A 243505-nucleotide genomic window follows, 5' to 3' on the forward strand; every position below is an offset into this window, starting at 1 on the left:
CTTTACAACTTCCAGAAACTTCTGCACCTTCGCTCTTGCCGGTCCACAGGAAGTGGAGGGCAGAGCGCGGGGCCTTGGCCACCTGGGGATACCCTCGGAGCCTACTGCAGCGACGCCGGTGGACGGGCCGATTTCAGTCCGACCAGGGCTGTGACGCGGGGGAGGGGCCCGCGGATGGGGGCTGCAGACCCTCGCAAAAGCAGTGCAGCGCGAGAGTAGGGGGCCGGGTACCGGCCGTGACGTGCAGGGGGGCGTCCGGGCCTCAGTCTCCCCGACTCTGAAATGGGGCGGGGGTCCTCTGCCGACCGGGTCACTCGCTGCTACCGTCCCCAGGACTCGGCGCAGCGGAAGGGCCTGGGGCGGGGAGGGCGCAGCCGGGCGCCCCCCGGAGCCTGCGTGGCGGCAGCGCGCACGAGCGCAGGGGGCGGCGCGGCCCCGTGGCGGGGAGGGGCGGGAGCGCGCGCGGGCCCGCGCAGGCGGCGGCGGAAACCGGCGGACGAGTGAGCGAGTGAGCGAGCGAGCGGCCGGCCGCGGCGCCGCCAACTCGTGCGGGACCCAGCGCTCCGGCCGCCGCCCGCCCGCCGGCCGGTCCGCGCGCCGGTCCTCCCGCGGCAGCCGAGCCCGCCCGCGCGCCGGTGAGTGGTTCTGGGGCCGGGCCCGGCCGGGATCCGGGCCCGCGCGGGTCGGGGAGGGGGCGGGGGCCGCGCCGTGGGGCCGCGCCCCCCCTCCGAGCCGCGCCGAGTGGGGCGCGTGCGCGCGCGCGCACGTCCGGGGCCGCGCGTGTGCGTGGCGGGGCGGCGGGCGTGCGTCTGGAGCGCGTCCGCGGGCACCTCCGGGCGAGGGGCCGGCCGAGGCTTGAGGGTGAGGGCTGTGGGGAAGTGGCCCGGTGGCCGGGCGTCCGTTCGCCGCCTGTTCACGAGGGCCCGGGAGCGTGCGTGGGTCGCGGGGAGTGTTAAGTGCGCCCACGTGTGTGAGTGTTCGCGAGTGTGGTGCACGTGTGTGAGCCTGTGAAGGCGACCGTGTGCCTGCGGGGCTGCGGACGTGTTTGTCCCGCAGGCTGAGCCCCCACCCCGGGCCTGTGCGTGTGACCGGCCCGCTCCTGGCCCCACAGCGGGGGAGGGGACCTGGAGAGGAGCGGCGCTTGGTGGGCACCGGCTGGGTGCTGAGGAAGAGGCCAGAGAAGGGACCTGCAGAGCCTGTGGGGTCTGGCGCGGGGGAGGCCCTGGTGGCCGGACCCTCCGCACCCCCCCCCCCCCCCGCCCCGGGCTGGGCTGCTCTGGGGGCCAGCGGGACAGGCCCCTTGAAGACCTGTGTTTTCCTAAACACTGGGTTCTCTGCTTTGTCCTCGCATTCTGCAGCCGGGCGTATTTGAACCCTTTCCCCCTGTCTTGGGGGCGAGGGGGGAGGGGCCTGACCCTGCGGAGACCAGAGGTCGGGAGACCCTTGTCTGTGCAGCAGGCCGCCTGCCCTGCCCAGCACACAGACGTCGGGCTGGCGCCGAGGGTGAGCCCCCACGACCCTCGCACGTGGATCCCCGCCACCTGGGATGCCATCTCCCGAGGTCCGCCTTGGCGGTGTTGACTGGCAGGCCTTTGGGTGCTTTGTCAGTGAAAATCTTTGCATTCAGGCAAACTTGAGAAACTGCGCTGGGTTTTCGGAACCCGCTTGCCTTTCCGAGGGGAAAATGTCGTCCTGGAGTTGGTGGTTGTGCAGGGGACCTGGAGGTTGGTTTCAAGACCGTGTCGCTCATGGGAGAAGAATTTCATTGAAAGGGACACAGAGCCGTGGGAGCAGCTCCTGGCGGCAGGCAGCTTACCGAGTGAACTTTGGACGTCTTCTTGTAGCAAACAAAACCTGGAAGGAAGCAAAAAAAGACCCACATTCCTTTTCTTTTTGTCCCGAAAATTGAAAAAAAAAAAAAAAAAAAAAAACCGAAAACACCTTCTGGGTTTGTTGGAAGCACAGCCCTCCCCCAACCCGTCAAGGCCAGGCCCTCCCTGGATCCCCCACCCCCAAATAAAATAGGCCTGTGGGGAGCCTTGGGATGAGTCACTCCCTGGCAGGGAAGCCCATGGGCAAACATTTGGGAAGCTTCTCGCCTGACTTCCCAGAAGAAAAGGCCCAGGATTGAAAACGGACCCTGCGGTTTGTCAGCCTCTGCCGTCCCGTCTGCTTCGGAAATGACTAAAAAGCCCTCCCGGTCTCCACAAAGTAAAGGCACAGACTTCACGAGTGGCCCAGGTTGCTCTGCACCGAGAGCCCTTCAAGGTTTCCAAAACTGGAGCTCCCGGCTTTCCCAGGTGCCAGTCTCTGGTGGGGCCGAGGACGAGAGGGGGAGGGGAGGGGGGGAAGTCAGGTGTGTCCAGAGCCCCTGCTCCGGGCCAGGAACTGTTCTAGGGATCTCCAGTCTGCTCAGCAGTCACGGGCTGCAGACGTTGGCTTTGGTTTTCTGCACAAGGAAACTGAGGCACCCCGGGCCAGCCGACACGCGGACCAGCCGACACGCGGGCCAGCCGACGGGGTCGCGGAGCAATCCCGCCGTCTGGCTGGCTTGGCACCCTTTCTCCCCGTTGTTCCTGGGATGTGACATTTGACTTCCTAAGGCGCACGCGCTGCGAGCAGAGTCCTTTGATTTTTATGTTTCTCTGATAGTAGAGAGAGAAAGGGAGAGTGCTCCCGTCTGCTTGTTCACTTTCCCAAATGCCTGCCATGGCCAGGGCTGAAGCTGGGAGCTGGGCGCAGGATGGAGGGTTTCCCACGTGGGTGGCAGGCACCCAATCACTGAGCCATCACCACTGCCTCCCAGGGTCTGTGTTGGCAGGAAGCTGGAGTCAGAAACCAGAGCCGGGTGTGGAACCGACGTGGGATGCAGGCGTCCTAGCCCTGGGCGGAACGCCTGCCCCGGTGCTGAGCGCATTAACACGCATCCTCTGGTTTACGTCTCGCCATGAGACAGGTTATTTTCTCTGTTCTACAGATGAGAAACTGAGAGATGAGCAGACTTGATTATGTGACCGTAGCAGGCAGGACGCGAAAGCTTCGTGCCTTGTCTTGGCCGCGTCCACTCCCCAGCACTGAGACGGGAGCTGTTGTGTTGCCTGTTTTATGGATGGGGAGGAGGGGCGCAAGACGGTGTGCTCGTGTGTGGTAGACCTTGGATTGGAACTTGCGCTTGGGTGAGCAGAGCCCACAGTCTTGCCTCTGAACTTGGAAAGTGGCCGTCGCCGCTGACTCTGTGCCTGGCCCGGTCCGAAGGTTCATCCTTGTTGTCCTGATTTTACGGAGGAAGACAATGACTCAGGAGGTTCAGAAACTTGGGCAAGGATCAGAACCTGGCAAATGGCAAAGTCGGGATTCAAACCCACAGCTCTGAGTCCAGAGCCCAAGTTCTTACCCTTCAGCCACGCCCGGCTGCCTTTGCTGCACTTTCTCCTCTTGCAGGCTGCTAAGCCAAGTGGGTTAGGTCAGACCGGACTCCTGCAGGGCTGGGCCGCTCTGCTGGCCACCAGAGACAGACAGGACCGCCATTCACATTTTTTCTGTCCTTTCCAAATGCCAAGGATCGGTTGCATAAGGGAAGTGTCGAAACAGTCGTCGAAAAGAATGTTTCCTTCCTCTTCACGGATTGGACCAAGAAAGGGAGTTAGAGGGCGGAAGGCAGGGGACCCTGGTGACTCATCCAGGATTAGACCGAGGCTGGCACCGTCAGGCCTGTGTGGGGACCAGGCAGGGGCACTGCCCCAGGAAGAGCCCAGGTCCCGTTCCCTCGTGATGGCAAGTGCCCTGCACTTATCCTTTGTCATCCCAGTCCCCCTGTCCATTTCCCTCTCTGTCGTGGTTTTACTACACTGCACTTGAAAGGGATGTTGTGTGCGGGGACCTGCGTGGTCTGGGCTGAGTACGCCCCTCCAAGCGTCCTTTGGTGTTGAAAGGAAAAAGCGTTTCTCTCCCTTCCATGTTCTGCAAATTGATGAACATTTGCAAATTGCTTCGAGATGCGTTAATTGAAGGTGTGAAAGAATAGATCTTGTGCAAAGACTCAGCCACATTTCTGGCATTGATGGATTTCTCTCCCGTCTGGCCCGTGATTTGGGGAGATAAAAATAGTCCTTGTTTCCACATTTTTATCTTTTTTTTTTTTTGCTGACGTCATTCTTAGGAAGCCATGTGCCCATCAGCCTGGAACTCGGAGCCCTGGGAAGCCAGGGTGTTCTTGGAGTGAGGGGGTCTGGAGTGGTCTGGGGACACGCTGGGTGTCTTTGAAATGAGCAGGCAGTCAGTGGCCAGACGTGGCCACAGTCTAGAAGCAGACTGTTGAGGGTGTTTTGGTATTTGGCCATCTTCTCATTTCTGACTCTTGGGAAATAACAAGATAGCTTTGGGGGAAAATATTAGTTTAAAAAAAAAAATGAGGCCTGCAACGCCACCCACCCCCATCTGAGTTGGGTGACACACACACACACATACACACACACTCCCTTCCCTTGGCCAAACCTGAATTAAAACCAAGCGCTTTCTGAGACTCTGGGTCCAGACGGAGGAGTTGGGACAAATCAGTTGATGGTGTAATTTCCTGTGACATTCGCGCTGAGAACTTGAACTTGGAGTGTGATCTAGCATTTTGACATCCCTCTCTCTAATAGGACTCATTTGTGGGGAAACAGACCCACATACACACAGGCTGCCCCGTTGTCTCCAGTTCTGGATTTTTCCACAGACGACTGCTCCGGGTGGTCTGGTGGCAAAGACGCCGAACTCCTAGCCAAGCCTTCTTGGCTTCCCCTGGCAAGATTGTGGCACCCCCTAAGCCCTCCTGGCCACTGCCCCTGTCGCTGGGCGTGGGAGGGGGCCTGAGTCTGAAATGTGTTCCCCCGGAGCTGCTCTTTTCCTTCTCATAGCCGTGTGCACGGTGGTGACCTCACAGAAGAGAAAAAAGGCGCTTTATGTAGGAATTCCATAGAGTGTGAAGGAATCCAGGGGAGGGAGGTTGCCACCAGGAGCCTGCCTGTTCCCAAATTGCTTAACCCTCACGCTTCTGGCATTAGGCTGGTGGAGGGGCTTGTCTTTGACCCCCGAGGCCCAGGAATGCCTCCCCACGTCCCGAGCTGTGGACCAGGCTACTAGGATTCATCCTGGGCCACACTTTCTGCAGACGAGCAGGCACTGAAGTCTGTCCACGACGCCTTTGTCCATGGCCCTCTCTCTTGTTCTTTGTCCTGGGGGCTGCTGGGGAGAGACCTGCAGAGGGGGGGAATTACCTTACAAAGCAGCTGCAAGCCCTGACCAGCCCCAGCTGCCCACGAGGACCACAGCGGGCCCACAGCCCTGGGAGGGGTGGCGGGGTGATTTGTTGGGGGCATCTGCAGTGAGCCGACCTCTCGCCAGCTAGCCCCTACTGCCTGTCTAACAGCAGGGGAACAGAGGCCCAGGGAGGCAAAGGCACTCGCCCGCTGTCGCACCAAGAGTTCCAGCTTTGGCACCGGCGCTCCGCCCCATCCCAGTCCTGCCCTTCTGGCGCGGGTAGTTGGCTGCTGTCAGCCTCGGCTGGGTGGAAGGCTGGATGGATGACTGCTGACCTCACGAGGTCTGGGAAGGGAGCTAGTGAGACCCCCCGGGGTTCTCGCCAGGCGCTCAGCACGTGGGCCGCACCGCCCATGCAGAACGGCTCAATGACTAAGGGCCTGTGGGGACAGCTCGGCCAGGCAGGCTGCTTCCCTGTGCCACTGAAGCCACTAAGACACTTCGCTGTGACTGCGACCCCCAGACGGTGGGGGTGGAGACAGCAGCAGTTGGGAAAGGGGCAGGGTTTCAAAATGGGATGGGGGGCTTGGGACAATGTTCGGGCATCAGCTCTCAGCTTCTTCCTCACCCAGCTGCACAGGGATGCATGGGAGCCTGTGTGTCCTTGGTGTGGGGTTGGCAGTGTGCTTTGGCACAGGGCAGACGCTGGGGCAGCAGGCAGGCCCTCTCCCTGGGCCTGTGGGAGGCCATGTGGTACTCCGGGGGTCCCTCCAACTGGCTTGTCTCCAGCATCCTCTGGAGGCGCTCCTAAAGGAGCCTGCCTGCTCTTCCCACCTGGGCCCGCCTTGGCTGGTGTGCTGAGAGGGCATCAGGCTCTGGACGCCCACTGCCTGGTCACGTGGCTTCCCAGAGGCCCAGCCTCCACTTCCTCATCTGTGAAACGGGCCAGGAAGTAGGCTCCAACCCCCGTTTGAGGTAATTTGCCTTAGAAAGCCAAATCCTGGGGGGGCTGCATTGTAGAACCGCAGATTTTCCCACGGGCTGCCATGCCGGCGTCCCTGTGTGAGTCCCGCCTGCTCCAGTTCCAGTCCCACTCCCTGCTAATGTGCCTGGGAAAACAGCGGAAGATGGTCCAAGTCCCTGGGCCCCTGCACCCTCGTGGGAGGCCCTGGAAGAAACTCCTGGCTTCAGCCTGGCCCAGCCCTGTCTGTTGGTGGCCATTTGGGGAGTGAAATAGTGGCTGGAAATGTGTGTCTGTGTGTGTGTCTGTAACTCTGCCTTTGAAACAAATAAATTTATTTATTTATTTAATTAATTAATTTATTTATTTATTTTTGGACAGACAGAGTGGACAGTGTGAGAGAGAGAGACAGAAAGAAAGGTCTTCCTTTGCCGTTGGTTCACCCTCCAATGGCTGCCATGGCCGGTGCGCTGCAGCCGGCGCACCGCGCTGATCCGATGGCAGGAGCCAGGTACTTATCCTGGTCTCCCATGGGGTGCAGGGCCCAAGTACTTGGGCCATCCTCCACTGCACTTCCTGGCCACAGCAGAGAGCTGGCCTGGAAGAGGGGCAACTGGGACAGAATCCGGCGCCCCGACCGGGACTAGAACCTGGTGTGCCGGCGCCGCAAGGCGGAGAATTAGCCTAGTGAGCCGTGGTGCCGGCTGAAACAAATAAATCTTTAAAAGGAAAAAAAAAAGAAATCCAACTCTGGGAAAAGAGGTCCCTGGGTCACGGCTCCCCAAATAGCCCCTCCATATCGGGTGGGGTGGGAGCTCCAGGAGCAGCAGGCCCAGAGCTCCCAGCGCCTTGTCCCAGGAGGAGACTGAGGCAGACCTGGGTGAGGCAGGAGGGGGAGCAGCTGCCTGGTGGCTGTGGCCCCCTTTTGGGCGATGGAAATGTCTGGGGCTGGATAAAGGTGGTGACCGCACCGCATCGTGAGTGACTGATGGCCACCGAGTCACTCCCCTTTAAAGTGGTTCATTTTATATTCCGTGAAAAGCACACATACAAACAGCAGAGCCATGACACTTCAAGAGAGGTAAGAAAGAAGAGCAAGAAGGTTCTCCCATGCTGCAGGTGGGGCCACGGCCCAGAGAGAAGCCATGACGAGTCCGAGGTGTCCCGCACGGTCCAGGCTGCTCTGCGGCTGTCCTGACCCTCGGGCCCAGGGGTCGAGGTGCTGGGTGTGGACCGTAGACAGCCAGGGTTGTTGCCCAAACCCAGAGTGTCCACTGTCACAGGGGAGTGGACCACACATGCCACGCATCAGGAGATGTGTCCCAGGGTTCTGGGCCGGGGACCTCTGCCTGCCGCAGCCCCTGGCCTCTCACCGAGGAGCGGAAACTGCGTCCCAAGCCTTGTGCTGGGGAGCAGTTTGTGGGAGACATTTTTTTTTTTTTTGACAGACAGAGTGGACAGTGAGAGAGAGAGACAGAGAGAAAGGTCTTCCTTTGCCGTTGGTTCACCCTCCAATGGCCGCCGCGGCCGGTGCGCTGCTTCCGGCGCACCGCGCTGATCCGATGGCAGGAGCCAGGAGCCAGGTGCTTTTCCTGGTCTCCCATGGGGTGCAGGGTCCAAGCACCTGGGCCATCCTCCACTGCACTCCCTGGCCACAGCAGAGGGCTGGCCTGGAAGAGGGGCAACTGGGACAGAATCCGGCGCCCCAACCGGGACTAGAACCCGGTGTGCCGGCGCCGCTAGGCGGAGGATTAGCCTAGTGAGCCGCGGCGCCGGCCCTGTGGGAGACATTTACCCAGAGGGGTTGTGGGGTTCACCAAGGGCCTGAGAGGACTGGGGTGAAGGCTGGTGGTGGTCTGGGGAGGCCAGAAGCTTCCCCTGCCTCCCTGGCCTTCAGTCCCTCCTGGCAGGTCCTCAGTGCCAGCTCCTTGTCATTGTCACCTTCCAGGCTGGCTTTTCCTGCGGATGAACCGCTGCGTCTTCCCAGCCGCCCTGTGCCGCGGGTGTCAGCGAGCCCTCGTTCTAGACGAGGAAACCGAGACACACAGAGGTTGTGTTGCGTGGGTGCTGTGAGGGAGCCTGCGGCGCGGGGTCCCGTCGGCAGAGCCGGGAAGAGTCCATTCCCTGGCGGCTGTGAGCCCATGGCCTCCTGGGCCTCTGGAAGGGGCAGCAGGTGCCCCAGTCGGCGCAGGGTTCGCAGTCCAGGGTGGTCTGAGGCACAGCTCTACCCTCAGTGCCCACACTGTGCCTGTGCCTGGCACATGGTGGGCCCTCAGTTCCTGTTGCTGAATGGATGGGACGTTCTAAGTGGGTGAGCTGCAGGGTTCCTAGGGCTGTTTCCATGGGCTTCATGAATCCATTATGCTGGCTGCAGGGGCCTGTCCTGCCCTCCCAGTGGGCAGTGAAGGCTGACTGGTGCCCAGCTGAGCTCCGTGGAGATGTGGGTTCCCAGGGAAAGGGCTCATCCTTGAATTCCTCCGAGCCCCGGAGAAGCATCCCTGATCCCGAGTTCTCAGCTCTCAAACGCTCCAAGAGCCAAAGCTTTTTGAGTGTCATGCTGTCATGTTGGCTCTCAGGAACTTGCGGATTTTGGAACATTTTGGATTTGGCTTTAAAAAAAAAAAAAAGATTTATTTATTTATTTGAAAGGCAGAGTTGTAGAGAGAGAGAGAGAGAGATCTTCATCAGCTGTTCCACTGCCCAAATGGCCGTGATGATCAGGACTGGGCCAGGCCGAAGCCAGGAGCCAGGAACTCCGTCCAGGTTTTCTACGTGGGTGGCAGGGACCCAGATACTTGGGTCATCTCTGCTGCTTTCCCAGGCACATTCGTAGGGAGCTAGAGGGAGGCAGAGCGGCTGGGACTTGGGGCTCTGATGTGGGATACCGGCGTCGCCTGCCCCACCGTGAGTGGATTTTTTGCACCAAAATAAACATATCTTTGAATTCCATTTTCCCACTCATGTTTTACAAAACACTCCAAAAATCCAGGTCATCTCTGGTCCTCAGCGTTTCAGATAGGGATGCTCAGCCCGCAGACCTGAACCCACAGGGCCTGTGGGTCCCCGAGTCGCAGGCTCTGCAGCGGCTGTGTGTCCGGGAGGCTGTGGGTTCGACGGGCGGGTGCCGTGTTTCCAAGCTGCCATCCCTGTCGAGCGTGCTTGTGTGTTTGGAGGGACCATCTGCGGGGGGCCGCTCACAGAAGGGCATCCCTGCCTAAGCCACTTCTGGGCACAGACATCGCTGCTTGGCCGGCGAGCAGGATCCCAGATTCCAGTGTGCCCTACAGAGCGGGGAGCCCAGCAGTGAACAGGGAGATGACTCCCCAGCTGGTGTGGCCTCAGTGGCCACCAGGGTGGCGTCCAGCCGGGCAGGGTCCCTGGGCAGCATGTGGTAGACAGATAGGGAGCTGCGGCGGGCAGCCCACCCTGAGGGTTTGGCAGGCCCAGCCGCGTCTGGCTGGGTTTGGTTACACCAGGCCCGCCTGACTCAGAGTGTGTGCATTTCCTTTGTTCGTCTCCGCCGGGAATTTTCGTGGCCTTTGTGTTTGCTTTAAATGCCAGCCTCCTCAGCCAGTCCAAGAGGAAGTGAGGACAGGATTTTTGTCCGTGCAGAGGCTGGGGACAGGGGTGGGGACTACCTGCTCTGGGAGCCAGACTGGTGGTGACAGCGTGGCATTTGGGAGACCTAGGTTAGTCCTTGTCTAAGGGGTGCTGGGCACTGGGTGCTGCGCGCTCCCCGGGGCCGGGCCCTGGGGTCACCGGCGTGAATAAGACTCACGTCTGGCTCTCACCTTGCTCTCGGCTGAGGGGCACCGGCCCCACCTCGCTGGGAGACAGCGAAGGCGACACTGCTGCTCGCCACCACCAGCTCTCCCCTGCACGCACTTGGCGGTGTCTCGCACGTGCTGTTCACACGCTGATGGGGAGCTCCAGGGAGGGCCATGGTCCACAGAGGGTTTCAGTGCGGTCTGCAAGGCGCTGTCTGGGCGCTAGCGAGTGAGAAGCTCCTGGAGGCTCGAGTGGCTTGGGGGGACACCCCTGACATGGCCCGTGCTGAAAATGCCGGGACAGATGGTCCCCGTGAGGTGCGACTGTCAGCGATGCAGGTATTTAGTTACCCAGAAAATCGCCTTCCTGCCCTCCAAGGGTCACTGCCCGGCTTTTCTTTCTCCGGGGACGGCTTTGCACAGGGCAGGGAGGGAGCCAGCCGTGGTCCCTCGTTCACTCACTAGCTAATTAAGGGGTTTGCCTGCCCACACCGTGTACTCCTCCAGTTGCTGTGCATCCTGGCACTGTTCGCTGGTTGCACTTCTGTGCCTGGCCTGGCGCCGGCCTCTGTGGATAGCCTGAAAAGTCGAGCAGGTGTCACTGAATCCCTCTGTGTGCCACCTGCGGGGTGCCGAGGGCCATGAGCGAGTTCCTTCTTCTCCCTGGGGATGGTTACGGAGCACCTGGCTTCCTGCAGACCGCTGGACATGCAGGATGCAGATGACACAGCCCGGGTGTCGGTCTCAGCCCTGTGGTGGGTGCCATGCAGCTGGTCAGCCCCCGTGCCTGGGCCATAGGCTGATGTCCCAGGAAGGACCCAGAAGCAATCCAGATGCCCCAGCCACCAGCGTGAGAACAAGGCACCCCCCCCCCCACATACACACACGTCACATCCCCGCCACCCAGCATTCTGAGACAGAATGTGAGATCTCGTGGTTGGCTAAATACATAAATATTTTATGTCTCGATATTCTGAAAACGAAGCCCAAATGCACAGAACTGCAGCACATCAGTGCTATAGATCATGTGTTACAATAATCCGATGACATGTTGTTTAAATATTTATAGACTGATGTGACATGACAATGGGGGGAGAGAGGCAGCTTGGAGCAGATGCTGGAGAGGAGGGGCGGATCCGCGCCGGCCCAACACGTTGCACGCCGTGCGGGGCTCTCTGAGTTGAGGCTCTGAGGCTTCCTGCCGGCGGCAGTGGCTGGCAGTTATTGAGCGCCTGCTGTGTGCCGTACCCTTTGCTGGCGTCATTTCGTTGGCTCATCACAGCACACAGCAGCACTGGACTCTGAGTTGCACCTGGGAGTCTGAGCCCACAAGCCCTAAGCTCGTGAGCGGCCAGGCAGACCCCACTCTGCAGCCTAAGTGCTTCGTCACCGTGCCCTTCTGCCCGTCCGGGTGATGGTTGCATCAGCGAAGCCCCCCGCCCTTGACTGGGCAACCCTTGCCTGGTTCTAACTGCACTTCCTAAATCCCAGGAAGAGGAGGCGGCGTCCGTGTGGGATTGGAAACTGCGGGGTGGGGGTGGGGGTGCTGCCTGGGACACCCGTGTCCCGTACTGGAGTGCCAGTTTGATTCCTCACTACTCCGCTTCTGGTCTAGCCTCCTGCTGATGTGCTGGGAGTAGAGGATGGCTCGAGTACTTGGGTCCCTGCCACCCACGTGGGAGACCTGGATGGAGTTCCTGGCTCCTGGATTTGGCCAGGCCTAACCCCTGCTGTTGTAGGCATTTGGGGAATGAACCAGTGGATGGAAGATCTCTGTCTCTCCCTCCCTCTGTCACTCTGTCTTTTTTTTTTTTTTTTAAAGAAAGAAACCATAGGGAATATATATATGACCCAGCACAGTGAGCAGTGTGGGAGAGCCGCCGTAGTCTGGTGCTTGCACATAGTAGGTGCTCAGGAAGTGCTGGTTCCCGCCCTGCCCCCTTCCTTTTGTGGTCAGTTGTTCCTTTTGCAGTTGTTCAGGGAGTTCAGTGCAGGGTGGGCCCGTGCGAGTGTCCACATCCCCAGGCCTCTGTCAGCCTCACCCTGTCCCTGCAGTCCTGAGCTGGCCCCGCCAGGACTCTCAGACATGACAGCCCACTGACCAGCAGGCCAGCGAGGTCAGTCAGGGTGGCCCCAGGACCCACTCCAGCGCCTCTGCCTTGGGGGACCCCCTGGCCGCACCCCTCAGTCCTCCCGTTTTGTTCTGGCTCTGCATCCCGTGAGGTCCTGCAAGCCAAGAGCCTGGAGAGGCTGATTGTCACCTCCCCGGCACCAGCGACAGGGCCTGGCCCCAGGGGAGAGGAGCCCTTTGCACAGTGATGGCCTGAGACCCGCGATGTCTGCCAGTTCTGCAGAGGCTTTGGGGTGTCCCCCGGGTCCCCTCTGGTGAGAGGGGGTCCTGCATGTGGAAAACAAGGCCACGTGACTTGTGGGCCCCGGTGTGAACTGCAACCGCAGGTCCCGGGTTCGAAATCGGAAAACTGCCTTCTCTGCGGTCTCCGCCCTGTGCTGATGCGCGAGCTTTGCTGTTTGTGTCGCGCTCCCTCGGGCACAGGGCACCCTCGCAGGAGCCCCGACCGCGCAGTGGGCCGGAGGCGGGGACAGCTGGGCACCTGTCCTGGGAGGCGGGACCACACCGGAGCTGAGGTTCCAGGCCCCCCGCGCATGCTCCACCGTCCCTCAGCGTTCAGCTCCCAGCCACGGATTCAAGGGGCGCATTAGGAACGTCCAGACGGAACCCCAAGCTCGCAGCGCCCTTCTGAAGGCAGGCCAGGGTGGCTGCTCTGCTCCCTTGGACGTGCAGCCAGCCCCGATGGGAGGGGCCCCTCCCCCATGCGCGCACTTTGGCCGGAGCCAGGGCCCTGGTATCAGGTCTTTGCCGCGGGCGGGGCCCCTGCTTACTTGAAGGGAGGGCCTGCTGTTCAGCAGTGGCTGAGGCCTGGGCCTGGGGTGCCGTGGTCAGTCGGCCAGCAGGTCTCCTTTCTTCCCCTGACCTCCCGTGCAGCCTGTGCTGTGGGTGGCCCTCCCTCATCAGCCCCTCCCATCACGGCTGGGTATTATGGCATCGACACTGCTGTCCTCTCTGACTTCCTGTCTTTGAGTGACAAGGGTCAGAGATCCGCTTGCCCAGGCAGAGCGCCAAGCAGGTGGTGCCCCGAGACCAGAGCGGGCAGAGTGCTCAGATGCCACCAGCCGCCCACGCTGTTCCCAGCCCTTCCCAGCCCTGAAATTGGGGAACCGGCAGCCGTGGGGAGTGAGTGCCTGGCCATGCCCGGAAACCGGGAACAGCAGGGAACAGTTGCAGGCCCCGTTGATCCTCAGCACAGCTTGGGCTGACCCCACTTTTCAGATGAGGGTAACAGGCTCAGAGGAGGAAGCCCCTGTCCAAAGCCATAAGCCACGTGGTTTGGAAGCTGAGAGTTGGACACAGACCCTGCTCATCTCAGTGCCACTGCCCTGTACATCCCCAGACACCGCTGGGTGACCAGGCCCCGTGCCCCACTGTCCGCTGCGTGTGCGCGGGGGCAGGACGGGAGCGACCACAGCCGGACCGCAGCACTGCTGCCTGGCTCCTGCCTCTGAGCAGGTACCAGGGACACAGCTCTGCTTCTCTCTGGTGAGCGGCAGCCAACTCTGTGTCCCTTCCTCTTCTTTGTAAAGATTAATTCATTTGCTTAAGTCAGGGTTAGAGAGAGAGAGAGAGAGAGAGAGAGAGATCTCCCAGACATGGGTTTGCTATCCAAATGACTGAAATGACAGGGGCTGGGCAAGGCTGAAGCCAGGAGCCTGGAACTCCATCTAGGTCTCCCCTGTGGGTGCAGGGACCCCAGCACTTGGGCCGTCTTTTGTTGCTTTTCCAGGTCATTAGCAGGGAGCTGGATTGGAAGCGGAACAGCTGGGACTTGAGGCAGCGACTTAACCCACTGTGCTGCAGCGCCCACTCCCTTGGGGCCCTTCTTTTACCCCAAGATGGAGGAGGCAGGCAGCAGGGCCTGGCCAGACCTCTGTCTTTGGGCCGCTATCCCCTTGCTTGGCAGCCGAGGCAGGCATGGGTGGTGCTCACTTCCACCGGGCACAGGCACTCGGCGGTGGGTGACTGGTGTTGTGTGGGTAAGGACTGGCGCCTGGTTGCACCTGCGACTCCTGGGGGCCCGAGCTGCCCTCTCCCGGGGTCTACCTTCTCTGCTCCTGGTGGGTCTCCCTCGTGCCCAGGAGCCTTGCAGTGTGGGAAGACATGGTAAGGAGCATGGAGCCGGGCCCTGCTCAGTAACCAGCAGCGAGTCAGGGTTACTGGCCGCTAAGGGACGGGGCACGGGGCTCCCTCAGGCTCCCTCCTCCTCTCAGGGCGGGGGAGTTCACAGAATGTGAGGCCCCAGCCCTCCCAGGGGGCCCAGAGGTCCCAAGGTGTCTGAGCAAACGCTGCCCAGTGGCAATGTGGGGGTCTCTTCAGGCTCTGTCCAGAGTCACAGTGCTCGGTCCTACTGGCAGTGAGTTAAGCGGGGACCACCCTAGGCCAGGCGCCAGCCGTGTGTTGTCACACTGCTCCTCTTGGTGACCTTGTGTGGCAGATCCTGTTAGTTCCATTTGGCAGGTGAGGAAAGTGAGGCTGAGTGGCTTCCCCAAGGGCACACAGTAGGTCTGCAGGCATGCCAGGATTTGAACCCAGAGCCCACTCCTTGGATCACTCTCCTAGACAGCAGGAGAGCCTCAGGGTCTGCAGAGCCGCAGGTAGCGCTTGCATGAGCACCCACTGTGTGCTGCATGGTGCCGGGTGCAGCAGAGGAGGCAGAAACAGATTGTTGGCGTGCACATAGCTGGGGCAGGGAGCCTGCCCACACGCACTAGGACTACATTGACTCCTTTCTCCGGGCTGCCAGGTGGGGTGGGTGGGATTCACCTAGGGTTAGGGATGAGGACGCTGAGGCCGGGGCGCGGGGGTGTGGGGGGGTGGCACCATGGCTCGCCGAGGCCACACAGCCCTGGGTGATGCTAGCCACATCCCAGGGCTCTGTCTCCCTTAACCACCACTGTCTCGGCACCCGCTTCGGCCTCCAGCCTTCATTTTGCATTTGGACAAACCGAAGCCTAAAGAGCATCAAGCACCCTGACTAAACCGGAATGGGCGTGAGGACTTTGCAGGGCGATGGACACAGACGCCAGCCACCACGAGGGTGCCAGGGAGTGCGGCTGAGCAGAGACGACTGCGCAGCAGCCTTGACTGGGGGCCGGGCCACGCCCAGCTGGGGCCGCCGGTGACAGTGACAGCAGTAGGGTTGATGGCGTCTGGAGCAGACAAGCAGTTATAAGAGTGTTTTCGGGCCGTCCCTTCCACGGTCAGCCCACAGCCCCTCAGTGCGTGTCTGCAGAGTGGGGAGCTCGCACGTAGGCGGGAGGCAAGGCGGCTAAAGCCTCGGACGGTGGCCTCCTGGGTTTCCCTCCCATTTCCGGGGTTGCTGCGAGTGTAGAATGAGGCTTGTGCTGGCAAAAGCCCGATTTCAGCGAGTGCTGTGGCGGCTCTTGCAGCTCCCAACAAAGCCCCCAAGGAGGGTGCGTTTGGGCATCACGTGCCTCCCCCGGGGGCTGCTCCGCCTGCCCCGTCCACCCGGCGCAGGGTCCACTCTGTCTCGCTTCCTGTAATGGAATTGCCACAGTTGCTCCTGCAGCTCAGATTGGGCCCTTGCCACTACCCTGGGCACGAGGGCAGGACCGACCACCAGGCAGTTCTGCCTGCAGGGGAGGGGGAGGGGAGGAGCGGATGGTCCCTAGGGTGTTGAAGACCCTCAGACATGGAGGGAAGGGACCAGGGCTTGGGATGGCACCGTGCCTGACAGATGCAGAGAGGGCTCGTCACTTATGGGCGGCTGCCCTTGAGTCCAGGGGAGGGGCATGAGGGGCCCAGCATCTGCAGGGCATGCACGTGTGCCCAGTGTTGGGCTGGCCGCTTGGCGTGTGTCTTGGGGAGTAGGCGTCTTGGGCCCTGATTTCAGGTGCAACAGTGGAAGCCCAGAGAGCCCAGAACTTGCTTCGGGTCACACAGTTTGTAAGTGGGAGCTCCAGGGTTTGAACCACAGGTGCGACCTGTCCATTTTCCCAGAGAAACAGCACCAGGCCTCACCTCCCGGTTCCACCACAAGTGAGCCGTATGCCAGGGGTCCTTGCTGTTAGGTGAGAATGCTGGCCCGGGGTGATCTGGGTGTCAGGTAGTCCATCTGGAGCACTGGGGGACCCTCAGGGACCCCGAGCACGAAGGAGGGCAGTGATGCCCTTGTGCACACCTGTTTGGGGTGGCAGTAACTATCATGCCCAGAGCCAGCTCTGATAGATTGATACTGGCTGCCTGAGGCACAGTGTTGAGAAGGATTTGGAGGCTGTGGGATTGATTAGTAATGTCTGCTGTGTGCACAGAATGAAGAGAGGAGGCATAAAGGGGCATGACCTAAGTTAATGCGATTTTTTCAAAAAGATTTACTTTTAAAGGCAGAGTTAGATCTTCCATCCACTGGTTTACTCTCCAAAGGACCACAAAAGCTGGGGCTGGGCCAGACCCAAGCCAGGAGCTTCTTCTTGGTCTCCCACATGGATGCAGGGGCCCAACCACTCGGGCTATCTTCCACTGCCTTCCCAGGTGCATTTGCAGGGAGCTGGATCAGAAATGGAGCAGCTGGGACTCAAAGCGGCACTCATATGGTGTCTGGTATTGCAGGCTGCAGCTTAACCCACTACGCTGCAACGCCAGCCCCCTGCTCCATGCTTCTGATCCAGCTCCCTGCTAATGCGCCTGGGAAAGCAGCAGAGGATGGCCCAAGTCCTTGGGCCCCTGCACCCACGTGAGAGACCTGGAAGAAGCTCCTGGCTCCTGGCTTCAGTCTGACCCAGCCCCAACCATTGCAGCCATTTGGGGAATGAACAAATGGATGGAAGATTTTTATTTCTCTCCCCATCTCTCTGTATCTCTGCCTTTCAAATAAATAAAATAAATCTCAAGGCACAGAGTAGCCAGGATTTGAGCCAGTGCTCCGATACGGGAATGCGGGTATCCCAAGTGGCGGCTTAACACACTGTACCACAAGAGCCACCCCCCAAACACACGTTTTTCAATTTCCGGGGCTGATTTTGAGATGCCCACGTATTTAAGCCAGGGCCCCCAGCTCCATGCTGCTGGTTTGCTGGGTGCCTGAGGAAATGGCTTTGCTGTGTCCTCGTCTGTGGGATGGCGGTCGTGAGGGGTGCTGAGGAGAGGACGGGCACGGAGCCGAGACCACGGCGAGCGGCGGGCACTCCGGGCCGCCAGCCCCAGCTGCCTCCGTCCCCCACCCGCAGCGGGCACTGCCGGGCCGGGTCCTCTCTGCTGCCCCTTTGAGGTCTCGGCCGGCATGCTTTTCTTCTTGTTTCTCAGACACCACTGCCTCTGGGCAGCCTCCTCTCACTCCAGGGCTTGGCTTATGGAGCCCTGCACTGCCCTCCATGGCAAGGCCACCAATCCATGAGGCCCAGTGTGGAGCCAGTCCCTAGCCCAGGATCCCCTGCAGGGCTGAGCCAGGCCCCCTCCCTCTGTGGTGCCAGCACCCAGCCCAGCGAGTGGCCCAGCGAAGGTCCCAGTGACGGGAATGGGGTAGAGTGGAGGTGGGGGCGGTGCCGACCCTTTTGTCCTCGGCTGTTTCCATGGGGGCAGCTGAGACACAGAGACGTGGATGCCATGTCCCCGGCCTCTGGGGGCAGAGAGGTCACTGGACGATGGCACCTGCTCCTGCTGCCGGTGATTCCTTCGTGCAGGACCCGTGCTGGGTTTGATCCCTTGGGTGAGGGCCATCTGGAAGGGTCTGGCAGGGGGTGACCCTCAGCACCCCTTGTGGAGGCCGGGGTGGGGGGAGGTCTCTGCAGATGTCAGGATGGAGGGACGAGGGAGAAGGAGGTTGCACAGCCTGGCCTGCTGCCTGGGAATGCAGGTTGGGAGGATTCTTCCCCTGTGGCCAGAGCTGCTTCTGGTCTCTGTGGTGGTTTCCTGATGAGGCCCAAGCAGGGACAGTGAGCCCTTCGCCCTGACTGTGCTCGGGCCCTGCCCTCTTGCGCCTTGCTTTGGGCTGAGGCAAGCTGAGACCGGGCCCACAGAAGCTGAGGGGTCAGCCTGAAAGTGAGGGGGAATTGTGGAAAAGCAGGAAGCAGGAATGAGTTCCCGTGGCAAGTGGAGGAGCCTGGTGTGGACCTGGGCCCCCTGCCTGGCCCCAAGCGTCGCCTGCAAGCCTGCCTTCTTCAACAACTCCTCTGCTTCCTGCTACTGCGACTTTTCCGCCGAGTTTACTTGTGCTGTTGTCCCTAAACCTCTCCTTGATGGTTTATAAACTTTCCAAACGAACCCACAGCTCACAGGGGTAAAGCGACTTAGCCAGGGGTGCACAGCACAGATCTGAACCCAGAGGAGTGGGCCCGGACGCCGCGTGAACTGGGCCGGGAGGTCAGAGAAGCAACTGCAGGAGCCTGGCAGAGGCTGTGTGTGGCAGTGTGGCAGGGGACAGGTGTCGCCTGGGACCGGGCGCTAAGCTCAGCAGTGATGACTTTATCTGGGAAGGGCAGGAGACGCGGTCAGTCAGGGTTGTGGGGGGTGCATCCCCGGAGGCACATGTGGGTGCTGCGTGGGCGAGGACGGGGCAGGCCCTGGTGTGGCTGCTGCCCTGGGTTCCGGAGCTTTCTCCTGTCTGAGGCCACAGAAGGGTCGGCTCCCCACAGCCCCAGCCTTCCCGGCTGGGTGTCGCGTGGGCGGCCCCTCGCCTTTGCACCCTCAGCCTCTCTCGCAGCTTTCTTGTGAAAAACAAGGTTGACGCCTACCGACTTGCTGGGGACAGCGTGAGAATAAATGATAAAATATGTAACGCTCGCAGTGGAGGGCACGGTGCCGCCAAGGTGTGATTTTCCCTAAATCCGGAGCCCTGTCTGCCGTGTCTGACTTCCCCCGAGCCAGGCAGTGGTTTGGTTCTGCAGGTGAGAGAAGTCAGGGTTAACGGGGCAGCGTCTGCCAAGGCCACGTTCCATCTGCCCACATGCTCCCCAGGGCGGGAGGGGATGGCGCCATGGCCCTGGGGCTGGACGCTGTCCTCTGTCATTGTCCACGTGCGGCTGGAGTTCCGTGAAGCCGAGAGTGAGCGGCCCTGGGTCGGAGCCTGTTTCCACGGCCCGTGGTGTCGGGCTGGGTCCTAGGCTCCCTGCCTCACTGTCAGGGAGTGTCCCGCATGCGAGGGGGCCTGCGGGTTGTGTTGGGTGTGTTGCAGTGCCCAGGACCAGCTGGCCTTCCCTGAGATCTGTCCCAGCATCGTTTTCCACCGAAGCGAGGTTGCTCAGGAAGCTGCTCCTGGGCTAGCCCACTCCTCACCAGCCCCCTCACAGAGCCAGAGGGTTCCAGACGGTTCTGCCCACCAGCCAGGGGCTCAGCTGTGCCCCTCCCACCCTGGCCTGGTGCAAGACGTAGCACCCTGCACCTGGGATTCAGGTAGAATGTTTTTCTTTTTCTTTCTTTCTTTCTTTTTTTTTTTTTTTTTTTTTGACAGGCAGAGTGGACAGTGAGAGAGAGACAGAGAGAAATGTCTTCCTTTGCCGTTGGTTCACCCTCCAATGGCCGCCACGGCCGGCGCGCTGCGGCCGGCACACCGCGCTGATTCGATGGCAGGAGTCAGGTGCTTCTCTTGGTCTCCCATGGGGTGCAGAGCCCAAGGACTTGGGCCATCCTTCACTGCACTCCCTGGCCACAGCAGAGAGCTGGCCTGGAAGAGGGGCAACCGGGACAGAATCCGGCGCCCCGACCGGGACTAGAACCCGGTGTGCCGGCGCCGCTAGGCGGAGGATTAGCCTAGTGAGCCGCGGCGCCGGCCAGGTAGAATGTTTTTCATTCAAATGCGTGAAGGGGCCTGTGCTCAGGCGCTGGCCGGCGCCTCACAGCCGTGCTCTCAGCAGCAGTGGGCCTGTTGTACAGCTGAGAGACTGAGGTTCAGAGGAACTGCCCAGAATTCAGCCTGTCTCGGTCTCTGCAGTTGCAGATATTTGGGAATGAATCCGCCAATGGAAGACCCCCTCCCCCTTCTCTCTCTCTCTCTCTCTCTCTCTCTCTCTCTGGACCTTTCAAATAAGACGAAAATTAAGAGAAAAAAAATTTCCCAGCAAACAGGTGGAGGGTCTCAGATTTAACTTCTGGCCTGGCCCCAGGAAGGAATTCCCGGCTGGAGCAGTCGCGCTGGCGGGAGACTGGGCGGTGACAGCTCCGTTACGTGGGCCAGCCCGGGGCACAGTGTCGGGGCACAGCTTTCCCACCAAGAAGGAATGGGGAGTCTTCTGGTTTCCAGCAGGACGGGGGGCTCCCCGGGACCCCTGGGAAGCAGCCCAGCCCCAGCCCTTCTGCTGGCTCTGGTTGCCTCGCCTGTGCCGTGGGAGCTGCTGGCTGTGAGCTGAGCGGTTTGCTGAAAGATCTGATTGTCTCAGGGTTCCACGAAGCCAGGCCCCCACCCCCGTCCCCCGACCCACTCGGCGGCCCGAGGAGAGCAGGGCCTTCTCTGCCCTGTGCGCCCTGTGTCCCCAGGCCCTCAGAGATGCCTGACAGATGACAGCAGAATGAATCAGCTGCTGTTCTGAGAAGGACCCCAAGGCCCACAGAGGACACGTCTGTCCCTGGGTCACACCACAAGAGCGGACCACAGCCCCTGCCTGTTGGGAGTCAGCTGGGACCTCTCTCCCTAACCAGCTGTGGGCTTGGGAGTCCAGGTGGCCCTGTTGGTGGCCCCACAGGATCCCACTGCCCAAGGAAGCCTCTGGTCCATGCTTGTGGCTTTGGATCGGCTCAGAAAAAGCGTGTCCTGTGACTGCTCCAGGAATCTGGGCATGGAGCCCAGAAAAGAGTGTGTTTCCTGGCTTCCTGAGAACAGGGGCCCACCCTGCCCCGGCCCAGGCGTGCGGAGCGGGAGGGAGGGGAGACGGACTCTGGCCCTGGACGGCGATGGCGGCGTCGGACCTTATCTGAATGAGGCTCCTGCCCACGGTGGCATCAGCCTGAGCTCGGGCAAGTGTGACCCAGTGTCTGCGGTGGCCCCTGGTGTGGGAACAGGGCTCAGGGCTCCTCATGCTCCCAGCACACCGCCGCTCTGGTCGCTGGGGGACAGCCGGAGGCGCGAGTTCTGAGCGAGTAGAACCTGGTGTCCACAGGTCACCAGGGCCACAGTTAGCAAACTCCTCCCAGAGCACCAGGCTTCTGGCCCTCGTCCACGGCTGGGTGCGGGATTATCTGGTGACTTTGAGGAGAGGGGGTCCTCAGGCTTGTGATGTCTGTGCGTGCTGCAGTCACACAATTTGCTCCTCTTCTCACAAGAGGGTCCGGACTTCCTGCTGTCCCACATGCTTTCTGTGTTCATTTTCTCTGCCCGGGACCCAGGGGCTGCCTCGCAGACCGGCCTGGGCGCCATCCAGAGTGCACCTGCCAGGCTTTTCGGAAGCTGCCTCTGCCTAGGTTGGGAGCAGGGTGTCTATTCCTGGGGCTGCTGGACTGAGGGGCTTACAACAACAGAAATCCACGACCCTGCAGTTCTGGAAACCCAGAAGTCAGGGTGTTGGCTGGCCCGGTTCCTCCTGGGGTGAGCAGCCGCGCCGCGCCTCTTGCTGGCTCCTGCCCGTGCTGGCCGCCCTTGCACTCCTTGGCTCGCAGGTGCCTTGCTCCGGTTCCTGCCCCGTCACGTGTAGCCTTTTACCTATCGTGTCTGGAGTCATGTTTCCCCCAAAGTTAGAGACCACCGCGCCCATGGGAGCCCAGGTGCAGAGACTGCCTTCCCGACCAGGTCACAGATTCCAGGGAGACCTGAGTTTTATGGGGATACCGTTTAGAATGGGAGAAGGAGGAGTGGCTGGTGTTGCCTGGGAGGAGGCCCCTGCACCCCAGGATCGCAGTCTGGGAGGGCTGTGGCTGGGCCTCAGGCAACATCACGTCATCCCCACCAATCGGCTCAGTCCCCTGGGCTGAGGTCCCTGACTCGAGTCCCCCTTCCCTGCACTCAGACTCGTCTGACACAAGTGTCAAGGTCACCTAGGTGAGTGGCTGGCCTGCAACACAGCCCTGCTTTTGTGTTTTTTTAACACAGGCCATCGGCATTGGGTCCTCTGGTAGCATCAGCTGGGACAACTGAGGGCCAGGAGCCTCTTGATGGTCAGCCCTGGTCTCCGGCCCCTGCCGGCCCCTAAGTGTGGGAGAGCAGCCCCTCCTGCCGTTCCTGGCGGCACCAGCCTCCGGCAAGGCCTCCCCTTGCTGTGTGGATGCAGGGATGTCTGGGGGCAGGAGGGGAGGACCCAGGCCCTGCCGGCCCGCCAGCCACCCTTATCTATCTTGGCAGAGGCTCCGTGGTCAGACATTTCCGGTTGGCGTCCTGGCCCGACACCTCTTAGCCGAGGGGACCTGAGCCAAGCATGTCCCAGGCCTCTCTGAGCTGCGCTGCTTCCCTCCTGGGGAGGAGGAGTGAGGACTGGAGCCCTGGCCGTCTCGGGAGGACAGGGTACCGACCGGGGACTTGGAGGTTGCGATGCCTCTGAAGAACCTTCCTTTGCCTGGCGCGGGGCCTGGAGCATAGCAGGCATTTGGCACTCACTCGCTGGAGAAGAGAGGATATCCTGGAGCCCGGTCCGTGAACCATGCCGCTCCTGAGACAGCCTCGCAGCATGGGGTGGGGGGGGTATGTGGACATGTGTGCCTATAGCATTGGGCTGGGGTCACGTACTGCTGGGCTTTCACTCCTCGAGAGACCCATTGAGTCAGATTGGATTTCCCGGCCGTGGCACGCCCTGTTAGTTTCCCAGTGTCCCACCCCTCCACGCACTGCACGCCACTGCCATCATTCCAGCCTGCATCCCACAGCTCAGCCCTGGGCTCTGCCCAGAGCGCGCCCCTGTGCATCCCCACTCGGAGCTGCCTGTCTTGAGCTGCTGCACGCACCGTCCCCCGCGCCTCCACACGCTGCCGTGCAGAGCCGCCCGCACGGCGGGTTGTAGTTCTTGGTTGATGAGAACTGAATCTCTAATCCAGGGGCCCCACTGGTGACAGAGACCCATCCCCCTTGCCTGGCACAGGGTAGGTGCCCAGTACGTGTTTGTCCATTGAGTGAGCAAATAACGGATGTCCTTGGCCACACCACTCCTCTGCCCTGTGCCTCGGTTTCCTGGTCTCAGAGTCCTGGCCGGGGGCTGGTGAGCTTCCTGGAGGCTTCTGTGAGCTGTCCGCTGAGGCCCTGGTCCTCAAGTGAGTGGGCAGGGTGGTGTCCCCGCCAGGACTAAGCTAGGAGTGTAGCAGCGGCCGCGTGCAAGTTTGTTTCGTGGTTGTCCAGTGTCCACACAGCAGTGGGGGCAGAGCTCGGGGGGTTTCTGGGTGTTCGGCACAGATATCACGCTAGTGGGTTCCAGGGCCTTTGAAAAGGCGACCCTGTGGTGGCATCTGTGGCGTAACTCCAACCCAGGTAGCCGGTCCCGCACGGTGAGTCGGGCCCTACCCATGGAGGGAGGAGTGCGCGTCCAGGGCCCGAGACCCAACGTGGCTGCCCTGTAGAACTCTGCCCATCTGTGCCCGGCCAGGGCTCTGCAGCTTCTACGGGGATTCATCCCCAACCGTCTACGCTGCAGGCTGGCACCGGATTAGAAACCCGGGGCCACTGGCATCTCCCAGCCGTGCGAATTTGCTCCCTCCCTCTCCGAGGCCCAGTTTCCTTGTCTGCCGAGTGGCCGCAGCAGCACCCAGCTGACGGGCTGAGCCGGGGCCCCTGTCCCGCAGTGGCGTTAGTGGCTTCGTGGCTGTCCTTAGTGTGCGCAGGCTGTTGGTTGGTGTAAGCCAGGGACTGTGTGTTGTCTGAAGAATCCCGCCTTGGAAGGGCGAGCCGTGTGCGTGTCCAGGTGCGTGTTGGAAGCCTGCTGACCACCCAGCCTTTGAGCCCTCCACGTGGATGCTCCGAGGTCAGGCTCCCTGGGAATCCCACGCACGGCTGGGCTGCTGGTCACGGCCGTGGCGCCGCTTCCACAGCGCGGCCTCTGTCTGGCCATGAATAGACTTTTTTTCTCTCTTTCTTGGATGCCTGAATGGCAGTCGCCCTCCTGCTGTCCCCAAGGCCGGCCCGGGTCTGGAACTCCAAAACAGACATCACAGTGGGGTCGTCGGGTCCTGCTCAGACCCATGGCTCTCCGCCAGGCTCAAAGAGCTGGGCCGACGGCCGCCATGACCCCGGGAGCCTCTGCAGGCTCTCCCGGGCTGGGGCTGTGCTGAAGCAGTCCGAGTTCTGGGGGAAGGCAGCAGACGGAGTGGCCGCCGGATCCAGGCGGTGCCCAGCGTCTCCAAAGCCAGGCTGGCTGGCTCGCAGCATCCGTGCCACACAGGTGCAGAGCCCAGAGAACAGGAAGCACCTGGGGGTCCGTGCCCCACCCGGGGCTAGGCGCCCAGGTTCTGGATCCCAGTTCTGCCGCCTGTACGGGGCAGTGTGCCGTTATGCCTTGGTTTCCCCCTCCCGTACCATGTACCTGTCTTACAGGTTGTTGGGAGGGTTCAGTAGACTAAGTCAACTAGGTAGGCAGAACGACAGTCAGCAACGTGGTCAATAAAGGAACCTTAGCCCAGGGAGGGCCCGGAGCTCGTCCACGGTGGACGGCCAGAGCTGAGCACGTGATCCCAAGTCTCGTGGACTTCCCTCCCCCCGTGCTCCCCTTCTGTCTGACTTTTTCAGCTCTGCCTCTCTCTGCAGAGGAAATCGCGTGACCCTCAGCAGACAGGCGCTCCGACCGCGCTGGCTGTCTGAAGGCTCCAGGGCTGGCTGGGGGCCCTCGCGCAGTTCTCTGCTCACCCTCCCCCACCCTCTCCTCCTGCAGTGCACTGTGGGTCTCTGCTGTCCTAGCAAATTGGAAAACCAACCCCTTGGCAAAGGAATTTGCAGACAGTCGTCCCTGACCCAGCCCCCCTCCCCATCTGCGAAACAGCAGGATGTCCCCTGGCAATGGGGAGGCGGCCCCACCTGCCCGCCAAGGGCTGCTGCGCCGGGCACAGGGCTCTGTGGGTGCCGATTAAACAAAAGCCACTGGCCCGTCCTTCCAGGCAGGGAGGCAAAACCGCCCAGCAAGGCCGGCCACCTCCACCAGCTTCCTGGAGTTGGGGGTGCTCTGAGTCAGGGCAGCCGCCCCTTCTGAGCCGCCTGGGGCTAGGCGGGCCAGCAGTGTCGCTCGTCTGTAGACCCGCAGTGTGTTGAGACCAAAGGGCCCAGGAGCTTCCTGATTTTCCCCCCAAACATTTATTTATTTATTTATTTATTTAAAAGGCAGAATTTACTGAGAGAGAGAGAGAGAGAGAGGGCTTCCATCCTCTGGTTCACTCCCCAAGTGGCCGTCATGGCTGGAGCTGGTCTGGTAGGAAGCCAGGAGCCAGGAGCTTCTTCTGGGTCTCCATATGGGTATAGGGGCCCAAGGACTTGAGCCGTCCTCTGCTGCTTTCCCAGGTGCATTAGCAGGGAGCTGGATGGGAAGTGGAGCAGCCGGGACTCAAACCAGCACCCACATGGGATGCCGGCACCACAGGGGGCGGCTTTACCCGCTGTGCCTCAGTGCTGGCCTCTGGCTTCCTGATTTGTGCTGAGCACCCCAGCTGTGAGCTCTGGGCACTGCCATCCTAGGGTGTGAATCCTGGCTCCCAGGCAGTGGACGCTGCAGTGGTAGCATCTGTGAGAGGGGTGAGTGAGCCCCACTGGGCACGGGTGGGAGGACGAGTACCGCGCAGGGTGAGCCAGTCCCTTCCCCGGGGATCCAGCTGGGCCCCGCAGGCATTGGTGTGCTCAAGACTGGAGGCACACCCTTGGTCATCAGGGGCAGCAGTGTCCACAGGGCAGCCCCATTGGTCTTTGGGTGGGGATGCCAGGGCCCAGAGGGGAAAGACCTGGACCAGGGAGGCCGTGGAGCCCAGACTAGAACCCAGGAGCCTGGATCCCGGCGCCCATCCTCCGGTCCTCTGCAGGCTCACATGCAGGTCAGCCTGGCACCTTGGGGGCCGCCTGGCTGGTTCGGCACTCATAGGGGCCCCACAGTGGCCGTGAGCAGGAGGCGAGGGGCCTGGAGCTGAATCCTGCTTGCTTTCCCCGGCAGACGCCTTGGTAAAGTCACACTGCTGAACCCCCAAGTCCTGGTCTCAAAAATGGGCGTAATACCCACCTTTCGAGGCTGCCCTGGGGCTGCCTGAAGTGGCCTGGGCACAGCAAGAACTGCCCACAGCAGCCACTTGTCATTTGTCACCCTGGGCACCGCTGCATCCACTCAGGGGGGCGCCAGGTGCGGAGTCGGTGCCCAGCGAGTGAGGAGTGAGTGCGTGAGCATAGATACCACTGGGTGAGCACCGGTCGTCACCTGGAGAGCATTCCGAGAAGTGCTCTGGTCCTCCCAACTTCTGAGGAGTTTGGGTTTGTTCCCATTTTACAGAGGAGGAAACTGAGCCTCCATAAGTGGAACCCGTCACCTCCGGTCATGTGGCAGGTGGCTGAGGGTCCACTCCTGCCTTCCAGTGCTCGTGCTGTCCCACACGGGGCAGCCCCTGCCCTCCGGTCTGGTGGGGGAACGTTGAACAGTTCTGGGCAGGGGGTTTGTACCTGGCCCTGCCTTGCAGCGTCTGCCAAGTTCCATGGTGTAGATTCCTACCGTAGCTGACTGCAAGCAACATCGTGTATCTCCTGTCTGAAAAAAAACACCTGAAAATTCAGCAAGCAGCCCCCCAGGAGCCAGTGCAAGCCACTCAATGCACCCCAGCCCCTGCAGGCCCCTGGAAGGCCACACAGTTAGGAGCGTTCCCCTGGGCTGGAACCGAAGGCTGGGGCTAAGCCAGTGGCTGTAGATTGGGTGGGGGGACCTGTGCTTCTGGGCCTCAGCCCTCCCCCTGCCCAGGCCCTGCAGCTCCCCGGGGTCTCAGCAGCACACAAGGACGTGGGCAGGAGGCTGAGCCCCTGGGAGGATCTGCAGCAGGGCCACTGGAACCCGCCAGCCCGCCGGGCGTGACGTTCCTGCCAGGCCAGGAGCAGGGCCCTGTAAACGCTGTGGCGTAACGGGCAGTAAAAGTCGCTGGGAAATAGTGGCTCTCCTAGGACTACTGTCATCTGTGCCGCGTGCCGGAACCGTGAGCCCTGTGATCGTGAGGCCCAGTTGCCACGTAAATACATAGGACCTCTCTTGATTTTATCGAGACAGTGCCAGCTCAGGTTCTCCATCCTGGTAACTTTGTCGGATGCTCGGCCGTCACTTCCCAGCTGCCAGGAGCATGGAGCAGGAGCCAGGGTGGTGGCCTCTCCCGTCGTGTCAAAAGGGAGGCTCTCAGGCACCTCCTACCAGGTGCACAGGCCCAAGGGACACGGTGGGAGACCTGCGGGGTCCCCCGCAGAGTGGGGTCGGCCTTGTGAGCACTTGCTCTGTGGAACGAGTTGCCAGGTGCATTCTTGCGGACACAGTGCTGTTGGAGAAACAGGGGCGAGCTCTTGTGAATACCTGGGCTGGCTTCGGTCAAAGCCTGCACGACAGCGCCACCAAGTGGGTGCTACCCAGGCCTCCTGTGTACAGAAGAGGGACCAAGGGAGCCGTGACCACATGACTGGACAGGGCCAACCCGGGTTTAAACTCGGGCCCCTCCGCCTCCTCACTGCCTGGTCTGCTACTTCCAGAACAAGTGCGCTGCCTCCCAGAAGCCCCGTGATTGCTTCCCTACAGCAAAGTTAGGCACTGTGCCCTGCCCCTCCCCCCCACACTCCCTTTGCCCCAGTCTACACCGCAGTGTCCAGATAAGGACTCAGACTCAGACCTGCATCTCACGCGTACCCTGCCCCTCTCCAGCTGGGACGCCTGCAGCAAGTCACGTGGCCTTGCTGAGCCTTAGTGTCACCTGTCACAGCCCTCCTTGCGGGTTCACTTTGTGAGCACACAGCTGCCTGTGTCCCTGGCCCAGCACCTGGCACTTAGGGGGTGCTATGCATGTGACCCCCCCCATGCGCACACACCTCCTCTGGGACCATGTGTCTAGGGGCCCCCAAGGGCCTGTGGCTCGCTGGGAGTAGAGAGGGCAGTGTGCGGGGGCTAGGGGGCCCCAAAAGTGTTCCAAAGCCAAAGAACAAATCCCCTTAGCAATTTCAGGCCTGGAAGCTCTGGTTTTCCTCTCAGAAACGAGCACATGATTAGATACAGAATCCCCAGCTCAGTTTCAGGGCACCCCAGTGAGTCACAAATCCTCCAGCAGCCTTGTAAAACATCAGCACAAGGCCCCCAGCCCCCACCCCGGAGCCTGCCCCACCCGAGGCCCAGAGGCGGGCTGTGGCCGTCTGCAGACCCTGCAGCGCCGCGGCGAGAGTCCAGGCAGCGGGGGTCCTGGGCCACAGCTCAGGCCGCAAGTCCCCAGCGAGGAGTTAGAAATGGCCACGTGCTTCCCTGGCCCAGCTCAGGGCTTCCGCGAGGACCCTGACCAGGAAGGCGACACAGGACAATATGGGGATCGCCGTGATGTGGCCCCAGAAGCCGGGATGGTGTGCAGGTGGCAGGACTGGCCGGAAGAGACCATCGCCCAGTCGCCCAGGCATGATGTCGAGGCCCAGGCTGCCTGTCAGGGGTGTTATCTAAATCAGAGCCGTGGGGGACACGGTCTGCGGCCGCCGCCTCCCTGAGGAACGCTGCACACAGCAGGCCGCAGCCGTGGGGCTGGCCTGGCACAGCGTGGCTGCTGAGGGCACCAGCACCTGGCATATGCCTGCCAGGCGGGCCCAGCCGGCAGAGAAGGTGAGCTGGCAGCCGGCTGAGTCTCACTGCCAGGACACGGCAGGGTGCGGCCCCCGGGGTCTCAGCTGCCATATGCCTGTGTCTGTCCCGGCAGCAGTGGAGCGCAGATGGGGCGCGGGGTGGCCTGCCCGGGGCAGAGGTGGCTGTCACCGCGGAGGAGGAGGCGAGCGCTGGTGCCGACTGTTCCTGGCCCGAGGGCCGGCTGGCCTGCAGAGCTTCCCAGAAGGCAGATCCGTCAGGCCGCAGTGTCTGAGAGCACGCTGTGGCCCCTCCCGCCACATCCTGCCCCTCTTCTCGCCACCTGAGGCCCACCCATGGCAAGAAGCTGTCTGTGACAACAGCAGTAGATGCTATTGCTGTCTCTGCTGCCCTTTCTCTCGTGGGGATGCCGGGGCACACGCAGCCCGGGCGGGACTCGAACCCAGGACTGCCGCCTGCCAAGCTCTCACCTTTTTCGGGGCTCAGCTTAGAAAGGAGACACTAGGAGGGGTTGAGCTCTTAGGGAGATGGTAGGCGCTGTGATGCCTCTGAGCACTTGTGGGGCTCCGGGCACAGAAGTGGACCCTCCTCTCTCCCGAGCCCAGACTGGGTTCCTCCCAGCACGTGCTGTCTTGGTGCCTGCTTATGGGTGGGGCCGGGGGAGTCCCTCAGCAGTGGGGGTGTGGTGCTGGTGAACGGAGTCTGTCTCTGGCCAGGCACAGCCGGGCTGTGCTCACAGGCCCGGGCAAGCTCTTGTCCTCCTGCCTCAGTTTCCTGGCATGTACTGTGGACAAGCAGGACTGGGTGATCCCAAAGCGGACTCTGCCCAGCCATCCTGGCTCCGACACTGCCCGGCAGCCGCTGCCATCAGCTTTTAGTCCCGGTGAGCCGCGGGCTCGTGGCGGCCGTGACGAGTTCCATGCACCCTGGAGGTGGCAGCCGGAGCTATTTTGGGAGCGGCGTGTGGTGGGGGAGTTTCCTTTCGGCTGCGTCCGGGGATGGCGTCTTTGGAAGGGGAAGTCCCCTCCAGACGGGGCCCCTGGCCCTTCACCATTTTGGCACAGAGGCCCCAGTGTCGCGTGGCCACCCTCCCCCCAGCCCACAGCCCCTCCCAGGAGCTTCCTGGAGCTACGCTGACAGGTACCCAGCCTTGGCCTGCCGCCTGCAGGGGGCGCTGCATCACCCTTTGGTGCCCTCTGTGCCCGTGCAAGTGCCCAGCGAGGGACAGGCACATGTGACCCGGCTCCACCTGCTGCTCGTCCGCCCACGGTGCCCTGTGGGGGCTGCCGGCGGGGCCCACGTGGAGTCGCCCCTGGACTTGTCTGGGTGGACAGGGGAGCAGACAGCAGCGCTCTGCTCAGGCCGGGGGTGGTGCCAGGCACTTAGTTGGCTGCAGGAAAGAGAGGAAGCTGGGGGATGAAGGGTGCTCTCCAGGGCCCTGCTGGGGCAGACGCAGGGTGGGGCCGGGCAAACTGGCCCTCCCCTGACCTGGAGTGAGCGGGGAAGGACTCTGGAGTCAGAGCTGTTTACCCAGCTCTCCCTCTGCCACTTGCCAGCCCTGAAGGTGAGTGATTTCCTCAGGGGAGGCTCTGTGTGGAAGGAGAGGAAGGCACGTGGTTAGGCAGAGAAAGCTCCAGGGGCCAGGGCTCTGGGACCAGGAGCAACTATCTGGGGGAGTCCAGGAAGGCTGCCTGGAGGAGATGTCCCACGTCGGCCCTGAAGGAGCTGCAGGGTTTGCCAGGAGGCAGTCTGGGAGGCAGAGGCTGGAGGAGAGATCAGGCTCATTTCTGGGGAGGGCAGGGCCCCCGGGATGTGGGGGGGGGGACCTGCCCGGGGTCTGAGGTTCACACCGAGTGAGCTCCCATCATCCCCAGCTCTGTGTCCAGGCCAGTGACACTGAAATTGAACTTGGGAGAGCATCGATCCGGGTCCAGACGTGGGCCTGGCCCTCTGCCGGTGGCACGAGCCTGCCCAGCTGCGGTGTAACGGGCACTGCAGGCGTCACGGCAGGGCTGTGCTGGGAGGAAGTGGTCAGCAGGTCACGGCTTCGTCTTCGTGAGGGCTGGGGCCAGCCTCAGCCCTGAGCGGTCCCAGAGCCAAGGGCTCTCCCGGACAGAAACCAAATGCCTCGCTGGGTTTAATCGCCTGAGGAGGAAGTGAAAGGTGACCGGGAGCCGCCTCGGGCAGGCCCTGCGAGCGCCTGCAGTGTGTGCCGTGGGTGGTCGGGCGTGGCCTGGTGATTCGTGTCTGGTTCGGATGTGTGACCTCGGGGACCCTGTGGGAGGCTGGGAGGAGCCCCCTCCATCTGCTGGTCAGCCAGCTCCCACCGGGTGCCTGCCCTGTGCTGGGGCCTGGGCGAGGTGCCGGAGCGCCAGATGCCCACTGCTCTTAAGGCTGGCAGAGGAGGCAGAGACGTGGCCCAGGACGCAGTCCTGTGTGGACACCCAGCCTTGGCGCCACCTGCCTGCCCACCACGCGCCCAGAGTCCTGGGAGGTCGGGCCGCTCCAGAGGGGACAGCATTTTCCCAAGGTGGCACAGGAGGTGCTGAGCCAGAGGCCTGGTCTTGGTGCCCAAGGGGGGCTTTGCCCGTCAAAGGCATAGGTGGGTCTTGCGGGCCGAGGCTGGCACGTGGCGAGACCCGGAGGCCCAGGATGCTGTGTCGCTGGGGTGGGGGCGGGGGGTTGGAGGGAGGCTCGCGCCAGCTGCACAGAGCTTTCTGACCTGCGGCTTTGGTGGGGACCCAGGGGGTCAGGCTCGTGTGGTGGGCAGACCTGTCGGTGATGGGCTGGTGGTCCAGTCTGCGGGGGCACTGGGCCCGGGAAGGCAGGCAGGAGGGGCTCTGCAGTGAGTAGACCTCTGCATCTGGGGGCAGAGTCGGCACAGGTGTGGGCCGTGAGGGAGGGTGAGCCTGGGTTCCTGCCGAGTCCCTGCACCCACAGAGGTAGCCCCAAGCTCCAGCTCAGGTGTGTCCAGTCTGCAGGTGGTAGGGACCTGGGACTCCAGAGAGCGCCCCAGATGGGAGGGGGGGGGCAGGCGGGGCAGGGATGCCAGTGAGGGGAGGTAGGTGAGGAGGGTCCCGGGCCCCTGCAGCCCTGAGCCAAGGCCACCCTGGGGGCCGGCTGTGACCGGCAGGTGCTGCAGGCCCATGCCAGGGAGGCCCTGCTACCCTGAGGAAGGGGACAGTTGGGAGCCCCCGTGCGTGGCCTGGCCCTTCTTCAGGGGCAGCTCCTGGCCTGGGGGCCTGTGCCATAGAAAAGCTGGACTTGCAATGCTGGGTCGCAGAGCCCCAGGATCTGAGCAGGGTGCAGGGTGGGGGGTGGGGGGAGCCCGAATGGGACCAGTCCAGAAGCCAGACAGCATCTGTGGCTTGTCCCCCCAGCTCCACGGCCCCTCTGCCTCTGAGAGGGGCTGCTTCCTGTCACGGGACTGAATGAGTAACGCCTGCTTATCCCAGGATGGGGGCAGGGGAGGGGCCAGGCAGGGGAGGGCTCGGCCGCCAGAGTCCACTCACTCAATCATGGTCACTGGCAGCACCACCAAGGCAGGCTGGTGTCGGCTCTGCCTGTTGCCTGCTGTGTGACCCCCGACCCATCGCTTACCTGTCTGAGCTCTCCCGTCGTCCACACAATGTGGGTGACAGCAGCTCACGCCCAGGGTGCCTGTGAGGCTGGAGGCACCGCGTCAGCCCTGGGGCGTCTGGCGTGCATTGGCTCCACTCGTGGCACACTGTTGTGATGCCACCCCTCCCCCAGCCAGGCCACGTGCCCCTGGGCTTGCACAGGGACACTAGGGTCGCTTGAGTTTCTTCCCCGGGTTGCCCAGCCCTGCTGGTCTGAGAGGCCAAGGACATGGCAGCTCTCGCCTCTGCGGGCACTTAGACACAGGAAAGCCACACTTCTCTGGGAACAGCAGGGTGGGTGCTGGCACCTCCCAGGTTTCTCGGCACCCTTGGTGGTTGGTGCTGGGGCAGCCTGGGGCCCGTCCATGGCCTGGCGGTGGGAGTTTCTGGATCTCCCTGCTGGGCAGCGGGTCTCCATCTCTGTAGGGGGCATGTGGCAGTGCCCGCCTGCAGGACCGCTCCAGGCCGGCTGATGGCCCTCGACGGGGACATCCGAGAGCCGGCTGGACAAGAGCCGTCGGCCCGGCCGCTGGCACGGACCTGGGTTTATTCATTGGAGGAGGAAAGGCAGCCACGTGCACATGGGGCTGAACCACCGATGGCTTCCTGTTTCAGGGAGACTGGTGTGGACAGCATCTGGCTGAGGCTGACCTCCAAGGGCGTCTGTGGGGTTCAGCAGCACCTGTGAGCCTTCAGCACCCCAGCCCTGCCTCAGTGGACGGGAGGAGAGTTCCGGGCTGACCCCTGCCCTGCACTCACACTGGCAGGCAGGACGCACTATGCAGCCCCTCTAGGTGGCGGGGTGGGGGGGACACACACACGCCTGCAACCCCCATGAGGCCCCACCCACAGACCCTGGCACATGTGGGCACTCACACCTTCTCCAGGCAGGCCGGCCCCTCCGCCAGGGCCTTCCTGGTGTCTCGGCTCATCTTGTCCAGGGGACCCTCCAAATAACACATGTGGCATGACGTTTGGCAGGAGACAAAGGAGGGGCTTCTTCCCAGGGGAAGATTCTAGAAAACTGGGGGGCAAGGGTCAGAAAGGTTCCCTAGGGACCTGGGAACCCAGCACAGTATGCTACTGGTTTCTCTCAGGGAGTGCCCAGGCTGAACCCGGGCCCCTGGGTCCCCCCATGCCACTCCCGTGTCAGGAATCACCGAAGTGGCCGGGGTGGCAGACCAGCTCAGAGGTGATGGTTGCGCCGAGGAAGCCGAGCCGTGAGCTGTGTGGCCCTGAGCAGTCCCTGCCCGCTCCGAGCCCCAGTCGCGTGCCTGTATAGGGCAGTTAGAACGAGCGATGCCCACAGCAGCCGAGGCCTCGTGTTCCACGTCATGGACTGGAGACGCCGTGCTGGGGCAAAACTGGACCGTACAATCGGTTCCTGAGCTGGTCCCTGGGCCCACACCTCGGGGCAGCTGCCGTTGCCCTCCCCCGGGGCTGGGCCCTCCCACGGTGCTGCCCACAGGGCCTTTGCTCTGTGGGGAAGAAAGGCCGGCTTTGAGGTGCCTGCCGCGCGGGGCATTCCAAGGAGTTTTGGCCCCTGGCTTGGCCTGGCAGCCCCAGCCTCGTTGTTCTGCAGCTTGGCAGGGGTGACAGGATTCTGGGGACAGGCAGTTCCCCACACCAGCCCGCCCACCTGTGCCTGCTCCCTACGCCAGCTCAGGGCCCGCCCAACAGTGCCTGCTCCCCACGCCAGCCCGGTGCCTGCCCGCCCTCCTGCCCACCTGTACCTACACCCCACACCAACCCAGTACCCGCCCGCCCACCCGCCTGCGCCTTCTCCCCATGCCCCAGGCCCCTCCGCCTTGGTCTTCTGTATGTGAACCCTTAAGCCGTTTGTGGCAGGAGTGTCTAGGGTAAGGGCTAGGGTTTCTGTAAGGGAGGGTAGACAGGCAGAGTGCAAAGTCATTGAGATCTGGGTTTGAGTCTCCCCTCTGCAGTGTATGAGCCAAATGGGGTTGAGCCTCAGTTTCCCCATCTGTATAATGGGTTTATCATCAGCCCGAGGAGGAATGGAAAACACCTGTCCCACTGAAGGTGCTCAGAAAAACCTTCGTCCCCCTTAGAGGGGCCCCTCTGGCACTTGGTATGCAGGGCCTCGCGGAGTCCCCCAGCCCCTGCTTCTCCCTGGGGACTGTCACGAGCGGGTGCCATTTGCTTCTGGACTGAACAGCTCTTAGTAATGTTCCAAAGCCCCAGGAGTCCAGCAGAAATGGCGTGTGGAGTCCCAGAAGCGAAGTCGGGGGCCCTCTCATGGGGCCTCTGTAGGGAGCCAGCCCCCACCGGCCCAGCCCCCCTGCGCATCAGCACAGGCCTCATCCTCACATGGAGAGAGCTTGCTCCCAGGGACCCAGCTGGAAAGAAAGACAGGTGCCAGACTGCCACTTAAGGACCCAGGAGGAGTGCAGCGTGCTAGTTTAGAGTCTTGGTTCTGCTCCCCTGACCTCTATGACCTGAGCAAATCTCTTAACCTCCTTGTGCCTCAGTCTCCTCTTCTGTGAAATGGGACAGTCACAGACTCCGTCTCCTGGTGGTGGTGTTAAAATGAGATAGAGAATAACCGGGGGCCCTTAAGGGCCCCGCAGTGGGTAGCTCTTCCTGTCATTTTACTGCGGTGACGTCTGACATGGCCTGGGCCTCCCTTGGGATATCCCTGGGCCCCCATGTGAGACCAGGGCGAGTCCCAAGAGGGTGCAGACTGCTGCCCTGGGTCAGCCGTTGGAAGCCCCGTCAAGGCCACACAGGGAAGGCGGCAGTGGCATCCACAGACACCTGTCAGGCTCCTGCCCAGTGGGCCTTGACCAGGTCCGGTTTGCAAGTGATGGAGATGGATTTAAATGCAGGCCTGCTGGCCCCCAGGCTCCTGGGGCTGGGGCTGGGTGAGATGGGACAAGGGAAGGGCTAGGGCAGGCGTTATGGCACAGTGGGTGAGGCTGCTGCCTGTGACACGGCATCCCATGTGGGCTCCGGTTCCAGTCCCAGCTGCTCCGCTTCCAATCCAGCTCCCTGCTAATGGCCTGGGAAAGCAGCGGAAGATGGCCCAAGTCCCTGGGCCCCTGCTCCCACGCGGGAGACCTGGATGGAGTGCTGGGCTCCTGGATTCTGCCTGGCCCAACCCTGGCTCTTGTGGCCACCTGGGGAGTGAACCGGCGGATGGAAGACGTGTGTGTGTATGTGTGTGTGTGTGTGTGTGTCATTCTGACTTTCAAATCAATCAGTCTAAAAGAACCCAAGAAGGATGGGCTGTCCGGGCAGGTGGGCAGGTGGGCAAGGGCGTGCATGGGCTCCGTGCTGCAGCCTTCTGAGATGAAGACAGAACCTCTTCGCTGCAGACAGTTCTCCAGCCTGTCCCTAGAGGTCTCCCCGAGGGCAGAGGGCCGTGAACATGTCACCCCCGAGGGGTCTGGGGGTGCAGCCGGAAGCAGCTAGGAGCCTAGCCTGCAGGAGTCCCGGTTTCATCTTCAAATGCATGCGCATTTTACATTCGGCTCCTTGCGTGTGCACTCGTCCTCCTGGGCAACAGGATGCCTGGGGAAGCTGCTCTGCACGTGTCTGTTTATCCTGGGGCCTTTCTTGCCCTCGGTCCTCTGCAGTGTCACCCTGGGGGTGCTTCTGCAGCCCAGATGGTAGGGAGACGCCGAGGGCTGCGTGGTTCCATCTGCATTTCAGTACCCGGCTGGGAGACCCCGCGATGCAGGTGCAGCAAGAGGCCTACACCGGGCCAGAGGCCAGGGTGTCAGGAGCCCAGGCCCTCCACATAACCGCAGCCAAGACAATGCTGTGTGTACAGGGCACCAGAGAGACACTGTTTATCTCAACACTGGGCCACTTGGAAAGCTCTTGGGCAGTGGAATTGAAATCAAATCCAGGGCTGGCGTTGGGGCACAGCAGGTTAAGCCACTGCTTGCAAAGCCAGCATTGCCTGTCCCAGGGCAAGCTGGAGTCCTGACGGCTCTGCTTTCAATCCAGCTCTCTGCTAATGCATCTGGGAAGGCAGTAAGTGATGGGCCCCTCGCCCATGTGGGAGACCCAGATGGGGCTCCTGGCTCCTGGCTCCTGGCTCCTGGCTCCTGGCTCTGGCCTGGGCCTTGGCTGTTATGGCCATTTTGGAGGTCAACCAGTGGTTGTCAGTTTCTCTCTCTCTCTCTCTCACTCTCATGCTCTGCTTTTCAAATAAATAAATCTTAAAAAGGAAATTGAGGGACCAGCATCGTGGCCTAGTGTGTTAAGCTGCCACCTGCAGTGCCTCTATCCCATCTGGCCACTGGTTCAAGTTTCGGCTGTTCTACCTCTGTTCTAACTCCCTGGTGTGTGCTTGGGAAAGAAGTGGAAGATGGCTAAATGTTGCACCCACATGGGAGACCCAGAAAAAGCTCCTGGCTTCGGCCTGGCCCAGCCCTGGCCATTGTAGCCATGTGGGGAATGAACCAGTGGATAGAAGATCTCTCTTTCTGTCTCTCCCTCTCTCTCTTGTAACTCTTTCAAATACATACATTAAAAAAAAAAAAAAAAAAAAGCAATCAGGGACCAGTGCTGTGGCATGGTAGGTTGAGCCACCACCTGCGGTGCCGTCATCCTCTGTGGGCACCGGTTCGAGTCCTGGCCGCTCTTCTGATGCAGCTCTCTGCTAGTGCACCAGGGAAAGCAGCAGAAAGTGGCCTAGGGGCTGGGGCCTCTGCACCTGTGTGGGAGACCTGGCGGAGACTCCTGACTCCTGGCTTCGGATTGGCCCAGCCCTGGCCATTGCAGCCATTTGTCCTGGCTCCTGCCTTTGGTCTGTCACAGCCAGCCATTTCAGCCAGTTGGGGAGTGAACCAGCAGGTGGAAGATTCTCTCTCTCTCTTGCTCTCTCTCTCTCTCCCCCCACCCCCTCAAAGTAGCTCTGCCTTTCAGATAAATACAATACAGCTTAAAAAAAATTGAAATCCGTGCATCATTTTTGGAATGTGCATTTTCCGTGAACTTTTTGAAGGTCTGTGTACGTGTGGGTTTCAAACTTTCTTGCGCCCAAATAGACTTTATCTTTCGGCTCGGTTTTCTCGGAACTTGCGAGTGCCCTCCTCCTTCAGGAGCCGCAGCAAACGGCTGCGTCTGCTGCTGAGTTGGCTGCACTTCTGCGAGTTCACAGGCAGGACGCGGCCCTGACGCTGCCAACGCGCCCAGCCCAGGTGCCCCTGCCCCTTGCATCCGCTCCCTGACAGCCTCGCTTCCTGCTGTCCACTCTGTGTGCTGGAGCGTAGCTTCCCTTGAAACAGCTGGTGGGGGGGGGGGGGCTGGACACAGACACCTGCATGCAGGTCCTCGAGATGCCTTCTGGGAGCCCAAGGGTCCAGCTCAGGGGGCGAGTCAGATTGGGGGACATCCTTGGACACAAAGGCATCACAGGGTGGGGTTGACCCCGGGGGTGAGGATTCCCACAGCCACACACGGGAGCAGCGTGAGTTCAAGTCCCAGCTCTGGCTCCTGACTCCAGCTTCCTGCCTGTGCAGCCCCTGGAGTCAACAGATGATGGCTTAAGTAGTTGAATTCCTGCCGCTCACGCGGGAGACCTGGATTGCGTCCGCAGCTCCGGGCTTTGGGCTGCGCGTTGTGGGCACCTGGGGAAGAAACCAGCAGACAGGAGCGCACTCTGTCCTCCTGCCTTTCACACATATAGACGTGAAAAAGCATCGTAGACGGCCCTGGAACCCACCACCGTCTGTTGCTGGACACAGGGTGCGGTGGGGCAGGGGAGACGCAGGCAGTGAGCTCCCCGTGGGCACAGCATCTGTGCACCCTGCCCCTGTGTCGGTGGGGGCGTGGGTTTGCTGGCGAGGAGAACGCGGCGCTGATGGTCAGGGTACAGCGAGCAGGTGCAGGGCGGCAGAGGCAGGGTCTGTCTGAGGGGTGTGACCCTGGGGTTGGGGTCTGCAGCTGCCAGCCCTGAGATGGGGCCTCACAGGCAAGGGCTTTGTCAGGCTGTGCTCCTGGGGCAGCCGGTGGGGGAGTGGGGAGGCGGCGCCGGCACGGGAGACCTGCGGGGCTGTGGGTTCAGCAGGTTGCCCGGCTGGGGCGGGAGACTGGCTCCCATGCTCACCTCCCTCAGGTGCTGGGCCAAGGTCCACCCTGGGGGCAACCTTTCCTGGAGACCCCTGGCTCCCCAGGGTCTGGGCCCCTGCTTGCAGAGGCCCCATCTAGGATGTGGCCAAGTGCAGGGCACCCTTTGGACATCCAGGGTGGGTCTGGCAGAGGTAGCAACAGCCAAGGTCAGTGGCCTTTGGTTCGTGACCCATGGGTGGCCTGGCCCTGGCCCTGGCCCTGGCCCATGGAGGGTGCCAAAGAGGTGCTTGCTGGGGCAATGACGGCCTTTGCCCCCTTGGGAGTGGCTTTTCCCTCACATCAAAGAGGATTGTGGGACTGGAGCCAGCTCTCCACCCCCCCTCCCCCCACAAGGAGCCAAACAGCTTTTTCTGCATGCGGCAGCTCCAGCCTCTGCCTCAGAGATGCTTGCCTGACGGGGGAGGCTGCCTCTGACTCCAGGGTGGAAGTGACGTGGGGACTGCACTCGACGGCTGACGGCCATCAGGACTGCGCGCAGAGCCAGTGCTCAGTCGGGGCGGCTGCTGTGGTTAGAGGACTGGCATCCGTGGCCCTGGGCTTCCCAGGGTGGCGGTGCCTGGCACGCCAGGGCCCAGCAAGGGCGGGACCATGGCCTGCGGCCACTGCCACGGCCCGGCTCACGCCTCTCTCGCCACTACCAGGCTGCCCACCAGGGTTTATGCAGAGGTGGCGATGGGGACAGGGGACAGAACTGTCTCCAAGCAGCAAAGAAGGAGCAGTGGGAGTGAGGCTTGGGAGTCTGGCCAACGTGGCGCTGAGGCCGGTGCCCTCCCCGCCCGCCCCCGGAGCACTGAGCCTTTTCCCTGTGGGGAGCCTCTGGCCGGGAGCATCCTAGCCCCCGAGTCAGGACAGTGAAAGGGAGGGAGCGAGGGGCATCGCGTGCTGGCCATGCTGCTCCAGAGCCGGGTGGCTGTGGCCGGCCACTGCGGGCTCCGCGCCTCAGTGTTCACACCTGTGAAGTGGGGCCGTGAAAAGCCCAGAGTATCCTAAAGAGAAAGTGACCAGGCCCCTGTTTTCTGTTGCAGCCCGTGCCCGTGGGAGGCTGGCATGCAGGATGGCAGGACAGCCCAGCCACCTGCCCCATGGAGGGAGCGCCAACAACCTCTGCCACACCCCAGGGCCCGCACACCCTCCCGACACACAGGTAAGCCCCTCTCCTCTGTCTGTGGAGCATTTAAGAGGCCCGAGCAGCAGAGGTGCGGGGGGCTGCTTTGTCTGATTTCCTAGTCACTGGTAGAAGCCCCTCAGCACCTCCAGACAGAATCTCGTCTTGAATGCCCCCAGGGACGGGGAGCTCACTACCTACCTAGTGAGCCCTTCATTGGATTGAGCGGTGATGAGAGAGGCCTCCTCTGTGCCAGGCCTCGGTCCTGTGTGGGCTCCCACGTGAGTGGGCAGCCTCGGCTCAGCTGGATCAGTGCTGCGTGGGAGGGAGCTCTGGAGGCCCAAGGACAGGGAGGGGCTCAGGGGAACGGGCAGAAGGTTCCGCCTTGCCCTGAGCCACGTCAGGTTCTCTTTTCGTGCAGTCCTGTGTCTGCCCTCATCAGCCTCTCTGGTGCCCGCAGAGCTGCTGGGAACCCTGGTTCCGCGTGCCAGAGCCACCGCCCGCGCTCTCCTGGAAGTGGCTCTGGCCTCGGAGCTGCCCCGCCCGCGCTGCGCCTCTGCACGCACCGTCGGCCGGGCTCAGGATGCCCCGCTCCTGCGCCTCCCTGCGCCACCTGCACCCGGGTGCTGCCCGGGCTCACTTCCGTGGGTGTGGTTCCTGGCTCTGCCTCCCTTGTTGGACAGAGAACCCCACACTGGGCCAGGCGCAGAGGGAGTGCCCCCTCAGGACATGGCCGCATGGGACCCCGAGCCAGGCCTGCGCCCTCAGGGAGCCTCCCCGAGGAGGAGGAGGAGGAGGGCAGACGCCCAGCAGCAGAAACCCAGAGCCCAGAGAGGCTTCCTCCAGGTGTGGCATGCCAAGTCCCAGCGGGCTCGTCTGGCAAGGCGCCTGGGACTGGAGCCTGCGGGATCCTCTGATCAGCCCACAGCTGATCAGAGCTGTCTTTTTGGTCCAAGGCTGAGGCCTAAATCGGGGGAGACTCGGACACCAACACTTTGCTGTCACAGGTTCCAGGTCCTGGTGGCCATGTCCAGTTGCACAGGTTCACTACTGTGCAAGGTGCCTGGCCAGGGAGGTAGGTGGGTCCGAAATCCTTCCCCTGTGCTCGCACTGTCACCAAGCTGTGCGCCCCGGTGCAGGGCTGCACCAGCCCAAGGCAAAGGGCACCATTGCAGGTGCACACAGAGGTGATGTGTGAGCAGGCAGACGTGTGCATGTGCGTGTGTGTGTGTGTGTGTGTTTCTGGGCATCTGTGGGGTCTGCACTTCCTTTCCTGCCAGTGGCTGGGACACGGGGCCCCATTGCCTGGGTAGAACCTGGGGAGGCCCCAGGACATGGTGGTCCACCCTCCCACAAGGACTCGGCCCTGATGGCCGGGGGGCAGGGGCCTGCTCGGGAAATGTAGCAATTTGTCATATGAAGTCGTTCACCAACCACCGGATCCCCCTTGATTAATCGCCCAGAATGAGTCGGTTGCATTTCGAGCAATTAGGGTTAATTACAGCCTCATTTGGCAGAGGAGAGAGCCCGTAATGACTTGAGGAGCCGGGCGAGGAAGCCGTGGGCCGCGGCGGCGGGCGCGGCATCTCGTGGCACACGTTGGAGTGGGTAATGACATAGTTAGGTGTAATTAGATCCCATCACTCAGCGTTGGGCGGCGCTGGGTAGCAGCTGACGGGGGCGGGGGGCCAGGGGGCAGTGCTGGTACCAGCAGCATCTGGCCAGTTTGCAGAGCCGGGGCACGTGGCCACGTGGGAGTGGGAGATGGTCAGGTGCTCCGTCCCCACTGGGCTCCCGAAGCGTGGCTGTCTGAACAGTCTGGGGAGACATCGTGGCCGAGCCCTGCCTGTCTCCAGATGTAGAGCAGAGAGGCCGCCCGCCCGGACGTCATGGCAGCACCGTGGCCCGGCCATGCTGCTCTCGCCCTGCCACCTTCCCTCGCCTGCCTGGTGGTGTCCGGTGCGAGAACTCTCTGAGCCTCAGCTCAGGAAGCAGCCACGAGGACCCAGCGACACGAGGCAGCGTGGCTGCCGGGGAAGCACTAAGTCGTGGGTCTTACGCTTCTATTTTTAAAGATCATTCTCGTTTTGGGGCTGGCATTGTGGCACAGTGGGTTGAGCCCCACCTGAGACCCTGGGACCCATGTGAGCGCTGGTTCAAGTCCCGACTGCTCCACTTCCAATCCAGCTTCCTGCTAACACACCTGGGAAAGCAGCGAGAGATGGCCCAGGTCTCTGGATGGAGTTCTGGGCTCCTGGCTTCAGCCTGGCCCAACACCAGCCATTGTGGTCATCTGGGGAGTGAACCAGCAGATGGAAGACCTACCTCTGTCTGTCTGTCCTTTCTGTCACTCTGCCTTTCAAATAAAATATTTTTTTAAAACCATGTTAAAGAGCCCAGCCCTGGGCAGTGCCCATGGTGTGGAAAGAACGCACATGGGCCGCTTGATCCGTGGTGCTTGTGATCTGTGCTCGCCCAACTCCAGAAGCTTCTTTGTATCCATCCACGCGTGGAAACAGAGCCGTTGCATCAGCGACATTGTGTGGGAAATTCATATGTATTTAGGCAAGTGAACACAATAATAACACGCAAATAGACAAAGATGGGGGGCCGGGGCGAGGTGGCAGCCCCCAGGGGGCAAAGGGATCTGAGAGATGCTGCCCGGTGCATGATGGGAGCAGGGTGTTCCCGAAGCAGAAGGAGCACAGTGCAGGCCCCCAACCTGAAGGCGTGTGCCAGTGGGGGTGGCTGTGGTCCATGCTGCATGCTTTCAGACCAAGCCTGCAGCAGATGGGGAGCAGGGAGCCCGTGACGGGACGCGCTGGGCATGGGTTTCAGAACGATCCCTTCCCACAGATGGGGAGGGGGCAGTGCCTGGGCCTTCCAGGGGGCCTCCGGGGTGGGGGCTGGCCCCGAGGCGTGTGGAGTTCAGAGGCCCAGGCAGGAGGTGGGGTGGAACACCTGCTGCGCTTGGTCACGGAGCGGGAGGTGGCTTGGTGGCGCCTGGGCCTCTCTGTGGGCTCACCCTCCGAGTCTTGGCTGGTTGGACCTGCGAGCTGGAGCCAGGCTTTCTCATCGTGCACCTTGAACTTGGAGAGAGACTGTCCTGGGCAAGCCACTCTGATTTAGGCAACCCTGGCTTATGTTCATAGGTGTCTTCCCATGATATGGGGTCGGGGTGGGGGGTCCTGTGAGGCCCAGTACCCCACCCCCACCCCGTGCAGCCACCCCGTGGAGGCCGGAGGCCATCACGGTGAGGTGTGCACCCACAGTGGTGCCATTTCATCCTGCCCCCAGCTCAGGAGGAGCAGGCGTGCAACCTGCCTTGTGCTGTCGAGGGGCGGGGTCCCGAGCGCCCCAGGTTCTCGTGGCCACATCTCTGAGACAGGAGCTGGCTCTGGGCTTGAAATCCAGCTGGCTCGGCTGGAGGGAGCCTGGCCATGTGGGCTCGCTGTAAGCCGTGCCCTTCTTTTGTGCAGAGCACATTGCAAACATAGCGCTGGGGACACAGATCCCGGCTCTGTTAGCAGTCGCCTGCGCGCGGTGTCAGATGTCCTTTAAGGTGAGGCCCCGTGTACAGGAGATGTCACTCTGATGAAGGGTGCTTTCTCCAATCCTCCACGCCATTGCCTGGAGATTAATGATGCATTGCGAATTTCAGGGAGAAAAGGCCCATCCAGTGTAAAGATGATTAAAATTCGGGTCAGAAGTCTGACTTAGTCAGGCTAAATTTTTTAATGAGATTTCAGAAAATTAATTGGGCGAATGCATTTTTATTCTTTTAACATGTAATTTTATGCTCCTGTTTAAAAAAAAAAAAAGAAAGAAAGGGGTTGTGATGGCTGAGGCTTATTTTGGTTCAAGCATTTTAAACTCAAATTAGCGCAGGTGGGGGTGTTTGTGGCCTAATTTGATGTGACTTGGAGAAGAGAAGCGGGCTTCTGGGCACTCTCCGGGGGTGGGGCTGTCTGATGCAGCCCGGCGCTCTCGAGGGTGGGACTGGGGTGGAGGTGACGCAGGGGCCGCGTGGGACTGGGGCGTCGCTCTCGGGTCTGGTCTCCAGCCCCCTCCGTTAGGCCTGCAACTGGCAGCAGGCTGTGGGACAGGTGCCATGAGTTCCGTGTCTCTGTCTCCTCCTCCCAGCCCCTCAACCCCCCTCCTCTGCTGTTGGTGGAGAACAGGGGAGCGGGAGACCCTGGGACACGGGCGTGAGGAGTCAGAAATGGCCCGTGTGGTGTCGCCTCTGCCAGTGGCCCACCATGCAGCCCTAGAAGGGAGACCAGGGTGCCTGTTGTCTCGCAGGATGCCTTGGCAAACAGCCCCAGGTGGCCGGGCAGCCTGCGTCCCTCACTGCAGGTGCACCTCGGCCTCACTGCAGTCCCCAAGGTGACTGCCAGCCCCAGGGTCGGCTGATGCCCCCCTGGCTCAGGCCAGTGACTGCCGCATGAGAACCCCTTGAGCCTGTGTGCTGGGCCAGGCACAGCCCCACGGCAGGCCATCCCAGTCCGGGGATGGGGGGAGCAGGCTTGTCCTCAGGTTCATTTTGCTGGGGCAGGCGGTGCCAGTCACAGTAACGGTGGCTGTGAGAATGAACGGCTCACATTCCTCGGGAGCCAGGCCCCCTCCATTACTTGGCACCAGCAGCCCACGCACTCTGATTATGCCTGTTACACAGATGTGGAAACTGAGGCCCAGAAGGCCTTGGCCAAAGCTCACAGCCTGGAAGCGGCAGAGTCGAGATTTGAACCCAAGCCTCCAGGCCCACAGTGTCGGTGTCTCTTCCCCGCCGGCAGCCTGTGCGCCGTTTGCCAGCACAGGTCCCAGACAGCGCAGGGTGCAGCAAGCAGCAGGTGGCCAGGTTTCTGAAAGAAGCAGTTGCTCCTCTTGGGGCCAGCATGGCGTGGGCTGCTCGGGCCAGCCCCGGGTCTGCCCAGCTGTTTAGAGGCCCATGGACTCTTGTCCCTCACACAGGTGACCAGAGCAGAGCTTGCTGGGGGCTGACCCAGGAGGGGAGGGGTCACCTGGAGGTGGCCACACAGAGCAGCCCCCAACCCGGGGCCAGGTCTCGGTTCTCTCCTGGCTGCTCGGCACCCTGCAGTGAAATCGGGGTCGGGCTCTGCTGGCCCAGGTGGCTGCCCCCAGAGCCCTGTGTCCCGAGTGACCCCACCTGAGCAGAGGCCACCAAGGACGGGGTCCATCTCAACCCTGGGAGGGCAGCGGAGGCCCCCAGCACACGGTGCTGCCCCCTGCCAGGGCGCTCCTTCCTCTAATTAGGGCCAACGGGTTGTGACAGGAAATGCAAATGTGGGTCATGCATATGCAGATGTGCACTGGAGTCTCCGCCCCGCTGTGGCTGGAGTGTCACCTGCATCCCCGGGAGCTGTGAGAGTGCAGGGGACAGGGCAGGGCAGCCTCCCGCTCATCACGGTGGTCCCCAAGCAGCACCTTCCCTGCAGACCCTGCGCTGGGTCCCGGAGGGCAGGACCCCACTCCATGGCACCCAGCAGCACGAGCCCCACCCTCACTGCCTGGCTATGTGACCGTGCCTCGGTTTCCTCATTTGTAAGGGAGGATGATAGCCCTGGCTTTGCGAGGCTCTCAGGAGATTTCAGGCACCGGGTGGCGAGGCCGGCAGGCGACACACCGTAGGTCCCTGCCCGCCACAGCCCCTGTGTCCTCCCAGTTGGGGGGGGGGTCCCCCAGCTGCAGAACTGCCTGGCTCTGTCTTAGGCCGTGTGGTTCCCACTGAATTCTCAGCAGTGCCTGTGCCACCTTCCACAGCCCCCCGTGTGCCGGGCACTTTGCAGCACCTCCCATTTTGTCCTTAGACCCAGAGCCACCACACAGGGGACACAGGGAGCCGAGATACTCCCCCCCCGTTTTTTTTTTTTTTTTAAAGATTTATTTATTTGAAAGAGTTACAGAGAAGCAGAGCGAGCGAGCGAGAGAGAGAGAGAGATAGGTCTTCCATCCGCTAGGTCACTCCCCAAGTGGCCGCAACAGCCAGAGCTGGGTCAATCCAAAGTTAGGAGCCAGGAGCTTCTTCCGGGTCTCCCACACGGGTGCAGGGACCCAAGGACTTGGGCCATCTTCTACTGCTTTCCCAGGCCACAGCAGAGAGCTGGATGGTTAAATGGAGCAGCCAGGACTTGAACCAGCGCCCATATGGGATGCCGGCATGGCAGGCGGCAGTCTTACCTGCTGTGCCAAAGCACCGGCCCCAAGGGGCCCAGGGCCAGGGCACAGAGTGGGGCTCCCATGGCCAGAACAGGAAGTGACCGTCCTGGCCAATCTCGGGCTCTTGATGGAGAAGCAGAGGAGGTTGGGGGCCCGCCTGGCAGAGACAAAGGGCATGGCTGCCGCAGTCTCTGGGGCCGTGGGGTCGAGTCCCGGCTCCACCATCACCTGTGCAGGCTGGCTGCCGCCCCTCCCCTGCGAACCTCAGCTTCCTGGAACGCGGAGAGCAGTGAGGCCGCTCGCGGGGTGTCCCTGCGGCCCACAGGGAGGGTTCAGAGTCCAGGTGGGCCCAGCTTGTTCGCTGCTGCAGGAAGGAGGCGGCAGGACTGTGCGTGGTGAGGCCTGGCCCCTCCCCGCCGTCCTGGTAGGAGAGCATCCCTCCGAGGTTCCCAGCACGGGAGCTGGTGAGGCCCAGAAAGCCGGGGGGTGTCGTGTGGGGGGCCCGCTCAGAGCCTCCGAGCCGCCTCCCACCTGCCCTGCCCACACCTGTCCCTCAGTAGCCATGACAACAGCCACAGGGCACTACGACACAGACAGTTGGGTTGGCCCTGTTTACAGATGGGGAAGCCGAGGCTCACTGTGGCTTCCGGCGGTGCCCGAGGTGCAGAGTGCCTGTCACACCGTGCTCCCGCGGTCTCCTGCCAGGGCTGGTGGGTCTGCATGTTGGGGTCCCAGGGGAAGGCGAGTTCCTGAACACGGCCCAGCCCTGGATCCTCCCCCACCTTGGGGGGTCCTGGGCCCAGTGGGAGAGGCACTTTGACCTTGTGAAGTTCAATGGCTCCTTCCTGCCTCAGAGGCGCTCTTGGTGTTTGTGGCCTCACCTCAGCCCCCAGACTGAACCCACCAAACATTTCACGTTTCTGCACACCTACTGTGTGCAAGGCGCCCAGCAGTGACCGGGGCCCAGCCCCTGCCTCGTGTCACCGTCCAGCTGGAGAGTTGGTGCTGGTGCTGTTGATCCTCTGCCAGGAGTGCCAAGAGGGGCTGTGGTAGGAGAGCCGTGTAGGGGCCGTGGGACTCGGGCAGGGCCTACGCCGCTCGTGTGTGACGGGGCGGGGGGCAGCTGGTCCCTGCAGAGCCACCAGGAGGTCTCAGGCTGCTTCTTGTCACCGAGCGCAGGTGTCAGGCTGCATCGTCCTCCCCTCCGTGTCGCCCTCTCGGAGGGGCACTGGCCGTTTCTGCACCGGCTTGCAGGGTTCAGGGTCAGGTGTGACTTGGGGAGGTCCAGGCGAGACCTGAGCGGCAGCCCCTGCGGCCCTCCCGAGCCTGGAGCCCTGCGGCCTTTCCCCCCTCCCCATCAGGCTGGCACGCGCTTCCTGGGTGTGCAGGAATCGGGAGTGAGCGTGGAGCCGCCCTCTGGGGTGGGAATGGGATGGCGCAGGGAGGCAATGGGGTGGCGCGGGCGGTGCGCAGCCCGGCTTCTCACCTGCAGCGGGACTGTGGCTGGGAGCAGATGGGACCGGCTGTGGGCTCGGACGGTGGGGTCGGCAAGCAGAGAGCCCCTCTTTCCTGGGCAGGGGCACTGTCTGGGTGCCATGTCCAGGCCTCCCCAGCCTGGTTGGTCACCCCGGATGCGTTCTGTCCCCTCCAGAGGCACCCCAGCACCCTGTCCTTTCGCTGCTCGCTGGCGGACTTCCAGATCGAGAAGAAGATAGGCCGCGGGCAGTTCAGCGAGGTGTACAAGGCCACCTGCCTGCTGGACAGGAAGACGGTGGCCCTGAAGAAGGTGCAGGTGAGCCCATGGCCCGTGCGGACAGGGGGAGGACACCCCGTTTTTAGCCGAGGAAAGCAACGCGAGACTTCACTCTCCAGGCCACAGAGGGAGTTCAGGGGGTGCCGAGGGGCAGGCCCCGTCTCCCTGACCCTGGGCCTGCGGTCGCTCCAGGGTCTGGGCTCCCTTGGTTCAGGGCAGGGGGGCCGGCAAAGCCAGGCCAGGTGGCAGAGGTGGGCTCTGCTCAGCTCCCCCAGTCTGGAATGTTCCTGGGTGGGCAGCCCCAAGGGAGAGCGGAGGGGGCGGGTGGGGGCAGGGAGGGGCGTGTGTCCTGGCGCCCGCAGAGGTCTGTGAGCCTCTCGGGAAAGCCCTGGATCTTCACAGGGGCTCCCCTGGTGCCTGCCCTGGCTCTCCTGGGCTGGCCCGCGGCAGGGTGGGCCTTCTGTGTGTAAGCCAGGAGGTGTGGGGGGGATCCCCACCAAGCGGGCTCTGGGGGGGCGCTGGGCACTGTGCCTGCATCTTACCCAGTCCACACAGCACCACCGCGAGGTCACCTGTTGGCTGTTCACAGAGGGGAGAGCCGAGGCTCTGGGCTGCCCCTCACCTGTGTGTTGCCTTGGCAACTGCTGGGCTTCTCTGGGCCTCAGTCTTCCCCTCTGTGAGCTGGGCACAGGGGGAGCAGCCACGAGGATTCCAGGGAAGCAGTTAGCACAGCCCCGGCTCGGGGTGGCGCTCAGTGACGAGGAACCACTGCTGGTACGAGGGTCCCTCAGCAAGGAGCACAGAGTCGGGGCTCCAACCCGGGTCCCCGTGGTTCCTGGGGGGCTGGGCCCCATGTTTTAAACCCCTCCCCATTTCTCTCTTTCCAACCCTCAAGATCTTTGAGATGATGGACGCCAAAGCCAGGCAGGACTGCGTCAAGGAGATCGGCCTGCTGAAAGTGAGTGCTCTGGCCCAGTGCCCGCGCCCGAGCCTCGGGGCTGTGCGGGGTGACGTGCGGGGGCTGTGGGTGTGCCTGGCGCTGTCCCCTTCCCTCCCACCCAGAGCGGTGCCTGCAGAGCTTCGGGCCCTGGCTGGGGCCCTGGCTGGGGCCACTCTGTCCTGGGGCTTCCTCCCCACCAGGGCTTAGGACTCTACCTGAGATCTCGGGGTGATGGGGACCTGGGAGACGAGAAACGCTTCAGGCCTTGGAGGCCTGGGGGTCTGGGAGCCTGGGTTCGAATCCTGATGTCCTGTGTGGCCCTGAGCCTCAGTGTGCCCATCTGCTCAGTAGGAGGAGTGGCCTCACAGGAAGCTGCAGGACTGGGAAGGAGTAAAAGTGACACACAGCAGGCGTCACTCATCAGGCGGGGGCTGCCGGTGGCCGTGACGATAGCTGTGACGCCCGCCGAGTCTGAGCTGCACAGTCGCCCTGCACGCACCTGCCCCCGCCCTCGGGGCCTCCCAGGCTGGGGGGGAAACAGGCGGGCGGCACGTGGTGATCTTGCAGGGTGACATAGGCTGATCAGGGGGACAGAGGGCCCAGAGGAGCCCGGTGCTGGGCAGGCCCCATGGGGCCAGAATCTGGGAGGCAGAGATGTGGCAGAGCCGATTACAGCAGGGCGGGTGGACACAGGCTGCAGGTGCCGGCAGTGTCTCGGCCACGCCCAGCACAGTGGACTTGAACTTGGGGACTTGGGGACTTGGAGAGCTACCGAGGTGGCTGAGAGCCGGAAGGATGTGGCGAGGTGTGAGTTTTGAGTTCCTGCTCTGAGGTCAGAAAACACCCTTTCAATGAGGTATTTTTAAACTTTGGGACACAGCTGGGGTCTCGGGGCCTCTGAGCTGGGAACCAGTTGATCCGGTCACCCTTGTCCCCTCACGTGCCCCTGCTCCGAGCTAAGGGATCCTGCATTCGTGCAGGTTAAGCACAGCCTGTTCTGGGTCCCTGGGCACAAACTGTGTGACCACAGCCCCTGTGTGGCAGAAGCCCAAGCCCGGCCCAGCCGTACCTGGCTGGGGAGGGTGCCCCGCCCTTCCACCCAGGTGCAGCCGGTGACTGTTGAGCAGGGGCCTTGCAGGTGGCACACCTGACCGGGTGGCCAGGGGTCAGCAGTTGACCCCTCAGGGCCTCGATGTCCAAATCTGTAAAAGGGACCTGATGACCACATGCCATGGGGAGGTACAGAAGAGCTGTCTGCGGAGCCCAGGGCAGCTCCGGTGAGTGGCAGTGCCCCGGCGAGACAGCTGGTTGTCAAGGTGATGACCTCTGCCTGCTCTGCCAGCTCCTGTCCTGAAGGCAGACACAGCCCCGCGCACTGCCCGGGGGGCGGGGGGAGGGCAGCAGGGTGTGCCCAGGGCGCGAGTTGCTTCCATCACGACAAAGGGAAGCGTGTTCTCAGCGGGCAGACGGCAGCCAAGCCCGCTCACCTTTGGAGCACTTTGCGTATCCCTGGCTCAAGGGTATCCCCTAGCAGAGGCCCGGGCCCCCCGGAAGGCCACAGGTGAGAGGGGACTCTAGACCAGGGCCTGGGATCACCGCTACAGCTGCCGGCCTTCGCTCCGCCCCCGCGTGCCGTGGACCAATGGCCAGTCCCTTCTCTCTGGGCCTCCGGGATTTGCCTGGTGGCCTCTGGGACCCCTGTTTGGCAGGGAACACTTCCTTAACCTCGCAGGCTCAGACCTGCCTCAGAACGGGAGGGGCTGTCCACCTCCTCTCTCTGGGAGCCAGTGCCTCCCGGACCAAAATTCTAACTCCCACCCGAGACCCCTCTGCTCACTGCAAGTCCCTGCAGAAGCTGCGAGGCCTGGGTGGGTTTCGGGTGGGCTTCAGGGAGCCCCTCCCAGAGGGTGAGATTGCCCAGTGAGAGTGTGAGGCCAAGTCCAAGAGCAGCGTGAGGACACGGGGCCTCATTTCTGACATTTCAAGTTGAGACACAGAGACACAGCGGAACAGAGCTTCTGTTCTCCGGTTCACTCCACTAGTGCGTGCAGCGGCCCCGGGCCGGGCCAGCTGCTGAAGGAGCTGGGAACCCAATGCGGCTCTTCCAGGCAGGTGTAGGGACCCGGCCACGTGAGCCATCCTCGCCGCCTCCCAGGGTCTGCATCAGCAGCAAGCCGGAGTCGGGAGCCCAGCGAGGAGGCTGTGGACCAGTCACTGCAGTGCAGGGTGCAGCCGCCGTAGCGGCCTCTAGACTACCAGGCCAGACTCCGCCCCGAGCGTCGAGGTTTGAAGGCACTCTCAACGTTGCCATTCTCTGGCGCCGGTTGTTGTCATTGAAAGCTGTACCTGGAATGCGGTGTGTGCCGGGGGCCGCTGGCACGGTGGTCAGCGCTGGCCCTGGACGACCCTAAAACAGAAGTCGGGCCAAGGCAGTTTTCCTCAGAGGCACCAAGACAAGGGCAAGGGGAAGACTTTCAGCCCAGGTAGCCTTCCCGCAGACGGGAGGGCGCTGCGATCCCTGCCTCACGCCGCACACAGGAATGACTCTGAAGCGGCTCCTAGACTAAGCACCAGAGCTAACACCGTGCAGTTTGTAGATGAGAACTGGGAGGATCCCGCGTGGCCAGGCTGTGCGAGGGCCCAGAGAGCAGTGAGGCCCCCGCCACAGGCGTAGCTTACGCTTCTCAGACACTGAGCAACCGTGAGAAGACAGGTACAGGTGGGGAGAGGCCCTGACAGAGGCCCCGTGTGTGTGCTGATCACACGGATTGAGCGGAGGGGCAGACACCGTGGCACGGCAGCTTGAGCTGCCACTGGGGATCGGAGTGCAGGTTCAAGTCCCAGCACCGCTGCTTCTGATCGGGCTTCCTGCTGATGCATCCTGGGAGACAGCAGGTGACGGCCCAGGTGTCGGATCCCTGCCACCCGCACGGAGATCTGGGCGGAGTTCCTGCCTCCTGCTGTAGCCTGGCGCAGCCCTGGCTGTTGTGGGCATTTGGGGAGTGAGCCAGCAGATGAAAGATGCCTACCTTTCTCTCTCTCCCTCTGTCTCCCTCTCTCTCCCTCTCTTTGTCTCTCTCTCCCTCTCTTTCTCTCTCCCTCTCTTTCTCTCTCTCTCTCTCTCTCTCTCTCTCTCTCTCTCTCTCTGCCTTTCAGGTAACTTTAAAAATTTTAAATAATAAGAAGAACACCCAATTTTAAAAAAAGTGTGTCTGAGTTTTCAGAGTTCCACACCCTCTGAAGAGAGAGGCCAGACACTGTGTGCCCCCCACCCTCAGCTCCCCTCCCCTGCTGTCATCGACAAAGCCACCCTGGCCTCCATTCAGCCGCTGGGTCAGGCTGTCCCCTCCCACCCTAGGACCTGTGCACATGGCTTCCCTTATGCCCCCTGCCTCAGTGGTTCTCATTCATCCTTCCACCCCCAGCTCAAATGTCACCTCCTCCAGGAAGTCTTCCTGCCACCCTCTGTCCCCCATGTAGGTGGGGTCCCTTATCCTGGGCTCTTCCAGCCCCACATTTCACATTTAGGGCCTGTCTCCTCCTCAGCTCTGGCCTGGGCCCAGCAGGGCACTCGGCACATGGCTGTGGACCGGGCGCTGTGAGGAGTCAGCAGCACTCCCTTGGCACTGCCTCCCCCCCATCCCAGGACGGGACAGCCCCTTGGTGCTGTCTGCCCCGTTCTGCACACCCCTGCTTCCCAGGAGCCTCGATGCAGACATCAGGGCACATGCGCCCTGGCTGGCGGGGGTGGGGGTGCAGGGCACATGCACCCTGCTGTGGGTGGGGGTGCAGGGCACATGAACCCTGCTGTGGGTGGGGGTGCAGGGCACATGCACCCTGCCTGGGGGTGGGGGTGCAGGGCACATGAACCCTGTCTGAGGGGTACAGCAGGCATAGGGCACATGCACCCCGCCTGGGAGTAGGGTGGCGGCATTTCCCTTCCTCTCCCTCAGTAGCGTGTGAGCCGGGCTCAGCTCGGCCATCACACCTGTGTTACTGCCCCGGGGAGCCAGGAATCAGGATGGCTCCAGTGTGCGGTGCCTGCTCGGCATGGGGCAGGCGGGAGCAGGTGCACCTACCCCGGGGCCAGGGCTTGTCCAGCTCCAGGGCCAGAGGCCTCAGACAGGCAGTAGGCACCAGGGCAGAGTGGGGTCCGTGCGGGGCGCAGGGGTGCGGTGTGAGCTGGGGATGAGCTGAGGCTGCCTCTGGGCCCTGGGGCCTGACTGAGGGGTGCCCGCCGTCAGGGATGGTCAGGGAGTGACCAGTAGGGGTGGTGTGTGTCCGCCCTAGCCCCTCCCTGTCCTGGAATCCGTGGACCAGCACAGGTCAGCACGCAGTGTAGACGCAGTGTAGAAAACGGGCCGGCGTGGGCTCGGCTGTCGCTGATAAGTGGACTGTGCCCACCCCCGTGGCCGGAGGTTTGGGCCCCTTCTGGTGTACGGTATCCTCCTCTGGGCCTGGCCCGGGCTGGCTCCCAGCCGCGGGGGCGCTGCCCGGCCTGGGCCCCACGCCCCACTTCAGCAAACACAGGCGGTGGCACAGGCCAGAGGCCGGGGCTCCGGGCCGGGCTCCTCAGCGGGGACTGTGACCTTCGAGGATTCCACAAGGGACCGGAGCGTGGGCCCTGATCTGCCCTGGAGGGCGGGCGCCGCGCAGGGGCTGCAGCACTCAGCAGGGGCCCGAGCCCGTCAGGGCCTCCTGGCCAGCCTCCCCGTGCCCATCTCACACTTGAGAAAACCGGGACTCAGGGGGCAACACGGCTTTGCCCACAGTACCAGCACTGCCCGACTCGCACGTGCAGGCCTTTCCCTGGGGTGGGGGCGCCCTCGTGGGCGGGCAGGTGCGGGGCTGGGCCCGCTTCCCCTGGCGCCCCGCCTCCCTCCTCCTCTCCTCTCCCCTGCAGCAACTGAACCACCCGAACATCATCAAGTACCTGGACTCGTTCATCGAGGACAACGAGCTAAACATCGTGCTGGAGCTGGCCGACGCCGGGGACCTCTCGCAGATGATCAAGGTGCGGGCCGCCAGGGGCGCGAGCCGGGCCGGCGGCCCCGTCAGGGCCTCCTGGGCTCCGTGCCCGGGGCCGATGCGAGGGGCTCAGCCTCGGGGAAGCTAACGGGGAGGGGGCTGGAGGCTGGGGGCAAGGACCCTCCAGCGCTGCCCTGCCCAGCCAATCCACAGCACAGGGCCCCTTCTGCCGCCCACGGCAGGAGCAGGCCCAGCTCCCGGAATCTGGGTCCAACGCCCCATTTTACGGAAGGGCGGAACAGCCCAGAGAGGTCGAGATGAGTGAGGACGCCCAGCAGTGCGGGGACGGAGCCTGGTTTCCTGCCCTAGTGTTCATGAGTGGAGTCCCCGAGACCTTGGCTCTCACCTCCTGGTTTTGTCTTTCTGTGGCCCCCACCACACGTGTGGGGGTTCCTCCGCACACAGATCTGGGGGCACAGAGGGGCTGTGTCAGATCTTCCCCCACCCCCCACTTTACTTGTTCCTCCTTCACATGTTCTCATGATGAACACGTATGTGCAGCACACCACATGTGCCAGCCCACGTGTGGGTCCCCGGATCCTAACAACCAACTGTAGACAGGCATGAACAAGCCATGTTCAGGGCTGGTGGGAGTCAGGGAAGGCTTCCCAGAGGAGGTGTCACTGGAGCAGAAGCCTCCAGCATAGGGTCAGGAACAGCTCGTGCGTGGGCCCAGAGGCACAGAGAGCATTTTGGTCCAGCAAGGGCACTAGATGGGGGTGGGGGGCTGAGGAGGGGTGACGCAGGGCCTTTGGGAGCAGGCTCAGGATTTGGGGTGCCCCAAGGTCAGAGAAGCTCCCTGAGACTCCTAGCAGGGAGTAGCCACAGCTGTCCTGGAAGGCTGGCTGGCTGCCCGTGGCCGAGGGCAGGGCAGGGCAGGGGCGTAGTGGGGCTGGGGGACAGGACTGGGCCATCCCCTCCCTTCCTGGATCCTCATCCCGTCCCAGGGACCACACAGGAGAGGTCAGCGTGGGAGCTGTCGGCCCCGTGGGGGCTCCTTCAGGTCGGGGGGCGGGCAGGTGCAGGTGTCCACCACCCTCGGTCCCCGCCTGGCCTGGGGAAGGAGGGGCCCCTTCCCCCGGCTTCCCTCGGCCCTCACTGGCTTGGAGTTCAAACTGACCGTGAGGCCAGCAGGTCAGGGCTGGGATGGGATTAGACCTCTGGGCAGCCTCCCACCCCTCTCTCCCCGGCTCCCTGCAGGGTGTGGCTTGGGGTGGCCCAGCCAGCGGGAGAGGCAGGGCTTGGAGGGGCCCAGCCACAGGTCGGACACCTGTGGAGGACTTCGGGCGGGTCCTTGTCCTCACTTGTGGTGCACCCAGCACAGTGCCCCACGGCCCAGCCACCACAGCCGGGCCACCACATCGTCTACGAGGGACGAAGCGTCAGAGCCACTTCTGCCACCGCAGAGCCCCCCAGGTTCCCCCGAGAGTCCGCCTCCCGCTGAACGTCAGCTGGCACTTCGGGGATGTGACATTTAGAAAAGCAGTGCTTGCGGCCCCGCGGCCCCGCGGAGGCTGCAGCGGGGATCAGCCAGCGTCACTGGGAAAGCAGCAGCTGCTCTGGCCTCCCAGGCCTGCGGCTCACAGCGCTGGCGTCTCTGCCGGGAGCTCCTGCAGCAGCTGCCCCCCGTGGGAGGTCCTCAGACCGGGGTCCCAGCTCTGTGGGACCCAGGCACGTCCCGAACCCCTCTGAGCCCAGGCCTCCACCAGAGGCCCGGGTGCCGTTGACAGTACATTAGCGTTGAGCTGCGACTCTGCCCCCTTACTTTCCTGGTCTGTAAAATGGGCACAGTTCTCTCTGCTTCGGGCACAGCAAGCTCAGGCCCTTCCTCGCACCCGCACCGCCTGTCCCTTGCCAGGCGTGCGTCCTGAGTCACTTCCTGTCTTCCCAGCACCAGCCTCACCTCTGGCTGCTCTGGGAAAAAGTGCTCCAAAGCCCAAAGCCCCTGCATGATAGCCTGGGACCCAGGGAACCAGTGTCTGAGCCATCGCCGTGCCCCGCCCCATGGGTCTGGCTCCCGGGAGCCCTCCGGCCTGGCTGGGATGGGTTCCTGGCTGAGTGGCTCGCTCCGCGCGGCCCCGGCCTGTGCTGGGCTGGGCTGTTTCCTGGAGCGCTGGGCAGGGAAGCAGATGACCTCCGTCTGCCACCGTCAGGCCTGGGGGTGGGGGCAGCTGAGATGGAACTAGCAGATGGGTCCTGGGTGTCCCCTTCCTGGGCTGGGCCAGGTGGGGGGCAGCGAGTGTCCACCTCCACCCCGAGGCCCACTGACCGCCGTGTGTCCGTCTGTCCCCCCCGCCCCCCAGTACTTCAAGAAGCAGAAGCGGCTCATCCCGGAGCGCACGGTGTGGAAGTACTTCGTGCAGCTGTGCAGCGCCGTGGAGCACATGCACTCGCGTCGCGTGATGCACCGGGGTACGTGCACTCCCCGGACGCTGGGCTGCTCTGTTCCCCGCCCTCAGCACCAGCACCAGCCCAGGTGTGGCCATTCCCATGGCACCACCAGGAGGTGGGGGGGGGGCCTTCCGGAGGAGGGAACTTGGCCACGGACTGTGATGGCTCCATAGGAGCTGGCCCTGCCCCCTCACCTGCAAGGCCCTCCCTCGCCCCTGCAGGCATCAGCCCCTTCCCCCCGGCCCCCTGCACCTGCACCAACCCCTCTCTTCCCCTGCAGACATCAAGCCTGCCAATGTGTTCATCACGGCCACGGGCGTCGTGAAGCTTGGTGACCTTGGTCTGGGCCGCTTCTTCAGCTCTGAGACTACGGCGGCACACTCCCTAGGTAAGGGGGGGGGGGTGCTCGGGCACACCCGCAGCCCCTGGGGTCCTGGGGCCCCCTCAGGGGGGCGTGGTGGCTGTCTGGAGCCCCAGGTTTCCCATGCACTCGGAGCAGGCCCTGCTGGGAGTAGAGTGAGACCTGGAGGAGCCGCGGGGGGTGAACCTGGCCCTTCCGGGAAAGGGCGTCTGTCCCAGCCCTTGGCACGGCCTGTCTTCCTTCTGCTGGGAGCTCCTGGCCAGGGGAAGCTGGGCTGGCCGCAGGATCCCTGTGCTCCGTCCGGCGCATGACAGTGTGAGCCCTGGGGGATGGGTGGCAGGGAGAGGTTTATTGAAACATAGAACGTAGGTGCCAAGAACCCAGGCTCCAGGAACATGGGAGATGGGGCCTTCTGTGTGGGGAGGGGCTTCAGCAGGGCCCCTCCCCGTGGGAAGGTCCCGCAGAGGCCACCTCGGTCACTGCCCCGACCCTGGGCTTGCAGGAAGCGCTGGGCCCCGGGTGGCACGGCCACCTCCCTGGCAGACCGCTCACTTCCGCCCATCCCGCGGCTCAAGCCCGGGGGTGTCTGGCCCCTGAGCACCTGCGGCATCTTACCCAGGTGCCTCCTTCCCTGTGGAAGCTGCCGCTGTGTGCCCGGGACCTGGCGGGCAGCGCACAGCCCCGAGCCCGGCAGCCGCAGGGCCAGTGGGGTGACTGGGGAGAGGTGTCCCCTCCAGGAGCTCTTCCATTAGCTCCAAAGGCCAGGGGCTGCGTGCAGTGTCCCTGGGTGCTCGTGGCCCCCTCCCGCCCGTCCTCACCCGGGAGGCATGGGGGTCTTCCTCTTTGCAGCTGAGGGGTCAAATCTGGGGAGCACCGGCGTCAGGGCTGGGGCTCAGGGCAGGCAGCGCCTGGCAGACCGGGCGCGCCGTCGGCAGGGAAGGAAACCTCCAGGCGTTGCCCACCGCAGGCTGCCTTCGGTCCGTTTGGGCTCCTGTGCCCATCTGGTTTAAGGGCTTCGGGGAGGCCAGGACAGACCGGAAGGAGCCAGAGCCCCTTCCCCCTGCCCCCTGTCGGCCCGGCCCGTCCTGGCTGCGTGGCGCGGCCGAAGACTCGGCTCCCGTCAGAGCCTGTTAGGATCGCCCCGGGAGGGATGGAGGCGATAGGGGCCGCGCGGCAGAGCGATTTTATCCGCTTGGACTGCTGCACTTATTATATTAATGAGAAGGAGTCGGAACCGGGGGAAAGGCCGCCCTCGGAAGCTGGGCTCTCCCGGGCGCTGCGCCCGGTGGAAGGAGCCCTCCCGGGCCTGTCCCCACCCCGCGCCGCGCGCCCTGCCTCTGGGCTTGCCCTGTGAGCTGAGGCCGGCGCGGGGGCTCACGGGACAGGGTCCTGGAAGCAGGGTCTGCCTCCGCACCCCCTCCCCCAGGACCCAGGGGACACCCCTTCCCGCCCAGGCCCAGGGAGCAGCTGACTCAGTCTGCACGCGCGTTTGGGCAGCAAGAGATTGAACTAATTGCCGCTGCGTCGCGACTCTGGCAGGATGCGGGGGCAGGGACCCCTCCGCACCCTGTGCGTGGGCATGAATTATGCATCCGCCGCGTCTACTGTGTACCTACTATGTGGGGGTGCTGTGGTGGCAGCCACGTTGCCCTGGCAACCACCTCACCTCCTAAGGCTGCTGACCCTGGAGCTGGGCTTATGCAAATCCAGTCCCCTCCCGCCGCCCCCTCCCGGGGCCCCCTCCCTGCCGCTGGATTTGCTAACACGAGGCTGGCATGAAAGGGCATTAGTCAGTGCCATGGCCGAGCTGACAGGTGCGGTACCCAGCGGTGGCAGAGCGGCTGCCTCGGTGTCAGGAGCAGGAGCCGTAATTAGAGCGCGGAACAGAATGAGCGTCAGACGAATTACCAGGCAGCAGATCATATTTGTCAGGAAGGATTGCATACATAAAAATTAAGTGACAGTACACGCCGGCGTAATGAAAGAAAAATGAAAGATTTGCCTATACACAGCTCACAAGCTACAAGCAAGTGTCTTGCTCCGAGCAACGGCAGCAGCTGCGAGACAAATTGTGGGGCTGGGAGAGCAGGGGCGCGGCGGTGACAGGGCAGCCCCCCGGCCTGGGATCGGGGTGGGAGGGGAGGCCTCCCACCCCCGCGCCCGCCTCTGTGCGGGGGGCCGCCAGCCTGGCCACCGGGCACAGATCCCTCCCCTCTGCTTCTGGGCTGACCTCCCTGGCCCCCGGCGGCGCGCCCGGCACTTGTAGTCATGCAGCCTGCCCTGCTTCCCCGGGGACCCCAGGGTGGCAGGGGGACAGACAGACACAGGTGGCCTGGTGCGGGGGCGGGTGGCACTGTCTCCTGAGGGCCCACTGTGTGCAGGCAGGTGCAGGGATGCTCAGCGGCGCCCGAGGAGCCCAGGGCCCACTCCAGCCCCTCCCAGAGCTGCGCTGCACTGCAGTTCTGGTTTTGTGTTTATTTTTTTTTTTAAGATTGATTTATTTATTTGAAAGGCAGAGTTACAGAGAGGCAGAGGCAGAGAGAGGTTTTCCAACCGCTGGTTCACTCCCCAACTGGACACAACAGCCAGAGCTGCACCGATCCGAAGCCAGGAGGCAGGAGCTTCTTCCAGGTCTCCCACGCGGGTGCAGGGGCCCAAGGACTTGAGCCATCTTCTACTGCGTTCCCAGGCCATAAGCAGGGAGCTGAATTAGAAGTAGAGCAGCCAGGACTGGAACTGGCGCCCATGTGACACTGCAGGCAGCGGCTTTACTCGCTACACCACAGCGTCAGCCCCTCGTTTCAGTTTTTTTGTCTTCACTGAACTCCCTGAAAAGGGGAGAGAAAGAAGAGGGAAAGGGGGGGGGCTTGAAAAAAAAACATCTTGCTCTTTTGCAAGTCATGGGGGGCCTTAGCTCCATTTCACAGATGAGAAAACTGAGGCTCAGCAGGATGAGAGCGCCTTTGTGGTCACCTGACAGGCAGGTGCAAGAGAGGTCCGCCTGCTCTTCTCACTCTGCAGCTGGTGCCCAGAGAGGGGTGCCAAGGGCCCCCAGGGAGCTCCCCAAGCACCCAGTCACACTATGAGCCCCCCCAGACAGCAGTGAGTGTGGGCCAAGGGCCGGGGAGCTTCTCATGGACACTGGGGGAGGGGCCGTGTCCTTAGCATGTGCCAGCGCTGCGACCTGTCTGCACCCAGGCCTGGCGCTGCCCGGCCTCGTGGGTGGACCATGCTCCTGGCCGTCCACGGGATACAGTCTGGGGCCTCCACCAGCCTGCCCCTTGCCCCACAGCAGGGCCACCTTGAGCCCCGGCTCCTGCCGCAGCTCTGAGCGCTGATGCCCGGGCCGGGGGTCCTGGGCTGTCAGTCATGGCGGCTCACCTGCTGCATGGGGGGGGGGGGCTCTTTGAGAAGGAAAACAGCTGTGACACCATGGCGGGGGAGGGGCTTCAGCAGATAGCAAGTGGCGACTCCGAGCCTGCCGTGCAAACCACAGCTTCGTCCATCGAGGATCTGTGCCAGGCCCAGGCTACTGGCGGAAACCCCCTTTTAGGCTTCCCGAGGAACCAAATACTCTCTGGTCATCTCTCCCCTTTTCCAGAGAGGGCGCCAGGCTGGGAGCGCAGGGTCCAGGGAGCTGCGAGAGGCAGGGGCTGACGCAAGTGAACCCTGCGTGGGGTCGCCTCCGCATCCGTGTCGTTTGCACCGTGGAGGAGCAGGCCCAGGGCCCTGCTGGGGTGGGGGTGATGCCAGGCCAGAGACACCCCCCTCCGCAGCCACTTGCCAAAGCGCTGTGCACTTGGGGGCGGCTCCCGGACGCCAGCCCGCCCTCCTGCCAACCCTGCCTTTTTGAGATCGAGGGAGCCAGGTTTGTTTTGACGGGAGCAGCGCGTCTCGCGACGCGGCCTCTTTAATCAGCCTCCCGCTTTGAGGTCCCGCGTCCTCCTCTGATATCCGCCGGGTTTGAAATCGGGAGTTCTGGGTAAAGACTCGGCACACACAGTCAGGGCTGGGAGGCTCCACTCCTAGCCGCACAGCTCCGTCTCCCGCTGCGAGCATCCCTGGGAGGTGGGGAGACCCCTCCCCCGCCAGCTTCCCCCGGGTTCCGGGCTGCGTCCCCCTCCCCCCACCGCGTGGCCTCCGTAAGCTCCGGTCTCCTTTGAAATCTCCTTTTATCTTGAAACCTCACGCGAGTGCGCGCCGCGCTCTGCAGTGTCTGAGCGTGTCTGCCCGTGGAAGACCAGGCCTTCCGTGCCTTCGTGCCGTAGAAAGCTGGCGAGCCGGGAAGGCGTGCTGCGTTCAGCCCGCTGTGGCGCACGTTGCGGGGGCCGGGCCAGTGAGGCACAGGACCCCCAGCTCAAAGACCACAGGCAGAGAGGAGCAGCCCTGGGCAGGGTGGGCCAAACCTTCCTCAGTTAATTCCTCCCCAGTGTGCGGTGTCGGAGCATCTGCAGGAAGGCATAGGAGGGTGGGCGAGGCTCCTCTCTCACGGTGCACACATCTGAAGGCCCCGGGAGCCAGAGAGAGGTGCAGGTGTCCAAGGCCCGCACACCCCGCCCCGTCGTTCTGATCTTGGGTCAGGCTGCAGGTGCAGACGGTGGGCGAGCCCTGCCCCGAGACCCGGCTGCAGCCTCTCTGTCACGTACGTGGCCAGTGGGCTCCTATGGACCCTTCCTGGGACAGGCAGCCGGTAGCACTGGGTCAAGGCTCAGTCGACACTGGGTGGAAATGGGAGGGAGAAAGGGAGGGAGGAAGGACAGATGGACAGAGTAACGGGTGGGGGGATGGGCGCACAGGTGACCAGTAGGTGGGTGGGGGGATGGGTAGATGATAATGAGGGATACAGGGCTGGGTGGCTGGGTGGATGGATGGAGGTATGAACAGGCGATGGACGAGTGGACGAGCAGACAATAAATTAGATGGCCAGACAGAAGGAGGCACAGTGGTGGACAGCATGTGCCACCCTGGTATCTTAGAAGGAAGTTCCAAATTGTATCCGGGTGTTTGGTCTCCTTCCGCTTGCCCCAGTGGAAATGGGCGAAAGCGGGGAGCAGTGGGGCTGGGGGAGGGGACTGTAATGAGGCCCTGGAACCTGCCCTCCCCCTGCCCCCGGGCTGAGGCAGGGATCTGGACACTGTGGACACTGTGTCACCTGTCCAAGACCCCTGACAGAGGGAAGAAGTGACAACAAAGGGCCCGCCGAGCAGCTGGTCCCCCTGGTGAGAACAGGGGAGAGCGGCTGGGCTGGGCTGGGCAGCAGGTGTGGGGGGACTCGGGCTGTGGGCCTGGTCACGACAGCCCCGGGCCGAAGTCTTGGCCACTGTGCAGCGCCACTGTCCCGCGAGGGTCCTTCATGTCATCGCCCGAGCAGATGGGGAGCGAGCAGAGGGCAAGGGTGAGGGTGGAAGAGCTGTCAAGGTCAGCCCGGAGCGGGCTAGGCCAGGGGTCTGAGGGTGCAGTGCAGACTGGCGGGGGACGCTGCTGTCTCCCCACGGGAACAGACCCCTGAGCGCCACCCCTCCCCTCCCTGTGTGTTTCTCATCCCACCCTGCGGCGCCCCCCTGGGTGCCGGACGCCACCTGCTTTTGCGCTGCGGTCCCACTGTGAGCAGTGTACTTGGGAGTTACTGTCCGTGACCGACGCAGCTCCCGGAGTGCAGAGCGTACCAGGTGCTGCTCCTGGGGGCCCTGAGGGGCTGGGAGCCGGTGGTCTCCAGCGTCGTTCACAGCCCCTCCACAGGGTCGGGCAAGGTGCGTTCTTCATCCGGCCCCCATGCAATTCTGACGAGACCCAGGAGAATAGAGAAACGGGCTCCAGGGACACTTGGGCACAGGCCCGTCCTCCGTCTGGACCTCGCAGGCTCCCTGTCTGGGTTACCCTGGCCGGACGCCGGATGCAGCAGGGCCTGGGGGCGTCTGGTCGGCTGTGCTGGCCGCGTCCACAGTGACCGCCGTGTGGTGGCCTCACGTGCCTCTGGCCCTTGAGCTCCTGCGGGCTCGGCCCCTTGCGCTGTGCTTCCCTGGTCCTGCGCGGATGTCGCAGGGCACAGTGCAGGCTCAGCCTCGGCCACGCCAGCTTCCAGCTGCCTGCACAGAGCAGCAGCGACCTCCGTCACGGGACACCACGTCCCCAGGCGGGTGACCCGGAAAGCCGGGCGCTGAAGCCCGCAGGACAGGCATTTTCCGGATGGGCTGACAGCAGTGTATGAATCCAGGTTCCTGGGCCCCTTGACTGCAGCTCGCATGCTTGTGGCGATGGGGAGCCCACCCCTTGTCAGGAACCCTCCCCTTTGCACAATTCCACCTCTTCCAGAGCGTGCCCCATGCCTGGACAGAGCCCCATGCTGCTTCTTCGACTTGGTTGGGGGGAGGGGATCCCACAGGTGATTGGGGTCCTTGAGCAGTAGAAGCAGTAGAAGCCCATCCTCACCAGGGACACCTTCCCCCACGCTCTCCATCTTCCACCCACTGGTTCACTCCCCAAATGGCCCCAACAGCCAGCCCTGCGCCAGGCCAAGTTCGGGAGCCTGGAACAGTCTCTGGGTCTCCCACGTGGGTGGCAGGGGCCCACGCACTTGGGCCATCTTCCGCTGCACGTTAATGGAGCTGGATGGGATGCAGAGCAGCCGGGACTCGAACCAGTGCTCCAACGTGGAATGCCGGCAGCGGCTTCCCCTGCTGTGCCAGGACGCCGGTCCCAGTTCCGTCTTCCCTGAGCTCTGTGAAGCCGGGCCGAACGCCCACCTCCTGGCTGGTCTGCGCTTCACAACCCGGACACTCCGGGTGCAGCCCTCGCACCGGCCTCGAGAGGCCCTGCCCCTGGCCAGGCTTGGAGGTGAGTGCCCGTCCCTGGCTGTGTTTCAGTGGGGACGCCGTACTACATGTCGCCGGAGAGGATCCACGAGAACGGCTACAACTTCAAGTCTGACATCTGGTCCCTGGGCTGCTTGCTGTATGAGGTGAGCGGGGGAAGCGGGGACGCGGGGCTCCCCAGGAGGGGTGGGGTCTGCCGGGGACTCGGTGCTCTGGGACCTGTCTTTCACCCGCTGGGCCCCATGCGGGGCCTGGGTAGCTGCGTTGGGCCAGCAGAGGTGTTGTGGGGTGACAGCCGCCAACTGGGGGCTGCCCAGACACAGGGAGGGGCAGGCTGGACAAGGCCAGATCTGGCCCCGTGGCCCCTGGTTTCCTTGGGGACCACGTTGACAGGCTGAGCGTCTGCCCGTCGTTCACCACTTGCTGATGGAGAGGCCCCGTGCAGAGTGGTTTTAGAACCGGAAGCCTGGTTGGTTGTCGGCTTCCTTGGAGCTGATGAGCTACCGCCCTCATCCTGGCGCGGAGGTGCGGCCACAGCAGTGACGCCCAGGCGCCGCCTCTAACTGCGGGGATCGCCCCTCTGTCCTGTGCACGGGCTCGAGGACCCTGCTGGCTGACGCTGCACCACAGGAGACACAGGGTCTCCGGCAGTGGGACTTCCCCGCGCTGCGTCACACCCGGGGACACTGCAGTCAAAACCCCAGTCTCGGCGGGCTTTAGCTTCGCAGCGTCTTCCTTAACTACGCCAGTGGCCTGCCGTTAGGAAGACGGATGCGTCGTTTTGAAAGCGTGGCTGCAGACGTGGCCCTTGTGCCATGGGTGCTGGGGCCCCCAGAGTCATCTCGGGGCCTCTGGGTGCATCAGGCCCCGGCAGACAGATGGGGAGCGGGCTGTGTTCTTTTCATGGGCTCCCCCAGGGCATGGGGCGCAGGGGGCTTCCCGCAAGCTTCTGGCTGGGCACTGCCCACCAGAGTGGCTCCCGGGGGCAGGGGCACGCAGACCACACCCCGCTCCTGGCCCACTGCTGGCCAGAGTCTGGGTTGAGTCCTCTCTATCTCCATGTCTGTGCAGCCCATTCCTGCACTGTCTTTATCAGGAAAGCCGGCGCACCCACGTCCAGGATCACCCATCTGGGCGTGGGCGGAGCCAGGAGTCCCCGGGTTGCACGGTGCCGTGTGTGGTCCTGGTGCTCTGCCACCCAGGCTGCCCCAGCAGTGACACAGCGGAGCCCAGGCCATGCACTCACCTGGCTGCCACCCTGGTGGACCTCGGGAGCGGGTGAGGCCCACCTGTAGATGGGCATTTCCCCCCCTCCCCAGGTATGGGACCCTGAGGGCAAGGACAGCTCTTCTGGCTCCCCCGAGGCCCAAGCCAGTGTCCCCGGCGCAGTGGGCTGCTGCCGTGGGCCATGTGAAGGAGATAGCACGTGCGCAGCTGGCGTCACTGCCGTGGCTTGTGCCAGAGGTGCCAGGGCCTGGCAGGAGCCCAGACTCTGGTGGGAAGGACCCACGCTCCCCAGCCCGCCCCTGCTGGGTGTAGAATGCCGGTCCAGCAGCCGCCCTGCAGTGAGCAGGGAACGAGGCCCTTGTGTCAGGTGCTCTGTCCAGAGAGGCCCAGGCCTGCACATGAGCCGGTACAGGCTGGGGTCAGCCCTGCTCCCCTCGGCCAGCAGGAAGCCCAGTGCAGTTCAGCCCCTGTCCCCCGGAGGACTGTCCCCGTGTATCGTCCCCGATCCAGGTGGCTCGTTTTCCTGCTTTGTGCTTTCCTGCCCTCTGGGAGCCCCACAGGTTTCCAAACGGAAGCACACCTAGGCCGGAGTGGGCGGCCATGACCCGAGCCTGGGCATCTCCCCAGGGCTGAGCAGGGAGCCAGCGGGGCACAGCCACCGCCCGCTCTGCCTGTGCGCGCATGTCCAGTGGGGAGGAAGTGCCCACCTTCAGATGTGTTTGTGGGTGGGGGGTGGGGTTGCGTGGGCAGCATGGGGCTGATGGAATCTGTCCAGTCCTGCAGGGCTGGACTCCAGCCCGAGGGCCTTGGGCACCCCTCTCCCAGCTCCCGCAGCCCAGGCAGGGAAGGGGAAGCCGCTGTCTTCCCAGGAGATGGGGAGGGGAGCGCATCAGCCCAGGGCTGCGGTAATTGGAGGGAGACTTCCTGCAGTCACGGCTGGAGGCACCTTCCCGGGGAGCCAGCCTGCTGAAGAGCTGCGAGCAAGGCCCCTCCCATCTCCTGCAGACCACAAATGAGGGGCCAGCACGGCCCCTGCTCTGCCACGGGAGCCCCCCTTGGTCCTGAGGCAGCTGTGACAGCGGGTCTCCCAGGTCTGGGGTCCAGAATCCAAAGTCGGCTCACTGAGCTGGGTCAGGGGCCCGCAGGGCAGGTCTTCATGCCCTGGGCCCTGCTCAGGTCTTGCATGTTTCCCCTGATCTGCGAAATCTCGTCTGCCACCAGGGGCAACAGTCGTGGCTTCCAGGGAGACAAGCCTAGGGAGCCATGCCGAGCCCACCACAACCTCTTTCAAAGTTGGGTGTCCAGATGTCCCTAGGGGCCTCCCGGGGTCACCTGTAGATGCTGTTGTTGACCCAAGGCTAGTGAGGAGCCGCCACAAAGCCACACCCAGCGCGGGAGCTGAGGCAGGCGTCAGGAGCTGGCTCAGCCGTGCCACCCTGGTCACTGGAGTCCCCCACCCGGTGCGCTCCCAGCAGAGCCGTCTGGCCGTGGCCTGGTAGCGCAAGCGGCGGAGGGGGCTTCACTTTCATCATGGCAGCGCCCAGCAGGACTTACTGATGTGCTCCAAGCACGCACCTGACGCCACCGGCTGGTTGGAAGCTGCTGGGCAGGGGAGCTCGCACAACAGCCCTGGGGGGTCCACCCAGGACTGGGACCAGCAAGAAAGCTGGGGGCGGGGACCAGCTGTGCCTGGAGTTCTGGCCAGAGCGGCTGAATGTGGGCAGCGGGGCTGCGTGCTGCGTGGCGGGCAGCTCGCCTTGGGGGCACCCTCCTCACCCAGACGTGCTTGGGAGACAGGTGAGGAGATGGGTGTCTGAGGCCTGACAGGCAGCACCACACGCAGCCACTGTTTGCGCAGGAGCCACCCCCGCCCCTGTGACATCTCAGATCACAGAGCAGCTCCTCTGCACCCTCCCGGATTGGGCATGTGCCGGCGGCATCCTGGTAACGCCAGGGAGGAGATGGCTGGAGCCCGAGCCCTAACGAGGCAGCCAGCATCAGCCCCGACCAATGGAGGCCCCGTGGTCGCTGGTGCGGGGAGCCCCTTCCCGTGTCGCCAGCCAGTAGGGCAGGCAGGACACTGCTCCCACCGGAACCTGCAGGTGTAAACGAGAGGCCCCTGTGAGCAAGGCGGACCACCGCAGGAGACCAGGGCCTGTGTTCACGGGGCCGCCGTTTTCAACGTCCTTACTGCTCTGAACAGAAACTGTCCCCAGGAAAGTCCTTGGTCCTAAACCACCACTGGGGGGGGGGTGCCCACAGCAGCCCGGCGCTACCCTGCAGCCTCAAGTGGCGCTCTGCTGTGGCACCAGATGTCCTTTGGAAACTGCCCAATTAACCCTTTGCACCCAGATCTGTCGTTTGAATTGTGGGAAATCATGCATCACCCCGGTGACACAGTCTTTGCAGACTCCATGGTAAAGCTGCTGCCAGCCAGGCCGGCGGACCCCCCGGAGTGGGCAGGGCTCCTCCCCGCAGGGGTCCCATGGCCCATGGGTTCCCAGCCGTCCTCAGAGGGGCCTGAGCCTCTGCCCTGTTGGAGCATGGGGGCCAAGGGGATGCTGCAGACTCCTGGACCTGGCTCTTGTTCACAGGGGTGATCTGAAACTGAGCACCCCACGGACCCAGTGACCTTGGGCTCCTCCCAACCAAGACGAGGCTCTCTGGGCCGCCTTCTGGGGCAGGAGGGCGAGTGTGGGTTCTTCACACCCAATGGTGCGTTACAGCCAGAGCGGCCCTGCCGCCCAGCTCCACAGAAGGGAACCACGCCAAGTGCACAGGACGGCTCCACAGCCCCTGGCTGTCCCCTAGCAGGAGCCATTGCACCACCACTTGGTGACAGCCACGGTGAGCAGGTGGGACCAGCAGGTGCCCTTTGAGGATCCCACCCCTAGTAGTGCTCAGAATGGTGGGGTGGGGGCGCTGTTCCCTCCAGAAGGGGCTGGCCTGGTTGCTCCCTGCCTGGGTGAGAACTCACTAGCCTCCCCCCAACCCCACCCCGCACAGCTGGCCTGCTTGCCAGGTGGAGCCATGGCCAGGCCTCATCAGATGGTGACAGTGCCTCAGGGGCACTGCTTCGCCACGGGCCGGTCTTAGCCTCACCACAGCCCTGCAGAGGGCCTCTTCCTGTCCCAGATGAGAAGGACGAAGGGCAGACACACGGCAACATGTGCAGTGCAGGGGTCCAGGTCGGGCTGGGGCTGGCTGCAGGGCCAGGCGCTTCCCCTCCACCCTGGACCTTCCCCAGGGCAGAAGGTTCCAGCCGCCTCCCAGCCCTCTTCCGGCATCCCGCTTCCAGGCCCCAGCTCTGAAGTAGCTGGCCGGACCAGCCACGGTGCAGTCCCCAGCCCAGAACCAGCCCTCAGCTGGCCTTTCCCCCTGCAGGGCTTTCAGCCTGGGGACTGCTCTTGAGGTTGCTAAGACAATGGGCTGGAAAGCAGCCCCTGAGAGTCTGGGCTGCCCTGAGGACCAGAGAAGGGCCCACTCTCGCCTCCGGGCGTCACCCAGCCCCTTCCCCTTGCAGATGGCCGCTCTGCAGAGCCCCTTCTACGGCGATAAGATGAACCTCTTCTCTCTGTGCCAGAAGATCGAGCAGTGCGACTACCCGCCCCTCCCCGGCGAGCACTACTCGGAGAAGGTGAGTGCGGCAGCAGCCAGCGGGTTCCAGGGTAGACGAAGGCTGGCAGAGAAGGGGTCTCAAGACACCGCTGGGGCCTCCACCTCCAGGCTGGGCTGCCAGCGTGCTGCACGGCAGGTGGGCTGCGGCCCTCTTCCTGGAGCAGGCCGGAATCACACAGCTCTGAGGAGGAGGTTGGCTTCGCAGCACAGTGCGGGCTGGAGGCAGCCACGGGTCGGTCATACACTCCTTCCCTGTTCCTGGCCGAGTCACTGCACCCCGAAACTCAGTTCCCTCATCTGCAAACTGGGGGTATTACAGGGTCTTCCATCCAGGAACAGGGTTAAGGAGTAAGGGAGGGGATGAGGCTCACGCTGCCACCACCACCAAGAGCAGCCACTGGTGGTGGCTCTGGGTCTGGAAATGGTCACTGCGTGGCAGCCGATGCCATTACTTCTGCTCGAGGTCAAGGCAGTGGGCAAGGGAGGCCTTCCTGGGCCACCGCTTCACGACAGCGGCCCCACGTTCACTGTGCTCAGTCTTCCCCTCACCCCACTTTACCTATAAGGAAACTTGGACAGTCTGGGGGACTTGCCCAGGCGGGACTGAACCCCATACCTGCCGTAGGGCCACCTGTGTGTTTCGGGCACCACTGCCTCTGGGGCGAGGCTTTGGAAGGAGCACGCTTGTGCACCAGCGCTGGCGCCTCGGCAGGGCAGTCACAGACCAGCTGGCCCCAGCGCGCTCCTGCTGTGTCCGGGCGGCTCTGCCTCCCTCCGGCCTGCCTCAAGGGCTCGCTAACTTTTCAGAGAGACCCCTTTCTGGGTGGGCATCGGGCTGGGTGGGGAAGACGCCACGTGGTCCATCTGAATCCTGTATCCGAGTGCTTGGGTTCAAGTCCTGCCTCCAGTTCCTGATTCCGGCTTCCTGCTAATGAGCACCCTAGGAGGCAGCAGGAGATGACGACTCAAAGTACTCGATTCCCTGCCACTGACACGGAGACCTGGATGGAGTTCTGGGCTCAGGCTGGGGGTGCCGCAGCTCTCTGGCCCAGGTAGAAAATGCCGGGCCAGAGGAAGCAGTTTCTGAGCCTGGGGGGCTCCCTGCAGCACCCCTTCTGCCTTCCCACGGAGCTCACTTGAGCCCCACTTGCTCGAGACCTCCTCTCTCCCCCTGTTGTTCGCAGCCCCGCAGGGCCAGCCGGCCCCTCCAGCAGGTGTTTAAATGAAAACCACTGGTGAGCCCGCCCGGTGTTGCAAGTTAAGATGTAGGCTTTTTAAGGTCATGATTTTAATTACCATTAAAATAATTGGCACTCAGGCCATCGGAAAAGCGTGAGGTGATCAGAGGCGCAGGCCCCCTCCCCCACCTCGGGCGGCACAGCCTTCAGTGTCTGTATAATTAAAAGCTCCGGCTTTCATGAGCACAATAAAGAGGCCGGGGGTGGGCGGGCTGCAGCCTGCTGCATGGCGATGCATTTATTATGATCAGTAAGCTCCTGCCTCGAGTTGTGTCCTCTGCATGACTGACAGCAGGTGCGTGCACACATTGTCCCAGTGCTGTGCAGTCAGAATGTATTCAAAATTACATGGAGGCATACTGTCCAGGCCTCCAAGGACCGTGTGCCCACCGCCCCCTCAGTACCATCCTTCAGCTTACATGGGGACCATCCCAGCTGCCGCGAGGCCTCAGTCCACCGCTCTCTCCCTTGCAGTTACGGGAACTGGTCAGCATGTGCATCTATCCCGACCCTGACCAGAGACCGGACATCGGCTATGTGCACCAGGTTGCCAAGCAGATGCATGTCTGGACGTCCAGCACCTGAACGTGGACACGCCTGCCTCATCGAAAGCCAACACCACTTTGCCTTACTTGAGACTTCTCTCCAAGTGGCCCCCGGTAGCCTAGAACAGCCAAGACCAGAGTGCAGCAGGTCCCCGGGGCAGCTGTGCGCTGCAGACGCTGGGGCAGGGACGCCGGGCACCGCACGGCGCCGGTCACGTCGAGTCCTTTCCTCCTTCTGTTGCGGACGCTCTCAGCTGGTTGGTGACAAGGGCAGGTGGCTGCAGAGCCGCTGCGGCCCCTTGTCTCTGGGTTGTAATGTGAATCGCTAGGAACTGCCCCCGTGGCCTGTTCAGGTCACTAGCAGGAGACTGGGGATGTGTATAGTTAGCCTCTGCAGATGGTTACTAGCGAGTTCAGTGTAGTTCTTAGTATCTTTCCCATCAAGCTGTGTGTTTAACTTGCTCTGTTATAAAGGGGTAGAGTGGAGATAACTTTGAGTAGAGTAGAATTTGGCTCCTGTTTTACCTACGTTTTATACCTTGAACGATGAGAACCTGGCACCTGGCACAGAGCTTCGCAAGGCACGTGGCACCCGGAGGCCAGGCACAGTTCCTGGCAGTGCAGTGCAGCCATCTCCTCCCCAACACCTGCCGTGCACCGGGCATGGTCACCTCCCTGAAGGCCAGTGCTCGTTCCGTGATCAGTGTTACGTGTTGTCCTCCGTGGGAAGGCAGCACGGGATACCAAACAAACCAACCAAACCTAAGGACTTTGCCCTTGGCCTGTCTTACAAGTTTTGGTTCTGCAACTTCCTAGCGTGACTTTGGGCAATCTTAGCCTTTCTGAGCCTCAGCTTCCTCATCTGTAAAATGGGACTGACGGTCTCCACACAGCACTGCTGACAGCATTTGAGGTAAGATACGCAAGTTAGTGAACATACTGTTAGCTGACCCAAAGCCGGTAGCCCTCACTCCTTCCCAGAACCGCCTAAGTCAAGAATTAAAGTACAACTGTATTTTGTGTAGGAAACTGGAAATATGTTCGCTTATTTCTTATTCCCAAAGAGGATTAACTGTGAAGATTAATTTATAAATGTGAACTTCAGGAAACCTCAAGCTCTGGAGGGGTAGTCTGCATTTTGTTTTTGTACTCAAATTAATCCTCAAAGGGCCTGTGCTGTTGCCTCTGACTTGGCGACAGCTCAGCCCTCCAGACGAGGGCCCCACCCTCGGTGTTTTGGTCAGCTGCTTCCTGGTACTCACCTGGCTGCCTGTAGTGACCTCGCTGATCGGCCTCTCTGGGGACCCCGGCTGGGCACTGCTCTGTCCCCGTGTGTGAACGCTGCAGGCGTGAGAGGTTGTCTGTCTCCGGTTGCGGCCTTTGCTCTGTACTTGTTCTCCAGGTTTGAAATAAAACGGGGTGAGAGGAGTTCCTTCTGTGAAAGTGCAATTTGTGGGTGACTTTAAAACCCTGCCACTTTTCTCTCCTAAACCAGCAGATTCTAGACTTCAATGTAAAAAGTGTTACACAGCCCAGTTTCTCAAGGAGCCTGTAAAAACATCCCTGCCCAGGCCCCAGACATTCTGAGTAATCCTGGAATTTTTTTAAGCTCCCCAAATAACTTTCATACTCATCAGCCAAGTGCTGCCCTCAATAACCCCATTGTTGTCCCTAGCACACTCCAGTGGTTTCCTGTGAGTGGGCTCACCCTGGAATGTTCTCTCCAGGGGAGTCAAGTCCTCGTCTCCGACCCAGCACCTACCATCAAAAGTTCTAATTCCAGAGCTCTGCAGACACCCCCAGAGCCCCTCCCGGGTCCGCTGGTGCTCTCTGCCTGCCCCGACTCTGCAGGCAAGAGAGCAGCAGCCCCTCCGCGGCTGCGCAGTCAGCAGTCGGAGCCCGAGTGTGTCAGAGACCAGGTCCTGACTACTACCAACCAGGGAGCCCAGGACATCCCTCTGATTTCTGTCAAACCGGCCCAAGCGGTGTCTGTCCGATTTCACTCAGCTAAGGTGAGGCTGACTCCCCCTCCCCCCCACCCATTAGTGCGGCGCTCAGGAGGTCCACCCCTAGCGTTTCCTCCTCTCTGGCTGCTGCTGCCCTGAGCCCTTCAAAAGGAGAGCACGCCTGCTGTAAAGGTTTACCTGCAGAGGCAGGGCAACCCAGCCCCGCTTCTGGCAGCACCGAGGCCTACTGTTTCGGGCGGTGCCACTGCACCACGCTGGTGTGAGGGGGCCGCAGCCAGGGGCCCGGGGGGTGGGAGGGGAGTTTACCAAAAAACCACACGGTCCCCAGGCTTCAGCCACCCAATCTGGTTCCCATATTTTATTGAGTTTCATTCAGCTGACATCAATGAGACGAGTGTGTCTCGGGGCTGCTGGTGCCCGGCGCTGGTGCCCTCAGGACGTGTCCATGGTCTGCACGGTCTCCTCCAGCACCTCGATTTCCAGCGCGGTGACCTTCTCGGAGAGGACCGCAGTGGTCCCCTTCTCACACCTGTACCGGCCAGACCTGGTGTGTGGCAACAGAAGCATGGAGTTAGGGTCTGCCTCCAGTGGGGTGGCCGGGGGGGCTCCCTTTCCTCCAGTGCTCCTGTACTACAAAGTGGGGACAACCATAGGCACCTACAGTACACTCGCAGGGGTGAGTCAGTGCCTGTGGCACTGAGCGAGCACCATGTCCTTCCCTGCCTCGCCACCCCTGCACGTGCTGGAATGGCCCAGCATGCTAAGGCACCTGCAGAACCCCTCATCCAACAGCTGTTGTCCTCTGTCAGCTACAAGACGACTTCACTATGACATCACACATTCTAAAAACCACTGGAAGCACAGTGTACCTGTGCTCCAGGGCAGACCCCTCTCAACACTCAAGGAAGGGGAACTGCCTGACCCTGCTGGGCCCTCCTGCAGGCAGGCAGCCTCTGCAACATGTGACTTCTGAATGGTTCATTCATGATAGCGTCGAATGGAACACACACCTGACTGCCCTACTCTGTCCTAGCTGGGACACTATTTCTGTCAACCTGGCAGCACAAACAGAAGGCCGCTGGCTGTGCTCAAACACCCACCCTCTCGAATGGGCACTGAGGCTCAGAGGGAGCAGGACGCAGAACAGAGCGGCGTTCAGTCTGGTCGGGAGCCGGGGCAGTCTCTGCAGAACCTTTCCCCACACCCCCACGACCCCCTTTTGTGGATTCAGACAGCAGCAGCAACAGCTCTGTCCCTGCAGCCGCTCATCCCCACCATGCTGACCCTGTATGCCCCGTCGTGCGTGTGAACAGCACCTTGCTGTCGGGGCAGCGTGCGGACAGCACCTGCTCTCAGCAGTCCGCAGACAGCAGCAGGGATCCACAGGGCACTGCTGGCCACAGGACGCCTGCCTAGGCCTCTCTCTGGCTCTGCCCCTGCTGACTGCCCACTCTGGGAGAGGGTTCTCAGCGGTCCCTGGCACAGCCAGGCGACAGAGATTTCAGAGTGTGGACACTGAATCTAAAGCCCCCCCGGGCAGCAGCTCGCCCCAGAGGGCAGGTGCTGCACACCCACTGCACGCCTGGCCCCTTCCGGCTCACATCTATGTGAGTGCCATGCTAGCTGGTGGGGCCACCTGTTGCTGCTGCTTCCATTCTGCTCCACGGATGAGCTGGGGAAGTGGCCAGGAAGCAGGACGTGCAGCTGCTGCACTCCCTTCCGGACAAGACTCCTGCGCTGAGCGTGGGTACCTTGTGCAACTGCAAATGCTGCCTTCCAGGGTCCCAGAATCCTCGGCCACTGTCCAGCTTGGAAAGAGTGGAACCACTTCCCCCTACCCTGTCACCTCTGTTCATGTCAGGCAGCACCTGCAGACACCCACACAAGTGAGCCATGCAGAGCTGGGTTCCCATCCTCAGGGTGCATGGCCAAGCCTTTTCTCCGCCCAAGGCCCAGAACTATGTGGGCTTGTCCCAGATCACCAGGTCTAGCTCCAACACATCAAAGATGGGGAGACCAGTGAGCCCAAAGTCACCAAGCAAGCCACTGGCAGTCCCCAAACCCTGTGCCAGAGCTCTCGGCTCAGCTGCCCTGTCCCGGCAGATGGACACGAGGCTGGCTCTGAATGTTCTGTCCTTCCTGTGACTCGGGCCTGCTGTGGAGCTGCGTGCGTGTGTTCTAGAAGGGGAAGTGCCTGCCAGCCTCTGGCCTTGCTGCAGGCTGAATGGAGGTAGCAGGCTTATAGATATGGCTGCATGAGCTGAGCACAGAGGGTAGAGGCAGAGCCCAGGGAGCCATCTCCTGAGCTGCTCAGGCTCCAGGATGGTCCGCAGCCAACACCGCGAGGCATCTGTTCAGCATGGCCCCCCACAGCCCCATGCCCTGTGCCACTGCTCTGAGCTGGGCCTGCACAAACACGACGGGCTCAATGACACGACTTCCTGTGGCAGGGCAAACACCACAAGCTCCAAGACTGATGCTCAGAGACTCCAACCCACTGCTTTAGCGCTATCAGGAGCCTTGGACCACAGGAAAAGCGAAGGGCTGGCTCCCCTGACCAACGCAGCCTTCCACAGAACCCCGAGATTCTTAAATCTCCACTCCCCAGCTGCAGCCCAGGCTCCCTGTGGCCCGTTCTGCCTCTCCCACCAGTGCTCTGCAGCCCGCCACCATAAAGCAAACAGTGCCTCCAGAGTCTCTGGGCACAGCTGACTGCGGTGGGAGAGACACGTGGGAGAGAACCAGTGACAGCTGTGCAGCTGCTACAGCAATCTCAAAGGTGGCCACAAAGCCAAGGGACACGGGGAGAGAAGACTGTCGTGTCTGCTCACCTGGTCCCCTTCTTGTTGGGCACTGTGTACGGGCGGAGGAAATCCAGCTTGCTCTTGCTGATGACACAGAGGTCGATGTTGCTGCCGGAGCCCAGGTCGTTGAAGACGCCAGCTGCAATGGCTTCACTCACCAGCTTCTTGGCCTCCTCCTCCTGCGAGAGAACAGCAGCAGTGACGACACAGCCAGAACTGAGGACTGCTCTGTCACCAAGCGCCTGCACACACGGCGTGCAGACTCACCGGAGGAGGCACTGCTTCCAACGCCTGTGTTCCAGATGTAGCGCCCACTCTACATCTAGACTGGGCCCTCCAAACCCCTCCCCATGCACGCCTCGCCCAGCACTGCTTCACAGATGCCACCACCACAGCACGGGGACCTGTATCACCTCCAACGGGGCACTATGCTTGTCTTGTAGAGGGTAGGAAGCAAGTGTTTTCGGCTTTCTGGGCATAAAGTCTTCTGTCACAAGTACTCAACACCGTCATGGCAGCACAAAAGGGCCATGCACAGCCCATAAATAGATGGGCATGACTGTGTTCCAGTAAAATTATTAGAAAAACAGGTGGCAGGCTGGATTTGGCCCACAGGCTTAGTTTGCTAACCTCTGACTTAAAACATCCTACAGTGGTTGAAACTATTTCCTGGAACATAATGGAGAAAGTTAACACAGAATGAAAGAACACAACAAACAGGAATTCTGGGGGAACGCCGGCAGGCCAGGGATGGAGTCTCTTACCAAGAGAGTCCATCTCCTCCCACGAACAAACCTCCAAGTTCAATGCAGTGATTCACTTCTGTGACTCCCTTCTCATTTGCTGTGCCTCTAACCAACATGTCTAGGTCTGAAGAGCTGAAGAGTTACTGGTGACTGGGTGATTAACTGCTGATTCATTCATTTATTTTGAAAGGGTTGGGGAGGGGGGGATATCTTCCATCTGCTGGTTCACTTCTCAGATGGCTGCAACAGTCAGGGCTGGGCCAGGCCAAAGCTAGGAGCTTTGTCTGGGTCTCTCACATGGGTGCAGGGGCCCAAGTACTTGGACCATCTTGCACTGCTTCTCCCAAGCCATTAGCAGGGAGCTGGGTCAGAAATGGAGCAGGCAGGACTTGAACCAGTGCCCATACTGGCACTGCTTTCTTAGCCAACACGGTCTATCACGTGCCAGTCTGCAGAGAGGGAAGAGCCCCAGAATCCTGACCCTCTAGGCAGAGAGTCCAGTGGGGCATCAGATCCCAGCAGTATGAGGCATTGTGATAAACATTACAGGACGATGGAGAAGGAACTGCACACATACTGGTTGGGTCAGCAACGCTTCAAAGAGAGCCCCAGGCACTCAGAAAACAGCACCGGACACTAGCAGGTAGCAGCTGGGGAACACCCACGTTCAAGCTCTTGACTCAACAAAGACAAACTGACCAACCTCCCAAAGAAAGGAATCTAACCTGTGCTGAACCCCCTTCCCAATCCTTGGGGGCATGGGAGGCCATAAACACGCAAGCTCAACCCAAGCACTCCACCCCAAAGTCCAGCTTGAGATCCTCAAACGGCAGATTCACCGGCCTAAGTTGTGAGAAGATCTGGGCCCACTCAGGGCTCCTGCTTCTGTGTCTACCCCGTCAGGCTGGGATTCCAGGAACACGAGCGCCCTCTACAGACTCAGAGGAGGACAGGAAGGCTCTGTGGGAAGTGGGATCCTCAGCAAACCAACAGCAGGGGCTCTGCATTCTTTTGATTTTCATCTTCCAGGTTCGTTCACCCCCGAGTGGTACCTACGTGAGGCCGGTGAAGCCAGGTGTTCTCTTGCACATCTACAGTCTTGGGAGAATGTGTTCAATCAGGATCCCAAATTCTCTCCTGGGATTCCAAAGCCTTACCAGAAACCAGGGTGGGCGGCAAAGAAAGCACCTTAGGTAAGGAGATGGCCGCTGCTGAAGCCATGGCACAGACAGCAAAATCCAACCACTGACTGAGCAAATGAAACCTCATCCCAGCTAGCTTCGCCGGTTACCCGAGCCTAGGCGCATGCGGGCATGCGTGTGAGCACGTGTGCGCACCGGGGCGCACCCTGCTTATCCCCGCCGCGCTCCTGTCTACCAGCTCCTCTGCAGCTTCATTTCCTCCTCAGTGTTGCTGGCACCTTGATCCAGCGTCGGCACTAACGGACTCACAAACCCTGGCAGCACCGTGCAGGCCTGCAGCTTCAGGGTTCTCAAATGGGGAGCGGTGTTCACCCTAGCAGTTACGACACCTGGAGTGGCTACGGTCAATTCCCAGCTCTAGTTCCCCACTCCAGCTTCCTGCTAATGTAGACCCTGGTAGGCTGCAATGAAGACTCAAGTTACTGGGCTCGTCACCCACCTGGATTTAGTTCCCGGCTTCCAGCTTCAGCCTGGCCCTGTCTCAGCCAATACAAGGCTCTCTCTAGGTTCCTCCGTCTTTCGCTCTCTTTTTATACCTGTCCTTCCATCTCTGCCTCTCAAAAAAATTAAATTTCCCAAATGATTTCATTTGATGATGGGAATGGGAAGGCTTTAGAGGATATTAAAACATACATATATTGGACATGCATATCTAGTGTCAATCAATCCAACTGGGCACAGACAGCAAGCAGTAAGCTGACAGCACTGTGAGATTACACGTGATTCTTACTCTATTCTGCAAACATCCTGTAATGTGAGTAGATAACTGATACAGCTTTAAAATGTGCAGATTCTGAAATATGTATAGTTTGATTTATTCATCAAATTATCATGTGTGCTCTTAAGTGTAAAGACTTTTAAGAAATGGGAATATACATCTTCTATATTTCTTTTCTCCCCACCAATTCTAGGGAAGGTAACCTTAAGGAAGTAAATCCCACAGCTTGCCCCACCCCACCTCCTCCTGTGGGGATGGCGTGACCCTTCCTTCCCCTGGGCACCTACTGTCACATGCTGAGAACTAGGGCGGGAACTTGGATGGCCAGAATCATTTTACTCCTCCCTGCTCCACAAACTTCTTCTGCAGTTGACACTGCCAGAAACTATGCCTACGAGTGAGCCTAGCAGCACCCAAGGTCACGCACTAGCAAGCACACAGCCGAGCTGGCCCAGCAGGATGGAGTCAGGCCACGGCATGGCTGCGGAGGCTCCTCAGCCAGGCACGATGCTGGACACCAGCTTCCTGATGCAGACTGTGTCTCTTCCCACACCCAAGGTCCTCAGACCCTAGGCAAGTTTAAGAGAAAGATGGACGTTCATTGCCAATGTCTGTTTGGGCCAACTAACAGCTCCCTTGAGGGTCATTTCTGCTGGGGGTGGGAAACATCGTGTTTCTCAACAATGCTCCCCCAAATATGCAAATGACCACATGAAGGACCTTCTTCACTCTCCGTCAGGTGGAAGTAGCATTTCCACAATGCACGGTCTGAGATGGGCACAGAGCCCTGAGGTCTTATTTTCATAGTCCACCCTCTCACCAACAAAACCCTCATGAGACAAAAAGGGTGAGAATTACCAAGCTTCTCTTGTCTGCCCATTCCTTACACAGCATCCTCAACAAACATTCATGCTGACCTACTGTGTTCCAGGAACTGCCTCATGTGCTCATTATTTGATCACAGTGTTCCACATACAGAATTCCAGACACATATGCAAATATGCTACCAGGCATATCCACACTCTGCTTTCTTTATAGCGGAATTTCACAATTAAACAACTTTTGTGTTTAGCATGTGCTAACAAACACTTAAGAAAACCACCATGAAAAACCACAGGCTAAAGACAAGAGGTGGGGAAAACACCACGTTTTCATCTGTCTCTGGTCCATAATGAATGCAGGAAACACTGTTTCTAACTTTTCATAGGGAAATTGCACCTGCCTCTTCTGGAAGATGCCGAGTGATCCGAGTCCTGGGAAGCATCTGCCCGAGGACAGCTGCTAAGAAGGGGCTCCAACTGGGGTGCTGCAGAGTCCGTGACCCCAGCTGGTCAGACCCAGGTGCGACACTCCCTCCCACTGCCAGGGCAAGCAACCTCCCCCAGCAGCTGCTCACGGATTTATGTCACAAGTCACAAGGGAACTGGGATTCAGCGTGTAGATGGCCCAGCAGAACTCAGCCCCTCTCCAAGCCAATGGCAGCTTCCCTTAACTTTGATACGCTAAGCCAAAACTACCGTGACCCCGAATGGCAGCCAGGGAACCCAGGTTCCCCATCTTGTAGACATGGAGGCAGCCAGGCTGAGTTTGCATCTGAGTCTCCTACTTACTGCTGTGCAACCTGGGACGGGTCACTTTACCTCCCTGAGTTTACCTTCCTCCTCTGCAATATGGTTAAAAAAAAATCCTTCCTCACAGGATCACTGCAAAAATTAGAATCAAGGTAGAGAAAGCACCTTCAATAGAGTCTGGCACATAGCCACTGCTTAATAACTGGGAACTTATTTAATAAAGCAAGCCAGAGGGCTCCCACAAACAGTTTGTCTCCACATAGTGACTGCCTGTGCCAAACCCCAGACCAGGAGAAGGAGATCCAAAAAACCTGCTGACAGATCGTCACACGGTGCCATGGAGAAGTTCCTGTAATAATTAATCCAAGCAAAAAGCACACTCCCTAAAAGTTCAGAGAATATAAAAGGAACACTTCCTGCTTTATGGCTACAAAGACCAAACTAACTGGGAATATCAGTCCCCCGGGCCACCCCTGCTCCTTAAATGAGATTACACTAAGAGTGATGTACTGTGCTGCAAGTCAGCTGTGACAAGCAGCACTTTATAGAGCTATCTGTTTGTCTCCATCACTGCATCGCACAATGTGTCCCTGGACTCCAATGTGCAGCTCCATTTACCGCTACATGACAAATGGGCAGCACTTGTAAAAGGCACAGAGAGGTCTGCGTCGGCCACGTAATGGTCACCACAGCTGTACCCGAGTGCTTGAGGGGACAAAACAGACCCCCAAGTTCATTAAACTGACCAGTAATGGATCTTTCAAAAAGTGCCTTAGGAATCGTACAGAAAAGGCTAAAATAAATAACTCAGCATGGAAGGCTAATCTGAAACGGTGTTTGATAAATTATTTATAACACAGACGATTGTGTGCATTTAATATTGGAGCTACTAGTAGCATCTTTAAAAGATGATTTATGTGTTGTAATGCTATTAAACTTTATATTGGCCCACTGCTAGCTATAAAGTCTGCTGAGATTTAGAGAATGAGTTTTAAACTGTCACTGCAACATCACAGGAGATGGAGGCTGTATTAAATCTTTACTTTAAACCTGTTATCTAGAGAGTTGCATTTTGTAGACACTCACACACTGATAGATTACCTCGGCCTCCACTATGGTGCAGATCCAAAATAGTGCTGCAAAGAAACTTCTCCACATTATTCTTGTCTATGGTTACAATCGACTTTCTCTTCTCACTAAAGTGATCCTGAGATTGGGGATGTCGCCAGAGTGAAATGCAGGGGTGCTGCCCAGCAGGCATCCTGGACAGCTCAACAGCGAATTAATCCTCTTTAAATAAACCCTCTCCATTTGAATGTTCAGCTACGCATACTGAACAGTGTGTTACTTGTAGCGAGACAGGCAAAATATTAAATACGTATTCGACTGCAAACCTAGCAAGCTATTCTCATACAGCTTTGAAATGTGAAAACACACATAAATGGCCAGTCACTTGAAAAATTAATTTGTAACTAAAATTTTCTGAAGAATTTAAAAAGAATTAAATAGACTATTTGCTAGAAAATATATTCCATTTATGTAGCTGAGGAGATGATGTAAAGGGGTAAAAATACTCAGTCTCCCCACCCCCCCCATGAAGAACAGGGCTCCCTCTGGCTCTGCCCTCTTCCAGAGTACCCCATCTCTGTGACCAGGAACTGGGGGGCAGGGGTACTCCTGAACGTGGATGGGATGGCATCCTAGCTAAACTTGCACATTCCTCCTCAACTGTCCCACCTGCTGTGGAACCTACATTTACTTCACCACAATGTGTTCTTCATTTAAACAATGCAGCAAGAACTGAAACATGAAGTTGTGGTCCTGTGATACAAAATTTCCTTTGGGCAGAAGAGATTCATCTATTGTACAAAATGGTGATTATAGATAGCAACAATGTATCATATATCTGAGTCTTGAAAAATCACAGAGTTTAACTGCTCTCAGTCACAAGTATGAGGAAAAGTACATGTCAGTTATCTCAATTTAGCCATTTCAAATTATGCTATGTATGACAAATCTATATTGTTTGTCAATCAAAAAATTTAAACAAGAATTGAAGATGTTGGTCCAAATTCATCTTAGAAAAATCTGTATTATCTTTCGGCATTTGATTGGAAATTTAGCAAAAAGATTCTGTTGCTCTGGTGATTGGCCATAGAGCAGAGCAAAGCCTGGATGTGGTAAGGGTTTGGATCTAAGAAGACTCTGCACCCCTCTGGTGCAGAGCACCTCCACCTTCTCCATCTCTGTATCCCAGCAACTAGCACAGTGCTTGGCACTTCTGTCAACAAATGGAAAAATGGAACAGTCATTGTAAATGCATGCATGACTTTGTCAAACTCAAATTTTAAGAGCCACATCAAGTGGTGAAAAATCCACACCTGCACCAGTCCCAACTCAGGACCTTTCAAAGACAGTTAACATAGGGAAGAATGCCATGCTTTCCATGGCCTGTGGACAGGCTGAAGTTCCAAGCAAGCCACTGATGCGGCCTGAAGGAGTCATTAACGGCTGATGGTTGAATAAATTTAAAGAGCTCAAAAAAGTGCTTAAAACCCAACTCAACCCACCTCTGCAACCAAGCAGTATGCTTCCTGTACTGTGTAACAGACCTGATGTATCCCACGTGTAGCTACATCTTTCGTAGTGGAAAAAACTCATTCATGTTTTTCAGACTGGGCTGTGTGACAAAAGCAAAGGTGTCCAAGTTTTGGGTTTGGCATGATCTGTTTGGTAGACAGAGCCTGCCTGAGGAAAACACCCCGGGGTTGCTAAGCATACCTGAGCCGCACTGCTGCCAAGTGTGCCACAGCGCAGGGAGGCCGGCGAGGGCCGTGGCTTAAGGTCCAGAGCTGCTGCTTCTTTCCTCCATGGTTTGTGTGCACGTGCATGCACACAGCCTCTCCAGGTGATGCAGATAATGAAGGAAGCACTTGCTGGGGGCATGGGATGTGAAGAGAGGTGCTTGTGTTTAGGGGAGCTGCCAACAGGACCTATCCCAGACCACCAAATGTACAAAGGCCTGTTCCCAACACGTGGGTAGGAAAAGAGGTGTCAGAGCCCGCCAGAGATCAGAAAAGGCAAGCACAGAACGAGGAAAACCCTGGAGAGCCGGGTCACTCAGGAACACAGTACTAACCCGCTACAGGAAAAGAGGACAGTGCCCTGTGCAAGCACTGTGGCAGGGATGAAGAGCACAGGAATGCCCCGACCCCAATCTCACAGACGGATCTGTCACCAAGTTCCAGAGTAGAAGAGAAAAGGCGACACGGGGCACCCCCGTCTCCACATCTGAGCCACACACCGAGATTCCCTGTCGCCTCCCCATCTTGGTTCCACAGACGAGGAACCAAGGCTCTCAGAAGGCTGCTGGGGGCACCCAAAGGCACACAACTATTTAAGCAGGACAGCAGGAATCTGTGCCGCCTTCGTGCCTGGCATCATCAAAGCCTGTCTTCCCAGCCCACCATTAGGAAAATCAGTGGCGGGCAAGTGGTTTTGCAGAAATCTGTGACAAGGAATGGAAGGAAACATCCCTAAGCTTCCAGAGGGAAGAGGACCAAAAGAAATGAGAACATATTGCTTCTCACAAGGAGAAATCAGTGTTCACGGCATGTGTGCACAAATATATATTTCCAAGGCTGCACTGAATCAAATGTAATCAGAGGAGGAAAAAAAAAGAAAAAAAAAAAAAAAAAAACAAGAAAGACTGGGTTTAAAGAAAGCAAGAAATATACTCATAAACCTCAAAAAGAAAACCAAGCTGCCTCAAATACTGTAAGATCGTAGTGATATCTCTCCCTCTCTGTCAGACAACACATCTAGTGACTGCCCTGGCCATAAATTTCCAGAGACCCTGAAAGGGTGATCACCTGAAAACAAGGAAAAATGAAGTCAAGCTGTTCACAGGTCACAACGAAGGTAAGAAAGAAGCTCACACTAGAATTCTCAGGAAAATAGAGAAAGTGATGACAGAAATTCAGTCACGCTCAAACCAGGGCGAGAAGCCAGCAGGAGCTCAATGTTCACACAGAGCCCACCCAGCTGGGAATCCTGGAGGATAGAACCATAGCCAGGTGCAGGGCGCATGCTGGGAGGCTGGGGCGACTGTGTTCCACTGCACAGTCCTGCTTCTGCAGACTCACAAGGCACGGGAAGGATCCGCAGATCCGCAAAGTCCAGAGCACCCTCACTGTAGGAACTTTCTTTTTTTGACAGGCAGAGTGGACAGTGAGAGAGAGAGACAGAGAGAAAGGTCTTCCTTTGCCGTTGGTTCACCCTCCAATGGCCGCCGCGGCCAGCGCGCTGCGGCCAGCGCACCGCGCTGATCCGATGGCAGGAGCCAGGAGCCAGGTGCTTTTCCTGGTCTCCCATGGGGTGCAGGGCCCAAGCACCTGGGCCATCCTCCACTGCACTCCCTGGCCACAGCAGAGAGCTGGCCTGGAAGAGGGGCAACCGGGACAGAATCCGGTGCCCGACCGGGACTAGAACCCAGTGTGCCGGCGCCGCTAGGCGGAGGATTAGCCTAGTGAGCCGCGGCGCTGGCCCTGTAGGAACTTTCAATGTGGTCACAAATCAAATGATGTACAACTCTGACAGAAATGCCCCGGTCAGCTCAGCTCACTCAGCTGGCAGGGACCCTGCAGACGCCATGCTGGGATCAGGCTGAGCCAGGAGGACGGGACAGTCTCACCCTCACCAAGAGCAGTACGCACTCCTCGGGAGAGAGTTCTGACAATGCAATGACAGGTGTTTCAAGGTTCCATGGGGTGCGTGTGATGAACATTGGACAAATCTGGAAATAATGAGAGAAAGGCAGCCAAACCAAAGGGTGGTGGGGATAGCAGGCCAAGAGCCATGAATGAGAAGGAGAAAGATACAGTCAGGTGGGCAATTCAGTAATGGCTGGATCCGAGCAAACCTCACGGCCACATAGCCAGTCAGCAGCTCTTCGTGCAAAGCACTGGATTTTAAATTGAGCAATGACGTGGTTACAGCTATGCTTTTAGAAACTGCAGCCAGCGGCTGGTGCCATGGCACAGCAGGTTAATCCTCCACCTGCGGCATCGGCATCCCATATGGGCGCCGATTCTAGTCCTGGATGCTCCACTTCCAATCCAGCTCTCTGCTGTGGCCTGGGAGAGCAGTAGAAGATGGCCCAAGTCCTTGGGCCCCTGTACCCATATGGGAGACTGGGAGGAGGCGCCTGGCTCCTGGCTTCAGATCGACACAGCTCTGGCCATTGCTGCCAATTGGAGAGTGAACCTACAGAAGGAAGACCTTTCTCTCTGTCTCTCCCTCTCACTGTCTGTAACTCTACCTCTCAAAATAAATTAAAAAAAAAAAAAAAAGAAAGAAAGAAAAGAAACTGCAACCAGAAGCAGTGGTGGAAGAGATACCAAGAGCAAGAGACAAGAGAGAAAATGATTAGAATCAGGGCCAGCGTCGTGGTGTAGTGGGTAAAATGGCTGCCTGCAGCGCCAGCATCTGAAATGGGTGGTAGTTGAGTCCTGGCTGCTCCACTTCTGATCCAGCTCCCTGCTAGCGCCCCTGGGAAGGCAGAGAAAGATGACCCAAGTCCTTGGGCCCCTGCCACCCTGCCAGCCACATCAGACCTGGCTGAAGCTCCTGGCTCCTGGCTTCAGTCTGGCCCAGGCCCAACTGTTACAGTCATCTGAGGAGTGAACCAGCGGATGGAAGATCTGTCTGTCTCTGTCTGACCGTCTGCTTGTCTTTCTCTCTGTGACTCTGCCTTTCAAATAAAGAAATGTTTTTAAGTCAATAAATAAATCTTTTTAAAAAATTATCAGAATCTTCCCGAGGAGAGGTGGCAGCGGGAGAGGAGGAAGGATGAGGAAGAGGGTGGTGCTGCCCTGACTTCCTGTACCAGCTGCCAGCTCTGCCCACCCATCAGAGCAGACAGAGCCTTTACAGAGGCCCTTTGTAACTTCTGGGCAGCTACCTTTCTGGTAGATGGAAGGAAGACAATGGTTAACTCAACTGTATTTTCTAGACACTGGTAAGCTTCTGCCGCTGGCACCCTTCAAAAGGGACCAAAAGATAAAGTTAGAGCCACTGAAAGTCTACTGAGGTTACTGGGGGTAGGGTGAGGGAGCCCTAAGCTACAACTAACTCGTAAAAGCCACTTCTGAGTGCTAAGGGACTCTCAGAGGCACGGGTCTGGCCTCTGGGGTGTGACAAAGCACAAGGGATTGGCTGACTGGTAGAGGGAATCTCCAGGAGGGGATGGAGGACAGGAGACCACCCAGGCAAGGAGGGCACTGGGGGAAGGGCCCAGGGAAGCAAAGGAACTGGGTGGGAGAGCCCAGTCACCACCAGCAGCTGCCACCCTGTTCCCCTCTCCACGGGCTGCACACGGAAGGCTGATAAACCCCCAACACTGAGGGTTTGTTCCCATGGGCACAGTCCACACAGAGCTCACAGCCATGTCTGAAGAAGGGGCTCCTCTATCCTATTCAAACAGCAGGCAGCGGGAGGACCTCAATGTACCACAAGCAGGCTGGGGCTAAGTACATTTCTCCACTTAGTTCTCAAAACAGCCGTTGAAGGTGGTACTTCCCTTATCCCCATTTTACAAATTTTGGAAGTCAGGACTCACAGGAGGGGAATGACTAACCCAAAAGCTCACAGCCAACAACTGAAGGTCTGAGCCTTAGCACAGTTTTGTCTGGCTCCAGAGCCCATGATTTTTTTTTTTTTATTTTCATCCAACAAAACAGAAACTCCAAACTATTAGGTCTCCAAAAATATTAACATTTGTCTAGTCCTTAATTACCAGTAACTGGTAAGTCATTTTTTTTTTTTTTAATTTATTTGACAGGTAGAGTTATAGACAATGAGAGAGAGAGACTGAGAAAGATCTTCCTTCCATTGGTTAACCCCCCAAATGGCCGCCTCGGCAGGCGCTGTGCTGATCCGAAGCCAGGAGCCAAGAGCTTCCTCCATGTCTCCCATGTGGGTGCAGGGGCCCAAGCACTTGGGCCATCCTCCACTGCCTTCCCGGGCCACAGCAGAGAGCTGGACTGGAAGTGGAGCAACCAGGACTAGAACCCGGCACCCATACGGGATGCCGGCGCCGCAGGCGGAGGATTAACCAAGTGAGCCACAGTGTGGGCCCTGACACTCTGGTTTCTTAAGCACTTCACCCTAAAGTTACTTCACAGTTGCAAATGTATCACTTTGATCATGCCTTCGCAATACTCTGCTATATTTGGTGAAATGAAGAACAGCCTATGGGCATCCACTGCAGGATCTAGGCTCACCAAACCCAGGACACAAACTTGTAAGGCTGACTCCATAGGCACCGCAGTCCCATGTTTATTTCTCCCTAACATACACGTTTAAAATTTCTCAACAGAGTGAGTCAAACTGTTTCCTGACTATCCAGGATATCAATAAGAAGACACTACTTTATTTTGCCATCAGGTCATTTGTTGATCAGAAATCTTAGCTAAAGCCAAGGAGCACATGCACACTTTAATTTTCTTTAGAGGTCAAGAGGAAATTTCTGCTAAGACTGATTCCTGTGTTACAAACACAGCCCCTAACACTGCCCTGAAGGACGACCTACTACGGCCCAACCTAGGAGTGAATTTGTTTTATGAACTGATGCAAAAAGGGTGACAAGTGGCAAAAAGCCATCATCAAACCCAGGCCCCCACGAAGCTTGTGATCCAGCCCCCAGTCCTGTTCACCTGAGTTAAAAGCCATCATTTCTGCCCAGGAGTCAAAATGAACTGGTCCTTGAATCTTTTTAACGCTGGTTCCACTGCAGTTCTAATGTCAGCAAAACTGCTGGCATGTGAGCGCTCCGACGTCATGACAAGGCGACAACTAACTACTAGGACGTGACTACATTCCAGGATGCAATGTTCACTGCAAATACTTCCAAAAATCTGCACCACCAGGTGGAATTTTAAAACAGCTTTTTAGCACAACTCATATCATTTTTTTTGTTTGTTTATGCACAATTTCCAGATTAGGGGAGTGAGGTATAAATTACCTCACAAAAAGCCAAAAGTAACAGTATCTGGGAAGGTTAAAACTTTAACTACCTTCCTGAGGTATGCTGCTGGGGTCTCATTACAGCAGGTAATCTCACATTCCGCCATGCACAACACAGTTAAGTACCAGCACCTCCCAATTACACTGCAACGCGAATCTCAAAGGACATTTGAAAGTCTACACGGCGCCCGCACCCACTGCCGAGCTGCACCACCTCTAATGGAACGTGGCAGTTTTCTGAACGAGACAGTCACACGCAGGGACAGGATGCCAGGCTCTGGCCAGCCCTCATGCTGAAGAGCGGGTGCTAATTAAAAGGCCACTCTGACTGGAGAAATGACCACCCAGGCAACGTGAGGCACTGTCTGGAGTTTTGTTTTCCTGTTTCCAAATACGCTCGGCTGTCCAAACTTTGGGAATTACAAAACTTAAGTCAGACCCAGAGCCCATGTGCCTCAGTATGAGCTGCTCTTCGTCTCTCTCTCCCACCTGCTTCAAATCCCAGACAAGAAGTGAGGAGTCGCCGGCCCTTGGAGGCCATCTTCAAGACCCCAGACACAGCCCATCAGTCCCTCTCTCGTGCCAGCTCCACTGGCCTCTTTGGCTGGATCGCACCTTTCATGCCATGCTTGCAGCTGTTTGTGGGCCTGTCACTAAGAAAGGGCTCTTGTCTCACCACCGGGCACAGAGCATGTTCAATTAAACTTGGGCCAATGGAACACAAGCCCATCCTCTGAAGGACCACCACCCATCAACAGCTTATGAGGGTCATGACGGCGACTCCAACAGCACCCCTTGTCCACTGCTGATTTTTTTTTTTTTTTTTTTTTTAAAGAAAGAACACCTTTTTCAAAGAAGCTTTCAGAACAGAAGGTATCCAGGGTATGGCTGTTTGCAGCATAAACATTTGGCTAACTCGGGAACTGTTTCCTTTTTTTTTTTTTTTCTGGTAAAGATTGATTTATTTGAAAGGCAGAGATGGGGAGGTGGGGTGTAGGTCTTCCATATGCTGTTTCACTGCCCAAATGGCTGTAATGGCTGGGGCTAGGCCAGGCCAAAGCCAAGAGCTTCTTTCGGGTCTCCCAAATGGGTGTAGGCTCCCAAGGACTTCAGCCATCTTCCACTGGGAGGAGGTGGGACTCAAATTGGCGCCCATATAGGATGCCGGTGCTGTAAGCAGCAGCCTAACCCACTACGCCACAACACCGGCCCCTCTGGAACTGCTTCTACTTGGGCTAGCAAAATCTACACTTGATGCAGGCTGTCATGCAAAAAAATAAAATAAAATACTGTCATAATAGGAATAATGGCTTTGGAATATCTCATCTAAGCCGACTCACTCTCATCCTTCTTTACTTAAGAATTGCCAATGCCTTTAGAATATTGGCAGTTCCGTTTATTCAAATCTTCCGATATATACAATTTGCTGACTTTTCCCCCATAAGTTGATACAGATAGAGGAAAACTGTGAAGTGACCCCCCATTTTTTGGCTAGAAACAAAACTCCCTGCCTGTGCAAATATAGGGGCGTTTTAAAATCACCATATGCTTTAGATCAGGAGGCAGAAGCTATACAGCAGGATTCTGAACACTCCCGCCCACAAAGGCTGATAATGCAGTGAAACACAGTTGATGACCTCAAGTCCTCCTGCTCTCATGGGTAGCTGTCCTATTTAACATTTAAATGCCCTGAATTTATAAGTTTACTCTTTTTTATTTTATGTTTAATTTACATGTATAATATAAACCTACACAGGCACTACATTTAAATATTTAGTCCTAAATTTATTTTAAACTTAATTTTTCCACAAAGTCTATTTCAAAAAAAAAAAAAAAAAGAAAGAAAAACAGAAAGAAACAGAAAGAAACAAAACAAACTTTCCTAAAATCCTTAATCACGCTTCAGCGTGTATTAGAAAACATGTAATGCTGGGCGGCTTTGCACACCCGCACGCCGTCACTCCCCCTTTCGGAGACTGCACACCACACAAGTATAATAAACCATGTTAATATTTCATACCACTGTGAAATATGCTAGAGTCTCAATTCAACATCTGCTGTCTTTAGGGCCCAGGAGTCCCGCAGAGACACTTTCAATTTGTAATTGAGTTCTATGCTGAATTAATCAGCAGTTTATCTTTTTTACTAAAATAACGTCTTCACCACTAACCCAGATTTACATTAACAATTTATGCCAAATTACCTGCCAAGGAAAAACTTATAAGATTCTAAGCTACCATCCAGTAACGCTCGATCCTATATTTCACATCCTGTATTTCTCAAACCTGTACACAAGAAACGTGCAAATCCATTGTTCAAGGGCTTGTAAGCCTCAAGTCACGGTGACCTCTTGGATTTGTAAGACAGCCCCCCTCCAAAAGCAAAATTCACAGGGGTTTGTTTTCCCACAAAAAAGCCACTGTATGGGAACTGGTTATGATTCAAAATTTTTACAAATAGATTTCCAGAACAGAATAGAATCAGAAAGCTTCTTTTATTTCTTTTCCAAAGGAGCTATGATATTCCAAATCTTGAGTTGGTTTCAGAAACAGAAAAAAGACAAACTGGATGAACAGAGCATTTTTAGTGCCTTAAATTATGTAATTAAGATTCAAGTTAGTGAAGATAATTCAGTTTGGAAAAAAAAGGGGGGGCAAGGAAACCCATTTTCTCTTTGATTTCATGTGGCAGAATATTTTATTACCAATAATATCTTCCTTTTAATTTCATCTATACAGCTGGAAGTCACCAAACATTTATTCTAACTGAATACTATCCTTGAATCTAGTTTTGCTTCTCTGATTAAACAGCCTCTGGGGTCACAGAGAAGTTACATTTCACCTGCTGGATTTTTTCCACAGATGCAGCAAGCAATATACTTGATAAAATATTTCTCCTGTATGGTATATTTTCCCCTACATTTCACAGCTATAGGAAATATGTAAAGCACAAATAGTTCAAATGGAACAGCTGCTCCAAAGAAATGCATCATCTACCAGAGTTAGATAATGCCTCCTTCTCAATCTAAGTTGCCAATAGCTGTGTAAGGAATTTCCAGCACCATACAGAATGGCTTATTTCACGCACACAATGACCGATTACATACTGTTAAGAACATGGAATTGAGTGTGCAGGTAGCAGTGTGGAATACAGGAAAAAATTTCAGCACAGAAACATTTTTGGTAGAAAAATGAACAAAGTCAATAAGTATGCTAGTATACCACTGGCAGCTGTCTTTTCATTATTTGTCAAAGAACTGGAAATAGAGACCTTCAAAATTGACAATGGGTCAGTGATTCTTGAATTCCAGAGGTCAAGCCCCAAGAGGAACCCATCCCCTGCTAGTGGGGATTTTGGAAAACTACACTTTTCCTTCTCCAACTCCTTCCATCAAATCCCTTTTTATTTCCCGAGTAAGAAGGCAGACTTCACCCCTTCCCTGAAATACTCCACGTTTAACTTCACCAATAGCAAGGGTGAAAATGATAACCAGTCACTGCCACGGGCTCTAGTGATCAGGAATGAATGGACGTGGCCAGAGGGACATCTGAGTGACTGTTTCCAAGTCAAGAAAGACTAAGCTGTACTTACTCTGAAACTATTGCTCTTGAATCATCAGGTGTAAGAGCAAAGAAAACCATGCTCTGTAAGATTTCACAAAATGTAACGGTGAGCAAGAAAACCTACAGCAGCAACCCTAATTCAAGGCGCCTCTTTGTTTTTCCAACAAGGCTACCAGTGGGCTCCAACTCACATTTTAAAAGGGGGAGGGGGTAGTTCAAAATGATGCTGGTGTGATGCTTTAACCATCAACAGTATTTCTGATTATTGTCTATTCTACAGGTTTAATGGGTAATTCTCCAAATCACCCACTAAACCATAAACGCCAACTTCAATATCTGCTCATCTCTCAAACTGACTGGTTACCACTACTGGAATAACTCTATACAGGTTCCCAGGGATGAGGGGCCTGACATCTTTAAAACCTATTGTTGGGGCCAGCACTGTGGCGTAGCGGGTAAAGCAGCCGCCTGCAGTGCCCACACCCAAAATGGGCGCTGGTTCGAGTCCTGGCTGTTGCACTTTCGATCCAGCTCTCTGCTATGGCCTGGGAAAGCAGTGGCAGATGGCCCAAGTCCTTGGGCCCCTGCACCCGCACAGGGGATCTGGAAGAAGCTCCTGGCTCCTGGCTTTGGATCCGTGCAGGTCTGGCCATTGCAGCCAACTGGGGAGTAAACCAGCAAATGGAAGACCTCTCTCTCTCTCTCTCTGCTTCTCCTTCTCTCTCTGTGTAACACTGACTTTCAAGTAAATAAATAGATCTTTAAAAAAAAAAAAAAGTCAATCAAGATAAATTAATAAAAAAACTATTGTTTTACAATAAACAAAACCACAGAGAAAATTAATGAGGAAAATTAATACATATTTTGATCCAACAACAGAGCCTCAACTTACTATGTCTAACACTTTCTGTCTTAAGGAAAGCCAATCAACAGGAATTACCACCAAAAACAATGACAGAAACAGGCTCAGGAACAGCCTCTAAAATTGGGATTTTTCAGTATGTAAAAAGAAATGTGCAATCAACCCAATTACATCCCAAATCCAAGACAGAGGTGTGTTAAACATTAAAACTGTTCCAGCTAAACATTTCCATAGTAGTACAAGTACTTAACCAATAGAATCCACCTAAACCACAACGCAATATCAAAAAAAAAAAAAAAAAAAAAAAAAGATGGATGGTAAGTGTTGGTGATGATGTGCAGAAACTGGAACCTTCAAACACTTAGTGGCAAAAGCTACCAAACAACCCAGCAACCCTGCTCTTTGGTACATGTCCAAGAGAAATCACAGCATGGGTCCACACAAAAACATGTCTATGATGTTCCTGTCAATGTTATGAATACAGCCCTAACATGAAAACAGGCCAAATGTTTATCAATAATGATGAAGAAAATGTGGTATGTCCTTAGAATGGAATACTATTCAGCCACACAAAGGGAGTGAAGTACTGACACTTGCTATGACCTGGATAAAAATACTATGAAAACAGACCAATAAGGAAAAGCAGCCAGCCAGTCACCAGACTACAAATTGTATGATTACATTCACATGAAATGCTCAGAATACAGAATAGTTAAGTTTAGACAGACAGAAATGAGTTGTAGCTGGGGGAAATAGGGAGTAACTGCTAACAGGTATGGGGGATTTCTTTGGAAGGTGATGAAAATGTCCTAGAATCACGCTGACAGCTGTATAACCCTGTGAATACACTAAATCCACAGAATTGTACACTTAAATGAATTATATATTAGTGAAGCAGTTATTAAATAATAGTAACAATAAGGCATCCAACAGTTTTAGAATGGAGGAGCTAAAAAAAAGACAAAACATCTAGTAAAATGTCACAGTCAATCAATAAACTCATGTTCTAACAGTAAATGTTTAAAAGCCAGAGATCACAATAAACAAAAATACTAGCATAAATCCTTAAAAGCACTTGGTAAGAGAGAATTTGGTTTCTCATCACACGTTTTCCCCCATATCTACACGATACCTAAACAGATGCAACCACCAGACAAACATAACCTTAAAATCGAAGATCTGCAAAAGACAGTCGAGTTCAGCTCATTAAGCTGACATCATTAAAGTACCACAAGAAAAATAGTCTTAAACACCACCAATGCAGACAGGAAAATCATTGTTTGTAATAGTTATCCAAGGCCAGATTTTTTTTTTTAATTTTGCATTTACTTAAAATTCTGTGTTTGATGCCAACAGGGTTCAAGTTGCACAGGAAGGTGCTTGGGCTAAACACTGATAGTCTTCCTTGATCTCCATTGTCTGCTGCGTGGGTTCCGCCAGCAAACCTCCCAGCGAGTGGTCACCTTCCTATGGAGTCATTAAACCTCTGAATGTCAGCTGGTGGGATTAGCCAGCAGCTTCCACACCTGAGCCCCCGTGGCAGGGACAGAGGCATTTGGATCAAGATCACTAATGAATACAGAATTCATATGCCGCTTGTCAGGGCTCCTGAGCTCACAGTCCACAGATGCAACCTAAATAAGATGGAGGACAGAACAATTGTTGACGAAGATTAAAAAGTTTTGGCAGTTGGGGAAAAAAAGAGCACCTCATTATTCAAATACGATAGTCTTGCTGATTTTTTTTTATTTTTGTTCAAGTTATTCATGATTTGCATCAAATGGACAAATGCTATTCACCAATATTTAAAGATTTCTTGGTCTCATTACTAAATCTGAAGAAAGCTATGCTCTCTGTACCTCAGCAAGCTACAGAAAACAGCTCTCTTATAAGAATATTTGAAAATTCTAGGGAAAAAACAACAATCACAGATATTTAGGTGGAGGTTATTTAAAAGATAAAAAAAACAAACAAAACAAAACAAAACAAAAACCCTTATAATTCAAAGAGAAGAAATAAGGATCTTCCACAGCTCAATGACTCATTCCGACTTACCAGTGTCTACCTCTGACTTGCTTGCACCTTTGTGTTCATGGGTTCCTTCCAATCACAGAGCTCACCACAGAGGTTTACCCACCTCCTCTGACACTTGTCACACATTGTCACAAGCCCTCATCAGGAAAAAGGAACAGCCGGAGCAACCCACACCTCTGCTCACCTGGATTAAGATGTCCTCGCCTCTCTGTTGGCAGAGAATTCCAGGCCCAGCAAAGAGGCAGAATATCAGTGATTGATTTTAGCAGCAGGCTGGGTCTGAAGTCAGACTGATCAGGGTTCAAATCCTGAATCCTTCACTGACCAGGTGTGTGACCTCAGAGAAAGTAACTGACCTCCTGATACTTCCAATTTTCTGCTCTATAAAAACGCGGATAACACAAAAGGCTGAACTCACAGGAACATTGAAAAGTGAATGAGCTACAGCAGAAAAAGCTATAAGAACAGAGATGGTATAACCTAAGGCCCAACTATTTTGACTACTGTATTTCCACACCTCCCCCATCGTAAAAACGCAAACACTTTCACTGCCTGTGTTAGGTGTGAAGCAGGCTTCATCATCTGTCTTCATGACCACAGAGAGGCCCATCTCTGACAGTGAGCTGAGAGGGGAAAGAAGGATCCCTGTCTGTCTGTCCTATACTACAGGTCGCCAGGCGGGATGACAGCACAAATAATCACATTAGTCGTTGCTATGTGATGCTGCTATTGAATAACTGCAAAAATACAAGCAGCTGCCCTATTTTAGTCGATTCTGTCTGAACCACTATAGGTGCCCCCAGCTCACCTCTAACCTTCACAGCACTCTGTGGGTCCCCATCTCAGAGGAGGACCCCCAGGTGTCCAGAGTGAGGCAGTGAGCACTGCGGAGACAGACTCGCAGTGCAACCCCCTAGCTCCCGAACTCTGTGCCCCCTCCATCTGACTATGCTATGTGCAAACCGAACAGATTTTTTTTTTTAATCAAAATAATGCAGCTCTCTCACACTACTGTCCATCTGCAAAGCACAAATGAATCTCCAACTTCAGTCTCTTTCCATTACTGAACTTAAAAATACAGTTACTTCCAAGCTTTGCTGTCAGAACACCATATTGGTTTCAACTCTTTCATTATTTAAAGTGGATCTATAGCTGCCTGCAATGACAGATTAATTCTGTTTCCTCGGCAGCTAGGTGTTTGGCATCAGGTCTATGAGGTAACCACAAGCCTTTAGGGCGATAGCTGCTCACATCTTTAGCCATCCATAAGGGCTTCTCTAGAGGCTAGCACTTGCCGGGTGATGAAATATGACTCCATAAATCAGATGGCTGAAGTGGCACTTGTATACGTCGCCATCTATCTTCGTAGCTTCTCTCTGAAGGGTGCAGGGTAAGAGCTCACCCCTCGGTATTGCAACCAGAGAAAGGACCATCACGGTTGGCACTGAGTAAGCATGTGCTACTTAAAACTGAAGACACACCAAGGCTAGGGGAAAAAAGATCCTGCCGGTGTTAGCATGCCTCAGGCAGTGGTAGGAGCTTCAGCAACTCATCTTCAAAAGGCAGAGAGCCAGAGCTCTAGAAACCTGCAAAAATTGGCTAAGCCTGCAGTCTTCATTTCTTTAAGCTGAGCATCTTCAAAGTCTAGAATTCTAACTGTAGGGCACAGCAGCTGCCACTGCAGATCTGATCCTCTCAGCTTTTGGCAGCTCTCAACTTGAGATTCTAGCAAAAGAATTTTTCAAGTTGCTATTATTGCCTGTCATGGATTTATAAATATTGTGCACTCTCTGCTGTGGCATGGCTCTCATGGGACGCCAGAGCATGCCAAATGCATAACAGAATGAAAAACAGTTTCTATTCTTCAAATAAATGCTAATTTTTTTAACTGTGCTCACACGACGTGTTTGGTGACCAACTTCAATGGTGCAGAGTATCTATCAGAGAAGGGGAAAAAAGCTGATTGTCTTTTCCAGCAGCATTCAGCTGCTACTTTCATTAAGCTTGTTTAATTAGATTCCAGATGCTAATTTGCAAGTCGATACCAGAGGGTGCAGGACAGTTTGCCTTTGAATCATCTCTCTGTGATGTGAGGGTCCTGCCGCACACCACTACCCTTCAGCGGCCCTCGCGCGGTATTCTGACAATTAGTGCAAAGAGGGGACAGTATTGATCTTGACAGACTAAATATTAATCTTCTACCCATTTTAATGAATTGTAATCTTTAAGAGTTAAATTTCTCACTGAGCCAAACATGCACTTCCTTTCTTACAAAGAAACAGAATAGAAAAACTAAATTAAGTTACCTGATTAATTTTCTTAATGTCCTCTCTACCCTAAAATAAAATTTGTACTTTCTTTCAGCAATTTTCAAAATACAAGCCCCCACCAAAGTAACACCCTTTTCTAGATTCTACAGTCAAACCCTTTATGCTTAACTGGAAGATGAATTGAAAAGGCCTCAGCATGGTTATCACTACTTTCCCCACTCAGTGAGCCTTTGGGAAATAAACTCTACAACAGAGGAGCAAGTTCGGAGGAAATGGCCCTGTGAACCCCATCATCACACCAAAAACTCGTAACTGACCCCGTGTCATTAGGTCAACTCACAAATTTCAAAATCCACTGTTTTGTAAATACATTGGCACAATGTCTCAATAAAAACCTCTGCTGAGAAAATAAAACCTGGGACGGCGCTAGGGCATAGCAGGTGAAGCTACCGCCTGCGGCAATGGCATCCCATATGGGGGCTAGTTTGAGTCCCAGCTGCTCCACATTCCAATCCAGCACCCTGCTAATGCGCTGGGAAAGCAGCAGAGGATGGCCCAAGTCTTTGGGCCCCTGCACGAACTTGGGAAACCCAAAAGAAGCTCCTGGCTCCCGGTTTCGGAGTGGCTCAGCTCTGGCCGTTGTAGCCATTTGGGAGACTGAACGAGCAGATGGAAGACCTCTCTCTCTCGCTAACTCTGCCTTTCAAATAAATAAATAAATAATTATAAATAAATTTTTAAAAAGAGAGGAAATATAAATAAAACTTGAGATTTATTACCCATAAATACAAATTTCTATGCCTTCACTTCTATCACAGTTTAATACTATAAACTCTAAAGGTGAAGCAGTCAAATTATTTCAAAGATAGATTAGCCTGGGAGCTACTAAGTAAAGTTGCTTCTAACTCCTTTTTAATGCACCCACTCGGCAAGTCCTGGGAGAATGCCTACTATGCACCATTACCAAGCCAGGTAATGGAAAGAGAAATGAGTAAGCCACAGTCTCTGCCTAGAATAACTCCCAGGTAAGCCCAAGGGGAAAAATCAGAAAATAAGAATTAAAAGACCACTCAAGCCAGTGTTTAGGCTACAACTGGGTGCCTTTTTATCTGCCTTAAACTCACATGCGTAGTAGGCAGTTTCTCTGAAACTTGAACCAACCGTTATAACTTTAGGCAATCACTGGCTCAGATAACTTGAAACGGCAGAATCCCGGCTAGCTTTGACTGGTCTGCTTTTTGGACCTATAATCTCCCAACAAGCATTTGACCTGAGGCCAGCGCTGTGTTATAGCGGATAAAACTGCCGCATGTAATGCCGGCATCCCATATGGGCGCAGCTTGAGTCCAGGCTGCTCCACTTCCGATCCGGCTCTCTGTTCTGGCCTGGGAAAGCAGTGGAAGATGGCACAAGTCCTTGGATGCCTGCACCCATGTGGGAGACCCAGAAGAAGCTCCTGGCTTCGGATTGGCGCAGCTCCGGCCATTGCAGCCAAATGGGGAGTGAGCCAGTAGGTGGAAGACCTCTCTCTCTCTCTCTGCTCTCCTCTCTGTGTGTAACTCTTTCAATTAAATAAATAAATCTTTTTTTTTTTTTTTTAAGCATTTGGTCTTTGCCCATCTTCCTCTTGCTTGTGTACTTAACAGGGTGTTTGGCTTGACTCTGTTCAGTACTGCACACTGTTTGAGAAGTGTACTAGTCAGTTATCTTCCTAGCTCTCTCCAAAAGGGAGAAAGAGGAAGGACTCCTCCGTTCCCCAGGAAGCCTCTGATGACTTAGATTTTGCTTCAGCTCAGGGTTATCCCATCTCAACTCCACAAACACATCCTGCACATCAGGCACTGAAGAACAGAGGTGATTTTTTTATTTTTAGAGATAGTTTCTTTTTCACCTACCAATTTGGTGTTTTTTTAAGATTTTTATTTTATTTGAAAGAGTTAGAGAGAGAGAGAGAGAGAGAGAGAGAGAGGAAGAGAGAGAAAGAGTCTTTTATCCGTTGGTTCACTCCTCAAATGGCCCAAATAGCTGGAGCTGAGCCAATCCAAAGCCAGGAGCTTCTCCCGTGTCTCCCATGTGGATGCAGGGGCCCAAGGACGTGGGCCACCCTCCACTGCTTTCCAAGGCCCATTAGCAGGGAGCTGGGTCGGAAGTAGAGCAGCCAGGACTTGAACCTGCATCCATATGAAATGCCGCCACTGCAGGCCAAGGCTTTAACCCGCTGTGCCATCACTGGCCTCCAGAGATGATTTTTTTTTTCTTTTTTTGGACAGGCAGAGTGGATAGTGAGAGAGACAGAGAAAGGTCTTCCTTTTGCCGTTGGTTCACCTTCCAATGGCCGCCGCGGCTGGCGCGCTGTGGCCGGTGCACCACGCTGATCCGATGGCAGGAGCCAGGTGCTTCTCCTGGTCTCCCATGGGGTGCCATCCTCCACTGCACTCCCGGGCCACAGCAGAGAGCTGGCCTGGAAGAGGGGCAACCGGGACAGAATCCGGCGCCCGACCAGGACTAGAACCTGGTGTGCCGGCGCCGCAAGGCGGAGGATTAGCCTAGTGAGCCGCGGCGCCGGCCCAGAGATGATTTCAAGGCCTCTGCCTTCAGGGAGCTCCCACTCTCAGTGGCAAAGTGGGGGAGATGTCCTCCTAAAAACAGCTACCAAACAACAGGACAGCTATGTACAATGGAGCACAGAAAATAAACAGAAGTGGAAGTCACTGAGAACCCCAGTGGCAGAAACCAGCGGTGGGAGGAGAAAGCAGCAATGAAGCACTCACTATGCTCATAGAACAACACACACACACAAAGCTGCAGCTGACCTCGGTTCCCACAAGTTCCACATTCATCCCTGGGTGCATACATGAACACGTTTTTATTTGTCTTAATAGGAGGTGCCCAATTTTATGTGTCTTGGAGAAAAATATAAACAGTATACCACATTCAGGATTTCACAGATACAAAGTAATTTTTTTTCTTGCAGGAGATAGAGAGACAAGAGAAAGGGAGCCCCCAGAGACCAGTTCATTTCCTGAATGCCCCCAATGGCCGAGAATGGACAGAGGCCAAAGCCAGCAGACGGAACTCAATCCAGGTCTCCCACAGGGGTAGCAGGAACCCAGTTGTTTGAGCCACCACCTTTGCTTCCTAGGTTCTGTATTAACTAGCAGGAAACTGGAGCCAGAGTAGCCCAGGCACTCCGATACGGGGCATGGGTCTTAATCACTAGATCGAACACCTACCTCAACAAGCTGTATTTTAAAACCTAAATTAAGATGATGAAAGGGGCACTTGGAAGGGAAAGAAATGCTCTGCATGAGTTACCTGGGTAATTACTAATGCCAAAACCCATGGAATTTTATGTTTAAGATCTGTGTATTATTTTATTATGTGCATGTTACACCTCGATTCACACACACACACACAAAGAGTCAAGGAAAGCTTTCAGGAAAAATAATAGTGCAGGTGAAATCTGGATATGGCAGAAACCTAAAATATAATAATGGTGTGTAAAGACATGCTCAAGACAAAATGTTAGATTAGCCCTGTCCAGGAAGTTTTCTAGTAGCTACATTTTAAAGTCCAAATGAGTACATTTTATTAATACTTAACCAATACTAAAACCAGTACCATTTTAACAGGTAATCTATACGAAGATTACTAATGAAATATTCTTTTAAAATTCTGTAATAAAACTGAAATCTGACACATGTTTTCTACTCACAGCTCCTCTCAGCTGACTGGCCACACTCAAGCACTTGATAGCCATATACAGTAGCTGGTAGCTACTCCATGGGACAGGGCAATGAGGCAATGAGAAAGGAGAGAGTATTAAAGATTTCTAAGCAGGAAAGGACTTCCATTTCATAATACTATAGCGTAGCTCTACATTATACGAAGCACAGGTTTATAGAGCTTTGTGTCTTTTTTAAGATTTACTTACTTGAAAGTGTGACAGAGAGAGCTACACAGAGAGGGAAGAGAAAGACAAACATACCTGTTCCATCTGCTGGTTCACTTCCCAAATGACTGCAATGGCCAGAGCTGGGCCAGGCCAAAGCCAGGAACCTGAAATGTCATCTGGGTCTCCCACGTGGGTGGCAGGCCCCAAGCACTCTGCTGCCTTCCGAGGTGCAATAGCAGGGAGCTAGACAGGAGAGGGAGCAGCCAGGAATCGAGTTGGCATCTCAAGCAGGGGCTCAACTGACCGCACCACAATACTGGGCCCTGTAAATCTCTACTTTAATAATAAAGCCGGCCAGCGCCGCCATGGCTCAATAGGCTAATCCTCCGCCTTGTGGCACTGGCACACCGGGTTCTAGTCCCGGTCAGGGCGCCGGATTCTGTCCTGGTTGCCCCTCTTCCAGGCCAGCTCTCTGCTTTGGCCCGGGAAGGCAGCGGAGGATGGCCCAAGTGCTTGGGCCCTGCACCCCATGGGAGACCAGGAGAAGTACCTGGCTCCTGCCATCGGATCAGCGTGGTGCGCTGGCCGCGGCGGCCATTGGAGGGTGACCCAACGGCAAAGGAAGACCTCTCTCTCGGTCTCTCTCTCTCACTATCCACTCTGCCTGTCAAAACAAAACAAAACAAAAAAACAATAAAGCCAAGGGATTGTTTCATGAGTTGGGCCTAAAAATTACTGTCTGGCAATCAATCTAGTCACAGTAATCTGCAAGTGCCCGTGGCAATGCCACTCTCTGTGAGCGCACAGTTTCTGTGCGCGCAGCACTGCTCTCCTGGCCTCTGGCTAGGACAGAAACCTTTCCTGTACTGAAAGGAAACAAGCACTCACTCGCCCCACCGTGCAATCTCTAATTAGGCCAAGAAAGTAAAGTAACAAAGGGCTTCTTGCCACAGAAAAACAGAAAGAGGAAAATTAAGTTTGGAAACGTGAACCCAAATGTCTTTGTTTCCATGAGTCCTGTACAAATGCAGAGCCAGAAATGACACCTTGGGCAAATTCTCCCCCACAAGACACAGTGTCCACTCAACTCTGCAAAGCAGCCTCAGCCTTCCACCAACTCGGCTTCATTCATGTTCAACCAAAGTAGTGTGGTCAGCACAGTCACCTGTTTAGTCTTCGCAGACGTTTTTTGGGGATCTAGTAACATTTTCAAAGTATTCTCTACTGGCAGCTGTCATACTGTTTTGTTTTGTTTTTTTTAGATTTTTATTTTATTTATTTGAGAGGTAGAGCTACAGACAGTGAGAGAGAGAAAGAGAGAGAAAGGTCTTCCTTCTGTTGGTTCACTCCCCAGATGGCTGCAACAGCTGGAGCTGCACCAATCTGAAGCCAAGAGCCAGGAGCTTCTCCCAGTCTCCCACGTGGGTGCAGGGGCCCAAGGACTTGGGCCATCTTCTACTGCTCTCTCAGGCCACAGCAGAGAGCTGGATTCGAAGTGGAGCAGCCAGGACTAGAACCGGAGACCATATGGGATGCCAGCACCATAGGTGGAGGATTAACCTACTGTGCCACAGCACCGGCCCCTCCATTTACTTTTAAACTCAGTACTTACAGAAGCAAGTACTACCTTCACCTTAATATTGATTTTCTCTGTCAATGTGCATCCAGTTTCAGTAAGTCAATGTTTACCTGTTTTCACCAGTTGCCTGGAACTTTCAACTTGAATAACCAATCAGAAATAGGAATTCTATTGTATCTGTTTCACAGCTAATGCAGAAAACTACGTGCTCTGAGGTATAGACATGATTAATCTAAGAAACATTCTTCAGAGTGATAATATCAGAAGTTTTATTGAAGGAATGCTTCTCAAAAATCACTTCAAGGTCGGTGCTGCAGCTCACTAGGCTAATCCTCCCCCCGCAGCACCGGCACCCTGGGTGCTAGTCCCAGTTGGGGCACCAGTTCTGTCCCGGTTGTTCCTCTTCCAGTCCAGCTCTCTGCTGTGGCCTGGGAGTGCAGTGGAGGATGGCCCAAGTGCTTGGGCCCTGCACCCGCATGGGAGACCAGGAGAAAGCACCTGGCTCCTGGCTTCGGATCGGCACAGTGAGCCAGCCGTAGCGGCCATTTAGGGGGTGAAACAACAGAAGGAAAACCTTTTCTCTGTCTCTCTCTCTCTAACTCTACCTGCCCCCCCCCCCCAAAAAAATCACTTCAACACAAACTCCAAGGCTTTTGAATCATCTCAAACCCAAACTCTTGTTTACATAAAATTACTTTTAGCAGAGTGTGAAGACACTATTAATACACCTCAGACTTTCAACTTTTTCTTCAATTCTCATTTTTCTTTATCATATGGAGGTCCCAAACACCTGGAAACAAAGCTTTCAAGAACACTTGAGAAGATGAATGTGGTTTAGGGTGGGCTTGACACTTCAGAGGCGAGGGTCTCAGCAGGGCTCAGGTGGCTCCTTCTCCCTGCGCCTCTTCAGTTCCCTTGGTCTGCAGAGCCCGAGGAGTTCCCCTTCTTTAGTCAGAAGCCCAGGGAACTTTCTTTCCCCTTTTCATTTTAAGTAACTTACTGTATCTTGTTTTTTCTCTATGCATGTAAGAATCCCAAACAGAACATAATGCTGATATGGGAATAAATTGTCACACTGAGAAATGAGAACAGAATCTTAACCTCATTTACAGTTTTATACTTGGACCTGTTTACTATTCTTCATTAGAATAAGAGACTATCCTATTTTTGTTCTTTAAATTTTTATTTACTGGAGAGAGAGAGAGAAATCTTGTATCTCCTGGTTCACTCCCCAAATGTCCACAATGGCTAGGGCTGGGCCAAGGCCAGAGACAGGAACGCAAATAAATGAGAATATAATCCATGTCTCCTATGTGGTGACAGGAACTCAATCATTTGAGCCATTACCTTGCTTCCTAGGATCTGCAGTGGTAGGAAGCCGAGGTCAGAAGTGAAGTGGAGCTGAGGATCAAACCCAGGCACTCCAATGTGGGACAGTGGTGTCTGACCTGACAGGCTACACATCCATTCCCAACACTATCACTTTTAGTATAAATCAGTTACCTAAATCCTGTAGTTTTAATTCATGAAGATGTCCAAGAAAGGGAGAAATCTAGTCCAGTCAAACTATTTATTTGTGTCCTCCTCACTTTCAAAAGGCATAGCAGCTTCTGGCAGAAAAGTCAGTGCTAGTAGATCAGTATCCACACCCCGAGTTCTGTGGCTTTCATGCCCTTGGCCCGAATCTAAGAGACAGAAAGAGCTTCTTCCAGCAATACTTGGTGCTCCAAGAACAATGAAAAGGGAGAAGAACAAAATATTTTTCATATACCATCTTCTTCAAACATGATTATATATAAAGCATTGCCAAAAAGTAATCCCAAAGATGTCCTATGGTGGTACCTCAATAAAAGAATACTGCAAAGGGAGAAATGGCAGAAACCCATATACTAAGAACAGGGTAACCCTCTCATCATCAACCGCCTACTAACTGTTGAAAAGAAACTAACATACTCCGCAAAAAAATACAACAGCAAATGATGAAGGCTACTCAGGCCTCAGCTGTCTACCTACTGGCCAGCAGTGTGGATGAAGCACAGTGAGGAATTAATGGTGCCATGAGTATCCTGGCGTTCTGAAGACACCTTTGAAAGTGGCAAAAGGACATCTGTGGATTCATTCCTGGATATGTTGGCAGGGGCAGGGGGCTGCTTAATGTGGGTCCAGCTATCCAGAGGACACCATCTCTTCCACCACCTATCAGGACAAGCTTTCTTACAGACGTATAGGAGACACCAGAATCCTTTACACAGAGAGGATTTTACCACACGCATGCTCTTGTCCCTACCTTCCCCCAGATGCAGAATCATCGATGGGGATTTTAAAAACTGTCCCTATTTCCAGGTCAGGTCTGTATGACATAGCAAAGACGTACACAGTTTCTCTATTCATAGAGAACAGAAAAACCCGTCACTGTGAGGTACAGTGACACAGAAAGCAGAGTGCCCAAGAAAACATTCCACACTGCAGCAGCACTGACAGCTGGCAGGGCTCCTAGACAGTGCAGAGCCCAGAGCAAGAAGCTGAAGAGCAGCTGGCTCCCCAAGCCCTAGGGAGGGCACCGGACGCCCACTGAAAAGGGAGCTATCCCAAGAAGCAGTCTCCTCAGCAAACACACTGTCTGCCAAAGAACATTCCGGCACCCAACGAGGCTGCACCAGCTTCAGAGCAATCAACAATCAATTTGTCAATGTTGGACGCACAACTGGAAAAAGAGCTGAAAGAGACACTACAGGGATTTTACGTACCTCCATATCTGGCCTAAACTTATCTTCAAACACAGCCATAGCTGCCAAGGAGCCAGAACCTGTAAGAAAAAGGAACACTCAGTGTATTTTACCAACTCCAAGCTTCTCCATCTCAAGTTTACCTTGGGGTACCAAAAACTGAAAAGACATGCCCAATGTCACATTCAAGTATAAGTATTGGCCCTAAAGGGCCACACAAACCAGGTTAAAAAAAAAAACTACTTCAAAAGCCTGAAGTCACACTTACCACGACCTCGGGTAAGACTGCAACTGGCCTTATGTCTGCTACTGACTAGAGTAACTGTAAATTATTCACAGTAAAATGCTGAAGCATGAAAATGAGATTGTGGAGAACTAATGTTTTTTCAAAAAGTGAAGGCCACATAATTTCCTATATCCTGTGCTGCGAGCCCCGTGCTCCATCTACATTGTGCCTTGGCGGGCTGCTGGGGATAGTGCTAAATACCAAGCCAGTTAGAAAGAATACATTGTTTTAATGAGCTGGCCCTGCTAGAGTCACCTTGACAGGGAAGAAACTACCGCACCAGCAATGGTAATAGGACTGCGAACTGCAGCCACCAGGTTGTTCCAGCTACAACTGTAAACCACTTTATTATGTGGCATTTATTTGGAGCTATTATTTTTAGTTTGTACTTTGAAGAGTAACAGCTGAGTAGACAAAATGACAGACAAAGAAACAAAAATTTATTATCACAATAGCAAATGGCTGAGAGGTTATGGTGCATAGATATTAACAGACAGCAAATTTATCCCTACAAAAGTAGGATTACAAAGGCATTACAAATAAGCATGGGCTCCTTTGAATGCAGGCTGGAGGCAGCTCAGCACTATTTGAAAATCTGAACTTGCTTTGTTCGGAAACCGGAGAATGTTTACAAAATCATCATCTTGTCTTTACCGGGCTCTGGTAATATTTCAGAATACTCTACTTTTGGTTAGAGGATAGAGTTGGCCACAATTTTTTACTCCAATTAGAAGATTTTTTTGGCATTTATTACTTTTTAACTTGTTTTGCATAACACTATCTATTTAGCTGGGTCACAGAGAAAACCATATTTTCTATTTAAAATGATTTGTGTACATCGCTTGACCACCTCAATGGTTTAGCAAAGGAAAAAGGCAGCGATTAAACAGTTTCAAATGAGGTGTCCTGCTGATTTTATCAAGTCTGCTGAATGTATAATGAAAAAGGAGAAGCTGACAGCAACAGTGCACTGAGAAAATACAGACTACCTTATCTGAACCATTTAAGGAGGTCCAATTATAGATCAAATTTAAAGGGTAGAAACAGCAGATTTACAGACACAAATCAATGAACATGGTAATCCCGATGAATATGACAGATACTCCTGTTCCGGAATATTGCTGCGGCTTAGGATCATTACCTTCCCAGCACCGGCTACATCACAGCTAAAGCAGTGGGGAGTGCCAAGCGCAGGCCAGCATTACAAGCAATGACTATTCATTTAGGCTTTGAGAAGCAAAAGGCAACCCCATTTTCCCCTCTCACAATTTTTCTTTTGTTAATAATAACAATAAAAAAAAAAAGCTAAAATGGTGATCTAAAGGGAAGTTAAAAGCTCTCTGTAAAGCAGACAAAACTTAGCAGATGTAAAACCTGTGCACTGGGAGACCATGAGCAATATGCAGAAGCAAATTCACCAAAACAAATCTCTGAATTTCACAGTAAACATATCCTTGAACACGTGCAAATAGGGTCCAATTCCACCAACGCTTTCTGAGACGCACTTTTCCTCTGAGATCCAGGAACCGAGGGGGAAAGTATCCTGAGTTCCTATTCTAAGGCGCAGGTGAGCAGCAGCCTCAGACTCAACAGTAAAGAGCAAGCTGGCACAGAACACAAAGGACAGTTGTCAGGAAGAGACCAGAAACTGCAACGAGGGACCTCCGAAAGCAAAATCCTCTCTAGACACCAAGTACTCCTGCAGAGCACCCAGCGCAGGCCTGCCTTTTCCAGCATGCTCCGAGAACACCTCTGCGAAGAGCCAGGGTAAAAGGGCTTGTAAAAGGACAAGGGAAAGGTGTTAGCCTAAGAGCCAACAACTCTGGAAAATAGTAGAGTTGATGCTAAAAAAGAAAGCCACACTTCCCTTAACAGCATTTTTCTTCAAAACTTACTCGCCATTTTTTCTCTTGGGCCACCCTCTTTGGTAGTTTCACAGCAAATAAATTATTTTTCCTCTATTATTTTCCCTAGGCACACATATATCCTACTGCTCCATTTCATTTTGTACTTTAAGAAATGAGAAATATTTCCCTCCCAATACAATTATTTTTCCTTTATCAAAGACTTGTTCTCCTTACTTAGGAACAATACTGCAGACCAAATTTCTACAAGTAGAAATTACATGCTATTCCCACAGACTTACAACAAGGGTCTACCCAGCACAGGGACAACTCCACATTACCAGAGCCAGGTAGCTTTGGAGTTTGCTTTGTTTTTTTTTTTAATGTTCCTAAGAGCTAGAGCAGATAAACAGAGAACACAAAAGCTCCTGCTACATTGTATGTCTGTTTCCCCTTAGACCTGGACCCCCAACACACACACACAAATTTTTCTGGAAAGTAGGAACTTCCCAAAATGCCTGATTCTGCTTCTTCTGAGATCAAAGACAAGTGAGCCCCAAAACAAACTTGAAAAGATTATTTTTTGAAAATATATTTTGAAAAAGGAATTCGATGTTTAAAATAATTTCTAAATCCCTTGCAAATTAGCTCCTGTTCCCAGCTTTTAAAGGCACTCCTTTTCAGAAGGACACAGAAATGGCAGAAGATGGAGCACAACCGCCAGAGTCAGCAGGTCTCCAGGCGCTGGTCCTGTGTCTGAGACATGAAAGACTGCAGCGAGACTCCAACACGCCTGCAGCTGTGCAAAGTGGGAGAGGACAAGATGCCAACCCTACATAATTTCAAGGCAGTGCAATGGGGAACACAAGGAACAAGGCGTTGGCCATTGAGAGAAAGACAGTAAACTCAATGAGACCATATAGAAATTAAAATTAATCTTACAATTAAAATTCTTTAATAAATTTATTAAATAATTAAAATTATTTTATTCAAGTTTCCTAAACTTGATTAGTCCAACATCGAACTTAATACAAGTCATCAAACATCACAGTACAGCTGTGCACATGGTAGTCACCACCGTGTGACCTACTAAACATTCAAATGTCATGTCATTTTCCCCATAAATCATTAATAATCCCCTGAGGTATTCCATTATTTCAGCATCAAACTACCTAACCTAGCACTCTTCTTCATACATAAAATCAAGGCAAAAATCTCTTTAAGGATCCTTTCCCCTGATTTTCTATCCCAAAAGTAAAGATCCCTCAGCATTGTCTGGTTTCCCATCAAGGAGTAAGTATACAGAAAAGGCATGGGACAGTGGGCCCAGTACAGCACCCCTGCTTCATATGACAGTGTGTCACAAGAAAGAGATGATGTCACATAGGATCTGCTTCCCAAGCCACAGGCTGATGGCTGTGGCAAGGGCTGTGGTGAGGGCTGTGGTGGACTGGTCACAGTCCAGGAGGGAGGAGAGGACAGCCAGAGGGAAGCAAGTAAGGCATTGTGCTAAACACCCACCAGGAGCTATTTAACATCGCTGAAGTCATCCTCATGGCAGCCCATTAAAATGGTAGCACATCTTGTCTAGGATTACAGAACTAAACAGTACAACAGCATGATTCCTGTCTCGGCTGAGCCGACGTCACTCTCATAAGGAAAGTTGTACATGCCTCAACATACCTCAGAGAGGACAGATCTGACCTTCCACAACCAGGTCTCTGCCTCCTTCCCTCCCAAATACATAGACACCTGACACTCCATCAACACCACACTGACAACCATCTCCTAAGCGCCCATGCCACTTCAAGCCTATCTCAGCTTGGTACATGGTAGTCCCTCCACCCCCTTGACAGTCCATGGAACTCCTGGTTACCCTTAACCCCAGCATCTTCCCAGAAGCCTCCTTTGATCACCACTACACCCCACTAGAGAACGTAGCTCTCATCTCTGCAACTTGTACATTCTTTCATGGCCACATTCCCCACACGCAGTAACCTCCAGCACGTGGCACACTAAGGGTGTGCGTGTGAATTAAGCTGTGCTCAACTACAACTATTAACGTACAAACAGGGGAGCCAGGGAAACTCTGAGCCAGCCCTAAAGGAGGGTGATAGCAGTAAATGCCTCGATAATGCGCAAAAGGACACTTACTGCCTAATTTACCATACGAGGCAGAATATACGACAAACTCAAATGCAAAGCAAGTCCAATGTTCAAAAAAGAAAAAAGACCTCAAAACCACAAAACCGTGTCCTATTAGATGTCCAAGTCTGGTTCAAACCACTGTGCTATCACTGGAATGAGCTGCCCTTCATGGAAGCTGTCTCATCAGTAGTTCCATGTAGCTGGCTCCTTAGCAACCTTCAGCCAGACTGCCTTTTCTAGCCCACCCACAGTTACAGAGTAGCCAAGTGTTGCTTCCAGAACAAAGCTCTTCAAACAGAAAAACAAGGTGCATTCAGTGACCAGCATTTAGAAAGACACCTGTGCACAGCCACTGAGATGGTTATCCAGCCATTGCCTGCCTTCCATTGCACCTCCTTCCTCCCCACCCAAGCCCACCCAACCACCTACTCTGTTCCACCACTCCAACTCCAGTCCACTCAGCAGTTCGACAATGCAGAGTCTGAGACGGGGGGAGACACTCAACTCAGCCTCCTTGCAGCAGTGGGGCCAGAAACCATGGTCTGCACGCCCTGATCCGCACCCGCTGCTCCAGTGGTCAGCGTCTATCCCTGGCTGTCCCCGTCAGGTACTCATTAAAATCCTGTGCCCCACGCCCAGTGGCAGCCAGAAAGAAGACACAGTCTGCTCCCTGTCTGCCAGCCAGGGTCTGACACACCCACCGACCCTTGAGATGACTGGGGGCTGCCCACAGAGCACCCATGGCCCAAGGGCCACAGCTCCAGCCACCACGCTTTTAAAAGTATCTGTTTTTACTAACAGCAGGTCACTGGCTTAAAAAAAAAATCCTGTAAAAAATGTAAACTATAAGCCCTAAACTCAAAAATACATGCAACATGCATCACATTAACAACTAAAAAAGAACTTACAAATAACATCAATACTGCAACAGAAACAAGAACACAGCAGTTTTAAAAAGACAAAAGGCAGAGGCCTAAACGCATTTACAAACACTGTTCAAGTTCAGTAGTAATCAAAAGAATAGAAGTAGAAATAAAACCACCATGTTTTGCCTTTTAAATTAACAAAGATTAAAAATAATAATAGTGTTGACAAAAGTGTGATGAAATGGATAAGCTAACACACTTGGAGAAGCAAAAACAGAGATCGCTGCTAATGGGCAAATCAGAAATATCAACTGGAGGCCGGCACCGCAGCTCACTAGGATAATCCTCCGCCTGCAGCGCCGGCACACTGAGTTCTAGTCCCCGTTGGGGCACCAGATTCTGTCCCAGTTGCTCCTCTTCCAGTCCAGCTCTCTGCTGTGGCCTGGGAGTACAGCGGAGGATGGCCCAAGTGCTTGGGCCCTGCACCTGCATGAGAGACCAGGAGGAAGCACCTGGTTCCTGGCTTTGGATCGGCGCAGCGCGCTGGTCGCAGCAGCCATTTGAGGGGTGAACCAACAGAAGGAAGACCTTTCTCTCTCTCTCTCTCACTGGCTAACTCTGCCTGTCCAGAAAAAAAAAAAAAAAAGGAAATATCAATTGGAAATCATAAAGATACAGTTACATAAAAACCACCAAACAAGCAATTCTACTGCCAGAGAGTTATGAGTTACCCTAAAGAAATAACTGCAAGTTATTTATATAAAAATATCATTGTTTAAATTTGGGTGGGGGGCAAGGAAGAACCACAACAATAAACCTGGAGATGAATGTAAAGGTCCAACAATCAGGAGCCAGAGGGGAAAGACAGTAAAATACTACATGCTGCAATACATGTTCAGGTCACTGAACATGACAAAGTACAAGTATTTTTTGGGCAATGGAAACACGTTAATGATACAATATTAGTGGGGGGAAAACAAAACTCAAAGCAATATTAACAGACAAGTAACATATTACACAAATCTGAAGGAACAGAAATCAAAATGGCACGCTTATTTCTGGGCAGTGCTATTTTCCCTTTTGTTTACTTATATTTTTAAATTTTCCTCCAAAGAACATGCATTACTTGCAATTTTTTTAAGCATAATCTTGGAGAAAATCCAATGGAAGAAGATGGAGAAAAGAAGCAAAAGACCAAGACCCTGCTGGCTATCGCGGTCTGTGTAACAGCAGCAGCAGGCATCTTAAGGCTTATTCCTTAAGTCTGCACAAAGGAGCCTGAAGGTCAATCCACGCAAAAGCCCACAATTGCAAAGAATGACAGCAATCAGTCATCACACAACAAACAGCCCAAGTCTCTACCACTGAGAGGGCTGCCCTAGGACTGTCTTAGAGGCCCACTCAACGTAAGGATAAAGTCCGCTGAGCAGATCTGCACGGAGGCAGACCCCACTCATCCAGAAGGGAACTCTGCAGCAGAGTACTGAGCCGACTACAGCAGGTGCAGCTACACTAGATACACATGGCATTTAAGAAATCGCAAAACACAGGTACGTCCATCAGTTTTGTTTGCTCTTCGGACACTGCAGGTTCTAATAGTCCCATTTCACAAAAAGGGAAACTGAGCTTAGAGATAAGAAACTTTCCCAGATCACACAGCCAGTGGGATTTTGAAGCCAGATCTTTCTGAATTTAAAGTGTGCAGTATTTTTTCCATTCTACCATGCTGCCTCTGAAATAGCAAAGCCAAATGCTTGAAATCAAGATTAGCAAGTACGCCAGGAAGAAGCAGCTCTTTTCTTAGCTCCCCACCCCAAAAAAGCATGCCTTCCAATTTGCCTTTTTCTTCGGATTTCATCAAAACGATTACCACACATCTGGATATGGTTAATTTGGGTTGTTTTGCTTGGCAACTCAAATGAGACTGGAATTTTAGTTAAATGTTTTAAATGATTAAACATATGCATTCACTGTTTAGCAATGCCACTCAAGTACCTGTTCTAAGAGCATTTATTTTAAAGGCCTCATTAAAAAAAAATTAAACACACAGCGAAACTAGTCTCCATTTTCTAAAGCCTCAAGTATTTTTGATCTTAGCTTATCAACAATCAAAGAGGTTGATTATCCTTTATTCCAAATGCTTGCAACCAAAAGTGTTTCTTTTGGATCTTGGAATATTTGCACATAATAATGAGGTATCTCAGGGATGGGATCCAAGTCTAAACCCCAAATCCATTTATGATCCATATACATCTTAGCCTGAAGGTAATTTCATGTAATATTTTAGCATGCCTGAATTCTGACTGCAACCTGGCACCTGAAACCAGGTGCAGGATTTTCCACTTGCAGGGCTGTGTCGGTGCTCAGAAGTTCTCAGAGTGGAAGGTTTTGTTTTTAAGTTCTAAAATGTGGACGGTCTAGTTTTATTAGTGCATTTTAAAATGCCACAAGGTGCAGAGAGAAACCCAGTCTCCTTACAGCAGCGGTGTCACCTCACTCGATGTTTACAGAGACAGGGTGGAAATTACCCAAAGATCTGCCTGTCTTCTGGAGGACTGCAGATTTTGGGTCTGGGATGTCCAACCTGTGGGTTCAATCTGAACCTAAGTTTTTCTTAAAGAGCACCACAATGCAGGAGAGAATCTGAAATATATCAAGAAAATTTTACACCTAGATACTGTTTTTAACATGGCTCTACACATTCAAAATCCTGCATTATTAATAAGGTTTGGAGATAGTGATTTTCTAAATGAAACACTATTTTTATATGTCAGTTCACTAAAATGCTGAAGCAAATTTAACAATTTTTTTTTTTTTTTTGACAGGCAGAGTGGATAGTGAGAGAGAGAGAGAGAGAAAGGTCTTCCTTTGCCATTGGTTCACCCTCCAATGGCCGCCACGGCCAGCGCGCTGCGGCCGGCGCACCACGCTGATCCAAAGGCAGGAGCCAGGTGCTTCTCCTGGTTTCCCATGGGGTGCAGGGCCCAAGTACTCGGGCCATCCTCCACTGCACTCCTGGGCCACAGCAGAGAGCTGGCCTGGAAGAGGGGCAACCGGGACAGAATCCGGCGCTCCGACCGGGACTAGAACCCGGTGTGCCAGCGCCACAAGGCGGAGGATTAGCCTAGTGAGCCGCAGCGCTGGCCAACAAATTTCACCATTCTATAATCCACATTACTTGACATGTTATGGAAACAGTAAGACTGAAAGAATTTTCCAAAACCTGCTGTACTAAGTCAAACTCAAGGAAGGATCTGAAAATCAGCAGTAGAAATTCACTTTTTCTAATAAAATCTATAATCACAAACTCTTAGACTGGAGAAAGGAAAAGTAATTATGGGAGGTTTTTTAGGTCTCAGACTGAGAACTCAACTGCTGAGGGTATGTCCCCATTTTATAGACAAGGAAACTGAGGCTTGACTAGTTTAAAATAATTTGCTCAAGGCAATACAGTTAATAAGTGCAGCCAAGATATAAATCTAGTTCTCATGGTTCTTGAGCCTATGTACCTTTTAGAAGAGGAACTCCCCACTCTTCACTCAAATAAACTACTCCGAACTGCCCCGTAACCCCCCTCCTGCCCCGTAGGCTCTGGGAACATAAGACACAGAGGAGGGGACGTATCCCTGGGGTTCCCCAGCTGTCTGCCCAGGCGCACTGCTCCAGGAGGCATCCTGCCCTCAGCACCATGCGAACGCCCCCTCTGAAACCATACAGTGCAGCAGCCCCGCTGCCTCACTTTCCTTCCTCACACAAAAGGCATGACAGGCAGCTGCATCTTCCTCAAGAGGGGATACCAGGGCAGAAGGAGAGGCATGACACAAAGCAGAATGCCAGGACATAGTAAGAGCTCAATGAACGTTAGCTATCATAATGGCTCTAAGGAAAGGTCCCCATCCCCCAGTGGCTTTTTTACACAATTATTCCCAATGAGTCCGCAACTTTAAATGCAAACAGCGTTCTTCAAACTTCTTCTCTCAGAGTCACAAAGTTCTGAGAGGTGGCAGCAAGAAACAGGCTTCACCTGCCTTCCCCAAGTTAATTTAGCCAGATCATCTCAAGAAAAAAGCTGCTCCTTCTGCTAAGGAGTAGTCCATTTTAAGCACCCCAGGACCTGTTTGCCACCATGGCCTGCCAAGGTGGAAGATATATGCAGTGATCAAAGAGTCACCCGTAGGACTTTCTAATCCATCAGTGTCGGCTCTCCCTGACATAGCGCTTACTCACATTTGCCATTGTTAGTCAACTGGCCACTCAGCCTGGGTAAAATCTGGTGCTTTGCACAGACCCATGGATTGCGATCATTTTTCATTCCTTCTCTGCCAACAAGGCCTCGTCTCCTGGTATTGGTGCTTGCTCTAGAGGCCAACAATGCCCATGTATGGATGGCTGATTTATGAATCTGAAGCAATGATGGTGCCAGGGGAATGCATTCAGCCACTAGAGAGCAGTGAAGCACCTCTTGTTGCTCAGTAAAACCGAGCCGCGGATTCCGTGGTTTAATTGTATGCGTGCATTTCATTATAAGTCTTGGCCAACAGCTTCCTGTGCAAGGCAAGCCAAGCAATCAGACAATCTTGCATCGCTTGCTGAAATCCAGATTTGTCCTTTGTCAGCATAAACAGTTTAATTTGATGTTTTCACTCCTGAGTAAGCACTGAGTATTACATTTAAACCCCTCGTGAGGGGGAAGAGTGCTTCCTTTTCATCAGCAAATGTACCCCAATGCCAGAGTCTACCTTTTATTCCTAATGAATTTTTAAAAATTATTCCATTTAATATGTCTAGAAATATAATTTAAGGCATCCAACATTTCACACATAAACTAATTTCTCAAAAATACAGATTCTTTTCTAAACAAACTATAATATAATGTAGTCAAAGAGGAGTTAAATTTTATTCTAATAATTTAAAACACCACTTGAAGGGAACAGGGATTTTTCTTATAATTCAACTGTAACGTCTCACTGACTTGACAGGTTATAAACACTTTTTCTTAAGAAAAGACTAACAATCAGGTGCATTCAGGCCTAAAATGTGGAAGGTCTGGTTTTATTAGTGCATTTTATAAAATGCCACAAGGTGCAGAGAGAGAAACCCGGTCTCCTTACAGCAGCGGTGTCACCTCACTCTATGTTTACAGAGACAAAGGGTGGAAATTACCCAAAGATCGCCTGTCTTCTTGGCCTCCCTCATGGTCAGGCCCGCCAGGGAGCACTAGCTCTCACTCAGCCATCACCAGCAGAGGACACACAGAGTCCTGCAGCGGGAGCTCCCTCAGAGGCGTCCTTTACTGACAAGAACTTCCCCAAATGCAGGCCAGTCCATCAGCAGGCCTGCTCTGCGTTTTCATGTCCCTCAGAAGTCTTAAGGATGAAAAAATGATTTTACTAATTGTAAAAGCAAACCTAGTTTTAATCCTAAGTAAAGGTTCCTCCTGACCAATAAGATATCCTTTCTTGGGGCCAGCACTGTGGTGTAGCGGGTAAAGCCGCCGCCTGCAGTGCTGGCAACCCATATGGGCGCCAGTTCAAGTCCCAGCTGCTCCACTTCTGATCCAGCTCTCCGTTATGGCCTGGAAAAGCAGTAGAAGATGGCCCAAGTCCTTGGGCCCCTGCACCCGCATGGGAGACTGGGAGAAGCTCCTGGCTCTTGGCTTCAAATCGGTGCAGCTCTGGCCACTGTGGCCATCTGGGGAGTGAACTAGCGGATAGAAGACCTCTCTCTCCTTCTCTCTCTCTGTGTAACTCTGACTTTCAAATAAATAAATAAATCTTTAAAATATATATCTTTTCTTTAAAAAAAAAAAGTGCAGGTACATATAGTTTCTCATTTAACTCTTCTGTGAACTAGATGCTATAATCTCCATTTTACAGATGTACAAACTCTAAGATCAGAGAGGTGAAAAAACCTATCCCAAGTCACACAGCTAGCAAGAGGAGAGTGGGAACCCAAACCCAATCTGGCTGACAGTAAATTCCTAGGACAAGGAACCACACAGTGAAAAGTCTTCTAATGCAGAAAATGACTTTTCCCCTAACTGACCAGTAAGAAAGTAGAAGACCAAGCACTAGGTTATGAGAGCATAAAAGAATTTTTCATCGGCAGGGCCAGTTCTGGACCAATTCTGAAACGAGAGCATACAAAGATGGACTAGTTAACCCCACTTTCTCGCAAGTGGGGTTTACGGCAAAGAACTGTTTCACTGAACCAGCATGAAAAGTACCCCTGGCAAGGAGTTTTATGTGGTTGTAGGCCCATCAAGAACTGAATTCAAATCAGAAAAGATGTCACGGTGAAGAAAGCATCACAGCAGAAAAAGGAGGACTGACACCCTACACATTAACTCAACACTGCACCCTTACCTACAAGAGATTTTTTAAAATATAGAACCAAGAACAAAGTCCACTCTAATCAGAATGGATTAAGAACTGGCAAGGGCTGAGTATATTACACTCCGTGAAACAGTAAAGTTTAGAAATAAATATTTTTTCATTTCCTAACATAACGGCACCATCTATTGGCTTAGTACCACCTTAGCAGCAACCAAGAAGCAAAATGCATAATTCAGTTTTCGTGGGTTTTTGGTTCCCAGTTGTTTTATTCCTGGCATTCCAAAGTGGCATAAATTTTAAGATACAAAATCCATGCATTGCACATTTTAAATCTAAAAAGTATCTTACTTATATTAATCAAAGCAGGAAAAAGAGCCAGAGAAATCTTAGTACACAGAACTGAGAGAATGTGTTGGCACTAAAATTATCAAAACACCATGCACCAAACAGCTACTAAATGCTACACACAAAGATCTTTACATATGGTATCTCACTGCATCCTCACACAGTTCCCCAGGACAGTTCCTTTAGTCACCTTTTATTTTTTATTTTTATTCTTTTTAGTTGTTTGAGAGGCAGAGTCAGAGGGAGTAGGGAGCTTCCATTCCTTGGTTCACTTCCCAAATGCCTGAAACACCAGGAGCCAGGAACTCCATCCAGGTCTCCCATGTGGATGGCAGAAACCCAACTACTTGAGCCATCACTGCTGTCTCCCAGAGTATGCATAGCAGGAAACAGGAGGCAGGAGCCAGAGCCAGGTCAAACCCAGGACCTGCAATGTGGAACACAGGTATTTTACCCCTAGGCCAACTGCCACCTTGATCACCAGTTTGCAGAAGCAATCAGTGCTCACAAGAGCTAATGAATGCTGGACTTAAGGCTAACAGCTCACCTGTTTGAGTGCAAAGCATCTTTTCACCAAGTCACATTGCCTCAAAAACCTACACCACATACACACAAAAAAGCACAGTGATGTCCACGGCATGTTCAGAAACAACACGACATTTTAATATTCCAAAAGCTCTGTGACCTTCTCAAGTCAAAAACCCCATCAGCTTCAATTCAGAAATGAGGGATTTGATGTTCCAAGAGGTTAGGTGACTCAGCTCTGCTCAGGGAGAGCTGGCACAGAAGCAAGGCCTTCCATCTCTTTGCCAGGATTGTAAGTTGCAGAAAAGCCTGTTCTAGTGGCCACTGGCTATGTGGGTAAAGCTTCCACCAAAACAAGGTTTCCCAGGCCAGCAGTTTCTCCCTGGTCCACAGGGAGAGAGTTGCCACTACAATCCAGTACCAGTGGAGACACGTGCTTCTGGGACCTCACACACACACTCACACAGCCCAGGCGAGTGCAGGAAAAAGAAGTTCCTACAACACTACATCAATGAAGGTCACGCATACACATCCTCAGAGAAGTCACTGATGAAGGCCTACGAACCACACACAGCTGCTGCTAAATCCACATCTGAGTTAAGAGCTGAAAATGAATATGGAACAAACATTCGCCATCTTGAGACACACTAATTCGATCCAGCCCAGGGTAACTCTCTATCAAGTCATGTGGAGATAAGAAAACGTGTACACAAAGACTGCACTTCAGTGTAAAAACACAGAGAAGGGAGCAGATTTGACTCCCTACTGAAGCTCTCTCCATTCCAACTTAATTCTATGGCTCTTTTGCCTATGAGGGAAACATCCGGTATGATTACCACTCAGTCCTGCATCTTTTTAACCACTCTGGGGTGCTGTAAACTGGGACTTAGTAGGTACATTCCAGTAATTAGGAAATTGCATAACCAGTTTATCTGAAGACAGAATTTCACCTGATGGTCCTGGCAATGACCCCAAGGCTTCCCTAATGGTGCATACCAATGTTTATGCCTTAAGTTAGTATTCCTAAATTGTCCAAGGGCCTCATTTCCAAGAATGTCATGCCTGAAATTTTATTCATGTTCATTCTCTATGTGGATAAGCACGCAAAAATAAAAATTTATACACCTTGCCAATGCTGCTACAAGGAACACTGCCAAACTAATAGCAAAAGATGGTCCCCAAGCTTCTCCTGACACAACTTCAGCTTGCCTAATAAAGAAAAGCTGGCAAATTCAAAGAATGAGCTAATTAATCTGAGAATTAGAAGAACTCACATTTTGTCTATTAAAAAATGGCTAAAACCCTCTCCCTTTCTTAATAAAGAGAGAAAAGTATCTTATCCAGCTTTCAACGATCACTCTAATCGAACACCAGCAGGCTCTTCCAATTTTTTTTTTTTTTTTTTTTTGGACAGGCAGAGTGGACAGTGAGAGAGAGAGAGAGAGAGACAGAGAGAAAGGTCTTCCTTTGCCGTTGGTTCACCCTCCAATGGCCGCCACGGCCGGCGCGCTGAGGCCAGCGCACCACACTGATCCAAAGGCAGGAGCCAGGTGCTTCTCCTGGTTTCCCATGGGGTGCAGGGCCCAAGCACTTGGGCCATCCTCCACTGCACTCCCTGGCCACAGCAGAGAGCTGGCCTGGAAGAGGGGCAACCGGGACAGAATCCGGCGCTCCGACCGGGACTAGAACCCGGTGTGCCAGCACCACAAGTTGGAGGATTAGCCTATTGAGCTGCGGCGCCAGCCCAAATTACTCTTAAAAAGCAAGGAAATGAAACCTAAGGGGTGCTTTTTTTTTGGAAATGGATCAAATCACAGTTGGCCTAGACCACACACCACTGGTGCCACACATCACTCACAGCAATACCATAGCCAAGAAGGAAGTCACAGCTGGGGATTCTACCCCAACTTGGGCTCTTCCTTGCTATGTGACGCTGGCAAGCAGCCTCTGTGAGCCTCAGTTTCCTCATCTGTAAGAAGGGATGACAGGGCCAGCTCATAGCGCTGCGAAGATGAAATCAGCAAGCGTCTCTCCACAGTGCTGGTGCTGCAGCTGGACGAAGGCTGCCCTCGTTACGGTCAACAGAATGTCCAGAAAAGTCTGAGGACAGAAGCTGTCCCAGGGCCACAACACAAGGGCTCAATATATCCATCTCCCAAGTACTCTCAGGAAGATCAGTGCTCACAGAGGAGGCTCCTGGGCAGAGCGAGCTGTGCCAGCATGTTACAGACGAGCAAGACGAGACAGGTGTCTTCAACTCAATGGAAATCAAGAGTAGCCTTCAGGCACCTGGCTGGTCGCCAGTGCAGGCCCATAGGTAGATGAAATTTAGACACCCTTGTCTCACAGATAATTTGTAGCTTCCAGCTCTTACTGTCAAATAATTCAAGGAAAAACAAAACAAAACAAAAGGTTAATTGCAGACTTTTCCTTTCACTTCTCAAAATTAAAAAACTCATAACTCCACTAAAACATGAGACTTCAAATGAAATATTCATTTTCTCACTTAAGCTACACCCGTGGAGTGCTGGCTCCCTGTGCAAGCAGTCCTACGGGAGGGCTTGCAATTCTGTCTAGTCTGTGGTCTCTATGCAGCTCAGAAGAAATAACACGAATTACAACAAAATTCACCAAATTTTGGCAATTCTGGGGTTCTCTCACAGTATCTCTAATTCCCCCCACCCTCAAAGGGAATGAAGGAAAGGGAGAGAAGGGGAGAAAAGGAAGGAAAGGAGAAAAGACAAAGCAACAGCAATTGGAACCAGATTAGAAAGAAAGGCACAGCTACTGCCACAGGGAACAATGGCTACAAAACCTGAGAGCGCGCCAGAGACAAAGCCCAGGGCAGTGCAAACTGCATTCTGCAGCCTCTGTACATTGCACCTTTTCACAATGGTCTCAAATTGGAAAGAAATAAGAAAATAAAAACCACATTGTCTCGGGAGTATTAGAATTGTGGGTAATTTTTTTAAATGTTCCTTTGATACCATAAAGCTGTTTCAGTAAATACTGTTTTTAACATGCAGGATAGAAAATCTATGCATAAAGCAGTCAAAAATACAAAAGGCAAATAAACGCCCTTTGGAAATTTACCTAAATATTTTTAGTTTTGGAAGCAAGGCCTAATAACTTAATGAATTCACATCTGTAATATGATAAAATCATAGCAGCTGTGTTGTCCCGAGCTTGCTTGAGATGGAAGACAAGGATTCGAATCCCAGCTTTGCTACTGACGGGCTGCGTGAGAACAAGTAAGTTGTTCAATCTTCCTAAGCTTCAGTTTCTCATCAATAAAATAGCAACAGCGGCATCCCTTCTGAATGTTCACTGAAAACAACGTGACAGCACCCAGCAGATTCTCCAGCATAGACTCCATAAATATGCTTTAAATTTAAAATAATTCTAAACTTCAACAAAGGGGTGGCGACACACAGACAATGCTTCATGCTACCCCTTACATCAAAACTGGGGCCACACAAAGGAATACAACGTAAACCTCCTCCTTTCCAGCAGTACTGTAAACTCTCAGTTTACAAGCTGAGGTTTCTAACACGAAGTTTCAGATATTCTTTGGAACAAAAAGTTAAGGGAATCGAAGTATTCAAATATATCAAATATTCAGAGTCACACAGGACTCTGTGAGGCTCTGGGAGTACGAGACTCCACTCTGAGAACTCAAAATGTGGGCAAGGGTAGGAGGCACGAGGGCTGGGGAAAGTGTAGTTTAGCCAAGGCCAAAGGGAGGGACTTGCTCGCCCAGCCTGGGGCAGTGAGGGTGAATGGGCTCTGGGATAGATTAGGGTGACAGGAGGAACATTCTAGGCAGTATTCTGAGAGAAGGCAGTCTGGCAGCTAGAGTATGAAAGTGACTCAGGGCAGGGGTGAAGTATGCTGCCACAGAGGCCCAGGGTACAAGTGGAAAAACAGCAAGGGGTCTAGAGGCCCCGTGGGAAGAGAGACGGCCTCAGGGGGAGGAGTTACTACAACACGCAGCGAGAAGCCAACAAAGGACTGGCAGCAAGGAACAGAGGAGAACTGGTGCCAGACCCCAGGGATCTGGCCTAAGGGCTGACTGGTTTCTGAGAGCTCTGAAATGACTGCGGCCACTTCTGCTGCCACTGGAGCCATCCAGCATTTCTGGAAGGATGCAGTCTCACTCCTTCCTCCAGACTCCCTCATGCCAACGCTCCCTACAGCTGTGGCACTGTGCAAACAAGCAAGGCTAATTCCATCATTCCCTGGCCCAGAAGCATTCACTGGGAACCTCTAGGATAAAATCAGAGCAATTCAACTTGCAAAATCCGGACCCTCAATGGCCTTGGTGTTCAGCCTGGCCTCTGCACCCCACTCTGCTCATCTTCATCCCTCCAGTCTCTGCTTCTGCTGCACTCCCTGCATGGAACCCCTCTCCCACCCAAGCCACTTCTCAGGCCTCACTCATCCAGCAAACTCTGGCCTTTCAGTTCCTGACCACCGAAGAGCCTTTCCTGGAGGACAGGGTGACATGCCTAATTACCACTCACTCAGCAGGTCTCAGCTTAGTGTTACTTCTTCCTATTTTTCACCCATTGAACTGGCAAAAGCACCCAGCAGTTGGTGACATGGTAAAAGAAAGGCATCCTCAGGAGTGCAAACTAGTGTGATCCTTTTGGTGGGCAATTTGGCAACAGCTCTCAGAAGGCAAAACGCACTCTGTCCCTGTCACTTTTCTGCGCTGCCCAGAGGCTGCACTTCCTGACTGGGAAACCCCAGGACTACATGAGTGGGCTTAATCAATCAGAAGCACCCACACTTCCCTACAGGGAGTCCTCTGGCAGGCAAAGGGAAAAGAACTGCAGGGCGACCTGGATCCCAGCTGCACCAGCAGTGTAGACTAAAGTTCCTGTAACTCACCTGCCACGGCCTGTTCTGAGGCGTGAATTGTTTTACTCATTCATTCACTCACTTATGAGACAGAAAGAGACAGACAAGCACGAGTTCCCACCTGCAGCTTCACTCTCCGAACGCCTGCAACAGCCAGGGCTGGGCCAGAACAAAGACAAGAGTTGAGAACGCAATCTGCCTCTCGCACACAAGAGGCAGTGACCCCGGGACTTGAGCCATCACCTGCTGACTCCTAAGATCTCCAATGGCTAGAAGCTGCCATCAATCTCCAGCCCAAAGCCTCCCCAGGCGGTGGGGACTAGGGAGGAGAGGCACTGCCAAAGACCTGCTGATCACTCTATTTGGTGTGGAGTCACTGACTCCTCACATCAGTCTTCCCGTGTTTCTCCCAGATCTTGGTTTTGAGAAACATAGCAGGCTTTTCATACCAGGCTTTTGTGTTTATTGTCTTGTCTGAGGCACGTTAAAGTTTTTTTTTTTTTTTTTCCGGTTTTTTTTTTTAAGTTGTACTCACCCTATTTCAAGTTATTTTTGTTGCTGTCAAATGTGTATATGGCATGTATGCTTCTTTTTAACCTTTTCTAACATATATCTTTTTTTTAAGATACTTGGAAGGTAAATTCCTTCTTGATATTTTTTTCTTTAGCATTTTTTTATCACTGGAACCAAAGGGGAAAAAGTGATTTCTCTTTGCATTGGTTGTATCTGTATGTCACATATAAGACACCTTATTAAAAAAAAAAAAAAATAAGGGCCGGCACCATGGCTCAATTGGTTAATCCTCCGCCTACAGCGCCAGCATCCCATATGGGTGCCAGGTTCTAGCCCCAGTTGCTCCTCTTCCAGTCCAGCTCTCTGCTGTGGCCCGGGAAGGCAGTGGAGGATGGCCCAAGTGCTTGGGCACCTGCACCCGCATGGGAGACCAGCAGGAAGCATCAGGCTGCTGGCTTCAGATCAGCGTAGCTCCGGCCATAGCGGCCATTTGGGGGGGGGGGGTGAACCAATGGAAGGAAGACCTTTCTTTCCATCTCTTTCTCTCACTGTCTAACTCTATCTGTCAAATAAAATAATAATAATAATAATAATACACTCCAGTATGGGATGCAGGCGTCCCAACAGGGTTCTGTAACTCCAGCACAACACCTGCCCTTGGAGCATGACTGCTGACACCATTCTTGCCAAGCCCAGTGCCTGCCCTCCCAGCTATGTTGTGAGCCACTCACTGTCCTTTATGAATCATCCAGCAATTCTACTGCTTGCAACAGAGAATTGTGACCAACATATGTATACATCCTAATCCAGAAATTCTACTAGAAATTTATCTAGATACAGCATGTACTTATATGAGAAGACCAGGACAAATTTGTTTCAAAAATCTGAAACCCAAAATATCTATCAATAGAACAGGTCAGTAAATCAAGGTACAGTCATATTAGGCAATTCTATATAGCTACTATTATAGATGATACAGCTCTACAGATGCTGACACAAAAGCTCCTTCAAAACAGATGAATAAAATGGAAAGTTGACAGACAACTGACAGAGACAAGTATCTATGAGGTGTATCATAAAACATTTCCTTAGAAAAAATAAACACAAACAACTCTAAACAGTGATTATTTTGGAGACGAGATATGAAACAGACTTATTTTTCAGAAAGTATTCTGTTCACTTGGATGTTCTGACATATTCATGAGTTACTCTGATTAGAAAGGTGTTAACTTGCTCATAAAGGACTTCCCAAACTCCACTCACCCCTTCCTGTAACTGTCTCCTAGGACTGTTCTTCCCCCAGGACATTTAGCACAAAACGTCCTTTTAGATTAATGTGCATTTACCTTTTTAATGCCTGACTCCCCTAGGAGGCTATAAACTCTGAGGCAGGCACTGCACTCACCACAACTGCACCAGCAGTGTAGACTAAAGTACCTGTAACTCACCTGCCATGGCCTGTTCCGAGGTATGAAATGTTTTTTGTTAATCATCCATTCATTCACTTATGAGGCAGAAAGAGACAGACAAGCAGGAGTTCCCACCTGCAGCTTAGTGATGCTAACAAAGTAAAGGATCTGACTCTCCTCCTAACACAACTCAAGTGAAGTGAAGCTCTTTCTGAATCCCCTCCACTGAGAAGTGCCCTTCGGTCCCCTGGACCCCACTGCCCTTGTCAGTGCACACATCTGTCTCCTCGACTAGACTACAAGTGTCTTAAAGTCAAAGACCCCACATTTATCTCTACCTGAACTACCCATTAGAGTGACTAGACAGGGAAAGCAAGCCATGGGTAGCTGACAAATGAACAAACATATTAAGTAATAACTTAATCATGTATTAATCAGATCCTGCTGATGTCTCATTTTCTTATTGTGGTCTTTTAGGATAGCAAAATCAGAATAGGTGAAGTAGTTTCTAAACCAGGGGTGGGGAACCTTTTTTCTGCCAAAGGACCATTAGGATATTTGTAACGTTATTCACAGGTCATACAAAATTATCAATTTAAAAATTAGCCTGCTATGGATTTAGTTAATTTCAAGTCTCACGGTTGCCTTGGCAGTGCCAGACCAAATGATTTCATGGGCTTTGCACACCCTGCAGGCTGGACATTCCCTGCCCGATAAAACAGAGAGACCCTATAAACTCAGGGCTAGGGATCACCTACCCTGAACTCAAACCATACCAAGAGAGCCCTGAGATCTGCTGGCCAGGACAAAGCACAAAGTGGGGTTGCAGAACTGGGTTAAACAGATACAAATCTGCTTCATTACTTACACACTTTCCTCAGTTCACTAATATGCTCATGACAGGTTGCTACAGTTCAGATGCAACAGAAACCAGTTCAGTGTTCCCATTTTAACATGAAGTGCTTTCTAACCATGCTAAATTTCCTGAACTTGGTGAGTTTTACTAGGGTGATATTTAGGAGAGCATCTCGAAGGACTCACAGATGGAGGATTATGCTGTTCATTTATTTTTTTTTAAAGATTTATTTAATTTATTTGAAAGAGTTACAGAGAGAGGCAGAGACAGAGAGAGAGGTCTTCCATCTGATGGTTCACTCCCCAAATAACTGCACCGGCCAGAGTTGAGCTGACCCGAAGCAAGGAGCCAGGAGCTTCTTTCGGGTCTCCCGTGTGGATACAGGGGCTCAAGGACTTGGGCCATCTTCTACTGCCTTTCCAGGCCATAGCAGAGAGCTGGATCAGAAGTGGAGCAGCCGGGACTCAACCAGCACCCATATGGGATGCCAACGATGCAGGCCAGGGCTTTTAACCCGCTTTGCAACAGTGCCAGCTCCTCCATTTACTTTTTTTTTTTTTTTTTTTTTTTGACAGGCAGAGTTAGACAGAGAGAGATAAAGAGAAAGGTCTTCCTTTCCATTGGTTCACCCCCCAAATGGCCGCTACAGCTGGTGCTGCGCTGATCCGAAGCCAGGAGCCAGGTACTTCCTCCTGGTCTCCCATGCAGGTGCAGGGCCCAAGCACTTGGGCCATCCTCCACTGCCTTCCTGGGCCACAGCAGAGAGCTGGCCTGGAAGAGGAGCAACCAGGACAGAATCTGGCGCCCCAACCGGAACTAGAACCCAGGGTGCCGGCACCGCAGGCGGAGGATTAGCCTAGTGAGCCACGGCGCCGGCCCCCTCCATTTACTTTTAAATGACTCCACAAAATACTAATCTGTATGTGCAAGGTAGATCTAATTAAAATGTTAACTAATCAAAATAAAGTAAATCAAAGTAAATAATATTTGAGAGGCTGGCACTGTGGCATAGCCGTTAAAGCTGCCACCTGCAGTGCCGGCATCCCATATGGGTGCCAGTTCAAGTCCCAGTTGCTCCACTTCTGATCCAGCTCTCTGCCATGGCCTGGGAGGACAGCCGAGGATGGTCTAAGACCTTGGGCCCCTGCACCCACATGGGAGACCAGAAGAAGTTCCTGGCTTCGGATAGGCTGTTGCAGCCATCTGGGGAACGAACCAGCAGATGGAAGACGTCTCTCTCTGCCTTGGCCTCTCTGTAACTCTGCCTTTCAAATCAGTAAAAAAAAAAAAAAAAAAAAAAAAAAAATAAAAAAAAAAACCTTTAAAAAGAACTATTCGTTCGTTGTACATAACTGATACTTTTCTACAAGCCTGAAATTTTTCAAATTAAAAACTATACAATGAAAGTAAGGTTATCTCATCTTTACCACTGTTTAAAGTTATCAAATGAGGAGCAATAACAATAGTACTTTGATGGAGATAAAAAATACACTTGAATAAAGCAATCCAGAACAATTCTAAAATTATTCTAAGTATCTTCATTTTAAAATAATTACAAAGGATCATCCATATGGTGTCTGGGGGTCAATCATTCTCCCCAACAAATAGGGAACATCTGCTGCATAAAAACCCTGTCAGAGTCTAGACAACACAATGGAGAAGCAAAGTCTCCAACTGGCAATTTCCAGATTATCCAAGGCAGCAGCTTTCTCAGCTGCAGAGCCAAGACACCACAACTAAAAATGTAGTAAGTAAACAACAGCTGGAAAAGACCCCCGTCACACCCCATCTATTTGAGTTTATGACCTATACAGTCTGACTCAGAAAATTAACGTATACGTTACAACCTGAAAATCCCCAGGTTGCTAAATGTAACTCTGTCACTTAAAATAATTTCTAACACACAAATGTGAAAGGCTCATTTGAAAAAGACGAGCTACTCATTATAGGCCAGGCAGGCGCAAGTGCCTTCCAATGACCTGGAGTGGCAGGTACCACTGGTAACACTTTACAGGGGGAAAACGCAGGTTCCGAGAGGAAACAAACACCTAAGAGCTTTCAGAGGTTTAGCAGTCACGGGAGGCCTGGGTTATTCTAGTTTGACAAAGAAAACTCGGCATATAGCAGGAATGTTCCAAGGTGAAGCCTCTACCTGCCCGGAAGGCTCCCCCCTCAGACCCCACCTTCTTGGTGATAGCTACCCCAGCCATTCCATTTCCCACCACAAGCCCCACCCACTCCATCCCCTTTCCACCATTATCCAAGTCCCCTTCTCCAACAGGTTATCTTTTTAACGTTCTTTCTGCTTTCAGATAACCATAAATTCACACAAAGATAAACAAGTGAAAAAGTTCCCCCCGAAGTGTATTCTCGTGTAACTGGAGTACAACAGTACCAGCAGGACCTTTCTCACCAAGTATTTAACAGGTTCTACACACTGTATTCTTTATTTACAGCTGTTCTTCAGCCTATCCACCTCCACTAAAATAATACAATTCCAGCAGGCAGGAATCTCACCTACATTTTTTCACGCTATATCCCATGCACGCAGCCAGTGTCTGTTGAAGACTCAAAGCACTACACTGCCCCACCTCCTCTCACATGAAACACACCAGCTCTTCCAGAAACCACCTTGGTAAGTAAGAGAGCTCTGACGTGTTAGGGAAACATCACACTCACCCATGGTGACGTAAGGCAACTTATCAGTAGATCCATGAGGATAGATGCTGTAGAGATGAGGTCCAGTGACATCTACTCCTCCTAAAACCAGGGCTGCACCAATGTAACCTTGATACCTGTGATCAGAGAACATACAAGAAAAAGACACATGAGTCTACAGAACATTCCTACAAACAATCCAAAAATGCAGGCTCAGACAACACTGTTGCATTTTTTAATGTTTTGAGGGAACACAAGGAGGAAGAGAACATTAGCTGAACATCTAGTATCAGCCAAAATAAACTGTAAATTGCATGAGGCACTCCAACACATCCGCTGCTCAGCTTCCCAGCCCCCTTTAAAACAGGGCACTGCTGGTCCCGTTTAGATAGGAAACCAACCCAGAGACAGGATGTGCTCAACAAGGGTCTCCAGGCCAAGTCTGGCACACCCTTCCCTTCTCACTTCTGTGGGCAGATGAGCTCCCTTCAAAGCTAACACTGCAGCATGGCCGAGCTTAGCCTGACCTAACAACTATCCCCACCACCAACTCAACAGGAAAACAGCTTGTGTGGAAACAGCTTTGCCTTTGAATACATCCACCAAATGATCATCACAGATACAAGCTCATGCTGAGTAGAAGAGAAAGCTTGGGGCCGGCACTGTGGCATAGCAGCTAAGGCCACCGTCTGCTGTGCCAGCATCCCATATGGGCGCCAGTTCAAGTCCCAGCTGCTCTACTTCTGATCCAGCTCTCTGCTATGGCCTGCGTAAGCAGAAGATGGCTCAAGACCTTGGGCCCCTTTACTGAGAGACTTAGAAGAAGCTCCTGCCTCCTGGCTTCAGATTGGTGCAGCTCTGGCCATCGCAGCCAACTGAGGAGTGAACCAGCGGATGGAAGACCTCTCTCTGTCTGCTTCTCCTTCTAACTCTTTCAAATAAATAAATAATTAATAAAAAAAAAGGGGGGGGGGAGCATTGCATCATTCAGAGAAGTGAAAAATAACTCCCTGGCAGCCTATAAAAGCCACTGCTACTGCCCACAGGACAAAGCTGCACTCCCTCAGGAACATCAACAATACATTTCCCACCTCATCCTGCTTCTGTTTAACTTACACATATTTTTCTTCTGGCCCCTTAACCTGGCTGTTTTTCCATTTCTATAGATTCCCTTCCCTGTATCTGGTTCCATTTTTGACCACTAGAATTACTATGCCAGGTAAACATGTAGGATTTGAAGTTCTCCACCATGAGCCTTTAGCTCTTTGGGGAGAAAACAGAAACTAACATGTATGTGCTAGATTTGCCAGATAATATCATCAGTGATGCTCAGGCAAAGGACCAAAGCCCTAACTTTAGACTGAGACAGCAACACATCAGGAAGCATTCCCAGCAAACACAATGGCCAAGTTCAGCATTTCCCTTGTCCCTTGACTGTCAAATTGTTCTAAGTATTTCAGAGAGAACCTCCTGCTAGTAAATGGAAAATTCAAGAACAGGAAAGGACTTTAGAAGCAGGCTAAAGGCTCAGGGGCAAGAACTGCCATCTGAGCCAGCAGCAGGGTCAAGAGCACAGCCCCGTGCTCTGGGAGGGGCAGCCAGAATCACCAGCCCCACGGCCCCACCAGTCCAGTGCCACTTCCTACACCAACTGCCTGTTGAGCACGGTATTTACGGAAACTTAAAAACAATCAGCCAGGGGCCAGCACTGTGGCGTAGCAGGTAAAGCTGTCGCCTGCAGTGTCGGCATCCCATATGGGCGCCAGTTCAAGTCCAGGCTGCTCCACTTCTGATCCAGTTCTATTATGGCCTGGGAAAGTAGTAGAAGATGGCCCAAGTCCTTGGGCCCCTACACCCACGTGGGAGACCCTGAAGAAGCTCCTGGCTCCTGGCTTCAGATCAGCACAGCTCTGGACTCTGCGGCCAACTGGGGAATGACCAGCAGATAAAAGACCTTTCTCTCTCTGCCTCTCCTTCTTTCTCTGTGTAACACTGACTTTCAAATAAATAAATAAATAAATAAAATCAGCCAGTTCTCCTCCAAGTTCACATATAATCTGCTCAATGCCTTTTATAGAATCCAAGAGGTTTTGGCATATTATTGAAATTGTTCACAACCAGTGCCGAAATTCTGCGTCTAGGGCCCTATTCCAAGAATATAACCAGACAAATTATACAGAAATAAAAGCCCAAGGATGTTCACTGCAGCACTCTTCATGAGGCTAAAATCTGCAAACAGCAGAGGGAGAAACAGCTAAATAAACTGATACCGTCCTACAACTACACAATCACTAAAAACCCAGGGCGAAGGCTGTGGTGCAGCGAGTTAAGCTGCCACCTCTGTTGTTAACACCCCACACTGCAGTGCCAGTCTGAGTCCTGTTTCTGATCCAGCTCCCTGCTGATGTGCCTGGGAAAGCAGCAGCAGATGGCCCATGTGACAGGAGTTCTGGGCTCCTGGCTTAGGCCTGGACCAGCCCTGGCCATTGTGGCCATTTGGGGAACAAACTAGTTGTTGAAAGATCCCTGTCTCTCTGTAGTTCTACATTCCAAGTAAGTAAGTAAATCTTTAAAATATATATGTATATTAATTTTCTCATGCATTACTGATAGGGACACAACTTAGTACAATCTTTCTCAAGGACAGTTTTGGCAAAGTGCTAAATGCATACCTTTGATCAAGGAATTTATTCTAGAATACAGCCTCAGGAATTAATTACACAAGCCCACACATGTTCAATATTTCAAACTATTCCTAGAATACCTTACTAATATCTTAGAAGATGCCTTAAAATGGGAAATTATCATTAATGTTCAGAAATGGGTTAAAGTGTAAAGCGTCTACAGAAGGAAATGCTAAGATATCACCAAAAATTATATTACTGATTAATGGTTCTTTTTAAATATTTATTTATTCATTTGAAAAGCAGAGTTATAGAGAGGTAGAGAGAGAGACAGACAGAGACAGAGAGGTCTTCCAACACTGGTTCACTCCCCACATGGCCACAAAAGCTGGAGCTGCACCAATCCAAAGCCAGGAGCCAGGAGCTTCTTAAGAGTTTTATTGAAAACGGAGCAGCTGGCACTCGAACAAGCGTCCATGTGAGATGCGGGCACTGCAGGCAGCAGCTTTACCCACTTAGTCGCCTCGCCGGCCCCCTGATCAATGGTTCTTAAACTTTCCTGGGTCGCAGGCCCTTCACATGAGAACTGTGCACCCCTAGGGGTTAGCACCATGGCACAGTGAATTAAGCTGCCACTTGCGATGCTGGCATCCCACACCAGAGCACCAGTCCAAACACCGGCTCCTCCACTTCCTATTCAGTTGCCTGCTAATGCACTAGAAAGGCAGTGTTAGATGGTGCAAGGGACTGGGTCCCTGTACCCACGGAGCAAACAAGGATGGGGCTCCTGGCTCCTGGCTCCTGTCTGCAGCCTGGCCCAGACTGCACTGTTGCCGTCATTCAGGGAGTAAAGCAGCAAATAAAGATTCTTTGTCTGACTCTCCCCCTCTCCTTCTGCCTTTCAAATAAATAAACCTTTTAAAAACTAACTATAGACCCCTTCCTCTGTAACAAGGGTATATAACAAAATCTGTTCCTGTGTCAGGAGGCTACAGGTCACTAGAACTCCTCCATGGGCTTGAAAGAAAAGCTCAATTCTTTCATTTTTTTAAAGATTTATTTCTGGGGCCAGAGCTGTGGTGTAGTGGGCTGAGCCTCCACCTGCAGTGCCATGGAGCTAGTTCGTGTCCCAGCTGCTCCTCTTCTGATCCGGCTCTCTGCTACAGCCTAGGAAAGCAGTAGAAGATGGCCCAAGTGCTGAGGCCCCTGTACCCGCATGGGAGACTAGAAGAAGCTCCTGGCTCCTGGCTTCAGATCGGCACAGCTCTGAAAGGAAGACCTTTCACTCTGTTTCTCCCTCTGTCTGTAGCTCTACTTCTCAAATAAATAAATAAAATCTTAAAAAATAATAAAGATTTATTTACCTGAAAGGCAGAGTTACAGAGAAAGACAAAGACAGAGAGAGAAAGGTCTTCCATCTACTGGTTGACTCCCCAAATGGCCACAACAGCTGAAGCTAGGCCAATCTGAAGCCAGGAGTCAAGAACTTCTTCTAAGTCTTCTATGTGGGTGCAGGGTCCCTGGGCCATCTTCCACTGCCTTCCCAAGAGCATTAGCAGGGAGCTCAATAGTAAGTAGAGGGGCCAGTGCTGTGGCGTAGGGGGTAAGGCCACCCCCTGCAGTGCTGGCATCTCATGTGGGCACCAGTTTGAGTCCCGGCTGCTCCACTTCCATCCCAGCTCTCTGCTATGGCCTGGGAAAGCAGTAGAAGATGGCCCAAGTCCTTGGGCCCCCACACCTGCATGGGAGACCCAGAAGAAGCTCCTGGCTCCAAGCTTTGGATCGGCTCAGCTCTGGCCACTGTGGCCATCTGGGGAGTGAACCAGCGGATAGAAGATCTCTCTCTCTCTCTGCCTCTCCTTCTCTCCCTGTGTAATTCTGACTTTCAAATAAATAAATAAATCTTAAAAAAAAAGTAAGTGGAACAGCCAGTCCCAAACAGGGACTCATACGGAATGCCAGTGCCATAGGCAGCGGCTTTACCCACTACTCCACAGCACCAGGCCCCTAGCTCTTGATTCTGAACTCTTGTACTGACAGGAACAAAATGCACAATGCACTATCATGTGACCAGGGCAAGCTATAAAACAGCACAAATGGTAGCATTCCAATCTTGTAAATGCACAAATAAAAAGAATACGGGGACAGCATTAAAAGTCTACAGCATCAATCAGTTTCAATGATTTTCAAGCTGTGTATTAGGCACTGTGATAAACCACTTTTCTTTATCCCATTCCTCCACAGTCACAGAGAAACTATTACCCTTCTTTTTAACCAAAAAAGCAACTGTAGTTAAGAAAGATGACTGAGGGCCAGTGCCACAGCTTACTAGGCTAATCCTCCGCCGTGCGGTGCCGCACACCGGGTTCTAGTCCCAGTCGGAGCGCCGGATTCTGTCACGGTTGCCCCTCTTCCAGGCCAGCTCTCTGCTGTGGCCAGGGAGTGCAGTGGAGGATGGCCCAAGTGCTTGGGCCCTGCACCCCATGGGAGACCAGGAGAAGTACCTGGCTCCTGCCATCGGATCAGCGCGGTGCGCTGGCCGCAGCGGTCATTGGAGGGTGAACCAATGGCAAAAGGAAGACCTTTCTCTCTGTCTCTCTCTCACTGTCCACTCTGCCTGTCAAAAAAAAAAAAAAAAAAAAAAGAAAGAAAGAAAGATGAGTGAACCACCCAAAGCCACACAGCTGTCAGCACTGTAGATGGGACTTGAATCAAATCCTCACCTCTCTTTCCTTATACTACTCTGATTCATGTTATATAACTCACCTAAAATGTCAGCAGACATAATAAATAACTACAACTATTCTGGTTTAAATTTTTAAATGTTCCTCTCAAAACAAATAAAATTTAACTTACAAATTAAGCTAAACTAAAAATGAATAAACTTGGAAAAAATAGAATTTAGAACTTCTAAAACATTCCAAAGTCATTAACAGAAACATATGACTATTTTGCTAAAAGTTTTAAACATTGGAAGCAATCTTGAAAAACTGTATTCTATTTGCAATTATCCAAATTTAAAAACTGCTTACTACGTAATGCACCAAACAGGCCACCAGAGGGAGCTTTATATTTGAAATTAAAATGCACAACTTAAGAAATTTTTTTTTATGATTTATTTATTTACTTGAGAGACAGAGTTACAGACAAAGGAAGGGACAGGGAGAGAGAAAAAGACAGAGAGGTCTACAATCCACTGGTTCATTCCCGAAATGACCACAATGGCTGGAGCTGGGCCAATCCAAAGTCAGAAGCCAGGAGCTTCTGGGTCTCCCACTTTGGTGCAGGGGCCCAAGAGCTTGGGCCATTTTCTACTGCTTTCCCAGGCCATCTGTAGGGAGCTGGATCAGAAGAGGAGCAACTAGGAAACGAACCAGTACCCAAAAGGGATGCCCGCAGAGCAGGCGAATGCTTACCTACTACTTTTTTTTCAAGATTTATTTATTTGAATGTCAGTTACACAGAGAGAGGAGAGGCAGAGAGAGAGAGGTCTTCCACCCACTGGTTCACTCCCCAGTTGGCCACAACAGCCGGAGTTGCGCCAATCCAAAGCCAGGAGCCAGGAGCTTCTTCAAGGTCTCCCATATGGGCACAGGGGCCCAAGGTCTTGGGCCATCTTCTATTGCTTTCCCAGGCCATAGCAGAGAGGTGGATTGGAAGTGGATAAAACGGGACTCGAACCAGCACCCATATGGGATGCCAGCACTGCAGGCGGCAGCTTTACCTGCTGTGCCACAGCACTGGCCCCTTTCAGAAATCTTAAAAGGCTGAGCCGGCGCCGTGGCTCAATAGGCTAATCCTCCACCTTGCGGCGCCGGCACACCGGGTTCTAGTCCCGGTTGGGGCGCCGGATTCTGTCCCGGTTGCCCCTCTTCCAGGCCAGCTCTCTGCTATGGCCAGGGAGTGCAGTGGAGGATGGCCCAGGTGCTTGGGCCCTGCACCCCATGGGAGACCAGGAAAAGCACCTGGATCCTGGCTCCTGCCATCGGATCAGCGCGGTGCGCCGGCTGCAGCGGCGGCCATTGGAGGGTGAACCAACGGCAAAGGAAGACCTTTCTCTCTCTGTCTGTCTCTCTCACTGTCCACTCTGCCTGTCAAAAAAAAAAAAAAAAAAAGAAAGAAATCTTAAAAGGTGTGCTTTGGGTGGCGCCACAGCTCACTAGGCTAATCCTCCACCCGCGGCGCCGGCACACCGGGTTCTAGTCCTGGTCAGGGCGCCGGATTCTGTCCCAGTTGCCTCTCTTCCCAGTTGCCCCTCTTCCAGGCCAGCTCTCTGCTGTGGCCAGGGAGTTCAGTAAAGGATGGCCCAAGTCCTTGGGCCCTGCACCCACATGGGAGACCAGGAGAAGCACCTGGCTCCTGGCTTCAGATCAGTGCGGTGCGGCGGCCATTGGAGGGTGAACCAACGGCAAAAGGAAGACCTTTCTCTCTGTCTCTCTCCCTCTCACTGTCCACTCTGCCTGTCAAAAAAAACAAAAACAAAAACACACAGTGTGGAAGCCAGTGCTGTGGCATAGCGGGGAAAGCCACTACCTGCAATGCAGACGTCCCATATGGGCACCAGTTCGAGCCCCAGGGGCCCACTTCTGATCCATCTCCTTGCTGCTAGGAAAGCAGCAGCAGATGGCCCAAGCCCTTGGACCTCTGCACCCACATGGAAGGCCTGGAAGAAGCTCCTGGCTTCAGTCTGGCCCAGCCTCGGAGGCTGCTGCAGCCATCTGGGGAGTGAACCAGTAGATGGAAGCTCTCTATCCCTCCCTACCTCCCTGTAACACTGCCTTAATAAATAAATCTATTAAAATACCTTCTGTGTGGGATGCCTGCATCCCCTATCACAGTGCCTGCTCCACTCCCAACTCCAGTTTCCTGCTAATGCATACTCTGGGAGGCAGTAGGTGGTGGATCAAGCAGCTAGATCACCACCACCCATCACCACCATATAGATCTGGTCTGAGTTCCTGGCTTCCAGAAATTTGGGGGGTGAACCAGTGGATGGGAAGTCAGTCTGTCTGCCAGTCTCCCCCCTCTCTTTTCCCCTTCCAATTTATAATACCACCACTTTCCTTTGCTTTCTATTCATGTTCTCCATTAATTCTCACAATAACCCCTAGGTTATTCTCACAATAACCCCTAGGGACAAGTATCCTGAGATCCATTCCATATATCAAGAAAGAGGGGATTTAGGTTTTCAGGAAACATGGAAGCCGCAGCAGTAGCCAGCGTCTAGGGACTCGTGTGACAATGTCCGGGGACCCTTTGAGAGGAAAGGGAGGATGCCACTATCCTCCCCTTCTCCCTTGCCCTCAGTCCCAGATGGCATCACTGGCTCTTCCCCTCCCCCAGTGCCTCACTTCACTTCCCAGGAGAGGAAGTGTACTCTTCACTGGTCTGCCAGTTGGTCAGCTCCCCAGCGTGCACGTTTCCTGCAGGACCTCGCAGCGAAGGCAGTGCCAGGAAAATCACAGCCACTGCTCGATGGTCTGGAGCAGCTCGGGGCAAACCACCCCCTGGTGTCTTTGAGCGCCAGCTGCATCTTCGGGATCAGTGGTTCCAAGGAGGGGCTGAGCGGGAATGCAATCAATCTACAGGCAGCTGCAGGTCGGCGAGCCAGACTTCGTGGCAAAGTTCTACCAAGCAATGGCTGCTACCGTTGGAAAGGACTGATGAGCATCCAGACCAAAGACGACCACAGCTAATGGGGGCCGGGGCTATGACTGCACAGTGAGAATTCAAGTTCATCACTTAAAGGTCTGGGGGTGGTAACCCCATGAGCTGAATGCACCTTTCTGACCAGCACAGGCCTGCTTATTTCAACACGGACACGGCAGCCTGGACTCTGAGTGTAACTGTATCCGTCTAAGCAAATCCAGATCATGTCTGTCTCATGCTTAGCTTCCTTCCAAGAGATGTCAAACCCTTAAGAATTTGATGGCTTCTTTTGCAACAATAACCGAAAGGAATCTATGTGTTACAACTCAAAGCCTACTGCTGCCCTTGGGAACGGGCTAAAACCTGCCTTCCCCAGACAGAGGAGACAATGATACGAGGTCACTCAAGTATTTCTATGGTCCAGCTGGATTCAGACGGCTCGTTTTACCACCCTTACCAGACTAGCATAACTATGTGACATCCTAACCACTAGCTTTCTCAGTGAAGACTCAATAAAATTATGGACAAATCAACAGAGGGAGACAATTACTCCCTCCTCTCCACTGTGTGTAGTTGCATCCAAATACTAATGACCTTTGTCTAAAGCACAGATGATATCCTCGGAGCTGGCAGTAGGTGTTCCTATTCTGTAAGTCTGCCATACAACAATGTGAAGACTGACACTCTCTATAAGTAAACAGTTTATTTTTTGTACCAAAATAAAAAGTGGATCTTCACATCCATAAAAAAAAGAAAAAGAAAATAAATAAATAAAGGAAGAATTTGTCAAACGCAAAGCAAGTCCCAAAAGGAGATGCCAGTAGTGCAACCCAAAACTAAACACGCAGGCTACTTCCACTGTAATACTGTCTATATACTGTATGTATACTATATATATATGTGTGTGTGTGTGTGTGTGTGTGTGGCAGAGACTATAATACTGTCTCTATCACAAGGCACAAATGAGAAAATGGTCTTCAAATGTGAAAATATCCCCGAGTCTTATATAACCATTATGCAACGACAGGACTAAATGAAAAAGAGAGAGAAACCTACTAACATCAACTGTCTGTGGGAGTCAGCAGAGAATAAGGCAAGCTACTATACCTCTTACAGCCACGATTTGCTCATTTATAAACAGAAGTGGATACTAGTCCTCCTCGCAAAGTTAAAAGGATAAAACTGGATCACGCATAAAGCACTTGAGCACAGGGCCAAAGCAAGTATGTAATTTAATAAAGGTTGGTTACCATTAATATCATATCCACTTACAGCTACCTACAAGTATCACTTTTCATTCCTTATTATTTTGCCCCTAAAAGAGAGAGAAAAGCCAATCATCTGGAGGCAGAAGCTATAGCATAGTGAGTAAAGCCACCGCCTGCAGTGCCAGCATCCCATATGGTTGCCAATTCAAGTCCCGGCTACTCCACTTCCAATTCAGCTCCCTGCTGATAGCCTGGGAAACAGTGGAAGATGGCCCAAGTGCTTGGGCCCCTGCATCCACGTGGGAGACCTGGAAGAAGCTCTTGGCTCCTGGCTTCAGATTGGACCAGCTCTGGCCATTGTGGCCATTTGGGGAGTGAAGCAGTGGATAGAAAACCTCTCTCTCTCTCTCTCCCTCTCTCTGCCTCTGCCTCTCAAATAAATTAAAAAAAAAAAAATCATTTGGGTTTGTGTTGGGGAAGGGTGAGAGCTCAGAAGACAAACTCAAAGGTTCCTTCATTCCTATTTTCTTACTATGAACAAAAGTTTCTCTTTTCCATTAATGTCTCTGTGCTTCACAAAATAATTGGTCACATGTAATTCTTATATTGAAGAAAATTAAGCCCCCAAAATTCAAAAGCACTATCAAACACCTTATGAAATTAACGGGCTGGCATCGTGGTTTAGTCAGTTAAACCGCCCTTGTGGCAGGTGCCACAGCTCACTAGACTAATTCTCTGCCTGTGGCACCAGCACCCCAGGTTCTAGTCCCGGTCGGGGAGCCGCATTCTGTCCCGGTTGCTCCTCTTCCAGTCCAGTTTTCTGCTGTGGCCAGGGAGTGCAGTGGAGGATGGCCCAAGTGCTTGGGCCCTGCACCCGCATGGGAGACCAGGAGGAAGCACCTGGCTCCTGGCTTCAGATCGGCACAGTGCATCGGCCGTAGCGGCCATTTGGGGGGGTGAACCAACGGAAGGAAGACCTTTCTCTGTCTCTCTCTCTGTCTAACTCTGCCTGTCAAAAATAAATAAACCGTCCTTGTGACACTGGCATCCTCTATCAGCGTGGTGGTTTGAGTCCCAGCCACTCCGCTGTGATCCAGCTTTCTGGTAATGCAACTGAGAAGGCAATGGATGAGGGCCCAATTGTTTGGGCCCCTGTCACCACTATGGGAGACCGGGATGGAATTCCTGACTTCTGCCTTTGTCCTCGCCCAGAAGCCATTTGGGGACTGAATCAGAAGACAGAAAATCTATCTTTCTCTCTACCTCCCCCTAAACTCTCCATTGCTCTGCCTTCCAAATTGGAAAAAAAAAAAAAAAAAAAAACCACTTATGAAATTACAACAGATTTTAATAACGATTGATTTTTGGAATAAAACGCTTACTTCTGAATGCTTTTTCCCTAGCGTCCAGGCTTTCCTTGGCTGAAAATCTAACGAATCTAACAGATGAAAAGATGCCCGGATGTCCTCCTGCGGAGCCTCACCTGAAAAGCATTTGCTTCAGCATCCGATTGGCCGTCACAACTCTGGGAAGGCGGCCAGTGGACAGGGAGTGGAGCTCCAAGTTGGAAGAGATGAGCTGAGTTGTCATGTCCGTGTCTGCAGCTGTCCCAGCACCACAACAACTGAAAAACACGATGAAAACCGTCACTGACGTTCAATTACCGGAGGGCTCAACTGCAGCAGTGCTTCCAGGACAACTTCCACAAAGTTCAGGTACACAGGGAGATGTCTGGGGTACGTCTGCACTGTAACTGCTCTAACCAATCTCAGAGAGGAAGTGGAGAATGCACATCTAATCACATGCAAATATATTCTCTGTGGCCTAGAGGAACACTTCCATCTACTGGTTTCTGTGCCTCTAACAGTGCTTTGCATTTTGCCAATCCTACAAACGCATACAAGTTACACAAAAGAATGTAACATGTTAGACATCTTGCAATTTAACATCTGCCAAGTGTTTACTACCGGGTACCAGTCTTACAAGCAGCACTGGCAATGAAGAAAACAGCACAGTCTGGGGCTGGATTTCAAAGCCGAGTCGGGGAGACACAGGCAGGCAGAGACTGATACACCACACATGACATCACATCAGCCCAGTTACAACATGCCATGGAAAGAAAAGGTCTCCAGGAGCTGGCCTGCACTTGCTAGCAGAGAGGCAGGAAGGGTGCTTCTAAGCAGAGAGGGGGACACCAGCAGTGAAAGAGCGGGGAGACGAGGGGAGCGAGACGGGAACACAGACAGTCCCAGTGTAACTGCAGCGCGGCGCGCGGGCAGCTGACGAGGCCCAAAGGCAAGCTCCTCCTGAGGCTCTGTGAGGCCTTCAGTCGCACACTACAAAATTCTGATTGATCCTGACGTACTGAGGAAATGTGAGGTCTCTCAAAAAGTTTTTCTAGAGAAAAGAGACATAATCAGGTACAAGTTTTACTAAAACCCAGTGCGGCAGAAGTGTGAATAAGACCCCTGGAAAACAGACCAAAGGCAAAGAAGCGGACGACCTGACCACCGCGATGGCCCAGCTGGGAGAGAAGCTGCTGCGCCAAGGCTCGGTGGCGGCAAGAGGAGGGAATGGGGGCAAGAGGCATGACGCGCGCCGGTGCTGTGGCCCGGCCGGTCAGCTGCCACCTGCAACACCACCACCCAAATGGCCGCTGACCCGAGTCCCGGCTGCTCCATTTCTGATCCAGGTCCCCACGAATAGAATACGCCTGGGAAAGCAGAGAACCATGGCCCAAGTGCTTGGGCCCCCGCACCCACACGGGAAACTCAGATGCAGTTCCAGGCTCCTGGCTTTGCCCTGGCCCGGCCCTGACCACTGTGGGCATTTGAGGACTGAACCAGTGGATGGAGATCTCTCTCTCTCTCTCTCTCTGGGCATTTGAGGACTGAACCAGTGGATGGAGATCTCTCTCTCTCTCTCTTTGTAACTCTGCCTTTCAAATAAACCGTAAGAGAGAGACAGAAACACAGACACCGGGGAGGCAGATGACAGAGGCTGCAGCGAGGAGAGCCGTGAGAACTAGCTTGGGCAGCAGGTGGCCTGAAACGCCACTGAAGGGAGAGAAGACACGGGCTGAGGAACAGGTTCTGCAGAAAACCACGGGCAGTTCCATGCTACGGCCGACATGCTGCAAAGACTACTCAGACCAGCAATACTTACTAAATATTAGGAGATATGAAGTGTATTTTTGAGCAGTTCTTGTCAGCAACCACCATCCCTTCGGTGGCCCTTGTGTCTGCTCCAAGAACTATGCCATCCTATCACAAAGGGAAAGGCGTGTTAACAGTCTGACAAACGGAAACCACAGCTCTCTATTCAGTGTCTGTCAAACCCTGCTCCCCCGATCCCAGCCTCCCAGCCAGGATCCCTACCCTAAACACCCGACCACGCTTCCCGAACTCAAAAAAGCCTGCTCTACTGGCTGCGGAGCAGGTGCTGAGAACACGCACTCCCGCTTTCAAATCACAGCACTCCTCCGGAAGAACAGACGCATGGAGACGCGGAAGTATTTCCATCGGCCCCCTCCGCGGGAAACCCGCCGCCCTTCCAGACTGACTCCGGGAGCTGGCGGAGCGCGGCGGCCCGGTGCCCGGTGCCCGGCCGCCAGCTCCCGCCCTGCCGCCCCTTTTCTGTCCCGGCTCACCTTGTACACCACGCCCGCGATGGTCGTGCCGGTTTTCCGGGCCTTTGGAAGCTTGTACCCCTTCTTTGCGAAGTCGGCTTCCAAGACAGCATTCCTGAGAGCAAACGAGAGCACAGAGCGTCGCGGACGGGCACCGCGCCGCAAGCACGCGCAAGGCTCCCACCCCCGGCGCTACCGTCTCGTTTCCCTACACGGAGAGCCCGACAGAGGGGCCGCGACTCGCCTAAGGCGACGAAGCGGGACGATGTCCAGGCGAGCTGGGAGGGTGGAAGGGCAGACCCAGCCTCTCCGGAGAAACCCAAGCGCAGGCCCCGATTCCCCTGAGTCACACGAGCCAGGCCGCAGGCCGCCGGCCTCGCCATTCACTCCTCTCTCAGACTTCCCGCATCGGGTCGCGGCCCAGCTCCGACCCCGGCACCGCACGGCCACTCCCGCCCCGAACATAGTCCCGCACATGGCCGCACCTGCGACAGTTTTCAAAAGAGAAGCCTCCAACCGGTGGCTCATACACCGACACAGCCGCCATCTTCCCAAGAAAGTACTTCCGGGCCGGGGGCGGGAGCACAGGAAAAGAGAGCAGCACTTCCGGCGCCGCCGGCGCCATAAAACCAAAGGGGCGGGGCAAAGGCCCTACTGGAACGATAGAGCTTCCAGTTGCAGGTTCCTAGAGCGGTCAGGCGCGCCTTTGCGCATATCGCCCCAAGTGGTCAGGAGGAGAAACTGCCTCCAACAGCAAGAACAGGACTTGTCCAAGGTAGGGGCATCAGCGACCAGGTCTCGAGTGGTCGGAACAGAGCTTTCACTCAGCTCGGAAACAGACACAGCCGAGTCCCAGGCACAGCCTCACCGTCTCCTTGCACCCAACAAGTCCTTCCCACTCTCTGAATCCGCTTCCTCCACTAACAAATGGGGATCATGCTTACCTCAAAGGCTGCTGTGAAAACCCAATGAGCACACTCATCACATATCAGTCATCATGGAGGTGCAAGCGACAACCACAATGACACGCTACTTCCCACCCAGTAGGAAGGCTACAGTCAAAAATGCAGAAGACCCCAAGTGTCGGTGGGAATTGGAGTCCTCGTGGGAGCCTGGGGGGATATGTCTGCTCCGAAAATCCATGTGGAGTCCCCCGAAAAGCGCCAGCCTCGTGGATGGGTACCGAGCGGACTGAACACCTGCTCGCCAGCTCAACGCGCATGGGCACAGCGGCCTGATTGACCACAGCCAAATATGGAAACAACCGGCAGGCCCAGCAGCTGATGAGTGGCCAAACGGGACATGACATGCTCGTGCAGTGAGGTGTTACTTAGCCATCAAAGTGGACAAGACCCAGATACATGCTGCAACAGAAAGGCGCCCTGGAGACGTCAGGCCAAGGCAAGGAAGCAGCACACAAGGCCGTGTGTTGTGTGACTGCATTTGTAAGTGTGTTGAATCGGCAAACACATCGACATGGACCGATCAGCGGTTCGCTAGGAGCTGGGGCAGGGGAGAGGTAAGTGTTTCACAGGTACAGAGTTTTGGGGGTTATTTCCTGGAATTTGACCGTGGTAATTATTGCACAACATGATAAATATATAAAAAACCATTGCTTGCATGCTTTAAAATGGTTAAAATGATGAATTTTATGTGAAAACTATCTCAGTCTTAAAAAGGTACTGAAGTATTGAACATCGCTCAGGGAAAACACCCATCCTGGCACGTAGCATACTTCCCAGAAGTAGCTGTCACTGTCTGCATTTCATCCTGCCAACAACCCTAAGAGGTCGCTCTGGAATTCATCTCATTGTATGAAGGAATCAAAGCAGCTTGCACAAGGTAGCCTACTCCCTCGACAAGTACCTGAGCCCCTGCTGTGTCAGGCATGGTTCCGGGTGGGAATGAACCAATGAATGAGTGAATGGCACCCCAAGTGCCTAGAGCCATGCCTTCCCAACGCTGCGTTCGATAACCAGCTGTCATGGTTGGATCCCCCTTCTCCATTTTCTGGGTCCTGTCTGTGCAATGAAGTCCCCACCCCCAGGACCTCATCGTGTGACCTGGCCACAGATGGGCTCTTGTCAGAGGCCACCAAGGCACAAAGTAGCGGTGAGGGTGGGGGCGCCCAGCCCGGCTCCACGGTGTCCCTCGAAAAAGGGGCCGTTGGAGACAGACACAAGGAGCCCACCAAGCACAGGGCCGACCACGGTGGTCGCAGCTTTCAGGAGGAGGCCGCGCTGGCCATGTCTTGATGCTGGGCTGCGGGAGCATGGAGTGGGGGCGACTGCGTCCCGCCACCGGGAAGCCTGTGGAGAAGGGCCCAGCAGAGGCGGCCAGGGCCCAGCAGAGGGCGACCGAGAGCCTCCAGGCGGCCTGGCCCAGGCTGGGCGGCCGCTGGCGGAGGGCAGCCCGGGGTGCCCGAGCCTCGAGACCCCTACTCAGCCTGCCTGGCCAGCCCGACTGCACCCCCCGCCTTGCAGCCCAAACTGTGTCTCCAGAGCCTGGACGCCGTCCCACTGAACCTGTTAGAAGAGGCGCGGTTTGGACACATCCTGGAAGTCGCTGCCCATGCCCCGGATTTGGCCCTGGGCTCCGGATGTCTCAGTGCCCTGGTAACACAGTCCCCGAGGGCCTTGCCGGGCTCAACAGAGGATCTCAGGAACCTCTTAGGCACGCAGGCTGTGTCCGGCACTGGGAAAATGGATAAACCATTGACAGACCCAGGGCCACCCCAGGGCAGCCCCTGACCACCAGGCCTCCTGTTCTCATGCAGCATTCGAGGCCGCCAAGCCACAGAGAGCTGAAGATGCTGGCCCCAGGCCACACAGCAGATGACTGGCAGAGTCACGATTCCAGCCACACCTCTCCCAGCCCCAGGCTGGGTGCTCCACTTCCCACCCAGGACGGCCGTGGCCCAACCTTGACCCAAGCTCCCCGCCCCCACTTCCCCTGGGCTTTTCCTGAACAAACGCGAGGCCCCCTCCTCCAGGACGCTCCCTCCTCCGCGGTGGGTAGCCGTGTGACCTTGGCCTGGTCACTCTTTACCTGTCTGAATCCTGGACAGGGATGGGTGTTTGACCCACCAGATGCCCCTTGGGGTGCCTGCCTTCCATATTGGAGTGCCTGGGGTCAAGTCCAATTCTAGCTTCCCGCTAGTGTGCAGCCTGGGAGGCAATAGATGAAGGCTCAAGTACTGAGGTCCCTGCCACCCACATGGGACACCCAGATTGAACTCCTGACTCCTGGCTTTAGCCTAGCCCAGCTCCAGAAGATGGAGGATCCATCTCTCTGCCTTTCCAATAAATAAATAAATTAATTAATTAATTAAATACCAAAGAGTATGAGAGCATGGTAGTGCTCCCCTGCCTCTGTGCGTTGACAGAGAGCTTGCACCGTGGACACCAAAGCACTTCCTTCCTTCAGTCATTCATTCATTCATGCAGGGATGCATTCAGTACGTGTCAGGCCCATCCTGGGGCCAGGCTTAGTGCCAGCTCTGTGCTAGATCACAGCTTGGAAGGGCGCTGGTCTGGGGACCGCGTGTCCGCTTCACCGGGACACACGCCAGAGCGCAGTCAGGGAAAAGGCCGAGGCAGCAGGTGGGCACCCAGAGGAGGTGGGAGATGAGGGTTCAGCTGTGCATGGCTGCAGCGTGCAGCACCTCCCGCCCCGTCCAGCCTGCAAGCTGACCAGGACCCCGCGTGGGACAAGCCCTAGAGGTGCCCCCACCCCACCCTGTCAGGACACATGCACCCGAAGGAGCCACACACACACACACACACACACACAAGCCGACTTGGCCATCTTCCCGTCTCGGGGAAAGCAGCCCATGATGCTCCTGGTTGCTATGGCAACCGGGCCCTTGTTTTTCCTTCTTCATAAATAAGCTATAAATAGACAGGGCCAACCTGGGCGCCTTCCTTTGCATGAATTAGTGCAGCTGCTCCAGGCTCCATGGCCCCTGGCCCAGCACCCAGGCGCTGAGCCTCGCTGCGCGGCCTGCAGAGTCTCAGCCCCAGCAGGAGGGGCACCGTGAGGAGCAAATGACAGGGTCTCCACGTGTAGGGTCCACCCCCCACCCTGCTCCTGCTCCTGCTCCAGGGGTGCTGTGCGAGGCCTGGGGTGGGTGGAGGACACTGGATTTGCCTGCCTGGCTGGCGGTGAGTGGGGGTGCGGAGCCCTCTCCCCTTCCTACCCAAGCCGGTGCAAGCCACAAGGAAGTCGCAAGAATTGCACGTTGGAACGTCCCAGCGCTGGCTGCATCACCCCGGCAGCATCTAGTCTCTGGAAGCTCTCTGTGTGTGTGTGTATGTGCCGAGCAGCACTGTTGAGTCCCAGAAGTGCCACGGCCCGTCACCTCCTGCCCCTACCCTAAGGTATATCCCCCTGACGGCTGGCGACTCTCCCTAGACAGACGAGCTGCCTGGCTCACGGTTCCACAGCTGGTGAGCCACAGGACTTGAAGTTGAACCCAGGCCCATCCTGTCCGCAGCTCCTGGTTTCCCTAAATTATTATTTATTTTATTAAGTTTATTTGTTTGAGAGAGAGAGAGAGAGAGAGAACTCCCATCCTCTGGGTCATTCTGCAAATGCCCACAAGAGCAGGAGCAGGGCCAGGCTGAAGCCAAGAGCCAGGAACTCCATCTGGGGCTTCCACATGAGGGCCAGGGACTCAACTACTTGAGCCTCCCAGGGTGCATGTGAGCAGGAAGCTGGGATCAGAAACACAGGTGGGACTTGAACCCAGGCGCTCCAGTACGGGAAGCAGATGTCCCAATCGGTGTGTTAACTGCTGTGCCAAAAGCCCACCCCAAGGCCCCTGTTCTTAACCCCAGCCTCCCCTTTCAGCCTATCTGATTCTCTTACACCTCCCCCCCGGGAGGGAAGAGCAGGTGGAGCCCCCTAAGTGGGGGAGGGACAGAAGAAGTAGCTGAGGCTCAGAGGACAAGGGTCTGGCCCAGACCCACACTGTGAGGAGGACACGGCTGAGGCTTGGGCCCCCAAGGGCGGGCTCAGAAAGGGGGCTTGTTTTCCTCGTGCAGGGCCTCTGGGAGACGTGATTGCCTGGTAGGTCGAGGCAGGCTTCCTGGAGGAGGTGACACTGAAACAGCGTCTTGGCAGTGCAGAGAAGGGAAAAGCATTGCAGACACAGGGACAGCTCACTCCAGGCCCCGGGGGTGCGCAAGAGCGAGGCAGGTGCGTGCGGCCATGAGACAGACAGGGACACAAGGCAGGTGCGTGCGGCATGAGCTGCGGGGCTGGGAGAGGTGCTGCTGCTGAGGTGGGCGGGCCCCCACAGTGCAGGGTCTGCTGGGCTGGCTCAGAAGCTGCGGCATGGGGAGCCGAGAAGATGCTTAAGCAGGGAGCAACTTCACAACTCCCGAAAGAATGGGATGCCTGCTGGACAAAGGGAGTTGGAGCAGAGCATGCCTCCCGGGGACGAGGCCGCCCGAGGGCCCCTGAGCCACAGGTGCTCCTCCACCAAGCCTCGCCGTGTCCATCTCTGAACGGGTCCCTCCCCCACGCCCAGGCGCGGCTAGCTCCGCCACCTTCTTCTCCGAGGTGCACACCTTCCATGGCTGGGTAACTACTCATTCACTCATTCACTCATTCATTCATTCATTCGTTCATCCAGACGTCCCTGCAATAAACTCCAATCCTGTGTCTGGCACCCACCGTGGAGATGCAGCCAGTGAGACAGAGAAAGAGTCAGAATGTTCCAAGTGGAACCGCTCGGGCCGCCCAGAGGCTCAGGGCAGAGAGAGCAGTCACTGCTCCGTGGGAGGAGAAGCGACAGCAAGTGCTGACTTAGAATGCATTGTGTTGGATTTTAGAACAGATTAATTGTAAATAAACTCACCAGGTAACTAGGGCCTGGCTAGCCAGGGTCTCAGAGAGGAGAGAAGGGGCCTTCCTGGAGGAGGGAGACATCTGAGCAGACACAGGGAGCGTGAAACAGCAGCTGTTGGCAGCAGCAAATGAGGGGATCTCTCAGAGAGGGTGCACTGCAAACCTGAGCAGGCCAAGGCCAAGGCCACAGGGTAGGACAGGTAGGATGCGACCACGTGCACGTGTCGTGAAGATCACTCTGGCTACGGGGGAAGGAGGAGTGGACAGGGGGAGGCTGGGGAGAGGAGAACCAGGAAGGGACTCCAGCCTTGGAGAGGGAGGGGGCCTGCATGGGGGAGGCAGCAGCGACACGAGCCAGGGCAGGCTTGAGAGCACAGAGGTCTGATAGGTTGGTGGAAGGTGGGCGTGAGGAGCTGGGTGTAGGAGGGCTGCACGTTGCTCCCAAGGTGTCGGGCGTGGCAGCAGGATGGATGGTGGCAGGGAGGTCCACAGCCAAGAACTGTGTAGCAGGGCACTGGTGCCAGTGTGGGTGCGGCATTGAGACGCGGTGGGTTGAGCCGCTGCTTGCGACACCAGCATCCCACATGAGCACGAGTTCAAGTCCTGACTGCCCCACTTCCAGTCCAGCTCCCTGCTAACACACTCGTGAGGGCAGCAGAAAACGGTCCAAGAAAATGCGTGGGTCCCTGCCAGTCACGTGGGAGACCAGATGGAGCTCCAGGCTCCTGGCTTCAGCCTGGCGCAGCCCTGGCAGCTGTGGCCATTTGGGGAGTGAATGAGAGATGGAAGATCTCGCTCTGTGTGTCTATCTTCTCTCTCTCTCTTTCTCTCTCTCTCTCTTTCATTGGCTCTCCCTCTCTCTGTCACTCTGCTTTTCAAATAAATAAAATAAATCTTAAAAAGGAATCAGACACTGAACTCCGTTGTCCCTGAAGAGTCCCAGCCATTCCCCCACGTACTACGATGCCACTGCCGCCTGCGAGACCTGTTATACGACGCCACGGTACTGCCCAATGCCTGGTCCACGTTCCGATTGTCCCGAATCACCTTTACAACTTTTGTGACCAGGATCCAGGCAGTCACCAGGCCTCTTTGGCCTCCTTCAACCAGCTCAACCCCAGGCTTGAGCTTTTGCTCAGGACGAGGCCCCTGAGGGCAGCCCGGGCTGATGGCTCTGTCCCCCGCATGGCTTGGGCAGCAGTGCCCAGTGCGGATGTCTGCCCTTCTGATGGCCCCAGACAAGGGGGACCCTGACACTGGCGTGTCCCAGAATTAGCGGTGCTAAGCCCCGTCATTTGGTTAACAGCGCACCACCTGGCAGGTCTCCCCATTTGTGAAGGTGCCTTTCTCTTTATCATTAGAAAGCAAGGTGTGAGTTATTCTTCAAGACTGTGGGGGTTCCAGGGGATAGCAGCTGCGGGGGTTCCAGGGGATAGCAGCTGCGGGGGTTCTTTTTTCTCTAAGATTTACTTATTGAAAGACAGAGTGATAGACAGGGAGAGGCAGAGAGATCTTCCATCCGTTGTTTCACTCCCCAAGTGACTGCAACAGACAGAGCTGGCCCAGGCCAAGGTAAGGAGCCCAGAGCTTCATCCAGATCTCCCACCTGGGGGGCAGGGGCCCCAGCCCTTGGGTCATTTCCCTCTGCTTTCCCAGGTGCATTAGCAGGGAGCTGGGTCTGAGGCACACACCAGTGCCCTGATTTTTGGATGACGCTGCAGGCAGCGCCCCCTGCTGACGATTCTTGCCTGAGTCAAGTCCAGTGACTGTAAGATGACATGCGGTGTTTCTGTCACCACACCTTAGGGGTACTCTTTTGTAAGGAGGACTTCCGTGCCCCTGCCCCCTCTGCCCACTCTCTTTTTTAAAAAAATTAAAGTTTTTTTAAAAACCCTAGGTGTCCTAACCCAGCCTTGCGTTCTGTCAGCTTTGTCTCCAGTGAGCCCCCCCATTCGGGGTCCCCATCAGTTTGTCCTCTTCCCTTCACAATAAGATGCCCCAGGTGGTGGAGGGGAGCCACTTCTGGGACCACATGAGCCACAGAAAAGAGCCCTGGACTTGGACCCCCGCGGACTAGGAGGAGGCAGCCCGCGCAGCAGCGGGGCCAGGGGACGCCTTCCAGATGACCCCTCAGGAGCTTGGCAGGTGGGGCTTTAGTTCCCCACCTCTGGGGGACAGCGCCTGCTGCTGCCTTGCACTGGCCACTTGGGCAAGGGCCCCACGTCGTGCGGGCACCCTTGTTCCACCTCTCACCGCTTGCTTCTTGCACAAGGAAGGCCGATACCAACAGCACAAAGATGGAGAGAAACTATTCTTGTGCGATTTCCCTGAGGAAAGAAAAACAGGAGGGAGCAATGCCCTGATCTGGGGGAGGGGGAAGGAATGTGTGTGCCTGTGGGGCTGAGCGTGCAGCAAGTGTGTGAGTGGACCATGTGGGTGTGTGTAGGTGTGAGTGTGTGTAGGTGTATGTAGGTGTGAGTGTGTATAGGTGTGGGTGTGTGTAGGTGTGAATGTGTGTAGGTGTAGGTGGGTGTGGGTGTGTGTAGGTGTGAGTTAGTATAAAAGTGTGTGGGTGGACCATATGGGTGTGTGTAGGTGTGGGTTTGTGTAGGTGTGAGTGTGTGTAGGTGTGAGTTAGTATAAAAGTATGAGTGGATCATGTGGGTGTGTGTAGTTGTGAGTGTGTGTAGTTGTGAGTGTGTGTAGGTGTGGGTGTGGGTGGGTGTGGGTGTGGGTGTGTGTGGGTGTGTGTAGGTGTGTGTTAGTGTAAAAGTGTGTGAGTGGATTGAGTGTGTGCTGATGTCTCTCGGATTCTCCAAGCCTCTGCATCTCTTTTTCTTCGAGTTACCTTTAAACTTTTTAAAATTTGTTTTCATTTTATTTGTGAGACAGAGACAGACAGAGAGCTCCTGTCATTGGTCCACTCTCCAAATGCCTGCAACAGCTGGAATTGGGCCAGACGAAAGCAAGGAGCCAGAAACTCTATCTGGGTCTCCCACATGGGTGACAGGGACCCTAGGAGCCGTCACCTGCCGCCTCCCGGGCCATGCGTCAGCAGGGAGCGGGGGTGGACTAGAACCCGAGCAGTCAGACATGGAGGTGGGGCTCTGCGGCCATGCCCTGACCATCGTGCCCCTTACTCTTTGTCCTTGAGGCATGGCTTGCATGCAGTGAAATGCACTGGCTGTCAGGATTCGGCTGGACGAGCTGTGACAGGTGTGGGTCCAGTGCCCTCAGCGCGATACAGAACACTCCCGCCATCCCTTGCGCTCCTTGCAGACATTCCCTGGAAGACGCCACTTCCCAGGATCTGGAAACCCCAGAGCTTCCCATAAACGGAATCCCGCAGCAGCCACGCCTCTTTCCTTCTGGCTGCCAAATAAAATGGTGGTAGGAGTCCCAGCAGTGCCACAATAGCCCCCCAAAAAACCTGCTGAAGCCCCCACTGGGGAGAGGGAAGAGGCGGGGCTGGAGCCCCTGGGGCTTCTCTCTGCGAACTCCGGCACCTGAGGAGGCGGCTGAGAAGGGAATCCAGCCCAGGCTCACCAGCCCAGGGCAAAACTATCTTCCCAGGCCCGGACACTGCAGCCGGGATAGAAGCCCTGCTGGCCTGTCTCCCAGGACGGAGGAGCTTGGCCACTCTGTGTCCCCGACTGCGGAGCCCCAGGGACCACAGTCCTGTGTGTCCGCCAGCGGTGAGCAGCGAGCAGCCCCAGCCGCCAGCCCGTGGTCCCCGGCCCGCTGTCAATCTGCCTGCTGCCCTGGGTTGTTTACTGGAAGCTGGCCTCCCTGCGAGGGTTCAAAGCGCTGGCCCTGGGCGCGTCTGCGGCGGGAAGCAGGCCGGGCGGTAATTGGCGGCTGGTCGAGCTCAGCGGCCGAGGCTGACCCAGCATCCTCCCGCACCGCTGCCTTTGTGTGGCTCCATGCCGACCGTCTGGGCCTGCGGGGACTTCCTGCCCAACGCCGAGACCGCACCGGGAACAAATTACTCGTTCCCCAAGAAATCTATTAAAAGGTGACAGCCGTTTGGGGGACAGGTGGCCAGGGGGCTCCCAGCACTGGAAGCCTGGCTTCCCGTCCCCAGGGTCACCAGCCGGCTCCCCGCCGAAGCCACCAGCTCTGCTCTGAGGGAGCTGAGCTGCCACTCTGACCCAGAGATGGGGAGAGGCAGCCGCCCTCGAGGGCTGTGTGTGGCTCCACCGAGGGGGACGAGGCAGGGTCTGGAGTCTCCCAGACGCGGGTTCCATCTGCCACTTCTGCCCTGTGTGACCTTGGGCAAGCCACTTGACTTCGCTGAGCCCCACCCCCCAACCCCGTCATGCCCATAAAGGAGCTGCTATGGAGCCCAGCCCTTGGGTTGGCAAACAGCAAGTGCCCAGGAAGGGCCAGGCTGGCCACAGGTGCTCTACGGGCATTGCTCCATCAGACACAGGCTCAGCCCCTTTGGTTTTCTGGCCAGGAGAGGAGGGAACTGAGGGTGGCCCGTGTGGGGCCATGTGCAGTGTAAAGCTATGAGAGAACCCAGGGCAGGGGTGCAGCTGGAGGGGCAGGGGTGGGTGGTGGGGGCAGGACCCTGCAGCCTCTGTGGCTCCCGGGCTGGGCGAGGCTCTGGGTGAATGGATGGGCACAATCCTGAATCAATGAAGGGATAAGATGTGGACAGCCTCACTCTCAGCAGCTACAAAGCCGTGCCTTCCCTGATAACAGGGACTCTGCGGGAGTGGGTACAGGGGAGATCAGCCTGGATGACTGAGTGGGTTCAATGTCATTGCCGCGGTCCTTATGTGGAGGCAGAGAATAGAGTCCTTAGGTATGAGTAGAGGCACCTAAACTCTGGGGGTCAGCGTGGACATTTGGCCCAGCATGTAAGATGCCCATACCGCACATCAGAGTGCCTGTGTTCCACTCCCAGCTCCACTGATCCCAGCTTCCTGCTAGTACAAACTCTGGGATACAGCACCTGATGGCTCAAGTAGTTTGGTCCTCGCCACCCACATGGGAGACCCGGATGGAATTCTCAGCTCCTGCCTTCAGCCTGTCCCAGCCCTGGCAGTTGTGGGCATTTTGAGGATGAACCAACAGAACGGAGTGTTCGTTTGTTCTTTACCTGTCTTCCTCTCTCTGTCTCTGTCTGTCTTTGTCTGACTCTCAAATAAATGTATACGAATGTCGCCCACAGGGGCCTGAGCTGTGACCATCCCACTCAGGCCTGGGAGCCCTTCCACCCAGCGGCCCCGCCCGCCATGGGGCTTCTTTTGCTGTGGGATGGGGCAGCTCACACCACAGCCTAGACCAGCCTCAGGGTGCTCTCTCGCTTTGATCCCCACGTTCAACTGGTGACCTCCCAAGTCACCCAATACATCACCTGCAGCAGGTCCCCAGTGCAGGATATGCTGTCTCCAAAGTAGACAGGAGCCCAGCAAGAGGTTTGTCTTAGTCAGAGGGGTGCAAGGGCCGGCGCCATGGCTCAATAGGCTAATCCTCCACCTAGCGGCGCCGGCACACCGGGTTCTAGTCCCGGTCGGGGCGCCAGATTCTGTCCTGGTTGCTCCTCTTCCAGGCCAGCTCTCTGCTGTGGCCAGGGAAGGCAGTGGAGGATGGCCCAAGTCCCTGGGCCCTGCACCCCATGGGAGACCAGGAGAAGCACCTGGCTCCTGCCTTTGGATCAGCACGGTGCGCCAGCTGCAGCGCGCCAGCTGCCGGCTGCAGCGGCCATTGGAGGGTGAACCAACAGCAAAAGGAAGACCTTTCTCTCTGTCTCTCTCTCTCACTGTCCACTCTGCCTGTCAAAAAAAAAAGGGGGGGGGGGTGCAAGGTGCAAGAACTTGTCCTCTACCTCCAAAGAGCTGCTCTGGCCCGGTCTAGACTAGGGGACCCAAGTCCTTGCAGGCTTTCCTCCCCCTGCACAGCCATGCCTGACCTGGGTGCCCAGGGGACGTCCTGCTTCCTCTTCCTGGGTCACACGAACGTGGTGTCATTGACAGAGTGGCCAAGGTTGTGGCAATGTACAGCCTCCACCAGGGCCACTCCCACCATGGTCCACCTGGCTTTTGCAGGGAGCAAAGAAGTAAACCAAACGCAGTGAACGGCAGGGGTGTGTTCTGAGTCAAGCTTCCTCAGTGCAAACCTGGAGTGCTCATACAGAGGCTAAGACGGCTGCAGCATCTCTGAGCAATCCGTCTTGGGAAGCAGCAGCATCTAGACCATTGTCATTGTCATTGACCAAAACATCATTATGCAGTGCATGGCTGGAGGTGAGTGGTGGTGTCTCATCCAGCAAACCCGCTCCAGGAGCCCAGCTCCCTGAGCCCTCGGGCCCACTGGCCAGACCTTTGCCAAGGCAGCCCCAGTAGCTCCAGCTCAACCACTGTAGGTCATTGCCATGTCCAAGCGTCAAGGAGCCATCCCAACAATGGATCAGGGCTTCCTTCAAGGCACTCAGACCTTAAATCCTGAGTCATGGCCAAGGTCATCCCTGCCCATCTTGTCCACTACCTGTGCCACGGCCCCTGGTCGAATGACCTCAAGGCTGACCGCCACAGGGGTTCTCGAAGTCCCCGTTGGCACAGACTGGCCAACTTGAGCTCCGTCTTCCGGAGTGGATTTGCCCACTCAGGGAAGGCCTGATTTGCTCTTAGTTATTTTTCGGCTGGAGGCAGTGAAGCATGCTGGGTGCAATAACGGCCCTCAGAGATACCCAGGGGCTAGGACTGTGGAAGGAATTGTGCAGGTGTCCTTGAGATGTAGCTGGTATCTTTGATGGCCTAGGTTAGCCCTAAATTCATCACAAACGTCCTCAGAAGACGGAGGGAGAGGGAGACCGGCCTGCAGAAGAGGAAGAGGTGTGATGGCAGAAGTGGCTGACTCAGACAGCCCGGAGGGCCCAGGCAAAATCGGGCTGAGGTTTATCAAGGGTGTCCACCCCAGGCCTCCCAGGTCCCGCTGCTCTCCAGTTGAGACCCTGACCTCAGCTGTGTCACCCGATCTCCTGCAACGTGGGGTCACCCCTATCGCCACAGCCTGGGCCTCACTTTCAATGCCTGAAAAGGCAACTTCCCTTTCCGCACTGCTGTCGAGGCCCTCGGGTTTGCACAGACTCCCCTGAGGTCCTGGCCCTGGCCCAGCTCTTCTCTTTCTTCAAGGGTTCCAAGGCAATTAACAAGCAGCAGTCAAGGAGGGCCTTTGGCTCAGCAGTTAGGAGGCCTGCGGCCCACGTCAGAGTGCCTGGCTCTCATCCCCAGCTCCCAGCTTCCTGCCAACGCAGACCCGGGGAGACAGCAGTGATGGCGCCAGTGACTGAGTCCCTGCCACCCACCTGGGACACCTGGCTCGAGTTCCTGGCTCCGGGCTTTGGGCCCCGGTACAGGGCTATTGTGGGCATCTGGGGAGTGAGCAGAGGATGACAGCTGTGTGTGTGTGTGTGTGTGTGTGTGTGTGTATGCCTTTCAAGTAAATAAAATTTTAAAAATAAAAAATAAAATGATGGGGCACGTTGAGCGTGAACACCATCCCGAGTGAAATGTCACAACACTTTGTATGGCAGTAGTCCTTAATCTGTGCACCAGATATCTCTGGGCCTGTCTTCTGAGCACAGGAGCACTCACGCTTCCTGGCCAGCTGTGGTTGACCAGCTGGGACCGAGAGCAGAGAACAGTAGCACTGCAAGGCTGGAGCGTTTTTAAAAAAATGTGTTTATTTGAGAGAGCCCTCTTGGCTGGCGCCGTGGCTCACTAGGCTAATCCTCCACCTAGCGGCGCCGGCACACCGGGTTCTAGTCCCGGTCGGGGCGCCAGATTCTGTCCTGGTTGCCCCTCTTCCAGGCCAGCTCTCTGCTGTGGCCTGGGAAGGCAGTGGAGGATGGCCCAAGTGCTTGGGCCCTGCACCCCATGGGAGACCAGGAGAAGCACCTGGCTCCTGCCTTCAGATCAGCACAGTGCACTGGCCACAGCGCACCAGCCGTGGCGGCCATTGGAGGGTGAACCAATGGCAAAGGAAGACCTTTCTCTCTGTCTCTCTCTCTCACTGTCCACTCTGCCTGTCAAAAAAAAAAAAAAAAAAAAAAGAGAGAGAGAGAGAGAGAGAGAGAGAGAGAGAGCGAGCCCTCTGGTGGGCTGATTCACCCTCCAAATACGGATAATGGCTGGAGCTGGGCCAGGCGAAAACCAGGAGCCCAGAACTCAATCCAGGTCTCCCATGTGGACAGCAGGGACCCAAGTACCAGGTGCATTAGCAGGGAGCTGGATCAGAAGCAGAGCAGCCAGGACTCCAGCCAATGCGCCAGTATGGAATGCCAGCATTGCAGGAGGGGGCTTAACCTATTGTGCCCCAATGCTGGCCCCTGGGTAGAGCATTTAAATGCCGGCGTGAGAAGCGGGCTCCTGGCACAGCCGTCAAGATGCCTCACGAGGCACCCGCATCCCACGTCAGAGTGCCTGGTTCAAGTTCCCGCTCCTCTGCTTCCAATCCAGCTTCCTGCTGACACACACCCTGAGAGTTAATGGGTGCCGGCTCAATCCCTAGGTCCCTGCCCACCCATGTGGGAGACCAGGTGGAGTTCTGGGCTACTGGCTCAGCTGTGGCTGTTGCAGGCATTTGGGGACTGACCCCCCCAAAGATGGAGGTTCTCTTGCTCTCTGCCTTTCAAATAAATAAAAATAAATCAGAATGTTTTAAAACTAATCCTGAGCATACCGGAGTACCCACGTGGGCCCAAGGCAATCACACAGCCCTTAAAGCCAGAAAGGCAGAAGCAGCAGATGGAAGATGTGATGGGGGGGTGGGGTGTCACTGCCTGGCCCAATCGAGCAGGGAAAAGCGCAGGAGGAGGCACGCAGGGACCAGGGCCACAGCCACAGGCCAGGAATGCAGCGGTCAGCCTGGGGCTGCTGGCGGGGGAGGGGGGGATGGGGGAGGGGGGGAGGTAGGGCACAGCCCCGCCCACACGGCGCTTTCCCTGGCGCCCCCTGAGGCTGGGGCTCCGGGCACCTCGGGGTGCGCACAGCATCTGTGGGGATGGGTGCTCCCCAGCGACATCCAGGCTCAGATCCCAGGAGTGGGAGGAGCCGGGCGGGGTCGCCCACGAGGGCCAAGCTGAGAATGGCCTCCCCAGGGCTCTGTGCCCAGACTCCCCCCAGCCCCCTCTGCTGAGCCCTGGCCAAGCCTCCCAAGGCTCCCCGTGCAGTGCCCCCTCCTTCACTTTTCACTCCGCTACTCTGGGGTCCAGGCAGCTCCCTCCCCCCCACCCTGGGGAGGGGGCGAGGTGAGTGAGATCGGCCTGGCGGGGGTCACACCTTCTCTCCTCATCACAGCACCACCCTCGGAAGACAAAAATCCAGGCTGAAGGCGGTGAGCCCTTGTCCAAGGTCAGACAATTCTTCCCAAGTGACAGGGACCGAATTCAATGCCTCAGGGGAAGGGGACAGGTGGACGGGGTGGCTCCAGGCTCCCCCCCCCCCCCGCCGTGAGTCCCCTCGTCTCAACTTGGCTTTCGTCCTCCCCACTGCATACCGGGCTGCATCAAGGCGCTGACTCAGCTGGAAGGAGCACCCCTCTCATCCCGCCCTTCCTCTCTGTTGCCAAAAACCTGGGTGCAACAGCTGGAGCTCTGGCAGACGTTTTGAGCGATGAGGCGAGACTAGGTGTCTCAGTGAGTCCTGGACTGGCCACCATCAGGTTTCTTTTACAGTGATGACGACAATGATGATAAACCTTTGTAAGCTTCAGTTACTTCTGTCTGAAGCTTTTTGTTAGGTGCAGGTGAAATGAACCCTGGGATACTGGGCCATGAGCAACCACAACTTGACATCTTTTCAGAAGCCTCAGAGTAAGGAGCCTGCTCTTCTTCCTCCATAACAGGTTGTCCAGGGCAGGGCCCTGGGCGGCACCGCCAGGGTCACACACGACTAGAAGAATCACCAGGGCTCCGCCCAGGGCCACTCTGGTGTTGCTATGTGTTACTTGTTGGCTTACTTGAAGGAGCAGCAGCCAGCGTGGACTCACCTGTGGGGGTGGGGGAGTTCGGGGACAGGGGGAGCCGCTAGCCGGACACACAGGAAGTGAGGGTGCCCGCTGAGGCCGGCGCATGGCAAAGCCCAGTTTGCTGGGTACCTCACCCCACTCGGCAGTGTGTCAGTCCCCGGCCACCCCTGCTCCCCCGAACCCGGGGACCCACGTCCCCAGTCCCCCTCTCCCCTCGCAGCACCAGCTGGGGACTGGGGAGGCCACAGCAGCGCCTCTGGTCCCCAGGTCCCCGATCCCCAGGTCCAGCTGCCGGACACAGGGCGGTCTCCGGACTGTGCCTCTGGACTAAGATGGTCCCTGGAGACAGTAAGCCCAGAAAAAAAAAAAGTAAGCCTTCATTTTTAAACTTTTACTATTATTTACATTTTGTTTGTTTAGTGTTTGTGTTTATAGGGATGGGTTCTCCGTGGGTTTCGTTGCCGTGGGAACATCGTGGTGAGTGCGGTGCACACCGGGATGACAGCGCCTACTGCACAGGGAGGCTGCAGACCTGTGTGGCGCTCCCGGGACCCAGCACCACAGGCAGTCGGAACACAGGGTGAGTATTTGTGCATCTGAACGCACTGGGACATAGGAAAAGTGCAGTAAGGGGCCGGCGCTGTGGTGTAGCCAAGTAAGCCGCTGTCAACTGCGGTGCTGGCTGGTTCCAGGCCCGGCTGCTCCACTTCCGATCCAGCTCCCAGCTTACGGCCTGGGAAAAGCAGCGGAAGATGCCCCAAGTGCTGGGGCCCCTGTCACCCACATGGAGTTTCTGGTTCCTTGCTTTGGCCTGGCCCGGTCCTGGCCATCTCTCTCTCTCTCTGCAACTCTGCCTTTCAAGTAAATAAAGTAAAGAAGAAGAAGGAAGAGAGAGACAGAAAGAGAGAAAAGAAGGAAGGAAGGAAGGCAGGCAGGCAGGCATAGAGGAAGGAGTAAAAACAGGTGCTCCTTACCTGCACCGTCACGACACGGTACGTGGTTGTACTATTTGCTCACCAAAATTTAAGCAACACGGAAACACGTACATTTAAAGTGTGAATGGTCAGAAATCTCTCTTGCACAAAGAGAAACAAACGTGACTCCTCGCTGCGGTTTGGGTGCAGCAGTCACTGTGCTGGCCCCAGCCCTGGCTGTGCTGACGGAGCTACTGAGGACAGGGACAGGTGTGTCTCTCCTCTGTCCCCAGACACCCAGGCATGGGCAGGAGGCGAGCCCCGGAATGAGGAAGACTGGTGCCAGGAAGACCCACCCCTCTTTGTTGAAACAGAGGGGTCTGCAAAACCCCAAAGCCAGAGCGCTGCCTCCCCATGCCCGGACGGGGTGAGAAAGTGTTCAGTCTGGGAGCATGGCTAGAATCTCTAGAATCTCTGGACATCGGCCAGGCAGAGAAACAGGAAGGACCAGAAGACAGGGCATTCCTGGGCCTCCTGGAACGGCCTGGGAGGAAGGGGTGTGCAGGAGAGAGAGGGGTCTCAGAGCAGGTGGACTGAGAGAACCAGGCCATGGGGTGTGGGCTTCACCTGTTCGCTTTTAGGGAACCCAGCGCTCCCTAAGCTTTGCTTGAATGAATGATTGGTTGATTGCTGAACCAGACAAGAAAGAGGGGAACCTCGCGTGCAGCCCCCGGGGGCGGGACAGCAGCCCCGGAACACCGCATCCCCTGGCCGGGGCCCCCCAGCAGCTGCTCCCCCTGCCCCAGCCCGGATGCGTCCTCTGCGCTTGATGAAGTGAAAATAAGGCCTCTCGGGGTGACTCACAGGCGTTCAAATTGGATTGGCACGCGGCCGGGAGCAGTTGGTGGCGGGAGCCGGGGGACGGAGAGCAGGTTTTCGCTGGAGGCGACGTGCGCTTTATTTCCCTCTCGGTTGCTGACAAGGAAGCAGCTGTCCTTCCCTGATTGTTTTTACGGCGAGTCACAGCCGCGGCTCCCCAGTGCCCCCCTGCCTGCCAGGGCCAGGTGAGGAGCCCACCGGCCCGGCCCCGCGCTGCCGCGAGCCGCGAGCTCCACCTACCGCCGCCACCGCGCCGGGCCCGGGGCTGCCGGCCCCGAAGGAGGGGTCCCGGAGCGCCCCCTGAAGAGTACTGAAGAGGGCAATCGGCTTGCCGGCTGCCTCCTCCCACACAGCAGCTCCAGACTTCCCGCTGATGCCGCGTTACTGTTAACAAAACACTTCAGAACCTGTCCTGGCCCACCCTGGAAGACCCCGCGAGGTGGGCGTGGGCGGGTGGCGGAGGGAAGAGGTTTGCTGAAACCCCACAGTTTCCGAGTGCGGGAAATGAACCCCAGTTTCTCCGACTCTAAATCTCATGCCTCATGCACTGTGTTTTTTTTTTTTTAAGATTTTATTTATTTATTTGAAAGGCAGAGTTACACAGAGAGAGGAGAGGCAGAGAGAGAGAGAGAGAGAGAGAGAGAGAGAGAGAGAGAGAGAGGTCTTCCATCTGCTGGTTCACTCTCCAGATGGGTGCAATGGCCGGAGCTGCACTGATCTGAAGCCAGGAGCCAGGAGCTTCTTCCAGGTCTCCCACGCGGGTGCAGGGTGCAAGGACCTGGACCATCTTCTACTGCTTTCTCAGGCCATAGCAGAGAGCTGGATTGGAAGAGGAGCAGCCAAGACTAGAACCAGCGCCCATATGGGATGCCGGCACTTCAGGCCAGGGCATTAACCCGCTGCGCCACAGCGCCGGCCCCTCCACTGTGTTTTAGGTCCTCATCGTGAGCAGTTAGGAATGCCCTCAGCCTCAGTAACAACAGTGCTCTGAATACGTGGGGGTCTATTTTCCTCCCATATCATCAAACGGATGGGGGGTCAGGGTCACCAGGCTCTGAGGTGGCAAGAGCCCAGGGTCTTTCAATCTTGCTACTTCCTCATCCTCTCTCTTTCTGCCTCCCTCCCTCTCTGTCACTCTACCTTTCAAGTAAATAAAAAAACAAAACTGAAGAGAATCATAAATAGCCACAGCTTGATTGCGGCATAATTCACATGGCGTACCCTCCCCCACCTAGAGCGAGCGGCTCTCGCAGCTGGGCAACCTCAGAGCATTCGTACCATCACCCTGGAAAGAAGCCCTGCAGCCTGCAGCCTCAGTGACATCAGCTGAAGCCTGGAGGAAAGACCTGGGCAGGTGGACTGGGTGAGGCAGGGCGAGAAGGCTCAGGCCGTGCCCCAGGTGGACTGCGAGGTCGGCCACGGCCACAGGTCCCCTTCCCTCCTCTGGTTCTGGATTACCTCTGAATACAAGTTGGTGTCGATTGAGCACCTGCGTGCCAGGCTCCGGATGTGACTTAGGGATCCTGTGCTGGGGGCATGGGGGAGCAGGTGGGTGGGAGGAGCTTCTTTTTTCCCACTGGCAAATAGTTCTGCCCCCTGGTGGCCACAGTCAGCAGTGCAAGTGTCAGTCTCTGGGTCCATTCCTCTTCCCACTGCGCACCCCCCAGACCCCAACATCAGACATAACCGCGGAGTCCCGGGCATCCCTGTGAGCCAAGCTCTGGCTGGTCTTTCCTGCAGTCCTTTGACACACACAAAGTGCTCCCTGTGTTGAGCTTGGCCCGGTGGCTGGTGGAGGAGGGGGGGGCATGTCCGTAACTAACCAGCTTTTGGAGGCGTCAAGGGTTCCTGAACCAGTTCGATGTAAGGAGACAGAGAAGGCAGCCTAGGTGCAGGCTGAGACCTGAAGGACGAGTAGAAATGAATCAGAAGTGACTGAGAAAGGAGCGGACGCTTAGCTCAGAGCTGAAGACGCCAGTTAAAAAAGCCGGGGCCATCCCAGCTCTGGCTCCTGACTCCAGCTTCCTGCTGATGCGCACCCTGGGAGTCAGCAGCGATGGCTCAAGTAGTTGGGTCCCTGCCACCCTCCTGGGAGACCCAGATGAGTTCTCAGTTCCCAGCCTCGCTCCAGCCCCATCCCAGCTGCTGCAGGCATTTGGGGATTGCCCTCGGAGGCACTAGGGAGCCACGGAAGAGTTTTGAGAAGGGGAGGGACAGGGTGAGATAGACATGCTAGACAGACCTCTGACTGCTATGTAGGAGGTGGCTGGAGCAGGCTGATGCCAGGCCCATCCTACTTCCTCGGGGTCCAGGGTGGGAGGGGTGTCAGTGAGAGGAAAGGACCCCAATTTGCCCGCAGAGCAGGAAAAAACGGCAGTGACCCGGACACTCACCATGTCTGCCCACAGCCCCTCTGTGTGTCCCCAAAGGAAGAGGTGACTGCCAGTCCTGTGGAAGAACTGGAAGAGAGCACAGTCGCCCAAAAGAGAGTTGGTGGATGACCAAGTCTCCCAGCTCCCACCTCCCCCTTCCCAAATCCCTCGCCCTGGACCAGGAGGGGCTGGACTGAGAGGCCAAGGCAGGCCCAGGGCCCAGGGGTGGGGATCCAGCATCCTTGGGCCCCCCTCGAGGTCCCCCTGGGGCCTGGCGCCCTCACTGCTGCTCACCCCGCCACCCAGACAATGGGCCCGAGGAGCACACGGCTATCGCTCCCCCGCAGCCCCTGGGCCTGTCCACCAAGACAAGGGGACTGTCAGTGCTGCCGTGATGAATGGCCCCGCTGCCCACTGGACAGTGCCCCAGCCCTGCAGCCGAGAGATTAGGCCAGGCCAGGGGCCAAAGCCTGGGGACACCCACCCCCACCCCCACCCCCAAGGTACTTGGCCATCGACTTGAGCGACTCCTGGACAATGGGATCCTGTGTTGGGGAGAGGAGGTGGGCTAGGGGCCCGGGAGGGGGCATTGCAGGAACGAGAAGGTCATCCCTCAGGCTACAGGGAGGGACAGGAAGGGCAGGGCAAGGAGGGCCAGGAGGTGACAGAGGGGACAGGGATGGAGGCACCCCTTCCTGGCCGTGTCACCGTGCATTCTGTCTGGAAAGAGCAGGGCAGGTATGCAGCCCAGCGGGTAAGACTCAGATTAAGATGCCTGCAGCCCCAATCCATGTGCCTGGACTCGGTTCCCAGCTCGAGCTCCTGACTCCAGCTCCTTGCTAACACAGAGCCTGGGAGGTGGCAGGTGATGACTCCCGTGACTGGGTCCCCGTCACCCAAGTGGGAGACCTGGATTGGGTTCCCAGCTGTGGCCTCAGCCCTGGTGCAGCCCCGGCTGTTGTGAACCTTCGGAGAGTGCAGCAGTGAATGGGAGCACTTTGTCTACCTGTGTATCTGTCTCTCAGTAAGCAAGTAATTCGTTCAAGCGTGGATAGGGCCCACCTGCCCTCGGGCCTCTCCTTGCCCTTCCCGCTGGCTCCGGCACGTGGGACTGCACAGAGGCAGGCAGGCACACACTTCCCATCTGCCCAGGAGGCGGAGCAATGCCCAGGGCTCTGCTTCAGGTGAGGATCTCTTAGCCCCTAATTCCTCTCCTGAAAACGCTCAAGCCCAGAGCGACACTGCAGGGTGGCATTCTGGGACCCTCACCTCTCTCCTCCTGCTTTTCCTCTTCCAAGGGCAAGTATAATGGCCAGAAGGTTATTGTTAACGTGTCCATCAAGTTTGGCAAGAACGCTACACGGACCGTGTGCCAAGCACCACAGCCATGCTTTGTACCCGTTAAAGTCAAAGGCATTTAGCTCTCACAGCAATCCCGAGTCTTGTATTTATCATCTGCATGCTACAAATGGGGAAACTGAGGTTCAGAGAAATTGAGTACAGGGCCTCAGGTCAGAGTCAGCATCGATGTAGACCTACCAACCCCAAAGCTTTGCCCTGTCATTCAGCTGAGTCCCCTCCCAAGCAGGAATCCGTGTGGCTATGCTAGCAAGGCTTACCCCCTGTCCCTGGGCGCCACCCCCTTGCGGGCCTCGCCTCACTCAACTCCCCCCACCCTCAGCAAGCCCCCACTCCCTTATGGTTTGGAGGCTTGGATGAAGACCCAGAGACTAGGGTTCAAGGTCAGACCCCACCGCTGGCCAGCTGTCTCCCTGGGCCTCGGTCCTCACCTGGAAGTCCCCAAAAGCTCCCCCCGACCCCGCGGTGGAGAGGGGGAGACCCGCGAAGAGCCCATGCAGGGCGTGCCCTGGCCTGCGTGGGACTGCCATGCCCAAGGCTGCTTCATCTCCCCAAGTTTACTTGGTATCCAAGTCTTGCAACGTAGCCCCCTGTACCCGCGTCGTAGATGGGGGAGGCCGCAACCACAGGCCCTTCCCAGCCAAGCCAGGAGCCTGGAGCTCTGAGCCTAGCAGGCGAGGGGTTGGGGGCGGGGTCTCCAAGCACCGCCCCCAACGCCCCGCCTGCCTGGGTCCGGTCGGGTCTTGGCTACTTGGGAGCCTGCAGACGCCTCACAGACCCAGAACCGGCTCCAGGCACCAGGCAAAGCGGGTGAGCACGGGGGCTGGGAAGAGGGGAGGAACGAGAGTGCGAAGGGGACCGTTTCTGAACTGGCCCTGTTGGCCTAGGAGCAGGGGGTGCCCACAGTGGTGGCCCAACCTAGCATCTTTCTAGGGGGGTATCCATGCGTGTTTGGGGAGCTAGGAAGGCAGGTGCCAGGGATCCGAGGATGCAAATGGAGACAGGTGTGAACAAGGGGTGAGGGAATGAGCTTTTATTGAGCCCATACCATCTGCGCACATGTGAGGCACCCTTCATCCCTGTACCAGACCCCTAAGATTCCCCACCCCTGTGAGGCTGAAGGTTGGGTGCTCCCGGGGTGGGGGGGAGCTGACAATCAAAAGGTGCTTCTCAGAGCCCAAAACATGTGCTCCTGCGATCCTGCTGGGTGTTGTGAGTTTGAGTTTCCTGCTTTATCTGGAAGAGGGGAAGATGCGAATGATCCGTGTGATGGCTCCAGACTCCCAGCTGGCAAGAGACTGGCTGGCTGGAGTCGGGGTTTTCTGAGACCCACTAGTGGCCAGCCAGGGCCAGAGACACCCCCAGGGATCACTGCAGGAGTGACCCCTAAATCAACTCGCTGAGAGTGTCCGCAGCTTAGGACAGCACCGGGCTGTGGCGGACCCACCGTCAGGGTCAGGTAGATGAAGTGATCTAAGCTGATCTTAGAGGAGGGGCCAGAGAGGGCGGGAGGGAGAGCGCGGGCACAGCTCTGGGATGCCTGGCAAGGGACACAGCTTGGGGAGTGGGGGGAAGGTGGGACAGATGACCCAGTGCCTTGAGTGTCAAGCTGGGAACCCCAAAAGAACACAGGGAAGCCCCTCCAGCCCTGAGCTATGCCTCCCCACTGAGCTCTGCTCCGGCCCTCTCTGGCCAGGAGCTGGCTGCTGCCCTACCTTCCTCCCACACGAACCAGGGCAACAGTGGTTTTCAGCCACAGTCCTCAAGGGGCTCCTGGAGACCATCCCTTTGTGCCAGTAAAGGTCATCCTTGGTGGGTGGGCCACCGCATCCTGGGCTCCCAGCCTGCTGGTCGGCTCCCAGCCCAGGGAAGTGGGGAACCAAGCAGAGGGTACAGTGACCCTGCAGGCGTCCATGCCGGCAGCAACGCAGAACGCTAAGCTGCTGTCATGTTCTCCCCTCCTTCCTCAGTGCACAGTGGCCAGGCCTGCTGTCCCTCTCCTGCCCCTGCCGTGTCCAGATGGCCCCCTGCTGCTTCTGCCTGCTCTTCTTCCTGGTATCGGAGCCTCTGGGAGGGGGGCTGCTGGGAGAGCTCAAATTGCTAGGGTTCCAAGTGGCCACCCCACATTGTGAGGTCAGTGCAAAGCTTACACCAGATAACCCTGGTGTAGCTAAAGAACACAAGCCTCTTCAGGTGCCGCCCCTGCTACATTCGCTCTCCAGTTTGCTTCTTGCTCCCCCTCAGGCCCGTGAAGGGACCTGTCCAAGATCACACTGACTGCAGAGCCTGCAGCACCCCCTGCTGCACACAGTAGGCATGCACTAACTGCACACACGGTGGCCGGGGGCACCTAAACCAGCCCCCCACTGTCTTCTCTCTCAGATCAGGAGTCTCTCTGGGACCCCCTCCAGCTCCCCGGCTGGATCAAGGAACCCTCGGGCCGCAGGTTGGTGTAAGGGACCACCCAGGAGGCTGCCCTCTTCCCCAGCTTAGCCAGCCTGTGGCCCAGGTGGCACAGGACAGGAGGAAGTGACACTCTGTTCAAGCCCCTCTCCCTATATACCAGGCTCTGGGCCAAAAGTTTCATTCTGTCGGGGGCGTGCCTGCTGTGTAGACAATGGCCACGCTCTGCTAGGGAAACGATTCACCAAGCCATGGAGCGTGGCAGGGAGCCCAGCCCAGATGACTCCCAGCCCCAAGACCTCGGCCCTGACCACTTCCAGGGGGGCACATGCCACACACGCTGTGCCACAGCCCCTCTCCTAATACTCTCCAGCCCCCGTGGCCCCCGGAGAGGTGGTGGAGACTGCAGAGGGGGTGTGCAGGTTCCCGGGGCAGCGGCTGAGCTGGTGGCAGGCCCAGGAGTTCTGTGAGCAGCGGTTTGGCCACCTGCCACTGGTGCCCCCAGAGGGGATTCTTGCTGCACGGCTGCGCGACACGGTCTGGGCGGCGCAAAGAGAGGCTGATCGCCGGAGGCCCCCGCAGAGGCGTGAGTGTGGGGGCGGGGTGCTGCGACCTTCCCAGGTGGGAGCCCAGATCGCACCCTACCACATCTCCAGCTGAGTTCCCCTGCCGTGGACGTGGACGTGGACGGAAAGCAGGGGTGGGGCCCCTGGGGAGGGGGAACAGAACTCCCATTTCTTCCTCCTCGAGAGGAGGGGCCTCGCAGCTGCGCCCAAACGGAGAGAGGTCGGGGCGCACGGCTGAGGAGCTGAGGCCGGGCCCGCTTGTCCCCGCAGGTGTGCGCAACGCGGCGGCGCTGGTGTTCGGCGAGCGCTCGGCAGAGCGCGCGGCGCGGCTGCGGACGGCCCTGCCGGCGCTGGCGGCGCTGACGGCGTGCGCGCACGTGCAGTGGGACGCGACCTCGTCCGCCGCCGCCGCGCTCTTCTCGCTCGCCGCGCCCGCGCTGCCCAACGCGCTGCAGCTGCGCGCCTTCGCCGAGCCCGGCGGTGTCGTGCGCGCGGCGCTCGTCGTGCGCGGCCACCACGCGCCCTTCCGTGCCGCCTTCCGCGCCGACGGCCGCTGGCACCACGTGTGCGCCACGTGGGAGCAGCGCGGCGGGAGTTGGGTGCTGTTCGCCGACGGGCGGCTGCGCGCTGGGGCGCGGGGGTTGGCCGCGGGCCGCCCAGTGCCGCCCGGCGGCGTCCTGGTGCTGGGCCAGGATCAGGACTCCCTGGGCGGCGGCTTCTCGGCACGGGACGCCTTCAGCGGCAACCTCACCGACTTCCACCTGTGGGCCCGGGCGCTGAGCCCCTCGCAGCTGCGCAGGGCACAGGCCTGTGCACCGCCTCCAGGTGGCCTGCTTTTCCGCTGGGACCCGGCTGCCCTGGACGTCATGCCGGCTCTGCTGCCTGCCGTGCGGCTGCGCCTGCTCTGTCCCGGTACGGCCCACCCGAGCCCACCCTTGGTTCCCTAACACTGTCTCTGGACTTCACAGCCTGCGTGCTGGGCGGGTCCATTGTCCAGTCTTGTCCCAAAGTATTGGCCGTGGGGCTGCTCACCTAGGTCTCACCTCGCGCCCTAAAGCCAGGGCCTGTGTCCTGGGTCCCCATCGAGTGTGGCTGATTCATGGGACCACGAGGAAGCCAGGGTGTGACCCTGACACCTCCCCTACCCCGCCAGTGCCCTCAGAGGAGTGCCCCACGTGGAACCCAGGAACCCGCGCGGAGGGCTCCGAGTTCTGCCTGCAGCCGCGGCCCTTCCTCTGCTGCTATGGGACAGGTGCGCCCTGGTTGTGCTCCTGGCTCTGCTGGAGGGGCGGCCCCTGTAAGCCACGCACACCGAGCGGGGAGTGAGTGGTCGGCAGATCTGGGGATTCAGAATCTTCTGGAAGCTTCGGCGTCTCCATGGAGTCTGGGTCATAGAGCAGTGAGACCACACACACACACACACACCCCCGGGGGGGCGGGGATCCCAGCTGTGGGTCCTGGGGCAAACGATTTTGCCGTTCTGTGCCTCAGTTACCCCATCTAGAACACATTTGGGAGGCGACAGGCGCTTTCAAGTGCCGATCTGCCCCTGGGCTGCCCGTGGTGGAGGGGGGTCGCTGGCTGGCTGGGCCCGCTGTGCAAGGGCATGCCCGGGGCCAGCCGGCTGTGCTGTCCTTTGCAGAGACCTACCGGCAGCTGCAGGCCGCCCGGTCATGGCCCGGCCAGGACTTTATCCGCCGAGTCAATGCCTTGGCCAATGCCACTGTGGTGAGCCCTCTCCCCAGTTTCTGCCCCCACAAGGGGGCCACTCACCTGCTGTGTCTGCAGCGATGAGGGTTGGTCCTGCCTCCTACTTGGAGAGCTGGGGGCTTGTGGCTAGTTTGCCTGCTGTCCCCAAGGAGACCCTGGGGGAATCTCCTCCTGGCAGCCAGACCAGCAGTCAGCGGCTCCTCTGCCCGCAGCTCCTCCCGGACCCCCTCTCCGGAGCCCACGGGGCCCTGTCCCTGGCCGAGGCCTCCAGCTTCCTGGGCATCCTGGAGAGAGTCCTGGCAGAGGAGGCGGCTCCGCTGGGGCCAGCTGCGCTGCTGGCGGTCTTGCGCTTCCTGAGGAGGGCGGTGGCCCTGGGAACCGGTGAGCCGGAGCTCTTGCTGGAGCCCTGGGAGCGGCTGGGCCGGGGTGTCGTGTCTGTGGCCAGCCTGATCCTGGAGGAGCGCTCGGCTGGTGCCTGGCTGGCCGTCCACAAGGTGAGGCCCGCAGGGCTGGCTGGGCCGGGGCCCGGGGTTCCGGCTTGTGGAGCTGTGGGCAAGTGGGTGTGCGTCTCGGGGCCCAGCTCTCCAGCCATCCAGGGAAGCTCCTCTTTTGTCTGCTTCACGCGTGGAACTTCCACTCAGAACTGCACTTGAACCACAGCTGCGCAGCTAACAATGGTCAAGAGCCACTAACCCGTAAGGGCCTCTGTGTGTCTCAGAATCTGCTCAGGCCCAGCATGCGGCTCAGGCGCTCCGGAGAGCAGGAAAGGCAGCGTATGTAGGGGCCTCACCCTGGCGGAGGTGCTGGCAGGCCTGGGAAGGTCAGTCCAGAGCAGGGAGGGAACCAGAGGCCACGGACTTTGCCTCTTGGGTGAAGGAGCAGGCAGAGGCCCCCTGTGGCCTCAGGGTCAGAACAGAGACCAAGGTGTAGAGGTGGGCCGCCACCACCCGGGACGCTGCTTCACCTGGACAGGTGGTGAGCTCCCCACCCTGAGAAGTGTGCAAGCCCGCATTTGATTAGGGACCAGAGGTGCCATAGTAACCTGTTTCACACCAGACTCTGAACCCTGATTTCTCCCCTGGGGAGTGTGGAATTATCACACCTGTCTTGCTAAGGCAATAGCAGGGAGCTGATGAGTGAATAGGGTGGCTTGCACGGCATACAGAAGGTGTCCTATTAGTGCATGTTCTCCCCCCTTCCCCACTGTCATCCCCCATATAGCTTTCCTTCTGGTATCTAAAAATCTGAGCACCTGTTACAGGTCCAGCCCTGAGCCAGAGTGAAGAAGTGGGGCGGCCTGGGCCAGCCCTCTGCGGTGGCTCCGGCTGGCCAAGGAGCCGGCCGGCACAGAGCGCCAGAGGCTTCCTGGGGTGACAAAGGCACAGGAGGCTGCAGCGGGCAGGGCTGCCCCTGCCAGCTTGGAGACCCGGGATCTGCAGTGGGGAGAGTCTGTTAGCCCTGGTCAGGGCAGCGGCGTGTGGGAGGGGAGAGAGCTGAGACGTGGCTTCCTGCCAGGTGGTTGGCGGTCCTATGGTCCTGGTGGCGAGCGTGCAGCACCTGGCACCGCTGCTGAGCACTGTGCTGACCCCCGAGCAGCCCGGGGTGCACATCCAGCACCGCCATGCCGGTGAGCCTGCCCCTGCCCGCCCGCCCAGCAGGCCCCAGACACCTCTGCACTTCCGCAGATGCTCTGTCCCATTTCTGCCTTTGCCATGCTGTGCCTTCCATCAAGAATGCTCTTCCAGCTGGCGCCGTGGCTCACTAGGCTAATCCTCCACCTAGCGGCGCTGGCACACCAGGTTCTAGTCCCTGTCGGGGCGCCAGATTCTGTCCCGGTTGCCCCTGTTCCAGGCCAGCTCTCTGCTGTGGCCCGGGAGTGCAGTGGAGGATGGCCCAAGTGCTTGGGCCCTGCACCTGCATGGGAGACCAGGAGGAAGCACCTGGCTCCTGGCTTCGGATCAGCGTGGTGTGCCAGCCGCAGTGCACCAGCCGCGGCGGCCATTGGAGGGTGAACCAACGGCAAAGGAAGACCTTTCTCTCTGTCTCTCTCACTGTCCACTCTGCCTGTAAAAAAAAAAAAAAAAAAAAGTGCTCTTCCTCCCACCATCTCCTAGCAAACTCCTGTAGGTCCTGCAGAACCCTACAGAGCATCGCCTCCTTGGGGATGCCTTCCCAGCTTTGACTCTGTCCTGACAGTCAGTTCCTCCCTCCCCGGTCCCTGCAGCACCTTGAAGTAGGTTTTATTTCCATTGCATTTGTGATCATTACATAAGGAGTGGTCTTCCTCCACCTGATGCTCCAGGCGTGCCAGGGCTGCTCTGATTCATCTCTGCCTCTCAGGCCAGGCCCAAGGTCAGACTCAGTGAGTGTAGACAGAGCAAGGAGCGGCCCTGGTGGGAATTCAGGCCCACGCATGTGTCCTCCAGGTGCCACCTGCCTTCTGGTGACACATAGGTGTCCAAGACCTGGTGGCCATGCCCCCACCCCTGGCCCTGGGCAGGTGGCTGGACCTGTGATGGGGTGGGGAAGGGCCCAGACCCTGCCACCTGGGCCGCTCAGCTCCAAGACCTCCCTCTGGAGGTGCAGCCCCCAGCCCCATTTCATCCCAGGCCTGGAGGTGCGGAGCCTGCGCTTGGAGGAGGCCGGTCCCAGGGACTATGTGTTCACCATGCCCGGTGGCCAACCAGAGGGGCCCGGACACATCCTCATCCCAGCGGGTGAAGTGAGGCGGCTCCGTGGGAAAGGTGGGTGAGGGGGAGGGCGTGGCTGGGGCCTATCGGGATCCAGTCACACCTCAGCCCTGACACCCTCTAGTGTCCACAACAGAAGTCGGGGGCGGGGAGAGGCAGGCCCCAGCCTTGAATGTGCGCAAGGGTGGCTGGATTTGGCAAGGAGATTTGGAGCCGTGAGTTTAAGCGCATGGGATGACGGTGGTGCAGCTTACTGGCTGTGCCATCCTAGGAGAGTCGCTAGACCTCTGTGAGCCTCAGTTTCCCTATCTGTAACACGGGGAGAGCCTTACCACAGGAGCCAGCTCGTCATCAGGTGGGTCTGGGGTCCCCTCCTTTCATCCAGGCCTCTCTGGGGTCACCATGATCCACAGCTGGTTCACCTCGAGCATCTTGCAGTACACCCTCGCGGAGCCTGGCCTCGAGCGCCAGGCCCCCACCAGCACGGGCCAGGCGAGCGCGGTGCAGAGGTGAGTGGGTGCCCCCGCAGGTTGCTGAGGGCCTGCACCCCTTCCCAGGGAAAGGCTGGGCCTCCGCCCCTCCGCCCTCTCCTAGGGTCCCCCTGCTAGTGACCAATCTGTCCCTCGCAGCCCTGCTCTCACCCCCTCTCGGCACCCCACCACCACCTTCTGGAACTGCCACCTGGGCAGTGTGGCTGGGAACGTGGCGCTCCCTTGCCTGGGGTCCTGGCTCCGTGTTGAGACTCAGGCAGGGAGCACAGCTTACCCAAGCTATCAGCAAGTCCCGAGGCAAGACTGGCGCCCAGGCGCCCTGAGTCCCAGACGGGGCTGTCGCTGGGGTCTCCCGGGGGTCTGCATGAGATGAGCCAGCCATGGACGACCTCGCCCCGTCGGCTCCCCTTCTCCCCACAGGTCCCAGAGCACCCAGGTCGGCTCAGCGGTCATCTCCTCTGAGGTGCGGGACGCTGCCGGCGAGGTCAGCACGGCCGTGACCTTTCACCTGCAGCACCAGGCCCAGGTACGGGGTCCCCGTTTGGGAAAAGCCACCCTGGTACACTTATCCTGGTTTGGTTTGCTTCCTAACATCCCCCAACCTCACCACTAGTGTTTTCTTGTTGGACAACCAAGTTCTAAAAAAATGTTGGAGAAAAATATTCAGAAATGGTCCCCATCTTCCCAGGGGATGGGCGGGAAGTGGGTTGGTGCACACTTACCCACGCCCGGGGCACTACGCAAGCAGCATTCACTCCCTCCTGGAGCTGCCTTCTTCCCTGGAGCTTGAGGGAGGTGGTGGGAGCCGGGCTTTCTTTCTGGGTCTCTGTGACTCGATGCACAGGAGCCCACTGGGCAGACCCGGAAGGGCGTGCACAGGAAGCGTTCACACTCACCACGCACTTCAGAGGGATAAAGACAGCCTCGTGCCCATCAGGCAGGGACTGTCCCACAACCCCCCGAGAGCTGGATGTGGAAGAGTGGGCAGAAGTTCAGAGTGGGATAGGTGTTTCCTTCTCTATCAGCTGAAGGGGAAAATCCTCATGTCGTGTGGTTTGATTTCATTCCACGGAATACACAAACCCCTTCCGCCTTTGCACATTGGAGCATTTCAGAGGAAGCAAAAGTCTCCTTTGCTCATAACCAGTAATTCGGAGCACACACGCGGCTGCACTTGCTTGTCTGTCCCCTGAGACTTTCCAGAAACTTCAGCGAAGTATGCAGCCAACCGTGGGCGTCCGAGGGGGAGAGGCCCCAGGACCCCATCACGGATAGCCACAATCTGCAGCCGCCCAAGTCTTTTCCATCGGATGGTGCGGCATTTGCCCATGGTTACACCCCCCGCAGTCATTCCCGGGTTCCAGTAATGCCACCTAATGCAGTATCAGTGCTATGTGAATACTGGGCCAAACTGCATTGTTTAAAAGGAGTCGTGACAACAACAAAGTCTACACGTTGCAATACACATGCATCTTGTATTCCCGGAATGTTTTCCATCTGTGGTCGGTTGACTGCACAGATGGGACACCTGCAGATACGGAGGGCCAACTGTAGACATCGGCATCCTCAGTTACTGCCCTTCTCAGTGCCCCCCCGTGCGGGTTGACCTGTGCGTAGCCCTGGGTAAGGTGTGAACATTTCCGCGCGCTGCAGAGGCTTCTTGGTGCCTCTCCCAGAGCGGTCTCCCAGGACGTCACCGCTCTGCTTTCCGTGGCTACAGAATGTCTGTCTTTCCTGGAGTTGCACAGAAATGGAACCGCACGGACGTGTTGAGATCTGCTGCTGGCCCTCTGGTGGTGTTCGGGAGCCTTACCCACCAGGGGACTCCTCTGCACCGCCCGGCGCGTTCCACTCCACGGTGCCACCATCGGTTGTGTCGCAGGGACCTGTTGACGGAGACCCCACTGTTTTCAGTTCCGGCAGTTATGAATACGTCTGCTGGAAACACGCGTGCACAGCTCTTCTTGAGGACATAGGATTTCTCTCTTTCTTTTTAAGATATTTATTTGTTCGAAAGGCAGAGTTACAAAGAGGCAAAGGTAGAAAGAGAGAGAGAGAGAGAGAGAGGTCTTCCAACTGCTGGTTCACTCCCCAGATGGCCACAATGGCTGGAGCTGAGCCAACCTAAAGCCAGGAGCCAGGAGCTTCTTCCTATGTGGGCGCAGGGGCCCAAGGACTTGCGCCATCTTTTACTTTCCAAGGCCATAGCAGAGAGCTGGATCAGAATAGGAACAGCCAGGACTAGAACTGGCGCCCATAGGGGATGCCGGTGGTTCAGGCCAGGGCGTTAACCTGCTGAGCCACAGTGCTGGCCCTCCAATCCAGCTTTCTGCTGTGGCCTGGGATAGCAGTAGAGGATGGCCCAAGCACTTGGGCCCCTGCGCCCATGTAGGAAACCTGGAAGAAGCTTCTGGCTCCTGGCTTCAGATCAGCCCAGCTCCAGCTGTTACGGCTATTTGGGGAGTGAACCAGCAGATGGAAGACCTTTTTTTTTTTTTTTTAAGATTTATTTATTTATTTGAAAGTCGGAGTTACACAGAGGGAGAAGGAGAGGCAGAGAGAGAGAGGACACACCTGTCCCTCTGTCCTAGGTTCCCTAGAATTTCTCTCGGTGATCATGTATAGGTCGGGGCATAGGTCCTGAGGAGGCTTGTGTTAAGTGCATCCCTAAGGATCCCGTAGTTTTGGATGTTGTTGTAAATGCTCGTATTTTCCCGGTGCAGTGTTAACCTGCTCATTTCCAATTTACGTAACGCAGTTGACGTCCGAGCATTGATGCCGCGTCCTGTTCCGCTCCCGGCCCGGCACTCCCAGCAGCCCCCTAACATCCTGGGGTCTCCCACACACGCGATCCGCTTGTCTGCACGTGGAGGCTGTCACGCTGTCTCCTCTCCCACCCGTGTCGTGTGTCCTCTCTGGCCTTGTCGCGTTGGCTGGGGTCTCTGGTTTGGCGTGGTGTTGGCTGTGGATCTTTGTGGGAGCCCTTTCTCCCATTAAGTTCCCTTCTCTTCCTAGTTTGTCATGGACGGCTATTGAGTCTTGCCAAACGTTTCTTCCACAGTGGCACAATCTGTTTATCTGTGAAGATAGAAAATTCCGCCGGTTGATTCCAAACATTAAACCTGCTTTGGATTCCTGGTGTCAGCCCTGCTTGGGTTTGGTGTATTGCATTTTCTATGCATTGTGGGATTCGGTTTCAGATATTTTGTCAATAACTTGTGTTTGTGTCCCTGAATAACGTGAAGTCTTCTCCTAATGTCGCCCTCTGCTTTGGGCATTAGGTTAACGCGGGCCCCGTGACATGAGCCGGGAAGTGCTCCCTTGTCCCCGTGAGCCTTTGCGAGCCTTTGCCAGTGGTCATCTGGGCCTGCACTTCCTTTGTGGAAAGATTTTAAATTCTGAGTTCTATTTCTTGAGTTGATATCAGTGATTTGGGTGTGTTTGGTTTTCTTCTTGACACATTTTGATAACTTATGCCTTTGAAAGAACTTGTCCATTTCATGTAGTTTATCAAATTCCTGGCTTAAAGCTGTTTATTAACTTTTTAAAAATATTTATTTATTTATTTGAAAGACACAGAGAGAGAGAGAGAGAGAGAGAGAGATCTTCCATCTGCTGGTTCACTACCCCAAAGGCTGCAGTGACCAGCACTGGGCCAGGCCAAAGCCAAGAGCTTCCTCTGGGTCTCCCACATGGGTGCAGGGGCCCAAGCACTTGGGCCATCTTCCGCTGCTTTGCCAGGTGCATTAGCAGAGAACTGGATCAGAAGTGGAGCAGCCGGGACTTGAACCAGCGCCCATATGGATGCCAGCACTGCAGACAGCAGCTTAACACACTATGCCACAGCGCTAGCCCCAAAGCTGTTTATTCTATTCCATCATTCTCCTCCTAAGATTTGTAAGATTTAAAGTGATTTCTTTTTTTACTCTTGACAAGTCTTGCTGGAAGTTTACCAATTTTGTTTCTATTTTTTAAAGAACTATTGATGCTGCATTTATACACTATGGTTTAAATACGTTAATATAAAAAGTAAATGAAAGGAACGCACTGCTTATTGCGTGCGACACGTTTGGGACATACAGAAGGGGAGGAAGAAGACGGAAAGCCCTGCCCCTGGAAAAAGCCTCTGCGAAGGTCTGGCCACGCCCTCCTGGCCTGTTCTTGGCCTCTGATGCCTGCGAAGGTCTTTCCTTCAGCAACCCCCAGGCCTTGCTCCGCGGGCTGAGCCGTGCAAGCCCAGTGCTCTCCGTGCCCCTGCGGGGGTCTGCATGCGGGGTCACCGCCGTCCCCTTGCTGCCACCCCATCCCAGCTGCTGGGGCCCAGGCCTGAGCCGCCACACTCCAGGGTGTGGTCCAGCTGCTGCGAGGCCCTCTCCCAGCCACTCAGCCAGAGACTGCAGGGCGCCTCCATTCACCCCAACCGTGCCCAGCCCCTCCTCTCTCCCCCTGGTGACTGGTCCCTTGTTGGGGCTCCAGGCAGAAACAGCTTTGTGACCTTTGGGTGTCTGGCTACATTTGTGTTTTAGTCTGTACCAACAGTAAATGTCACCAATGGTGTCATCGTCACTCATTTGTAAAGTATAGAGCCGAGGCGGGTGTCTGGCCTAGTGGTTGAGACACCAGGGCACCTGGGTTCAGTCCCCAGTGCCAGCTCCTGATCCCAGCCTCCTGCTCACGCGCACCTTAGGAGACAGCAGGGACGATTCAAGGAGCTGGGTTCCTGCCACCCACGTAGGAGGCATGGATGGAGTTCCAGCTCCTTGCTTGGGCATCTGAAGGGCTGGTTTTGTGTTCCCAGCACCCCATGCAGTATGCACTTGAGGCCCAGGAAAAACATGAATGAGCGAGTGAATACACTTCACTCCACCCAAGCCCACACCTGCGGAAGGGCCAGGCAGCTGGCTCAGCCAGGACCCGGTCTCAGCGCCATGCTGTGTGATGTAGGGCAAGTGACCTCCCGTCTCTGAGCCTACCTTCCTTGTCTGAAATCATGCGACTTCGTACCTGTCTCCTCAGTGGCTAAGAAGATCCGCCACCGTGAAGGGCATGGAAGTGCCTGCTGTTGCCCTCCCCGGTTGGGACCAAATGCCAGGCTCAGGCCACCTCCCCTGTTCTGTCTCCAGCCTTAATGACGTTGTATGAAATTATATTGTTGGCATCGTTTGCTTACAAAAACTCACACGTGCACTACAACGGTCCAAACCCAGAAGCAGCCAGTGTGGACTGCGTTATGATTTGCCCCCAGACCTCATATGTGTGTGCACGTGTGTGTATTTGTGTCTGAGTACATGCATGGGTGTATATGTGCACTGTGTATGTCTGTGTGCACGTGACCATTTATGTACATGTGTGTATGTGTGCATGTGTCCATGTTTGGGTTTGGATGTGCATGTGTACATGTGTGTTGTATATGTTGTACATGTGTGTGCATGTGTGCGCGTATGTGTGTGTGTGTGCACAAGCAAATGACTTTCATTCTTTACAAAGTGGCCCCACCACGCATCCTGTTGGTCAGCTTCTCACCCGCTGGGCGGCAGATCACTGAGGTCTTTCCCCAGCAGTGGAGAGGGGCCCGCTGGGGGTCTGCCCAGGTGCAGAGCCCTCTTTAACCCCCACCGCGGTGGCCGTCAGTGGGTCCCAGTGCCTTCCTGGCGTGCATGGGACAGCAGGCGCTCAGCTGGCCTCCTTCTGCCTCCCGCCTGCCCCGGGGCCTCACCCCCCCCACCTCCGTCCCACCCCATCTTCACACCTGCCCCGCTCACACACCTGTCCTGTCTCCCGCCCTAGGCCTCCCCTCAGAGGCTGGTGGAGCCGGTCTGTGCTTTCTGGAACTTCAGCCCTGGGTGAGTCTCCGCTGCCGGGCCGCCTGCCCTGCTTGAGGGGGTCAGCACTCACCGTGCGGTGCGCCCCTGGTCACTGGGTCCCACCCCTGGGACAGGCTGCAGCAGGAGAGCGCGTTACTCGGAAGGTAGTGAGCTCCCTGTCGATGGAGGTGTGTGAGGGAGGCGGCACTCACTGTGAGGTGCCTGGGAAGAGACAGGTGCCGACTGCGAGTTCCGTGTGACCCTGGCAGGCCGCTGGGAACTTTGAAGGGCAGAGGAGGCCCGGGATTAGCCCTGTCCCCTGCCCTGGGTGACATCAGTCATAGTGCTCAGTCCTTAAGAGGCGGCCCTGCTGTCTGCCCTGGCCTCCTGCCGTCCTGAGAAGGCTGAGCGCAGCTGACAAGACGGGAAACTGAGGCCGAGGTCGCATAGCTGGCTAGAGGCAAGCCAGTGACGTCCCAGGCTGGAGGGAGGAGGTTCCTCGTTCCCCACCCCCCATGAAAGCCCTTTCCTTCCCCACCCCCTCCAGCCGAGACACAGGGGGCTCCTGGGCCACCCGGGGCTGCTCCGTGACTGCCCTGTACCCCGACTCCACCGCCTGCTTCTGCAACCACAGCACCAGCTTTGCCGTCCTGCTGCAGGTGTGGGATGCCCAGGTGAGCCTGCGAGGGCGGTGGGGGAGGGGCGACCACCAGCCCGGGAGCAAGGGCGTGGGCGGCTGGCTTGTCACAGGGCCCCGAACCGCGGCTCAAGAGTGCCAAACAGAGCGGAGGCACTGGGCACCGAGAGGGCACAGACAGGGAGTGGGGTCAGGTGGGATGTGGGGTGAGGGGTCGGTCCCGGCTGGAGATCGAGTGAGGAGCGGGTAGGTACCGGGTCAGGGGACATGGCCAGGAGCGGCCCCGGAGGGGAAGGGAAGCCTGGAGGAGACCGGGGGGCCTCCATGGGTGGTTCTGGGGGAGTGAGGTGGGCAGGGGGAGCTGTGCTGCGCCGGGGCAGGGCGCCCACTGCTTCCGGTCCGGCCCCGCAGAGAGGCCCCGAGGAGGACTCGCTGCTGCGGACGGTGTCGTTTGTGGGCTGCGGCGTGTCCTTCTGCGCCCTCACCACCAGCTTCCTGCTCTTCCTGGCGGCCGGGTGAGGAGCGCCCACCCCGCCTCCCGCGTCGAGGCCCCCGGTGGAGCCGCCCGCCTGCCTCCCTTGGCCCAGCCACTGTGGACCCAAGCGGGGCGGAGCCCGGGTGGGCCTCTGGCCAACCGCTGCTCTGCGTGCCAGGGTGCCCACGTCGGAGCGGACCACAGTCCACAAGAACCTGACCTTCTCCCTGGCCTCGGCCGAAGGCTTCCTCATGGCCAGCGAGTGGGCACAGGCCAGCCAGGTGGGCAGCTGGCAGGGGGTGCGTATGCTCAGGGCCAGTGCAGAGATCTCGCTCGCGGACGCCTCTTTGGGTTGTGATTGCCAGGCCCCGGGGCGGGGCCAGGGGGACCCAGGGTAGGGGGTGCGCAGCTGATCAGGGGCTCCCCCGCCCTCCCACAGGTGGCGTGTGTGGCTGTCACAGCCGCCATGCACTTCCTCTTCTTGGTGGCTTTCTCCTGGATGCTGGTGGAGGGACTACTGCTGTGGAGCAAGGTGGTAGCTGTGAGCATGCGCCCTGGCTCCCGGATGAGGTTCTACTACGCCCTGGGCTGGGGTGAGGCCCTGCCCCCCGCCCCCGTGCTGTTCTCAGCCAAGCCACCACGGCTTCCAGTGCTGGCTCATTTCCACCTGGCACCCCCCAGTCTCCATCCGGCGCCCGCCGCCACCCAGCACCCAGCGCCACCCACCTCTGCCACGAGCTCCGTTTTCTCAGTTGGGTCAGCCTCCAACTTGACCCAGCCCTGTTCTCACCCACTCATTCAAGGGAGGGAGAGAGCCTGCACCCCAAGTGTCCCCAGCAGCTCCAGGCCAGGCGAAGGGACGAAACCAGGAGCTGGGGACGCCGCTCAGGTCTCCCCATTTACCATCGCCTGCTGCCTCCCCGGATGTGCATTAGCAGGGGGCTGGAGTCAGGAGCAGAGCCCGCCGTTGGGATGCGGGCAACTTAACCGCTAGGCCAATGCCCACCCCACGGAGCCGTGAAGGTCATGAAAACACTGAGGACAGCAAATAAGCCAGACCATCTAATTCACCTCTAATTCACGCGCCCATTCACTGGTTTATTCCTCAAATGCCCATAAAGGCCAGGCCAGGGTTGGGGCCCAAGTCAGGAGCCAGGAGCTCGATCCAGGTGTCCCACGTGCGTGGCAGGCACTCAGGTGCCTCCCAGGCCTGCATTAGCTGGAGGCTGGAATCGGAGCAGAACCAGGACTCAGACCCAGGCACCCCGCTGAACTGGGACGTGTTAATGACCGCACCAAACACTGGTCCCCCAACACCAGTTCCTCCTAATCCTCCCCCCGCAGCTGCCTCAGCACCCCAGGTCCAGTGTTGCTGTCGACCCCATGCCTTGGCCCACCCTCCTGCCCTGCACCGGCTTCCGGTCCCAGCTGTCCCCACTCCCAGACTACTCGAGGCTCCACTAATCCCTGACGGCGTCAGGCCCCCAACCCTGCTCTCGGATCGTCCCAGCGCTCCCCCGTACGGCTGTCCTGGGCATGGGGGCTGAGTCCTGGAGAGAACGGACTGGGCGGCATGGCCTGAGGCTACTTCTTTCCCTAGGCGCGCCTGTGCTCATCGTGGCCGTGACCCTGGCTGTGTCCCCCCATGACTACGTGGCTGCCGGCCACTGCTGGCTCAGCGTGCACACGGACGCCATCTGGGCCTTCGTGGGGCCTGTGCTGTTCGTGCTGGCTGTGAGCGGGGTGGCCCGGGGACCCAGAGGGGAGGGGCATGCCGGGGACGGGGCCCCCTTTCACCCACTGACTCCAGGTCTCCAGGCCAATACCTGCATCCTGGTCCGCGTGGTGCTGGTCACCGTGTCCAGTGCCCACCACCGCGCCCGCACACTGAGCCCACAGCCATGCCTGCAGCAGCGGCTCCGGATCCAGATATGGTGAGGCCCAGGCTGGCGGAGTGGGGGTTCGCTGGTGCCCGCGGAGGCTCATTGCGTGTGAGCCCCTGTTGAGAGGCAGCAGGCTGCACTGAGCGTGCACTGTGCACACATCCCCGCCTCTGTGTCACACATGCCCACGCGTGTCCATGTATAGAAATGACCACTGAGGCTGTGCAAGGCAGGTGTGCTCACTGGCCCCTGTCCTGGGTTTCACCATCTGACAGCCTCCGAGGGGACAAGGGAGAGGAGACCCCAAAACCAGGGAGTCTCCCGAAGTTCAAGTTTGGGGTGCAGCTCCGGGTCTCCACCCCTGCCAGCAGCCCCTCCGGCCTCTGCAGGGCCATGTCCGGCTTGAGAAGGGGCTGTGGCTTTCTTCCTACACTAGGGGCAGGACAGCCCAAGCCAGGGAGTCCCTAAGAGTCCAGGGACCCCTGGGGCTCCTTGGGGAGGAGGAGGGGGAGGACCCTTTGATCCCAAGCCCCTCGTTCCCCGGCACTGGCCTCAGCCCTCACTCTGGGCTGCTGCCCCCGCTTCTTTAAGCAGGGGTTGGTGGCTGGGGTCCCACGTCCCAGTGCCTCTGCCCCACCCCCCAGGCACGGCCCTTGAGAGGGGCAGCGGAGCCTGGGTCCTGCCTGCACTGCTGCCCCCACCCAGGATTTCCTCCCTGGGCCCCTGAGCACCGCCCTCCCCCCACAGGGCCACCGTGAAGCCAGTGCTGGTGCTGCTGCCCGTCCTGGGCCTGACCTGGGTGGTCGGCATCCTGGTGCACCTGAGCCCGGCCTGGGCCTATGCCGCTGTGGGCCTCAATTCCATCCAGGTACCTCCAGGTCCCAGGGCTCTGACGTGCACGGGGACTCTGCAGGGTGTGGCAACACCTGCTTTGCCTGGGGCCCAGGGAGGCGGCGAGCTCTTGGCCACTTGGAGCGCTGGGCAGTGTCTTCTGCTGTTCGCCCCCTGTGCCAGCTGCTCACACTGAGGGGGGGGAGGCGATGCACCCAGGAGGGCAGGGGTGCTGGGCATTGGTCACCAGGGTCCTTCTTCCCCTGGGCCTGGGGGACTCAGCCACCTTCTGCCAGGCAGGTGTGGAATGAGAGAGGAAAGAAAGGGGAGCTGTGGGGGATGGGGTAGCGGTGGGGGGGGCCCTGTGCTGGAGGATGCTGGGGTTCCAAGGGGTCCAGCTCCCTGACACCTGCACGGCACTGAGCCATGGGGGATGGGGTGGGGGCCCCATTCCAGCCCTGCCCTCGAAGCCACCCGTGACCCTGGCTGGGTTTTCCTGTCATCACAGCGTGGGGTGGGTGGCAGCAGCATCTTGTTGCCATGGTGACCACCACAGCTCCTTGTCTGGTGCCGCCCTCCCAGGGTGAGGGGTGGCTCCCTGATGCTCTCCACCCCTTTCCATACCTCCCCGGTAGGCAGGGACCCAGCCCCGGGGACGATGCCACCCTCCCTTCCCCTCGCGGGGTCTCGTGTCTTTGTCCCCCTGGGAGATCCTCCTTGGCTCACAGGCTCTGTCACCATCTCCCTCTCCCTGCCCCCTTCTCCCACTTAGCACTGACACCGCCCGCCTGCCCCAGCCCCTGCTCTCCTGGGCCTCTCTCCACGTCTCGCGTTCTCTCCTCGCCTTCTGTCTCTGTCATGTCACCCCATCTTGCTCTCCACCTCTGCCTCTCTGTGTGTGGCATGGCCCTCTCTGCCCGCCCTGGGCTCAGGCTCAGGCTATGTCTTCCACGATCTCTGCCACACGCCAACCCACTACGCCACTGTCGCCCTGGGTCCCCTCTCCCCGCCCTCCACCGCCAATCCCCACTCTCTGTCTTGGCTGTCAGCTGGGCAGGGGGCAACAGGGGGCAGCAGGCCCGGGGCTACAGGGGCTGGGAGTGGCTCCACTGACTTCTTGCCTCCCAAAGCCTGCACTGGGTTTTGCAGAGGGAGAGCAAAGCCTCATTTCCATAACCAGCTATGCCTCCCGCTTGCCCTGCTGAGACCAGGACACACCGGGCAAGCCTCAGCTTCCAGGTCTAAATATAGGGGATCAGATTGCCACCCACCTCGTGGGATCAAGTGGCGTTCAACTGGGGTAACACGCGTGGGGGCTCAGTCCCCGGAACACAAGGAGCCGTCAGTGGCTCAGCACACTCTGCCCAGCCCCTCCTCTGCCCGCTGGGGGCTGCCCTGCCTGCCCAGGGTCAGAGGAGCCACGGATGCGGCCATCCTTGTACGAAGCGGCCGAGGCAGGCTGGCGTTGAAAGACTGCAGGTTCTGCGGGTGCAAGCTCACAGGGTCCCTGCGGGCGCTGGCTTCTGTCGCAGGCCATGCAGGCTGCACATCGTGGGAGACAGGCAGCGCGGGCATCCGTCTGGTCTCTTGCCGCTTTCTCACTGCACCAGGATTGGGCCCCGGGGAGCTCTCTCATGACCTTATCGAACCCCAATCATTTTGCAAAGGCCCCGCTCTCAACTCCAGAGTCACACGGAGTTCACGCCTTCTTCAAACCATGAACTTCCGGGTGCTGGGGATTCAGCTCCTGCGTGAGTCTGAGGGCTGGGACGAGCCATAACCCAAGTGCGGCCACCTTTGGAGAGCTCGGCTGCGCAGGGGACAGACCCCGAAACCACACAAGCACAGGCGGTGCCGTCAAGGCTTACCCACCAGGGCAGGGTCAGGGCGGCGTGGGGGCAGGGAATTCACTCACGGGAGGCAGAACGGGCACTTCCAAGTGCTGAGAGCTGACGGCTGCATGGGGAGAGGAAGGAGAATGTTTTAAGCCAGGGGAGTGTGATGGGATCAAATGGAGGAGAGATGTGGAGAGGGAAGGCCTGTGAGAAATGGGGCAGGAGCAGGTGTGGAGCCCAGAGCGTGCGGGCGCCCCAGAGCTGTTGCAAGGAGCTCAGACTTTGTCCCAGAGGTACCCGGGAGCTATAGAGGGTGTTAGGCAGGTGCTGGTATGGTTGGGTGGGAGTTTGGAAAGATGCCTTTGTTAGGTGATGCAGAGGCAGAAAACAGGACAGGTGGGTGCTGGGGCTGGAAGGTGCCTGGGTCTGTCTTGGGGGCTGGGAGAGGTGGTTTCATTTCTGTGGGTGCCTACACACCGGGGCAGCAGTCGGGCTCATAGGCTCCAGCTGTCAGCCCTGGGAGGCTGGGAGGTCTGGAGAAATTCCCGCCCCCGACCTGGGTCCTGCGGTCTGACCCTCAAGGCAGGAGCTGCTGCCTCTTCCATTACCCAGGCAGAGCCGGAGACGTCCTGGGCTCCACACACAGACACGGGCACACGTGTGCATGCACACATAGGTGCACACATACCCAACACACATGGACGGCAACAGCTACATGCCACGTGAGCACCCAGGGACAAGAGCCCACATGTGCGTGCACACCCACACGTGCACACACCCACCGCGGGGCTGCTGTGAGGGCAGAGGGAGACCCTGCATGGGATGGCGCTTTGTGAGTGGCGAGGCCCCCTTGGTCACCGGGCGCGTGGGCAGGAGACAGCCAGCGCTGCCGCAGCTCCCACCCTGGGCCTGCACACACCGGCCTCGGCCCCACTGTGCAGATGAAGAGTCGGAGAGGTGAAGGCTGCTCAGCGGAGGCGTGGTCGGAAGGCACTCCCGGGCCTGCGCCTGCACGTGGACTTGGCCTTGGGGCTTCAGGAAGGCCGCTGAGGCTGTGAGGCCGTGAGGCTGGGGCAGGTGCAGAGAGGCTGCCGGGCCTTGCGATGCCCTCCCCCTGGGAAGACCCCGCACCACAGGGTTTGCCTTCAGTCTGCACATCTCTGGGTATCTCTGTGGGTGCCCATGGCCTGTGGACCTCTGGGGGGCGCTGTGGCTCCAGGCAAGACAGGAAGCTAAGCCACAAGGAGGGGTCTGGGGAGGTGGCGCTCCTAGGAAGCGGCACCTGCCCATCTGCTGGGTTTGTCCCTAGGGGCCATACATCTTCCTGATCTACTCGGCCTACAACGGGGAGGTGAGTGGGGAGGTGGGGTGCAGGGAGGGCTGGAGCTCCCCCATATCTGAGCATCACTGCAGGAGGCCCATGGGAGTGGGGGGCCCCAGACCAACCTGCACGTGGTCCCCAGGTGCGCAGCGCCCTGCAGAGGATGATGGGGAAGAAGGCAGCCGCCGAGGCGCTCGCGGTGCGGCCAGGCGAGGCCCGAGGGGCAAGAGGCCCCCCCAGGCCCCCCACCCTCTCCTTTCAGCCCTGCTGCAGCCCCTCCGGCCAGGGGCCCAGCCCTCCAATGGGCAGCCCCTTAGCCTGGGCTCCACCCCGGAGACAAGTGGCTCTCAGAGGTATGGCCCCTCCCTCCCTCCATTCTGCCCCTCCACCACACAGGCAGATCCTATCCGACCATCTGAGGGACAGGGAGACCCAGGCCCAAGACATCTGGCAGCCTTGGGCTTGGGCCATGACTTAGCCATGGCCTGTGTCCCCCACAGCCTCCACCAGGGATCAGGGCCCCTGGCGCCCAGGCTAGAGGTGGGGCTGGCCCGGGGTGACCTGCTCTGGGTCTCCAGGAAGAATGGGCTGGTGGAATGGGTTCCAGTCTGAGGTCCCAACTTCCTTCCTGTGTGCCCTCAGGCAAGCTGCCCTCCCTCTCTGGGTAAACCTTCAGTGGGTTCTTAGGGTACTTGATAGCGTGGTAGCCAGGGTGGGAGAGAGAGAGGGCTTCCTGCCTCAGTTTCCCCACAGTTCACCAGCTCCGGGGTTTCTCCCCCACTAGGGACCCGTGGCCCCAGAATCCCCACAGCCTTCTCCTCCATTGCGGAGCCCGAGAGACCGGTGAGGCCGGACAGGGTGTGGCCCCTGGGCTTGGCCAAGGGCCTGGCAGGGGTGGCCTGCGGCGTCAGGGGAGCCGCAGGGACTCTGGTAGGGCTGGGGTGGGGGCATCCCCTGGGATCTGTTCCCAGACTGACGATGTCGATGTCGGGATTGTTGCTGGCTGCACCTGAATGCCAAGGACCCCGGGGGCGGGGCACCAAGGGCCCTGGGAAAGCGGGAAGAGTGGGCCTCCCCTCCCCACTCCCGCCCCTGATGGTCCCTCTCTGTCCCTAGGCTGTGGAGCTGACGGCATTCAAGGCTTCAGGTAGCGCTGGCACCTCAAAGGGTCCCTCTTCCCTGGGGGCCTGGACACCCCGTCTGCCCCACTAGCAGAATGACACAGTGTAAGGGGCCCTCCCCTCACCGTGCCCCTTGGTGGGGCCTGATGGGGCTCCTTCAGAAGCCGTGAAAGGCGGGGCTCCCCCCAGGGGCCACAGTTAGGGATGGAGACCCCGTCCAGAGGGGGTGCTGCCTTCCTGTGCCCCCCAAGCCCAGCCTCCCGCCGCGGAGGGCCCCTGTCTTGGTGCCTGGTGGTCTGAGCCGCCTCCCACACCCGTGAGAAACAAGTGCTTTCCTGCCCGGCCTGAAGCAAGATGCGGTGACCTGTGGCAGCTGGGCAAGCCTGGGGACCCTGCTGGGGCGGGGCCAAAGCCGCGGAAGCTAAGCCGGCTCCATGGTTCCCCCAACCATAAACCAACCCGGCGCAGCCTCAAACCCGCCCTTGAGGGGCAAGAAGCGGGTTCCTGGAGCTCCACCTGGGGCCGGGCTCCGAGCTAAGCCCAGACATCTGCAGTTTCTGATCCAGGGACCGCAGAGGGGCGAGCCCCCCCAAGTCGCACAGCGGTAGTAACGTGGCGAGGGAGGCGCGGACGCATTTGCACCCGGGGCTGTGTGGCCCGGCCGCCACGCATGCCGGGTGCCTCAGTGCCTTGGAGCGCAGCTTCCCCTTCTGCAAAACGGGCCTGGGGCGCCCCCTGCAGGCTGGTCGGGAGGGCGCAGGGCCAGGCACCGGCCGGAGACCGAGTGGGGCCTGAGCGGCCCCTCCCCCCAGCCGCCCCCGCCCCCGCCCCGCAGCGTGGCTGCGGGAACAAGAGCGCTGGCGGCGCCTCTGCGCCAAGTGACAGCGCCTTTGTCTCTGCTGAATGGGTGCGTTGCTAGAGCCGCCCGTAGCAACGGAGCGGCTTCCACCTCGGCCCCACCCTGCGGACCTGCACCCTGGTCCGGCCCTCCAACCCCCGCAACCCGCCCGGGTGGCCCGAGCGAGAAGTGCGGGGGCCCGCCTCCGCTCCTCCGAAAGCCCAGAGAGCCCTCCAGGCCGTGCGGCCACGCAGGTGTTCTTAGGATGGAGCAACTGGGGCTCAGGCAGAGGCGCTCGGGCTGGGCTTGCCACCCAAGACCCGCCCCGCCCCCCCCCCGCCTCAATTCCCGGAGCCCCCGCCGCCATGCAGGGGTCCCCACGCCGATTCTCCGATTCTCCGCCAGCCCAGCCCAGAGGACACACTTTCCTTGCAGGTTTCTAGACGGAGACCTTGGGGGCTTTTCTCCTGGCCCCTCCCAACTCAGCGGGGCCTGGAGACCGCGTCCTGGGAACCCCAGGGAGAATGCGGCTGGACCTCCCCCTCTCACAGCTTAGCTGCCCCTGCTCCTCCTGGGAGTGGGGGCCTGGGCTGCTGCTCCCGCCAACCCTTGCAGATCCACGGCTCTGGCCCCATCCACCTGTCCGTCCCCACCTGCCCCGCGTTCTCATGCCCTACCGTGTGTCTTTCTGGTAATAAATGGGTCCCAGTGAGTCTCTCTGGTCCCTCTGTGTGTGTGTGTGTGTGGGGGGGGTGTCCTGGCCTGGGAAGGATAGGAGATGCCAGCTTGGGGGGGGGGGGGGCTTTGGGCCTCATCTCCAGGGCAGGTGCATTTATTAGCACCTGCTCTGCCTCTGGTGGAGAGACAGAGCCTGCAGGTGCAGGGGAGTGCTGGGCCCTTGGCTACCTTGGCGCTCTAAGCTCTCCCTTCCGCCCTGAGACGGTGCCACCATGATGTGCAGAGGACACTGGGCAGAGAGCGACTCCAAGACTTGGACCTGGGGTCGCCCTGACCTGTGGTGGCGGCCGGGGACGCAGTGGGTGTGGCTGGGAGCAGCCCGGTGGACTGCTCAGAGGCACCTGGACTGTTGCTGGGGGATGACCACCACCCAATGTGCGACTTGGCCAGAGTCTTTTCCAAGGCGCTGGCTCTTTTTGGGTTCTGGAGGCCGGGAGGGAGCCGTGATGATGCATTAGGGCTCCCCTGGGCCTGGGTGTCAACAGGAAAACAGCTCAGCCACCCGAGAGCCCCGCCTGCAGGTGCAGGGGAGTGCAGGGCTGATCCTGAGTGGCAGCAAGGAGGAGGTGCTAGCCCGGCAGGACACCTGGTGGCCCCCACCACCCCTTGCCTTCCGAGGGCTCCCCCAAATCAATCACAAGGACTCTGCGGGGGCGAGGTAGGGCCTTCATCCACCCCGCTTCCTTGTTCAATAGCCCCACCCAAACCCTCAGCTCTGGGGTTTATAATTATATATGTATAATAATATAATTTATTATATTATAATACATATATAATTATATATGTATGATTTTTTTTTGAGAAAATGCTCTCATTCGCTGGCTCACGCCCTAAACAGAAGCCAGGAATGCAGTCCAAGTCTCCCACGTGGGTAGCAGGAACCCAGTGACCTGAGCCGTTACTGCTGCCTCCCAGGACCCAAGTTAGCAGGAAGCTGGAGTCCGGAGCTGCGGCCGGGTTGAGCCCCGTCACCCCCTTACTCTCTTGAGTCTCCAGACAAGAGGTTCTCCAGTGCCCCTCCACCTGCCACGCACCCCTCTGCCTGGACTGCCCTGACTCCTGTGTCGTCGGGGGGCTCCTGGGCATCTCTCAAAACCCAGTCTGGACAACCAATAGCCTAAGCCATGAAGGCTTCCTGTCCCGTTGTCCAACCCCCAGAGGTGAACCAACCCTTCCTCATCTTTATTATTATCACTATTAGAAAGGCAGAGCTATAGACAGGGAGGTAGAGAGACCTTCCATCTGCTGGTTCACTCCCCAGTGGCCAGAGAGCCAGACTGGACCAGGAGGAAGCCAGGAGCCAGGACCTCCATCCAGGTCTCCCACGTGGGTGACGGGGCCCAAGCACCTGGGCCATCTGCTACTCTCGCAAGCGCACTGGCAGGGAGCTGGATCATAAGTGGAGCAGCCTGGACTGGAACTGGTGCCCACGTGGGATGCTGACACAGGTGGCAGCTTAACCCGCTCCGCCATGACGCCGGCCCCTTCTGCAACCTGTGCTGCCCTGCGTGGAGTTGTAGTCTCATCAAGCGAGTCTCCCCTACATGACAGGGCGTCCCTCTGCAGCAGGAGCCACGTCCCCTGCATCACGTCTGCAGGTGCCTAGGAGGGCGACGTGTGCGTCTTTGCCTCAAAGTCCCCGCTGAGCTGTGTGCCTAGGGCCCTGTGGCTGTGGATGGGGGGGGGGGGGGGCTTTCTCTAATTAGCACAAAGGCACCAGCGGACCAGGAGTTGGCTCACTGCTGCCACCCAGTGGGGGTGGGGGTGGCAGGGACCGGTGATGAGCCGCAGGAAAGGGCCCGTGCTGGGCAGCCAGGCAGGCTCAGGGTGGGACCTGCTCCCCCAGGTCCCCGCTCAGGGCTCCTCCGCTCCTGTGCAGCCCCCACCCACCCACAGGGCTGCTGCAGACGGTGAGATGAGGGACGGCACACAGTAGGTGCCCTTTAAGTGACTGCTCCCTTCTGCCGGAGATGGGGGCCAAGAGCTGGAAAGCCGCTACATCAGGGGCCCAGGGATGAGGGACAACAGCGCCCCATGTCCCCTCACCCTGCTGCCCCCAACCCCGGAGCTCTGAGCCGGCCTCAGCCCCATGCCCTCCGTCCTGCCCACCGGGAACCCACCAGGGCGGCCAGCTCTGCTTTGGCCCCGACCTGCAGATAGGCATAGGTGGCTGGAAACTACTTGTAAAATTTATTCCAGGGCTGCAGGGCTGGGGAGACTTAAGGGCACTTCTTGTTTCGGGGCCCGTGGGTCTCTGGCCTTGGCAGGGGCACGCGTTTCACGGGGCAGAGGTGGAGGTCGAGGCGGAGCGCAGAGAGGCAGGGGCAGGGGTGCCCAGTGTCAGGGCACTGGGCAGGCTCAGCACAAGCTGCGACAGCAATGTGAAAGCAAGGCAGACGGTGGGCGCCCGGGACAGCCCGTGCCGCTCCCAGGCACCTGGGGCCTTCGGGCAAGGAGGCCCAGGAGCCAGGACTCAGCTTCGAGGGTGTGTTGCAAGGGACCCAAGGGGACAGGGCCGTGAGGGAGGGGCTCACCAACGCTGTCCCTGATCCAAAGACCCATATGCCCTCCCAGGGTCACCCATAGAGACTCAGAGCCCCCACACGCTCCTGCCCTTCTCGTGGCGGGGTGGGGGCAGGCACGCAGCTCTGGCTTCCCGTGGGGGCTCACAACCGCTGGTACCTGCTGCGGATCCCCTAGGAGAGTCTGGGGCCATGCTCGGTGCTGACCTGATCACAGCCTGAGGCCTCACACCTGAGCCCCGCCCTCCATCGCACACCCCTTGCAAGGAATGTCTAGGAGATGAAAATACGAACCAAACCGGGGAGGGGCAAAAGGAGACACCAGAAACCTGCAGACTGCAACCTTGCAGATAAATATGCGCCCGGGCCGGCCCGCTGTGGGTGGGGCTAGAACTTGGACTGTACCAAACAGCTGCTCTGGGGGCAGAGGGACCAGGACACGGTTCAGATCACGTGCCCAGCTTCTCCACTGCAGAAGTCACGCGGGCAGGGGGCAGGCAGGGAGGCGCCCCGCCCACTCAGCAAACTCAGTTCTCCCCGGTGCAAGATCCGGGGAAACTCCCCCCTCCCCCCAGGGGATGCGCAACTTGTCCCTGTCTCTGTTTCCAGAAGAGGGCCAAGGGATGACCTCTGCTGAGCCCCCCAAGGGGATTCCCAAACCTGCACTTGAGACTCCAGAACAGGCCGCTGGGATTTGGGGAGGAAGGGGGTGGTGGGCAGCCACCTCCAGAGCCCCGCCCACGCGCCCCCACCTTCCCAAACACGCGGCTCCAGGGCCGGGCCGGGGCTCCTGGGGCCGGCGTAACAAAATCAGCCATCTGGAGGGCGGGGCCGGCGAGGGGCTCAGGTCTGCTTGGCCTGCAGCATCTCGATGAGCAGGTTGTTGCGCGGCATCTCGTTGCCCAGGTGCTTGTGGTACAGGTACTCCTTGGCCTGCATGCTCAGGGCCCGCACCTCCACCAGGCACAGCAGCAGCTGCTGGAACTTGTCCCCGCAGTGCGGGTAGTGGCACAGGGTGTAGTCCAGCAGCGCGGCGTTGGCCTTCTCCTGCGCGTCTTTCACCAGGCTGTGGTTGTTCAGCAGCTTTACGTCTGCGAGGGGAGGAGCGCCGTCACTGGCTGGCACCGGCGCCACCTGCCCCGCCCTCCCCGACCACGCAGGCGTCGCCACCGCCTGCCACCGCCTGCCACCGCCGCCACCGCCCTCCGTGACGGACATGGCCGCCACTGCCGCCGCAGCCACGCTGAGCCGCCACCAACAGCAAACGCGGTTGTCACAGCCACAGCCGTGCCAGGTCCCCGCCACCCGCACCAGGAGTCCCGACTTTGCAAGGTGGCTGTGAGGCGCTAGGGTGTCGGCGGGCGGGGGGTGCTTAGGAGACCAGCGCCCCGCACAGCGCATGCTCGGTAGCTGTCACTGTTCTCCGACTCCCGCCACGGCCACCATCGAACTAACACCGTCCCATCATCTCCATGGTCAAAACCATCTTGGCACCATCCTCCCCACGGCCGTCGCTGTCGGCAGAACCAGCCTGAGTGGGGTGACCCTGTCAGTGACCGGAGGTCTCAGCTCACAGCCATGAGGTGTGAGGACTGGTGGCGCTGTCCTACAGGACACGGGGACACAGGGCACTCTTGGGCCTGGCCCGTGACCAAGGAGGAGGCTCCGGCGCCCAGGGAGGCTCAGCCACGGGGCCACGGGGCACAGGGACGGGGGGGTGATCACAGCAGCGATGTTTAGGTGGCAAGGAGGCGGCCACGAACTGGCTGCACCCAGGGGAGCCCTGGGCAGCAGTCAGAAGCAATGGAGTGGACACAGCACAGAGCACATGGGCAGGAGCCAGGAGCCTCCTTCGGGTCTCCCACGTGGGTGCAGGGGCCCAAGGACTTGGGCCATCTTCTACTGCTTTCCCAGGCCATAGCAGAGAGCTGGATCGCAAGTGGAGCAGCCAGGACTCGAACTGGCACCCATATGGTGCCGGCCCCAGTGGACGGATCTTTTAAAGTGTGGGGCTGCGTGGAAAACACCACACAAAGAGGGAAGGTTCCAGATGCGGTGTGCAAGGCAGAGCCAAGCGCGCACACAAAGCAGACACAGGAGGCAGAGCGGGGGCACCCAGAACTCTGCAAAGGCAAAGGCAGGGGAGGGAGATGGGCCCTGGGTGGCCCAGCCCGAGGCCCAGTGAAGAGGCCAAGAACGAGATGTCTTTGGAGAGATGAAGATGGGGTTTGGATCCCAGCCGCCACTGCGGGGAGCAATGGGGTTGAGTTGCGGCCCCACCCTGGCTTCCTCCCTACCGAGCCCCACACCCAGCTCAACCCCGCCCGGGCAATGGTGAACCCCATCTCGCCCAGCCCTGCTGCTGCGGGGGAGTCGGCCGGGTGCAGCGCGCCTTTGCCCTAATCCCTGCTTAACACCCACTGCGCCAGGGCAGCTTGGCGCCCAAGGCAACCCTGATCCCCGGCCGCCCCCAGCGCGCCTAACTAGGCCTGTGTTGTCCAAAGTCGGATTTAAGGAAACCCGAGCTGGGCCCAGGGCGTATGGCAGGGTCTGGCCTCCACTCCCGCCCCCGCCCCGCCCCTCCTCTTCCCTCCTGTAAGTGAGCCAGGGTCACTTTCTTCCACGTCTCCTGAGGCTCACCACTGGCCCATGAGACCCCCTTTGTGACAGTTAGAAAGAGGGCCCCCTTGTCCACAGAGATACAGCTGCATTTTAGCCCCTACCGCTTCCTACCTAGGTGCACTTGCACAGTGAACAACCTGTTCAACTGTACGTAGCAGCTCTACTCCCTATCCTGGCTTGCTCCAGACACATTCAGAGGTCACCCCACCTACCTGGCTTCCTGAAGGTCAACCCCCATTCCAGTCCTGGCCTTTGCTGCTCCCTGGGGCTGGGCAAGTCACCTGACAATTCATAATAGGAGTCTGGGGGTCTGCAAAAGGATCCGGATCGGATCGGCTCGAAGCTGGAAAGGGGCCTGGAGGAAGCAGCTGGGCTGGGGGTGGGGGGGGACTGGCCAGGGTGCTGCGGTGCGGCAGGGGTGGGAGGGGGCTGGAAGATGGGGCCTGGCTTTACCAGGATTTACTGTTCTCGGCTGCACCTAGCCAGGGACGCGGGGCGGGGCACGGGGGGGGGCGGGTGCGGAGCAAGGGCCGGGTTTCAGGGGCAGCCCACGCCCCGGTCACTCCTCTGGCCTCTCAGAGACCCTCTGCCCCCTGCAGGCCGGCTACTGAGACCCCGCAGCCTCAGTCCAAGAGTCTGGCCCCAGCATCCTGGGCGCCCACCAGGTACCGGCACCTGGCTGGGCCAATCCCCGCAGCCGGCCAGACAGGCAGGGAAGGACAGGCCGAGGTCAGAGAGTCAGGACAACGGTGCCAGGGCCTGGATCCAAAGCCAGGTGTGAATCCTTATCGCAATCTTCCTGCCACGGGCGGCGAGCAGCGTGGGGAGGCGGGGCAGCCGCATGGGCGCAGGTTCCTGGGGGACCCGACCTCACCGGAAGTTCCGCCCAATCCAGCAGCCTGGACTAGGCTCTTCCCCATGCCCCCGTCTCCAAGCAGGCTGAGAGGAAGTCTCTGCCATGACCGATGTCCAGTGTCCCCCGAGCACCTGGCTTGCTCGCCTGCCTCCGACTCGGGAGCAAGGACCCCCGCAAGCCTGGAGAGCCCACCCCTCCCCCTAACGTGCCAGGGCTTCCAGTCCCCAGCTCCATCGCCAGCTGGGTGGCCCTGGGCAAGTCACTTCCCGCTCCGAGCCTCAGCCTCCTGTCCCCAGCATCAGGGGGTGACCAAGAGTGCGACCTGCGCCCCGAATGCCTGCAGGGTGGGGATGGACACCCAGAGCTGAGCCTGTGTCCCCCAAGCCCGCTCGGCTCCCGGCAGTCCTGGAGGTGGGAAGTGGGAGGTGGGAGGGGGCTGGGCGCCGGCACCCCCACCTCGGCGAGCAGCCCCCGCTAGCTCTGCGGAGCTGGGGGCTCCGGGATCTCAGAAAAGCCCCCTTTTCACGGTTTAATTGAATATTTGAATAATCCTTTCATTCCAGCGAGGCATAAAGAATGTTGTCCCAATAGCGGTGACTCAGGCAGGCGCCCCCGCGCACAATGGCCCCTGGAGTGGGGCTGCTATTCAGGCCGTCTTTTGTTGGCGCGGAGCAGTGGGTAAATTGCAAACGCTTAAGGGAATGCTGCCGCCGCCGCCTCAATGGGAATCAGGAAATCGAATGTTAGGTCAATCCATTAAGCTTCGATTAAGTCCTCTGCGGAACAATGCCAGCCGGGCCCATCTTCATAAACAGCGTGATTGCCAGGAGAGGCACTAATTTTAATTAAACCTCCTTACCTGCCTCTGTGCCGCCCGCCTGAGACGGCTATTTAGACGCCAAATGGCACCCTTACGCAGAGGCAGGCGAGGCGGGAGGCGCTGAGTGCTACGGGGAGGGGCGGGGGCGTCAGCCGGGAGCTCGGGCTGCCCGACCCAGGAGGTACCGCCCTCCCGAAGGTGGCACCCGGCGCGCCAGCTGGGAGCGCAGCACAGGGGCGGTGCCCTGCAGGCCCCAGCTTCCCTTCCCGCACTGCTGGGCTGGGTGGGCTCATGGGAGGAGCCCCACAGTCTGGACTCTGGGCTGTCACCCGGGACCCCCGGTCAGGCCCCTGGCAGGGCTCCATGCCCCCTGCCTAGCCTTTTCCCAGCAGGTGGCAGGGTCCGGATAACATGTCAATCTGATCCTGTTACCCCTGCCTAAAATCCTTCAAGACGCTTGGCCTGGCATTCAAGGCCTCGCACAGCTCAGTTCCTGCCTGCCTCACCGGCTCCCGGTGCACCCCTGCTCCGCCCACACAGCACGCAGAACTTCCGGGATTCCCCGTAACTTTTTAGCCAGGAATGACTTCAGCGCTGCTTGCTTTGTTTCACTTCACTCCGCAAGGGCCAGCAAGGAGGCCTCTCCTCCATGAAGCCTTCCCTGATATTCCCTAGAGCTGGTTTCTGGTCTTTGACCCAACACAATCATACAGGACTTCTTGGGCTCCTCTCCTGCCCTAGAACCGGCCTGAGGCAGGGCCAGGTTCCCCCAGCCCCTCCCTCCTGCCCCCTGACAGCCCCAGCCTCACCAGACCCCTAGCCTCTGCAGCCGGCCCAGCCAGACCCAGTGCCCGGAGTTAAGCTCTGTAGCAGACACACAGCAGGCGCTCAAGAGGGGTCCAGTGACTCCCTGCATGCTAACTGCACCGTGGGGGTGGGGGGCAGTTCTCTTGTGACGTCAGCTAGGTGAGTGTTGTGATGACCCCTCTACTGCTCAGAGACCGGAGGGACTCGCAAGAAGGCGCACAGCCAGACAGAGACAAGATTGAGAATCCAAGTCCCTCCCTAACCGCTGCCCCCCTCTGCCTGGCACTTGCGCATGCACACACACTTCCATGTATACACACATGTGTGCCCATGGCCTCCTGAAGCCTGCGCAGCCAAGCGCTGCAGTCTCTGTCCAGTCTCCCAGGCCTCAGCCACCCCCAGTAGAAAACGGGATGAAAGGTGCTGTGGTGTAGCGGGTTAAAGCCCCAGCTTGCAGCACCAGCATCCCATATGGGTGCCGGTTCAAGTCCCGGCTGCTCCACTTCCCATCCAGCTCTCTGGTAATGCATCTGGGAAAGCTGCAGAAGATGGCCCAAGTCCTTGGGCCCCTGCACCTGCATGGGAGACCCGGAGGAAGCTCCTGGCTCCTGGCTTCTGATGGGCTTAGCTCTGGCTGTTGTAGCTGTTTAGGGAGTGGACCAGCGGATAAAAGACCTCTCTCTCTGCCTCTACCTCTCTCTGTCTGTAACTTTGCCTCCCAAATAAAGAAAGAAAAGAAAATGGGATGAAGATTGGTGTAAAGGAGGAGCTGGGACCGCCTGGTCTGCGGCTGGCCACACCCATTGGGAACCAAAAAGCAGGGTGGGGCCGGCGCCAGGGCTCACTAGGCTAATCCTCTGCCTGCGGCGCCCGCACCATGGGTTCTAGTCCCGGTTGGGGCACTGGATTCTGTCCTGGTTGCTCCTGTTCCAGTCCAGCTCTCTGCTGTGGTCCAGGAGGGCAGTGGAGGATGGCCCAAGTCCTTGGGCCCTGCACGCGCATGGGAGACCAGGAGGAAGCACCTGGCTCCTGGCTTCAGATCGGCGCAGTGCACCAGCCATAGCGGCCATTTGGGGGGTGAACCAACGGAAGGAAGACCTTTCTCTCTGTCTCTCACTGTCTAACTCTGCCTGTCAAAAAAAAAAAAAAAAAAAAAAAAAAAAAAAAAAAAAAAAAAAAAGCAGGGTGCGCCCAGGTTTGCTGTCTGACCCTAGCACAAGGAGGAGGAGTCTGGGGCTGACCATGGGTGGCGGCCAGAGCCGAGCTGTTGGCAGCCCCGAGCGCCTGGAGCTTACGTGGGAAGAGGGGCTGGGGGCTGAGACTGTGTCCGGCTCTTTAGGGGCACCCCCTTGGTGCCTTCGTAATGGCAGCGAGGTCAAGAACTGTCACCTTGTCGACTGCTGACCCCCAGGAGCCCACACTCCGGCTCTGTCTCCCATCTCTGCCCATGCTTCCGAGCCCTTGTGTCCCCACACCTCCCGGTCACTCCGTCACCTGCACTCTTCACACGACACGGCACACAGAAAGCAAGCGTCACGCAGAAGTCCACGTTTGCACACACAGCATGCGCACGGCCACGTGCATCCAGAGCCGGACACAGACAAGCCCGTGCTCCTCGGCCCCACCCCCATAACGCAGCCCCAGCCCCTTCAGCTCTCAGAAACAAGGGAGGGGGAGGGTCAGCCGGAGGCAGAGGCCAGGGAGCTGCCACAGCCTGGCCTGGCCTCTGCTTGCATCCGAGAACCGCAGGCCACTCCTAACTCCATGCCCCGTTGCTGCAGGGCCCCGCTGCTGTCCTGAGAGGAGCAGACGCCCCCTGGCTGCCAGCCTGCCCGGCAGTCGGGAGACCCAGACCACTGCTCCCAGACGCCCCCACCGCCGCCTGGACACGTGGCGCCCCAATTTCACTCATCAGCCCCCTCTGGCAGGCACACCCCTGCTGGACTGCAGCTGTCACACCGACCACCACAGAAACTGCCCCTCCCCACAGGGCGCCAAGCTCAACCCCTGCCACATCCTTCCATCCCGCCTACAAACTCCTACTCGTCCTCCAAGACCCTGCTCAGATGTCCCTCTTCCAGGAAGCCTGCCCTGGATGGATCCCCGAGCCTCCTCCTCTCTCTGCCCAGCCCTCACGGCCAGGACTACCCATCTCCCTCTCAGACCGAGAGCTGCTGGAAGTGAGGAGCCCGCCCATGTGCCGGGCGTCGCCGGGCATGGGGGGGCGGGCAGCAGGGCTATTTTGCTGGCTCCTGGGAGCCCAGGATGCAGGCTGAGCCTCTGGGGCCGGGCTGGGCGCACGCTCTGCCCTGGCCCGCGTCAGTCCCACTAGGTCCTACTGGCCGGACACACACCGATCGCTTTTTCTCCTACAGAAGCAGCCCGCAGGCGGGGTTTGGGGTCCCCTCTGTTCCTGGCATGTCCCCGGCACCTCGCAGAGCGCACACTCAGCAAATGTTTATGGGATGAGCCAACGAATGGGCAAATGGGTCTGGGCCCGAAAGAGCTCCAGGTCAGAACCTGGGCCTCGATGGATAGGGAATTAAGAAAAACCAGGTGTGCAGGGCGGGAGCCGAGGACAGAAAGCCCTAACTCCGTGGCTTTTCCTGCGGGGGGCGGGGTGGGAGCCAGGCACCTCCCACATCCTCAGAAGGGGTCCTCGCCCCACAACGGGGGCATCTTCCTGCTTTATATCCCGATGGAGAAGCCCCGCTCCAGAGGGGAAGCAGCCCCCATGTCAGGAGCCAGGCACACGCTCGGCCACGGGGAGGGGTTCCTGCCCCGCCCGGGCCTGTCCTGGCCACTTTGCTGGGCCTCCCCACCTGGCCACCGCCCCCTGCCCCCGGGGCCCCACTCACCCAGGCTGAAGAGGATGAGGAACTTGAGGCAGACGAACTCCTGGCGGTCCAACTGCAGCGCGTGCAGCTGCAGCACCAGCTCCTGCGCCCGCAGCACCAGGCTGTGCAGCAGGGAGCCCGCCTGCGCGGCCACCGTGCTCAGCTCCACCTGCGCAGGCCAGAGGGCCCCGGTCAGGCGAAGACATGGGCTGTAGGACACAGGGCGTGAAGCCCCCATCTGGGATTTAGGGGAGAGGGCACGGATGGGCGGAGCCAGGCGGGTCAGGCGGGCCCCGACCTGGGAGCTGAGCGGGGTGCCTGCAGGGCCCCTATAGTAAAGCCCCCCCACCAGCACAGACGTGCCAAGTGGTGCAGCCCCCTGCAGCGAGTGCCACCTCAGGCTGGGGGTAGGCGGCAGGGGAAGAGCAGGTGTGGCTAGGGACACACGGGCACGTCCACAGGTCACCCAGGGTGGCCACGCTCACACACACAGGCCACGCCAGCGTGTTCACAGGGTCCACTCGTGCACACACACACACACACATTCTGATCACACTGAGTAATGCAGACACACCCACGCCCCTGTGTGTTCACAGCGACGTGGTCCACACCTACCCACAGGGACACCCCGGCCCCGGGTCACCCCCTGGGGCCAGCATTCCCCGTCCCCCTGCTGGTCCGAGTCAGCAGGGTGGGAACTAAGAATGAGGACAGAAGGGCTGGGGGGCAGCAGGTGGGGGGAGCAGAGCCTCGGTCCCCAACCGCCCTGCCCGCCAGCACCCACGGAGCCTGCTGCCCCCCTCATGTCCACTCCAGGAGCGATGCTCCCACCCCCGGGCTGAGCCCTCACCTCCCCCTCCTCCTCCCCACTCCTCCCTGAAGGCGCTCCCGCCAGGCCCCAGCTGCCCTCACCACCCCCGGCTGCATCCCTCCTGTGAACACCCCCCTGCTCCCAGCCCTGTTGTCCCGCTGCAAAAGGCAAATTCTGAGCTCTGTAGAGTCCTCTGCCCGTTCATTCCGACTCTCATGCACGCGATCACTCAGTCAGGATTTAGGGCCTGGGAGGTCTCGCCCATGAGTCCCGTGCCGGCGGCCCGGGGAGCCTCACCTCTGCCCCGTCCCCCGCAACAGCGCCCGGAGGCTCTGCCGCTCCGGACGCCCCTCCCTGAGCCCCCTGGCACCTTCCTTCTTTCCCACGGATCCTGCCACACCCCAGTGCCCTGCCACGCCCTCGGAGAGCCTCTCCGATCACCCCCTGCCCCCCACTGCTCCCCTCCAGGCCAGGGCCGGGGCGGTCACCTCCTGCCCGGTGACCAGCAGGATGCTGCCCTCCTTGCCGTACTGGATCTGGCGGTAGATGTGGTCGAACACCAGCAGCTCACTCCAGCAGTTCTGCAGCAGGGTCATCTGGTCGGCCACCTGCAAGGAAGCCGCACGCGGGCTCTGCCATCCAGCCAGGGCCAGGCCTGCCCCCCCCCACCGCCCCCAACCCTCGGGTCAGAGGTCATGGGGCGTGCAACCCCATTTGCCCCCCTGTGAGGTCATCCAAGTGGGGCGGGGCCCCGCCTCTGCCTTTTACAAGTTCCAGAACTTTCCTGTGCCTCCACATTCTCATCTGTCAAATGGACAGCACTTCGCTGGCCAGGCACAAAGTTAGCACCCAGTAAATGTCAGCGGCTGGTGGCCACGGGGGTGCTCTGGGAAGGCCCCCTTCCGATGCCAGGTGGGATGCCGTCCGTGATGGGCTTGGGGTCAGCCCCCGGGCAGCCTCAGCTACTCAGAAAAGAGCCCGGGAAGGGCAGGAGCCAGGCCCCGGCAAGAAAGGAGGACCTGCTGGCTGTGGGTGGCGATGGTCTGACCTGCAGCCAGAACACAACAGCACCACGGGCAGCTTCCCGACGCCCAGACCCCGGGCACAGGGCAGGGCCAGCCGCCGGGATGTCCTCCCGCACGGCAGCCCAGCCAGAGTGATGCCCTTGACAGTGGCACACGGGCCTGAGAACCGTGTGAAACTAGAGTCAGGAAGCCCAGGCCCTGGCCCCCGTTTCTTTTTCAGGTAAAGAAGCTGCCCCGGGGCCAGCGCTGAGGCACGGCGGGTTAAGCCGTCTCTTGTAACACTGGCATCGCATATCAGAGCGCCAGTTCGAGTCCCAGGTGCTCCCCTTGTGAACTAGCTCTCTGTTAAATGCTTCTGGAAACGCAGCGGAGGATGGCCCAAGGGCTTGGGCCCCTGCCACCCACTTGGGAGACCTGGATGGAGCTCCTGGCTCCTGGCCTCAGACTGGCCCAGCCCCGGCCATTGTGACCATTTGGGCAGAGCACCAGCAGATGGAAACTCTCTCCATCTCTCGCTCTCTCACACTCTCTCTTTCTGTGTCATGCTGCCTTTCAAATAAATAAATCTTTAAACAACAACAACAAATAAACAAAATCTGCCTCCCGGAGCGGGTGAGGGATTCTCCTGGGGTCACCCAGAGGCGGAGCCAGGCCCAAGCCACGCACACAGTCTCCAGGAAGATGAGCAGCCCACTGGGCACGCAGTCCAGACCCAGCCCCTCTCGGCAGCCACGGCGTCTCGGCCCCGGGGCTGCACCGCAGGGGCTGCCGGGGCACCAGCCTGGGTGGTAAACCGGACCATGACCCCTGCATGTCCCAGGTCCGGGGGGCCACTAGAGCTGTTACGTCATGGTGAGAAGAAACCGGGCACAAGGAGTCAAGTAACCTGCCCACAGACTCAGCTCCATCTGGTTCCCACCAGCACTCCTAACGGCCAGGTGTGGAGGCAGCGCAGGCCCCTCCGCCAGCCCCGGTCTCCTGTAGGCTCCTGCCGCCTCCACGTAGCCCTCTCCGAGCCCGGGCATCTGGAATATACCCTGGCCTTCCCGGGGACCCATGAGGCAAGGGGAGGTAGGACCGGCATCTGGCGCATTGCCAGGCCCCTAGCAGAAGGCCAGCGAGTGGCTGATGGACAAATTTGTGCTCCCTAAGACTCACGCTGAGATCAGAGAAGCGCCTGCTGAGGCGGGGCCCAAGGGAGGTCCTGTCCCCCAGGGGGAGCAGCCCCCGCTCCCCTCCTCTCTGCAGCCTCTGTCCCCAGGCAGAGAGGGGGGAGCGACAAGGAGCAAGCGAGCAGTTGGACAGCCGGCTCCTGCAGGCTCGCCCACCACCCCTGCCCAGCGCCCGCCCTGCGGTCACTGCCTCCCGCTCCCTTCCCCACCCCATCTCAGCGTCAGCAGCCCACACACCTCCCTCCACCTGGAAACCATCCCCGGGGGGACCCCCAGGCTCAGCCCCCGCCAGCCCTGGACCCCAGAGGCATCCCTCCTGCTCTCTCCCAGGCACAAGCCCCTGCTATGCCCCGGCTGGTCTCCCCGTCAGTGTCCAAGGAGGGAGGCGGGCTCGGGGCACGCTGTGAGCAGGCCGCGTCTCTGGCACAGCTCAGGACGTCTCACCGGCGTCCCATCGGCATTCTGCCCATGTTCCAGATAAGCACACTGAGGCTCGAAGGGAACACAGAGAGAGCCGGCTCTGCTCACCTGCCCCTCCTCCTGTCTCCGGGAGGAGGCCCCAGGTAGGAGGGTGCCTGCAGGAAAACTCAGGCTCACCCTGGGCAACCCAGCCGGAGGCTGTGGGCCAGGACTGAAGGAACAAGGGGGCTGGGGTGGAAGACACGAGATAAAGGGGAGAATTAGGAGATAAGGCAGCTGAGCTACAGAGGGGGTCACGGTGACCCGACTGTCCCAGCCCTGGGAGCAGAGTCTGTGCCCAGACTTCTGGCTGCGGAGGGGGCAGCCCATGCGGTGGGGCTGCCCGGGGAGCAGGCCACAGAGATGCCACGTGGTGGTGGTGCGGGCGCTGGCGCCATGCCCCGCGTTCAAGTCCTTCTCCACCCTCGTTTCCTGCTCTGTGAAATTTCCTCCCGCTCTGGTTAAGGAAAGGAAGGCACACGCGCCGCCACTGGCAGGGGGCTGGGGGCTGCGCCAGCCCCGCTCCCCCGACCCTGTGGCCGAGCCCTTTCCTGCCGGACTTGGCACCCACCTCCGACGCTGGATGGACAGACGGACACATCAAGACACCAGACCCCCAAACAGTGCCATGCACGAGCACACGCATGCACACGGTGCGCTCTCTCTCTCTCTCTCTCTCTCTCTCTCTCTCTCACACACACACACACACACACCCTTTATTTAAAAGCAAACCCAAGCCGTGGCTGTAGCTCCTCTGAGCGAGAAAGCAGGTGTCTGAGAGGCCCACTTAACCCAAGAGGGTGCCTTTCACCGCCCAGACTTCTCCCTAAACCAAAGCTCCACCCTCCTCTACCTAGGCCTTCCGGGGAACAAGGACGTGTGCAGCGGGGGGCCCGGGGCCCCTGCCAGCCAGGCCCCCCCTCGCCCCCACGTCTGACTGAGCGGCCACAAATCTCCCTAGAGCCTTGACACGGGGCAGCCCGCCGGGGCGCGGGGGTATTTATGGGTGCCGCTTGACCTCCCTGCCCGCAGGCCCCCGCCTGGGCCCCGGGCCGAAGGCCAGCGGGTGCCGTAACTCTCTGGGGGCTGACCCGCCGCGGGCTGGCCATGGTGCTGTCCCGGCCGAGTGGTCGCCGGGCCGTCATTTGTCACCCGGGACTGACAGTGAAGCCATCTAGCTAAGCGAGTCAATCCGTTCCCCTGGGGCCTCGGAGCCGGGCTGGGGAGGGGAACTGACGTCACCGTGGGTTATCAGGCCCCTGGGGGCCCCCTCCAAGGTGTCCTGCTCAGGAAGCAGCCACACTGTGGGGCTCTGGACAGCCTGCTCTTCCTGCCCGGGCCGCCACAAGCCTGGCTAGGGAACACGGGGCGGCTGTGGGGAGCAGAGAGGGAGGCGGCACGGCCCCAGGCACTGGACTCGCGCGTGTACCGGCCCCGCGCCACTCCCTCACCGTCTGAGCTCACCAAGCCTTACCACGCCCCCAGGTGTGGGCACTACTTGAACGCCTCCCATCCATAGATGAGGAAACCCAGGGGCAGGGAGTGAAGTCACTTCCCACTGGCAGGCCGTGGTGCCGCTGGTCCTTCGCTGCTGTGCCAGCGACAGATCTAAAAGGCGGTGACTGTGTGCGACGGAAGGGGAGACACGGGGATGGCCTCTGACTGGGGAACGAGGGCCCTGGTGTCGGGTCGGGAGGGGCAGCGGCGCCATGTCATGGTGGGTTAAGCAGCTGCCTGCAGCGCCGGCATCCCATATGGGCTCTGGTTCAAGTCCCGGCTGCTCCACTTCCCATCCAGCTCCCTGCTAATGCACCTGGGACAGCAGTGGAGGATGGCCCAAGTCCTTGGGCCCCTGCACCCACACGGGAGACCCAGAAGAAGCTCCTGGCTTCAGCATGGCCCTTCTGTGGCTGTTGCAGCCATTTGGGGAGTGAACCAGCAGACAGATCTCTCTCTCTCTCTGCCCCCCAACACCAATAACTGTGCCTTTCAAATAAAAATAAATAAGTAAATCTTTAAAAAAAAAAAACAAACTTGGTGCTGAGTCAGACGCCTCTGGGCTGCGGGCAGGCTGACCATGCAGCTGAGCCCCCAGCCTCTGCATGAGCCGCAGGAGGCCACAGCCTGGGTGGTGGGAGCGAGACCCTCCCCACCCAGCCCCAGCAGGCTGACCATCCCCCACACCGACGGACCCACTCCTGGTGGAAGCTGGGCTTCGTGAAGCACCCAGAAATCCTTGCACACACGAGGTGACGTCAGCCTAGGCTGCTCCCGCTGCCTGGAGTGCCACTGGCTGCCCCGCTGGCTCCCTTGGTCCCCTGGGGGCCCGCACATGTCTCCTTGACGTTCCCAGTGCCCAGCCCCAGGGCTGCCCCACCCTCAGAGCCAGAGAATCCTGCCTTCTGTCCTGGGAGGGTCCACCCGGAGATGAGGTCCACCCGGAGGTGGGGCGCTGGACGGCCAGCCCAGAGGGGCAACAGGGCCACTCAGTCCTGTCCCCGGTTTTCTACCGCCTCGTCCCGAACTTTGCAATCAGATCCAGCCCAGCACCCCTCCCCACATGGCCAACAGGTGAGGTTCGAGGTGCTGGGCTGGTGCTTGTCTGCAAGGGTCCTTTACCAACGTGGGGGTGGCAGGGTGCATCCTGGGCTCTGCTCAGAGGCTCTGGGGAGGGGAAGCAGGAAGGTTTGGACCACAGAGAAGCCAGAAGCAGGAAAAAACACTCAGCGGAGCTGGGACAAAAGCCCCTCCCATCCTGCGTGCAAGCCCCCGGAGAGCAGGAAGGCGGCCAGAGGAAGTGCCCCGCCCCTGGATCCAGGGTTCTGGAAGGCTGGGAATGTTCTGCTCCTCCCCCTCTGCACAGGGGGCTCATGGGAAGTCTGAAGGACTTAAGCTCCATGTCCCTGCCAGGGCCTCTAGCCACAGGTGACAGCAGGTGAGAGCATCCAAGGCCCTGCCCCTCACCCCTGCAGGAGGCCAGCCCAGAGGGGCCGGAGAGAGCAGCTGGCCTCGGCGCAGGCCTGGGTCAGCCCAGGCCCAGCCTCCTGCTGCCCCCTGCATGCACGGTGCCCACGCCCCACCATGTTTCCCCTCCATGCCAGTGGGGCAGGCAGTGCCCCGGGCCCATCCGGCCACATGGCCCTGGAGGAAGCCCGGGCCTGAATGGCGTCAGTGCTGACAATGCCGCTCAAGGCTGCCGTGGCCCCAGCACGGAAGGCAACAGGCCCTGCTATTTACGGTCAGCCCCAGAGCAGTCAGGAGGGCCAGTCTGGGAAGAGCAGCCCCCAAAGGCCGGGGCTAAAGGAGGGGGATGAGCCTTGAACAGGCTCGAGGGGCCTCTGGGGAGGCTCAAGAGGAGCCAAGGCACGAGGGGGGCCTCAGGCCCTTCACACGCTGAGGCCAATGACTGGGAAGTCCTTCCCTATGTCTGGCCTCGGTTTCTCCTGCTGCGTTTCTGCTTCCTTTAGCCCCAGCTACCTCAACTGAGGGGAGAGAAGTCCACAGAGGAAGGCGAGGTTGTCTGGGATCTGTGGCAGCCCTGGAATCCCCCTCTTCCTCTCCTGCCTAGCTCCCCTGCATACACACACACACACGCACACACGCACGCCAACACATACCTCCATCATACACACGCGATGCACAGGCAGAAGGGGAAAGACCCACGCACAGCCCAAGCTCAGAGGTACTGGCATTTGAGGACACGATGGGCTGGCCTCTTGGGAACAAGACTGCGTCCCAGGGACTCACGTGGTCCTTCGAGGGAGCCCAGGGTCTCAGAGGAGGAGACAGAAACGCTGTGAGTGACCCAGACAGGGGAATAGAGAAGCAGAGACAGAAGGGGCTGGGGAGGCAGAGGCCATCAGAGACAGAGGAGAGGGAGGCAGTGGGGGCTGGCGCGGCCGCCCTGCCCCCAGACCGCCTGAAGCCACTGGGCGGGGCGGCCCCGGAGGGAGAGGGGACTCACCTCGAGCTCCTTGAAGACCATGCACCTGCGCGCCCAGTCCACGATGGAGATGAAGGTCTGGTCCGCCATCCTGCACAGGAGGCCGAAGGGCGCGGGCTGCTCCGGGCGGCCCTTGGCCGGGTCCTGCAGGCAGCCCACGATGCGCGCGCGCACCTGGTCCTCGTCTGGCTCCAGCTGCAGCAGCTGCAGGATGAGCTCGGGCACCCCAGGGCCCCCGGAGAAGGGCTCCGGGTAGTTGTAGGGCGGCCCAGGCTGTGGGGGACTGGCATAAGGCTCCGGGTATTCGGACTTGATGGCGCGGCCAGGGAAGCTGGGGTAGAGGTAGCCGGCCAGTGGCCCGTGGGCCCCGGGCACGGCCATGGGCAGTGCCGGGGCCCCAAAGTCGCCCAGTGGCCCAGCGGGCGGACCCGGGGCCAGGCCCTTGGGCTCCGATGCGTGCAGGTTGGGGGGCAGCATGTAGTCCGGGGGGGGCGGGGGAGGGGGAGGCACCCCCATCGGGGGCCCTGTCTCCAGCTTGAAGCCATTGGCTCGAATCTGCGCCTTCTTCTGCTGCTTCAGAGCCCGGTCCCGCTTGTACATGGGCCCAAACTTGTTCCGGCCGCCCCGCATGCGGTCGGCGCGCACAGCTGTGGGCAGGGGCAGAGGGTCAGGCTCAGCCTCCACACCACCTTCCACTGCCCTTACCACAGACCCTGGGCTCACAGAGCACACTAGGTCACTGCCACACTCACTACACACCAGCAACGTCAGTCTCCTTAACCAGGCATCTCCAGGAAGTATTCCGGGATTCACCCCCACACGGAACCTACTGTCCCTGATAGCCTGCCCCTTGCCCAACCTTTTCACACTGAGTGTATTGTACCCTGTGCCACAGGCCGAGAGCTCCTGGGTGCTTGGCTCTGGGCTCTGGTGCCCAGCACAGGGCCTGGCAGGGAGATGGCAACAGGAAGGGGCCCCAGTTAGCCTTGTTCACATCCGGGTACTCGGCGACCAGAAGCTGGACTGACTGAAGCCCTCTTGCCTCACACATTGCCTTCCAATCAGAAGCTGACTTTAGGGCTCGCTGGGGCTCTGTGCTGGGGGAGGGGACCTCTCTTGCTGACCAGATGTTCCTTGGGCTGGCCAAGAATGTGTCACCAGCCAGACCCAACAGGTGCATCTCTGCAGTTGGAGTGTGGCCCCTGCCCCTGTGCAAACAGGACCCCACCCTGAGCCCGGGGAGAAGGAAGAGAGTGGGGGGACGAGCAGGGATGGTGGTGTGGGAGCAGACAGCAGGGTCCCGCTCCCCCGGGACCTGGAGCTAGGATGTGGGCTGGGGGACAGGGCAGGACAGCCCCCTCCCGTCCGGGACCCCTCCTCTAGGTGGCAGGCCGTGTGGGCTGCAGCTCTCGAGCCCCGGGAGCCTTCTATGCCGTTCTAAAGCTTTAGCCAACAGCTGCCTGCTCGGCGCACGGCCCGGCTGGGGCCAGCGGGGTGCAAGCCGAGAGAGCTCCAGTCCCTACACTGAGAGCGGGGGCTGCGGGCAGGCAGACGAGGCGGGCCTGGGTCCCCCGCCGGCAATCACTCCCCACTCCCAGCCCTCCCAGGGCCTGGCTGAGAGCACGTGGGGGAGGAATGTCTCCTGCGCAGTGAAAGGACTGGGTGACGCTGCAGATGGCTGGACGGACAAAAGATGGGCTGGCCAGGGACCGTGGGCAGAGAACAGCAGAAAGGACCATGATGACAATACTGGCGATGGCCAGGTACCGCCTGCCGGGCTGGTCCTCACGTCACTGTGAAGCAGGCCAATCCTAACACTAGACCTGGGGGTAGAGGGGTGGGCGGTGGGTCCTGCTACTGTAAGCCCATTTTCCAGATGGGGCAGCTTAGAGAGGTTAGGAACCTGCCTGATGCCAGCTGGCCCATTAGTGGGGGCACCAGGAGGGGAACTGGCCGAGGCCATGAAAGCCTTGGTGCTGGGTACCCGCGGTGGGGGTAGGAGGTGGGCGGCTCTGCAGCCGCTAGGCTGGCCCTCCGCAGGCCCGGGGCCCACACCACCCGGCAGTGGGGCTGCCCCTCGGGCCCTCGCTCAGCGCCACCCCACCCCCACTGCTCGGCCGCGGGAGTCGGGCCCGAAGCCCGCGGGCGCGCACCTTCCAGGCGCATCCCCACCGTCAGGCACTTCTGGAAGCGGCAGAAGGGACAGCGCTTGCGCTGCGTCTTGTCGATCTTGCAGCTCCGGCTCTCGGTGCACGTGTAGTGCTTGTTGTTCTGCACCGTGCGTTTGAAGAAGCCCTGCGGGACAGGGGAGTGAGCGCGGGCCCCCGGGGTGCCGCCCGCTCCCGCTCCCCGCCGCTCCCGGGACCCCGGCCCGCCTCACCTTGCAGCTCTCGCACGTGAGCAGCCCGTAGTGGTAGCCGGACACCTTGTCCCCGCACACGGGGCACAGCTCGTCCAGGTCCTCGTCGTACGAATAGTCCATGCCCGCCGCGTCCGCCTGCGGAGGGAGGAACGGGTCACTGCGGGCGCTGGGCCGACCCCGCACCCCGCGGCCGCCGCCCCCACGAGCCCTCCGAGCGGGTCGGTCGCGCTCTGCCCCGGGGCGCCCCAGGCAGCCTGCAGCGGGGCGGGAGCTGCGTCCCCGTGCCCGTGCCCCGCTGGCCCTGGCCGGCGCTCGGCCCTCGTCGCTGCCCCTCCTGGAGACTCCTCCCGCGCGGTCCCCGCCGCGCCCGATCTGGGACCCTCGGATTCGATGCGCTTCGATCCGGATTCGTTTGTCTGAGAACAAAACCCGGATTCTGAGAAAACGAGAGGGTTCGGGCGCGGGCGCGGGCGCGGGCGGAGACGCCGAGGAACCCCGGCGGAGTGGGGGCGCAGGGCCCCTGGAGCGTTCCGAGGAGCCGAGGAGGCAGAGACGAGGCTGGGAGAGAGGCAGACGCCCCGGCTTGGCAGAGCGAGCCCCCCAGCCGCGCGGTGCCCGAGCCAACCCGGGGGCGACCACGGGGACACGGGGTCGCCGAGGCACGGGACCTGATGGAGACACAAGACCAAGGGAGGGCTGGCGAGAAGGGAACAGAGAGGAAAAACCTGGAGAGACAGGCGCAGGGTCCGAGACGCGGCGACAGTCACCAGACAGAGACGCTGAGAGAACAGAGACGCTGGGAGAAACCTGGAGACACAGAGGCACCCAGCAGGAGGGTCGGGGCCTGGGGGCGCGCGGACCACGGCGAAGCGAGAGCCCGAGGGCCGAGGCGCGGCCCCGCAGAGCCGGACCCGCACAGGGGCCCTTGGCGAGAAGCGCGCAGCCCGACGGCGCCCGGGACAAGACAGCCCGAGAGCGCCGAGCCGCCCGGCCCCGGGCCGGAGAGACAAAGCCCGCGGCGCGACGGCAACGGGAGGAGCTGCCCTCGCCGCCGAGTGCCAGACGTCGGGCGGAGAGGGCGCGGCGGGGACCGCGGGCAGAGACCCCGAGCGCTCCGGGAGGCCGCACCCCAGGCGGCGGAGCGACCTCGGGCGCAGAGTCCAAGTCCCAAGGAGGGAACGCGCAGAGTCGGGGCCCCGGGACGAGAGATGGGGAGTGACGGCGGCCGCGGTCCGACCGGCGCCCACCTGGCGGCTCCTGCGAGCAGCGCCCCGCGTCCCGCCCGCACGGAGTCCCGCACCTCCCGGCCACGCCGCTGCCGCCGCCGGCGAAGAGCCGCACCCGGGCACAGCGCCGCCCGCCCGCGATGACGGCCGCTCGGGCCGGGGGCGGGGAGGCGGGGGCGCGGGGCCTCGGCACTCCCCCCCCCCCCGCCTCCCCGCCCCCCGCGCTCCAGGGCCGCTCCGAGGCGCACCTGGGACCCGGGCCCCTCCGCCGCCACTGCGCGCTGCGCGAACCCGCTGCGCGGGGCCGGGGAGGGGGCCGGCCCCTCTATATGGAAGCGTGCGGTATCCGGGGGCGGGGGACGGGCCCGCATCTTCTCCCGGCCCGGCCAGCGCCCTGCCCTGCACCCCCCAGCCTGGCTCGCGTCTTCACCCTGGCCCTCTCGGCGCCCCCATCACCATCTCGGCCCCCGGAGCCCGTCCGCAGCCAGAGCGCGGCGGAGCTGGAGCACCCGGAATCCGGGCAGGTGTCGGGCGCCCGGGAGCCTCGAGCCCCGCACCCGCGGTGGGAGAGGACCCGCGCCTGTCTGCAAGCCCGGTTTAGCCGTGGCCAGGGCCAACTTGGGGGCGCCTCTCGTTTGGCAGCGTGGAAGTGGGTAAGGGCGAGCGCGGGCGTGGTGGCAAGCACGGGTTCAAGGCCTGAAACCAGGTTCTCTCCTCGGCCCAGCCCCCTTTCCCCACAGCGGCCTTCCGCGGACCTCCCCCACCGCCTGGCCTCAGTTTCGGCATCTGTGAAGTGGGAATGATGACCAGGGGCGCCGGTGAGGAGGAACCGGAATGGCACTCGCCGGGCACGTGCCTGGCATGGCGGAAGGGCCCTTTCTCCACGAACCGTAGTTTGCTCTGCTGCGGATACGAATCGAACGGAGTTGGAGGCGCCTGGGGAGTCCCCGAGGCCAGGCGGGGCGCGGAAGTTGGGCCAGCGGCGCCACCAAGGGCAGAGGCGCCCCTAATCCCTCCGAGTTCTCCTGGCAGGGGCTGGGAGTGGGGGAAGGGGAGGCCCAGCAGCCTTGGGTACAGAGGGGCCCCCCGAGCCCGGGGGCCAGGACGCGCAGAGAAATTGCTCCTGGCCAGGGGCGGCCCCAGTGCCGCTCCCGCCTTGCGTCCGAGACAGTCTTGAGGCCGCGACCGAGACAGGAAGGGCTCCACTGCTCGACCTGGGGTGGAGAGGGTGTCGGGGACGGCGGCACCCCAAAGCCGCGAGCCGCCGAGGGGCTCCATGCGGGGCTGGCGCCCGGGTCCTGCGAACGGAGGGCCGGCTCTGCGTGCAGACCGTCCCCGAGCGCGCTCGCCCCGCGGAGGGAGTGCCATCTGCCGCGAGCTTGCTGGGCCAGCTAGAGCAAAGCACTCCGCGTCTCTGAGCCTCGTTTTCTCCGCACAGAAAACGGAAGAGATCGGCCCTCCAGATGCGGCTGAGCGGTTTCCAGGAGAGGCCAAGGAAGAATCCCGGTGAGGAGGTGAGAGAGCCGCAGCCCCCGCCCGCCCACCCGAGCCCCTGGGGAAGGAGGTGGCTGGGGGGTGGGAGCGGGGGCTTCTCCTGCCTCCCTGCAACTCCCCATCAGAGAGGCCCCCAGACAGTGGGAAACGGGCCACGGGTGGAAGGGGGAGGGTGGGGACCCTGGCCTGCCTCTCCAGTGTGCAGGTCCTGGGGTCTCCCGGCCACTGCTGAGGAAGACCCCCAGTGCAAGCACAGGCCTGTGCAGAGCCCGGGGCCTGTGTTCTGAGCCAGCTCTCTTCCTCCCTCAAGCCGCCTCACCCCAGGGTTCCACCACCCCAGGTTGTACCCCGCCCACCCACCCCACAACCCCACCCACCCAGGGAAGCAAACGCAGACTGGGCCCCACCGCAGAACCCGAAGACGGGCAGACAGACACTCGAAACAGACACACAGATCCAAGCCGACTCAGACAGAGACAACAGGCAGGCGGGCACCCAAAGGGAGGCCCAGAGACCCACCGACTCACACAGGCTACCCGACTCGGACAGACAGAGCCAGCGGGACCCTCAGACCCCCACAGACCCTCGCAGGCCCGGTGGCCGCAGGCCGAGCCCCTCCCGTCAGCAGGCCAGGGAAGAAGAGCCGGCCTGGGGAGCCGCAGGCCATGCCTGCCCCTTGCAGCGGGCACAGCCGTTCTGCAGGGCAGACAGTGGCCGGCACAGGCCGCGGGGAGGCCTGGGCCCAGGCCCTCACTTACGGAGCGGAAGGAGCGTTCGGTCGCCGGATGAGGGTGGACAGTGGGCACCACGCTCCGGGGGATGGCTCGGGCGGCCCAGGTGGGGCGCTGGCGGCGGTGGGCACGCGGGGACTCCCTCACGCCACAGCGGGCGGCCGGCGGACAGCAGGCTGGCCCTGTCCGTCCGTCCTCCTCCTCCTCCCCGCCCGGGGTGGGGGGGCCGCCGGAGGCCCAATTGGTCTCTGCCCCCACGTGACTCGCAGGCCTCGCTCCTTTGTTGGTGTTTTTCTTCATTTATGTCTATTTTTTTCTCTTCTTGTAAAAGAAAAAAAAAAAAAAGACAAAATCCCCACCACCCCTATCTATCTGGGGGCCGCGGTGGGGGCGGAGGCCAAGGCACCCGGGAGGCCTTGGGCAGCCGGCTGTTCCAGGCCGCCGCGGGAGTCCGGAGGCAGGGACCCCATGGAGGCGGGTAGGCAGCCCGGCTTGTTAGCGACCGGTGGGAGTGGGACCTGATTTATGGGCTGCCTGGAGCCGGGCCTCTCTCCCTGTGCACAGCTACCTCCCTGGGGCCTGGCCCGTCGTGGTCCGGCCTGGCCCAGACGTGGGAGCGGAGGCAGGGGCATGGACCACTTGACCAGGCGGCTGGCTGCTTTGGCCTGCACCTTCTACTCTCCCAGGAGGTAAAGGGAGGCAGAGAGGGTGGAAGGGGAAGCAGGTGAGCCCGCCGGGCTCCAGGCCCCGCACAGCCCACATCTGGAACACTCGGGGCCCAGCCTCGGTGGGCCGACTGGGCAGCCAGGCCAGCAGGGGGCTGGGCAGAGGGAGGGGGCTTTTACCCAGAAGTCCAGGCCCCATGGGAACCGTGGTGTGTGTTGTGCACTGCTCTGCGCAGGCCTGCGCTGCCTTCACTTGGTGTGCAGAGTGCACCTTGGGGCCCAGGCACTGTTCCAGGCACTAGGGACCCCGGGGTGAAGCAAAGGTAAGCAGTGTCCACCTGGGAGAACTCCCCCCGCCCCCTGGAGGCTGGGGAAGGGCGTGGGGTCGGGACCACCCCTCACCTGAGGAGAGAGGGAAACCGGCTTGGGGCGAGTGGTGTTGCTCCGGGCCCCTGGAGCCGACTGTGGCCTCGGCCAGCGCTCTTTTAAGAGCTTGGGAGCCTACGGAACCATTCCGCGGCTGCTCCCCATTCCGCCGGCCGGCGTCTGCTGCCTGCTCGCACCCACCGTGCAGGCCCGGGGGCTTCTCCCCTGCGGAACTTCCTTCCAGTTGCACCTGTCTGCATGCGGCTGCCCCCCGCCCGTCTCCCCGTCTTGTTTCATGTTTCATCATTCTATCTCCTGGTTTCACCATTTTAATGCAGCGGGTTTATTTCTGGGTAAATGGCATCCGCCTTCTGAATTTATTAAAAAGATAACCCAGCAGATACCCCACCTCCCCAGTGGGCCACATTCATGGGCTAACACCATAGTCCTAGCAACTGGGGCCTCTTTAGGTGGGAGGCGCTGTAAAGGCATGGCCTGCTTTTCCTGCCTGTTTTTTTGTGTTTTGTTTTGTTCTAAGATTTATTTATTTGAAAGGAAGACTTGAGAGAAAAAGAGAGAGAATCTTCCACCCGCTGGTTCACTCCCCAGATGGCCGCAATAACTGGGGCTGGGCCAGGCTGAAGCCAGGAGCCTGGAACGCCATCGGGTCTCCCATGGGTGCAGGGGCCCAAGCACTTGCACCATCTTCCGCTGCTTTCCCAGGCGCATTTGCAGGGAGCTGGATTGGAAGCGGAGCAACCAGGTGTTCAACAGGAATGCTGGCACTGCAGGCGGTGGCCTAACCTGCTGCCTTCTAAACAACACCATGACCACACTCACGGAGAGCCCCAGCCCAGCTCTGCCACGGCCCCTGGTGAGCGCCGGAGAATTCTGGGCAGACTCTGGCCCCTGTGGGCTGTGTGAGTCCAGGCGGCTCCCTTTCCATCTCTGGGCCTCGTGTCTTCTCTGTCAAGTGGGGATGAAAGGAGACGACACGTGTAGCGTCCTGGTATGTTGTGTGCGCTCAATAAATGTTATCAAAACACAAACAAACAGCAAGCTGAAGGCTGACGCATCTGTCCTCAGGGGACCTGGCTGGGTGCAGCCAGAGAGTGCCACGACCTCAGGAGCTGTGCCTGCCTCTCTGATAGGGTGACTCAGCCCAGCCCGCAGTGGCCGGCGCAGAGTGAGCCCTGCCGCGTGTGTGCCGTGTGTGTCGAGGGCCCGCTGGCCTCTGCCTAGCGGGTGCGATTCTACTGTCTACCACCCCGCATCCTGCCCAGCCCCGGATCAGTGGGGATGCCCTTCCTTTGTGCCGCCTCTCGGACCCCCTCGGTGCTCCCAGGGGTGGCTCCCATGATGGGAATGGCAAGGCCCTAGCGCCCCCCACCTGCTGGACACCCTGCAAGCCCGCCTGCTGGCACCTGTCCTGGGGAGGGAGGTGGTGTTTGCCCTCAGCCCCAGGGCCAGCACTTGAGAAGTGAAGAAGTCACCAAGGGAGGGTGCCAGGCTGGCGCGGGGTTCAAATCCTGGCAGAGTCTGGGGGCCCCCTCTGTCACAGCCCTGGGGGGGCCTGTGTGTCCTCCAGCCCAGGTTGTTCCAGGCCGAGCGACCCGCGGGAGGGGAAGGAGGCTGGCCCAAGTGCTGGGCCCGTTTCCAGGCGGCAGAGTGGGAACCAGCAAGGCTGAGACCCAGAAACTGAGGCGCACAGGGGAGGCCAGGACAACTGGGCTGCTGTCGGGGTCCAGGGGGAAAGAAGGAGAGACGTTGTAGGGGAGACTGAGGCAGAGGAGGTGGAGCGAGAAGGGAGAGCCCGCTGGAGAGCCAAGCAGACCTGCAGATGGGGGTTGGAATTAAGAGGTATGGAGAAGGCAGAGAGAGAGAGAGAGGAACTGAGGCAGAGGAGGTGAGGAGAGGGGCAGAGGCCCCCGGCACGGGAGGCAAAGGCAGACCCTGTGGAGGGCAGTGGAGGGGGCGGGCCGCTGGCAGCGCTGGAGGCTGTTTCCGCTGCGCCCCTTATCAGCCTGCTGCCAGATGTTCAGATCCGATGCCAATGTCAGAGAAGTCCGTAGTGCTGGGTCAAGGCCGTGGCCGGCGGGAGCCTCAGCTGCAGCGTGGGGAGGGGGGCTGGGGGCCAGCGCAGACCTGCGCCTTCTCCCCCTGTCTGCCTCGCAGCTCTCCACGCTCCAGGCCCATCTGGTGGGAGTTGGGGAGGCTGGGTGCCTCTGGGGGGCCCCTGGACTGAGAGTAGGGACCTGCAATGGCCAAGAGGGGCTCCTGGTGCCACGTGGCCACGTGCATCTACATGCAGCCCCATGCCTGAGGTGGCATGTGAACACATGCACACACACACACACACGAGTGCCCAGTGCCACTCAGGGGACAGGCACAGTTGGGTGCAGAGCTGTCCTGCCCTGCTGGTGCCCTGTCCCCAGCCCTCTCACCTAGGCCAGAGCTGGAGACGCAGGGTGACAGCCTGTCTGTGGCAGGGCCCGGCCCTGACCATGAGCCTCTGCGGCCCGGTGGAGCTCCTCGGGCCGGGGTGGGAGCTGGGGCTCCAGCCTTGGGCCTCTGCACCTCGCCTCTGGAGCAGGCTGTGCAGCTGGGGCCCCCTTCCCGGGGCAGCTTATCGGCCGGGGCACGCGCTTGGCCCTCAGGGGTGACCCAGCCTTGTTCCCCACATTCCTGCTCAGCCACACAGCCGCCAGGCCCCCCGCAGCCCTGACACAGGGCCGGTAGTTGGGGGTGGGCAGGAGCCTTTTTTCTGCCACAGGGCCATTTGGGTGTATCTAACATCACCCGTGGGCCATACAAAATGCACACCGGCCACTCGAGATTTAGCGAGTTTCCAGTCCCTGCCATGGCGGCTGTGGCAGGGCCAGACCACCTGATCTCATGGGCCTCGTGGGCCTCGCGTGGCTGGCGGGCTGGGCGGTCCCCACCGCGAGCGCCATGCCCTGTTCTCTTGGCCCCGGGCCGGTCGGTACAGCCATGGCTGGTGTCACTTTGCTTTTCTGAGCCGTCCTGTTCTGTGTCTGTGTCCAGGACGCTGTCGCTGCTTGTGCTTCGGTCTCTCCCTTCGACGGGCTCAGTCTCTCTGGTGTCTGCCCATCTCCCGGCTCTCTGGGGTCCTGGGAGGGGCTGAGTCTGGCTCTTTCTTTCTGCTCTTCTTTCTGGCTGTGGGCCAGGGGTCTTCACAAAGTTCATGGAAATGTGTTATGGAAAAAAAAAAAAAACCTACGCATGGATTTTGAAAATGTTTTGTGCCTAAAAGAAACCTCCCCTGGCATGCCATTTTCCATGAACTTTTGCAGTCACCTCGGGTATGGGAATTGAGGCTGCGGGTGAGGGGCCACGGGGTCTGGGAAAGTGGCAGCCTACCCCGGGGCGGCTGAGCCAGCCCACATGGTGGAAACCCAGGCCCCCTCCCGCTCACCTGCTGGGAATCGGGGCCTGGCATTAGTGGGCTCCCCCTGAAGCACAGAAGACTGGGGGGCAGGAGCGGAAGCTGGGGCTGGACTCTCCTGGCCTAAGGGCCTCCTTCCTGTTTGCAGGGAAGTGGCTGCCCCAGAAAGAGAGGAGGGAGGCCATCGTGACTTCCGGGAAGCTGGCCAAGGGCCCGAGGCCACCCTCCCTGTGCCCACAGGGGCCCTCTGGCCCTGGCTTAAAATAGTGCAGTTCCTCTGCTGCTGCTGCTGCCCAGCCCAGCCCTCAAACCGGCTGCTGGCCCAGGGTGGAGGGGGCCCTCCGACTCTCCAGCCCTTTCCAACTGTGGCTGGGGGCTGCGCATCTCAGCCTTAGGAGTGGAGGTGGGGGCTTGCAGAGAAAATACAGGCTCCAGGGTCAGAACCCTGGACTCAGGTCTCCGCTCCAGTACTCTGGAGCTGCAAGGCTGGTCCGGTCTGGTCCGGTCTGGTCCGTTTCGGGCTGCCTCCCGAGCCTCTGTTTGCATTAGCCTGGCTCTGCTCAGGGTCTTACAAGGTTGAAATGGAGGCACCATCATCCAATAGGCTGAGCGCCCAGCTTCCAACCTAAATGCCACAGTCCGCAGACTCCTCGGAAACTAGCCGGGCCTATCGTGGACTCGGAAAACCGGAGCTCCCTCTGCCTCCCTGGCTGGCGGTGCCTCCGGCTCCTCACCCCGAGGAAGTGCTCCTTCAGCGTGCCCCTCGGGACCTCCGCTGCTCCTCCTCGGACTGGGCGTGGAGCAGGGAAGGCTTGTGGAGAGGCTGCTTGCAGGGAGGGCAAGGATGGGGCTGTGGTCTCCATGGTGAGACTCGTTGCCAAGGGAACGGGACTCCACAGCCCCGGGTCTGGCAGTTGGGCACTTTTGCCACAGGATCTGAGAGGCTGATTACCACTGTGCACCTAAACCCGGATGGGCAGCCAGGCCAAGGGCAGGCCAAGCCAGAAAGGTGGCTCCTGGCTCTGCTGGGCTCCTGCAGTTGAGGGGTAGGTGCGGCAGCTCGCGGTATGTGCTTTCCTTTTGTATGTGGGCTTCACTGAGCCCCGACTTGGAGCTAGGCACGGAGACACAGGCGCTATCCTCTCCATTTATCTGACAGGGACAGTGAGGACCAGAGGCGTCTCTCTGGGTCAAGGCCACACACAACTCAAAGGGGAAGAGCTGGAATTAGAACTCGGGTGGTGGAACCCCTCATTGAAGCTCCTGCGGTCTCACACGCAGGCTGTCCAGGGCCAGACCCACTCATCCCAACCCCCTCCCTTGTCATCATTTCTGGGGGCTTCTGGCTTCAGACTCTGCCATAAGCCAGAGCAGCCAGCACTCCCTGCCCCTTCAGTGCCATGGAGATGACCTCCTTACCTCTGAGGGCCTGCACAGGAGAAGGGTCTGGCAGTGCAGAGCCTGCCCAATCACAGGCACTCAATCAATGATGTTTCATATTCATTCCTGAGGTCTCACTACTTAGGTAACCACTTAGGCAAACTATTTACTCTTGCTGGCCCTCGGTTTTCTTATCTGTAAAAGGGGGTCACTACAGCATCCACCTCATGGGGCTGCTCCAGAAATCAGTAATCTCACAGGCAGAATGCGTAGCGCAGTGCTTCGCTCTGTTCTCGACGTGCTGACTCTTGTTCAGTACTTCCAGATTATCGCCTGGCGCTCCAGGAAGCCAAGGGCTCAGTTTCACTTAAGTAACGATTTATGAATTTCGAGTCGTGTCCTGAATTGTATTCCACGGAGGACTGTTCCAAAAGGATTTTAAGAGGATGAAAAAACTGTCCAAAGCACAAACACTTTTGGTAGCATGTGGGCTAAACAAAATTAGGTTTCACCCGTGGGCTTTCTCAGAGCCTTTAACAGCCCAATGAAAGGGAATCAGGGAGAAGACGGAGTGCAGTATTTCCCAAAGTTTTGGCAACAGAACTCCTACCCCACCCCGCCTCGCTCAGAGAACTCAGATTGGAGCATCCTGCAAGTGTGTGGGACAGCGCTGCTTTGCGGTTCAATCTGGTTGCTCGTGTGGCTCTTGCAGGATTACTCCTTTATTAGTTTAATGAAGGTTCTTCTTCTTCTTAAGATCCTATTTATTTATTTGAAAGTCAGAGTTACAGAGAGGCAGAGGCTGACAGTGACAGACCTTCCGTTCGCTGGTTCACTCCGCAAATGGCTGCAACAGCCAGAGCTTCTTCCCAGTCTCCCATGTGGGTGGCAGGGGACCAAGGACTTGTGGGCCATCTTCTGCTGCTTTCTCAGGTGCATCTGCAGGGAGCTGGATGGAAGTGGAGCAGCTGGGACTCGAACCGGTGCCCATATGGGATTCTGGCACTGAAGGCAGTGGCTTTACCCACTATGCCATAGTGTTGATCCCTAATGAAAGGTTTTTTAAATTTTTTATTTCCTTGTGTGTGTGTGTTTTGTTTTGTTTTTTTTTTTTTGTTTTTTTTTTTTTTTTTAATAGCAAAAGGTTCAACCAAAGGCCATTACTGAGCTTTGTAACAAACGCTGACATTCATATTCAGCACTATCGAGTTGCTACGGCTGAGCAGGGAGGAAGCTCGTTGTAACTTTGGTATCAGATAGACGTGGACGGAAAAGTCAGTTCTGCCCCTTGCTCATGTGTCGTCTTAGCAAATGGCTTAACTTCCTCAAGCCTCGATTTGCTTCTGAGGCTGGCAGCTTGCAAGGCTGTTAGGAGGATTACAGGAGACAAGGCGAGTGAAGCGCCAACCACGCCTGCCCTCCCTGGGCGGTCAGCCAGCGTGACCCTCCTCTGTGCTTGCACCTCTGCGTATCTCTTCCCACTTGCGGGGCAGGGAAGACGGTCTATTAATTCCTTCTGCAGCATTTCCCTTTGTTCTAAAACCATCTCTTTCAAGTCTCAAGGGCTCTCCGGCCCCTCGTGCTGGAGGCTGAGGTATAGGAAGGCAGCTGGGCTTCCCCCATTTCACACAAGAGAATTTAATAGACTTTGATCAGACTCTCCTCAGCCTGTATCTTCCCATCTGTCTTCACACAACCTCAACCCACTCTGCCACTTCTCTGATCCTCTGAGCAGGATTACAGGATGCTTGGGCTTTGGAGTGGGGCAGATATGGGTTCAAGTTCTCACTGACACTTCCTGTGGGACTTTGGCTGCGCCCCCCGACCTCTCGGAGCCTGTTTGCTCAGACCTAGAAAAGCCACTGGTAGGCCTCACGTATCTTCTGGAAAGGCGGGCGTTAACGGGCTTGGCCGCAGGGCACGCCGGGCAGGTCAGGCCCCAGCCGGCGGGCTGCTGTCTGTCATGGAGCCGCAGCTGTCTTCCCTGAAACTGGGCAAATGGCTTTCCTTCTGCAGACTCCTGGAGGTGAACTTCAAGGATCCCAACTGCTTCTCCAGTCTCAACGTTTGCTAATCCCTGCCACCCTCCCACACTCCTGCCAGGGCAGCTCCTGGTTGTATCCAAGCACTCCTTATCTTCCGATTCACAGCTGGGCCTTTGAACGCGTTGTTGATCCTCTCCCTGGTCCAGCCTCTCCTCGTGGCCTGGTGGCTTTCCTCAACAACACTCATCTGCGAAGCCCTTCCCAGCGATCCTGAATAGAACACGGCACCCCCTCCAGGCCTAAACTGCCCCACATGGATCCCCCCACTACCACCTCACCCCACTAAGGACAAGAGTCTGCGCCTCTCTTCCCACTGGACTCAGCTCCTCTGTGGGCCACTTTCGGCCTGGGGGGCCTGGGGCGAGCCCCTTCCTCTTTGCCAACCTGAGTGCCTTCACATAGAAAACAGAGGCAAGACTCCCGTCCGCTCAGGAGCTCTAGGTTGATGGGAAGTCCTGGCACAGTGCCGGGCACAGGCAGCAGGCGCTCAGTTGGTGCTGAGACCGCCCTCTGCCAGACCTCAGCTGTAGAGCTGGGACGACCTCAGACATGAGTGGGGCTGAACTCATGAGCCAGCTCCCCAGCCCCAGAGCCGCCCCCACCCCATCCCTTCGTCCCTTCCCAGAAGCCCACACAAGCTTCACACACAGATGCCATGTGCAGAAGGATTCACATTTATTGGTTCAAATACAGTACCTAACACTTGCTAAACATGCATTTCACACTAATTGGTCACATTTCCACAGGTAGTCAATTCACAGAACAGGGCCCAGCCCCTGCCCACTGGCAAGGGTGGGAGGTAGCAGAGGGCCTGGGTGGCCTGCCAACTAACACTTGACCAAGCAGGACTGATGGAGCCAGGCTGGCAGGCAGCCCTTGGCCGGCCCCACGGGGACAAGGGCTCAGAGACATCCCATTTACTGGATTCCTACACAAGACTGTGGGCAGAGGCAGGCCTGGAATATGTAGTCCAAGGGCAGGCTCATGTTATCTGTGCCACCAGTGCCCCTACAAGGTGGGCTTGTGGGAGGTGTGCTCTCCATGCCTCGGAGCATAGGAAAGGAACAGAGGCCCTTCCAAGGGAGTGGCTGCTTCCTGGCTGGGCAGGTGGGAAGGCCTCCCCCGACACAGCCCAGACATTACAACGCAGCCACAGCCCCTATCACGGGCCCGGTTGGCAACACAGACAAAAACACCAGCATCCCAGGGCAGGCGGGGCTTCTTTCCCGACAGAAACATGTAAACAGAGCAGGAGCTACAATATTCTCTTTTCCCACAGGATTCCTCAGGGAGGAATCTACCAGGATGTCACTCAAGAGGTAGTTTTTGTTTGGTTGGTTGGTTGTTTTTTTTTCCATGGAAATTTGAGTCAACAACATTATCACCTATCATAAGACACTGCAGAGGAAGAAAACAACGGTCACCAAAGGGGAGACAGTCCTGTGGCTGGCAGGGCTGGCTCCAGGATTTGGAAGACTAGCCTTCACCAGAATCACAGCTTTTTTCTTGGGCTTGGAGCAGGCTCTGGCCTTACAGCTCCCCTTCGAGCCAAGCTGTGGATTCCTAAGCGGGCTGTGGCCCATTTAGGGGCTGCAGGCCCAGAAGAGGGAGGCCAGACAGGGCCTGGGCTGCACGGAAACACCATGCTCCTTATGAGCTGGCAGAGGAAGGGCCACTGTGGCTCATGTCACAGGACAGCCACAGGTTTCAAGTTTCAAAGTAGCCTAGATCTGGCCACAGGGGAAGTCCAGCTTGCTCCCAGACTCAGCAGGCTCTCTGGGGGCTCCTGCCTCTGAGGAGCAGTCCAGGTCTGGCTCCCAAGTCCAGAAAAGAGGATGTTGCTTGTGGCAGCCAAGAGGGGTTTCTGGGGACCCTGTAATTAAATACACATCCCTGAGCTGTGGCCCTAGAAACACCTGTCTCGAGGCTAACCAGTTTCCAGCACCTGGCAGAATGATTGCCGCTTCTCATCCTGAGACAAAGATAAAACATCGCTTCACAGACACTGGACAGAGAGGCTTCAGGCAGAGCAAAGAGGAGGACGATTGACGGCAAAGGCAGAGGGGGGCGGGAGACTCACAGGGAAAAGGAGGGAATTAACAGTAGTGGCTTTTTTTTTTTTAAGTTTTTGGGTTTTTTTTTTTTTACTTTAAAAAAAAAAACAAAGGAAAATTCAAAGTTTAATAAAAGGACTGATCTGCAAGATTGGATCTCTTAAAACAACTGCAAAAATTTAAAAAGAGTCACAGACTAGGTGTGTGGAGCTAAAGACCTGGAACAGCTGCTCAGCCTCCTGCCCTACTACGAGGTCACGGTCCCCTTATTTGGGCCAACTCTGGACATGGCTTAGATGTTGCCCACATTGGAACTGTCCATCTCCATCAGTCCCCCTCCCCAGGATATCAGGAACAAGTAAACAAAGGTAGAGTGGGTGGCAGAGCAAGCAGCTGGCCCAGAGAGGTCTAGGTTTTAAGGATCTTCACCATGGTGAAGGTGACATGGCAGGTGCCTCCCTGCAGAACGGGTGACAGGTGGGAGGCAAGCTGGTATGCAGTGGGTGACTTCAGTGATGCCACGGAGGCCCCTAGGTTTCCTCTATCCCTGTCTGGCTCTAAGGAACAGGATATGGAGGTTCCTGTCTGCTTCCCTCTATCCCCGAAGGCTTGCCCACCTCACCTGTGGTTTGGGCATGGTGGCTGGGTGCCCTCTGGGCCAGGTACAGTGCTTTGAGACAGGTTCTGGGGAATTTCTCCAGAATAAGGGGTAAGACCACCAAACCTTGCCAAGGACTCTAGGATTAGTCTAAAGGGAGCTGGAAAGCATGAATTACAGATGATATTCTCAGATTCCAAACTTTGGTCTTAGGTCTCAAGAAAATGTTTAAAAGGGGAAAAGGGGGGAAAGCTTACATGTCTCAGTGCAGTGCAAGGAGGTGGGATTCTCCTTTCCCACAGCTTTCAGGGTCCTATTTTTATGGTGGAAAAACTCACTCAGAGTGAGTGCTTGTGGTGGCTGGGGATAGAGAGAGGACAGAAGAGAAAGGAATCAGAGACAATACACACAACTTTTTCTTCTTCCACTAGCAAAAAGGCTACCTGTTAACCAAACATCATGGGAAGAAAGGCAAAAAACAAACACACCAAACCTCCCTCTCCAACCTTTCTCTGTGTCCTTCAAACCAAATTCACAAATACATCTAGTGGCTGACCTAATGTCTCCACGCTGCTAGCTACACTCCTACCTTCTCCTCATAATACCTGAGTTTGCAATGCAACACATTCACTTTACCCTGTTTAAAAAAAGCCCACGTCCTAAAAGGACTGGGTGCAGAAGACATTAAAGGCGGTCCACAGGTCAGGCTCTGGCTTGGAACACACAGCCACTTGGCTCTGAGATTCTGTAGGGCTCCCAGTAGTGAATGGGCTCTTTGTTCTGTGGAATCTGCTGCAAGCATTTGTAAAAATGGATCTGTACAATGGCAACTTGCAGAACCTTTCCCCACTTCACAAATTAACAACTTGCTCGGTTTAATACTACATTATTGGAGAGACATGTTCTTGCCTCATCAGAGAGCACTCTCCTTTGACACCCAACACAACGGGTAAAATGCTTGATTTGAAAAGCAATTTCAAAAATAATAATTTGACAGATGGAGCCTTAAGCATAGAAAGAGGTTGTACATAGCAGCTGCCTGGAGAGGGGTCTCTGATATGTGCCTCTTCCCCTGTCTTGAGGTAGGCAGCTCAGAATCTGACCTGGAGCCAAAGAATGTGATCTAGTTGGTTAAATAAAAGATTCAGAGAAACAAGAAAAATATTGTGAACTTAGACCACACAAACACACACACACACACACAATCTTCCCATTGACATGTGAAAAACATGCTAGCTGGAGCTTTTCCTGAGAAACATGTCTCTTTCTTTTTCTTTCTTTCTCAGAGCAGTTGCAAAAATGGCATTGAGGAGTAATGCTCTGAGTTTCAGATCCATCAAAGAACAAAAATCATTACTCTGGTGGTACCCGTAACATTTCACTGGAAAAAAAAATTACAACCAGACAGGGACTACTCAATGGGTACACAGTGTAGGTGTAGCAGCCCCCTGGGCAGGTTTTATAGGCTGAGTTGGGGAGAGAGCAAACAGCCTTTGACTAAATCGTCAGGAAAGGTGCTGTGGGCCCCTCAAGCACACCAAGGGATGGCCCCAGCTAAGTGGTCTGTCTGCCACGCTGGCTGTGGGCGACACCTGGGTGTAGGCGACAGCAATTGCTATATTAAGGCAGAGAAGGAAAAAGCATCTGAAAGAGTTCCAAGACTGATCTAGCGTGGCCCTGGCCAAAGTCGAGAGGGTCAAGAACACTTCCTAGGACGAGGTGGGGCAGTAGTAGCAGCAGCAGAGGTCCACGCCATCCCTGCAGAGGCGGCAGCAGGCCCTTTAGAATATGAGGTAGTTTAAAGCTCCCCTTCCCTTCCACCTACTTACGGCTCCGGCCCTCCAGGCCTCTCTAAGGGGTAGCTGGGCCACTCTGGGCCTTGGGCTGTCAGCTCTGGGGCCCTGAGGAAACCTGGTCTCATCCTGGAGAGATTAGGAAAAACTGACTAGAATGCAGAGGCAACATTCTAGTCAGCAGAGGCTAATTGCCCTTTCTACTATTTAAAACAGAGATAGTTTTAGATTTGGTCCTGAGGGTGGGATGCGGAATAGGGGGAAAGGAGTGTTCATTCTTTTAGCAGTCTGGCCTTTGCACCACTACCCTTTGAAGAAAACCAGCTAAAGGAGAATAAATCAGTAGAGGGTACTAGGAACCAGAACACAGCACTTTTCTCAGTTTTTCGATGGACCGACAGAAGTCAAGTTTGTAAGGGAGAAGGAAGGGTCCAAGGAAGTTAGGTCTCAGCAGACCCAGGGAAGGAGACGAGGGAGCTGTGTGCCCCATGGGAGCGGGCTGACTGCTAGGACTGTGCCAGGATGAAAACGCAAGGGGCAGACCTGACAGGGTGGTGCCGGTGGCGAGGCGCAGCAAGGTGTGAGAGCAGAAGCCCCTCTCCCCATAGGACTCGCAGGGCGGGGGGGATCTGCTGAGATTTGGCCAGCTGGCCCTACTCTTTACTTTCATGCCTCCCAAAGCAAAGAGCTGGCTCAGCCCTTGCCTGCCGTTCCCAGCGTCTCACCCACGCTGCTCAGTACGCTTCCTAACACTGTGCCCCTTTCTGGTGAGGTTCTTTACCTGGCAATTCTGTGGCTAGAAAAAGGCAGTGTGCTCTCTGACAGACACATCATGCACGAGTCTGCCGAGAAAACGCAGAAAAGGTAGGGGTGGTCACACCCCCGCTTTCCCACTGAGGTAGTTGTCTTTGTCAACGTTATGGAGATAGTCATCTCAGCCCCATCCCACCCTCTCCCTCGAAATACAAAAGAACTATCTCTAAACAATGACAACACTGTAACATTAAACATCTTCACAGTCTGCCAACTGCAAGGAGATGCATCTGCTGCACTCACACAGGAGCATGTGCATCATGTTGAAGGCCATACATTCAACTCTGTCGTGAAATAAATATATAGAAAAATGAGGTTAAAACAGACACACAAACAAACACTCTTCTGGCTGCGGAGGCAACCGCAAACGCTGTGCCACAGCCTCGTCTTGGTCTCTGGCTCTTCCTTCCGGAGCCTCTCCTGCCCAGCCAGTGCGCCGGTGTGGCCTGAGCAGGGCACTGGGAACAGGTCACTCCTGGCCCACACTTGTCTTGCAGGAATGCAGCACCACCTTAAAGAGGAGGGGCAGCTGCTCCAGGGGTACATTCACCATCTTTCCTGGGAACAAGGTGGGAGAGGAGAGTTAGCAGTGCCCACTAGCAGAAGGGGAAGCCTGCCTCTCCCTGGGCTGGGGGAGGCAGAATCTCACCTCTCTCAGGGATTCGGGTGAGGGCAGCACCAGGGGTCCACAGGCCCAGCGGGGACAGCTAACATCCTGATAGTCTGACCCATTTTGGTGCCTTGGAGAGTCTAGTAATGGTGCCAATTCCTAACCAGCCTACTATCCAGAGAGTACTCACCCTGTGCCAGGTAAATGCATGTTTTATTTCATCTAACTCTCCCAGTTTTTCTGTGTGATAGATACCCCACTCCCCACTTTATAGATGAGGAGCCTGAAACTGAGAGGTAGCCTCCACAGCATGAGAACATACCCTGTTTTGTCTTTGGTCTGGCTGAATCTTTAACTAGCATTCTACAAAACACTGCTCTTCAGAATAGCATAGCAGGTTAATAAAAGCACCGGGGGGAAAGGAGAGGAGTCACGAGGAAGTTATGAGGAATTTGAGAAATTCAGGGTTACAAGAGTCTGACAGGTGTCGTTATTAAAGACTTCACAGCAGTTAGTGGGCTAATACACTCTGTAAACATCTTCACCCTGACAGCCACCTGGGGAGCATTGCCACATGAGTGACACTCAGGTTCCACCCCATACAATTAAATCCGAATCTCTGTATGTGCGACGCAAACACGGACATTGGTAAGTTTCCCAAGGGCGGGCATTTAGCCCAACAGCTAGGACACCTGTCTCCATGTTGGCGGGCCCACCCTCAGTTCTCAGTTCTTGACTCCAGCTTCTGCCAATGCAGACGCTGCGAGGCAGTGGTGATGGCTACCGTGGTTGGGTTCTTGGATTGAGTTCTAGTTCAGGCTTTGCTGTGGGCATTTTTGGAGACAGCAGATGGGAGCACTCTCTCAAATCAATTTAAACAAACAAAAAAAAACAACTTCCCAGGTGACTGAGGTGCTGCCAGGGCTGAGGCCGCAGCTCCGTGTGGGAGATTTGTGTATACCTATTGACTCGCCTTTCACAGAGCACCTCATTAATATCTCATTTGGTAGAATATGGTTTAAAAGTTCCAAAACTATTAAAATAACCCTAAAATTCCAATAGTTTAGGTCTAGATCACATATGCTAGACTGCTCTGTGGCTCAAGATATTAAAAAAAATTCTCTTGCTGAGGGGCCAGCGCTGTGGCATAGTGGGTAAAACTGCCACCTGCAGTGCTGGCAATCCCATAAGGGCGCCAGTTCGAGTCCTGGCTGCTCCACTTCCAATCCAGCTCCCTGCTATGGCCTGGGAAAGCAGAAGATGGCCCAAGTCCTTGGGCCCCTGCACTCGCGTGGGAGACCAGGAAGAAGCTCCTGGCTTTGGATTGGCACAGCTCCAGCCATTGCGGCCATCTGGGGAGTGAACCAGTGAATGGAAGACCTCTCTCTCTCTCTGTCTCTCCTTCTCTGTGTAACTCTGACTTTCAAGTAAATAAGTAAATCTTTAACAAAAAATTCTATTGCTGAATTTTACAGGAACAATCCCAATCTAGAGGTCACATTTCTGAGCCTCTCCTCAGTATGTGCTAGACAGCTAAAAACAAGAATCTTATATAAAATGAAGTAAAGCAGCAGCAGCAACAACAAAGTTAGGATTTCATACTGAAATGGACCCAATTAAATGTTAAGAAGCTCAGAAGGCGATCAGGACCCTCCCCCAAATGCCCACCCCAATACGGAAAACTGCTTTGCAACCACAGGATTTTACAGAAAATAAAAGATCTCAGAAAGTCCATGGCCATTAATGGCCAGGGCTGGTCCAAGATGAAGCCAGAAGCCTGGTGCTTCATCTGGGTCTCCCATGTGGGTGGCAGGGGCCCAAGTAATTGGGCCATCTTCCTCTGCCAGCCCAGGAACATTAGCAGGGAGCTGAATCCAGAAGTAGAGCAGCTGGGACTTGAACTGGCACTTATATGGGATGCAGGCATCGCACACAGCGGCTTAATCCTCTGTGCCACAAGACTAACCCTGTTAATTTTTTACTGAGATATAATTCACTATCATAAAATTCACTCTCTTTTAAAGTGTAAAACTCAGGAAATGAGGTACTCTAAGCCAGTTTCCCCATCTACAGAATTGCCATAATATCACCAACCTTGCAGATTGGTGGTGCCATAATACCAGCAGCCTTGCAGATTGTTCTGAGATGAACTAACATGAAGGTACAAAGTACAATGCTCATTATACCAGCTTAGGAAATATCAGCTTCTCTTCTCTACAAAGAAAACACGGCCTTCCCATTATGACAGAACTGTTGTGAGGACAAGAGGGACAGGCACTGTGGGTTGAGTCACTGCTTGGGATGCCTGCATCTCGTATCAGAGTGCCTGGGTTCAAGTCCCATCTCTGCTTCCCATCCAGCTTCCTGCTGAGTATACCCTGGGAGTGGCAGGTGTACCTGGATCCTGCTGAGTGCAACAAGGCAGCAGGTATACCTGGGTTCCTGCCTCCCATGGAGGAGACCCAGATGGAGTCCCTAAATTCTGGCCCAGCCCGGGCTGTTGTGGACATTTGGGGAAAGAACCAGCAGATGGAAGATCTCTTTCTCTTTCTGTCTCTGTTGGTGCTACCTTTCAAATAAATAATCATCAAAAAGAGTAATAACTCTTTTATGTAGTTTGTAAGGGGCTTGGAACAAGTATTCTGCAAACACTGACTGTCTTGCTTCCTTCACAAACTAAGAGAAGGCAAGGGAGGGACCCAGAATATTACCTGCAATATAGCGAATCTCAGGTAAGCACATCATGAGGTCAGGAAAACGGTTCGGCTGATGTGTATATTTATATTCAGTGAAATCCTGGCAAATGTACCAGTATCGTTTGTTCAACTGCTCCAGCTGTGAGGCACTGGTTAGACCCCTGATATCTGTAAAAAAAAAAAAAAAGCCACACAGGGAATGGAAGGGGCTTTCTAATGTGGAAAAACACCAGCTCCTTGTATATGTGCACCTTTCAATTAAAAGTTATTAAATATTCTCCCCACAGAAGATATTTTCTCTTTTCTATACGGAGGAAGTAAGTTCTGGGTTAAGGAAGAGAAATCACACAGAGAATGACAAAATAACGTAAGGGCCAATCACTGCACAGAGTCCCTTGAGGGCCAGGTTGTGACTTCCTCAACTTTATACCAGATTGCAGCATGACCTTGGCATAAAACAGACACCAGCCAGTGCTGCCGTAGCTCAATAGGCTAATCCTCTGCCTGCGGCACCAGCACACTGGGTTCTAGTCCCGGTCGGGGTGCCGGATTCTGTCCCGGTTGCCCCTCTTCCAGGCCAGCTCTCTGCTGTGGCCAGGGAGTGCAGTGGAGGATGACCCAAGTGCTTGGGCCCTGCACCCCATGGGAGACCAGGAGAAGTACCTGGCTCCTGCCATCGGATCAGCGCGGTATGCCGGCCACAGCACGCCAGCTGCGGCGGCCATTGGAGGGTGAACCAACGGCGGAGGAAGACCTTTCTCTCTGTCTCTCTCTCTCACTGTCCACTCTGCCTGTCAAAAAAAAAATAATAAATCTTAAAAAAAAAAAAAAAAGACACCTGTGAGGGTTGAGCAAATGGCTGACTAACCGACCTTTCCAGATTCAGATTCAGCCTTTACAACATCTTTGATTTTTCCCTTTATCAGAGCCAGTCAGACTCCCTGATGATGCTCACACGTTCCTGACTGTAACGCACACACAATCTCTTATATGCCTCAGCTCTGCACTGCCCTTCCATTTTTTTCTGTGCAGATTTCTATCTATACATTTTTATATAGAGAATGTAAACCTATTCTATATGTAAATCTTACCCAGCCTTTGAGGCCTAGCTCAGATTTCTCCTTCTCCAACAAGTTGCTACTGATCTCTCCAATCTGAAGTACAATTACTGTGTCTAGTGCTATCAGAGTATACACTTCTTAAGACCAGAAATTAGACCTGGGATCTATTTTTTTTTTCCCAATTTCTTTAATGCTGAACACAGAGCCTGACCAGCGTTTGGGAAGAGTAGGTAAAGAGGAGGGGTCAAGAGTCTCTGGACTGGGGAAGTAGTCCCAGGAAGAACGCACACACTTTTAGTGCCTCAGGCAGCAAACAGCCCAGCTCTACTCTGGAAGGAGAGCATTCATGTGCTACTCTGGAAAAAAGGGAATACACATTCTCCTGGATTTGCTGGTTAGCAGCAGCTACCAAGTGCCACTTTGCAGGAAATACTCCACATCTGGTTCTCTTCTAATTAAAAGCCATCTCGATATGCCTGGGTGAGTGTGAGTTTTTGTACACAGCCACTCTTCTTTCTCTAAAGTGGCTGTCAGAACTACTGCCAGCCTGTCACAGAGGCCTTATCTCCAATGGTTTCATCAGTCACCCTGCTTTTCTTCAGTCACTGGTAAACTTGGTACATATTTTAAATGACGCATGTACTGTCCTTGGTTTCTGTATTTAAATGCATTAAAACTGACTAAACAAAGCGAATCCTCTTCCTTCCTCTATGAGTTATAGAGATTGTGGCATTTAGGTTTGAAGAAAAAAAATCCAAAGCACTCCCTGCACTATAAAGGGGCAGGGTGAGGACAAGCGAAGGAGGAGCGTAGGCCTCCCAAGATTGGTAACCACACTGTGTGTCAGACTAACAGGAGGGAAAATGCTGGATAGCAAAGAAAACAAGGTCCCCTTTGCCCACCCGCTGCGACTCACCTTGATTGAGGAAGTTAATTGCTTTCATGCAAGCGTACTCCTCATTGCTGACCTTTAGCTGATGGAACTTGTGATACAGGTAGATGAGCCGCTCAATCACCTCCATTCCTTCATCACTAAATCTGAGAACAGACCAAGATGTTAACAATGGGCCCTGATGCCAGTGGAGGCCAAGACAAGGCAGATCCACAGGCACCATGAAGGAAAGAGCGAGGAGGAAGTGGAATCCAAAGCCATCTGTGAAAGACAGGCAGACCCCTGGTTTATCTAGAGGCTGACATAACTCTTGTAAGAGGTGTTTCCCAAGGTCCTACCAATCAAACCTCTTTAAACCTGGACCTGTTACACATGAGGTGTGAGACTTTGGGAAGGTCATTTGATCCTATTTAACATTTTGGGTCCTCCTCTGTAAAAATAATAATGCTTGCCTGCTTGGCTACTGAGGTCCTAAGGAGGTCTGAGGTGTAAATGTGGAGGAATATGAGGTTATTAAGATACAGCTATTGTTGAGATGCAGCTTCCAGTATCAATGGCAGCTGCCATGGTGACTCTGCAACAATGCAGAGAAAGCTGCTGACTGCATTTGTTCAGGTTCGCCGCTTCCAGCAGAGCTGAGGTTGTGCACAGTGAACATTTCTATCGGCACCCCTGACTTCAGCTACAGAGGGAGGGAAACATTAACGCAACCCTCACTCCATGCCATCTCTGTGCTGGATACTTTATGTGCGTTATCTTATTATTCTCTCAACTCTATGAGTGCTGTAAGATAGTCATTACCATCGTAGAGATGAGAAACTGAGATTCAAAGAAGAGAAAGAAGTGGTTCTCTGGCACATGGCTATTTGGTAGCAAGCTTAGAACTGGAACCTGGGCCAATTCTCTGGGGCCTTGGTTCTCTCAAGGTGGCAGCCCCACCAGGGGGCTTAAAGCTGGCCATGAGTTGGACTGAGCTCCTTGGGGAAAGACCACGTTTCCAGTAATGGAGCACCAGGCTAGGCTACTCCAGGGAACTAACGCTCTCAGTATGCTTCATACCAAAGATAGAGGTGAATACTTAAGAGGAGAAGCAAGCATTTATAAATACAAATGCTGCGATAAGACCTGTCCTGAGTCATTCTACGGGTGGGCTAGGTAGTGGGCCAAGGGAGAGTTCCAATAGAGACCTCAGATGAAGCTCAGTTATAAAGAGTAGATGGTTAACCTTACGGCTGCTCTCTGGTGGGACTATGTTCAGATCTGGGCATTGTAGATCCATACCAGCCCAAGAAGAGCCTGTCTTGGGAGAGTCCTGAACACTGGGAGCTGCACTATTGCCTTCTAGGTTCTGTTGCTCAAAGAGTTAACTTTGAAGGCTTTGCTTAGCTTTGGCTTCCCAGGCAAGCAGGACAATTTCCTCTTTCCTGGCTCTGGTTGAAGTCAGAGGCACCTGCACTTCTCAAGCACCAGGGGGAGCTGCATCTGCAACCTGGAACTCTGAACCCTCCGCCTCCTGATGTGGCTCCCAGTCAGCTGGAGCTAGGGTTTCTCTCAGTTACCTCATTCATTCATTCATTCTTAAAGTTTATTTGCAAGGCAGAGAGACAGAGAACTCCCATTCCCTGATTCACTTCCCAAATGCCCACAACAACAAGGGTTGGGCCATGCTGAAGCCAGGAGCCAAGAACTCAATCCAGGTCTCTCAATTATTTGAGCCATCACTGTTGCCTCCCAGGGTCTGCATTAGCAGGAAAATGGAGTCAGGGGCTTAAGCCAGGGACTCAACCCCAGCACTCTGACACGGGACACGGACGTCTTAATGATGTCTTAACTATGCTCGGAGCCATGACGCTGACTGCTTTCCTCTGCATGTGCTTCAAAGGCTTTTCCAACTTTACGGATAACCTTCCAGGCCAGCTGACAGACAAATTCATACTGAGTAGTAACTCTGTCTACTATTCTACCATTCTCTTGAGCGTTTGTTAGCTTATAGGAATTTTAAGTATTTCACATGTAGTATCTCACTGGCTACTCCCAATAAATCCACAAAACAGATCTTAAAAATAACCCCCTCTGTTCATGTGAGAAACAAAGTTCTCTCAGAAAGGTTAATATCTATTGTGCCCCTGTCATATACATTCTCACATTTTTACCCTCTTGATCATCTGTGTGATAAAGACTATCACCTCCAGGTTACGGATGAGGAAGCAGAGAAGAGGTGATTTCCCCAAAGCCACATAGTAGTAAGTGGTGGTAGAGCAAGGGTTCTCATGTCAAGGATATTGTGGGCTTTTCTCACACTGCACTGTCCTCTCCCTGATCCTGTCTTGTTCACAACTGCTACCTGGGAAAGGCTACCCCATCCTATCCCCTTCAGGGGCTCCATGCTTCCACACCAGCTCAGTCCAAGGTAAGGCATAGCTGGGTTTGCTGCAGCACTCAGAACTGCCTTCACAGTGCCTCTGCATGCAGAGTGGGCAGTGGGCTTGGGAGTGAAGACCACTCCTCAGCATGGCTAAATGTGTTCTTCAGAGAAAAACAAGGTCTTTACTGCCAGTTCCCTTCAGTATCTGCCTGGAGAGGTGGGGGGTGTGTCTGAGGTGGGGTAAGAATAAACAAGGAGGACGCAAGGGGAGAAGCAGAGGCAGCTTCTGTCTGGTGGCCGAGTGCTGTAACAAGCAAAGATAATGCTCTGTCCCTTAATCAGCAACCTCTTGCTCCGAGAGCTCACTCTGGCACTGCAGAACATGCAGGTGTGTGGCTCTCAGCCAGACGCCTGGCCGGCAGGGCCAGACTTGCCCCTGCCTGAGTCTTGACCTGAGGGACACAAAGGACTGCTGAAGTGCCCTGCCCGAGCATTCGCCCCAGATCTGCCTTTCCTCTTGGGGTCAGCACATCCTTCCTCCTCGTCGTCGGCTTTTTTTTTTTTTTTTTTTTTTTTTTTTAAGATTTATTTGAAAGTCAGAGTTATATATATAGAGAGGGAGAGACAGAGATCAGCACGTCCCTCTTTTCCAGATTTCCAACAACAGGCAACCATCATGGATCCCTGGCAGTGGTGGGGTCTGGCAGCCAGCCCAGCAGCCCCTACTAGTCTCCACAGCCTGACTACAAAGCCTTCCTCCACACCCCGCATCACACCCCCTTGATAAACAAAGTTGTTCTCTGTTCTATGGGCCTGCTTTCTCCTGTAGCCGTGCCTCCTCCACATCTGCCCACTCCACAGTTCTGACGCCCCTGTATTCCTTGTCTACAAATTATCAGCATTCAAAGCCAGAAAGCTGGACAAACACACCCATTCTTCTTCCAGGTTCCCTTTACACAAGCATGCGAGGACAAGGAAAACATTCCTGCCAGGATCCCCCAAATCACTGAACCATTCAGTCAGCAATTGAAACTGACATTACATAAGTTATGTCCCATTAAGGGGGCTAAGAGGCCTAGTTGTTTCTTTTTCATTCATCTGTAGGCACCAACTCCCAGGAGTGGTCATCAGCCACAACCTTAGAGTAACCGCCACCTCAGCACCCTCGCATAGACACTGAGATGAAAAGCCAGACTGAAGCTCCAGGACAAATTCCAGGAAGTCAAATCTTCTGAGAAAGCTCTGGAAGAATAAGAACTTAGTATAAGCCGGCGCCGCGGCTCACTAGGCTAATCCTCTGCCTAGCGGCGCCGGCACACCGGGTTCTAGTCCCGGTCGGGGCGCCGGATTCTGTCCCGGTTGCCCCTCTTCCAGGCCAGCCCTCTGCTGTGGCCAGGGAGTGCAGTGGAGGATGGCCCAGGTGCTTGGGCCCTGCACCCCATGGGAGACCAGGAAAAGCACCTGGCTCCTGGCTCCTGCCATCGGATCAGCGCGGTGCGCCGGCCGCAGCGCGCCGGCCACGGCGGCCATTGGAGGGTAAACCAACGGCAAAGGAAGACCTTTCTCTCTGTCTCTCTCTCTCACTGTCCACTCTGCCTGTCAAAAAAAAAAAAAAAAAGAACTTAGTATAAGGTAAGCCTGCGCAGTGGTGCCGGGCGGACCTCCATGATAAGATTTTAACTCTGGCTCTTGATGACTTTGCAGCCTGAGTTGTCTGAACCTTCCGCTCCTCATCTCTAGAAGAGGGAAAGCATCAGTGCCAGGTTCATAGGGTAGCAGTGAAGACTCAACAAATGCCATATGTAATGCACCAAAATGGTATTTGGCACAATAAACAGGCTTCCAATTACTAACTATCATTATCAATAGCATCATCCTCATTCCTCTCATGATTGCAGCAGAAAGAGTTGTGTTTCCTGAGCCTTTCAGCTAGGGTGTAGGCAGGGAAACTGGGAGGCGACTTCCTAGAGAGCTGGCAGAAACGGAGTTAGTGCTCCCGGGATGCAAGTGCCCATTAAAGCCCACGCAGCTCGAGGCATCTTCTCCTGAGAGTGAAGGAGTCCTGATTAGGGCCAGGAGCAGTCACCGGCTGGTGCTACAATCTGCTTTAAATCAAATGCACCAGGCTCACTGTCTGATAACAGTCTGATTACAGAATATGGGCACCATAAATTTGATTCAATATTTGAGAAAAGAAAAGGAGGTGGCCATGTATCATGTGGGAAAAGCCTTTTCATGACAGCAGGAACCCACTTGCACTCAAGAGTTGTGAAAAAGTAAAGGAGTCTGGGGGAGTGGGAGTAACGCAGCAGCAGCCAAGGCAGGGAAGAGCTATGGCCAATTACAGACTGCACAGCCTGTGTTTCCAGCAGAGCGGAGACTGCTTCACAGTGATTAACCTGACTCCAGAGGTTCTCACACTTCCACTTCCTATGACCCCCTGGTTCCACGTGCAACTCCAACTCCACAGACACCTACACCAGACTCGGAGCAACTCATCTCCCATCCTGCTCCTCCCAGGCCCCTTCATCTTGGCCAACAGAATTGATGCCATCACTCTGGCTAGTCCAACAAACCAGCTGTCACTTCCAGTGCCAGCCTCCTGAAGTGGGATTTTTTAAAACTGTATTGTAGAGTAAGGCATGAGAATAACACAAAGTTGCAGAAGTTGGAGATCGTGGGTGGTTGCTCTGTGCAGGAAACCAAAAGAAGTCCTGAGGGTTAGGGTAAAAAGAGAATGTATCTGAGGGGCCAGTGTGGGAAGCCTGGAAGAAGCTCCTGGCTCCTGGCTTCAGATCAGCCCAGCTCTGGCTGTTGTGGCTATTTGGAGAGTGAACCAGTGGATGGAAGACCAATCTCTCTCTCTCTCTCTCTCTCTGCCTTTGCCTTTCAAATAAATTATTTTTTTTAAAAAAAATTTCTACTTTAAGGTGCAGCTCAAATGTCTGTTCCCCTGGCACGCGTTCCCTGACCCTGAAAGTAAAGGCACACACTCCGTCGTCTCTGTTTGTACAGTCCTGCATATGCCTTTCAACTTCCAGCCATGGAAAACCCTGCACTACGGACTGTATCTGCTTCTATTTGACTCCCAAGTACCTAAACCAGGAACAGAGACTCTCCGAGTCAGACCATATCTGTATCATCTGCGATCCCAGCATCTCTCCATGAAACACACACAATGCTGTTCAGTAAATGGCAATGGAGCCAGAACTAAGGCCGAAGTTTAACTTATTTTTTCCACCGATGGAACCCATAGTAGAGTGAGAGTCCTGACAGTGAATCCGTTTCTTGTCCTCAGAACCTACCTGAGAGCTCAGCAGTGACATGTTTTGGAGTCAGCGATGCACAACAGAACTTTCTGTGATGATGGAAATGCACTGTTTTTGCACTCTCCAATGTAAAAACTGCTAGTCACAGGAAGCTACTGAGCACTTGAAAAGTATCAGTGCAAAGAAAGAATTGGAAAGGCCACCTTGAACTAGTGGCTACTATTCTGGACAATGTAGCTTTAAAGCCTCCTTGGTAAAGAGCCTTCCTAGGAAGTAAAAGGCTCCTCATTAATTCAGCTGCTGGAGCTCTAAGGATGAGCTCAGAAGGACAGGGTACCTCATGGAGCTCATAGCTCTCAAGGGAACCCTGCACAGTCAGCAATCCCTGCCTACTTGTAGAGGGCCCAGGAAAAGCGGTCATTCTGTAGGGTGTGGAGCCTAAGGCTGACTCCGTAGGCAGCCCTAGGCGGAACTGGCAGATAACAGGCAAAGAGGGAGGTTAGGGTCTCTGGGTCAGCTCTGCAAACCCTGACAACATACAGAGCAGGCTGACTGCTATCCAAACACCCCTTGTCCCAGAGTTATGGAGCAGGAGGCAGGAATTTGATGGAAACAATGAATTAAAGGCTCTGGACAAGAGGTTAGGTCATCTGCAAAATCAGTTAACTTTGTTTACAGGACAAAGTGTCAGCTGGGTTCAAAAATCTGTCATTTATAGATCACCCCTGAAGACAATAAGCACCATTAATAAGGAAATATTGGAAAACCAGGGTAGGGAATCAGCACCAACTCCTCCCTTCCTCAGCTGTGTAGAGGGTCCTTGGAAGTCTTTTGTTCTGGCTTGAGCATGGGCTTGTCTTTATGCCATGGTTGGGATAAGAGCTGCACCCCAGCCCCGGGAAGGGAAGTGTGGGGGCTGGCACTTCAGTCTCTTCACCTTTCATCAGTGGGAATACCTCCTTTTCCCCTTCTTTTTGGTGCCCTGGAATCTCTTGACTTCCATCATTTTAATTTTCCAATAAACCTGATCTACTGAAATGTCTATTTAAGTGTCAGTTTAACTTTGTGAGACCTTTTCATAGAGATATATTAATAAGCCAAAGGTTGTCTCAACATCTATCCTGCTGTGGGGGCCAGAACACATAGTTACTATGTACCCTAGGTCTCCAAAGTGAGTGAGTAAAAGCAACATGGGCAGGAAAGTTAGAAGGATGCGGGCCAATGGGGATGAGCCTTTATGCCAGAAACAGTGGGGAGGACAGCCCAGGCTCCTAGTGCATGACCTCAGCATCACACTGAACCTCAGACGCAGTGAGAAAGCAGGAGACTCACTCAGGCAATTGTTAAGCTCAAAATCAAAGCTCCAGGTTCCAATCCAAAGCCCTCAAGGCAGGTCTTTGTGAACTTCAGTTTTCTTATATACAAAACAGGCATGATACCTCTAATGCTGGAGGGCTGAGAGAAAGATAAAATATCGAGCTCGGTGCCTGGTCCATAATAGGTACCACATGATACCTAGACCTCAGCCCTTCTCACCTTGTAGGCAAGGTAATTCAGTAATTCAGATGTAATGAAAACCAACTGCTTAGCACTCTGCCAAACTTCACTGTACAACATTCATTTGTACCTCCACCTTGCTGGGGAGGTACTGTCATCAACTTATTTTATAAATTCATTACCCGAGGATCAGAAACTAGGCCAAGGTCACAAAGCTAGTCAGTGGTAGAGGGAGGATTCAAACCCAGGTCTACATGGTTTACTGCCCATCATTTGGAGGACCAGGCAACCCTACTCTGCAGGGATGACAACGGTTTGATTGCTTAGGATTTCCTGCCCAGCCAGCAGCCCTCACCTGTGTAGTTCTTCATCAGAGGGTGAGTACTTGGCAGTGACATCAGCCAGCTCCCCAAAGATCTGCTTGCTGTAAACGGTGAGAGAGGATAGCAGGATTAATTCTTGCCACGTCGAGCTCAAGAGGCACGTGTAATCCTTGATTGAGAGCTCGCAGAAGAAAGGCAGTTTCTTGATCCAGGCAATCTGCCGAAAGAGCAGCTCGTCGGCCAGGCGGCAAAGCAGGGCAAACAGCTCTGCTTGAGTCACAGCATATCTGGCGGGGTAGGAATAGGGGAAAGTCATTTCCACTGGCAAGAGGGTGAGGATGGGGGCACAAAGAGAGAACTCCTAAGGGCACAAAGGGTCCCTGGCAGTGGGTTCCTTGTGCTTGATGGATCTCCAGTGCCATTCAACTTAATTTTCTGATAAAGGGGCAGTACTGAGCCAATAGGCAAGGGCTGGAGAGGTGCGTTTGATGAGAAGGGTTGCTGAGGGGAAGATGGCTTAGAAGAAATTGGTGTGATTATCTGGATCTTTAATATTTGTGCCCTCTAATGTTCCAGGTCTTATAGAATATTCCCAATCACTCCTGAAATAAGAACCCCAGTGGGGTGGATTGGGGTGCCTACCCATTATGCAAGTCTGGAGAACCTTTTTTCTTCCAAGAGTCATTTGGATATTTATAAAATAATTTGCAGGTCATACAAAATTCTTAACTTAAAAAAGTTAGCCTGGTATAGATTTACTGAATTTTGGACAGACCCAATATGTCCATGGACCAAACATACCCTGCCTCTGTGCTACAGAAACTGGCATAAAAATGAGCCTCGTGGCCAGATGGCTGAGACTAGAAGGGGTTCAAAGGCTTTTTCTGCTCTCACTGCACCCCCTGGTGGTGAGAGTTCAGAAAGCAGAGTTGCTCAGCCTTTCCCTTACACTCTTACATGATCCAAGCAGAAGGGCATGTCTGAACTCTGGGTTAAAGAGTATCCCTAAGGCCACAGCCTCAGAGGTGTCAGCTTTCTTCATATCAAGGCCCCCACACTATCTGGATTTGTAAAGGCACTGTGTGACCTTCTTGTAGGTGGATATCTTAGTCTCCTCTTCTGAAGTTGGAGACTAGCATAAGAATCTCAGGATACCTTTTGGGAGGTCTAAGCTTTATAAACAACCTAAGCTCCAGGCCAAAGGAGTAATGGGCATAGCAATGGGTGGGCCTAAAGGCTAAACTACTACCTACCCAGCTAGGGCGAACTGAGACTTAAAGAGTATCCCCTGCACCCACTCAGGTGTCACACCCAAGGTGGCTACATATCATCAGGCCACCTATGGCTATGGTGTGTTGGCTAAAGATGCAGTCAGGTCGCAAGCTGGGGCCTTTGGTATCTTGTTAAGGAGCCTAGACTTGATGTATGATTATTCCCAGAATTACAGATCATCTCTGACACAGAAGCACTGAGACCCAAGCCAAGGCCTGGCTTACCTAGGCTTATGTAGAAACAATAGCTGAAAGGTAACCCCCACTATGTGAAAGAAAGGAACTTAAGGAAAGACCGTGGGTCCACTGATTTCACACATAGCATAGACTTGCCCTCTGATGCTCGAGTCACCACATGTTATCCTCTGACTCATTCAAAGCCTAGGGGACAGCAGCCAGGGATGTAGCTAAGTGTGTGGTAGGAACATTTTGAGGCTACAAAGGGCCAAGCAGGGCAGAGTTCACTCACCCATCTTCGATCAACATGGGCGTGCCCAGTGGTTCCAGGTCCTCAGCTGATACCAGCTGGTGAATCAGACTGTACGACTGGGGATCGAGGCTTCGAGCTTGTGGGGGCAGAAGTGGCGAATGCCCAGAATAGGTAAAAAGGTGCGGTATGTACTGATAATGTGGAGGAACGGACATCCCCACATACTGCTCCCTGAATGCCATGAATCCATTTAGTTCCACAGACCTACTGGAAAGAAAAGTCTCATGTCAAGCAGAGCCATGGCAGGTATACTGTGAGTAAATGAGCCAGAAGCTGGCTTAGGCATTCTTTGGCCAGAAATCTGCATCTTTATCAAGCCAGAGAATGTAAACAATAGCTACATGGATATCTCCCCTAATAGATGCCCATCTGTGAGACAAGGACTCTATATGCAGGTGTGTGAAGATGGCGCTCACCATTGCACACCCAGTGCCCAACAGAGTAGTACTGAGTCAACAGTGGCTGAATGAATTCTCTTTACAGGTGCCACATGCAGAGAATTTTTAATGGCTACTTATAGATTATGATGACAAGAGGGGTGTTTGTATTATTTTATTGCTAGAAAAATTAAGGCACACACAGGCTAAGTACTTTGCCAGGCTACAAAACAAACCTAGCACCTAGCAAGGAATCTAGTACATGACAATAAGACCCTAAATATTCAAAGGACAGAACAAACTAAGGAACAGCTGAATTGGATAAGCTATAATTAAACATGAAGAGAAAGGCAGATTCTTACATTTCTCCCCTTTCTTGGAGAAATCTAATCATTCTATTAATAAGAACAGCAAAAGATACTCTCCTTTTGACCTAGATGTACTCCTATAACCAGGGGTGGCAAGCTGCTGCCTGTTTTGGTCAATGCAGTTTTACTGGAATGCAGCCACACTCATTGCTTTATATATTGTTTATGGTTTTCAAGATAAAGCCAGGAGTTGAGACTCAGACCATAAGTCATGCAAAGTCTAAAATATTAACTGGCCTTCACAGAAAGTTTATCGACTCCTGTCCTATAAGAAAGGTTTCTGGGGAAAGAAAGCCTTCCCTGGTAGGTGATAGCCCTATTTCACACCTAACAACCAACTCTTTCAAGGTCTTTAGCATGCAATGGTTGGGAAACAGTGACCCTTCCCCCAAAGAACTTGAGGGAGCAATAGTACAACGTTTGAGACAGACTGGGAGGAATATTCAGCCAGAGGTTCCTGACAGGCCTATTCTGGGTGGTCCCTAGATGATAATCCTGGGTTTGCCTTCAAGCTCACCTGGAGGACAGTGTGGAACCTGGTGAAGGCTGGTTGCTCTCTGAAGCCCTGTTTCCAGGGGAACTGTGATCACTGTCACCATGGTTGCTCCAGTGATTGGCCTCTTCCTCAAATTCCTGCCCAGACATGATCCTTTCAATCTCTTCTTCTGATATCTTCGATAAGGAATTGGTACATGTTAGATTGGGTACTCAGGACATACTCTGTTCCTTCTTCAGGCAGAGAGCTTATTTAAGTCTACCGGGGATTCCCAGGACACTCTAGACAAAAATCTGTACTCCCTCTCCTCCACCATAATATTCCAGGTCTCTCACTAATCTTAGGACAGCCTGGCTGCTTGCCTCCTAACACTGTGGCCCCCCATGGCCTTCCTCTTGCCTACTTACCCTACTCTCAAGCCACAAGGCCTCTGGGTTCTTCAGCAGTCTTCTTTGTCCGTGAGCCTATTCTTTCTTACCCTGGAAACACTATTCCTCAGTGATAATATCCTACTTGACCTTTTAAGACCCAATTCAGATGTCTCCTCCTATATGAAGCTTTCTAGGCTGTTTTAGTTCCTTCTTCCATCCGTGAATTCTGGGACAGCATCATTATCGAGGGAATTCTCGAGCCAGACTACCTTTGTTCAAACCTAGGTTCCGTCACTTCTAGTTGTACAATCTGGGGCAAGTCACCCAACTATTTGAACCTAACTCCCTTTATCTGTTTTTTTTTTTTTTTTTTTGACAGGCAGAGTGGACAGTGAGAGAGAGAGAGACAGAGAGAAAGGTCTTCCTTTGCCGTTGGTTCACCCTCCAATGGCCGCCGCTGCAGCCGGCGCACCGCGCTGATCCGATGGCAGGAGCCAGGATCCAGGTGCTTTTCCTGGTCTCCCATGGGGTGCAGGGCCCAAGCACCTGGGCCATCCTCCACTGCACTCCCTGGCCATAGCAGAGAGCTGGCCTGGAAGAGGGGCAACCGGGACAGAATCCGGCGCCCCAACCGGGACTAGAACCCGGTGTGCCGGCGCCGCAAGGTGGAGGATTAGCCTATTGAGCCACGGCGCCGGCCCTAACTCCCTTTATCTGTATGGTACAGAGAACAATAGTCTCTACTTTACAGGATTCTTTTTTTTTTTTTTTTTGGGGGGGGGGGGGAGGACAGGCAGAGTTAGAGAGAGAGAAACAGAGAGAAAAGTCTTCATTCCATTGGTTCATCCCCCAAATGGCCGCCATGGCTGGCGCTGCACCGATCTGATCTGAAGCCAGGAGTCAGGTGCTTCCTCCTGGTCTCCCATGTGGGTGCAGGGCCCAAGCACTTGGGCCATCCTCCACTGCCTTCCCGGGCCACAGCAGAGAGCTGGACTAGAAGAGGAGCAACCAGGACAGAATCTGGCGCCCCAACCAAGACTAGAACCTGGGGTGCCGGCACCGCAGGCAGAGGATTAGCCTAGTGAGCTGCAGCACCGGCCTACTTCACAGGATTCTTAAGATGGTTAGCTAATACGTACAACATGTTTAGAAAAAGGCCTGGCACATAGCAACAATTATGGAAAAGCTAATAATGACACCACCACCATCATCATCATCATTGCTTTTTAAAAAATATTTATTTACTTGAAATGCAGAGTAACTAGAGAGAGAGAGAGAGAGAGAGACAACGTAAGAGATCTTCGATCTGCTAGTTTACTCCTCAAATGGTTAGTTCACTCCAGGTCTGGGCTAGGCCAAAAGTAGGATGGAAAACTTCATCCAGGTCTCCCACAATGGTGGCAAAGGCCTAAGTACTTAACCATCTTCAGCTAACTTCCCAGGGGCAACAGCAGTAAGCTGGATTGGCAGCAGGGTAGACAGGATGTAAACTGGCACTCTGATGTGTGATGCTGGCATAGGAAGGGGTGGCTTAACCCACCATACCACAATGTTGGCCCCAGATTGTTCTTGTTTTTTATAGCACTAAAAATATTCTCTATAAAACTTACGTGATAGGACCTAGAAACTAAGTACCTAGTTAAACACATACTGAATGAATAAACAAATGTTCATTTATGAAGTACTGATCATGGACCATCACGTGGATTTTTTTTTTTTTTTTTTTTTTTTTTTAGTAAAAGCATTCCCGGGCCTATTAAACAAAAGAATAAATTGACTTGCCCAAGATTACACTGTATTCCCACGTTCAGGGTGGAGTTTAAGGAAGAGACAAAGTATCTAAGTATTCAGTCTAGTACTCTAGCTACATACATGAATAAACTACTTCTACAAAGCATCTCACTTCCCAGGTAAAGCCTAACAGGCTAAACTCAAAACACAGAGTGCTAAAAAGGAGGGGCTGGATGAGTTTTTATTTGCTTTTCCTACAGAAACCTGGGAGACATTTTCTCCCAAGTCTGCCTCACTCAAACCTGTATTCTTCTCTTGCTTCAGCAGTCTGTGAGGCAATTTCGAACTTCCTTGATCATAAACACAAGTGCCTTCAGAAAGAACTGGAAGCCATCTAGTACACAGGACTTGGAGGGAAAACAAGAAACATTCAACTAGCTGGTCTAGAATATCTTGGATTAAATGTTAAACTGGACATTTGGGGGCAGGTGTGTAGGCTAGTAGTAAAATGCTAAGTAAGACACTCTCATCCCATATTAGGTTCAATAACCGCTTCCAGGTCCAGAATCCAGCTTCCTGCTAATGCCTCTGGGAAGCAGCAGTGATGGCTAAGTAGATGGGTTCTTCCATTCACATGGGAGACCTGGATTCAGTTGCTGGCTTTGGCCTGACCCGGTACTGAGCATTGTGGGCATTTGGGGAGTGAACCAGTAGATGGGAGCTCTTTATTTCTTCCTGCTTCTCAAATAAATAGAAATTTAAAAATAAAGTGGAGGGGGCTGGCACTGTGGTGTGGTGGGTTAAGCCTCCACCTGTAGCTCCAACATCCCATATGGGTGCCAGTTTGAGTCCCAGCTGTAGCTGTTCCACTTCCAATCCTACTCCCTGCTACTGGCCTGGGAAAACAGAGGAAGAAGGCCCAAGTGCTTGGGCCCCCTAACCCACATGGGAGACCCAGAAGAAGCTCCTGGCATTTCCATTGTGGCCATTTGGGGAGAAAACCCATGGATGGAAGATCTCTTTCTTTCTCTTTCTCTCTCTCCCTCTCCCCCCATCTATAACTCAATTTCAAATAAACAAAATATATCTTTTAAAAAATAATAAAATAGAGGTTTTCTTTTAAACTCAAGGCATGTAAAGTAAAAACAAAAAATCTTTGGGGTGGTGGTCCTTAGCACTCTGACATCATTGTTTGCATTTCGCAAGACATGTGAAGACAAACTCTTAAGTCACCTACTGAGGTCCTGACAAAAGCAGCCTTAGTTGTATTTGTGAGAACAAGACCAGGAACCCTGAGCAGATGGAAATACCTGGGCTGTGTAAAAGGGTCAGTCTTGACGAAGTTAGATTACTTCAGCTCCAAGCCAAAATTGTATTGCAACTGTCTCCCCCTGTGATTCCATGGGACACCAGGCAATCACTGATGAATTAAAGAGGGAATGGGACATGTTGGGATGGGAGTGCTTCAATATGGGTTCAAATTTTGCTTGTCAGCTGGTTCCTGTTGGACAAACCACTTATTTGTAAAGTCTCCTTATTTGTAAAGTAGAGCTAATATCAGCTCCTTTGTAGTTCATGGTTCTCTTACGTGCTGAAGCAAAGTTTGACTTGGACAGACTGAGGAGGTTAATTGAAGCTAAAGTTATAAAGTGTAGGTGCACAATAGGTGCTCAATAAACAGAAATGCTATCCCTTCTTGTATTTTATTATTAAAAATAACTGAACTCAATTATGGACTTGTAGATCACAGCTCTCTCTGCTTAACATACCACTATAAACAGTAGACTAGTATGATATGCCTTATATAAAAAACTCAAATGCAAGAAACAAGTGTAATGGGCTTTTCTGAATATTGGCATCTTCAGTTCTGGAGACGTAAGAAACTGAAGATCCCCTGTATAACAGAGTCACATGCAGTATGCAAAAAACAACAGATATCACTAAGAATGGGTAACACTTTATCCCAATAGATAAACATTCCTCCCAATGGATACATTTTCGCCTGCATTTAAATATAAAAGAAATGAACACAAATAAAAGTCATAGATGAAGAGCCTGTAGCTGTTATATTCAAAGGTGAAAAACCGAAAGCTTTTCCTCTAAAGTCAGGAACAAGAGAAGGACTCCCACTCTTGCCACTTCTATTCAACACACTATAGGAAGACCTAGTAGAGCAAACAGGCAAGAAAAAGAAATAAAAGGCATTCAAGTTGGAAAGGAAGAAGTAAAATCACATGACTGCAGATGACTTGATATTATATAGAGAAAACCCTAAAGATTCCAGAAGTTTTAAATTATTAGTTAGAATTAATAAATGAATTCAGCAAAGTTGCAGCATATAAAATCAACACACAAAAATCTGCTGCAATTTTATACTTACACGCTACCAATGAACAATTCAGAGAGGAAATTAAGAGTCTTACTCATAATAACATCACAAAGGAGAGAATACTTAGAAATGAACTTAACTGAGAAAGATGAACATATGGAAAACTACAAGGCATTGCTGAAAGAAATAAAGAAGACAAACTAATGGAAGGCATCTCATGTTCAAGGATTGGAAGACAATATTGTTAAAATGTACTGCCCACAGCAATCTACAGATTCAATAAAACTCCTACCAAATTCGATGGCAATTTTTGCAGAAATAGAGATCATCCTAAAATTCAAAGGATTCCAGCACAACACAGAGAAAGGACAATAAAGCTGGAGGCCTTCCACTTTGTCTCAGAGACTTCACAATGTAACAAAGCCACAGTATCCAAGACAAGGTGGTACTGGGGTAATGTCATACAGACCAACGGAACAGAAGAGCAAGTCAGAAATAAACCCACACGTAATGACAAATGTGCCAAGCTTCACAATGGGTACAGTGCAGTATCTCTGACAAACAATGCTGGGAAAACTATATCCTCATGGCCACCCCCTACTCCAGCCAAAAAAAAAAAAAAAAAAAAAGAAGAAGAAGAAGAAGAAGCTTTACCCTCATTTTAAACCATACACAAAACCAAGTTTCTGAATTATCCTTGCTGTTCCAACATGAATGAACCTTGAGGATCTTACGCTAAATGACATAAGCTAGTTACAGAAGGGTAAATATTGCAAGAGATCACTTTATAAAATATCTAAAGTAGTCAAACTCAATGAAGAAAGGAGAATGGTGATTGCCGGGGTGGGGGTGGGGATGGAGAGTGAGGAGTGGGTTTCAGGCATGCAAGATGCCTATGTTCTAGAGATCTGCTAACAGTGTACCCACAGTTAACACTGTACCGGACACTTGACCACCTGTTAGGGTGAGCATTTAGTCTAGCAGTTAAGACACCTGTTTCCCACACTGGAGCACCTGGGTTGGTTTCCCAGCTCCAGCTACTGACTCTAGTTTCTTGCTAATACAGACCCTGGCAAGCAGTGGTAATGGCTGAAATGGCTGGAATGCTGTAGCCATGTGGGACACTTGGATTGAGTTCCCTGTTCCTCATTTCAGCCTGGCCTAGGCCAGGGCATCACAAACATTAGCAGGGAGCTGGACTGGAACTGGAGCAGCCAGGACTCGAACCAGTGTCCGTACAGGATGCAGGCACTTCAGACAGCAGCTTAACCTGCTACACCACAGCACTGGCCCCCTCAATAACCCTTAAGTCAGGCTCCTTGCCCACTAGTGTGTGGGTTCATTTGATGGGTGGGTCATATATTTATCCAATTCTCCATCCTCGTGGAGTTCATTTGCTGGCAAATAAGAACAAGGGGAAGAGGCTGGCCTCCTAACGGCTTTCCTTACAGATAAAAAAAATTTGAAGTCTATCCTTTAGAGGACTGACTCCAAATTCAAGAAATCTGTCCAGTTCACACCACTTTACTCCATGTACCCAATGTTCCAGCCTGACTGAACAAACTCTTTGTCATTCCTCAAAAAGTCATCACTGGTGGCTGGTGTTGTGGCACAGTGGGTAAAGCTGCCACCTGTGATGCTGGCATCCCTTAGTGGCATCAGTTCGTGTCCCAGTGGCTCTACTTCTGATCCAGCTCCTTGCTAATGACCTGGGAAAGCAGCAGAAGATGGCTCAACTATTTGGCCCCCTGTACCCATGAGGAGATCCAAGTGAAGCTCCTGGATCCTAGCTTCTGGCTTTGGCCTGGCCCAGTCCTGGCTCTAACTCTGACTTTCAAATAAATAAATTTTTAATATTCTTTTAAAATGTTTTATTTATTTGAAAGACAGAGATACAGAGAGAGGTAGAGACAGAGAAAGAAAGAGGTCTTCCGTCTGCTGGTTCGTTCTCCAAATGGCTGCAACAGCCAGAGCTGAGCTGATCCACAGCCAGGAGCCAGGAGCTTCCTCTAGGTCTCCCACATTGGTACAGGGGCCCAAAGACTTGGCCCTCCTTCCACTGCTTTCCTAGAAGCATTAGCAGGGAGCTGGATCAGACGTGGAGCAGGTGGGACCTGAACTGGTGCCCATGTGGGATGCCAGTGATGCAGGCCAGGGCTTCAGCCTGCTGCGCCAAAGCACTGACCCCTCTTAAAAAAAATTAAGAAATTCAACCTTGATTCTTTTCAGTCTATCATATCTAGCAAGAATAAAAGATGCCTTCCACAACTTCCCAACACAGTTAATTCCTCTTCCTCCTTCAGAACTCAGTTCAAACTTCACCTTCTCCAGGAAACCTTCCCTGAGGGTCCCCTGCCCCAAACTATGGCTCTAGTCCCTCCCTTCTGCTCCCTGGGCATCCTCTATTATTTCTCACTGTGCTTTGATGCCTGACTCTTGTACTACACTGGGTCCACAATATAGAGCCTGCAGAGTAGGAATTTAATAAAT

General features: G+C 56.3%; 5 protein-coding genes, 2 long non-coding RNA genes and 1 pseudogene across 19 annotated transcripts in view; 4 read left to right on the forward strand and 4 right to left on the reverse strand.

Annotated features, from left to right (window-relative positions):
• The first annotated feature begins 451 nt into the window (after positions 1-451).
• NEK6 (NIMA related kinase 6) lies at positions 452-71073 on the forward strand. Its single transcript, XM_070056690.2, has 10 exons — positions 452-635; positions 39476-39594; positions 47384-47524; positions 48381-48443; positions 53329-53439; positions 55757-55865; positions 56125-56232; positions 63069-63163; positions 67768-67881; positions 69575-71073. The coding sequence occupies exons 2-10, from the start codon at positions 39505-39507 to the stop codon at positions 69683-69685; spliced, it is 942 nt and encodes a 313-aa protein (XP_069912791.1). The 5' UTR covers positions 452-635; positions 39476-39504; the 3' UTR covers positions 69686-71073.
• An 869-nt stretch (positions 71074-71942) lies between these two features.
• On the reverse strand, positions 71943-139928 carry PSMB7 (proteasome 20S subunit beta 7). 2 transcript variants are annotated; one of them, XM_089302449.1, is made up of 9 exons: positions 139850-139928; positions 139386-139479; positions 138902-138999; positions 137220-137360; positions 126277-126392; positions 103629-103687; positions 99396-99545; positions 74444-74595; positions 71943-72156 (listed from the first exon to the last, which is right to left on the reverse strand). In XM_089302449.1, the coding sequence occupies exons 1-9, from the start codon at positions 139909-139911 to the stop codon at positions 72045-72047; spliced, it is 984 nt and encodes a 327-aa protein (XP_089158575.1). In that variant the 5' UTR covers positions 139912-139928; the 3' UTR covers positions 71943-72044. The 2 variants fall into 2 exon arrangements, with proteins under 2 accessions (XP_089158575.1, XP_051696530.3); XM_051840570.3 differs by lacking the exon at positions 99396-99545.
• Positions 134020-134676, forward strand: LOC127489335 (uncharacterized protein C14orf119 homolog; annotated as a pseudogene).
• Positions 139929-157589: 17661 nt separating the features above from the next.
• On the reverse strand, positions 157590-161401 carry LOC149128889 (uncharacterized). Of its 3 annotated transcripts, XR_016225141.1 has the most exons (5): positions 161151-161292; positions 159382-159447; positions 158812-158891; positions 158447-158584; positions 157590-157807 (listed from the first exon to the last, which is right to left on the reverse strand). It is a non-coding gene; the product is annotated as an uncharacterized LOC149128889 (long non-coding RNA). The 3 variants fall into 3 exon arrangements; XR_016225142.1 differs by lacking the exon at positions 158447-158584 and having other exon boundaries at positions 161281-161401; XR_016225140.1 differs by lacking the exon at positions 158447-158584 and having other exon boundaries at positions 161151-161316.
• Positions 161327-184069, forward strand: ADGRD2 (adhesion G protein-coupled receptor D2). Of its 2 annotated transcripts, XM_089320001.1 has the most exons (24): positions 161327-161529; positions 162690-162774; positions 163102-163165; positions 163496-163708; positions 163959-164600; positions 164842-164940; positions 165331-165416; positions 165611-165892; positions 166914-167025; positions 168008-168142; positions 168474-168597; positions 169000-169105; positions 174367-174422; positions 174931-175057; positions 175432-175535; positions 175674-175776; positions 175935-176088; positions 177096-177429; positions 178126-178246; positions 181354-181395; positions 181508-181718; positions 182150-182208; positions 182482-182512; positions 183760-184064. In XM_089320001.1, the coding sequence occupies exons 1-24, from the start codon at positions 161327-161329 to the stop codon at positions 183765-183767; spliced, it is 3501 nt and encodes a 1166-aa protein (XP_089176127.1). In that variant the 3' UTR covers positions 183768-184064. The 2 variants fall into 2 exon arrangements, with proteins under 2 accessions (XP_089176127.1, XP_089176117.1); XM_089319991.1 differs by having other exon boundaries at positions 182482-184069.
• Positions 184070-186229: 2160 nt separating this feature from the next.
• On the reverse strand, positions 186230-208026 carry NR5A1 (nuclear receptor subfamily 5 group A member 1). 4 transcript variants are annotated; one of them, XM_051839837.3, is made up of 7 exons: positions 207777-208026; positions 204317-204433; positions 204090-204231; positions 201958-202583; positions 195826-195945; positions 194548-194695; positions 186230-187675 (listed from the first exon to the last, which is right to left on the reverse strand). In XM_051839837.3, the coding sequence occupies exons 2-7, from the start codon at positions 204416-204418 to the stop codon at positions 187428-187430; spliced, it is 1386 nt and encodes a 461-aa protein (XP_051695797.2). In that variant the 5' UTR covers positions 204419-204433; positions 207777-208026; the 3' UTR covers positions 186230-187427. The 4 variants fall into 4 exon arrangements, with proteins under 4 accessions (XP_051695797.2, XP_089176138.1, XP_089176149.1 ...); XM_089320012.1 differs by lacking the exon at positions 207777-208026 and adding an exon at positions 205546-205701; XM_089320023.1 differs by lacking the exon at positions 207777-208026 and adding an exon at positions 205599-205692.
• Positions 205891-209874, forward strand: LOC149128890 (uncharacterized). The gene is made up of 3 exons (XR_016225143.1): positions 205891-206177; positions 206963-207038; positions 209504-209874. It is a non-coding gene; the product is annotated as an uncharacterized LOC149128890 (long non-coding RNA).
• Positions 209875-216264: 6390 nt separating this feature from the next.
• NR6A1 (nuclear receptor subfamily 6 group A member 1) overlaps positions 216265-243505 on the reverse strand; it is a 260240-nt gene continuing 232999 nt past the window's right edge. For 4 of the 6 annotated variants that reach the window (XM_008273332.5, XM_008273330.5, XM_089302482.1 and 1 more), the window contains 6 exons: positions 236606-236760; positions 235323-235550; positions 233615-233869; positions 226153-226274; positions 224191-224343; positions 216265-221427 (listed from right to left, as the gene is read on the reverse strand). In XM_008273332.5, the coding sequence (XP_008271554.4) occupies positions 221339-221427; positions 224191-224343; positions 226153-226274; positions 233615-233869; positions 235323-235550; positions 236606-236760 (1002 nt within the window). In that variant the 3' untranslated portion in view covers positions 216265-221338. The remainder of the gene's footprint in view (positions 221428-224190; positions 224344-226152; positions 226275-233614; positions 233870-235322; positions 235551-236605; positions 236761-243505) is intronic. The other 2 variants (XM_002720460.6, XM_008273331.5) reach the window with 1 other exon arrangement.

Source organism: Oryctolagus cuniculus, chromosome 1 (assembly GCF_051225735.1).
Source record: "Oryctolagus cuniculus isolate XC-2025 breed Fujian yellow rabbit chromosome 1, ASM5122573v1, whole genome shotgun sequence".
Taxonomy (NCBI): domain Eukaryota; kingdom Metazoa; phylum Chordata; class Mammalia; order Lagomorpha; family Leporidae; genus Oryctolagus; species Oryctolagus cuniculus.

Coding starts and splice junctions, on each gene's coding strand:
- ADGRD2 (XM_089319991.1), top strand. CDS start 161,327: ATGGGGGAGGCCGCAACCACAGGCCCTTCCCAGCCAAGCCAGGAGCCT. Junction 175,058..175,431: donor TGCAGGTGTGGGATGCCCAG/GTGAGCCTGCGA, acceptor CCGGCCCCGCAG/AGAGGCCCCGAGGAGGACTC. Junction 178,247..181,353: donor TGGGCCTCAATTCCATCCAG/GTACCTCCAGGT, acceptor GTTTGTCCCTAG/GGGCCATACATCTTCCTGAT.
- NEK6 (XM_070056690.2), top strand. CDS start 39,505: ATGGCAGGACAGCCCAGCCACCTGCCCCATGGAGGGAGCGCCAACAAC. Junction 55,866..56,124: donor GCGTCGCGTGATGCACCGGG/GTACGTGCACTC, acceptor CTTCCCCTGCAG/ACATCAAGCCTGCCAATGTG. Junction 63,164..67,767: donor TGGGCTGCTTGCTGTATGAG/GTGAGCGGGGGA, acceptor TTCCCCTTGCAG/ATGGCCGCTCTGCAGAGCCC.
- NR5A1 (XM_051839837.3), bottom strand. CDS start 204,418: ATGGACTATTCGTACGACGAGGACCTGGACGAGCTGTGCCCCGTGTGC. Junction 202,584..204,089: donor GGTGGGGATGCGCCTGGAAG/GTGCGCGCCCGC, acceptor CCCTGCCCACAG/CTGTGCGCGCCGACCGCATG. Junction 187,676..194,547: donor CCTCATCCTCTTCAGCCTGG/GTGAGTGGGGCC, acceptor CTCCCCTCGCAG/ACGTAAAGCTGCTGAACAAC.
- PSMB7 (XM_089302449.1), bottom strand. CDS start 139,911: ATGGCGGCTGTGTCGGTGTATGAGCCACCGGTTGGAGGCTTCTCTTTT. Junction 74,596..99,395: donor TGAACCAGCAGATGGAACAG/GTATGTTTGTCT, acceptor GTTCTCTCGCAG/GAGGAGGAGGCCAAGAAGCT. Junction 72,157..74,443: donor CCCAACAAGAAGGGGACCAG/GTGAGCAGACAC, acceptor GCCACACACCAG/GTCTGGCCGGTACAGGTGTG.